Source organism: Heteronotia binoei, chromosome 9 (genome assembly GCF_032191835.1).
Source record: "Heteronotia binoei isolate CCM8104 ecotype False Entrance Well chromosome 9, APGP_CSIRO_Hbin_v1, whole genome shotgun sequence".
NCBI classification, from domain to species: domain Eukaryota; kingdom Metazoa; phylum Chordata; class Lepidosauria; order Squamata; family Gekkonidae; genus Heteronotia; species Heteronotia binoei.
This window is the reverse complement of record NC_083231.1, coordinates 46,676,497-46,964,854: the sequence shown is the minus strand read 5'-3', so window position 1 is coordinate 46,964,854 and position 288,358 is coordinate 46,676,497. Positions and strand designations below refer to the sequence as shown.

Genomic DNA, 288,358 nt, shown 5'->3' with positions numbered 1-288,358 from the left:
AAGAGACTTAGGCCCAAATCTGATCTCTGCCAACAAATGTAATGGGTCCAATCATTCTATCTCAGCCTAACCTACCTCACAGCTTTGTTGTAAGAGTAAAATGGAAAGGAAAGAGCCATGTATAATATGCTACCCTGTACTTCTCGCAGGAAAAGCAGAATAAAAATATTATAGACAGAAAGGCACTGTAGCCAGGATTTTTTGTTTGGTGGGGCACAGGGCAGGAATTTTCATTTGGTGGGGCAGATTTTTGTGGGGGCACCAACTATGCTTGTACTTGCTTGGAAATCATAATATAATGTACTTGCTTTGAAATCAAAATAAATAAGGCTATTTGTGTATGCCTCTTTGGAGTGGTGGTCCAACACTTCCTCTTCTGCTTCCCAGTGAAGGTGGGAAGAAAAGAAGGGAATTCTGGCAACAGAGTGGAGGGGAGACTGCTTTTGTCTCTCACCAAACTCCCAAATACAGAGAGAATGAGAGAGAGAAACTCCATCCTGTGGATGTCCAGTGCAGCCCCTTTTCTCTCTTTAGCTTTTCTCCCACCCTAGGCATGAAACGTTTTCCAGTTCAGGTGACAGGTTTGGGCAGTGCTGGCAATGGGCTTTGGGCTGTGCTTGGTGGGGCTAGGAGCTTTGCATTGCAGGTAAATTGGTGGGACTGGGAACTCAGGGAGCCTACCATGGATACAGGCTTGCTCTTCTCAAGTCAAGTGAGTGTAGTGCCTATTTAGCTTAAGATGTGGGGCAGGGGAAGAAAATCAGGAGCTTTTGGTAAAACCATAAACTAAGGCGTAACACAACTTCTTCCTCAACACCCAGTTGATCTGTGGGAAAGGTGGGAATTAGGGTTCCCATTTTCCTGACAGGGGCGGGGGTTCTCCTGCTTTTGGGGCTGAAATCTGTTGGCAAGGAGCTGGCCACCCCGAAGAGCTCCAACACGCCCAACATGCCCAGCATGATGACATCACCTGCAGGTGATGTTATCACATGGGCACATAATGTGGGGAGCTCTATCATTTTTTGGGGGGTGAATCTATGGTGATTCCTGGACAGAGAGCGAAATTCCCCACCAGCAGCCAGGTAAGACTTGGCAACCCCAGTAGGAATGCATACAAAAGGGCCTCCTTTCAAGGACTTTGAAACACATCCCTATTGAATGGAGGGTGCTGCCTGTTACCCACCTCCCACTCCCCATTATTGCCTGATAATTGACAGTGTGCTGGTTGAGTAAAGCTTTCTGTCCAGAGAATCAAGGTATTTGTTTTCTTTGTCTGAGGGAGCAGAATGAGAACCTTGGAGCTGCCTAGGTTACATCTCCTTGGTAACAAGTGTAGATGGTGTGGGATGGGTGAACAGACAATCACAATCATCCCTGTTTAATTTTATACAGATTTTCAATCTTCTTTGATGTTTCAGGCACCAAATAGGGCTTCTGCCACAAAGATATTCTGCCACAAAGATATATCAGTGAACCCCTCCAACACTGGAAATGCTACAATTCCAGGTAAGTCAGAATACAACCAACTCAAGATCTTGTCCCTGGGCCTATTAACTGTGGTGGTCACATCGTTCAAACAACAGCCATCCTGAGCATCTGCTCAGCATATAATTTGGGTTCCTCAGTGAGCAAGATCAATTCCAAATTCATCCACCCTCTTATCAGAAAATGGTTCTGAGGGTGTTTCAGAACTGTGGCCAGATCCAACAGGGCCTTCCTCCTCACCTTCAGACTCTACAGTAGGCTGACAAAAGAATTCCAATACAAAGTCAAGTTACATCATGCCTGATGAGAACACCTTTTCCCTATGGTCAACCTTCAGCCTCGATGCCCTGTTGCTACATGCCTTAGTAGTAAACTGTTGGCACATTTTACGGGCAGCCATGCCACATTGTGACCCTCTCTAAGTCACATCAGGCACAGGTCATACTCACCTATTTGAGTAATCTGTATACTACATTTTATGCAGTTCCTTAAAAGTTCTTTCACAGAAATGGTTGCCCATCACTATCAAGTTAGAAAACCCAAGGGAGACTGAATGAAAAAAATGAGAAAAGGCCTGATGACAGCCTCTTAACACCAGGTTGACAAAAACTCCTGTCAAGGCAAAAAGAAGACCAAAGAGATACTTTAAGACAACTTGTAAGTCAGACAATATTAGGAAGTGCCTGTTCTCATAGTGGCAAGAAAGGAACTGAAGGAAGGGGCACTACTTCTCCAGAGCATGTGATGGTTTGGAACTTATGATCACTCTGGAAGGGGAGGGGCACTTCCCTCATAATCAGTGAAGCTGGAAACTTCTATCTGTGGCTGGCATACGCATGTACAGTTCCAATGTAGGACCGCACAGAAGACAGACAACTTACAAACAAAAGAAATTAAGCTTATTGTTTTGTGCATCAGTGTGGCCAGATTGCCAGTCTCCAAATATGAGGAAAGTTTATGATTAAAATGTAATGGGTAAAAGTACTTTTGGCCACCACAAACACCCATTTCTCCAATAACATAGTTGAGTCCAACAAGATCTTCCTGATTCCCCATCAATTCCTGACACAGCTTTCCCAATAACCTGTAATACAGGATACAAATCCAAAGACTATCCGATACTGTCAAAGTACAATATTGCAAAACATAGTTCTGGGGGTTTTTTGTTGTTGTTGTTTTTTAAATCCAGTTTGCTCCTGGTAACAAAAGCAGAACTGATACAAGTAACTGCAGTGGTATTTAAAGGCTAGTGTTCACTTTTGCTTGAGCAATATCTGGACTGTCCAGCTGATACTTCAGGCTATTCAGCAGCCTGAATTGTTGTGAGCAATTACTTGTTTCACTGGGTTCCTACAGAATGAACTTCCCATATCTGTCAATAGTCTCCTGTGTTCCTAAACTGGAGAACTTTGAGCATTCACCACTTCCAATATCTTCCACAGACATTTGCCCCAATTTCTTTTTAAGCTACTTGATGTTTGAGGAAGGTATCTTCCCCCAAACTTTCATATACTTTTGTCTGATTCAGTTCAGCTATTGGGAGTCCACAGCTCACCTGTTAGTTTTAAATGGCTGCAAGCCATTTCAGCACTCCATTTTACTTCCTTCTGCTTTGAAGCAGGTGGAAATGAAACAGGCAGGTTTAATGGCTGCCAACCATTTAAACCTAACCGCCGATGGACAGACCCACCACACTTTTAGGTGTAGATGGCTGGCAGCCAGTGTTCCCTCTAAGCTGAGTTAATGTGAGCTAGATCACAGCTTTTTAGCCTTCAGCACACATTTTTGTCTTAATTCAGGAAGGATGACCCCAGAGCACACTAATTTATGCAGTAGTTCACAACTTCAATGCCAGCAGCTCACAAAGTTGAATTTTCATTCACAAGACTCTGCAGCTTGGAGAAAACATTGCAGTGGCAGCCATTTCCCTTCCTCCCTCTTTGAAGTGGCATCAGTGAAATGGAACACTGAAGTGGCTGCCAGCCATTTAACCCTTTCTGGGGAATCCCCCCCCTTCTCCCAGCCATGGCTCCAAACTGACCAGCATTTTTTGCTTTGTTTGTGGTTTGGTTTAGGACCCCCTCAAACCTCAAACCAAACTGGAATTTTTGGATTCATTTCCATCCCTATTAAATTATATTAGCACTGGCATAAAGCAGTTATTTTAAGGTGAAGCTTTTGCCAGTTATGTCTGTTTCTTCTAATGCAGACTGGCACTTCATAGAAGCAAGGCAAGAGTTTTCAAGATTCACATCCCTACACTCTCTCTCTCTCATCATCATCTAGCCAAGGCTTTTTTTGTAGCATGGCCTCCTTTACAAATTAGGCTATACCCCTCTGATATAGCCAATCCTCCAAGAATTTACAGACTCTTCTTACAGGGCCTACTGTAAGCTCTTGGAGGATTGACTGCATTGGGGTGTGTGGCCTAATAGGCAAATGAGTTCCTGCTATTAAAAAAGCCCTGCATCCATCCATCCTGCTATTATCTATCTATCTATCTATCTATCTATCTATCTATCTATCTATCTATCTATCTATCTATCTATCTATCTATCTATCTATCTATCTATCTATCTATCTATCTGATTCCTTTCATTGTGTTTTAAAAATTCTTTTACCATTTTAGCATTAATTTAAAGTACCTCAGTATATGCTGATCTAGGGTATACAGATGTTTGATCATTTTCAGGAGGAGTGCAGCTGAAGGTCAAGTGGACAGAGTTATCAATGGCTTGCAAGGAACCTTATGTGCCGTCTCATTCTGTCAACTGAAACTTGATCTCTTCACACATAGACACAATTCTGTCTTCCTGATGGTTGTTAAAGGTGACAAGTAAAATGTCTTCTGGCAGCTTTGCTCAGGTCCCTTGAGAGCCAGAGTCAAATTCAAGAAACATGAAGTAAAAGAATGTTGTATGAATGCACTACTGGAACTGACAGTCTGAAACACTGTCTTGGTACTGTAGGAAGAATAGACCCAAACCAGTCAACTCCTGCTAAAGCACTTTGCAGTTATTTTACTCCAGTGACAGAAGTGACAGAAAATTTGGTCTCTCCCCCCCCCCTTTATACCAATAGTTCTGCTAATTTGATGGAAGCAATCACTGTGACCTCATATTTGTTGCCTCATTGATAATTTTTACTCAGGTCATGCTCAAAAAAACTCAGTTCCAATTATAAGATGCAATGGTATGTTGTAAAGGTGATACCATGTTTTAGGTGAGTAAGCATGGTGCAGTATCAAAATAGATTGTTTGATTAACAGTGGAAATGTATTCAGTTACCCAATAGCTTAAGATGAATGCTTATCATTTACACATAATGCAATTTATTTGAAGTTTATTGAAACATCCTGTTTGCTGTAATAGAGATTACTAAGTGATCCAAAACTAGTAGGTTAGCATTTTGGTGAACAAAGCTTAGAAAACTGAACACTTGACCAGTCAGCTAATTTTTAATAATTCTCAAAAGCAGCTGTCTTCTTCCATCATTTGGAAAATTGTAGATGAAACTCAATGGAATGAGTCTGCAGTACACTCTTTAAAGCAGGGGTTTCAGACTCATTTGTTATGAGGGCTGAATTTGACATAAATGAGACCCTGTCGGGCTGAGCCATGTGTGTCATAAAATGTAATGCCAGGTAGTAGAGATATAAACATTATAAAGGACACAGATAAACACAATTAAAGATTGTTTTAAAAAAACTTTAATTAAAACATGTTTAAAACATTAGCACTTGTTGGTCTTAAAGGTGCTTTCTTTTAATCTCTCCCATGGGATCTAGGGAGCTGGGCAAAGGAAGCTCTTGCTCTTTCCTTCCTTCCTCAGGAGACCAGGAGGGAGAAGAGACTCAGCCAATAGAAGAAAGAGAGGCTTGGCTTAGCAACTCTGCTGTATGACTGAGAGAGCCTGGCAAAGCAAGCTATCCTTACCTACTTCCTCCCCAAGGGAGGAGCCTCAACAAATGAAATAAATAGAGGCTTTGCTCTGTAGCTCCTATGCGATTGAGCAAGCCAGGCAAAGCAAGCTGTGATGCAGAAGGAAGTAAGAGAGACGGAGAAGGAAGCAGACAACAAACAGTTGCTTGGGGGCATGATAGCAGCCCTCCAAGGGCCTGATTCTGCCCTCGGGCTGCATGTTTGATATCCCTGCTTTAAAATATACCCTTTAAAATTGAGAAGCAACTCCTTTTGATTCTGATGGTTAGCCTATGTATTCCTCTGTGCATGGTTCACAATGATGATGATAATCACTCTCATTTTCAAGAGAATCTTGAGAATCTTACAAGGTCCAGCTACAAATACAAGTTGATGAGGTGTAAACTGGCAGAGACTGACCAAGAGAGAGATCTTGGGGTCATGGTAGATAACTCACTGAAAATGTCAAGACAGTGTGCGTTTGCAATAAAAAAGGCTAACGCCATGCTGGGAATTATTAGGAAGGGAATTGAAAACAAATCAGCCAGTATCATAACGCCCCTGTATAAATCGATGGTGCAGTCTCATTTGGAATACTGTGTGCAATTCTGGTCACCACACCTCAAAAAGGATATTATAGCATTGGAAAAAGTTCAGAAAAGGACAACTAGAATGATTAAAGGGTTGGAACACTTTCCCTATGAAGAAAGGTTAAAATGCTTGGGGCTCTTTAGCTTGGAGAAATGTCGACTGCGGGGTGACATGATAGAGGTTTACAAGATAATGCATGGGATGGAGAAAGTAGAGAAAGAAACATTTTTCACCCTTTCTCACAATACAAGAACTCGTGGGCATTTGATGAAATTGTTGAGCAGTCAGGTTAAAACGGATAAAAGGAAGTACTTCAACTAAAGGGTGATTAATATGTGGAATTCACTGCCACAGGAGGTGGTGGCGGCTACAAGCATAGACAGCTTCAAGAAAGGGTTAGATAAAAATATGTAGCAGAGGTCCATCAGTGGCTATTAGCCACAGTGTGTATATAATAATAATAATAATAATAATAAATTTTAATTTATATCCTGCCCTCCCCGCCGAAGCAGGCTCAGGGCGACTTACATGACATAGTACATTGTACCATGATACAACAATAAAATTCAAAGCAATTTGCAATTAAAATATAATTACATAAAAACAACATTTAAATTAATAATTTAAATTACAATATAACATAATAATTTACAAGTAATAATTTAAATTATAATATAACATAAAATGGTGCTACAGTCTTGCATATGAACATAGTTTTTGTAGTGATGGTGCAATAGTTCCACCTTAAAAGGCCAGCTGAAAGAGGATGGTTTTACAAGCCCAACGGAACTGATTAAGGCTCCATAGGGCCCGTACCTCCTCTAGTAGCTGGTTCCACCATTGGGGTGCTGTTACCGAGAAGGCTCGCTCCCTTGTCGCTTTTAGTTTGGCCTCCTTTGGCCCAGGGATTTTCAGCAGATGTTGTGAGCTAGATCTCAGTACTCTCTGGGGAACATATGGGGAGAGACAGTCTCTAAGGTAGACAGGTCCTCAGCCATATGGGGCTTTAAAGGTGATAACCAGCACCTTGTAACGAACTCGGTACACAATAGGCAGCCAATGCAGTTCCCGCAGCACAGGCCACACATGTTCCCGCCTAGGGAGTCCCATTAACAGCCTGGCTGCCGCGTTCTGCACTAGTTGCAGTTTCTGAGTTCGGCACAGGGGCAGCCCCACGTAGAGGGCATTACAGTAGTCTAGCCTTGAGGTGACCGTTGCATGTATCACTGTTGCCAGGTCATCACACTCCAGGAAGGGAGCCAGCTGCCTCGCCCGCCTAAGATGAAAAAAGGTGATTTAGCAATGGCTGCTATCTGGGCTTCCATTGTCAGAGAAGACTCCAGTAGCACCCCCGAGCTCTGTGCACTGCTTCCAGTGGTGCACCATCAAAAGCTGGTAGGGGAATTCCCCCTCCCAGATTGCCACGGTCCAGGCAAAGGACCTCTGTCTTCGCTGGATTTAACTTCAACCCACTCAGCCTAAGCCAGCCTGCCACGACTTGCAGCACCAGGTCCAGATTTTTAGAGATATCATCAATCTAGCCACCCATCAATAGATAGAGCTGGGTGTCATCAGCATACTGGTTACAACCCAGTCCATATCTCCGGGCAATCTGGGCAAGGGGGTGCATGTAGATGCTAAACAACATCGGGGAGAGGACCGCTCCCTGAGGCACTCCACAATTAAGTAGGTGTCTCTGGGATAGTTCTCCCCCAATCGCCACCCTTTGTCCCCAACCCTCAAGGAAAGAGGAAAGCCACTGCAAAGCCAGCCCCTGAATCCCTGTGTCGGCGAGGTGGCGGGTCAGCAACTGGTGGTCGACCATATCGGATGTGGCCGATAGGTCTAACAACAACAGTACCACCGAACCACCTTGATCCAGATGCCCCTGGAGATCATCCATGAGGGCGACAAGCACTGTCTCCGTCGCATGGCCCGGGCGGAAGCCGGACTGGAATGGATCTAAGGTGGAAGCGTCATACAGAAAACTCTGCAGCTGCAACGCCACTGCCCTCTATAATTTTGCCCAAAAGGGGCAAATTGGAGACCGGCCGGTAATGTGCCAATTCGGTCGTGTCTGATGTAGCCTTTTTCAGGAGGGGACGGACAACAGCCCCTTTAAGGGGTGTTGGAAAAAGGTCCTCCGAGAGGGATCTATTTATGATGTCCCGTATAGGACATCTTAGCTCCCTCTGGCAAGCTTTAATTAGCCAGGAGGGACATGGGTCCAGATCACAGGTTGTTAGACATACAGTAGAGAGGATTCTGTCAACTTCCTCCAAGCTGAGTGTGTCGAAGCGATCCAGGATCAAACCAGAAGACAGGCACGGAGCCTTGAGTTCACATACTGTATCTAATGTGGCAGGGAAGTCGTGGCGGAGCAACATGACCTTGTTTGCAAAAAATTTCACAAAAGCCTCACAGCCTATCTCTAATTCCTTAATATTTGGCCTGCCTTGTGGCAGTGTGAGACTCCGAATTGTCCTAAACAATTGTGCCGGGTGTGAATTTGCAGACGCAATCTTAGCCGCAAAGTATATTTTCTTTGTGGCTTTGACTACCATCTCATAGGACCTCATAAACTCTCTATAAGATGTTCTAGTCACTTCATCCCGAGTACGCCACCATTGCCTCTCTAGCTGTCTGAGTCCTCGTTTCCGCTGGCGCAATTCCAGGGTATACCACGGGACCAGCTTAGTGCGAGGTCGCAGAGGCCGTCGAGGTGTGATCTCATTGATGGCTCTGGAGAGTTGGCCATGCCAGGCATCAACCAGGTCATCAAGGGAATCGACGTGTGTGTGTGTGTGTGTGTGTATAATTTTTTTGGCCACTGTGTGACACAGAGTGTTGGACTGGATGGGCCATTGGCCTGATCCAACATGGCTTCTCTTATGTTCTTATGAATTTCATGGTTCCCCTCCATAAGAATATAATTTATGCATAAAGATCTATACATTCAATGTCTAGTATTAAATAATTTCTTTGTGAATTAGCTCAGTCCTATAAATCCTGAGTACCATTGTGCTTGTGGAAGCTTAAGGAACAAATATTACATGGCATGGGTGACTGCAGTGAGGAACATTGGCGAAATTGCCCTATGTCAGGTCCTGTGGGCTCTGAGTCTGAGCTTGGTGGAGTTGTTGGGGTAGAGCGGAATGCTCTCCTAGCATCTTGCCCACTCTCCTCCTCCCCAGCCTGCCCTGTGCCTGCTTAAGTCCTCTCCCTCAGGGCAGGATGCCATTGGGCTCTCCAATCTAGGTGATGTTCATGTAATGGAAGTTCCTCATGCTCAGTGCAGCACTTCCTCTCTGGCCCCTCTCCCTTTATTACCCTTGGCTCGAGATGGGGCTGCCAGCCCAGCCTTCAGCCTCCCTTCCCTGCTGGCAGTCTTCAGTGCTCCTACCTGACACTTCCTCCCCACTGCCACTGGCTTCCTCCATGCTCTGCTGTGGCTTGGGGGAGACCAGGCACGACTGTATCCTGTGCTGAGCAAGAGATACCCCAGTGGCAACCTCTGCTCTCTGGAGTTTCACCTCCCATTTCCTTCTCTGACAGCTATCTAATCTTCCTCTCCACTGGTAAAGTCAGGGGAGCAAATGCAGCCCCTTGATACCTCAGTTTAGAGAAGACATGACAGATGCTTATATTGTGGGTTTTTTTCTTGTACTAGAACTCAAAAGTAGCCAATTATGTTGATGGGCAGTAGATTCAGAACCAACAAAAGAAATGAAATTCAGTGTTGCATGTTACAATGACAGCTCCTAGTTTAGATGGCTTCAAAATGGAATTAGATGAGTTCATAGAAGATAGGTCCATCAGTCTACCTTTTACCATGTGGATAAATGGAACCTCTTTGGAACACAGACTTAACTCTCTGGATATCAGTGCTAGAGGGAAGGCTTTGATTTCTGTGCCCCACACGTAAGCCTTCCAGAGACATCTGGTTGGTCATTGTGCGAAAGAGGAAGCTGGAGAAGATGGACCATTGTGAAAAAAGCACAGTAATAAAGTGTGGCTAACCACAGTAACAACTAAGTGTGGTTTCAGATCATGGTTTACCATCCTAATTAACTACCTATTTTGATCTGCTTTATGAGGAAAAAGTGAAGGATATAGGTTTTTAAATAAATAACTACTTAGTGGAGTAGCTCTCATTTGGACAACCAGAACAACAATCACTAATTCAATTAAACCATTATTAATCAAACTCCATGTCTAAACCAAGTCCTAACTTATTCTTTTAGTCACCAAGTTGCAGACCTATGGCATTCCTGTGGAGTTTTCAAGGCAAGAGACGTGCAGAGGTGGTTTGTAATTGTCTGCCTCTGCATAGCAACTCTGGAATTCTTTAGTGGCTTTCCATCCAAACACTAACTTCTGAGCTCTAACAAGATCAGTCTAGCCAGGTCAGGGCGTGGATAATTATTACTGAATATCAGAAACTAACAGCTAATATCAGAATTTACATCAACCAGCAATGAATGATTTTCAGTTGCCAGTGGATAATTTAGGGGGGAAATACTTCCAGCACTAATCAAAAATATTCTCTCTGGGTGCGGTCAGACGTTACACTAAAAGCGGATTCATCACGCTTCAATTTGAACTGCCCAATTTTGTATCGGCACATTTCCGATCAGACAACCACTCCCGAAAGACAGCGGTTCCACACTGGTCCCATATTTGAATGATCAGACATTGCAGACCTGTATCACTTCTTCCTTGTGCTTGTAATAACAAGTTCCGGCAAAACCTGGAGCAGAGAGAGACGCAAATGCGCGCACACTTGGAAGGGGGATGAAGAGATCCCAATTGCCTCTTTCCCTAGAAACCATTAGTTGGATTGCACTTTGCACCCTCAGCTAAAAGCAGCATCCCCGAATTCCCTTTTTCTTCTTCCCCTCCCAACACGCGCACATACATACACACACCTCCTGCGGGGGCGGGGGGGTGCAATCTCTTTGTCAATATGGTTGCTCTAGAACTCAAGACATTTGTAGATGGATGGCGAGGGAAAAGGACTTGGGTTCAGACCCCAGGCAGCAACCCTTCCCCCCCCCCCCCCCGTTATTAGTGTTATTACAGGGCGAGTTGAAGGATACAGTTAAACTTTTGGAAGAGAGTGTGTGAGGAAGCCGGAGCATTTCCTGGAGAATGACAATTTCAGTGTGTGTGTTTGGGGAAAAAAACCCGAGGTAGTTGCAATGCCTTTCACGCAGTTGAAAAACAGCTGCTGTGGGAAGGGATCTTCATGAGGGGAGGGGGGAGAGAAGCCTAGCCAGACACATTCAAACTGACGATCAGCAGAGAACTACTTTCAGGAAGAAGTGGGACTTTGGCACATGGAGATCCCACATAATGGGGATATTATATTCCAGTTCCTCTAAAAAAGAAAGATTCTGCTCCCGTGTAGCCTGTATTAACAGGGAAAATGCAAAACTCTGCTAAACGGTTATGTGGTCATGCGCACACATGAATTCGTCTGTTAGTAATGGCGCCAGAAACTGTCGCAGTTTGAGGGAAGTGCAAACCGGCTGCATTGCAGATGAGCCGTTCAGACAGAAATAACCCGATTGTACACTGCACCAAGGACCAGACTTTCTCTGGGGTCAAATTGCGGTGAGATCAATCCAAGGCAGGTCGGGATGACTACGAGTTGCTACCAAGTAACAGATGCGGAAGTATGAACGTGCTCAGGAAATCCGAATGGGAAACGTGCCTATGTCGGAACTAAAGGAGTGTCTGAATGCACCCTCTGAGAACCTTCTGAGTCTTAATTGCTCATATCCTGTTATTGCTGAGACATTAAAAATAATTTATACTCACCTTTTTCATACTCTGTGAGAGACACTGCTTTTCTGTGGGCTGGGCAACAAATCTGTTAAAGTCATAAGAATATGGTAATGGTAACAGCTAAAAGAGATCCAGGGAAAAAAACCTGTTTGAAATCTCTTCCTAATTTTTCTTAGTAAACCTTCTTTTAGTTAATTTACAAATGTGTGCTACATCACTGCTATTATACTGCTACATTTTTACAATATTAAAGAGGCAAAAAAGTGTTCAACTTTTACTGGATTATGCCCTATGCTTTGTGACACAGTTGGGACATTCAGTCTTGAATTCACTATGAAGCTTTAAACAAGCTGTGAATGTGCAGTTTTGGGCTCACCATCTTCAGTATGGGAATAACAACTTTGTTGCTATAACCATAACAGAGATGCTATAACCATTATGGAGACAACATACAGTAAGTGCTTTGGATAGTCAAGAAGTGCTATATAAATGTTAAGTACATTACCCACACAAAGTTTGATCCAAGGTTTTTCCTGAACCCTCCAGCTCTTCAATGTTTGTGGGCTGCAGAATACATCTTTCAAAATGAACACAAACAATTTCCTCTAGGGTAACATTCAGCAGAAAGATGTCTTTCCTCATCACTCTAAAGATTTTCGCTGGAGGAGCCACATCTTTTTTTCAGAGGTTAGAAAAGAGTCTAATGAAAACAACTGATGGAAAGCATTTGCTTCGGTGAGGGGAATCACACAGTCTTTATAAAAAAGTTGAAAACCACCTGCCTCATCTCTATTTAAAAATAGATTCAAGAAAGGCAATTGCAAGGTTGCTGTGAATTTTTTCTAAAGATGCTTGCTGCTCTGCCTCCCCCCGCCCTTCTCCTTTCAAACCATTTATAAAGCATTACCACTGAACAGATTATTTGCTTTCAGTTCCAGCAGGTACACCCCAGGCTCACTGCAAGGTTTTTCATTTTAAAACTGCCTGTGACACACCATTGCTATGTTACCATCTGCCTGAGTGACAAATTCCACTTAAACAGCTTTATTGATACACACACACACAAACTGCACTCCAAAATCTGAGCACAGATCTCACACTCCGGTTCCAGGAGGCAGTTTAAAATGCACTAAAGCCAAACACAAATTGTGCAGCAAGGAATAGCAAGAGCCATCCTAAAATACAAGGTACAAGGGCCTCATACAGCAGAGGGTGAAAAGCAGAGGCAGTCCATATTTTTTGTTTTTAAAAAGAAAAAAAATCGAGTCATGCATGTTTCAGACTCATGATGTGAAACATTGAAGAACAGAAGAGAATTAGAGGGAGAGAGTTGGAAGGAGGTGGTAAATTGCTGTCCAGGTTGAGTTGGAAGCTAACAAAACTGCACTTTATATACTGAAAGACCAAAGATCCTTTACTGCCCTCACCTGGAATAAATGAAATCAACAAAGGAAACTTAGATTTCAAAAGATAGGCAACTATCAGAATGCATTGAGGAGGCTGCATACAAAGACATAGGAAGGTTTGTGATTGATATCTTGAAGAACCAGTTGTCATAGTGAGAGTTAAACAGAATTCTGCAAATATTCAGGGTGGCCTCAGATGCTCTTGAAATGTAGCCCTTTGTTCCTTAGAAGTGTCTTTCCTGTAATGTACTCACATATGGCTGGAAACTGTGTGTGAAAAGATGGAGTCTTGCAGAGACAGCTAATTGCTCATGTCTTTCTGTTATAATTACAACATTTATATGTAGGGATCAGACACATAGGAATGCAACATATTAAAAGCAACTCACATAGATGAGGGTTGCATCTGAAGCAACCCATTTTACCACGGCTTACGGTAATTATCTTCCAATTACCACATAAAGGAATCGAAACATAGCTTATTTTTCAACCCTGGCTCTGTCTGAAAAGACTGAATAAGAATGATTGATTGATAACATTCCTCTGCCTCCTTTCTATCCAGATAGGGTCCCCAAGGTGGTGAACATCAAAACATTTTAAGCAGGGGTGGAATTCTAGCAAAAGCTCCTTTGCATATTAGGCCATACCCCCCTGGTGTAGTCAATCCTCCAAGAGCTTACAAGACTCTTTTTTGTAAGCTCTTGGAAGATTGGCTACATCAGGGGTGTGTGGCCTAATATGCAAAGGAGCTGCTGCTAGAATTCCACCCCTGATGTTAAACATTCCATCATTAAAATAACATTTAAAACAAATTATATATAAAATAATTCAATAAGAAAAACATATAACACACATAACAATATGAAGAATCAGACCTTCAGGTTGATCCTGTCAGTCACCTAAACATCCAATTGTGGCAACTGGCAAGCTGCCCTTTTGCATCTGAAGCATGAACAATGCTTGAGAAGCTAGGAAATGATAGTGAGAATCAATAAATAACTGCAACGCCACCCATTCATTCTCCCTCATCTTCTTTCATATTAGTTCTAGTATGAAGTCATTCTTTTTGGACACCTTTCTCTTTCTTTCCACCATCTTACATTGTGAAAGAGAGGGCATAAGGAAAGCATTCAGAATCCTTTATTTTTGCTCACTCCAAAGGGGATCATATGATTCATGGAAACATGGATAATACATGGATAGCGGCAAAAAACAACAACCACCCAACTCCCCACATGCTGTTATTTAAGAACAATAGTGGATAGCCTGAAGTTCTCTCCTTGATGTCATGAAAAAGTTAACCTGTTTATTTATATATGCTAATTTGTAGCTAGTTAGCTTAGAATTTATGAGATGTGACTTCCTATTCATAATGTAGTGACATTTAGCCTGGTCATTGGCTAATTAGTGATCTGCAAGACTTTTTTGTAGCAGAAACTCTTTTGCATATTAGGCCACACACCCTTGATGTAGCCAATCCTCCAAGCGCTTACAGAGCTATTAGTACAGGGCCTACTGTAAACTCTAGGAGGATTAGCTACATCAGGGTGTGTATGGCCTAATACGCAAATAGGTTCCTGTTACAAAAAAAGGCCTGGTGATCTGCTGATTTACCTGAGTGTTTGCATGTACACATTTAGGGTTTCTTCCTTCCTTCCTTCATTCTAAGATCAGAACAGAGAAACCATCCTGGAGTAACCAATAATTAGAAAGATGGAGCTAGTCAGTTAGGCCTTTTATTGCTTTTATCTTTATCATGTAACCCCTCCTAATTTTTCTTAGTAAACTTTCTTTTAGTTAATTTACACATGTATCATTGCTATTATTATTCTGCTAAATTTTAAACAGGTAAAAAAAAGTGCTCAACATTGACTGGATTGTACCCTATGTTTTGTGACATCGTTGGGACATATAAAAAATTTCATGTCTTTGTAAGGTGGGTCAGTTCTGTTGACAGGACTGGACTACATTCAAGCTCTGTAAATCCCAAACTCAAATGAAGTCTAAAGTTTGCCAGCCTCACATGCCCAACAATAAGAATTTCAACCCAAATATTTCCAGTATAATTATCTCTGGCCTTAAGTCTTGCCTCAAGCAATCAACTGTCATTAATCTCCAGAAGTCACTCTGGACTTCAGTCATTGTTAATTAAACATTGGAATTAGTTTCTGAACAAGCAGAACAAATGAAGGTCAGAGTAAGAAACAAGAACTTGCCAAAAAACAAAACAAAACAAAACAATGTTTCTGAATCAAAAGGAACCTAATTCAGAGTACCTCTGAGAACATTTCCAAATTCTGCAAGGTTAATAAGATCCTGCCAATTTTCTTCAGCTGACACAGTATCCAGCTTTCAGTTTCCTTTACTTCAGCATTCTAAATCCAGCAGTTCTTTATGAATGTGACATGTCTGACTTACACATATTGATCTCCCTGTTATAGTAGCATGGCTTGGTTTGGGGGGTGGGGAGAGAATATAACCTATGAAGGACTAATCTCTAATAGTGGGAACCCACACAATACAAACCAATGCCCTTTTTATGATAGTTTTGTAAATCTTTGAGGACTAATTCGATGTCATGCTCTCCTGTCACAAAACAAATTCCAAGAACTGAGTGGCCAGAGAATTATTTAAGAACTGCCCTAAAGGGCTTGATAATTCTCTGAAGGCTAGCTGCCTATGAAATAAATTATATTACTGATTAGAGGCACACTCCCACCCTCCTCATGTTTGCTGCTTCAATTCACCCCTGACTTGGTCTTTAAGACAGAATAATTAGAGAAAAGAAGGGGCTGTGGCTCAGTGCTGAAGTATCCACCTGGTTCAAATCCTGACATGTACAGTTAAGGATATGGAAGTAGGTGATGTGAAAGACCTATGCTTGTGATCCTGGAAAGCTGCTGCTTCTTTGAGTAGACAATACTAATTTCAATAAATCAGTGAAGTCTACAGCAGCTTCATGCATTTATATGTTGAATAACCTTGTCCATTCATGAGAACCAAAAAATAGACTAAGCTTTAGACCTTTACCCAATGTTTGCCCCTCCAGGCAATCACACTAAGCCAGTCTGCTTCTGCCTGAAGAGATTATCAGACAGAGCTATTCCTAACTTGATTGTAGGACTTCTAAATTCCGCCTTGCAATGGCTGGCTTCTTTCCTCCAAAGTCGGGGACAAAGGGTGGTGATAGGGGAAGAATCGTCCCAGAGGCACCCACTCACAATGTCCCCAATGTTATTTAACATCTACATGCACCCCCTTGCCCAGATTGTCAGGAGGTATGGGCTAGGGTGCCATCAATATGCAGATGACACCCAGCTCTATCTATTGATGGGTGGCTGATCCAACAGCGCCTCAGAGAACTTGGACCTGGCATCACAAGACTTGGCATCTTGGCTCAGATTGAATCGACTGAAGTTAAATCCAATGAAGATGGAGGTTCTCTATCTGAGTCACGGTGGCCAAGGAAGGAAGATTCCCTTGCTGGCTTTTGATGGGGCACCACTAATACCGACCCCAAAGGTCAGGAGCCTGGGAGTGCTCCTGGAGTCTTCTCTGACTATGGAGGCCCAGGTAGCAGCCCCTGCCAAGTCTGCCTTTTTCCATCTGCGATGGGTATGGCAGTTGGCCCCTTTCTTGGAGCATCATGACTTAGCAATGGTGATCCATGCTATGGTCACCTCAAGAACAGACTACTGTAATGCCCTCTACATGGGGCTACCTCTGACTTGGAAACTGCAGCTATTGCAGAATGCTGCAGCACAGTTGTTAATGGGGCTCTCTCGATGGGAGCACATTCAACCAGTGCTAAAAGAGCTGCACTGGCAGCCTATTGTGAACCGAGTCCATTTTGAAGTGTTGGTATTGACCTTTAAAGCCCTATATGGCCGAGGACCTGTCTTTCTAAGGGACCCCCTTTCCCCATATACACCCCAGAGAGCACTGTGTTCAGAAGTCCAAAATTTGCTATCCATCCCCAGACCAAGGGAGGCCAGACTAAGCTTCACATGGGCCAGGGCCTTCTCAGTGGCAGCACCAATGTTATAGAACACTCCCCCAGAGGCCATAAAAGCCTTATGGGACCTCTCCCAATTCTGCAGGGCCTGTAAAACTGAACTCTTTCCACAGGCCTACAACAAACATGGAATGAAGCTGCCACTACTATGCTGCTGAGCAATACCATCAGTAGGACCACTAACAGATTAACAGAAGAATTGTGAGGTAGCTTCCATTTATGTCAGACCTGGCCCTCCTAACTAATGAGTTTGACACCCCTGGCTGAGAGGGAACATTGCTTAACGGTACCACTGGAGTCAAACTTTATTCTGCTGCTTCAGACCAACACAGCTATCCAACCAAATAAATTTGTTAGTCATAAGACCTTTGATGTCAGTATGGCTGCTTACTAATCATAGCAATTCAGCAGTAATTAATGTATCACTAAAAGTGGTAGTGATACTACTTTAAAATAAGTAGCAAGTCATTATTAATTCATCAAGTATTATCAGCAGTAGAATTCATCATGGTTCTGTGGTTGCAAAGTGTACTTCTGTAGGGAGTGAATGGTGATTTTGGATTAGCTGGTTCCACCTCAGTTCAAGAACAGTTTATGATGAAGGTACAAAAGATCATTTTCCTTGAAATTCACTATATGACTATAGTGATTGGTATCTTGTTATTCTTGGTGATGTACAAGCCATTTTTCTTTCAGTGCACTGAATTACACTGTCATGATAGTACTGGTAAACTACATCCTTAGGATGAAGACTACCTACTTTACACTGGGTCTAACAAGCTGAACAAAATAGAAATCTGGTGGCACTTGAAAGCCTAAGAGCATATATTGCAGCGCAAGTGTTCATGAGCCTGAGCTCCCTTGTTAGATGCAATGAAAGAAAGAAAATAATTTTTTTCTTGTATTTATCCAGAAAAATCACAGAAGGATTGACAAACAAGCAAGGCAGAAGGAGACTGTTAGGAAGATTATTCAGGAAGCAGCTTTGAGGTCTTAGTTAAAAAAAAATACTAGGCAGTGCCTGGGGACTTATAAGACAGGATTGTACTTCACTGGCCCTTTGAGTCATCTGATAACCTTCTGGGTCAGCCTGGGAATGACTGCATCATGCTCCCTTCAGCCAACTGCATCAGTGATTGGAAAGAGCAGCAAAAAAACCCAAATATGTTTTAGTACAGATAATGAGGAAAAAAGACTTTCAAACAGAGAACAAGAGAATCATTTTTCTGAAAAAGTCAGACATTAGGAGGGCTGCTGTGCAGAGATTGGCAACATGCACTCCTAACAACAATGCCAGTGCACACTTAAGCACTAGAAATATAAAGGAAAGTTTCTTGCTTTAATTCATGACATTTCATTGATTTAGCAAAGTTTACCAAGAACCATTTTTTTTAAATGAAAGCAAGACATTGCAGCTCCCAACCAGAGGCAGGCTGCACAGCCTTGTCTCCAGGGGCCGTTTTGTCCCTTCATAGGAGGAGGAGTGGGCAGGGCATTATGGGAGGTGAGGGCAGAACAGGCATGCCTTAATGACTGTCTCCACTTCTGCCTCCCAGTCTTCACCTCATGCTCGGGGAGCGGAGAGCTTGGACAAGCGCCTCCAGTCCTGCCCAGCACGGGGCCTTTCGGCACGTTGGTTTTCGTGCCGCGGTAAGCCCTCGGCTGAGCTTCTTCAAAGGAAGGGGCTGTAGCTCAGTGGTGGCAGTTTCCTGGCAGCCACAGCCGCTTTTGAGCGCACTACAGCACTTTGGAGCGTTGAGGGATGGCGAACACCCGGTTTTCAGCCGCATGGAGGCAGCAGGAGCACTTTTTGGTGCGGCGGTTTGCTGCTGACTGGGTTTTTAGCTCAGCCAGCATTTTCTTTGCCTTTTCCTGGAGGTTGTTCCCCCTCTGTAGCTGGGAATATCGGGGGTGAGTCTGTAGTTGGAGGTGGGCACTGCAGCTTGGGTTCTTCAGTCCCTCACTCCCCATCAATGTTCTCTCTCTGTCCTGGCCGTTTAGGGGGTCTAGCTTTGGGCTCTCCTCATTCCCCCTGTCCTGATTGGTGAGGTGGTCACTGTTGCTGGGCAGGGCGGTGGCCATTTTCCCTGCTTATTACTCCCCTGTTGCTGGGCGAGATGGTGGCCATTTTCTGTGCTTATTACTCCCCTGTTGCTGGATGGGGCAACAGCCATTTTCTGTGCTTATTACTTCCCTGTTACTAGGCATGGCAGCGGTCCTTTTCTGGTCATTTTTGTTAGTCTCTGCTTAGAGCCACCCCCCCACCCTGTTTTTTACAGGTTAGATATTGGACTCGCTAGCTATGCCTAAAGGGCAAGGAAAATCAAAGGGCAAGAGCCCTTCACTAAAATCCCAGCCTCGCCGGCCAGTTTCTTATAAGCACCCGGCGCCTCAGCCTATGTCATCTGATGACGAGGATGACTCCTTTGAGCACTCTGTATTAACCAGGTTGGCTGCTTTGGAGGGTTCTAGTGGCAAGCCCCTTATCACAGAGGTTGGGGGGTAAGAAAGGCGTTTCATCCAAAGCTGTCAAGGCTGCTGATAGGAAATGGTTGCAAGAGATTCTTAACCGCTTGTCTTCTCTTGAGAGCAGGTCCGGCCCTGTTGAGATGGATGAAGTGTCACCTCTTCTGGTGGAAGTTCCTGATGTGAATGCCCGGCAAGGTGTGCAGTTTGGTAGGGGCGAGTCTGTACAATGCACTAATGTAGCTTGGCCCTGGGGGCCGTGAGGGCAGTCAGATACATTTGGGCCTGTGGCCAATAGCCAGTCTGCAGTGTTTACTAATCCTCAGCCTTGGACTTGGGGTTTTAATTTAGCTAACCTTCTAGCATCTTGGGGTGGCCTGCCTGGCCAGTTTCCTGGACTATCCTTGGCCCCTTGTGGAGGCTGGGGTTTTCCTTATCCCTGGGGCCCATCATATTCTTCGGTGCCTGCTAAGGCCTTACCTTTTGGTGATCTGGCTGTGCTCTTAGGGAATCACTTGTTGCCAGCCACCAAGGATAAAATATTAAAGGGTGAATTTGTGGACCTTTTTTCTCTGCTCTACAGGGAGCTGGAGAAAAAGGATAAGGAGGACCTTGATGATAGGAAAAAGGAGAAAATCAAACGGTGTAAAGTTGATAGAACCTGGGCAAATTGGGTGCCCGCTTTCATTATTTACACTGGAATAATTTCCAGGTCTCATCCATAAAGAGCCATGTCCCTTTTCCAGTATTTTGATATCATATACAAGAGCTACACCGGCTTTAGTGGCCCTGCCTGGCTCCAGTATGATGAGGAATTCAGGATGAAGGCCACCTTGAACCCATCCCTTCAATGGGATCAAATTCAGCCACAGTTGTGGCTGCAGGTTATGTCTCCAACGAGACCTAATCTTGGAGATAGGTCAGACAGCAGCCATGTTGTGCAGCACACAGCTGCTGCTTCTGGTTCCCATGGTAATGTGGCAATGTCAGTCTGGTAATGGTAATGTCAGTCTGGGACCAGGTGTATCGGTCGGAGTACGAAACACTGCTCTTTCATGCTGCCTCTCCGGGTGAGTTGGTAGCTCAGTCCAAAAGAGATGTGTCTGGAAGGCATTCGCATTGCTGATGGAGCGGCACATATTACAGTGCGTCACTCTAAGACTGACCAATTGCAGCAGGGAAACACTATTAATTTGGGCGCCTGTTCTGAGGGGGAACTGTGTCCTGTAGCGGCTTTAACACACTATCTGGCTGCCCGTGGTTCTGGGGCTGGTCTGTTGTTCTGGCATGGGGACAGTAGTCCCCTGACAAAGCATCAGTTTTGGTCTCTGTCAAAGCTCTCGCCGGGCTTGGCCTGGTGGGGGTTAAGTTTGGCACTCATTCTTTCCGCATAGGGCTGGCTTCTATGGCAGCAGCTCTGAGGTACTCCCCACCATCCATTCAGAAGCTTGGTAGGTGGCGGTCCTTGGCCTATAAAGGCTATGTCTGCCCTCTGGCGCTGCAGTAACTGGCATCAGGTTATTGTGGGTGTGGTTATTCACTGTTTTCTTCTTTTCTCAGGTGCTTTGTCCATGGGGAGAGATGATGCATCCTCATATGCGGGCACTGCTTTGTGTTCTGGGCTGCCCATCAGGGCGGGAGGACTTTGGCCGGGTCATAGCTGGGGCTCAGCAAGTGGGCTACCATAGAGTGGTGTGGACAGCGGGGTCTCCATTGGTTAGGCCTGTAGCCCTTGCTTTTTGAAAATGTTCATGTTGTGCCACCACATGTTATGGTGATACATTTGGGAGGAAAGGATCTAGGCTTGCTCAAGGGTAAAGCCCTTGTGCTGCAGGCCAAGAATGACTTTTGAGTCATTAAGAGTCGTTGGCCTCAGGTTTTGATTGTGTGGTCGGCCATGATCCTGAGCCAGGTATGGCGTGGGGCATGGGAGCCATGGGCGATTGAGTGAGCTCACCGCAAAGCCAATTTAGAAATTTAAAAAAGCCCTTGAGGGGGGATGGGCCACTTTCTCCCTCATCCTGGGATCTGTGCTGATTGCACGGATTTATACAGGATTGATGGTGTCCATCTTTCCAATAAGGGAAACAACACTTTTTTGGATGACTTAAAACTTGGGCTTCAGGAAGTGCTAGGCGTTTAGTGGCCGCAGCTGCCTAAGCAGAGGCTTTGCCTTGCGGTGGCTGGGTTTTTTGCCTAACTTCTGTTATGCAGCTCAGTGAGCACCAATAGCACTCCAGTTTTGGGGAACGGGGTCTAGCTAAATCATTCCTGGGCTGTGCGGACTAGTTGAGTGATGAAGCGGACTGCCTCAGGTTTGCATGTATTGATCCGCCCTTCAGCCATGCTGATGGGGGTTGGAACTCCAGGGCATAACCTTTGCTTGGCCAGCCGGGTACAAGCCATGCATTTTGGCTATACCTAGGGGCAGGGTGGCTCGCCCGTCATGTGGCAGGGGAGAGGTATTTTGTCCCCTGGCCCTGCTGTGCTGCCTGTTATGTTTATAGCCCTTGTTGTTAATTTAATAATAAAGAAAGTGGTCCTTAGTTACCCAAACCCTTGTGTCCGTCTCTTCCTTCCACCTGTGGGGGCAATTTTACTTTCCCAAACTATTAACCAGTATCAGGACACTGAAATATTGCATTTTATTTACTTCTCAGTAATAGCTGCTGCTTTTCTGGTATATTCCAGGTCAACTTTGCAGGATTTCTGTGAGATACTTCATCAGATTTGAGATTATATTAGCAAAAAGTATGTAGTTAGGTTACTTAAGGTCTGCATTTTATTAACCGGCATGAATGTTGTCTTGTACAAATTTAACAGGATATTACAATTTATGCACTGAAAATATTCTCATTATAATGTAGTCAACAGAAGGGTGAAACTGTGCTTAGAATTGTAGTGTTGGTATATCACAGATGGGCAAACAAAACACATCTCCATACACACACTTCAGTTCACTCAAGAAATTTATCCAAGTCATACACACAGACATCAGCATATCATCATAAGAACATAAGAGAAACCAGGGCCTTTTCCATAATGGCCCCTACATGGTGGAACCAGCTCCCGGAAGAGGTGAGGGCCCTGCAGGACCTTGCTCAGTTCCGCAGGGCCTGCAAGACAACTCTCTTCCGGCTAGCCTACACCTGATTGGAAATAAATGTAGCTTATTAGACTTCTGTGAACCATACTGTATAGATTTGATGTTAAGATTTTAAGGTTTTTAGGTTTTTAAATGTTCTGACTTTTTAAAATGTTTATATATGTAATAATAATCTAAACTCTGTTTTATTGTTTGCTGTGAGCCGCCCTGAGCCATTTTTATGGGAAGGGCGGGATACAAGTCATACAATAAATAAATAAATAAATAAATAAAATGTTGGTTCAGGTCAGTGGCCCATCCAGTTTAACACTTTGTGTCACACAATGGCCAAACTTCAAATGCAATCAGGAGGTCCACCAGTGAGGCCAGAATAGAAGTCCTCCCACTGTTGCCCCCCAGGCACCAATAATACAGAGCATCACTGCCCCAGAGTCTAGACATAGTGTTCCATCTATACTAGAGGTGCTGATCTTATTTGTTATGAGAGCCGAATCTGACATAAATGAGACCTTGCTGGACTAGGCCATATATGTCATAAAATGTAATACCAGGTAGCAGACAAACACAATTCAAGATTTAAAATACAAAAACAAAGTTAAAATAAACTATGCTTAAAGGATTAACACTCTTACAATATTTTGTTTATTATTTGACAGTTTTTGATAACTCACACCTCTTAGGGTGGCTAATCAAAATCTGGAGACAATGTCTGTGTTGCAGCAATCTTGAGTATGCTGTTCATATGTTGGTCAGGTATGTGTGTAAATTGCAAACCTAATTTTTGATTAATTGACATTCATTACAAAAATCTCACAGCCAATTTATTTATTTATTTACTTTACATTTATATCCTGCCCATTCCAAACGGACTCAGGGTGGCTAACAATCATATAAAAACCAACATCTCAGTTTCAAATATAAAACAATAAGAGAGTCAATTATAATTTAAAACAATTTAAAACAAAGTATTGGTGCTATACAGAGTATACAATTTATCTGTTGGTGGTCCTTCTGGTGGAGTTGCCCAGTAGCATAAAAACAGCAGTCTTCTCCCCTAGTTGTTATAGGCCTGTTTAAAAAGTTCCGTTTTACAAGCTCTGCGGAATTGGGAGAGATCCCGCAGAGCTCTTATGGCCTCAGGGAGTGCATTCCACAGCATTGGTGCTACCACTGAGAAGGCCCTGGCCCGTGTAAAGCCCATTCTGGTCTCCCGGACAATAGATTTTTAGTTCCTGAACACAGTACTCTCTGGGGAACATATGGGGAAAGACAGTCCCTTAGACAGACAGGTCCTCGGTCATATAGGGCTTTAAAGGTGAATACCAGCACTTTGAAACAGACTCAGAACACAATAGGCAGCCAGTGCAGCTCTTTCAGCACTGGTTGAATGTGCTCCCATCTCAGTAGTCCCATTAACAACCATGCTGCAGCATTCTGCACTAGCTGTAGTCTCCGAGTCAGAGTCAAGGGCAGCCCCATGTAGAGGACATTACAGTAGTCTATTCTCGAGGTGACCATAGCATGGATCACCATTACTAAGTCGCAGTGCTCCAGAAAAGGGGCAAACTGTCATACCCACTGCAGATGGAAAAAGGCGGACTTGACAGTGGTTGCTACCTGGGCCTCCATAGACAAGGAGGACTCCAGGAGCACTCCCAGGCTCTTGACTTGGGGCCAAAATTAGTGGCACCCCATCAAAATCTGGCAAGGGGATCTCCCTTCCTGGGCCACCACGGCTCAGATAGAGAACCTCTGTCTTTGTTGGATTCAATTTCAGTTGACTCAGCCTGAGCCAAAATGTCACGGCTTGTAATGCCAGGTCTAAGTAGTCTGGGATGCAGCCAGATCGGCCATCCATCAATAGATAGAGCTGGGTGTCATCCGCATATTGGTGACACCCTAGCCTATACCTCCTGACAATCTGGGCAAGGGGGCGCGTGTAGTTGTTAAATAACATCAGGGACAGAACTGCCCCTTGCGGCACACCACATATGAGTGGATGTCTCTGGGACGATTCTTCCCCTATCACCACCCTTTGTACCCGACTTTGGAGGAAAGAGACCAGCCATTGCAAGGCAGACCCCCGAATCCCCATGTCGGCGAGGCAGCTAGACAGTAGCTGGTGGTCAACCGTGTCAAATGTGGCTGACAGATCTAACAACAACAGCACCACTGAGCTGCCTCGATCCAGATGTTGCAGGAGGTCATCTATGAGGGCAACCAAAACTGTCTCCATTCCATGACCTGGCTGAAAGCTGGACTGGAACCAATCCAGTGTAGAAGTGTCATCCAGGAACCCTTGTAACTGAGTCGCCTTTGAGCCGAAGACCCGGAGGAAACCATGAAATGGCTGGGCATTGTGGGCTTTTGTACATAAGCTGCTTCATGTGCTGGTCAGCAAATCAAGAAAATAGAGGCTTGGCAAAGCAACTGGTGATGCAGAAGGAAGCAAGAGAGAGAAGGAAGCAGATGACAGTGAATCAGATGACATGGGCCTGATAGGAGCCCTCCAGAGGCCTGATCCAATCCTCAGGCTGCAAGTTTGACACTCCTGATCTATACCTTGTGGGTAATAGCTGATGATGGACCTCTGCTCCATATGTTTATCCAATCCCTTGTTGAGACTGTCTGTGTTTGTAGCTACCACTACTTCCTGTGGCAATGATTCCCGCATGTTAATTAATCTTTGGTTGAAGGAGTATTTCCTTTTATCCATTCTAAGCTTACTTTTCATTAATTTTATTGAGTGCCCACAAGTTCTTGTATTGTGAGAAAAAAAGAAAAATACTTTTTTCTCTATCTTCTCTATCCCATGCCTAATTTTGTAAACCTCAGTCATTATTTCTCCAAGCTAAAGAATCCTAATCTCTTTAACCTTTCTTCATAGGGAAGTTGCCATTTTATGCACCGTTTCCGATGCTATAATTTTTTTTTTTTTTTAGCTGTGGTGACCAGAATTATATATAGTATTCCAAAGGAGCATCAACAGTTTCCTCTGGAGCTCCTCACAGTCCTCCCTGGTTCTCAGTGCTTGAACAATTTAGTGTCATCTGTAAACTTAGCCACTTCACTGCTTACTCAAAATCATTAATGAACAAGTTAAAAAGCACTGGACTTAGTACCAAGCCCTGTAGTACCACATTGCTTACCATCTTCTGCTTTGAAAACTGCCCATTTATATTCACTCTCTGTTCTTGTTAATTCTTCTTAAAAACCAAGTTTAAGAATTTCTTTTGTCTTTTATTTGGTGCATAAACATTTACTATAGTGAATTTTATTGCTTCCAGCTTAAACTTAACTAAGAGGTATCTACCTTCCTTATCTACTAATTTTTCCATGTTCTCCACCTTAATGTCCTTACGAATCAATGTAGCCACACCTCTAGCTTTGGAAGTCCCTCTTGCTTCTGCTAAAACCTGCCACCTCAGATCTTTTATCAATGGTTTTCTATCATTTATTTTTTTGTGAGTTTCCTGTAGGCACAACAAATCTATTCTTTGTTCTTTAGCCATTTTAATTACTCTGAATCTCTTAAGATTTGATGTTAGACCATTCACATTCAGTGAAAGGACTCTTAAAGATCTATCCATTCTCTTTATATGTAACAGACTTGGGCCCTAATGGCTGAGGGTATTTTTCTATACTTCTTACTGAAACCCCGCCCCCTATTCCCTTCCCCTGTGGCACAGACAACTTCTTGGATGAAACCATCATCCTGTCTTCCACCTTCCTGGGGGCACGCATCCCGCCCTCCCCTTCAAGCTTATAGCTAAATTTAGCTCAAAATATTTTATACTTCCCTTTAGTAGTCCGTTCTTGGCCTTTTCTCTTGTCTACTTGAGCTTCCTTCTCCTGGGTCCACATCGAGCTCCACTGTTTCTTCTTCTTCTTCCTCTCTTGGGTCTCTCAGGTCGTCTGTGGTGATGCCCAGGCGAGTGAGGAGATCTCTTGCTTCTTTAGGGTTGCGGGCCACCAGCCTTTTTTCATCTTTAAAAATAACTATTGAGGAGGGGTACCCCCAAGAGAATTTAATCTTGTTGTCATATAATTTTTGCCCAAAGGGTCTCATTTGCCTTCTCTTTCTGATGGTTTCCTGACAGAAGTCTTCTCTCACCCAAACTTTCCTTCCTCTAAAAGAAAGGTCTTTCCTTTTTTTCAAAGTCTTGAAAACTGTCTGCTGAGTCTTTTCCCTTGAAAATTTAATTATGACTTCCCTTGGGGCACCCCCATCTTGTCTCCTTTGCAGTCTATGAGCTCTCTCAATATCCTGAGATTGCAGAGTGACTCCTTGCTCACCCATCCAGTCTATAAGGGTTCCTTCCAGGAGCTTATTATTTATTTCCTCTGAAATTCCACCCAGGATCAGATTCGCTCTTCTGTTACGATCAGAGAGCTCTGTAAGTTGCGAATTCAGTTGGAGTATTTTTTGTTTATTAGATAAGGCCAGCTCATTAGCCGAGATTGCAATGTTCCGTGTGTCCTTCAGCTCTGCACTCAACTCTGTAAAAGCATCCCTGAGTGATTTAATTTCAGATCTCATCTGGTCCTGGGACGACATTATTAAAGTCTGGAAAGCTGATATCTGCTCAGATTGCTCTTTAATTGTCTTAGCCATGATAATTATTTTTGGGAGTTACCCGCGACCGCTGAGTAATTAACCAGGGCGTTGCCTCGTTAATTTGATAGTAAAAGTTGTTGTCTTACCCTCTGGGACCCCAGAAAGGAATTCTTATGATCTTCAGACCTTCGTAAGTAAGCTCGTTTTTCAAATAGACTTGCCAAAGAGCTATTTACATTCTTTTGAGCTAATTAAAATTCCAGTTCGAAGGGGAGGACGCGCACACAGCCGGCTTAGTTAACGCATGCGTACAAAACCCCCCTGTTCTTGTTAATTAATCAGTTTTTAATCCACAAGAGGATTAGGAATGTTTGATGAGGAACTTTATCAAAAGCTTTCTGGATGTCTAGGTAAACAACATCAATGGATCACCTTTACCACTTGTTTGTTCACCCTCACAAAGAACTCTAAAAATTAGTAAGAAAGATCTTCCCTTACAGAATCCATGCTGATTCTTCTTCAGTAGCTTTTGTTCATCAATGTGCCCATTAATTCTATTTTTAATAACAGATTCCACCAATTTACCCAGTATTGACATTAGACTGACCAGGAACTTCAAAATGGGGCAAATAACATCCCCCAGGCCAGTGGTTATTCTGGATTCTGGAGCCAAATCAGTACGTTGTAGTATGATAGTGGAGAGAGCTGAGAAAGCTGTGCATGCTGCTTTGAGATTTTTTCTATCTAAGGGAGGCTCCATGTTCCGGCAGCATTAAAGCTGTTCTAATTCAAAACACAGCTCCTTTATAGCATTAAGCTTCTCATTTCAGTGTAAGAGCCCGATGTCCACACTGAAATGCGAAGCTTAATACTGTGATTAGAAGATGTAGAACACGGTTCCTAAATAATTAAGCTGTCAAACTGAAGAAAAAATTGAAACGTCATCAAAATCTAGATAGACATCTTTTTAAGGAAGTGCCTGCGTTGAAACTACACTCCTCAGGAGCACCCACCTTGTGAATTTCAGTTGGACTATTTCCAAGTTTGGACATATCTTTTCATTTGGAGACAGGGTTTTTTGGACCCTTGGGGTTTTCTGTTACTTTAAAAGGCCTTAGCACCACCAACTTCTATCACGATTATATTGTCTATTATGTGTTGTACACGATCCTTATAATATATTTTTGCAAACTGAAAGACAGCTTTGGTGGCTTTGATCAGTTGACTAAAAGAAGTGTAGCATTATAAAACCATTAAAAAAAAAATAGAAAGGTGTAACTGTTCTTAGGTTTGCAGTATTGGTATGCATGTAAAGAACATAGAACTCTATTTGAGTTGCTGCTTAACTGGTTGTCCAACTCAAATTGCCCTAGAGAGCAGTAAGTAAGAAGGACCAGAGCCCACAGTGGAATCATTCAGAGAGAAATAATGCCAACAAATGTTGATAATCTGAACTGTGTTTAAAATGGGGAGAATTGTATTACAGGACTAGAATTGTATGGTGTTGGTCAAGCAAACTGCAATCAGGTGACAATCTATACACTCTAGTGTTAACATATATGGTAAAAGTGGTTCTAGTAGGGGAAAGAAACTAGATTACTCAGAAGAGGAAGGGAAAGCATAGATTTATTGATTGCATAAGAGTAACTTGGGAACAGACTCTCTTCCTTGTGTTCTTGCAATCTTGGTATATTGCGAAAAGCATTGATTAAAGTAGTGTGCTAGATAGTCATTGGTCATTATGAATGTTAGTACTCATAATGAGAAGATTTTGACAATAAGGAAAGACAATAAGAAAAGAAAAGCAGAACAATAAGGAAAGAAAATGGACATTTGAATGGGAACTGATTCATATGCTAACACCTTCGCCAGCCTTTTGCTGTAACACTAATCCTCATGATGAAAAAAAGCCAATGATTGTCACTTACTGAAAAAGCAATGCTGAATTATTCTCAAAACAAATAATAAACTGGGCAGTGCATGGCAGTACCATTAGTGACTGAACAAAGTTACTACTGGCAAGAGCCATTATGCAGATATATCCAGCACAATTTTGCTTATGAAAACTGACATCATATATATTTACAATTGCTCATTGGCTTTCATAATTTTTCTAACTTTCAACTGTAAATTGATTTAGTACACCGCATGAGATGATACTTTTCTGAGAATTAACTGCATATCACCATGTCTTAGGAACATCTAAGGACAGACACACTAAAATACTACAGTAAATAGTTAAAAAAACACAAAACCTTGGGCTAAAGGTTTAAATGGGCTTCATAAAGAAGGTCAGTTCAGGGTACACATCAGAATGCACAAACATAACAATCAGTATGACACCATGTAAATGCAATAGTTAACTGACTTTAGCTTTTCACCAAAGAACATTCCCAATAATTTATGGTAGCAGAATGTGATTACAGGCAATTGTTATAAAAATTTCAGTGCTTTCTCTGCACTTCTTTGATGATTTATAATGGAAGCCTCTTCTGACAAAGTGATAAATTCAGACATCAGGGATATACTTTCAATTCAACATGGAATGAAGGCGGTGCTGATATCAGACTTTATCAAATTGAGAAACAACTGTTTGGAGGCTATATTGAAAAGAATGTTTAGTTGTTCTCTGAATGTTATCAGGACTAGGCCAGAAGGGAAACTTGATGTACAGAGAATGGGTATTCATTCTTGAAACTGGGCATTCTGCACAACAGTTATTAAATCAGACTATGAAATTAAGAGGCAAGTTATTAATAGAGTTTGATTCTTCCAAACTGTAACATATATATTAAGGCAGAACTCAACAGATTTCAGTTGCCATGGTGCCTTTAATTTTTATTTCCCAAATCAGCCATTTCCTCCTGGAAACCACTGTTGCCAGTCTCCATGTGGGGGCTGGAAATCACTCAGAATTACAACTGCTCTCCAGATAGCAGAGATAAGTTCCCCTTGAGGTGGGGTGTGTGTCTGAATGCCTTTAGTTGGGTGGGTGGGAAAACAGCAAGGGTGGGGGGCACTTGCCCACCACCTCTTTCTAGAGCCTGTTGTATTTTTCTCCACAACAGACCTTACTTCTAGTAAGCTAATAATACAAAATGCTAAGATGCCCTTCCTGTACTTTTGTGTAACCTCTTGCTTTAACAGGAGTGTGAGACCAGCTATGGTATCTATGAGTTATAATGTTACATAGACTCTTTCACAGGTTCTTTGTGAAATACTGATAGTGGCAGTTTTCCTTCTGCTCATGGTGCTAGAGGTCCAGTCCTCTGTAACTAATGGGTTTGCTTTATCGTTAAGGCAAGGTGGAGCAGCTCACCTGTCAAATCTGCAGATTCAATAACGAGTCGATGTAGATACAAAGAAGCTAGTTTATTGATACTGGATGCTTGCGGCCTGAGCCAGGGTTTGAAGAGACTAAAATCATACAGTAAATACATTGCATATAAAGATCACTTCAAAAGCATTCCTACGGGCAGGGAAATTGCGCAGGGGACATTCACACATAGATGTTACTAGTACATTCTCATGTTGATTAGGCGTAGTGGCCTTGATGTTTCACTAGGCTCCTAAGACTCCCACAGGCCTGGGCTGAGAAGGTTCAGATAAGACTTTTCACACATCACCATTTCAAAGCAGGGAGAGCTTCTAAAGAAAGGGAGGGGGAGGTAGAAGAGAGGCACTAGCAGCATTTGGTTCTACTTTGGTTTCACCCAACATGCTCTCTGGTTGAGCCAGAGTTTTATTCAGACTTGACATCACCACTGACAGCAGATTTGGTGGTATCATATAATTGTCTATTCTCCAGCATATTATTATTATTATATTTTTATTATACCTTCCATTCACAGTTGGTTCCCAGAGTAGTTCCCAGAGTAGTTTACAGGAATAAAAATCAATACAAATGACAGTGTTTAATATGCTACTTGGGATGGAAATTCTCTACTGAACTGAATTCAGGAATAGTTGATGGTACCTGACTGTTTCCTGCCTTGCCTGTGATAGCTTCGGTAATTTTAGTAATGTAAATTTAATTTTCTTTTATTGGTTAAGTGGAATTTGGATTTTCTCTATCAGGTCCTAATATTTCCTGAATTATATCTGATAATTATGCATTACCTAGACACACTATCAAATAGTGATCAGTTTTGTGTAGTGGCTAAGTGTGCAGACTCTTATCTGGGAGAACTGGGTTTGATCCCCCACTCCTCCACTTGCACTTGCTGGAATGGCCTTGAGTTAGCCATAGCTCTCACAGAGGTTGTCCTCGAAAGGGCAGCTGCTGTGAGAGCCTTCTCGGACCCACCCACCTCACAGGGTGTCTGTTGTGGAGGGAGAAGATATAGGAGACTGTAAGCCGCTTCGAGTCTCTGATTCAGAGAGAAGGGCGGGGTATAAATCTGCAATTCTTCTTCTATTAAAATATTTTAAATATTAAAAATATTAGAAAAAAAAACTCTCTACACCCTGGAAGACCAACACATTTATATACTAGAAAACTGGAATTATGTGCTTCAGATTCTTTTTAATGATGCCTGAACACAAGGCAAAAAATAGATCTAATTAAAGCTACTCCAGGTGTTTTTTTCAGTAAGTTATTTCCTTGTATAAATTTCAGAAACTATGATGTCTACCAGAAAGATTATTTGAAAATCCTAGGAAGTATGAAGAGGAAGGGAAGAAAATGTGAACACCATATTCTGTTCTCATTTTTAAAAATGTGGGGATAGCAACAATTCTTTCCCCTAGTCAATTAGTATTGAGACACACTGACAAGGTGTATGCATGCATTTCAGGTGCCAGAGTGAAGAGAACAGATGTTACACAGAAACAGAGCTCAGGAAAAAAATAGCCATTAACAGTTTTAAATCTGATTTAGAACAATAGACATTGAGCAATAGAAGGATTCTCCTCTTGTGTGGCATTTCCTGTTATTATATCAATCAATAAATTGATTGTGAAGTGATATAGAGTGGGAATATAAAATAAAAACCTAAGTTATTTATGCTAGCAATTTAAGACAATGGTGGAATCTTTTGTATGAAGTATCTTCTGTTACACGGTTTATTTAAATGCTCTGCTAGAAGAATAAAAAAGCACAGGAAGCTTTTCGTCATACCGCCAAAGACTGGAGCAGTAGAGTTCATGGTAAAGAAAGTATAGGAGGAAAAATGGTGGTCAAACCAGGCTAGAAGACTCATGGTCAAACCAAGGGGGAAATCAGATAGACTTTTTAAGAGCTCATTTCTGTCATGCCATATCTTCAAATCAAGGCCTGGTGTAGTGTCCCAGTTGTTAAGCTGTTCTTCCCAGGAAGTGACCTTGTGAATAATTGGTCCTCTGCATTGGGCGCATTTCAGAATTGGGCTTGGCCATGTGGGCAAGGCATTCCTAGTGTGTACCCGGGTGCAGGGCATCCTGGCATGGCTGGTTCCTTTATGGGGGCACCCTCAACATATGGGATGGTGCCTTTTGCTGCTCTGCCATTTGGGGAGGTTGCCTTGACGCTGGGGAACCACTTGCTTCCCACTACTAGGGAAAAATATTAAAAGGGGAGTACGTGGATATTTTTTCTCTTCACTTTCGGGAGGTTGAGAAAAAAGACAAGGAAGAATTGGATGAGAAAGAGAAGGAAAAATTGAAAAAACGGAAGGTGGACAGGACCTGGGCTAATTGGCTTCCTGGGTTCTGTATTTATGCTGGGGTAATTGCGAGGGCACAGCTGTGGCGGGCAGCATCCCTGTTCCAGTATTTGGACATAATTTAAAAAGGCAATACGGCCTTTAGTGGACCAGCCTGGTTACAATATGACCAGGAATTTAGGATGAGGGCTGCCCTGTATCCGTCCCTTCAGTGGGATCGGATCCATCAGCAGCCTTGGCTGCAGGTTATGTCCCCGGCTAGGCCTAATCTGGGTGATCGCTCTGATAGTGGTCACTTGGTGAGTAGGTCATCCACATCTGCTGCTGGTTCATCAGGCTCTCCCCGTGGTGCAATGGGGCAGGCGGTTCAACCCTGCATGCTCTGCTGGGAATTTGGATCCCTTGGGGTATGTAATAGGAAGACGTGCCAGTTCAAGCACGAGTGCCCCATGTGTGGTGTAGGGTGGCCAGACCGTCCCGGTCTCCCGGGACATTCCCGGTTCTGGCCACCCAATCCCGGCTCCCGGGCTGCCTATACCGGGACCATTAAAGGTCCCGGTTTAGCCAGCCCCGGAGGCGGTGGGCCGCGGGCGCCGGCAGGGAAGGCGGCGAGTGAGGGAGGGAGCGTGCCTGCGCCTGCGCAGGGCCCCTGCGCACGCGCAGGGACGCTCCCTCCCTCACTCGCCGCCTTCCCCGCCCACGCGCGGGGCCGGCAGCGGTGGCGGAGGCCTCTCCGCGGCCTCCGCTGGTCGCTGGAAGCCCTCCAGAGTCTCTGGAGGGCCTCCAGGGACCAGCGGAGGCCGCGGAGAGGCCGCGGAGCAGCCGGCGCTGGTCCCGGAAGGCCTTCCAGAGACTCTGGAGGGCCTTCCGGGACCAGCGCAGACCAGCGAAGGCCTCCCCGCGGCCTCCGCTGGTCCCTGGAGGCCCTCCAGAGTCTCTGGAGGGCCTCCAGGGACCAGCGGAGGCCGCGGGGAAGCCACGGAGCACCCGGCGCTGGTCCCGGAAGGCCTTCCAGAGCCTCTGGAAGGCCTTCCGGGACCAGCGCCGGCCAGCGAAGGCCTCCCCGCGGCCTCCGCTGGTCCCTGGAGGCCCTCCAGAGTCTCTGGAGGGCCTCCAGGGACCAGCGGAGGCCGCGGGGAAGCCGCGGAGCACCCGGCGCTGGTCCCGGAAGGCCTTCCAGAGCCTCGGGGGAAGCGAGCTAGACTGCTGTTCTTTTGAGGGGTTATAGAGTGTTTCGAGCCCGTCCCTGTGGCATCGGTCCCATCGTTGTAGGGCCCAGGGGGCCGGCGCAGCGGCCTGCTGAAGCAGCCTGTCGGTCACTTCTGGGTTCCTGTCCTGCATCTCGACCTGTGTTATTAGTGACAGGCTGCTTCGGCGGGCCGCTGCGCTGGCCCCCTGGGTCCCACAATGATGAGACCGATGCCACAGGGATGGGCTCGAAACACTCTATAACCCCTCAAAAGAACAGCAGTCTAGCTCGCTTCCCCCGAGCCCTGCCGCCATAAGCCTCAAGGGGGCTCATTTTGCGGCATCTCCCGGCGGGAGGGTGGCACCCGCACGGGACACATATCAAATGAAAGAGGGGGTGCAGGGCTATCAGAAACAGCCGGCGGAGGGAGTCGGGAGACCACCCCACTGGGGGATCCACACCCCGAAAGTGATGAAGGTGGCGCAGATAGAGCCAACAGAGCAAACAGGACAAAATAAATAGGCTGCATTATGCAGCACAGTTGAGAAAGTGCCTTATCCCATATACTGATGAAGTATATACAGGATTTGAGAACAAAATTGTTTCCGGCGGTGATATTTGGGGGATTTTTGGGGACGTCACAGGAAGTGCTGTGAAGTCACTTCCTGTTTCCGGCAGTGGCATTTGGGGGAAATGATGTCATTTTGGGGAAGTGATGTCAGAGAAAGTGATGTCACTTCCCGTTTCCGGCAGGTGACGCGGGGAAATGATGTCACAGGAAGTGGTGTCACTTCCTGCTTCCGGCGGTGGCATGACATCACCGGAAGTGACGTCACCGGAAGTGACGTCACTTCCTGTTTCCGGCGGCTCGCGCGCACACACCCCTACCTTCTCACCCCCCAGGTGTCCCTGGCTGGCCTTCAGACATTATGGTCACCCTAGACTGTGGTGGTTCCCACTCATTTGACAACTGCCCTAGAGCCCGGGGGCGTAAAAATACGAAGAAGTCTGGCGAGAGCGGAGGTGCATTTCCATCTAAGAAAGGGGCCCAGCCCGATAAGGGTGGGACCTCTTGAGCAGTGGCTGTCGAGGTACCCTCAAAGGGTTGATAGTTTGTATTTGTTAGAAGGTTTTAAAGTTGGGTTTAGGATCCCTTTTCAGGGTCCTCGAGTTCCGTTTATGTCAGGAAACCTTAAGTCAGTTCAGGGCATTAGGGACAAGATTGCAAAAGAGCTGGCTGAGGGAAGGATACTGGGTCCTTTTTCACATCCTCCAGTGAGTACTCTTAGAGTCTCACCTTTGGGTGTGGTGCCTAAAAAGGCGCCTGGTGAATTTCGTTTGATTCACCATTTGTCTTTTCCTAAGGGGAAGTCCGTGAATGATGGGATCCTGGAGTACTTATGCTCTGTTAGGTACACCAGCTTTGACCAGGCTATTGCCGTGGTGAGGCATTGCGGGGTGAGGGCAGAATTGGCGAAATGTGACATTAAGTCTGCGTTTCGCCTTTTACCTGTCCATCTCGATGATTTTGAACTTCTAGGATTTTCTTTTGAGGGTCAATTTTACATGGATAGAGCATTGCCAATGGGCTGTTCTGTGTCATGTTCGGCTTTTGAGCATTTCAGCACATTTTTGGAATGGGCTGTGTGGGAGAAAGTGGGTTTGCAGGATGTCGTTCATTATTTGGATGACTACCTTTTTGTGGGTCCCGAGGGGACTCGGCATTGTGGGCAGTTGCTGTCTGGCTTTGTTGAGCTGCTGGCAGAGCTTGGGGTTCCTTTAGTGCTTGAGAAAACTGAAGGTCCAACCCAGAGGTTGACCTTTTGGGGGATTGAGATTGACACTATTGCGCAGTTGTCTAGGGTGCCTCTTCAGAAAATAGTGGAGCTGAGGGCTAGGATTTCTACCTTTTTTCTTAAAAGGAAGGTTACTTTGTTGGAGTTGCAGCAGCTAGTTGGGCACCTCAACTTTGCTTGCAAAGTGGTTGCTCCTGGGAGGGCTTTTCTTAGAAGGCTGTGCGATGCTATGGCAGGGTTACGCTTGCCTCAGCATAGAACTAGGGTCACCTGCAGCATGAGGGATGATTTGAGGGTTTGGCAGGAATTTTTTGAGTCCTTTAATGGAGTCTCTTTTTGGAGGGACGATATGCGGCTCGAAGCTGAGCTTCAGGTCATGTCTGAGGCTCCTGGTTCCTTGGGTTTTGGAGTCTATTTCCGTGAACATTGGTGTGCAGATAGTTGGCCTGACTCCTGGGTAAAGGTTGGTGTGAACCGGGATCTTACGTTTCTCGAGTTCTTTTCTATTTTAGTCACAGTTTGGCTGTGGGGGAAGGATATGGCCAATCACACTGTCCATTTTTGGTGTGATAATATGGCGGTGGTCCATGTCATTAATTCCCTTTCATCCAAATCTGGCCAGGTTATGAGATTGGTGAGGGCCTTCACTCTGCGCTGTTTGCGGCTTAACTTTTTGTTTTCAGCCAAGCATGTTCCTGGGGTGAGAAACGGGGTGGCTGACACTCTATCTCATAAACAGATGGAGAGGTTTCGTCAGCTGGCCCCAGATGCCAACAGAGAGCTGGTGCCAATGCCCCAGGAGCTATGGCTGATTGGCGAGCCGAGGCCTGCAGAGCGATAGGTCCAGCCATTGCACCCAGCACCAGGAAGTCTTACAAACGAGCTGTGCAGCAGTTTGAAGACTTTAGGGCTGAGGTAGAGTATTGCAGGGTTTGGCCCCTCCCGGTGGAGCATTTGCTCCATTACTGTGTTTCGCTGCGAGGTACGGGGTTGGCCGTGCGATCCATTAGGGAGCGGCTGTCTGCATTGGCTTTTGTCAGTAAGGTGCTGGGTTATAGGGAAGAAACAGCTGACTTTCGTATTCAAAAGATGCTGGAGGGGTGGGCCAGAGAGGCCGGTCCCAGGGTTGATGCGTGGAATCCTGTGTCTCCATTGATTCTGCGGGGTTTGAAGAGGGTTTGGGACATGGTGTGTGCTTCGTCATTTGAAGCATGTTTGTTTCACGCTGCATCTTTGTTAGCTTTGGGGGGGGGGGCTCTTAGAGTAAGTGAGCTGGCGGCACAGTCTAGAAACGATGTTTCTGGTAAGGCTCTATTGTTAAGGGATCTGCAGCTATTTGCGGGTAAGGCAGTCATTACTGTCCGTCGCTCTAAGATGGATCAGTTGCAGAAGGGTACGGTGCTCGAGTTGGGTAGTTGTTCAGAGCTTGAGCTGTTTCCAGTTACTGCGTTGGCTGTTTATTTGGCAGTTAGGGGACCCATGGAGGAGTTTTTGTTTATACATTCGAATGGTTGCCCGTTGATGAAGCATCAGTTTTGGGCAGTAACGTCACGGGCTTTGGGTGAGTTGGGGTTGTCTGGGGTGCGGTTTGGGACCCACTCCTTTAGAATTGGGGCAGCCTCAACAGCGGTTGTCATGGGGTATCCTTCCACTTCCATTCAGAGATTGGGCAGGTGGCATTCCTCGACCTATAAGGCTTACGTGCAACCTTTTATTAGGCCGTGAGTGTCTTGGTGTCTGTTTATTGTTGGTTCTGTTCTTGTTTAACTGTTTTTTCTCTTTAAATGCTTTTGTTCCTGGCCAGAGGAGCTGAGTTCTCATATGCGGCCATAGCCACGTGTTTTGGGCCGCTTATCAGGCTCGGAGAACTGCGGTTGGCTCTCAGCTGGGACTCAGCCAGCATGTGTGTATCGAATGGCGGTGTCAGCTTGTATGCCTTGAAGTTTGCTTCTTTATTTGAAATGTTTATTTACTGCTAACTAACCCTACAATTCTTTGCTTTACTAACACCAGTGCCACAAGAGAATGTGAAAGGTAGATGGGAGGGGTGACTGAGGTGCCAAAGGTCTTTGAAGTGCAAAACATCTAGCTGGTTCTCAGGAGCCTGCCGGAGCCAGGCAAGGCCACAGCAGGGGAGGAGAGACAGGCTGTGCATGTGGGAGATAACAACTATGTGGTTACTTTCAACGGAAGGGCCCCAGCTTTATTATGAGAAGTGATTTAAAACCCCTATGCTTTGATGTGTGTCCATAAATGCCTATGCTTGTATCCATTTCGTTATTAGTATCAATGAACCTGCGTAGAGAATAGCATTGCTGTAATCAATAAATGGAAACTTTGTTTTGAACAAAGCTAAGCCTATTCCTTCTTGAAACTTCAATGCACCTTCGCTGACAGGCGGGGGTGCCGAGGCCTTCAGTGGCCGGGCCTGCTGCCTTTGTTGTTTAAAGATTGTGTGGGTCCTCCTCCTCAGGTTTTAATTGTTCACCTGGGAAGTAACAATCTGGGACTCTTAAAGGGCAAGGCCTTATTTTGGCAGGCCCGGGATGATTTCCAGCACATTTGGGAGCGATGGCCTGGGACCACCATAATTTGATCAGCCATGCTACCCCTCCTGGTGTGGCGTTGTGCTTGGGACCCTACAGCTATAAAAAGGGCCCAGTATAAGGCTAATAAGGAGATCAGGAAGGTGCTAGAAAAGGGGTTGGGCCACTATTTGCCCCATCCAGACATTTTGTTGAAATTTCCTGACCTCTACAGAGGGGATGGGGTCCATCTCTCGGAAAAGGGTAATATGCTTTTCCTGAGAGATTTGCAGCAAGGGTTGCGGGTGGCTTTGGGCCTCCCAGTGGGCGCTAAGCCCTAAGTAGAGACTTGGCCTTAGTTGTGGCAGGTTTTTGGGGTTTAGGGCACTATGCGGCTAGAGGAGGACTATGAAGTATCCCCCTTTTGGGGAATTTGGGGTCTGGCATGATCAGCCTTCGGGTTTGAAGACCCAGGTTTGGAGAATGCAGACTGTCCGGGAGTCTCGGCTAGAGGGTGCCTTTCTGGCGAGATGTGCGTCTGGGTTTGGGCCCTCTGGTGTGTGCCTCCCTGCTTGGCCTGCCTGGAGGGAACTGAGTAACACTCAGCTCTGGCTGGGGGGCTGGGTCTCTTGCCCGTTAATGGCAGGGGAGCGGTCGTGGTGACCCCTAGCCCTGGCCAGGCCACTGGTGGGGTACCCTTGCTGTTTATTAGAATATTGAATAAAGTGGCCCAATTTTATAGCAATACTCTGTGTCTGACTCTTTATTACGTCCTTGGGGAGCAATAGCTTATTCCCTTTCACTTACCTCAGCAAACATGCATACTACTTTCCAGTTCACAAAACAATGCAGGAGAAAGCAGAAGTCCTACAAACAGTGTTGTGATTATGCACTGGCACAGCTCTTAGTGCTTCCTATACATTATTCAAACACTCCCACTGTTTATAAAAGGTTTCAGTTCTGCAGACATTAAGCAGAAATAATATCATATAACTGAGAGTGCACAATTACAGAGGGTGGACAGAAAATTGAAAACAAAATGGGAAGCAACCTTGAGAGCAAAAAAAAAAAAAAGGAAAATAGGCAGAATTGAACAAACTGAAAACAACAAATGAAAACTCTATTGAATACATTATTCATTTGAATACTTGTGTATCCATGCAGGTTTATTGTATATCCGTAGAGTACAACCCAAAGAGCTCCACTGTGGCACAATCCCACTGAAATGACTAGTTTTTACATGAGTGGTTACAGGATTGGCGAATCAGTGAGTGCCAGAAGAATGCATGGCATCACTGAGCAATGCCCTCTGAATTTATGGATTAATGACTTGTTCTTGAGAGGCCCCATGTTTTGAAGGGACAGTTTTGTGCTCCTGTTCAATAGCCCCATGGTGCAAAGTGGTAAAGCTGCATTACTGCAGTCCAAGCTATCTGCTCACAACCTGAGTTCTATCCTGGCGGAAGCTGGGTTCAGATAGCCAGCTCAAGGTTGACTCAGCTTTCCATCCTTCCAAAGTCAGTAAAATGAGTACCCAGCTTGCTGGGGGTAAAGTGTAGATGACTGGGGAATGCAATGGCAAACCACCCCGTTAAAAGTCTGCCATGAAAACATTGTGATGCAACATCACCCCAGAGTTGGAAACAACTGGTGCTTGCACAAGGAACTACCTTTGCCTTTTTTTTTACATCATCTCTGAATAGGTTGCACAGATGTGGCTTACAGCTTTGCATCATCATACATAAAGACAGGTTGCTTACCTGTAACTGTAGATCTTCAAGTGGTCATCTGTGCATTCACACTCATGGGATAGAGTGCCCGTGCCAATCCCCGAATCGGTACCTAAAAAGTCGGAGATTTTTTCGTGCTCAGCTCCAGTGGGCATGCACAGGCATCCCAGGATGCATGCTCACCGGCGCCAGCGCGAGGATCCCGCCAGTTCCTTCCTGACCGCTGGAAACCCCTACCATAGGGAGACCATCAGCAGTGGGGAAGGCGGGTGGGTAGTGTGAATGCACAGATGACCGCTTGAAGATCTATAGTTACAGGTAAGCAACCTGTCTATCTTCTTCGTGGTCTCTGTGCTTCACACTCATGGGAGATTAGCAAGCCAGACATCGGGGGCTAGCCTTACAGTGGCTCTCCTCCTTCCTTGAAGGTCGGGGACAAAGGGTGGCAATTGGGGGAGAATTGTCCCAGAGGCACCTAGTCAACTGCAGGGTGCCTCAGGGGGCAGTTCTCTCCCCGATGCTGTTTAACATCTTTATGCGCCCCCTTGCCCAGATTGCCCAGAGGTATGGGCTGGGTTGTCACCAGTATGCTGATGACACCCAGCTCTATCTATTGATGGGCGACCGGACTGGAGACGCTCCTGAAAACCTGGACCAGGCGATGCAAGCTGTGGCAGGGTGGATCAAGTTGAGTGGGCTGAAGTTGAATCCAGCAAAGACAGAGGTCCTTTGCGTGGGCCACGGCGGGCCAGGGGAGGAGATCTCCCTACTGGCTTTTGACGGTGCATCGCTGATACCAGTGCGCAGGGTCAAAAGCCTGGGAGTGCTTCTGGAGCCTTCCTTGACAATGGAGGCACAGATAGCAGCCATTGCTAAAGCTGCCTTTTTCCATCTTAGGAGGGCGAAGCAGCTGGCCCCTTTCCTGGAACGTGGCGACCTAGCAACAGTGATCCATACAACGGTCACCTCGAGGCTGGACTACTGTAATGCCCTCTACATGGGGCTGCCCCTGTACCGAACTCAGAAACTGCAGCTAGTGCAGAATGCAGCAGCCAGGCTGTTAGTGGGACTACCTCGGTGGGAGCACGTGCAGCCTAGGTTGCGGGAGCTGCACTGGCTGCCAATTGTGTTCCGAGTTCATTACAAGGTGCTGGTTATTACCTTTAAAGCCCTATATGGCCGAGGACCTGTCTACCTTAGGGACCGCCTTTCCCCATATATTCCCCAGAGAGCACTGAGATCTAGCTCCCAAAATCTCTTAAAAATCCCTGGACCAAGGGAGGCCAAACTGAAAACAACTCGAGAGCAGGCCTTCTCAGTAAAGGCTCCCCATTGGTGGAATCAACTACCAGCCAAAGTTTGAGCCCTGCGGGACTATAATCAGTTCCGCAGAGCATGTAAAACTATTCTTTTCCAAATGGCCTACAAGACTGAATCCTGAAATGTTATCCAGCCATCTGATATACATCGTTTTGTATTATAGCACCTATCTGCCGTGGTTTTAATTAATCTATTTATTTAATGTGTTTTATTGTATTTTTATTGTATGATATTTGCTGTATGTTATGGCACTTTACATGTTTGTGAGCCGCCCTGAGCCTGCCTTGGTGGGGAGGGCAGGATATAAATAAAATTATTATTATTATTATTATTATTATTATTATTATTATTATTATTATTATTATTATTATTATTATTATTATTATTATTATTATTATTATTATTATACCTGGAGGCGGAAAGACGGTCAACCAGAAGAGACAGCCTGCAGCACCACAGCTCCCAGATGAGTCCTCTGCTGAGCATGCACATCCAGAGCATAATGTTTCATGAAAGCATGAGGAGAGGACCAAGTGGTGGCCTTGCACACATCTGTCAAGGAAACACCCTTCAGGAACACCACCAATGTTGCCATCACTAGTAGAATGTCCACGAATGGGTCCAGGCAACAGCTTCTTCACTAGCAAGTAGCACAGTTTAATAGTCTCAGTAAGCCACTTCGAAAGCCGCTGAGATGAAATTTTTGAACCCAATCTAGGAGCAGCATAAGAAACAAAAGATGCTGGTCCTGACAAAAACTCTTAGAACGACTCAAGTAAAAAAGTAACGCACGCTTAACATCTAAAGAGTGCCACCGACGTTCCTCGTCCGAGGAAGGCGTGGGATAAAACGTAGGTAACCAAACATCCAACTTAAGGTGAAACTGGGAAACCACCTTAGGGAGAAATGAAACATCAGGAGCCAACGACACTCCAGGCTCATGAAAAACTAAGTATGGGTGGCCACAACGCATAGCCATGAGCTCCCCTACATGGCGTGCTGACGTGATTGCCACCAAAAATGCAGTCTTCCAGGATAGAAGCTGTAGGGAACAGGTTGCCATTGGTTCAAAGGGATGCCTAGTCAACCTATCCAATACTAACGGCAAATCCTACAACTGTGGAGGTGATCTAGACAGAGGATGCAATCTGACCAGTCCTTTCATAAACTGTTTCGAATGAGGGTGAGCAAAAACTGAATGCCCCTCAACAGATTCATGGTACAATGATATTGCTGATAAAGAAACTTTAATAGAAGAAAAAGAAAGTCCAGCATCCACCAAGGACAACAAAAAATTGAAAATCACCAGTAGGCCCACCTGTTGAGGAGAGACTGTAGGGTCGGTCAAAAACTGAAGAACCTTTCCCACTTCCTATCATAGGAAACACGGGTAGACAACTTTCTACTATTTAGAAAGACGTGCTGGACTCTGCTCGAGAATTCACAGGGTCGATGAACCATGCCATCAGCTTCAGGTGAGGTACATTGTGATGAAACACTTGTCCTTCCTGGGCCGACAGAAGGTTCGGTTCCGCCGGAAACTGATAAAAAACTCCCCTCGCTAAACGAAACAAAATCGGGAGACAGTTCTGCCGAGGCCACCACGGTGTGACTAGAATGCACCTCAGTTTCTCTCTCACTATTTTGTTGACAACTTTTGTCAGCAGCGGAAGAGGCGGAAACAGATACAGGAGCCAATCATTCCACGGGAACATCAGGCCGTCTCCCAAGGACTCTGAGTCTGATCCTCCCCTGGTGCAGAACAGGTGACACTTCCAATTCCGGGCGGTGGCAAAAACATCCACCTGAGGATACCCCCAGAGCTGGAACACAGGTTGAAGGAAGCGGCACTGCATCTCCCATTTATGTGGAGATGCTGCTCCTCTGCTCAACAAATCCGCCTGCAGATTGAAGACTCCTGGAAGGTGTGCAGCCTTCACATAGATGCCATGCTCTAGGTACTCCATCCACAGTTCTATTGCTAGTGCACAGAGCCGTCGGGAGACTGTTCTGCCCTGCCTGTTGACATAACAAAGGGCTGTAGTATTGTCCGTCAACAGGGCCACAGCCTTCACCGCCACCAGAGGATGGAAAAACCAAAGGGCAAAATGAATTGCCAACAGTTAGAGATAATTTATATGACAACGAGTCAGTTGTGGAGGCCAAGACCCTCCCACACAGAGAGAGTCCATGTGAGCACCCCAGCCCCATAATGATGCATCTGTGGTGATTGTAACTGTCGTCACAGGCAGATGGAAGGGAGCTCCCTGACATATGTTGTTTCTTGATGTCCACCATTCCATGGCCCGAAGGATCGATGGTGGAATCATGAACCTCTTTCAAGATGAGTTCCGTAAAGGCCGAAACTTTCTGAGGAACCAACGTTGAAGCCCTCTCATGTGCAATTTTGCAAACAACAGCACACTGGTAGTCGCTGCCATCAGCCCCAGCATCCGCTGCAGCTGTTGTGCTGTGCCCCATTTCTGGCTTTGAAAAAGATGGATAAGATTGAAAATGTCCATTGCTCTCTACTGAGGCAGAAAAGCATGATGAAGGTTTGTGTCCAGCAGAGCCCCGATAAACTGAACTGTCCTTGATGGTATGAGATGGGACTTTTTCATGTTGACCTGCAGACCTAAGGTGTGAAAAAGACAAAGAGTGGTTGGAATATGGCCGAATAGACACCCTTCTGCATCTGCCACAAGGAGCCAGTCATCGATATACGGAAAAATGACTATGCCTTGAAGTCGAAGATATGCGGCTACAACACCCATCATCTTGGTAAACACCCGCAGTGCAGTGCACAAACCGAATGGAAGGGCTTTGAACTGAAAATGGTTGGAGCCTATCGCAAACCGGAGGAAATGCCTGTAAGATAGATGGATGCTGATATGGAAGTAGGCATCCTTGAGATCCAACGTTGCCATCCAGTCCCCTTGGTAGATGAGGGGAAGGATTGTTTGCAGAGTAGACATCCTGAATTTCTGGTACATGATAAACTTATTCAGATTTTGAAGGTCCATGATTGGTCTCAATCCCCCATCCCATTTGGGGACCAGGAAATAACAAGAATAGAACACACACACACACCCGTTCTGGCTGTTACCGGAACCGGTTCTATGGCTTGTTTCTGCAAGAGGTTGCTGACTTCTTCTAGCACCAGCCTCCTGAACACGGTACATGTGGTCCAGGCAACGTGTCGAGATTGGTGTGGACGCCAGCTTTGCACAAGGCTCCTTCACAGCCTGCAGAATAACTTTAATCACTGGAAGGGCCACAGCCGTCCATGTATCCCTCTGCATTATGTCAAAGACGGTATCATCAACGACTGGCTGTGGTTGGACTACAGGCAGAGAGAGAGACTGTGCCATCCGCTTCACCAGGTCCCCATAAGACTTGAAGTCTTCCAAGGGGAATATGGGAAGGTCCTCAGCAATATATGAATCTGGAGAAGATTCTCCTGCTTGATCTGGATCATCGATACCAACCTTGGAGTCCAATGTTGAAGACTCCCTTCTCACAGAGTGCTCAGATAGTATTGGGGTCGAAGCCCGTTCAGGTGACTGGAGCAATACCGACGGATGAGCTTCCAGGTCCCCAGACTGCTCCCTGGGTCTTTCAGGAGTAATCAACGCCGATGCTGAAGGTGCACGACGAGTGGTGGAGTGATGCGAAACCCTCGAGAAGTGCGAGGCTTCCAATCACTGGTCCCATTCCGGCAACTCACGGGGAGGGTACCATGGGTATGGCCCATAAGAGCAAGGCCACTGACGTTGGTCCCACATTGGAGGTGGTGGAAAACGCCGCATCACAGCACTCAACTCGAGCTCTCTCTGTCCTGAAGTAGTAATAGGCGGAAGTGGTGCTAAAGGTTTGTTCAGCACCGAAGCCTCAACTTCCAATACCAAACCACTGTTGCTCCGACAACGCGACCCCGACCTGGACGAATTGGTCCGTTGCATTAGGTCTATTTCCTGCTCCAATCCCGAAAGATGAAGTGGATGCGAACCACAGCTTCTCGATACCGAAGGACTTCAGGGACTGGGAGAAGCCAGAATCTTCCGAGGTAGAGTGACTTGCGCCAACACTGACTCTGCCGAAGCATCCCAACAAGAAGAAGGGGTGCGGGAAAGTCTGTCCTTTTTCTGCTTATTCTTCGACTTAAACTTCTTCAGGAAGGACGATCGGGTCCCTGAATCGCCCCTGCTCTGTCGGCATACCTGTCTGCACCGGTGACGATGGATCAACCGATGTCGAAGCCAGAGCCTGGGTAGCATCCCCCATTGATACCGACGGGCCCGTTGCCACTTTTGGCGGACGAAGAGCCGACTCGACTAAAGCCATCAATTACATTGCAGCCCAGTTTTTTGGGGTTTGTTTTGAAAACCTCAAACAATACGGGCACGAGTCCACATGATGTCCCTTGCCCAGGCACAACAAGCAGAGGGAGTGTCCGTCAGGAGGTGCGATCTTGCTGCCACACTTCAAACAACGTTTGAAGAACCCCCAACGCCTTTCCATAGGACCAGAGCCCACGAGGGAAGGGGGAAATAAAGCCCCAAGGGGCAAAGTCCAACACAAAGTCTTTTTTTTTAAACAACTACTACTAACTATTAACTAGAAACTATTAACTAGAAACTAGAAAAACAACAAATGGGCAAGAAGAGGAAATCTCACAGATTACCAGGCACCGACCGGAGCAGTCAAAAGCAAATCCTTTCAACGCAGCGGTCAAGAAGGAACTGGCAGGATCCTCGTGCTGGCACCAGTGAGCATGCATACTGGGATGCCTGCGCATACCCACTGGTGCTGAGAGCGAAAAAATCCCGGGCTTTTTAGGTACTGATTCGAGGATCGGCGCAGGCACTCTATCCCATGAGTGTGAAGCACAGAGACCACGAAGAAGATACAACACTTCTGTGTGCACTTATTTAAAGACAAAGGATTAACAGAGTTATCATCCAATGAAATGAAACAAAAAAGACTATTTCCATGGTCTCTATACCATGGCAATTCTAGACATTTACATCTATTAATTTAATTATATATCTTTTTAAAAACAACAAAATATAGCAAACACTGTTGGGGGGATACAACTAGCTGTCAAAGAAAGGCCAGCCCGGGCCCTCCAACTGTCATGAAAGACCCATCAAGTTCTAAAACTTAAGTTGTCCCCAACTTCCATCAAGAATAATATTCCATATTTTAATACTGCAGTTTTGTATTAAATTGCGAAGTTTTGATTTTGTTAACTGCCTTCTGTTGAGCCAACAGCAAAATGAATAATAGAATCACAGAGTTGGAAGGGTCCATAAAGGCCATCTAGTCCAACCCTTTGCTCAATACAGGATCAGCCTAGTGCACCACTGGCAAGTGTTTGTCCAGCTGCTGCTTAATAGATAACAAATGGATAACAATAAATAAATGGAAAACAAGTATAAAATCTACACAGAATTTTCAACATTTGCAAAGCAAAATTTTTTTTATTGGAGCTATGCAATATCTGTAAGAAATAGTACCTTCCTAAGAAATCAGTGATTATGGCCATTGCTGTTTGGCTAACAGGATGTTCCTTGTTTCTTGTTATCCTGTGATTAAGGGACCATGGTTTGGGACTAGTTCATTCATTGAGATGTGACCCAGCCCCCTTTTTAGACTTGGTTTGACAAAAAGAAAGCAGTCTGCTGATTCTTCACTGATATAAGAATACAAAATAAGTATGATTAAACTATATGCCATTTTGGTTCACATATTTCCCATGCATTAATATGATGGTCGTCATCAATTTGTAAATTAATAAATATTGCACAGTTTATTTAACTCCCTAGAAGCACAGCATGTAGCTTCTTATCTTCCTTGCTCCAAATTTGATTGCCAATTAGAGAAGAGAGAAGAGATAATAACATGCAAGCCATAGGGTAAAGAAGAAAAAAAGATTTTAACATTGTTGACGACAGCCACAGCTGTGAAATAAGTGGTTAACACCAGTTGCAGAGAATTTCTTGGTCTTAGGCAACTCCAAAATCAGGCAAAAAGTTAATATTTTATATGTTGTAAGAAGAATGAACAGTGCAAGTGGAGTAAATCAGAAGAACTATATTTAGATGTAATAAATGCCTAGGAAACTTAATTGTAGATGATACAACTTAATTTCAAAGCAGGAAAATGTCCCCAACACCCCAGTCTTTTATGATCTTTGTTTTGGAGCTCTTCCTGTTACAAATTGTCTTCTCTCTCTTTTTATGCTTTAATTATAAATGGCATATGCTAAAAGTCATCATTCAAAACCAGGTACCAATTACAGACAAATAGAAAGGCCAACAAAGCAAAAGGCTAGAGTTCAAGCAACCAACTCTTTTTCTAAATAATGTTCTTTCTCGTTTCCAGTGTGGGTTGAACCCTTCCATTATGGGTTCCATCTGACAGAGTCTTCTGAAAGTGGATCTTTTCTCCCTCTTCATCTTCTCCATGCAGAATAGACTACTAAGGAGATCCTGCCAGTGGCCAGAACATCTTTGAGGGCAAAATGCTACAGTGGACCACAAGACGCAGTATGGGAGGACAATTAAAACCACTCTCATCCTTCCCCTTCCACTAGTGGAGCATCCAGTGGTATGCTCTGGGGTCAATCTTCCTGAGCTAAGACAAAAATGTGTGAGATGGAGGCTAAAAATCTGTGAGCTAGCTCACACTAACTCAGCTTACAGGGAACACTGGGTTTTTGAGGGGGTTTGAACAGCAGGCATCTTTTAAGGGGGTGGAAGGGACAGATCTGAGATGTTACTTTATTCTGGTTTTAACTGGAATTTTTTTTAAACTATTATTTTAAGCTACTTTGAGCTACAACAAAAGGAGGGGTATAAATGTTCTAATAAATAAACATCCCCTCTCTCTAGAATATTTTACTGAAAGCCTATGAATGGTCCAAGATGAACTTCAGACACGACAGTAGGACTGCATACTGTTGATGAGAAGAAATACTAACAGCCAGTAGGAGAATATGAATTCACCAAGTCCTCTCAGCTTGAGGTGAGGCACAGGAATCACCTCTTTGCTGTTCATTAGGGGGAAATCCACACAGATCTCTATTTGGAATGTTTTGGAATAAACATCTATGCTACTACAGGTGGACATACAGTAAAGCTTTCTGGAAATTTTGTTGCCTTCGACCTAATTCCTAAATGGATGGGAAAATGCAAAGGAAACAATTTAATACTTCAGGAACATAAACAGTAAATAGCAGCTGAAGACAATTTTGTCCTTAATTGGTTTCTTTGAATATCCAGCTGTTCTAGTACCCTTCATCATTTCTTAATTTCTATTCCAATTTTCAAAGGTAAACGCCTCAGAAACATACCACTGAAGTAAGACTATAAATTGCATTGCCATACCAACACTAACCTGCAATATATAAAAACAAATGTAGCAAAAATGAAGTGCTATTTCTTATCCTATTCTTACTTTTCAAGGATGTTTTAAGTGCTATGTATTTGTCTGACAGTGTGTATGATACTCTGAGGTAATACAATCATTAGAGTGAGATTCCCAGCCATCTGTATTACCTTTCTCACTGTGCTATTCACCAATGGACATTTCTTACTGTAATCTCAATAAACAACGTTTTCAGTGGGGAGGGGAGTTCTGTTTATCAATGCAATATTTTAATACCATTTATCTGTTGCCATAGCAATAGCTGTGCACTAAATAGTTGTGTTTTGTTTATTTGGCTTGTGCAATCAGCTTATCAAGTAGGGGTACTTCAATAAACATTAAATCTTTACCTTAAGAAAACCCTAAAAGACATCATATTGATACTTGGATGGGGCTCTTAAAGTAGGCCCATGGAATTTATGATACACCAAGTGTAACATTGCCCATCTGCCTTGTGTTCTGGCTGGCCAAGTGCTCCTTTTTTTGCAGTCCCAGCCAGACAGCAGATATAGGCGGTGAAATAAATCCTGGCAGACTACCATACATGGCTCCGGGGCTACATTAGGCTGTGCAGACTTGGCTAGTTTAATTCTAGTCATTTGGAGATTAAATGTCCATCCTGGAGGTAAAAATAGTGTGCACTCTTCCTAAAAGCAGGACTTTTTTGTAGCAGGAACTCCTTTACATATTAGGCCACAAACCCCTGATGTAGCCAATCCTCCAAGAGCTTACAGGGCTCTTAGTACAGGGCCTACTGTAAACTCCAGAAGGATTGGCTACATCAGGGGTGTAGCCTAATATGCAAAGGAGTTCTTGCTACAAAAAAAGTCCTGCCTAAAAGTATTTCCCACTGCCCCATTTGCTATATCTGACAGGGGAAATGAGAAGAGGTTCATGAATCATAGCAAAGAGTTAGACAACAAAGTTTTTAAAAAAATGTAATGCAAAGGATTTTTAATTAATTTACAAAAAAACCCAAAACCCCCCAAAAACTTCCTCCTCCTCTCTCCCAACTTCCCAGACAGAAACAACATTGTAGGAGGGAGGCAGCTTTCCAGAGAGCAAGCCAGAAGCCAGCAACAAGAATGTGGTTCAAGTAGTTCTGAATCAAATTTACCTCAATTTGATATGCAACTATCAAGAAATGCAAGTGATGCTGCAGAGAACTGCATGGGAAGTAAGGCTCCCCACTAACCTTCTTGGAAATGAGTTAAACTTTGTTGAAATAAATAAGTGGATAATCATGTTCATGGCATATCATATACAGTTTAAGGGATGTGTTAAAATTAGTATATTAACAGTTTTCAGTGCCTTCTGTTTTTTCTTAAATGTAAACAATGCAAGAGAAGTTTATTCAACACAGTCTTTAAATCTTACAAGAATGATTCAACATAGCTTATCACAAGGCTACCTCTTCCAAATGTCCAGAAGAGTCCTTTCTTCTTGTCGCAGAGAAAATTTGAGTAAAGCTCACCACCAAGAACCCATCAGCCCAATACCATAACAGATTCTTTCTAGGTACACAAAATACTGCTCAGATGAATCCAATATTAATGTTTTTGCCCAATTACAACATGTTTTTAAAAAAATAAATGTCAGTTTAATAAAAGCCTTCCTATATCAGCTGCTAAGTTTAACAGTGGGGTGGGATCAGTTAGCTAACAGCTTTCAGGGCCTTCTGTTTGTTTCTAAATGTTGCTAGAAAGGGAAGATGACCCCCTTTGACACCCTCCACAGCTATGGGACCTGCATAGATGAAACTGGGGTTATCAGTAGGGATGTGCATTCGGTTCGGCCAAGCTGTATTTACAGCCGAATCAGTGTTGATTTGGCCGCATACGGAATAGCCTGCAGCCGACTTCCATAAGAGCCCATTATACAGCAGCCGAATAGACTCGCTGTGTATTTACGAATAGCTATTCGTAAGCAGCACACGCGGCTGTCAATTCAAAAGGCGGCAATTAGCTTCTGGAGCTTCAAAGGAGCTGCTTTCTTTGGCGCCTTTAGTGGCGAACAGGGAGGGGGGGAGGGGGAAGAGGAGCCCCAGCAGCCAATCCAAAGCATGCATTTGCAAAATGCATTGTAAATGCATGCTTTGCAGGGCTGTTGTTGTGTACTGTGTAGCTGATGGCCCAGCCATCAGCTACATTGTTATTTTGATCTTTTGCTTACTTGGGTATCCAAGTAAGCAATGTTCTCTGGCCAATCAGAGAGAGCAGTGCTATTTTTTGAAATTGCTCTCTGTAGGGCCAGAGAACCTTTTTAAGGAGTCTTCCTGCATTGCTGTGTTGGTGTATGTGGTGTGAGTTGGTGTGAGAGAGATTGTGCTGTGTGCTGCTGCCTTTGGCTTTAGCTCCTGCCTGCTGCTGTCTCACTGCCTTACCAGAGACCTCCCTGGACTCAGAGAAGACAAGGTAAGAGTTTTGGGGTTCTTGTTTTAGTTTTTGTTGGTAAAAGGACTAGAGTCCCTTTACTTGTTCAGATTTGGGTGGGTGAGTAGCCTATTTGGGGTTGGGGGTTAGGTTCTGCTGGGGGTGTGGGCCTGGGGTGGGGTTTTTTTGCTAATTTGCCCATATCTTAATTTAGTGAGAGGACTTTTTAAAGTGCAGTGCCCTTTTACTTCTCCTGATTTGGGTGGCTTGGATTTCTTGCGGTTAGGGTGAAGGGGTTTTTTTTGGGGGGGGGGGAGTTCCTGTATTATTAAAAGTTGAGTTTTTTACTGTTTCATTGTTTGATTTGTTGCTGCTGTGTTACTTTTATCTTCAGGTTATTGGGGGGGGGGTGCTGTTTGGCCTAATTTTCTTGTTGGTGAAAAGGCCACTTTTTTAACACTTGGCCTTTTGTGATTCTGCTGGTTTTGTTTTGGTTTTTTAAATTGCCTCTGGTTGGTGTGGGGGTTGGTGAGGGTGTGTGTGGGCTGGGTCACGTTTTTATAGAGTAGGTTGTGTGTGTTCTGTGGCAGGGAAGCTGGCACCTGGGTGAGAGACCCAGAAGCAGCAGGTTTGTTGTGGTTGACCAGCTCTCCCCGTGTTGTTTGGGGCAGGGCTGGAGAGCTGGCATCTGTAGATTGTGTGTTCTGTGGCAGGGAAGCTGGCACCTGGGTGAGAGACCCAGAAGCAGCAGGTTTGTTGTGGTTGACCAGCTCTCCCCGTGTTGTTTGGGGCAGGGCTGGAGAGCTGGCATCTGTAGATTGTGTGTTCTGTGGCAGGGAAGCTGGCACCTGGGTGAGAGACCCAGAAGCAGCAGGTTTGTTGTGGTTGACCAGCTCTCCCCGTGTTGTTTGGGGCAGGGCTGGAGAGCTGGCATCTGGGTTTGCTGCAGCCAGGTCTGCAGAGCAGACCTTGAGCAGATTGTGTTTTGTGTGGCAGTGATGTTACAACTTACAACTGGGTTTTATATTGCTTCCAGGCCTGCCCTGCAGGGTTAGAGTAGATAGAGGGATGTAGTGCATGTGGGTCCTATAGAGATTCTCTGATGTGGTTAGGTTTGGCTTTGGGTGCCCCAGGAATTGGACCCCCTGGTCCAATTTTTTTTTGGCCTTGTGGGTTTTGTGTGGGACAGTGCCCTGAAGCTGCACAGCAGTTTGGTGGGCTCTCCTCAAAACCCCCTGTTCCCCAGAGCCACTTTTCCCACGACAATTACAGTGAGGAAGTGGCTAATTGGGCTTTCCCCATCATTGTTAGCAATGGGCCTTTTGGGGAGCCCAAAGACAGGGACCCCCTGGCCCAATCATTTTGGGACTTGGGGGGGTTGGAGGGGAGAGTCCCCTGCAGGTCCCCTGCAAATTTGGGGGCTCTCCCTCAAACCCCCTGCCCCCCAGTAGCCTCTAATTATGCCCTATGTTGCCATTGATTTCAATGGCCCATAGGGTATAATGATGGAATAGGGGCACCCTCTTTGGGTGCCCCTGGAATGGGATCCCCTGGCCCAATCTTTTTGGGACTTGGGGGGCTTGGAGGGGAGAGTCCCCTGCAGGTCCCCTGCAAATTTGGGGGCTCTATCTCAAACCCCCTCCCCTCCATGCGGCTTCAAATATACCCTATTTGCCATTGATTTCAATGGCCCATAGGGTATAATAGGGCCGTATATTCGGTAATAGCCGTGCATCTACCGTATATGCGGCTATTCCGAATACGGTATTCATTAGTGCATGGGGAATCCGAATTTTTTTTCCCCGTGTACTTCCGAATCCGTGTAATTCCGAATTTTTTTTTTTTGCACATCCCTAGTTATCAGGTCTCGTAGTAGGAGGAAAAGGAGAAAGGAAAGGCCTCATATCTCATCAGTACTCCAGTGGGTCCACAAATGATACCCTATGCTTTAGAATTCCACAAAAACTTTGTGATAAAATCATGGAGTTTTTGCTGAATTCCAGAGCATTCCCTGTGATGCACTGATTTCACTTCCAGATGCAAAGAGAGTAATGTCAGCACATAAACCCCTAGCCAGTCTCCAAACCATGTCTGGCAACTCTATACAAATCTAGGATTGGGAGCTATAGTCAGGAGGGAAATTGGGTGAGGCAGAATGGAAAAAATGGTTGGCTCTAATCCAATAGTATTACTAGGCCAGTTGTGATGGAACCATTTTAATTTACAGCAGTATGTTGGCTTAGGCAAAGAATAAGAGAAAAGTTGGATAATTGTGGAAGATGTTTTAATGTTTGTCATTAGCACTTGGAGATCGAACTATGCTATCAAGTGTATTTTCTTGACCACACATTTCAATTCTCAGAGGTGTCTCTACAACAATACCTGAAGCTTATTTTACATCAACAAAGTGAACTTTGTTTTAATTAACATGCAAGATTGATGTGGTAGAATCTCATTTCCAGGGAAATGAATATGATAATTTGGTACTCACTCATTTTTACTCCTCTTTTTAATTAAAGTATTCTTTTATAAGTATAGGGTTATCTAATTAGAAATTAATTACACTAAATTGTTTTTACTCAGGATTTTCACCAACAAAGGCAAGGTCAGTCAGAATTCTAACAAACATTGCTATCATGGTCTTGTAGCTTCTGGAAGCAAAGCAGAAAATAGGTACATGGAGGCCATTTAGCATCATTACTGAAGTTAGATGCAAACAACAAAGAAGGAAGGCGGGAAGAAGAAAGCAGGAAAGATGGAGAAAAAAATAAGATGTTCTGAAAGAGAAGTAAAGGGCTATCCACCTGTTGGCAGAATGCAAAAATATGACTTATGTTTCCTTGAAGATATAACATCGTACAGAGGCCAAGAAGGCAAAATAAGAAGATAAGAACATAAGAGAAGCCATGTTGGATCAGGCCAATGGCCCATCCTGTCCAACACTGTCACACAGTAGCAAAAAAAAAATAAAACAGCCCCAGGATGTCATCAGGATGTCCACCAGTGGGGCCAGGACACTAGAAGCCCTCCCCCTGTTGCCCCCCCCCCCAAGAATACAGAGTATCACTTGCCCCAGAGAGTTCCATCTATACCTTGTGGCTAATAGCCACTGATGCTCCTCTTCTCCATATGTTTATCCAATCCCCTCTTAAAGCTGTCCATGCTCATAGCTGCCACTACCTCCTGTGGCAATGAATTCCATGTGCTAATAACTCTTTGAGTGAAGAAGAACTTCCTTTTATCCATTCTAACCCAACTGCTCAGCAATGTCATTGAGTACCCACAAGTTCTTATATTGTGAGAAAGGGAGAAAAGCACTTCTTTCTCTACCTTCTCTATCCCATGCATAATCATCTAAAGCTCTATCATGTCATTCCTCAGTCATCATTTCTCCAAGCTAAAGAGCCCCAAGTGTTTTAACCTTTCTTCATAGGGAAAATATTCCCACCCTTTAATCATTCTAGTTGCCCTTTTCAGCACTTTTTCCAATGCTATAATATCTTTTTTGAGGTGTTGTAACCAGAATTGTACACAGAATTGGACTCCAAATGAGGCTTCCCATCGATTCATACAGGAACATTATAATACTGGCTGATTTGTTTTCAATTCCCTTCCTAATAACCCCCAGCATAATGTTGGGGGGTTTTTATTGCAGTCGCACACTGTCTCAACATTTTCAGTGAGTTATCTACCATGACTCCAAGATCTCTCTCTTGGTCAGTCTCTGCCAGTTTGGACCCCATCAACATGTATTTATAGTTAGGATTTTTGGCCTCAGTGTATATTACTTGGCCATGCTGAACCTCATTTGCCATGTTGATGCCTGCTTGCCCAGCCTTGACAGATCCCTTTGGAGTGCCTCACAATCCTCTCTAGTTCTCACCACCCTGAACAATTTAGTGTCATCAAACTTAGTCACTTCACTGCTTCCTCCCAACTCCAAATCATTAATGAATAAGTTAAAAAAGCAATAGACCCAGTACTGAGCCCTGCGGTACCCCACTGCTTACCACCCTCCACTGTGAAAATTGCCCATTTATACTCTCTGTTTTCTATTAATTAGCCAGTTGTTTATCCACAAGAGGACGTCCTTTTACCCCATGACTCTTGAGCTTACTTAGGAGTCTTTGATAAGGAACTTTATGAAAAGCTTTCTGGAAATCAATGTAAACAACATCTATTGGGTCCCCCTTGTCCACACGTTTGTTCACCCCCGCAAAGAACTCTAACAAGTGAGTTAGTGAGACAAGATCTTCTCTTACAGAATTCATGCTGAGTCTTCCTCAATAGCTTTTGTTCATCAATGTGCCTACTAATTCTCTCTTTGATAATGGTTTCCACCAACTTACCCAGTATTTGACGGCACACTGACTGGCATAGTTTATGGACAAAGCATTTGAACAAAGACCACAGGAAGATTTCACCTTTTAAATTTGCCTGCCTGCTTTGCACCTTCTTCGGTCCAGATTTAGGACTCTTCCCCTCATGGGAGATACTCCCAAACTCTTTCCCAATCAGATTTGATGGCATGTACTCCATGCACCATACCACAGTTCATGTTTTACAACAGCCATCCTTTGCATGTAAGCCAAATTGCTAGCTCTGAGCTGAAATCTCTTTCCTGTTTTCTCTGACCTTCTGGAGCACCTTATTGCCCTTCCCTGTGGAAATAGTTATCATGGTTTCAGGGATTCTTCAAGATGCTCTGAAGCACATATATCTATGGATTCACACCATCCTCCTCCAGCTTTTTACTGGCAGTTTCACAGACTTTTTCCCTGAGTCTGTAAACTGTCTTAGAAGCTTCTCTCAAAACTGACCCATTGAATTGACATGCAAAAGCAATTAAAACATTTCAGAACATAAAACAGCATTGCTAAGCCATAAAGTACATAAAGAATACAATAATGTGGTTATCTAGTTCCTGAGCATACTACGGAGTACATTCTTATAATATAAAGCAACAGCTTGTTACAAAGTTCAGCATTTATAGGATTAACACAGATCAAGTATATTCTCTTGATAGCACATCAGCTGTCAGGTTTTCCTTCCTGGGAACGTGTTTGGTCTTTAATTCAAAGTCCTCCATGGCAATTGCCCAGTGCATCAATTTTTGCTTCTTTTTTTGTTCTGTATGCATTTCAGCCACACTAGAGGGGAGTGTCCATAGCAGGAAAGGCTGCCCACATGGTTGAGGCCACAGGCACTCTGTAGCCCAGATAACAGCAAGACATTCCTTCACTATAGTGGAGTAGTTCTCTTGCTGCAGAAGCACCTTCCTACTGAAAAATGCTATAGGATGTACCTCATCCCCACCCCCTGCATTTATTTATTTATTTACATTAAATTTCTATCCTGCCCTCTCGGCAAGCGGACTCAGGGCAGCTAACAGTCGATTCAGATATCTAAATTTACAGTTTTAAAACCAATAAAATACCATTACAATTAAAACATTCTAAAAAAACATTCTATGGTGCTGTCTTCAGTAGAGGCAGATTCTTTTCCTAATGGTGATTATACAGTAATCATAGCTCTTTAGAGATGTGGGGTTGCAGTCTCCTGGGTCAGATGTTAAATGCCTGTCGGAACAGTTCTGTTTTGCAGGCCCTGCGGAAGATAGAAAGATCCCACAGGGCTCTTATAGCTTCCAGGAGGGCATTCCACATTCCTGGTGCTGCCACCAAGAAGGCCCTAGCCCTTGTGGAGCATAACCTGCCTTCTTTGGTCCAGGGATGGACAATAGATTTTGTGTCCCATGAGAGTGAACTGCTTCTGGATGTCAGGGACCTGCAGGACAGATTTCACCACAAGCTTGGCTTTACCAGTCTCAAATGCCTGACAACTTGGGTCAATTCAGACTAGCTTGTCTGGTTTGCATTTCCAGCTTAAGTCAGTTAAAGGTGCAACAATCTTACTGTATGGCTCACAAAACATCTGTAATATTCTGCCATCCCTTGTAACTGCTTCTTGGTGGTTGGGAGTGGACACTTTCCAGTTGCTTCTACTTCATTTATAATTTTAATTTATATACCACCATTTCTTGAGTTCACAGGGGATGTATTTTACCTGCCATACTTTGTGTCCCAAATATTCAACTTCTGGCTGGTCAAGCTGACACTTGCTAGCTTTCAAGGTGAAATCAGACTTTTGCAAGTGCTGCAAGACACTCTGTACATGTTCCTGGTGCTCTTCTCCAGACTTGGAAAACACAGCAATATAATCCGGATATACCTCAACAAACTTCAGCCTTATTAATAAATAGTTTTAATAGGTGCTGAAAGTTCATTGGTGCATATTTCAAGCCAAAGGGCAATACTGTTTCCTTAAACAGCCCCAGGTGAGTAATAAAGGCTGAGTTGGCCCATGCTTCAGGTGCCAACCCAACTTGCTAATACCCTTTTGATAAGTCAAAAGTACTGATAAACTTGCTCCCTTCCTCTGTGTATAAAAGGTCATCAATCTAGGCCATTGGGTAGCCATCTGCCTGAGTAATAGCATTCAGCTTTCTGTAATCTACACCACATTGCACTGTGTCATCAGGCTTCTTGACTAGGATGATTGGAGAACTTCAAGAACTCTCAGATGGAGTAATTACCTTCAACTCTAGCATCTTTTTGATCTCTTTCTCTACACATTTACCAGCTTTTCCACAGCTCTTTAAGGTATAGAAGCAATGGAGTATGTGTTGGGGGGAATCTCCTGTCAAAATAGCATGCTCAGTTAGTGTGGTCTTTCTGGGCTTGTCAGAGAAAATGTAGGCAAATTTAGCCACTGTTTGCATCTGAGTCCTTTGAGTCAGATCAGAGTACAAAAATAAGTCTTGGATCATACCTCCGTTCTGCTCTCATCACACGGATCATTGGGCTAGCCCCTTCACTGTCCTTCTTTCCCAAAACCTCACAATTTTCTTCCCAAGTGAGCATCCCAGGGTCTCCCAATGGCTGCTTCTGCTACTGCTGTTTTGCTTCACTTAAAGTGACACAGCCCTCTCTCATCTGGACAACTCAAGGATTCTAGCTTCTTTTCCTTCGAGGACAGCTCCAGGACAGAAAGATGGGTGGGGTTGTCCACGTGCTCAGCAGCTGGCTGGTCAGATCTAATGACATCTATGGGATACCATTCTTCCTCCAAATCATTACCCAAGATGAAATGGAAAGGGTGCCTTTGATAAACAGCAACCCCTGCCTTTCCATGCCTATATGAAACTAAGACCCTTGCCCTAGGCAATTTACAACTGCCTCTTTGCCTAATCTCTAAAACTCTTCAGCATTATTAGGTTTATTGTTGAATTCTTGTACTTATAACCCAATTTGTATTGTACCAAAGACGAATGTCAGTGAGTTTTAACTACTCATCAGCAAAAGTAAAGGAAAACACTGATTATTGCCGGGATAAGCTAATAGTTGCATTCATAGCCTTCTTGGCCATAACAACACAATTATGGAACTTACCAGAGACATTTGTTTGTCCCCTTCTATCACTGTCTTCTATGTGCGGTTAAAGATTTTTTTTAGTGGTGTTCATTCAATGATCCCTCCTTTTTTGCTTTATGCTATATGTGTGTGCGTGTGGATGCATGCATGTGTAAGTGTGCATTTATATATTTTAACTCTAGTTTCTAATTGCTTTGTAATATATTTTTATTATGCTGTGTTAATTGTTAGCCAACTTGGTGGCACTGATTCGGCAGAAAAGCAGGATCTAAATTAGGTAAACAAAATAAACAAATCCTTAAATCATTACAGGAGGACCAGGAGATGCCAATTCTCCCTACTTCGTGTGATAAGCAGTCTTCAGAAGGCTCTAGGGGAAATGATTTGTGCTCCCCAAGAACCCAAATCTCTCAGGCATGTGTTTCTGCAACTGTTGCCTTGCTGAGAAGGGGAATCTCTTCTCTAGCTGTGCATTGCTTTGTTATCAAAAGCTGCAACACAAGGCTGGCAACTGCACACTTCAGCACCACCATTTTAACTCTTCTGTGACACTTTGATATCATGATATGTGAAACAATACTGTTCTGTACAGACTATGTAATAAAGTATATTCAGGTTCCTTTTTTAATGAAAGCCATAAACTGTAATTTCTAATCGAGATCCACCCTTGTATATACAAGAGTCAAGTTGCACATTTAAGACCAACCAATTTTTATTTAGAACATAAGCTTTCGTGTGCTCTTAAGAACACTGCATCAGACAAAGAATCCAGCACAGTGAGCACACGAAAGCTTAAGAGCACACAGAAGCTTACATTCTAAATAAAAATTAGTTGGTCTTAAAGGTGCAACTTGACTCCTGCTTTGTTCAACTGCTTCAGACCAACACAGCTGCCCGCTTGGATCTACCTTGTATATACAGATTGATTAAATGTATTTACTACAGTGAAAGTAAAATGTATTTACTAGAGTGGACCTAAATTTATCAAAAGCATTTATTGTGAACTGGAAAAAATACTTTGGTCTTCTGAAAAGAGTAGCATTATTACATTGCAATTCTATGCAGAATTACTCTAGTCTAAGCCCACTAAAGAGCAAGTGGTATTAAAGTGAAGCTCACTCATAACAGATTGGGTTTTTTTCTTTAAAAAAATAATTAAATAGAAGTGTATTCAACACATGGGAAGCTGCCTTCTACTGTGTCACATCATTGCTCTCTCAAGGTCAGTTATTGTCTACCTGTGTGGTAGTGGGAGTCTCCAGGGTCCCAGGTAATTTCACATCACTTGTTTCCTGTTCTTTTTAACTGGTGGTGCCAGGGATTGGACTTGGGGCCTTCTGCATGCAGAGCAAATGCTCTTCCATGGAACCATAGCCTCATGCCCAGTTTCTCAATAGCATGAAAATATGCATAACTTTACCAAATAATCTCTCCAGAGATGCTACAGTTTTCTTCCATTCTATGAAAGCTGTTGCCAAAATCCACTTTATTCTTTATCAGCTAAAAATACTGTGGATTTTTTTCATTATCAAGATATTGAGTCAGTAACAGGAAAATGTGAGCAAGGTCCTGCTTCAGCCTGAAAGTAAATCATTAACACCAGTATTTCTATAGATTAACACTTCATTCTGTCATTTGTTAAATTCTGCATTTGTTTCAGCGTAAGAGGTAACAGGCTGTGGCACTAATATCTCTGTTTGCTTAATGAAACAGCTCTATTTATTCATGTCTGAGTAATGATTAAGTACACACAGTGAATCTGCAAAAGCAAGGAACATATAGTATCTACTTCCCCTTCCTGGTAACCTTGGAACCTGAAGTGATTGGAGAAAATTATCAGTTTGCTATGTATTTGCCCTCCCTCTACATATCAAGTCAGTACTTGAGTTTTCACTCTCTCTTCTTAATCAAGCTGCATACTAAGCTTTTGCTTGAAGACTTGTGGTCAAAATGTATAGCGGGAATTATGTGAGTATAAAATACCCATAATTTTGAAGTTATTATTTACTGCTTTGTTGCCAGTATTAACAGGAATCCAGTATGGACAGATGGAAGTCAATTGCCATCAGTTGTGATTACTGTCCTCCATCTACAAAAGGGAGTAGGCATTCTTTTTTGTCCCAGTGCTACTAGCCATGGTGACAAAAAGAACCTCCATGTTCAGAGGCAGTCAGGCTCTGAATCCCAGTGCCAGGAGGCAACATCAGAGGAAGTCATGACTTCTATGCCCTGTTGCTGTCCCTCCAGAGGAACTTGTTGGTAACCGTGCAAGACAGGATGGTGAACTAGATGGACCAGTGGTGTGATCCAGCAAAGCTCTTCTTATGTTCTTGGGTTAAGATACAATGAACAAATGGAAATGACCTTACCAATTCTGTCTAATTCCAACAGAACTGAGTTAGATGCAACTCACTTCAATATATATTTACTACACTAAAACCCACATTCAACAGGACTTAGAAAGCAATCCTAAACTAGTCACCTAAGGAATATTCAATAGGGCTTACTCCCAGGAAAGTGTAGGATTGCACTGATACTCTTGAGCAAGTGTGCACAGGATAGCAGCCTTCATTCCATGTCGTTGCAGTGGATCTCCTCCCCCATTTACATTTCTTTTTTTCACTAAATTAAAAATGTATGTTCTTACTAGAATGTCTCAGTTGACTATGAAAACATGATATCTCAAGACATTAGTAAGTGTAGCTGCATTTGCTTATTTTAGAAAATAAAAATTATACATAATACTCCTTGTCAGAGAATAAATCATACAGTGTTTGTCAAAGTAACCGACTCATAAAGTTATGCTGTGCTGAATAAAGTTAACTGAGTCTGACAATAAATTCCTTAATATGCAAGTGTGTGAGCAATTGCACCACTTAAAAGGGTTCATTATTAATGTTACAGTATTTTAATCATGCAAAATGTTTCAAGAGCGCACGTCACAAATTTTCTTGGAAAAAAATCAATGGAGGAATTTGATCAAGTCTTCCTTCTTGATGAGTAGCCCCTTTATCTATTTTCTTATTTTATTGTCTATGCACACGTGTGCGTGCACACACAACTACTTTGATGCTGACCCAGCTGAGGGAACTGTAGGAAGAGACAAAATCACCTTCTTACATTCTGCCTTTGAAATGGCACATGAGAGGCTTTTGAAACTTTTAAATGCACAAAATGTTTTATTTAACTTGGAAGATAAAAGGTCTGATGAAAAGGTGTATGTTGTATAAGGTGAACAGATAATCACACAAACACCAGATAATTTGTTGACAACAAGAATTCCTGCTATTCAACAAGGACTTTAAAACTTTGAGAAGAGAAACCTTATTTTCAGTTTCTTCTTAAACACCCAAACATAGATTTCTGAGTTTAACTGATACATATTGTATTGTTTTATATTATCCTGATTTTTAATTATATATTTTAAATTGTTATTTCATTATGATGTTATCTGCTCTGAGCCCGTTCCTGGGAAACAGCGGAATACAAATTGACCAAACAAACAAATAAAATTTAAAAGGCAGAAACATACAAACAAGTATCCCAAATCCTTCTTTATATACAAACCAAGGATCACTCCTCTTTTATGGAAGCAATTTTTCTTCTTAACTGGGCTCTTTAAGGCTGAACTCAGACGGGCAGCTTGGGACAGCAGTCATCCATCACAGAAGTAAGTCAGCATAAAGTGAAGCACTCTGGGATGGTTAGGCAGTGCATGGCCCACTGCCGAAATGGGGATGGGCTATTTGCGCCCCGGAAGGAGCAGTCAAAAGCTCACGCTCTTGAATGGCATGTCCCTGGTGCTCCCTGGCAATTTGCTACCACTTCCAGCAAGGTGAAAGCAGAAGTGGGGCAGGATCCAGTTGCGCACATTTGAATGTGCTTTTTTGATCCAGACATGGGCCATTCCTGTGGTGGCTTATACTGGCTGTCTGTATCCAGTCTAATAGAAGCTTTTCCCCCTTTTTTGGCCTGAATGAAGATCATCCTTGATCCACTCACTCTCTTAGCCTCCATCCCAGTCCACTGTCAGTGCTCAACTGTCTCTTCATCAGCTGTCAGTTCCCAACTGTCATTCCTTAACTGACTGTCTCAACAGCTTGTCACTCAATGTTATTAGACTCTGTTAAGCATTAACCCTTGATGATCCATCACACCAGGCTGAAGAGTATTTCAAGAAGTAAAGCCTTTATTTAACTTTCAGACACACAGAACAATTAACTGCACATGTATGTGTGTATCTCTCCTAGTCTGCAGTAGATACAGCAAATGCCAAAAGAAGGAATAATAAATCGTTCTGCACCTTCATAATTCTTATTAAGTGAGCAAGTCTAGGATCCAGTGTACAAAAATACCAAAATCAAAACCTGATGCTGCAAGTTGGAACTTCTGCAACCTAGATCTTACCAATCTCATAATCTTAATAATAATGTTCCACAAAGAATAGTGGAATTTTAAAAAAACAGATGGGTGGTTTAAGCAAATGCCCCCCAAAAGCATATCTACACACTCACATCTGCCTGCTCCTCCCGTCCTGCCTCCAAGCCATCCCTGACTTACCAGAAGCCGTCTTAAAAGTGGTGCCTTTTCACTGGGTTCCTCCAAGGCGCCTGCCCAACTGTCTGGACAGCCGGGAAGTGCCAAGGGAGCTGCAGACAGGGTGTGTGAGTGCTCTGGATGCTCCCAGGGTGGCCATGGTCTGTCCTGCAGGCGTTCAGAACTCTCCCAGACGCTCCTTTTCCAGGTGGCTCAATTCCAGGTCACCTTGATGCTGCCCGGAGCTGCCCATCTGCCTTTGTCAGAATCCTGTAGAATGGAGAAAAAAACACATATAGAGAAATAGAGCTCCACCACCTATTTTTCTACAAAATGACCCCTGCTGGTAAGTCCCCACATCTCCCAACTGATAGGGGGCCTGATAGCAAGCGGGCCAGGTGGCAGGTGGTCCCCCACCGGAGATGGTAATTTTATGGTGCAGACAGAAGGGCCAATAACCATCCTGAACTTAGGGGAAAATTTATTTCCAGCGTCACTTGTTGTAATTAACCAAACTGAATAGCCATCATTCTGCTCAAATCTTGTTATATTCAGAAATATATCCACCCAATACTGATTGTAACCATGACCATGATTTTTTTTATGGGAGAGCCAGTTTGGTGTAGTGGTTAAGTGTGAGGACTCGTATCTGGGAGAACCAGGTTTGATTCCCCACTCCTCCACTTGCACCTGCTAGCATGGCCTTGGGTCAGCCATAGCTCTGGCAGAGGTTGTCCTTGAAAGAGCAGCTGCTGTGAGAGCCCTCTCCAGCCCCACCCACCTCACAGGGTGTCTGTTGTGGGGGAGGAAGGTAAAGGAGATTGTGAGCCGCTCTGAGACTCTTCGGAGTGGAGGGCGGGATATAAATCCAATATCTTCTTCTTCTTCTTTTCTTTTGCAGTAGAAAAGAGCAAGATTCCAGTAGCACTTTAAAAAACTAATAAAATTTGTGGCACAGTATAGTGAGACACTGCTCGCTTCTTCAGATACAGCTAGAAATGAGTCATTTTCTCCAGGGGAACCAATCTTGGTCACCCAGAGATCACTTGTAATAAGAGAAGATCTCCAGATGCCAACTGGAAGTCAGCAACCCTAGGCATAGGAGGTGCAGCCCTCACAACAGAATGGGTATGGCCCTAGCTGTTGGGGAGAGCCAGGAAGAAGGCAGTTGAGGAGGCATGAGGGGGTGGGGCTTAGAGTAGCTCCAGCATAAAGACTGAAGGAAGGCCAGAAAACCAGCCTTTCTGGAAACAGGAATGCCTCTTCCTTGAGGGGAGAGCCCCAAAGGAGCAGAAATCCTGAAGGCTTGAGGCTGCTGAGAAGGAAAAGGAGCAAACAGAGGTCAGAGAAAAGGGGCATGGATTGTGACCACAAAACCCCATTTAAAAAACCACACTAATTCTACAGTATTTGTGAGGCTGATTTGATCACTGTGATAAGATGGAGGAGTGCTATGATGTACCCCTACTCGCCAATGCCCACACAATAATTTTTATAACCATCATAACTAGCAGGCTGAGCAAAAGGTCTTTTAATCTACTACTTGATGTTGAGCATGCTTTCAAATAACCAGAGTTGCCAGTTCTGAGTTGAGAAATACCTGGAGAATTTGAAAGTGGAGCCTGGGGAAGATGGGGTTTGAGGGAGGGATCTCAGCAGGGTATAATGCCATAGCATCCCTCCCAAAGCAGCCATTTTGCCCAGGGGACCTTGGTCACCTGGAGAGTGATTGTAATAATGAGAGATCTCCAGGTGCTAACTGGAGGTTGGCAACCATACAAATAATTCCATGTTTGCATGGTGGTGACTATCATTACTGAGGCACAGGATATGTGGGAATTTTGTGGTGCATTGCTGCTCCTACAACAAATAGCCATCAATGGGAAAAGTAGGAATGATAAATATTTCATAAGAGTCCACATTTTCTTTCATCAGGCCATATGCATTAACACTAGGCTCGCCAATCCCCAGGTCCCAGCAGGGGTTCTCCCACTTTCCCAGGCTCCTTCCCACCCCCAGTCAGCTGGCCAGCAGGGGGAAGCTCCGTCCCCACAGCTACCATGTGCCTTTCCCCTTGAGAATGCTAGGAGAAAGCTTGCAAAGTCTTCCTTTTTGGATGGTGTGTCCGTGTCTTTAAGGCTAAATGGGGGCGGGGTGAGCAGGCAGAACAAGGAGGGGTGAGGAAGAGAGGGTAGCTTTAACGGTTCCATCGGACTAGGGAACATTAACAAGAGATGACTGGCCTAGGGATTCCAGTACTCCTGGGGAGGGGAAGATACGACGGTGGGACGAGGCAGAATCATAAGGGAAAGAGACCGAGACACAACAGTGCTCGACCCCCTTCCAGCCTTCGTCCCATCTCGACGGTGACAAGTAGTAGGGCCAGGCTGAATTACTCGCCTCCGTCACTGGTGTTATGCAACGCCAGGTCCATTAATAATAAGACCTCTGTCCTGCGAGAGTTTCTGACCGAGCAGGACATGGACCTGCTTGCGTGACCGAGACCTGGGTGCACGAGGGGGAGACGGTAGCTCTCTCCCAGACCGTTCCCCCGGGATACTCGGTCTTCCACCAGTCACGGACTAGTGGGCGGGGGGGAGGGGTGGCACTTCTCATAAGAGAGGCTTACTCCTTTAGGGCTCTTCCGGCCCCAGAGATTCCAGGCATAGAATGTGTTGGCCTGATGTGGGATGTTGGGGAGGGGTTGGCGATCTGGCTAGTGTACCGACCGCCTAACGCACCGGCCAGCGCCTTACCGTCCCTGGTGGAGGCCGCGGCGGGCTGGGCGTTGGAGCACCCAAGGCTTTTGGTCTTGGGTGACTTCAATGTCCATGCTGACAACGCGGCCTCCAGCCGGGCGACAGACCTGGTGTCATCCATGGCGACACTAGGACTCTCCCAGGTTATTACAACTCCCACTCATCAGGTGGGACACATGTTGGACCTGGTCTTTGCGGCCGGAATATCAGTGACTGATATTGCAATGGAAGCAGTGCCATGGTCAGATCACTTTGCCCTTAAGGCTCGTATGGGGGTGTCACCCAAAACCTGTTTAGGCGGAGAGCGTATTTTTGCTCACCCGCGGAGCCTGATGGACCCGGAACGGTTCCTAACGGCCCTTCGGGCCACCTGGCCCGCTGGTGACTCCCTGGATGGTCTGGTAGAGTCCTGGAATGATGGGCTCTCCAGGGCCATCGAGGAGGTCGCACCCAAGCGCCCTCTGCGTCCCCGCTCGAAGCCGTCGCCCTGGTTCAACCAGGAGCTGCGGCAACAAAAGCGAGGACTCAGACGACTGGAGAGGCAATGGCGGCGTACTCGAGACGAAGTGACCCGAACATCTTATAGAGAGAGTTTGAAGGCCTATGAGATGGCAATCAAAGCTGCAAAGAAAGTGTTCTTTGCAGCTAAGATTGCGTCCGCAACTTCGCGCCCGGCACAATTGTTCGACATAATTAGAGGACTTACAACGCTGCCACAAGGCAGACTAAATTCTACTGAATTGGAAATAGGCTGTGAGGCTTTTGCGAAATTTTTTGTGGATAAAATCGCGTCACTCCGTCCCGACCCCCCTGCCAATTTTGAGACAGTTAGCGAAATCGAGGCCCCGAGTCTGTCTTCGGATTATATGCTGGACGGCTTTAGCCCCCTCAGCCTGGAGGAAGTTGACAGGATTCTCTTATCTGCTCGCCCAACTACTTGTATACTGGACCCATGCCCTTCCTGGCTTATTAAATCTTGCCAGGGTGACCTTAGATATCCTATACGGGATATCGTAAATAGATCCCTGATGGAAGGGCATTTTCCAACGCCACTCAAAGAGGCTGTGGTCCGCCCCCTCTTAAAGAAACCATCTTTAGATCCGGCCCAATTGGCACACTATCGGCCGGTCTCAAATTTGCCTTTTCTGGGCAAACTTATTGAGAGGGCAGTGGCGATGCAGCTACAGACCTTCCTGGAGGATGCTTCCATCCTTGACCCATTTCAGTCCGGCTTTCGCCCGAGACATGGGACGGAGACGGTGCTGGTCGCCCTAGTGGATGACCTTCAACGGCATCTGGATCGGGGCGGCTCGGCGGTGCTGATGTTGTTAGACCTGTCGGCTGCGTTCGACATGGTCGACCATCGGCTACTGAAGGGTCGCCTCGCCGACGCGGGGATTCAGGGGTTGGCCTTACAGTGGCTTTCCTCTTTCCTTGACGGTCGAGGACAAAGGGTCGCAGTTGGGGGGGAGCTGTCCCGGAGGTGCACACTTGATTGTGGTGTACCACAAGGGGCGGTTCTCTCCCTGATGTTATTTAACATCTACATGCGGCCTCTTGCCCAGATTGCCCGAAGGTACGGGCTAGGGTGTCATCAGTATGCTGATGACACCCAGCTCTATCTACTGATGGACGGCCAGCCGACCTACGCCCCGGAAAATCTAGATCGGGCATTGCATGCCGTGGATGAGTGGCTCAGACTGAGCGGGCTGAAGCTTAACCCTGCGAAGACAGAGGTCCTTTGCTTGGGTCGCCGCGGCCCGGGAGGGGGAATCCCCCTACCAGCCTTTGACGGTGCGCCGCTGATAGCAGCGGACAAGGTCAGGAGCTTGGGGGTGTTGTTGGAGCCTTCCTTAAAGATGGAGGCTCAGATAGCAGCCGCTGCCAAGTCCGCGTTTTTTCACCTTAGGCGGGCAAGGCAGTTGGCCCCCTTCCTGGAGTGCGACAACCTAGCAACAGTGATCCATGCTACGGTCACCTCGAGGTTGGACTACTGTAATGCCCTCTACATGGGGCTGCCCCTGTCCCGAACTCGGAAATTGCAGCTGGTGCAGAATGCTGCGGCCCGGCTGTTATTGGGCCTCCCAAAGTGGGAGCACATTCAGCCGGGTCTTCGGACTCTGCACTGGCTTCCAGTGATATACCGAGTCCGGTACAAGGTGCTGGTCATCACCTTTAAAGCCCTATATGGCTTGGGACCTGTCTACCTGAAGGACCGTCGCTCCCCGCATGTTCCCCAGAGAGTACTGAGGTCGGGATCACAAAACTTCCTTACTGTCCCTGGGCCGAAAGAAGCCCGCTTGAAAGCTACAAGAGAAAGGGCCTTCTCTGTTATGGCCCCTACATGGTGGAATCAGCTACCGGAAGAGGTGAGGGCCCTGCGGGACCTTCTTCAGTTCCGCAGGGCCTGTAAAACAACCCTCTTCCGGTTAGCCTACACCTAGCTTGAGAATTTTAATGCAACCTGCCAGATCTCTGTATATATTGGAATATTTATTAATTTTTATGGTTTTATCTGTTTTATCTGTTTTAAAGTTATTCCCTTACATGTTTAAATATTGTTTAATTTATGTTGGATCTAATGCTGGAAGCCGCCCTGAGCCACTTGTGGGAAGGGCGGGATATAAATTCTAAATAAATAAATAAATAAGGTGGCTGCTCCCAGTAGCTGTGAAAGCAGCCCAGACCCTCCATTTGCTGTACAAGCTTTCCAGAGGTCATTTGCATAATAAAGGGTAAACTTCAACCTTTGGTTTCCTTGTGCTATTGGAAGTTCAGCAACTCATGAGTAAATTGCCCCAGTGAGACCACAGGAGTGTGGGATTGCAAACTGTTTTATTTTTGCTTCTCTGTGTGTTTGTGTGTGTGTGAGAGAGAGAGAGAGAGAGAAAGAGAGATGATTTGCAGCTACTTGGGTGTATTCAGGGGAACTGCACTACTGTGTTTTTATTTATTTATTTTAGAGAACGTTTTCTGGCCCCACCCCCAAAGTCCCCAGATATTATCTGAATTAGACTTGGCAACCCTAATTAACACTGTTTAGAGATTTGTATGTATATAAATCAACTATTCCAGAATAAAGTGGGTTTACATGGTGGGAAGAGTTTCACATTTTATGAGGTACTTTCTTCATTGATGAAAGTGACTTTATATCTCTCGCCAGACCCCAAAACACCTGTAGTAGAACTAGATATTTGCTTAAGAACACAGGGATAGATTCAGATGGCAGTCTCAATGAAAAGCATGAAGGGTCATATTGTAACAGGAATTTTCCATCTGACTATACTTTCTGTGTTAGATTTGTGCTTTGTAGCACAGTGTAAGATTTCTGTATTAGTCTCACTTTTGCAAATCAGTTACCGACTGAACAATTTTAACTCACTTGGACAGAGTGCATACTAGGCAATGTTCTCAACAGACAAACATATTTTATTTTGAGAGCCTAATGCAGCGTAATAGTTCAACAAACCTGTTTATGCTTGTGCTCTGGAACCTGACAGGGCATAATGCATGGCAGGTGCACTGAGCTCAGTAAAGTATGCTGAAAACTGTTGAAGCCAGTGTTCAGAACACAGAGGTACAAGCAGAATGTCTTTGGTTCAAAACTCAGTTCAAGACATGAATTCATTGGAAGGTTCTGAGTATGCCACTGTCTTTCAGACCTCTTCACCACTCCCTCAGTTGACCGTTCTGTAATATGGGGCTAATAATGATCCTACTTTACAGAGCTGGTCTAAGAATTACTAAAGCAAGCTTGCATTGAATTTTAATTGAACTATGTATGCTGATTACCAGTGATTATATTCAGAAAATGACTGTTTTTACTATAAAAAAGGTAAAGATAGTCCCCTGTGCAAGCACCAGTCATTTTCGACTCTACGGAAATTTAAAAATTACCCTTTCTAAACAATTTATTTCAGGGATACATAAAAGATTTCATATTTGTGCTTATATGTTTTAAGAAACAGGTAGTCTATTATTGTGAGCTATAAGACGACATACATCAAATATAATGAATTCAGACAATAAAACACAACTCCCCTAGGCTATTTTTTTGCTCTAGCATTAAAGCAGCATCACAAAGGACCTCTTTGCAAAAGCAGGTCTAATTCATAAGTATGAAACTTAGCCTATTTTAAAGCCTGAATTCCCAAATGAAAAACATTGTCGGGGGGGGGGGGGGCAAAAAAAGGAACTCTAACTTCCATTGTTTGTTATCAGAAGAATGACTTACAAAACAAACGTTATGAGAAGGTTGGTCAGATTGCTTTTGCAGTCACAGGATCATTTAATCTTCTGAACTTTATGCACCAAAGATTATTCAGAACTTGTAAATTCTGGGTTATCTGAGGACCCAGCAGTACTAGGTTAACTGAAGCATCACACACATTCATAGAGTGCTTGTTCACAATAGGCTATGCGCAACAAGATCCAGGGCTTTCTTGGTGGCAGCACCAGAACTTTGGAACACCCTCCCAGAAGCTATAAGGGCCCTGCGGGATTTGTCGGCATTCCGCAGGGCCTGTAAGACCGAACTGTTTAGACAGGCTTTTCTGGTTGACTGAAAATGGGCTGCCACCGGACATCCTACAGAAGCTGGCGATCATAGTCAGAACCCAATATCGCCAGACTGGATTGAGACAGCGCAAATAGTTTTAAATTGATAAGTGAATTATGGTTTTATATGTTTTATGGAATTGATTGTTTTTTATGATATTGTAAGCCGCCCTGAGTCCGCTTGCGGAGAGGGCGGGATATAAATGTAAAGTAATAAATAAATAAATAAATAAATAAATAAATAAATAAATAAATAAATAGGGTGGTTCTAGGTAGTGTGGCAACCCAACCTTCTTTATCATGTCATTATGGAATTTTCTTCCAAGGGAATTTTGGCTGTCCTCTCCTATCATTGTCTTCCATTATCAGGTAAAGACTTCTCTGTTTTATATAGCACTACCTCACAGATTCTCATGGATCCTTCCTCCCATTCCTGTGATTATCTGTTTTGATGTAAGTGTGTGTGTGTGATGTTTTGATCTTTTTTATTGTCCACTACCTTGGAGACCCCACATTGGGTGGAAAGGTAACTTAGAATAGTTTTAAATAAAATACATAAATTAATCTCTGAAGGAGGCCAAGATGAGGATATGCCATGTTTTCTGACTGAATGTCAGAACAATTGCCATAATTGTGAACCAGCTAGCTAACAAGCAATCTAGCCTGTAATTGATCATATTCTGGAGAGTGAACATTTCACAAACTGGCATTCAAGCTCTGTTCATATAGCAGCAGTGTAGACACCACTTTAACATAGCTTTTTTACATCTGCTGCTAATAACATATAAACCAACCAGATTATTTGGGTTGAACTCAATATCTGGTTGCCTCCTGCTCCAGACCACTGCCTCCAGAAACCATGATGTTGTTTTCCTCTTTCACCTGCCAGCCATCCGTCAACCAGCAAGAGCAAAAGAATTACCACATAATGTTTGGATTACCTAGCTTTTTACATTCTAGAAGGATTTTTCTTAACTCTAGTGAAAAGGAGCACAAGTCCACACTGGAAAAATTCCACAAAGACTGGACTACTCTGCAGTAAATGAGAATGGCAATCTACAACATCAACTGGAATCTAATTCATTTTGCTGCTTAAATCATTATTAAAGTTACCTCATTTGCATTAAAGGCATGTTAATCTTACCAATGAACCAGAAGCACACACCCCATTCACAAGAGTGTCTTTAGTGCCATACCACATAGTCATAATTCTGTACATATGGAGCAGACCTTCCACTGAAATAAGTGGGGAAATATGTACATGCAGAAGCTGCATGAGGATACTAGCTCTGAGTCAACGCAGATAATTTAGTTCCCTAATTTTAATGGAACTAATTGATACTGAAATTAATATAAAAAGTAATATTGCCTTTGTGGGGTTCATAAGATATTTCTGTATTTTCAAATTCTTGTTATATTGAGATATCTGATAAGCAGGGCTTTTTTAAAAGAAAAAGTTAAGCAAGAACTCATTTGCCTATTAGGCCACACACCCCTGACACTAAGCCAGTCAGAACTGCATTCCTGTTCAAAAAAAGCCCTGCTGATAATCAATACTCTCTCTAAACTATGGAGTCTTGGGGGCAAAAATTCTACTTTGTGAGTTACTGGCATTAAAGTTGCAAGCTACTGCATAAAATTTGTTTGCTCTGGGACAATTTTCCTGAGCTAAGACAAAAAATGTGTGAACCAGAGGCTAAAAAACTGTGAGCTAAATGACACTGATTCAGTTTAGAATGAACATTGCTGATAATCTAAACCCACACTCCTATTCAAATAACCCCAATTTAACACTTTGGAATTTATTTCGGAGTAAACAAGCATATCAAACTGTGTAAAATAGGGACTTCCAGGATCCGTCATCTTGGCTTTAGAGTTGCTTGCGGAGGCTCTCCGCAGCAATTCTGATTCTGGTCATGAGCTTGTTGAGCCTTCTCTTTGGCATGGGAGTTCCACGGGTGGTGGAGGGGGCCAAAGGCAACGGCCCTCGAGACCTCTTGTGCTTCCCGAACTTGGATGAAGAAACTAAAGGAACAAAAATTTTAATTCTGGGGAAGAAGGACTTTGGAATTTAGGTCTTTTTTATGTTTGGTTCTCTTTCTCTCTTTTTTTTTCCTGGTGAATAGGTAAATATTGACAGTCTGCCTATTTAGAGAGATTAATTTGGTAGATTTGATTTAACATGCCTGTAGGGGAAATGTTTTAGTTAGAGATTGATAAAGTATTTGACTATATTTGAGATATGTTATGCAATTTCTTATGAATAAAGGACTAATATTCATGTGCTTTTTTGGTTAGGCTTTTGGTTAAATTAACAATCTAATTTGTGCTTGTCATAGCTGCAAGTTAATTTAGTAAAACTGGAGGATGAGACAGTTTGATTTGTGTCTAAGAAGAACTGTTTAGTTGTACAATGCTTTACTAGTTCACTAAAAGAATTATTCTTTTTTTCCCCCCTTGTCCTGGTAAAAGAAGAAAAGAAGGTAACAGTTAATGGAGATTTTTATACTTGTCGGTAGAAACATTAGATTATATAGAGAAGTGGAGTTATAATTGATATATTTGTAGTGGTTTCTGTTTTCTGTTCTTTCCCATTCTGTATGTTCCCTTTTCTTGCTTTTCCCTTTCTTTTATGTATAATCTGCAATGCTGCTGTTCTGAGTAGTTTAAATCAATAAAACTTTTTAAAAACCAAACTGTGTAAAATAAAGCAAGTTATAACATTGCTTGGCTCTCCTACTCTCAAAAAATAAACAAACTGTCAGTACCTTATTTACTAAAACCAGTGGTCATAATAAGAAAAGTAAAAATTGGCATCAAGAATTAAGAGTTAACATAACAAATCCAAGGTGTACCATGCAAAAGAAAATCCATTATTATGCCTGCTGTAACACAGTTAGCATCACCCTAAAATGCATTTTACATTAAGTAGCAATTTAATATATATTCCAATTATGAAACCAACATCACTCAACTTCACTGTTCCTTCACAGTCATTTTTGGGTAGTATTGTAGATTCAGCCTCTTTGTCCACTTGATTCTTGCACATGTTGCAGTCTAATTATTTTGACTTGAAGAAAATGGCACAAGTACATTTAAATTTTGTTATCAAAAATGTTGCCTTTGACAGCAGCTATAAATAAGTACTCCAATCTCTTTTGAATTCAAGGCACAATGTATAATATAGTCATGTTAGTATGATATGCTACTTAAACATTTCTGTGGGAAATGCACAATACAGAGGGAAGGCTCTCTTAGAGTCACTAGGATGCAGTCAGACTAATCCATAATTAAACTCCAGTTCATCATGACAGCACAAACATAGCTTGTCCATCAGGCCCACATGACTTCCTTGCTCTCCCTTTCCTTTTCCTTCTAGCCTCATGTGCAAACAAATGTCAATGATAGTGTCCTAATGCAGGCTCCTGGGTGAAGTGAAGTTTGTTTGCGCCTGAACGCTAAGCAAAGATTGGACCAATTTAGCATCCCAGGATCTGGAAAACAAATCCCACCTCAGTCAGGAACCTGCATTTAAATGTCACAGACAACTGGAATTTGTTTTCAATTGGGCTTTGTTTTCATGCTCTGCAGGAGAAGGAAAGAGAGCAGCTGTATCTGTGCCTGTCATAGTGAACTGAAGTTTAATTACAGCTCAGCATTTTGCCTATCACGAGCAACCAAGATGCTTAGCACTTCAGAATCTGTACAGTCACTCCACAATTATTCACTGGCTTGGTACAGATCATACAAGCAATCTCCTAATCATGGTTAGCAGAACTGCTTATATTGCCCATTTCATCCATTCTCTGGTTAATATTTACTGTGCTTCAGCACAGTGTCTAAGGCTAACCATAACTCTTCCAAACCAGCTTCTAACACTGGTTTAAACCCTGGTTGTAAAGCCACAGTATCACTGCAGACTTTATGCTGCACCATAAGGGAGGAAAGGGGGAACTCAAATCTGTTAAGGAAAAAAAGAGAGGATGAAATTATAGAAAACTACTGCCAAACTCCTAGCCCACTGTGAGAATGAAAAACCTAATTTGTACTATATTGATTTACATTATGGTGGGAGTTTTTCAAATTCAGTTTGTATATGTGAAGGGGGATGATTACTGGTAATTTTTGTATTTCTTTACCTTTTGTAGATTGTATTTAGGATAGCTTTGTAGCCAATCATCCACAGTACTCTTTATCTGTCTCACAGCAGCTGCGAACACATGTTTTCTATTTTGGGGAGGAAAACTAGTGACTCTGTGGGTTCCTATTCACTTTGATTTATGATGTGCTCTCCTGTCCTGAAAAATATTTTAGACTAATCTACAGAAGGAGGTATTGTGATGTGATTGCTGTGTCAAAGCTGTTGGAATTCAGCAATGGCACTGCTATAATGCCTTTTCTAATAATTCACTCTGATCAATGGGGAGGTGTTATTTGGATATTTCAAAGCCCAGCAAGATATGGCATTTCACCAGAGTGTTTTAAATTTTTATTTCTGAACTTTAGAATATTTTTTCCCCTTGCAAAGGATTTGTACTTGTAGTATCAAGATTTTTAAAGTGGTACACCAGAAGAATAACTTCTATTTAATATTAATTATCAGCTGGAAAGGCATCAGGAGGAAAAACAATACTTTCTCTTGGGTTAACAATTTTTAGAAGCTCTTCAAGAGAAATGCTGAAATACAGACATATCACTAACTACTGCATTTTTAATTTGCATTTTTAATATTAAAATAGCTACAGAAGCAGTCTATGTTATCTAGAAAAAGTAAGCAACCTAGCCTCAAAGTTCAAAAGTCATATGGTCTCTAGGATTAATTGCATTTCAGAGGTCTAACTAGATGCAATGGTGGGAGATCCATGTATATATATGGACAGCAGCACAATGGAACAGTTTGCTTCCAGAAAGAACAAAGGATTATCCCAGATGATGCATCCCTTGTCTGAATCAGGCTCTCCACACCAGCTACTACCATTAAAAACAAACAATGCATCCTTTCATGATGGATCTCCTGGTATGATTCCTAATTTTGCCCTTTTGGACTAATGGAAATAATTTGCATGTACATTTTATCTTAGTCATATAAATACATTCATAATATGTCACCAAGTGGTAACATACCTCTCAATATGGAACTGTCATATCCCTATCTTATATCAGACTACTGGCCATCTGAACTGGATGAATGCCATCAATCCTAAACTAGAACCATGATGACAAATACGTTCTCTTCATACTTGTATATTTATCATATGCATTTGATATTTAATTATTTTAGTATTTGGTATCTGACAGTGCCCCGTGCAAGGCTGGGGTCCAAGGAGTCAGGGCACGGCAGCTGGACTGTATCGTGGAGGTTGTTCCAGCAATGGCTGTGGGGGAACAAAGACCTTAAATACTACTGCAAGGAGATAGAGATACAGGCCTCTCCACTCCAGGAGCTGGCTGTCAGTAGTTAAAGGTGTCTGCCTGGTTATGTTGCAATAGCAAATACTGTGATGGGCCTGAGGTGGTTCAGGGGTGTCAAACTCATTTCTTAGGAGGGCTGGATCTGACACAAATGGGACTTTGTGGGGCTGGGCCATGAGTGTCATAAAATATGCAGGTAGTGGAGATATAAACTTTATAATGGACACAGACAAACCCAATTAAAGATATTTTTTTAAACTTAAAATACAAACATTCTTAGAACTCTTCCAATGGTTTAAGTTGGAAAGGTGGGGGACTAGTGGAATTTGGCAATGCAATTTTTAAAATAAAACATCAAGAAAAAGCACAAGGCTCTGACTCTGTAGAAGCAATGAAATGACATCATAAACTTCTCCCCACAAGTCTACTCAGATTGGCAAAGCCTTTCCAATATAATATCCCCCTTTGGCTGTGAGTTCCCACATTAGAGGACTCACTAGGTTAGGTCCATTCAGGAGAGATAAGCTGGTTGAAAGCATCAACCCTTGTTCGCAAGGACACAACTCCAGGAAGCATGAGTTCCAGTTAGCTATAGGAAAGCTGAAAATGTAACCATCTCCACTCCATTTGAAACCATTGTAGAGTACAGACAAAGCTGCAAGGAAAATGTGGAATGAATCTTAAAATTCACCCCACATTTTCCTTGTAGCGGCCATCAAAGAAAGGCAGGAAGAACCTGGGACTCAGCCTGCAAGCTTCAAAGGATGCTTCAAAGAGCCTTTGAAGCTCCCAGGCTGAAACTGAAAGAGTCTCAGCCTGAAAGCTTCAAAGAGCCTGGGAGCTGTAAGTGCCTGGGAGTTTCAAAGGGTAAGGACAGGAGGGGAAGGAGGGGGGAGAAAAGAATCTCATGGGCCTGATCAAAGCCTTGCGTGGGCCGGATCCGACCCGTGGGCCGGGTGTTTGACACCCTGCCTTGGAATTAGTTGGGGAACGACCTCTGGTGTGGTAGCAGGCTTTGGATCACATGTGTGATAGACAGTAAATGGTTATGGCTTTAACTGAGTCTGAAAACCTTGAGTGATAGGATTTAAATGGAATTATTCAGGTGACAGAGTTACAAGTGCCTGCTGAAGGCTGACAGTTAACAGTGAGACAGCAAAGCAGATGGAGAGAGGAACAAGAAGAGGAGATTGGATTAATACCCTGCCCCAGGCCTGTAGCCACAGGGGAGCGGGGGGCATGGCCCCTCTATTAAATCCCCCTTCCCCTTGTAGGGCCCCTCGCTCAGCACTGTTGAACTTGCAACCCCTGCCACTGCACTGCCTGCCCTCTGCCCTGCCGCCTGTGCCTCCTCTGCCAGCCTGCTGCTGCCCACTCCTCCTTTCCCTTCCCTTCCTGTTGCTTCCTCTCTCCACGTGATCATGGGAGGGCCCAGGTGCAGCATGCTGTGATCATGCATGGGGGGAGGCGATGGGAAGGGAAAGGAGGGGCAGGCAGCAGTAGTGGTGGTGGCATGCTGGTGAAGGAGGCACAGGCTGCCGTGGCATGCTGGGGGGGGTGCAAAGGGAAGGGAAAGGAATGGTGAGCGGTGGCAGCGGTAGCAGTGGGCCAGTGAAGGAGGCACAGGTGGCGGGCGGCACACTGAGGGGGTGCGAAGGGAAGGAGCAGGTGGGCACTGCACCTCGGGGGGCAAAAGAAAGGGAAAGGAGGGTTTGATGGTGGCCAGCGGGTGAGTGGAGGAGGTAGGGGAACTTGTGGAGTTTGCACAAAGGGCTCGTCAAGAGGAGCTCTCTGTGCAAATGGGGCCACCTGGCCCCATGCCCTGCTCACCAAATTTCTTCCCTCAGGGGCCCCTCAACCCAAAATTCCCTGTCTATAGGCCTGGCCTGCCCTTCACTTGGAGTCCCAGAACATCTTACAATCTCCTTTCCCTCACCACAACAGACAACTTGTGAAGTAGATGGAGCTGAGAGAGCTCTCTAAGAACTGTTCTTGAGAGGAACAGCTCTGGGAGAGCTGTGACTGGTTCAAGGTCATACCAACAGCTGCATGTGAAGAAGTGGGGAATCAAACCCAGTTCTCCCAGATTAGAGTCTGCACACTTAACTGCTATACCAAACTGATTCTTGAGCTAGGGAAGTGGGAAGCCTATCCCTAACAAGTCTGAAGGAAATAGCTCCCAGAAGCTGAGGGCAATCCCTAATCAGTGGATAAGGAAGAAAATTGGAATTTATGCGATTGTTCTTCCCTTACCAACTTTAGTGGCTGTTAGACCAAGAAGCTTATGCTAGTTTGTGTAAGAAAAACTGTTAAGAAATCTCTGTCCTCAAGTTTTAAAGACCAGTCTAAATATCAGAAACAGTTACTTATTTATGACAGATTTTAATCTGCTAAAAATATTCCCATGATTCCACACTGCCCACTTATATTAAGAATTGCTGCTTCCATTCCCATTTGTCTGATGAAGTATGCTTAAGAGCATACAAAAGCTTACATTCTGAATAAAACTTAGGGTGAGGTCACACTTACATTAAATCCATCAGCAACCCATCTTTAAAGCGCCGTTATTTCGTATGTCAGATAATCCGCCGCATCCTGTTTCCCGATCAGACAGCTGCTGTTCCTTTACTGTTCCGATGGTATGCCGTGTTGATCCCGTCCCCTGCTCGATCACACAGCGCCCTCCGGAACTTCTTTCAGATGGCGGCAATCCGCATTAGCGCAGGCGCAGTGCTGGGCTAACAGAGGGTGTGTTTCTGCTGAGTGCATGTGCGTTTGCAGTAGCGGGGTTTCCGGCTATTTAAACCTTTTTTTTTTGTTTCCCCGGCAGCTCTATCGATATATCGTTGTGTCGAATTAGTGTTGCCTCTGCCTTGCGGGGCGTGTGCGGGGTGGGATCTTTTTGCAAGCGCCGGTTATTATTTTATTTTATTTTATTTTGCAAGCTCTCCAGCTCTAGCGCTGCTCCCTGGGCGCCTCCTGCCTTTCCTCCCGTTGCAAAAGCCGGGTGCAAAAAGTTGGCTCAGCAACGTTTGCCGATTCTCTGGCTTGGGGAGGGCGGCTCGCCCTGCCTGAGCAATGGACAATAAGCCCCTCTTGCAAGACAGACCCCCCGCCTACAGCCCGGCCGCCCAGGGAGGCGGCTACGAGTATGGGCAGCAGGGGGGCTACGGGACCATCCCTTCAGTCCAGCCGGGCTTTCAGCCGCCGCCCTACACGTACCCCACGGGGTCCCCCGCAGCCTACGCTGTTCCTCCTGCTGCTTCTCCGCATGCCTACCCCAACACCACCTACACGATAATCCAACAACCTACAACCACTACCTCGGTTGTAGTAGTAGGTGGCTGCCCAGCATGCAGAGTCGGAGTCCTGGAAGACACTTTCACCTGTCTCAGCGTCTTTTGCGCGATTGCCTTTTTCCCTATCGGAATTCTTTTCTGCCTTGCGTTGAGGCAACGGAGATGCCCTAACTGCGGGGCGACGTTTGGTTAAGGGCTCCATCGACGACACAGACGCACAGAGGCTTTTGGGGAGCCGTAACTGTATTGTAGAACCTTTTCTCCCTCCCTGCCCCCCCCAATGTAAATGCCATGTACAATCACGTTGATGCTTCAGAGCTGATTTTGTATAAGTGTGACGAAGTGAAATCTTTTGCATGCAAAAGCTGTTCCAGGGGCATGTCTAATGCAGGGCGCGAAATCCTTACCCGGCTTCTTGTTTAAATGCACCTTTTGAAAAAATTTAAATAAAAATGGCTCTCTTTTTTTTTTGCACTACTTTTCGGAAAAGATCGCCTCACATGCTGGAAATCTCGATACTCGCATATCGAGATTTCGATATATCGCTATTACGCAATAAACTAAAATATAAAAAAAAAAAGGCCGGGCACGCACGTTTCGGAAGCCCCCCCCCCCCAAATTAAGCTTAGGAATACAGCCGCTAATAAGCAATGTTTTCGAGTTCCTTCCTTCGATGGCGCAGTGATATGCATTTTGTTTGTGGCGGGAAGCTGGAAGCGGGAAGCGCTGCTGTGACTCAGCAACGATTGCCCGTTCAGATGCTCCAGAGCGCTCAGGAAGCGCTCAGGAAGCGTCTTGTTCCGGATTAAAAGCAGTAGCAAATTAATCCGCGAGCAAGGCGCATCAGCGTGGAACGGGCACGGGCTAAGCACGCTTCACAGATGTGGACGTGTGAACGTCCGGGTAAAATCCGACATGCTTGCGGGCTCAACTCATGCCCGTAGCGGGGTTTTTTGGACGTCTTAAAGGTGCACTTGTCTACTGCTTTGTTCTATTGCTTCAGATCAACACAGCTGCCTACTGGGATCTAATAACCTACAATAGTTTTTATTATTTGCAGATTTTAGCAGCAGTTCCATGTTGGTATATCATTAGGATTTTCAGGCTTTTTACTTTCAGGGAACACTTCCACTCATTAAATAGATTGCCAAGGAAACACCGTACATCTGCCACAGAACCCTAGCACTCTGCACTTTTGTTCAGTGCACATTAATTTGGGCTTCAGCAACACCAACTATAAATGTGTTCTAGAACAGCAATCTTCAAGTCTTCAGCCATGGTCAACATGAGCCCCCTTCTGCTGCTTTACAGAAGGAGCTGCAATTGCATAAAAAGACACCATAGTCCCTATTTTTTTAAGCAAGCACTAGAAATAAAGTTTGTTGTTAGAATAAATACAATGGGCTCTAAAAAGAGGCACTGGTCAAGTGCCCCAGCCTTGGGCACTCAGTGTCAATTTGCTGTGGCACCATAGCATGGCAACGACATGCAGACACTGAAGCTCAGAATTCTTTTCATCTGCAGTGGATTACTGCCACCTTTTCTTGTTGTATTTGGCCTTGCAGCTCTTAGCATCAGCATGTGCTTATGGTGTGATTTGTCTTTTTGGGCCTGGCATGGCTGTGCTATGGTATACCATAGGGTATGCACCTCAAGATGGCCATTTTCTGTAGGGAAAGTGACTCCAGCTTCAGCTGACTGAAAGCTGACTTCAGATTTCCATCTCCTCCCCCTCACTGCAGCCTCTACCTAGGAAAAGGACCATCTTTCTTTGCAGTGAAGACCAAAGCAGCTTACATCATTCTTCTCTCCCCTTTTTGATCTGTGCAACAACCCTGTGATATAGAGTAGGCTGAAAGTCTGTGAGTGGTCCATAATCACCCCACCAATTTCCACAGCAAGAACCTGGGTCTGGCAACCCCTGTTCTGAAGTGCTAATTGCTACACTACACTGGCTGTCCTACGGGGTCTGCTGCTGAACAGAAGCAAGCTTAGTTAAGTTATGCCAGTCAGGTGACATAAAGTGCTGAGGGTGCTGCCAGGCATAGGGTAGTCAACCTTCAGGTGGAGCCTGAAGATATCCTGGTATCAGAACTGGATTCCAGACAACAGATCTCTCTCCCCATCCTGGAACAAATAACTGCTTTGGAGGATGGGATCTATGGCATTATATTCAGCTGAGGCCTCTTGCCTCCCCAAAGTCTGATTTCCATAGACTCCACCACAAAATCTCCAGGAATTTCCCAACCTGAAGCTGAGACCAGTCTCCCTCATCTTATAATGATGAATTTGATTTTTTCCTACCTAAATGCAGAAGTTTAAACTTATCCCAGTTAAAATTCATTTTATTGGTTTTAGCCCAGTTTTCCAGCCAATCAAGATCATCCTGTATCCTGACTTTGTCTTCTACTGTACTTGCAAGCTGCGACCCCTCCCAATTTAGTATCATCTGCAAATTTAATAAGCATTCTCTCTATTCTTTCATCTATAAAGATATTGAACAAAACAGGCCCCAGGACAGATCCTTGTGGCACTCCACATCACAGATCCTTGTGGCACTCTCCAAGAGGATGAGGAACCATTTACAAGCACTCTTTGGTTGCAATCTGTCAACCATTTACAAATCCACCTAACAGTAATAGCATCCAAACCACATTTTACCAATTTATCAACAGGGATATTATGTGGAACTTTATCAAAAGCCTTACTGAAATAAAGATAAACTATGTCTACAGCATTCCCTGATTCAGCAGGGTAGTAACTTTCTAAAAAAAAAGAGAGATAAGGTTAGTCTGACATGACTTGTTCTTGAGAAACCCTATGCTGGTTCTTAGTAATCACAGCCATCTTTTCTAACTGTTTGATGAGTTGTTCTAAAACTTTTCCAGGTTTAGACATCAAGATATCAGTAGTTACCTGGATCTTCCTTTTCCCCCTTATTGAAGATGGGGGACAACATTTGCGTGCCTCCAATCATCTGGCATCTCACCCGTTCACCAAGAATTCTCAACAATAATGGCCAGAGGCTCAGAAATTACATCTGCAAGTTCTTTTAGTACACTTGGATGCAATTCATCTGGCCTCAAGGACTTAGATGGCACCTGAGGGGGGGTTTGGCCACTGTGTGACACAGAGTGTTAGACTAGATGGGCCATTGGCCTGATCCAACATGGCTTCTCTTATGTTCTTATGTAGTTTCATTTAAATATCTCTAAGCTGATCCTAAGCTGCAACTGCCTTCTCTCATCATGTGTTCTGTTTTTGCCATGTTAAGCACCTTTTCCTTCACAAGAGAAAACTGAGGAAAAGCAGGAATCGAGCTGTTCTGTCCTCTCTTCATTACCTGTTAAAATTTCACTTTCCTGTCTCTGCAAAGGCCTACTATGTCCTTGCTCTCTTTTTTTGGTACTTCGAACATAAGAAACCTTTTTTGCTGTTTTAGCCTATGGTCATACTGTGCTTCTCATAGGCCATGGGATTCTACCTAGCATAACTTTAAGTTTGTCAAAATTTGATTTCCTGATGTCCAATGTACACATTTGACTATGTACAGTTTTTCCCTTCTCCAAGATTGTAAATTTCAAAATTACATGGTCACTACTACCTCCTCAACCAGTTCTTCCCTGTTGGTGAGAATCAAGTCCAAGACAGAAGATTCCTTTGTTTTCCTCTCCACGTTCTGGAAAATGAAGTTGTCAGCAAGACAAGTCACCTTTTACCTTTTGTTTTTAGCAGGTTTGGACCTCCAACAGATATCCCATCTCTTTGTAATCTGTTATAGGAATGCCTCATCCAAGTCCTTTGCCTGGTTGGATGATCTATAGCAAATCTCCACATAATATCACTATTATTTCTTAATCCTATTATTTTTAAGCAAAGACTCTCGACTAAACTAAGGCTTGTGTATTCTCTCACAAGTATATACCTCCTTTACATATAATGCGACTCCTCTGCCCTTCCTTATTTGTCTGTCCCTTTTAAATAAATTGTACCCCTCAATTCTAATATTCCAATTATCATATACATACTGGCTCTGGCTGAAAATTAGCCATTTACAAGTCCCAGTATTACATTTTATCTAGTCATAGCCATGGTGGGTTTTCAATCCAATTAGGTTTTTCAAATCTTGATGAAATATTAACATGTAAATCTGCCTTACACAAGTCCAGTTTAACCGTATTGCCAACTATATATACTGAAACGTGGACCCTCCACATGTGAAATATACACTCTGTACCTGAACTATGGTCCCTCCCTAAATACTAATTGCTTATCTTTGACATGAGTCTATTTTTATTCTTCCTGTGTTAGGGAAGACATTTGGCCGCACTGTAGCAACTAATAACTGTGCATTTATAAGGTAGTAAAACAGTTCTCCATAAATGCCTGTAGTGCAAAACTAAGGAGGCTAAATCAGATGTAAATTATCATTCCATTAACTATACCGCAGATTTTACAACAGGCTATATATTGATTGACAGCAAAATCTAAAGATAGTCCACTCTTTCGGATCACTGCACACTGCCAAAACATATTGACTAACACTGTTGAACTTAGGATATTTGGATTATGTGCAAATTAGATGTAAGCAAAATAAATATCCCTGTCTGCTCTGAAGTTGCTCCAGCTTTGTTTAGTTTTCAGCCTACATAGTATTAAGGAAGCACAAAAACAGATGCATCAAAATTTAGTATGTGTTATATCCCCAAAGACGTAACACTGTTATAAACATTAGTCTGCGAATGTGGTTCAAGATGGAAGGCAGAAATGCAAGTAATAAAGATGCCTGTGATTAAACGGTGAAAGGACAGAGGTGTCAATAAGCAAGCAAAACAATTTATTTTCCACCTGTGTGTTCTAAACTATTTTCTAGTGCTAGCAACAGAGAGGCTTTTTCCATGCAATAATACTGCATCTTGGTGGAACTGTGAATGATAAATGTACAGAGTGCTCACCAAAAGCAATACTCAGGACCATCACTAACAGGAGGTCAAGAAGCAAAAATATGAAAATGGACCCACAAACTACATGACATATGGCATAAATGTCCTGTACAAAATGAGGGAGCATTACCTTATTTAGATATGCATTCTATAACTTGTTTTGAAATGTTTGAATTACACTAGGCATTTAAGAGATATCTCCCTGAAGTCACGTTAGGAAAAGCACTCCATAAACTATAAAGGACACATGATCCCTAGAGCTCAAGCAAGACCAAAAAGAATTATAATACATTTGGAAAGCTGTGGAAAAAGAAAAATGGGGCTGAACTTTAAAAAAAATGACAGTAGCACACACACGACCAGGCTTATGTAAACTGAAGGCTACACAGGGCTCTCAACGTTCGTATGGCTTTCCTTTTGATATCTGCAGGAGATAGAATTGATCTGGCACATCACTGAAGTTCCCACACCACTTTTGGTAATATATGAAGTAGCCAACAGAAGACTATCATGGCACCCACAAAAATAGGATAAGGTAAAACTCTTCTCATGGTAACATGGATAGCCTAGACTAGCCCAATTTTATCAGATCTTGGAAGCTAATCAGGGTTAGACCTAGTTAGTATTTGAATAAGAGACCACCAATGAAGTCCAGAGTTGCCAGGCAAAGGCAGGCAATGGTAAGACACCTATCAGCATCTCTTGCCCTGAAAACTTTTTGAGCTTGCCTGCAACTTGAGATTGGCTGCAACTTGATTGCAAACAACAACAACTTCAGGGAAAGAGGGAGTAGTAGAAGTCCTTCCCTTGTGGTATGGGGTAGATTCCAAAACATTCTATAGGGGGAACTTTCTGATCAAACTTGAGATGTAATGTTGACCCTTCCTAACTTGCTTCTTTGTTGATATAGCTCTTGATGGCAAAAGTTTTTGTTTTTAAGAATTTTACTATTAAAATTTATTCCACATCCCAGAATACTTTGACTTTTCCTCTTCCCCCCTTTTTGTGGAGTGATATGTATATGGCATGTTCTAAATAAACTTTATATTTAAAAAAAAAACTCCAACCACCACCTCAAAATCTTTCCCTGTGATCTGGCCACTTTTCATACACAAGGAAATTTTGAAGCGTGAGAACAAACCAACATGAAATTTCACACTATGCAGTTTAAAGCTGTACAGGCCAGAAAGGGCTATATCACAGCTATCCTATTCTGGTTATGCTTTTGTTAGCCAAAATGCCTTTTTCAAGTAAATTTGGGGCATTTTAGTCTTAGGCAAGATGGCATAAATAGCACGAGGTTGATAACTTACATCTATCAGGGTCCGTTTTTCCCAAGAGCCACTTAGTCAATGATGAGAGTTTGTTAACTAAAGCAAATTATATTTTATTGGGGAAAACTCAAGCATACAAGATAAAAACACACATTCAACACAAGCAGTTCAGAATTAAGAAAAACAGTTGTGAAAAGATAGAGATGTTTACATTAACAGGCAGATCAATGATGGGGTTATACATTACCTGTCCAACAAGAAGCAGGGGTTTCAGCAGTGAAAGGTGGGGATCATGAGACAACCAGGGTCACCTGTAATAAGGACCCAAACTGATCAGGAATGGGGATGGCTCTTCCAGCAAGGTTGGGGTCTGGAAAGAGTCACACCTGAATTGTAAAAGGATCTGCCTTAAATAGCCAAATCCATAACCTGAGGCAGGAACATGTGATGGGGCTTCCTGGCAGATTAATGGTTTCCAAGAAATTTAACAAGACACCCGGAGAGCAATTAATGCATCTCTGAGAAAAAACATACATTAAATAAAGAAAAAACTGGAGTGGGCAATTTAAGATCTGATGTTTGTTATTGTGACACCTCTTGGGGAAACCGATTGAAGTGATGGTGAACCAATAACAGCTGAGACTTAAATGAAGAGTTATAAGGAAGCCACTGGTCCCACCCCTTACTGCAGGAAAAATTAGGTCCCTTCATCTTCAAGGAGTGGCATCCAAACACTACAGTGGTTATCCAAGGCCCTATTTGGGTTCTTCTGCCTTCTGAGATTGGGCAGGTGGCAACCTGAGAGAGGCAGAAAAACTTTAGTCAAGGCATCAAAACTCAGGAACTCTCCCCAGGGAAATTAATTTACCCTTTTCAGTCACAAGAGAGTTTTTAGTTTTGTATTGTCTTGTCTGCAGTTCCCTCAGTGATCCCTCCTTCTTACCCTGTTTTAATTCCTGTATTTATCTTTTGATATGTGTATTTTAGCTTCGGTTTTAATTGTTTAAATGATGTGTCTTTGTTTGGTTGAAATGTTTTTTAATGTTTTTATTATGAATATTTTCAGTCTGTTAGCCGCCTTGGTGGCCTTGATGAAGGAAGAAAGGCTGAGTATAAATTTTGCAAATAAAATAGGGAAATAAATCTTCCTCTTGTGCCCAGCTAAAGTAAAGAAGGCCTCAAATCATCAGGCATGTGCACCCCTGCCCGGTCCAGACTTTAGTCATAGCTCTCAGTGGGAGCATAATGCCAGCAGCAGCCCCTGATCAGTCATGATGAGTTTCTCCAAACAAGAACTCAGCAAGCACTGAAGTGGGCTGATTATGAAATAAGCTCTGAGATTGCTCTCCCTACATGGAGTCCCCCTCTACTGAGGATTCCTTTCTTCCTGTTTCAATGGACCAAGGGCTGGCCTGGCCCTTCCACTAGGCAAATTAGGTGTTTGCCTATGTGCTAGCCCTGGGGATGTGCCGAACTAGGCATTCCCATGTGACTTGCAGAGGCTTCCCCGCTCTCCTACCAGCTTTCTTGCTCTTGCACCCATTGGCTTTCTCACTCACCCACCAGCTTTCCTGATGGCCTGCCGCCTTTCTCCCTTACCCACCAGCTTTTCTGCTCACCTACTGCCTTTCTCTCTCACCTGCTGCCTTTTGACCTTGCCTGCTGCCTTTCTCGCAGCATGGCAGAACTTAGAGACAGGTATGAAGTTCTTGTGTTATGCTGGGGATTGGAAAACATTACCCTGGAGGTCCCCTCTGCAGAGACGTTTGGCAGTGTAGAAGAGAGAAAGGCAGACCTGATCCTGTGCAACTTATGAATTGTGCTGGGGACTGGAAAACATTTCTTGCATTGCGCAGATGGTTGGCCTACAGTATCCTGGAGGTCCCTTCCAACTCTGTGATTCTGTGTTCCTATGATGACTTGGGAGGTGCTTGGTTTTGGCGGTGAATTTGGTTTCCAGTGCGGGGGGGGGGGGTGCCAGAAGTTAGGCTTGCCTAGGGCACCAGATAGGCTAGGGTTGGCCCTGGCCAAGGGAAGCCAAGGTCAGAATGCTACCTCTTTTACCTTCCACCCTCCTGTGACAGATAATTTCTCTGTTCAAACTTTAAGCAATTGAAATGCAAGTCCCTGGGAAGCAATGGAGAATTTTCCTGTTCTGAGAGAGGGAAGTCAGAGAAGCACTGAATGGAAAACTTCTCAGTCCAAGCAGTTATGTGGCCCATAAAGAAGTCAAGTGTTGTCACAGGGCAAAACCAGTTCATATGAAAGAATGGTTCATCAGGTCCACTCAAGAGGGGTGCACAACTATCTGACTTATACACCCCTCCCTTGCAACTTGTGAGGTTACCACCACACAGCATCTTTATTGCTTTTCCATCTCAGAGGATGTTGAATCAAAATTGCCTGGACAAGACAATCAAAATAAGAACTAGGCTCTTAGAACTTATCTACATGATCCTGGAATGTGCACCCAACCTACAACTTTTTTTCCTTTGCTACTTCTGCAGGGGTGGACTGGCAAAAGCTGCCTGGAAAGGGGCCAAGCCCCCTTACAAAGTATAGGAGGGAAGGAGGAAAACGGCCAAGGCATGGCCCCAGCCCACTGACAGACGGCTGAGAGGGAAGGAGCAGACTCACTGCAGTTGCAGCTTCTGCTTGACTCATACCTGGCCACACTGTATAGGCTGGGGGCCTCTGGTATGCAACAGTTCCTATGCACTTCACCCACCTTGCAAGGCATAGGCTGCTGGCTTGCAACAACAGTATCTCCTAGCATTTCTGCTGGAGTTGCCAGCTCAGAGCAGCAGTGGATCCTGCCCAATTTGCCCAGGCTGCCCCAGGGTCAGGGCACTGGCATCCCCAGCTCATCAGCCCTCCGGGACTTTCCCAGTGGTCTAATGGCCACTCTGCCTCCATACTTCTGAAAGTCCCTCCAGCAATACACCTAGTTTCAAAGAAACAGTGCTTTATGAGTGTAAGAACAGTGACAATTTCATGAGAGTAAAATTGGCAAGTTTTTTAAAAAGTTATTTACAGCACAACTAAAGACAAAGCTCAAAAACAAAGGAAAACATCCTTGGGGGGAAAAAGTTGGGTCATTGATTCTGGGGTGGAGGGGGGAGAGTGATTGTCACAAAATGATCTGTGTAAGGAGAGGATTTGTGTTACTCATCACTAGTGATGCCCCAGTTGTTAACCAATGCAATTGTTAATATAGCTGACAGAACACTCAGGTTCACAATGAAGGAGCCCCCTTTGGAGGCGGGGGGACTGTATGTTATCTGAATGCAGGGAAAGTGTCATTTCACCACAAGAGAAGCTAAAATATAATAGAATAAAATATAAAATCCATCAATAGTGGAGTGGCTGCCTCACAGGGGTATTGCAAGAATAAAAGGGAAGGTGGAACCATGTACACCACCCTGAGCTCCTTGGAGCTTCCCCCTCCAAAAAAACAACTAATAGTTGAGCATCCTCTCACTAAAAATATTTTTGTACACTAATTTTGGAACAAAGGCATGCCACATTTTAAGTGTAGTAGAACTAATATGGCTGCACATTCATTACATTCAGAGACACCACACTTACATTGCCATCCTGAGGAGAGTTACACTCTTTTTAAGCTCATAGATTTTAATAGATTTAGACGGATGGAACTGTTTAGGATTGCATTGTTAAGCTGTTTTTACCCAACATGCATTCCAACAAACAAACAAAAAACACTATGAAATGTTCTGCTTTCTTTGGTCATTTTTTACAAGCTTGGTGTGAGAAAAGTCTGACATTGTTCTTTTCTTCTCAACAGATTCAGGGAACAATCTTCCCAGCTCCAAGTTTTGATCCGGTTATGGATGCCCAGATGGTAGGAGGTGCTGTACAAGGAATAGGTTTGTATGTGTGAGAGAGTTATAACCTTTAGTGTGGTATTTTCTTAAATCCCACTGTGCATTTATCACCAATCTCTCTTTAAAAGAGAGATATTTTCCCCACCTTTCCCTCATGTAATTAAAAAGAATATATGATGCAAAGAATGGTTTACAATCAAAGAAACCAAACACTGTAGTTTGGGTAATTATAGCACATGAAGTAGTCACAAAATCCTGTTATGACTTTTCTAGCAAACAATAGACAATATTTTTTCTACCACTTCTTTACAGGAAAAAAAAATAGAAATTTAATTATATCTAGAGTGCTACTAGATATAATAAGTAAACTCATAGTGCAGTTCTTACACCCTTCTAAGTTTCTGGAAGTCATTAGGCTTAGAATGGTATAACTGTTTAGAATTGAACTGCAAGAATGAAATCTAAGAGGGCATCCACACTTTCCCTAAAAGTGTTCAAGTCAAAAAATGTCATGCAACACCTCCCAAATGTTTTTCAGACTCTCCAAATCTTAAAAAAGCCATTGGGGAATTTATCATTAGGCCTTTTAAAACATGAAAGTAGAAATGGAAAGAACCCTTTTCAGGAATTGGCTCAGCAGATCTGGACCGATTCCCCACTAGCCCTGTCCTGGTCTTGCACGCCTCTTCTCCACGGCACTTCCATCCAATATCGCACAAGCTGCCCTGGGGCAGTGACTCACCCCGCCTCTTTCCTGTGGCAAGCAGAAGCCAGTTTTCAGAGGATTTTGCTTGCCGCGGGAAAGAGGCAGGGCAAGTTGCAGCCCTGGGGTAGCTTGTGTGAAATCTGATGGAAGCGCCACAGAGAAGAGGCGCATGAGACCGGGACAAGGCTAGTAAGGAATGGGTCTTAAATATATAATACAGCATCTGCCACAAACTCCTGTGCTGATTCTGGACTTAGGTTTGGGCTCCATGATGGAATACACAAAGTCTGGCATCAGCGTCTATATTTGTGTTGTAAAACCCTAGTATGATTTAGGGATGTCCCCAGACTGCAGTAAACCTCATCAGATACATTCAGAGTATCTGGAGCTTCATGGGATTGATGTAGTCCTCAAAATGGATGCAAATCACATATCTACCCCCTCTGCACAGCCCTATCACAGCCGAAGACATCCTGAATTATGCTGACCTCCAATTTGCCAATGGAATGCATCAGCAATAAGGCATTCTTGTGCAGGTATCCCCCTCTTTCCTTTATCAGATCCTATGAACTCCTTTATAGGGCTGCCAAGCTCCAGAGAGTGGCTGGAGATCTCCCACTATTACAACTGATCTCCAGGTGACAGAGATCAGTTCACCTGGGTAAAGTGGCCACTGTGAAAACTGGACTGTATAGCATTATACCCCACTGAAGTTCCTCCCCTCCCCAAAACCCATCTTCCTCAGGTTCCACCCCCAAGTCTCCAGGTCATTCCCAACTTGGAAATGGCAACCGTATATGTGCATCTTTTTGTACATTTCAATCAAGCACCATTCTTGCAAAAAACACTACTAGGTATATTAACCATCAAGCAAGCAAGAATATTGCACTTGAGAAAATAGTTGGGACCTTTATTCCTAGTAGTTTGTAAAACAGATGAGGATGTTTATTTTCACCAAGGTTGAAGATTTCATTCTCTATTGAATGTCAGGTAACAGAGTTTTATTAATCTATGCTTCAACTGGAGTGATTCAGGGATTTTTCCCTCAAGTAAAATCATTATATACAAGTCATAGGAAATGTCTGGCTTCTTTGGAAATAAATACATCACAGTTATTTTACTTTTAAAAGCAGTGGTTTTCAAACATCCATAAACTTGTTGGTGGAAGAATCCTTATGCACTAGCCTCTTTGAAGGCACTGGACCCTATAGTGCTTCTCACTCTCGCCTCACATGGGGGTGTTGACTGGAATTGTTGGGTCTGTGTCCTAGAACATATATACAATTACTCTTCAGTTGCTGCATACTGGGGTGGGGGGAAGATCAATAGCGTTGGGCAAGCTATCTTCCAGATAAACCATCAGCCCTTAATTATCTCCTTACCAAGTAACCCTTAATAAGCTTCTGAGATCCCAGTTTAGCCACAACACAGTGAAAAATGTTGCTTTAAAGTGCAGGCACTGTTTATGTTTTTAGGAAGCAGTTATAATTGCCAGTCATAAACTAGTGACCATATGCTGTCTTTTTTAAAAAAGGCTTCTGAAATTCAGAACATTGTTCAGAAGCCAGTGTAAAGAAAACAGCAAACTAAAAAAAGTTCATAGTTATTCTACAATCTCTCTGCAAACACACATCTGCCATTCCAACCCAGAACTCAGTAACCATAAAACTTGAAAATCAGATTTAATCAGTATTTGTGGGATGTATGAGCACAACCAACAAGGGGCAGATATAAATCTGTACATGATGCCTAGGCTTTTGCTCAGTGAAAGCCATTATCCATTCTCTTGATGTGCCCTTGAGAAATATGGCAGTGCATCTGATAATGCTAACTATTTATCAACAGTATACCAGCACATCAAAGGCAAGTTAGTGCTCTAAATACACTGGTGTCTATAAATGCCAGTGGGATAGTCATCTGTTGATATTGTTCTGCAGAACATACACCCAACATAGGCGGAATAAAGCACAGCAGTAACCCGCTAGTGCCAATGACACTAGCACAATAAATAAAAATCACTGTTCCAAATCTAATAATTATATTTCCTTCCCCTTGAAGATTGCAATAAAGATGTGCTGATTGATATTCTAACACAGCGCTGCAATGCACAGAGGCTCATGATTGCTGAGGCTTACAGGAACATGTATGGCAGGGTAGGTTATGTTGATTTTGCTTTTGTCTCTCTACTTTTCAGTCTCCCATTCCAGTCACTGTTGCTGGTTTTATGTAATATTTCTGGAGAAGCCAAGAGTGTTGCTTCCTGATTGGGTAGCTATGCATGAATGTACAAATATTTGTTTCATAACCATCATATTTCTGTATGTTGTAGATGTAAACCAGGTCTGTAAGCTCAGGAGATACTTAGCCCGTTTTTCTATTACTTTGGTCTTGCCCCAGGCTTATCTTCAAGATCCATCTCATGTAATATAGGAGGGAGCATCTTACATTCATCTAGTAACATACATTTTTTTTTTGAACAGCATCCCCTTCCCCTTTGAACAGATATACACTTCCATGATGTATTACAAAAATTTTCTGAAATTTCCTTAATCTCCAAACATTGTTTTCCATGTGGCATGGGAAGTGGCTCCAACCCACAACACCTTTAGGGATGTATTTCTAACAGAATAGTTCTTTAGATCCTGGTGATATTCACATGGCTCAACTGAGGACTTTATGAAAGAACAGGCTGGCAAAATTAGAACCTTCTAGACAAACTCTAAGTTTAATGGGTTAGCACATCAAAATGCAGAGTCCAGGTCAACACTTAGGGTGTGTTTACACAGTAAATAACATGCTTTGCAACTGAATTTTTAGTGAGGCAGCTGGGGTTTACACACCCTAGAACAGGTCATAGACAAGAAAGTTTTAAGGCTGAGGTAGCTGGCAGACAAAAAAGCAATGCTGAACAAAGATGAGCAAGATTTATGACTAAGCTGTATATGGACATTCCATAGGACATTCAAAATGGAATACTGTCCATAAAGTAGCTCATTCCCACTGAATTAACTGGAACTAACAATGTAAATGCAAGCATGTCAGCCTAAATGCATTGAAAATGACATATAACATATTCTTTAGTGCTGCCTCATGTATATTTTGAGCTTGGATGCAATTTTGCTTTTATTTCTTCCAATTTATGCTTTTCACAGCTCATTGTAAAACAATAAGGCCAGTCTCGCCACTTTTATTTCTAAAATGGGGGGAATTAATCATAAGGAAGTTGTTAATTGTGGCATTAGCATGAATTTCAAGCTGCAAAAGGATGACAAGAAAAAAAGAAAAAAGGCACAAGATGAACTACATGTTTCTATTAAAATACCATCCAAGCTTGTTCTGCAGTTTAGAAATCTGCACAAACCTCTCTGAGATGCCTTCTTATAATTACCCTTCCCTGATTTCTCATAGCCAAGATAATTAGAAAATGTTAATAATGACAACTCAGAGTTGTCTTGTCTTATTTGTCACTGCTCTTCTCCATTTACCCTAGTTCCAATTGCAGGGGGTAATTTTTAATTAGTCTCCATTTGTATTATTAATCAGTTTTCCTACAGGCATGCTGTCAGCAGTGAATGTCTTAACGAATTAATTTCTATTCCACGTGTGATTTAGTGGCTGTCAAATGTATCTAATGTGTATTCAGCAAAGATTACATATTGTTTCTTCATCATAAATTCATTTTTAATTTGTATGTCTCTTTCCGCATTGCTGCTGTGTCTGCTAAGTTAATTATATGCATGAGGCCTGTGGTTACCTTTAATTATTCGCCTTCTGAGAGCAGCTTTTGCATTACCATTACTATATTTCATTTATAGTTTATACTACCTCTTTATTGCTATATCCCCTGGTACTGAAAATAATCATATCCAATTCACAACTAAATACTTAAAGGCAAGTTGTGCTGGAGGACAAGTCCCCTTGTGGTTCAATTCAGTCAGACAAAGCCCAGACCTAAAGTTGGGGATCAAAGCAAGATCTGTGCTAGTTTGAGAGGAAGGCAGAAATTCCTATCCATCAAGGCTAAGTCATTTATGGAAACATTTTTGCTGAGTGAGGATCTACTTCTATCACACCTTTAGTATATGGACATCCCCCTCAATTTGATTCCATAGTCACATGTTTGTGTGTGTGATCTTATCATAACATATTCCTATTCATAGGATGGGTGTAGATATAACCATGGTGAAGTGATCTAAGGCAAGCTAAGGGGTCACAAGCTGCCTCTCGCCACCCTTCCTTTCTTATCTGTGAATGAGCCCACCCTCTCTATGTTACACCTTACGCATGGATCTGTAAGCTTACTGCTACATTTGGTCAGCAAGATATGCATACATTGAACATGTGTAGGTGTGAATGTGGTTCCAGTTCCAGCCCAAACAGTTTTTACTTTATGCACAAGGCCAAAGCATTTCTCTTTATCCAGACTTTTAACTAAGGGTTCCATCTTTTTTAGCCATTTTACAATCTGCTCCTAGCCTGCAGACTTTCCCCCTTGATGACTGTGTCAACACTTAGGGTGTGCCTGTTCTTTATTGCCTGTTCTATTGGTCTTATACCAAACCAGTGAATTTCCAGTGGTAAATCCAGTTTTAATTTATTTGTCTTCAACACTCTATACTTTATTGCAAAGGATCATTAGAAGTATAACAATAAACTTTTCTTTCCCAAGGATTTGATTACAGTTCTTAAAGAAACTCTCTCACATCACTTCAAAGAAGTTATGGTTGGCCTGATGTATCCACCTGCATCCTTTGATGCCCATGAGCTCTGGCATGCTATGAAGGTACACACATAGGGCTTCTTAATTGATAATCTTCCAATAGTTCGAAGCAAGGCATGACAAGAAGTTGTTGTCTGGCATATCTCTCTGTTCTAACCTTGCCCATTTTGCCTGGATAGTTTAATATAATTATTTTATTTGAGTGTTGGTAAATTTGAAATGGGAACAAATAATTCAAGCAACCGGTGATACAAAATACACACTACAAATAAGGGATGTTCAAATGCTAACTGCATTTTTTGAAATTCATAGCATCCATGGTTTTGTGTCAAGTCTCAGGCAATCAGTTCAGTAATTTGACTTCAAATAAAAAAACCCCCAGCATTCTGAGTAATCTTGCATCTGTGCAATGAGACCATTCACTGAAGCATTTGTATGGATAACGACTACAGATGTATGTTAGAATTTCCTGGCTTGTGTTGCATACACCTTAGGGTTGCCTTCAGTAGGCCATGCACCATTTCAAGCCAACTATGCAGACTGTGTGCTGTTTTTGTACATGTGCAGTTGACATTTAATCAGGCAATGGAAGTAACTGTGGTGGTACATGCTCAGAAATGGCTCAGATTTGGGAGTCAGGCAAGCAGACAAAATGGCCAAGGCTGGACCACTAGAGACAACAAGACATACAGTTTCTCCAGGTCCTCACACCAGCAAGCTTGAGACAATTCTTTCCTGTTGGGTGCACTGAATGAACAGACAGGGGAAGGTGACAGGCAGGGCAAAATGTTTTCAATCCAGCCATTGGGTTAGCCAGGCAAAACGGGCCAGGCAAGACAAGAGAGACAAGCATGCAACAGCGCGCCTCTTGCCAGCAGATCTGAAAAGCCTCAGTGGGGTGGAGGGGAGGGATATTCTTTTAAAATATCTGAGGATAGGTATGGGAGAACTCCCAAGCACATTTTCTCTCTAAATGTGAATGTCTGAAGAGCAATCAGGGATTCTTTTCAGATCTGAGGGTCCTGCTCATAGTTCATGAACAAACGGTGATCTAAGCAGAGGGGTTACTGATTGTTACACATAATGTATCAGCTATGATTCATATGTTTGGAAGTTTGCACGCTTAGCTAAACATAAAAATATCAAGTCATACCAAAAGCAGTGACAAATTAATTCTGGGTGGACTACATGGTTTTGTTGTTCCGTTGTTGTACAGATTGTTTAATTTGATTTAAATGGCTCTAAACTACCTTAAGGACCTTGCCCTTGATGGACAGGAGGGATACAAACATCTTAATTAATTAAAAATAAATGTTTCAATATTTATGCCTATTAAGTAAGGTGGCACTTATTTCAATGGGTTTACTGGCGCCCATGAAAATGTGTATAGGATTTCAATCTTAACAGAAGCATGCCATGATACTGTGGTCTGTATATACAACAGTTCTTTACTGCTCCCCAAGGATGTAATTAATATTAGTACAATTCACTCTGTGCTAAGAGATTATTTATCTCACTTTTTATCTTGTTTCATCAAAGGAACTAGTTGTACACTTAAATGTAAAAACATACTGATAAACTGTCATAGGCTTAGGTGGTCTGATCAATTCTATCCTAAAGCAAATGAGATAAAATCACCACTTCCTAGAAAACATTTACTTGAAAAGATACTACTAGAAAGTGCTTTTACAGAAACCAGCATGCTGTACTTATTTTAAATCTATTAATTGTATTTGAAACCATTGTTTATATCAGCAGTGTTTTTTTTCCACCCAAATACAGGGAGCTGGCACGGAGGAAAACTATCTAATTGATATATTAGCCTCAAGATCAAATGAAGAAATCTTCCAGATTAAAGAAGCCTACCTAATGCGTAACTCTGTTTTTTTTCCCTCTGCAAATTATATAATAGAATATACATAGCAGGACTTATTTTTTTTGTTATGAATTTGTTTTATACAATACAGTAATAATCACAAGATCCTGGGAATTGCAGCTTAATGAGAAGTTGATTATTTCAGAGATCCCTTGTCTTCCCCCTACCCATACAGTTTCTAGAACAGGGGTGTCGAACTCATGAGGGCTGGCTCTGAAATAAATGAGACCTTGCCAGGTCAGGCCATGTGTGTCATAAAATGTAATGCCAAGTAGCAGAGATATAAACTTTCTAAAAGACACAGAAAACCACAAAGATTTTTAAAAAATAAAATAAAATAAAACATGCTTAAAACATTAGCACTCGTTGGTCTCACTTTGTATCAGGAACTGGACTAAGGAAGCTCTGGCTCTTTTCCTCCGTCCCCAGGAAACCAGGAGGGAGAGGAGCCTCAGCCAATAGAAGGAAGAGAGGCTTAGCTCAGTAGCTCTGCTGTGCAATTGAGAAAGCCTGGCAAAGCAAGCCATCCTTCCCTCCCTCCCCGAGGAGCCTCAGCCAATAGAGAAAATAGAGGCTTTGCTCTGTAGCTCCTGTGCAATTGAGCAAGCCTGGCAAAGCAAGCTGTGATGCAGAAGAAAGAAAGAGAGAGGGAGAAGGAAGCAGATGACAGCCAGTTGCTTGGGGGCCTGAGAGGAGCCCTCCGGGGGCCTGACTTGGCCTCCAGGCCACATATTTGACACCCCTGTTCTAGACTTTCCTAGGAGACAACAGTGGACATTTCTGCACTAAACATTTTGCTCTGTATTTCAGATATTTCCATGTACTTCATGCTATATCAGTTTCGGAGGTTGATTCCATTCTACAAACTTTCCCCTGCTTTTTTCCCATGCTTTTTCTAAGTTTTCAAACCAGATTTTTCTTTACACATTAGAGTTGGTGAAAGATTGTTGCTCTTCTATGTCAGCTCGTCCATCACCATAGAGTCTGCAATGCAGCACCCCAGTTATTGGCTGTTGGTTTTTAATGCCACAAGTCGAACATTAGTATATTGACATAGTGAGCTTCTGTGCAGCCCTCCATCATCCTCCTTCCATCTCTGTGGCTTTATAACTAATACCTTCTGCTCTAACTCACCATAGCAAACAGAAAGCTTTGCTTACCCATAGATGAGGAGGAAAAGTAGCAGCATCTCAATCATTTTGAGAAGAAATGCTGCTTCCGGGAGTGAAAAAGTTTCCTTGGCTTGGTAGGCTTGGAAAACTCAGCCTTCTCCCACCCTCCTTTTCTGTTCACGCACATGCTCTCCTAAGCCTTTTTCTTCTTTGATACAGAAGGATCCTTTCCTTACTGTATTCTGTAGTGGTGATGGTGGCGACACCCTTCTGCCTGCTACCAAGTCCTAGCAGTGGGATGATACATGACTCTGTCTCCTGATTGCCTCATTTAAAGGCAGTCACATAACTGGAGGTGGGGCAGCAGATGGATATGTAGAAACTGCCAGAGCTGGGAAGGGAAGAAGGACCCCATATGATCTGTCATAGAGAGAGGCATAGGGTGGAACTGGAAGTGACAAGGAAGAGCATTCACAGATGGAGGCAGTTGGGGGGAAAGCTGGCATGGAAAACACAAGAAAAATGGGCTTGAAGCTGGTGCAATGACTGCAGGCATACAATGATGTATGTAAGGTTGGGGGAAAACCAGTGTTGTTAAGAAGACAAGCTGGAGCGATAAGTCTGTGCAGAAATGACCAATGACAATATCGTTTAAGTACTATTTCACTCTCTATCTAATACTTCTGCATTAAATACAAATTAATTTATATTAAGTTATCAAGCTTAGTGGTTTACTTCATTGCTTAGTTTTTTCACTGATCAGCCCAGAAACCTGCCTAGTGTAGAACTGGAACCTCTTTGTATTTCAAAGGAATTTTAGACACTTAGTTCACACATAGAATCAGTTCAGACAACACAAAAAACCATAGCATGAAATCAGGCATAAAACCAGAATGGTATAGTGGTTAGCATGTCGGTCTATGATCTAGAAAGCCCAAGTTTTAATCTCCATGATACCATGAATACTCACTTACAGGGCAATCCTAAACAGGGCAGTCTTCCCTTCTGTTAGGAACCCTGGGCCTGTGAGTGAACCAGCCTCCCAGGATTATTGCTGCTCTGAGGAAAACTAGAGGAGAGGAGAATGAGTTGTATGAGACTTTGACTCTCCAATGGAGAGAAAAGTAAGGTATAAATATGTTAATAAATACTAGGCATGGGCACAAACCAAGAAAGCCCAGTCTGATCCAGGGCTCAAGAACCAGGCAGCCCTGAACCAAACTGCCAAGCAAAAAACCTGCCTGAATTGAACCACTACACAAACCAAACATGCATGTAAGAGCACAGCCAACATTCCTATTCTTGAGCTATTTACAACAAATACTTAGGGGCAAATGATCTTTAAGGGAAGAAGTGAACAGTGAACTTCTCATCACACAACCCCTAAATTCCCTGGAACGCTGATTGAAACATAGATCTAGCTGGCAAAGGGTTTCTGTAGCATTTTAGAAAGTATAAAAATGACATGAAAACACTTAAGTGTCTTTCCTGAAAAACAGTCTTACATGTCCTTCCTACTGGTCAGTTTATGAAGATTTGCGAAGGTTCATGATCTAATTGTCCTAATGGTCAAAGGACACACTGCAACAGTTTACCATATGGCCATGCGTGGATGCAACTGTAGGGGGAAATTGGTGAAAGTTGAAGTGCCTTCCACTCATGAAAGAAACCTTTGGACTGTAGACATTTCTTTTTCTCTTTCTTGCGCAAGAAGTTATAAAGACCATTATATGTTAATTCATTTATTGTTTTCTTTGTAGAATATGACAGTGACCTTCTTCAAGACATTTATTCTGAGACCTCTGGCCACTTCAGAGATACACTTATGAATCTTGCTCAGGTATTGGGCAAACGGTATTTTCTATTGAAAGTAAGAGGGGGAAGTAAAACATCTTCACACTGTTTAAGGATCATTTGAGTTTTGAATTCACCATGGTTAACAATAAATTTTGGAAGATGAAATCATAATTTAAAAAAAAATCTATAAATATCTTGGCCAATGTTCAGCTACTGAAACTGCCAATGTCTACCTTCTTTCCAAAGGGTATTTCCATTTTCAAGTACTTTTACTCCCACATTCCATGTGTTTAAAAAATAACTAGAAAGCGTCTTTAGTCCAGTTCTCTTTCCAAGAATGTCCAGTAAAATATTATACAAGGACAGGACATAATACATAATATTAGGTAGTTGTGTATACAAAACATAATAAAATACATAATATTAAAATATATAATATTAGGTAGCTGTGTATACAAGAGAGTTTGGGTTGTATGTACATTTACACAAAAGTGAAACACAAAAATGTGAGGCTGTGGGTGAATTATGACAACAGGAGTATGAACACGTGAATCTACTGTATGTATGTCACATTATGAAGGTTCATGATCTAACCTATTTAACAATATGCAAAGAAGTCGCCACGGGTGTAGAATATTTTCCTTCGAATGAGTAATGCTACTAGCTATTAATAGTAGTAGCTAATATAAGTGCTTCTAGGGCAAAACAGTATGATACACAGGCTAAAATTATAAGCTTTTCCTCTTTTTACAAATTATATCTGTTCATTTTTCAGGGAACCAGGCAAGAGGGATATGCAGACCCTGCTATGGCTGCTCAGGATGCTGTGGTATCAGTACATATTTGCAGTTTTAAACCTTTCTGAAATATAATTTGATGTAGTGGCCTTTTGCACATCATTTATCTTTTAATGGTCTAGGTCCTCTGGGAAGCATGCCAGCAAAAAACTGGGGAACACAAAAACATGCTGCAAATGATTCTATGCAACAAGAGTTACCAGCAGCTATGGATGGGTAAATATTTTCTGCAATCACTACACAGCTTAACTATGTAAACAAATAATAGAGCGAAGTCATAAGAGAGAAACCACATCTGATGCAATAGGGTTACCAGTCCAAGGTTAGGAAATATCTGGAGATGCGGGGGGGGGGGGTGTTTAAAGAGGATGGGGTTTGCGGAGGGGGTTGACTTCAAAGGGGTATAATGTCATAACCTTCCAAAGTGGCTCTTTTCTCCAGGTGAACTGATCTGGAAATCACTAGTAATCCTAAAAGATCTCTAGCCACCATCTAGCAATCACTGATGATTTTAGAGAGCCAGTTTGCTGTAGTGGTTAAGTGCGCAGACTATAATCTGGGAGAACCATGTTTGATTCCCCACTCCTCCACATGTTCCTGCTGAGTGACCTTGGGTCAGTCACAGGTCTTGAAAGAGCTATTCTCTCAAGAGCAGTTTCTGTCAGAGCTCTCTGACCCTTCCCCCACCTCACAGGGTGTCTGTTATGGGGAGAGGAAGGGAAGGAGATTGTAAGTAGCTCTCTCTTAGTGAAGGGCAGGTATAAATCCAATCACTACTAGTACTACTACTTCTAAACCATGAGGACAATATTAGCATCCCACACATACGAACAAGGTTCTTCTTTACCCCTTCACATACTCCATTTGATGTATGAGTTCATAAGGAAGAACTTCAATGGGCACATGTGCCATCCAGCACATGTGGGAATACATTATTTTGCTACAGTAAACTGTTAGGATAGCAACATAAGGAAGCCATCATGTGTACATTTAAAACAGCAAGATAATAAACTAAACCTGTTCTTTTGACAAATTCTTGCTTTGGCCAATCATTTCTACAATGATCACAGTTAATGTAGTTACTGTTATTACAGACTAGAATATAAGCATAACAAGAAGCTTGATCTAATTAATCTTTTATTTGTTTGATCAGTAGAGATTGTTTAACTACATGCTTTTCCACACTGAGTTTTTGCTGAAGTTTGGTTTCATAACTGCATCAGTTTTTTCCCTCAACTTCATACATTATCATTTGCCACTTATTGCTCTGATTTGGAGGCATGGGGGTGAGCTTTCTTTGTGGGGGGGAGAACTTAAAGGGAAAACAGGGGACCAGAGGCCAGCAAAAGAAAATGTGGTAAAAATTCAGCGCAGAAAACGCCAAGGTTCCGTAACTATAGCACAGCTATTTTTCCCACAACCAAACATGATGTTAACTCAGTGCAAACTCTTAGGATATGTTCACACTACATTAAACAATTCATTTTGCAACTGGATTTTTGCTGTTCCTACACAGTAAAAATGCAGTTGCAAAATGCATCATTTGGTGTCATGTGAACGCACCCCTAACCTTCACTGAAAAGTCTTTAAACCAGCAATGGAATAAGGCACCAATGTCTAACTGACAAAGGCTCCTCAGTCATAAATATGTATTTTCTTTTAAAGTTTTTCAGGAGTTTCAGAATATCTCTGGACAAGATATAGTAGATGCCATTACTGAATGTTATGACGGATATTTTCAAGAACTACTGATAGCAATAGGTAACTAAATCTGTATGAATGCAGTATGTTGTAACGTTGCTATTTTACTAAGCAACTGTACTAAGTGTTGGTATATTGCCCGTTTCTTAGTTCCATTTTATAAAAGTGACGCATTTAAAATAAATAAATTATGACATCTACAAAAGTAGAAGAATTGAGATTCAAGCTGAGAAAAGTAACTTGTTCATCTGTGAAAGCATCAATATAACATTTCCAGCCAAGAGTAGTAGTACCTATTGAGCAGGAAGGAAATTGCTACTCCCTCTGAGGGAGCAGTTAATTGAACTCCTTGTTTTATTGCTGTTGTTCTTACAGATTTGCTGTGTCACCTTGAGAAAGTCTAGATCTTGACAGCTAGAGGCAATGGTTTTTAGACTCCAGTGTTTTTTATGGTATAGAGTTAAGCCTTTTATCTTTCTATACCTTAGATTCTCTGTGTCAAGTAACATCTGTCAGATGTGTCTTCGACCTGTTATAAGGGCTTGGTTGCATCTGACTTCTAAGGCACTTAATGAAATGGAAGACACAAGCCAATTCATTGCCAGCAGCCATTGGAACTGCAAGTTCTAGGGAAAAAATTATTTTGATAACTCCATTAGAGAGTTGAAAAGAGACATTTCTCAGCCAAGAGTAGCAGAGAAATTTAAAGATCTTGTTCTTTACTGTGAAGTATTGAATTTGAGAACTATTCAGCCATTAGAATCCCCCCACCACAATTTCAATCTACCTATCATGAACACACCTCCCTCAAAAGCTACAAAGAAATGGGCAGGAATATAATACTAGAGACATAAATAATAATAATTACTTTTGTCTGCTGATTTCTCATTAGCGTTGCTCCACTCCCAGGCTTCTGTTTTCCGCTACAGAAGTGATCAATTTTCCACCAGTTGCTCCATATGTGCATTTTTGTGTGTAGCTTCACCCTGTTCTCCTCATGGTTTTGTGATGCTGTCTTTTAAGGATTAAGAAACCATGAGGGGAACTGAAGGGAACTGTGCATTAAAAAAAAAATGGTAGGAAATTGATTGCTTGTGCTGGGCATGGAGACAGAAGCCTGAGAATGGAGCAATGCTAGTGAGAAGTCAGTATGACTGTAATAGAGATGTTTTGAAGATTGTAACACCTCTTTGTCTAATTTTGCCTGCAGTTCTGTGTATGAGAGACAAAGCTTCCTATTTTGCTTATAGACTTTACAATGCAATACACGTAAGTATGTACATAATTTAAAATGATGGCTTCAGTAGTCTCTTCTTTGTTACTTAGCCAATACTCATCCAAAACTGTTATCATCCTGATTTTAAAGTGCCCTTTAGTATAGTGACCAGAAGATATAATGCAAACTCCCTTTTTAAAATTGCTTCAGACACAGCATTTACTTATTTTGAAGTAAATTCTACTGAACACCTGAACACCTGAAGCTGCCTTATAGAGAATCACACCAACTGCTTATCAAGTAGCTGATCCCTAGGGTATTAGCAGAGATCTTTCACATCACCTACCGCCTGTTCCTGTTTCCTGGAAATGCCAAGGACCTTCTGCATGCCATGAAGATGCTCTACAAATTAGAATTAAATTGTGTTATTCGGTGGAATGTAGCCCCAGAAAAGTGCCCTTAGGATTGCAGCCCAAGGAGTATAGTCTTAGAAGTGGCTTTATTTAAATAAGCAACTTGGTAGAAATACAGATTATGTGTGAAGAATTTAAGTACTATCAATTCTGCATGATTTTAAGGGACGCTATTGGAGAGAGCATGCAAAAGGTCCGAGTATCAGTCCCTAACATCTCCAGTTACAAGGATCAAGTAGGACATGATGTGAAAGACCTGTACCTGAGACCTTGAAGAGTTGCTGCCAGTCTGAATAGGCAATACTGACCTTGATGGACTAATAGTCTGCTTCAATATTAGGCTGCTAATTGGGTTCACGTATTCTCCATTCAGATACGTGAAGTTTGGCAGGTGTGGCCAAACTTGCTTAATGTTTGAGAGCAGGAAGGAAGGAAGGAAGGCAGGAAGGCAAATAGATGGAGAGAGATGGAAAGAAAGCAACTTTAAATTCATTCTCCAAGCCACCAGTTGGCTTGGCTTTGATAAGTGATTTAAAGAGATAAATGCTTTCTCCAAGTCAGCTAATGGAGTGGTGGGGGCTTCAAGAGCCACACAATTGTGTGAAAGAGCCACATGTGGTTCCCAAGCCACAGTTTGGCCATCCCTAATGTAAATACCAGTTAACTCATCACATACATATGTGAGTAGATCTATGCTTTACCAGGACAATGTGTTTTTATAAGCCATTGATGAGATTTCATTCTGCATGGCCTTTTGCGCCCTCTGGTGTGAAAATGTGAAATTAGATTGTGCACCATCAAGAAATTGTCTGGTTCTGTCTAAAAACATTACAGATGCACATCTATTTCATTTTCTTAACGGTTTGTTTTCATTTAAACCTGCTAAAGAGAAATTTCAGCTTCAACCCATGCCAACAGGCATCTGTGCCCTGAAGAAATATTGCCTATCAAAGACTGTTAGATAAAGGTCTCAGGTTCAATCCCTGGCATCTCCAACTAAAAAGGGTCCAGGCAAGTAGGTGTGGAAAACCTCAGCTTGAAACCCTGGAGAGCCACTGCCAGTCTGAGTAGACAATACTGACTTTGATGGACCGAGGGTCTGATTCAATATAAGGCAGCTTCATATGTTCATATGTTAAAAAAAAATGTTTAGAGTTGCTGAAATCCAAATAGCAAGTCTGCAAATTGCAACATTTTTGTCAAGTTAATTTTACTGCCTTTGGGGACCCAGAGTCAGGTGGACAGGCAGCACAGAAATGTTATAAAAAAAATAAATTTAGGGTGAATTTACAGTCTTCTTCCTGGAGTATGTTCAGAATTTGTCCAGGTCACTCAATTGCTCTTATTTAAAAAAAAATAAAAATAGTTCTTACTACCATATAATAATCAATGCAATGTTTGAACAGAGATGTACCCATATTTTTTCCCACCAGGTTGGGGGTGGAGTAAATGCAACATATGTCTGTAAAGTGCCATCACATTGCAAATTACTTAAGGTGACCCCAGCAGGGATATTTCAAGGCAAATGAGAAGCAGAGGTGGTTTGCTGTGCCTTCCTCTGTGGAGTCTTTCTCAGTAGTTTCCCATCCAGGTACTGACCATGCTCAGCCCCTGAGATCTGACGATATCAGGCTATACCATGCTGCCTTCCCTCCCCAAAACAACTTAGAAATAGCCTTTTCTGATGAAAAACAGAAGAGACAACAGTTAATGTTTCCCTTTCTCCTACACCAGGGGTGGCCAACAGTAGCTCTCCAGATATTTTTTGCCTACAACTCCCATCAGCCCCAGCCATTGGCCATGCTGGCTGGGGCTGATGAGAGTTGTAGGCAAAAAACATCTGGAAAGTTACCGTTGGCCATCCCTGCCCTACACAATTCTCTTCATTGATAAAGGAATCCCAGCAGTGAAACTGGCAAAAGAAAAAAAAGTTTTTAAAAATATGAATACAGAAGAAAGTGTAATGTTATGACTGAGCCCTTAGAGAGTTTTGTTCACATGAGCAACATGTTGAGTTATACATATCCATGGCATGCTTATCCTAACAAATGCACAGTGATGTAGGTTCTACTGGGGACATGGTGACTTCCAAAAATCCCACCATGGCTGGATTAGGTAGGGTTTTCCAGATTTATATTATATTGTATTAGCACTACAGATATACATATTCAAATAAAAATGACTATTTGTGTGTATTTCAGTATATATCCTTAGTGACAATGAAGTACAGAATTACTCCTGTTAATTACTCCTGTAAAGGTAGGGTTGCCAACCTTGGCTGCAATGGGGGACTCCATTCACATGCACTTTGCATGCACGCACCACAATGAAGTGATGTTATCGCACAGGGCACATCGTGCCGGGGACGCTCTAGGATTTGGGTTAAAACTCAATGGCACCACAGAGTTTTACACAAATGCTAAAGTGTCCCCAGTTAGAGTGTCCCCAGCTAGAGTGTCCCCAGTGTGACATGCCCTGTGCAATGATGTCACTTCCGGGTGACATCATCGCGACAGGCATATTGCACAACGACAGAGCTCTTTGGGGGTGTGGATCCTGCCAGTGGCCTACAACATGCTGGCAGGTTGGGGGGCCCCAAACCATGGGATCCCCCTGCCCACAGAGGAAGCTTGGCAGCCCTATGTGAAGGCAGGCTTCACTGATACACTTCAAAGCAACAGTAGCATAATGCCATTTATTGATACCTAACCTATGAATTTTATTTATTTTACAAAATTTATACCCCATCATTCTGAAGGATGAAACCACATCTTAAGAATAATCAAACATAATTAAAACTGCTTTGTTAACAATGAAGATTCACAGAGCAAGTCTGAATAATCGTCTCACTGCCATTCTTAATACTGCCATTCTATTACACCCTTCTAAGCCCATTAACTTCAGTCGATTTAGAATGATGTACACAGACATGAGCACATGAAGCTGCCTTATACTGAATCAGACTATTGGTTCATTTCGGTGAACATTGTCTACTCAGGCTAGCAGTGGCTCTCCAGGGTTTCAGCCAGAGGTCTTTTGCAGTACCTACTGCCATATCCTTTAACTGGAGATGCCTAAAATTGAATCTGGGACCTTCTGCACTGCATGCCCAGCATATGGTCTACTACTGAGCCATGGCCCTGTTTAGAATCCTTAGACTTCTAGTCTCTGTGCTTTGCCTGTGCATCAAAATCTGGTACAAAATAAAGTGAATTACAGCAGATAGCCCTTTTCCCCCCTCAGAGTTCTTTCAAGGACAGGTGAGACTGTGACTAGCTACAATATTCCACAGACTATTCTCTATGCACAAACACCTATGCAATATTATTACCCTTAATGCTGATATTGTGTGTGCATGTGCCCTGTGATATAGCATATAAATTCCTCATGTTAAATTTTTTGAAAGCATACACTAATTATATGTTCACATACACACTCACAGGCCCATGTATTAAGAACAGGTTTCCCTGTAAAAACAAACTCTTCAAAAATGTTTAATAAAGTCAAATCATGGAAACATATATTTATCTTCACATTTCTTGGTTTTACCTGGAGAGGGGCCTGAGTGTAAATGACAAATGCATCCTGACATCTTGCAAATCATTTTTTTTCTAATAAGGATAATTTATTTTATTTATTTATTTACCTTAAATTTCTATCCCGCCCTCTCCGCAAGCGGACTCAGGGCGGCTAACAATCAATTTAAATATTTGCATTTACAATTTAAAAACCAATAAAATACAATTACAATTAAAACATTCTAAAAAACATTCTATGGTGCTGTCTTTAATATAGGCGGATTCTTTTCCTGATGGTGATCATATAGTAATCATAGCTCTTTAGAGATGTGGGGTGGCAGTCTTTTCCCAGGTCAGATGTAAATGCCTATTGGAACAGATAAGGGAAATATATACTCCTGCAAACTAATAAAGTACTGTTTGAACTACTTTGTCCATTAGATGTCATCATTGTTCCATGAAATTCAAACTTATCTTGTTCGGAAATAAGTCGGGTATCTGGGTATTAGATAATAAATTACTGAGTTTCTAATGCTACACTCCCTTCTTAATTATATGTTGTGATAAAAGGAAATATGTTTAACAATGTATAAAACAAAAGTTTAACACTGTATAAAAAGGATTTTTCAACTGAATCATGCATAAATATTTTACAGCTAAACACAACAGAGGTTATCAGGAAATAGTGAGATAGATGGCTTGATCCTGTAATCACTGACATAGCGCCTGTTTGCTTATTGAGTCTTGGGGGAGGGGGAAATTCATAGGAGCTAGAATAAAATCCTACCCCCCACCCCTCTCTGTGTGTGAAAAAGCAGGTAATTTCAGGTTACTTCTTACAAGCTAACAGAGCTTTTCAAGCAGGTGTCTCCATTATAGGAGACTGCTCAGCTCAGAGCCTTGTAACATTATGCTGACTTGCCCAATATTCTGTGATTAGACCTGCCCACCAGAGTAGTCACTCAGTGATAGCCCCTGCCTTCACAGCAGGCACTTTGGCACCCACTGTCTTCTCTCAAAATTCTGGAAGTGTCCCCTTGTACCCAGCTTGCTGGGGGGAAAGTGTAGATGACTGGGGAAGGCAGTGGCAAACCACCCTGTAAGACGTCTGCCATGAAAACGTGAAAGCAACATCACCCCAGAGTTGAAAATGACTGGTGCTTGCACAGGGGACTACCTTTACCTTTTACTCTAGAAGTATGGGAAACTGAGCACAGATTTAGCTCCCACTCCATCAGTGTCCATGTATGTCTCTTCACCTTCATCTCAAAGAAGAAAAAGAAAACAAAGCACAGCACTTGGAAATTCAAAAGACAAAATCTGTTCTGAATTGCCCAGTCTCCCATAACAGAGCTTGCCTGTGCATTATATCTGGGTGCACAAAGTATGCTACTAATGCAAGGCATCCTTACAAATATGCAACCAAACACAATATACTGTGAAAAGGTGCCAAATAAATTATATAATAAAGCAATATTTCATCTACTTATGTGTGTTTCTTAATGAATGTACTGGAAATCACATTACAATGAATTTACAAATACAGTGTAACAATGACTATATAAACAATCCCAAACATCCATATGAAATGATTAAATATCAAATAGTACAAGAAGAAACTCCCCACAAAATCCACAGACTCAAGAAACCTTCAATAAATTCACAATAAAGGAGGCTTTATTTTAGAATAGACCCTATGTTCATATAGGGTCTCATCTTCTAAAAGTCAGCAAGAGACTCCTGACAGTCTTAAGGAGCCTTCTGCAAAGGGATAGTAAAGGATCTCTTCTTCCAAGATGACATGGTAACATTTTGAATAGCCAGCATTTTGGGATCTTCTTCATAAGTTGTATTACAAGGTAACCAGATCTCTAATCCAACTCTAAAAAGGCATTCTAGTACACATGAAACCAAGGCACCAATCTCACACAGTAGACTGCAGTTCGGACTCTTCTACTGGTTGGTATAGCCCTTCTACCTCCTTTAATATCCTTTTGTGAAAGGCTCTTTAAGACTGTCTCTTCCTGAGTTTTAGAGGAAGAGATCCTAAATGAGTACTTCATAGTCTCTTCTACTGTACTGTGATCCTCTAATTTGATCTGTAGCCATGCAAATATGTCATCTCTTGCACAGGGGACTACCTTTACCTTTTTAAAGACAATTCTACATAGCAAGCATCTTTGACAATGTGATATTTTTCATGACTGCTTGTTCTAATTCATTTTGGAGGTTAAAATTAGGGGGTCTGCATTTTGCATAAACCAAATAAACACCCCCAAATAAACCAAATAAACACCCCCAAAATAGCTTATTGATTTTTTTCTGAGTTTTTATTCAATTCAATACAAATTCTCTAATTTGATTCAGCTACCGATATAGCTGAGCCTGAATAAAAGCTGATGTTACTTGGCTTTTATTCAAGCACAGCTTGGAGAAGGAATTTAAAGAGACGGTGGTCATGGTGGCATCACAACTCAGTATGTGAACTCAGGCATTTAAATGTCTAAGTTCACTTGCTGACTTGTGGTGCTGCCACCACAGCAGCATCACAGGCTAGCTTGGAGAAGGCATTTAAAGAGACCTGTATAAATGCTTTCTCCAAGCTAGTCTGTGCTGACGCCATAGCACAACACAGCAAGTGAACTCAGAAAGCATTTAAAGAGACCACTGAAAGCACTGGAGATGGGTCACCTTCTTTGTGGGGTCCATAGAATTGGACCCCCTGATCCAACTTTTTTGAATGGGGAGGGGGTTTGAGGATAGGCACCAGCAGCTATGCTGCAAATCTGATGCGTCTAGCTAAAAAAACAGCCCCCTGAGCCTTGAATAACCCCAGATTAATTCTCTATTATACTCTATGGGGTTACCCCCTAGAGTATAATGGAGCCAAACAAATTTGGGTTTCCCAAATATTTACCCAAATCCCAACATCATACTAATATTGGGATTCAGGAATAACAGCAAATACCAATATTGTTTGGGTCAAATAGTCCCAAATCAGGAAAAATGTTCCCCACCGAATGCCCATAATTACAATGGGTAGGATCCAGCCAGCTTTTTTTACTCAATCTTGCACAGTTCCCTTTCTTTCTATAGCCCTGTCCTCCATGGCTTTGGTCGTGCAGGTCCCATAATTCCAGCAAAGCTTTTCTGGTGCTCAAAGGAGATCCCTTGTTCACTATTTGATAAGCTGACTAGAGTCATCCCAGTGCTTACATACTTTAGCTGTGCAATGTTAATAAACACAATTACATTTCTATCCTTTCTTTCAGGAATTAGGATTCCATAACAAAACAGTTATAAGGATTCTGATTGCCAGAAGCGAAATAGATCTGATGAGTATAAGACAACGCTATAAGGAGAGATATGGAAAATCACTGCTGCATGATATCAAAGTAAGTCTCTAACTCACTGCTTGGCTCGGGTTGGCTCATGGATTGGCATTCTTTAGCCACTGAGAAGCACTCAGCAGTCTTCAGTCCCACAGGCCTGTATGGTTTTGTGATGCTGTCTTTTAAGGATTACGATGCTGTGTAGGGAACTGGAAGGACCCCTGCATCAAAATGCGCCCATGGAGCAACTGGTGGGAAATCAATCATTTGCACCAGGGGAAACAGAAACCTGGGGACAGAGCAACGCTAGTGAGAAATGGGTCTCAGTCTACCTGTGCAGCCTCTGTTGTTTGCCATCTCCTATGGACACAACTTGAAAAATTCATTACAACAATGACCCCTTTTACTGAAAGTCAACTAGAATTTTTGGTCTGTTCTCCTTGGAAGACAATGTAAACTCAGTGTTTGCAGGACACAATAACTTATTACATTTGATATCAGTGACATGTGGGGAGGGGAACCCAATAAAATGCAATCATGTTACAGAAGAGAGGAAATCCATGAATACACATATAAAATACTATTCCAACTATACAAATTAACTATACAAATTGTCATCATGTCATGGCAATGCTGTGGTGTTTGGGCAAAATCTCTATAGTAGAAGCCATTTTCACCATAGATTTTTTTGCTCCAATATCAGAGTGTTGCTGCAATATCACAGCATGATGACGTCACTTCTGGTACACACCAGAAGTGACATTGCTATATCACTGGCAACCTAGCCTGGGCCTTCCTCCCCCTCCTTATGATTCACCTCAGCCCTCACTGGCTGCCACAAGGGACATGACAAGAATGAGGATAGTCCAGCTGCACATGGCTTTTGTCCATGCTTTAAATGCCTTGGTTTGATTGGACCCAATGTATACGGTCTGGAGCATAGGTAAGAGGTCTTAAGAATATATCCTATAATCTTCAGTATTGTTGCAGAGGTTTCAGGGGTATATTGTTGCTTTCATTCATGGGTCATGCCACAAGACCAGCATCTTGTGTAAGTGGTGGAATATGAATGCTCTTTGGTTACTTCTGCAGCTTCCTTCTCAGTCTACCTCTTAACTGGCTGGGAGATGCACCTGGTTATGGATGCTGCAATTCATCCATCCCCCCATATATATCTTCCCCCAGCCAAATGAGAGACAGGCTGAAGAACAACATCTGCAGAAGCAATTGAAAATTGCTTGCATCACTGGTTTCTTTGTACTCAGGCAGTAAGAGGTGGGGAAATCCTGATCTTTTATTTATCTCAGTTGCTCTCCTTGTCGATCCAACATATGAAGTTCAGAAAATCCTTTCAGGATTTTCGCCCTCAACTTCAAAGTCAATTTATCTGTGAAATAACCATCAAAATATAAACATATTTGACAAATATTTATTTACCTTGCAGCATTTTGCCTCTGGACATTATGAAAGTGCTTTACTTGCCATCACTGCTGGAGATGCTGAAGATTACTGAAAAGAACAAACCAATTTTGGAAACAAGAAAAGTTATAAACAGCTAATGTTTTACTAGTAATCCAAATGGAAAACTACATTTCACTACCTACTATTACTGTAATATGACCTAACTAGGAATTATTTTTTAACAAAATACACAGCTTTCAATTAACAGACTATTTCTCTCCTCTGACTTCACTACCCATCTAATCCATTGTTCCACTGTAGCACTGTGGGAAGATCAATTTCCTAATAATTTATCCCTCCATTGCTGACTCACTGCAAGACTCCAGTTTGTTCAAGTCTATTTCTAAATTGGAAATGGACTCTGGAAACTGATCCACTACTTAACATGTTAGCCGCAAAGTCTTTTCTTAAGAAATCCTAACTGATGCTGTGATACACGTACGTACACCTACTCAGTGTACAATTCAACCGTTACAAGAGCCCCTTATTAGAGAAATTGAACTACCATAGATACTCTGATTAGACTTGTCTCTTTATCACAATTCTGATGACCTGATCCTTTATACTACTGTGCTAACACATCTGCTCTGACGTCAGGGACAACAGACAGATAACTATTTTCTAATTCCAACATGATACGAAGTTTACCTCCCTATCCTCCCAGTATATCCTGTTTAAATATTTTGAACTGTTTTGTGATCCAGTGACTGATAATGATAATACTATGTCTGCTCCTTAATAGCAATGATCTGTGGGAAATGGAGCAACACTGGACATGCATAATCTATTTGCCAAATAAATAGTGCAATTTTAGCTACTACAATGTGCAAATGCAACCGAACACTGATAACATCGGGCAGCCAAGCAACATAGATTATCATTTGCATAAACCAGGAGCCAACCCAAGTACTATACAAAGAAATCCCAAATATTTTAAGTATCCTAAGACACCTTCCCCCTTTTCCCCCCGCAGTGTTGCCGTTGGGTTTGTAATTGTGGTCTTGTTTAAGCCCTTTATTAAATAAGAAAAATTATGACCACAAAGTCTAATTTCAATTTCATAAATATTCTCTTATGCCACAAGTTAGCAAAGCAGTTGGCTCGCTTGACACTAAATAAAATCTTCAGTAATCCTGCAGCAATTATCTGTACTGTTATTATTTATATAGTGCTATCAGTGCTGCACACAAAGATGGTTTCTTGAGATGTTAGAATCCTTGAGCTCCTAGAATCCAAAATCTGAGATAAAGAAGACAACAAAGGAGGGAGGGAGATGAACCAAGGTGGAAACAGGAGAAAATATTCCAGTTACATGCGCTTGATTTTACTTTCAGCAGGGAAGGGGGGAAGCAGGTTTTCAAGAGATATTATAAAATCTTGCTTAGAGAAATTTGGGCTCCTTTGATTACAATTATTGGTCTCTGGCTGATAGCCTTGTTGGTCTGCAGTAGAAGAGGTAGATTCAAAACCAGTAGTATCTTAGAAACCAATAAGGAGGAAGCTTTGTCTCTCAAAACCTTATAATCCAAGTCTTGTTGGCCTGTAAGATTCTACTGGAGTCAAATATGATCTCTGTTTTTACTAATGTTACAAAGAAAGCAGTTATTTGACTAATACACAAGAAGCCTTCTTCACCCAAGGATGAGTTGTGGGGATGGAGCAACTCTAAGCATTCCTGGATAATATATCTGCACTTGACCCAGGAACTTCTTTGCATATTAGGCCACATCCCCCAATGTAGCCAATCCTCTTACAGTAGGCCTTGTAAGAATAACTCTGTAAACTCTTGGGAGGATTGTGTGGCCTAATATGCAAATGAGTTCCTGCTACAACCCCCCCCCCCCCCCCGGCCTTGCCATATTCTGATCTGATTCTGGCTTTAAATCCAGTTTTGGAAGAGAAGCAGCATTAATAGCCCTGGTGAAATATCTCTACTGATATGAATAGGGAAATATCTATTTGTTGATGCAATTAGATTAGGCAGAGCTTCTGAAATGGTGAATCATTTACATTTTTTTAGCCTGTTTACAGCATGAGACCAGACTGAGAGGTACAGTATCCCAGTGCTTTCAATCCTTTGTGCAGCATCATACTCAGAGAGGTGCCATTGGAGATGTTCTCTGGGACATGTGTGATGAACAGGGTTGATCTTTTCAGCAGTGCTTTCACCATCTCTGCCCTGGGCTGTTGCCTGGACTCTACGGTCAGTTTTAAGAAAGACTGGCACATTGTTGGAATGATGATGAGAGAGGTGAATGATAGCAGAGCGCTAGATAGATATGAGGGAGCCGAAGTACAACCAGAAAAAGGGAAGGAAGAAGAAATTACAAGAACAGGAATCAGTTTTTCCCAAGAACACAAAGCAGTATTTTGTAAGGTATGACATTAACTTTTTTAAACCATTTTTTTACCATTCTAAGACCAGGAGGGTTAATGCCTAACACAGTCTATTAGGAGAGGAAAGGCAAGAGGTGGTATTGTTAATCTCCACAATCCTTACTCCCAATTTTTTAAGCCATCAAGACTCTATTGACTGCATTTGTAGGTTAAGTCTCATTACTTCTTATGGAATTTTGAGTGGTTCATGTGTATTTATTCATATGTTCACCTGTTCACATATAAAATGAGAGTTAGCATAGAGTCTATTTTTTAAAAAAAACTGATGATAGCTGGTTTTGTTTTAGCTGCAACAGACAAAACACAATTCCAGAATGTGTTATTATTTGGAAGGGACTGGCAATCTGGAAGTGACAGCTCCAAGAGCACCCATCAATATAATTAACAAAGTCGTTTCTTCTACCCCGAGGCAGAAAAAAAAACTGGGGACAAACTACATTTAAAGGAGCTGTAAAAATGGGAAGCCTGGTATAATGGAAATAACCATTCTTCCAGTCCAGGCTAGACATCAGCACCACAGTAAAGTCATATGTAAACGGACTGCAACATCTAGTCGGGTTTTTTTTTTTTTTTTAGTGAGATAAAATTGTGCATCAAGTTTTTGGATTAAAACAATGTTTTTAGTATAGATATTTAAATTGCTGATAACAAACACAATCTTTTGTGGGGCAAAATCCTACAGAAAAGACACCATTCTATGTTGCATCACACACAAGATCAATGTTTAAACACTAGTTTTTACTGCTTTTGCAGAGCATGTAGCAGTCGACTAGAAACCATGATGATGATGATGATGATGATGATGATGATGATGAATTACTTAATCAGGAGATGTCCCTTACAAAGTTAAATCAACTCTGGTAGGAACAGAGCAACAGGAAACACATGAGAATGCAGCTATTCAGGATGAGCTGCAAATCCCACGCGACAAAAAACATTTCCCTGTTACCAGTAGAGGCCGTTGCCGGAACACTAAGACCGGCTCGTTCTCTGCCAATCCCGTTGACGAAATAGATTACGTAGTAACTTTTAGCCGTGTCCACCAGAGGCAGGCTCCTGTTGCCAAGTGCTTTTCTTCTCCCGTTTAAGAGGCAAACTTGTATTTTCATTGGTAGTAAGCGCTGCCAATGTGGAACAGTCTTCCAATAAGAAAAGGTGGAAGTTACCCGTTCCATTTTCTGTTTGGTCAGGGCAGCCGTCGACCGGATTTTTGGAGTTTGGCAGTTAGCGGCAGTTGTGCGTTCAGAGAGAACGGCGGTCTGTGTCGTAGAGGTGAGAGGTCTTAGGGGCAAGATGACTGGGAGAAAGCAGGTTAAGTCCGCTGTATTTGTCTGAGAACGAAGCAACGAGCGCCCCCCCCCCCCACCCCGCCTCAAGAGGCTCTGGAATTTCTGCCGCTGACTACTTTGGGAGGCCTCTCAGTGGACGCATGCGCAAATGGAGGCGACCCTGACCTGCGCCGTCTGCCTGTCGCTCTTCGAGGAGCCTGTCACACTGCCGGTGTGCTCGCACAACTTTTGCCGGACCTGCGTGGCCGCGTGTCTGAGCCAAGCCCGGAGGCCCGTCGAGCAGTCCCTGCCGAGCCATGAACAGCGCCGTTCTCTGGAAGCCGAGCAGGGCTCTGCCCCCGATTCCGACAGTAGCAGCAGCATCTCCGTGGCGTGCCCGCTCTGTCGGAAGGTCTGCGCGCTACCCGGGGAACACAGCTTCGCCGCCCTGCCGGTCAACACCACTCTGGCCGAGGTGGTGAAGCTGTTCAAGGCCAGCCGCGGCGCGAAGCCGAGTGGAGAGACGAAGGAGCAAGCGTCGGCCCCAGCCTTTGAGGTGTTGGACGTCCCTTGCGAGAAGCACCCGGGCAAGCCCTTACAGCTCTTCTGCCGGATCTGTTGCCGCCCGGCGTGCGGACAGTGCGTCTCCGAGGAGCACCAGGGGGTCTTCCATTCGGTCAATCTCATAGGCGCCGCTTACCAGGAGCAGAAAGTAAGTGAGAGAAGAAGACGACGACTGCAGATTTATACCCCGCCCTTCTCTCTGAATCAGAGACTCAGAGCGGCTCACAATCTCCTATATCTTCTCCCCCCCACAGCAGACACCTTGTAAGGTGGGTGGGGCTGAGAGAGCTCTCACAGCAGCTGCCCTTTAAAGGACATTTTCTACGATAGCTGTGGCTAAGCCAAGACCATTCTAGCAGCTGTAAGTGGAGGAGTAGGGAATCACACCTGGTTCCCCCCAGATAAGAGTCTGCACACTTAACCAGTACACCAAACTGGCAAGCGAGCACCTCTTCTAGAGAATTGTGTCCTCCTTGATATTGGGACTGCAGTAATTGTTCACAAAGGGATTTTCCTATGTGCACTGGCTGGGCAATCCTATTAAAAATGATTACTGCAGTGTAGTGCCGTATCTGGAGATGTGTGAATACAGTTCTTCTCTTTCTTTGAACGTGCCCTGTGAGACAGGATAGATCCATGTGGGCAGCCGTGTTGGTCTGAAGCAATAGAACAAAGTAGGAATCCAGTAGCACCTTTAAGACCAACAAAGTTTTATTCAGAATGTAAGCATTCATTTGCATGCATACTTCTTCAGACAATGGAATGGGGTACAGTGAGGAGAACTACATATAGCTGCTGGGCAGTGGTTAAGAATGCAAAGTGGTCCAAAATTAGAATCCAATGGCAATACAGTGAAATTAACAAGTTGAAAGAACGTTTGGTCTGGATAGCACTTGGGTGGGAAACCAGTAAGAGGTAATAAAAGCTACCCGTTAATTGCTTTATTGCTTACAAGTCTGGGTTAAGCAAAGGACAAATGTTTTTCCTAGTTATGTTCCTGTCCACCTAATTTACTTTTTAACATGAAATATACATTATAAATATCATTCTAGTTTGCCAATGGCATTCATGCATACGAAATCTTACATTCTGAATAAAACTTTATTGGTCTTAAAGGTGATGCTGGACTCCTACTTTGTGAGACAGGATGTTGGCCTAGGATGGACTACTGGTCTGATGCAGCAGGGTTCTTCATATGCTGTTGCTCAGGTGACTCAGAAAATAAATTAGTAAAGTGAAATTATAAAAAAAGGTTTCTTTATGTATTTAATTCATTTGTATGCTGCCTTTCTCTCCAGTGGGGAGCCAAAAGTGGCCTAGATCATTCTTCATTTTATCTTCACCACAATCCTGTGAAACAGGTGACACTGAGAGTGTGACTGGCCCAAAGTCACCCATTGAGCTGCCACGGTACAAGTGGGGATTTAAACCTGGGTCTTAAAGATGCTACTCCCAACGTTCTGAACTGCTACATCATACTAGGTTTCAAAAAATAAGTGTGAGAACAAGGTTCAGCATTAAAATGGTATTCAAAGACAAATCCTAAAAAAAGGCTATAAAAACAACTTTAAAAATGACATCTCTCTATTAAAAACTTGATTAAAATGTTTTGGCTTGGCATCTAAAGGAGATTGAAGTAGGTGCTGAGGAAACTTCCCAGAGGAGGGCATTCCAGTGGCACTGAAAAAGCCTGCAACGTTTTTTTTTTTTTTAAAGGGGGGGTAATATTTTGAAAGTTAGTCATTGAAGTGAAGGAAAATGTGTTCTTGTTTTTACCAAGATATTGATACGTATGTTGTGGTGCAGAGTGTTAAATCTGCAGTACTTGCAGTTCTAAGCTCTGTTCACGACCCAGCGGAAGCTGGTTTCAGGTAGCCGGCTCAGGTTGACTCAGCCTTCCATCCTTCCGAGGTCGGTAAAATGAGTACCCAGCTTGCTGGGGGAAAGTGTAAAAGACTGGGGAAGGCAATGGCAAACCACTCCATAAAAAGTCTGCCGTGAAAATGTGAAAACAACGTGACCCCAGAGTCAGAAATGACTGGTGCTTGCACAGGGGACCTTTCCTTTCCTTGTCTGATCATCCAGTTTGAAAATGTTGTTAACTAACTAGGGAAATACTATTGTAAATAATAACCTAAAATTTCATGAACCCAGTGAAGTCAGACTCCTGCACAGATTTTTGCCCTTAAGCTAAATAGTTGTAGTAGTGCCATTAAATATAGTAGTACTTTTCAAAATGTTTATTTAATCCTTTTTTACAATAAACACCTCTTCTACAGCTGAACTTCTTTAGCTATCTGAAGGAAATAAGAAAAATACATGAACAGCTGGTAAAAGAAGTAGCAGCATTCCAAAATGACATGGAGGTAAGATGAAACTAAACTTACAAGAGAACATACTTAAATATTTGTTGTGCATCTGTCCGTAATGCTGTTGTTGTTGTACATCTAACAAACATTGATTTCCATGTTTGAGTCTTTGTCAGGCTTCCCAGCGTAATGCATCTGCACAAAATCTTATCCTTGCATTGCCATTGTTCCTGTTCTTCACTTGTTTTAAGCAGCATTCCTCATCCTTTATAAGAAAAATGTGAGCAGGATTTGCAGTGTTATTCTGCGCATAAGACAAATTTAATGTTGGTTTTTGTATTTTAGTATAGTTAAAACCTACACTGGGATTTCCGTTAGTATATATCCACACACACACGGAAAAACTGCCTTTATACTGATTGAGGCCACTGGTGTGTTAAGGTCAGCATTGTCTACTCTTCACTGGTAGCACACCTTCAAGTCTTAGACTGGTCTCTGGCATCACCTGCTACCTAATCCTTTAATTAAAGATGCTGTGGAAAATGACTTGGTTATTGAAAAATGTCGGTTGCTCTTCATTTGTAAATAGTAAAAGTTTCACTTGCTCAGGCAGGTTTGAATTTGAACTTTATGATATTCGGGAACAAGAAAAGACCATTTTCAGACAGCAGTAGCGGGGAGCTGGTAGTTGTAGCTTATTTTGGCGCCTTCATGAAACTTCATAGTGCATATTTTGTAAAAAAAAAATGGTTTTTCTAGTTGCATGCATAGTAAGAGGGAAGGCAGCATGATACATCACAATCTTATCAGACCTTAGAAACTAAGCAGAGCCAGCCCCGGTTAGTATTTGGTTGGGAGAGCTCCAGAGAAGATTGCAGAGGAAGGCAATGGCAAGACACCTATGGGGTCACCATAATTTACACACAGTTGCACATATGGTTTTCAAAATATCATTGAAATGTGCTCTTAGGATTTCAAGAACCAGAGCAAACTGATGAGGATATTTTTTAATTTTTCGTGTATGATTTTAAGAGTTCCAAAGCTTGTACTATACCTGTTCGTTTGACTAACTTTGGGCACATTCAGGGCTGTAGCCAGCAGTGGGGCATGAGGGATGAATTGAATTAGAGTTGCTCCCTCTTTAATTAGGGTTGCCCCTACCTCTAGCCTGCTGGTCCCCTCTCCCCTTCCTCCCCAAGGGCGAGGGAGCCTGGGGTGGCTAATGTCAACCATGTAGTTCCTCCTCTGTGCCTGCTCCCCCTGTGCCTTTCCTCTCTTCCTCCTGTCTGCAAGCTGATCAGAGAGGGGTTTTAACTTTAAACCCTGCTCTGCTCAGCTGGCAGATGGAGAAGAGGGAGGGGATGGCCGATGTTTCTACCAACTCAGGATGATAGGGCCTTTGCCATGTACCTCACATTCCAGCACGGCTGCCGCCTGCCGCCCCTCCGTTGTGTCCTGCGGCTCCTTCATGAAGATCAGCTCTAAGCCTGAGACTTGCAGCCAGTGAGACCAGACCGGAGGGGGGGACAGGTCTAGAGACACCCCCCGCCTGATAAGCCCCACCTTCAAGTTGCCTGAGACAATGAGGGCTTCAGTCTCTGGCCACAGCCAGTTGAGGCATAGCAGAGGAGTTTGACTGCCCTGCCTGCCTCTTCTGTGCTGCCCCAGCTCCAAGCAGCGCAGGTCTGTCATCGGCTCTGGGTGGGCTGAAGCAGGGAGCCATTGAGGAATGCTGAGAACCATCACTAATTAAACTAAAGTTAATTTAAATTAACTTTAGGTAGCTGCTGCCCCCTAAGGAGTTTAATGAAAAAATTTCTAGCTACCTGACTGGGCACATTCAACTCTCTAATGAACATTAGGCTGTGTAACCTGAAAAACGTCCACCACTGGCTATACAGAAATCTGATTGTTAAACGGTCATATCTGTTCTTTTGCTTAAATATAATTTAAGACCCAAATTATATTGTGCCCAAAAGTTTCTGTGAAACATAAAACCTGTGAAGAACCATCATTGGACTACTGGATGCGCCAGTAAAATAATGTGGGTTCATTTATTCTTGGTTTCTCTTTGGTCAATCATGGTGCTTCTACCAAAACACACATACAAACTTTTTATTTTTCAGTTAATTGTTCAGTCAGTGCAGCATTAGCTTTATAAAGGATTTTTATATTATAAACCATTTCTCACCTTTTTAGAGGTGGGAAATTAAAGACTGGGAAACTTCAGAAAGGAATTGTATCATTGAAATTAGGCTTGGTTTGGGCTGAATAGAGGAGCATCAATAAAAGGACACATGGATATAATGGGGAAAGTGTTCTTGTGTGCTTCCGTGGTTAGTCTCTGCATTACCCTGCCTCTTATCCTGAAATACTTTTCCTGTGTCTATTCTCCATTATTTGCTTTTGGTCACATCAGACATGTGATGCATATGTATCCTTCAAAGAAAGTACAAACGGGGTCTAAATTTGTATAATAAATACTTGTTTGCTGAATCTAATTACTCTTTTTAGACACAAAAGCAGAAAGAAGAGGACATGATTAAAAAACAATTTGAATATATCTATAAGACCTTGGAAATGAAGAAACAACAGTTGCTTGATAGTCTTGAAAATCAAAAAGAAAAAAGAGAGAAGGAATATGAAATATGGAAGAAAATGAAGGATGCTTACAAGAAAACAATTGAGAAGTGTCTGAATGAATGTGAAAAAATTGTAAATGAATGTGATCCCCAGCGTTTCCTAGAGGTGAGCTATTTTAATGTTACAAGTGGGAATCCATAAGGACTTGCAGGAGGCATCTTATTTCCCACTCCCCACACTACTTTCTCTTTTGTGAAAGCCCCCATTGCTTATTCCCTTTTCCTGCTTCCTTCTCTCCTCACAGAGTTGCCTACCTCCAGTTGAGGCCTGGAGATCTCCCAGAATAACAACAGATCTCCCAGTCACAGAGATCAGTTTCCCCTCAGGTTACCAGCTCCAGGTTAGGAAATTCTCATTGATATGGGAGTGGAATCTTGGAAGGGCAAAGTTTGGGGAACGAAGTAACTTCAGTAGGTTATAATGTCATAGAGTCCACCCTCCAAAGCAGCCAGAGACTGATCTCTCATCCGGAGAGCAGTTGTAACTCTGGATGATCACCTCCCACACCCCTGGATGTGACAACACTAGTTCCGGGGGGGGGGGGGGGGGAGGATGGCAGCTTTTGAAGATGGAGTCTATAGCCTTATACCCCTCTGAGATCCCTCCTGTCCTCAAATATCTAGGAATTTCCTAACCTGGAGCTGGCAACCTTGTTTCCTTCCTGCCAAACAGCTGACCTACCTTTTTCTGCTCCTATGTATTAAGCTTTCTCTCTTCCCTGCCCTGCCCCCAGCAGCTTACTTACCTAGGAAAACTGAGGTCCAGTTGTGTGGTGCCAGCCACAGACCCAGTTGCATGTTAGGGAACCTTCAAAGACTTGTGGGATGCACCTAATTTTTCCCTGTATCCTTCTTCCACACTTTTTCCTCTTTCCATCCTGGCAATCCCATATCCTTTCCCTACTTCATTCTCTCCATCTCATCCATTCACCAGCCTTTCAACTGCCTCCCATTTTCACTTATATTTACTATATTTTTCTTTCATTTATAACCCCACCTTTCTCCACATTGGGGATCAAAGCAGCTTACCTTTGAGGCAGGTTAGGCTGAAAGTGCGTGACTGGTTCAAAATCACCCAGGAAGCTTTCACAGCAAAATGGAGATTTGAGCCTGGGTCTCCCAGACTGTACTCTGAAACTCTTAACTGCTACGCCACACTAGTTTTCATAGTGTGGCTGCTGTTGAACAGTAGCAAGTAGCCAGGTCTAGTTGTGTTATGCAAGTCAGGAGGTATCAAATTACCCAGAGGTTGCTTCCAGACCTAGGGTTGCCAACCTTTAGGTGGGACCTGGAAATCTCCCACAATCACAGATGAGCTCCAGACGGTAGAGGTCTGTGACTGTGGAGAAAATAACTGTTTCAAAGGGTGGATTGTCCATCTTTCTCAGATTTCACCACAAAATCTCCAAGAATTTCCCAGACTGGATATGGCAACCCTAGGCCTAGCCCCAGTGAGTCCTGCCTCAGAGGCCAAAATAGGCCTGGAAAGGGCCCTTCTGTCTTCCCCTGCCTTTTAGTGACAACCAAGGCTGGAGTACTGTGGTTGCCTAGCAATAGCCACTGAGGGAATCCATTGCTTAAAGCTACAGGCACTTTTAAAATCATTTTTGTGGTGGCTTTTTACAATATATTTCGCATTTTTCTGCAAACTCTGAGGCCCTTTTCAGAATTGTAGAAACATATATCCTTTCCCATTGACAATTCCAGTCACCAGATTTAAGTATCCTCAAATATGGCTGATTTCACTATTATAGATATGTGGCTTTTGGACACAGAAGTACTTGAGTAAAAATTATTTTAAACCATGTTCTAAACTGTTAGAAACTCATAATTTTTTCTTACCAGTCTTAAAGTTTAGGAGTATAACGTTTTCTCAGATGACTACTTTTCTAGCTGCATTTGCAATAATTTTTGAAGCCCCTTGTTTCCCAGCATTTGAAGTGTCATACTTCAGTACAGCAATTGTGCTGCTAGAGTACTGTCAGAGACCCTTATTCTCCTCCTCCTCTTCTCCAAGTTTTGGCCCCAGGGATATGTGATAAGTGAGTGCATCATGGTATTGCATAACATGCTGTTTTGAAGTTGCAAAGGACCTTCCAAGTATGATATTGAATAGGCATTCTTACAAGTTTACAGTATGTTTGCATATATTGTGAAAAGCACAAAATGGTAGCTGCACCTAAATTATAAAAAAGTGGTACAAAACATGTGGAAGTAGGTAGTCATATGAACCATCTAGTCACGCTTGTATCCCATTAATCACCATTAAATATAGTGAACATTGATGTAACAGTTGTACAAAATATTACATTTCAGATACAATCATGATAAAAATATTCAACCATGTACATTTTAACAGGTGTATTCAAACAGGTCAAATATCAGTCTGTAATCATTCTCAGATGATCCAGAATGTATGTTTGGACCAAAAATACCAATGAATATACTCAATCCAATCTTCCAATAAATTTTACAGTCCAGTAATCATTTCAGATATGGATCAAAATAGTCCTATAAACCTGAACAAACGCTGATGGGTGCTGTATCTGTAAGAATCTTTGTAGCCAAGAGTTTCCATTTGCTTGTTGAAATAATATATAATTGCCATAAAAACATACAAAATGAATATACAACATTACAAATATCAAATTATGCATAATTTCCAGTATGAAATAATGTAAAATATCTTGACATAATACATATCTGAAATAATTTTTTTACTATGAAATCTATTGGAAGGTTGGATTGAGTATATTCATTGGTATTTTTGGTCCAAACGTGTACTGGATCATTTGAATATGACACACTGACATATAACCTGTTTGAGCACACCTGTTGAATTGTATATGGTTGAATATTTTTGTTGTGGTTAGATTTGATAAGTAATATTTTGTGGAATTGTTATATCAATGTTTGCCATATTTATAGTAGTTAGTGTGGTAACGTGAATAGATGATTTATATGATTCATTAGTTCCATGTGTCTTATATCGTGCAGCCATTCTCTTTTTCTCTTCCATTTCCCAAGGAAAAAAATCAGGAATAGGTAGCAGATTCTCATTTTTTCCTAGCTTAAAATATAGATGTTTTACTAGTTTTACCAGGAGATAAAATTTGCATGTAAATGTGCTGTCTCCTTGACCTAGGAATAAATAATTTGAAGTGTAAAAACATACATAAAATAATTCTACTATATCACAGTTTGTTTGTGGACAAATTGTAAATGAGGCTTGATGTCTCTCCAAGTAATGAACTATCACATATAAGTCCACCATTCTGAGCCAAAAGGAACCAGCCACCCTTCAAAGTTATGCCCCTTGAATTATCAGTGGGTCAAGAGATCAGTCTCTCCTTTACTCTCGTGAATGGAAAAGGTGTGTGGCCTTTAGTTCAGCAAACATGGAAGCACAGTGAGACTTTTGCATCTTCTAGTTCAGGGGTGTCAAACATCTGGCCCAGGGCTGAATCAGGCCCCCAAGCAACTGGCTGTCATCTGCTTTCTTCTCCCTCTCTCTTGCTTCCTTCTGTGTAACAGCTTGTTTTGCAAGGCTTCCTCAATCGCACAGGAACTTCAGAGCAAAACCTCTATTTTCTCCATTGGCTGAGGCTCCTTTCTTGAGAAGGAGAGGGGGAGGAAGAGCTTTCTTTGCCAGCCTATCACAATCACACAGCAGAGCTACTGAGCCAAGCCTTCGATTGGCTGAGGTGTCTCCCAGTCCTCGTCCCCTGGTGAAGACAGGAAAGAGCCAGAGCTTCCTTTGCCCAGTTCCCTGGATCCCATGGGAGAAATACAAAGATGGCACCTTTAAGACCAATAAGTGCTAATGTTTTAAGTTTTTTTTTTAAAAAAAATCTTTAATTGTGTTTGTCTGTGTCCTTTATAAAGTTTATATATCTATCTAATCTTAAATAGGTACACATATGGCCTGGTCCAGCGTGGCCTGGCCTGACAAGTTCTCATTTGGAGAGCCAGTTTGGTGTAGTGGTTAAGTGTGCGGACTCTTATCTGGGAGAACCAGGTTTGATTCCCCACTCCTCCACCTGCACCTGCTAGCATGGCCTTGGGTCAGCCATAGCTCTGGCAGAGGTTGTCCTTGAAAGGGCAGCTGCTGTGAGAGCCCTCTCCAGCCCCACCCACCTCACAGGGTGTCTGTTGTGGGGGAAGAAGGTAAAGGAGATAGTGAGCCGCTCTGAGACTCTTCGGAGTGGAGGGCGGGATATAAATCCAATTTCTTCTTCTTCTTCATTTATTGTCAGATCTGGCCCTCATAACAAATGAGTTTGACACCCCAGTTCTAGTTGCTACCTGAATATTTTGAGGAAGGTCTCCTTTATATTTCAGGAACCCACTAACATGGGTGTCAGACTCATTTGTGCATGACATTGATAGTTAATTTCCTTTCAATTAAGAGTACTGAGAGTATATTTTTCTTCTCAGACCTGTAATCCTTCTTAATTGCTGTTGTGAGCCAGACTGGAAATATTTCTGCATACATTATTAAGTTTTGACATTAAGACACTCTAAGGAGTGGTTTGTCTAACAAGTTATGAAGTCAAAAACTCCATGGATAAACAACTAGGAAATCTCCCTGCCCCCCCCCCCCCAAAAAAAACACAACAGCATGAAACTGGTGCAACTATATTCATTTCCTGACCAGGTGGTTTTGAGTTTCTGTAATCTGGTGTATTAGCAAAATTGCTTTAAAGCACTGACCACTGAAGTTTGGCAATAGCTGGCCCCAGGGTTGAGAGATTCAGAAAGAGGAAGGTGTGTGGCTCCTGCCATTCATTTTGCATGAGAGGCTTTTTGGTAGGAAGCAGTTGAGAACTGGGGGTATATGTGGTTGGCACTGGTCATCGCTGATTCCTCTTTCCCATCTGTTCCAAGATAGCTTGTTTGGGACTCTGCTCCCTCTACAACTAATGGGACTTTTACTTGGGATTAGATTTTTTCCCCTCCAAGCCTAATGACTGCTTGACTCTTCTAGCTCAAAGGTTTGGAGCCTACAAAAGCTTTATATAAAGAATCCTAGTGTAGATACTGAAAGGCACACAGAGGTCTACACTATTTCTGTCACCTGTTCTTTCAAAGCATTATAAATATTAGGACTCAAGTAGGTTATTGTCCTTCTCACCTATCCAAGCTATCCCAGATGATTGAGTTAGGGTCATGACAAGTGCAGATAGCAATATGCAGGGCTTTTTTTGTAGAAAAATCCCAGCAGGAACTCATTTGCATATTAGGCCACAACTCTTGACTCCAAGCCAGCTGGAACTGTGTTCCTGCTCAAAAAAATGCCCTGGCAATATGCATGTTCAAGCCCTCATGACAATTCTTTGTCTTTTGCTTTTAATTTTACAAACTATTGTTTTTTCAGGGAAGGTGTAGAATACCATACATTGCATATGGATATCATAATTTTATTGCCCTGCTACTTGGTAAAGGAACATGGGGGAAGCATTCTAGTAAAAAATATATTTGTTTTGTTTAATTTGTAGGTTGCATGCAACTTGAATAATAGGTAAGCATCTTATGTTGCTAATGTTTATGTAACTTGTTAACATGACCATCAGGTAATTATCAGGCATTCATATTGATAGCCATGACAAGTCTAATACAAAAACTGAAAGACTGACACAACAGTATGTTTTAAGGAATCATACTAAAGACAGGGCCGGTGTGTAACTTCTGTACAGTTTTAAAAATATAACTTATGCTGTTGGAATCATACAAAACTAATGTCATCCCACAAACTTTTATGCCTGGTGAATGTAGAGATAAAACTGGATCAAATTTATTGAGGTTTTTTTGTTAATTTTCAAAGTTTTATTAGGTTTCATAAAGGGAAACTAAACACATGGAACACTTTAGAGTAAATATTATATGTGACAGACTTGTGCATAGATGGGGGAAATTGCCCAAATTTGACATTCTGATTAGAGAGTAAAGAATAGAAGTATCCTGGTACATAGGGACATTTTGATTTTGTGAGTTATACCTGAATTCTGGAAAGTGCTTTTCTTAGATGATTTTTATATCTCAAATTCATATTTTGGAAAAAGATTTTAAAATTAATGAAATGTTTTTGTTTTACTGGAATTGTAATCAGGTCCTATGCTTGTTTGCACAAAAGTAGTGTAACATCACATTGATTTTAAGGGACTTCCAAAGTTGTTTAGGATTGTGGCCTTGGAATGGATTTCCAACTGTAGCAACAGGTGCATTGGCTGCAGTCTTTTGTACAACTGGGGGTGAGCCCTATTGAAATATGAGAGACTGAGGCTAAATATAGATAACATTGGGCTATAAGTCTGGCAAGCACAAATGCCTGTATTTAATCATGGGTTGTTTAAAAATGCGCATGAACCCTTCAGCCATTCATTCAGAGATTGGTCTGGGCTACATCACTTGTCTTAGTACCATTATTTCATAATGGGCTGTGTTCTTCCAAGTCTTTGAACTGTTCTCCAGCTGTGTTTTTTCCGGGTTGATGTTAACATATCTGAATTCATAGTAATTCAGGCCCAGTCAGACATGATGGTGGAAGTTCCGTAAATGGAATTGTGAACATTTTCCTTGAAAAAGCAGGCAAATTAAGACCAAATTTGGATCATGACTGAAGCATGGGGGGGAGGGGTTTTACACCATAGGCAACCCTGTAGGGGTCAGAAGAATAATGCAGGGGAAAGGCATAGAGTGTGCATGCACATTCACGCACTTTCCTCATTCTGTGGTTCTGAGCTAAATAGGGACTGCATGTACCTGTTCCCCTTTTTACAAAAAAAAATCCAAACCACTAGGGGGGGGAGGAAATACAGACCATGGCACTGTCAGGTGTAGCTTGATAAGACTGTACAGATTAGGTATGGGCATGAACCAGAAAATGGAGGTTCATGCTTTAGGGAGTTCATAGGGGCCCCCACCCAGAAATGAGCTCTGGAGGCATTTAAATGCCTTCAGAGCTCAACTCCAGGTTTAGCTAGCCAGACTGAGCTCACTCTTGGAGTTCAGTTGGGCCAACCCAATCTGGAGGTGGGCTCCAAAGGCATTTAAATGCCTTTGAAGCTCACTTGGGTTAGACCGCAGGCCAGTGGTGGGTTCCAACTGGATTTCAATGCCTTTCGACCTCACTTCTGGTTGGGCCAGCAAACCTGAAGTGAGCTCCAAAGATATTTAACTGCCTTTGTTGCCCCCATGAACCTCATAGAAGTTTGTGGGGGGGGGGGGGAGAGGTGCTCCCAAAACCCTGCTTTCCAAAGCACAGTGGCCTGATTTGGCACAAATTTTGGTTTGTGGTTTGGTTCATGCCCATCCGTAGTACAGATATAATATTTAAAATAGTATTTCAATATGAATTTTAATACAGATTTTTTTTTAAAAAGCACTCTGGAATAGTGTTCTCTGAGGATTGTGTCTAGTATGATGCAGGGGTGTCTCAGTGTTTTTGCCCTCTGGCCTCAAGCTTCATGAAAGCTTACAAAATTTTGTAATGGTTTTACCTTGCCAATATAGAATTGCCAAAACAAGCAGATAGTTCCTGTTGGAGAAAGTTGGGGCGAATACTGATACTATAGTGGTAGTTTCACTGGGTCTTTTAACTTTCTGTACAGAATGAAGAACCAGATTGACATGATACAAATCTCATCTCAGTATGAAAATTTACCAGGATACAAAGAAATCCATATGGATACCACCTCTGTTGTTCATAGCATCTTTGCTTTGCACCTCACTCCTGTTAATTTGGGTGCTTTTAAAGGTAGGGTGATTAAACTGTAGTCAGACATGATGGCCCTTAAAATTTCCATACAATAAAATGATTATCTTTTGAAATTTTGAAGGTATTTTTCCATAAATAAAAATGTTCTTGATGTAATTGTAAATTCTTAAAATGAATAGAGATAATTGCCGTTTACTACAGTATAGTTTGGATTGCCACATTTGGCTGAAACGCTAAAATAAATTAGATGTTGAGAACATTCTTGACTTTCAGTATACTATTTTTTCTCTCTTTAAAGCAGATATTCCTTCTAGAGACAGAGAATGTGTTGTGTTTGGAAAAACTGAAAAGAAACCAGACTTACAGAAGAAAATACAGACTGTTTTCAAGGTAAGCTGCTCAATTGAACAAATGCCAGAACTTTTGTTCAGTTTGATACTTGTTTAGATAAATCACTCTACTGGATCCAATTTTTTTTAAGCCCATGGCAGGAGTTGATGTACTGCCTGATGGAAGGATGATCCATACTCAAATTATGTCTATATCAGGAGCGCCTGAATTTGGAGAAATGAGCCATGAGGTAATGTTATACATATTCTCTTGGAACTTGATAATTTTGATTGGTTTGCTTATCTTTGTATTTTCATGCATATCTCTGTAGTGACAGTATTTTGGAAACAGCAGGTCAGTGTAAAGTGTATGGTAAATGATGATTTCAGGAGTTCTATGTGCATCTCTGTGTTTTGTCCTGTCACGTGCACATCTTAGCATGGATGCCTTTCTAGCATGCAGAAAAGTAGATACAGAACCCAGTAGATCCTCATTATCACCACCTTGCCTGATGTATGTGGGTAGTTTGTACCAGAGTAGATAATGTATTGATGTTTGCATAATAGATTCTAGATAAATATGCAGTATTCTTATTCAGGATAGTATTAGCAGCAAAGCAGTGGCTTTCAAGCAGTAAACTTGGTGTTCGCTTTCTTTCTAGGAAGTGCGCTATAATTATTACATGGCACATCAAGTGGATTCAGATGACTTGGAGAAACAAACATATACCTCACCTAGAAGGCACATGTTTCCAGAATCTCCCTGTTCAAGTAAACAACCTCCAGCAGCTCCTCTTTTTTCTTTTAGCGCTAAAGCAAGTGATCTTAAATTAAATCCCCAAGTGCTGCAAAGACACAGTGTCAATGAAACTAGTTTTTCAAAGTCGCTTGGTTATTTATTTAGTACTCCAGCTGTGAACTTGAATTTCTCTGGCTCAAATAATAGTTTCAATTTGTGTAATGTGAAAAGATCTCAGGAAGATGGCCCCCAAATGTCTCTGTCAGAAAATACTGATTCCTTGCTTACAACAGCAGAGACTTCTGAGGCTAAGGCAGCAGCGCTTTCCCTTGGAGTGCAAACCTCACTGACTGTATCACCAGATGTTCTTCAGGTGGCAGGGCCGTCTGTAGCTGTTTTGAATCAGCACTCATCTGGTGCTGTTACCGAGCATACAGCTCCAGATGGTTTTTCTAGTTCAAGTGGTAAGTTATCAGCCCTCTCCATCAAAACCAGGAATTCAATATTTTCTATTGGTTTGCTGGAAAAACCTGAAAGCCAAAATATCAACATAAACAATCTAAATGGATATAACTGTCCAACTTCAACTGTAGTTTCCTTTAGTGCCACCACCAGTCCTAAGTCTGACTCAACAGAAAGTGGAAAACCTTTTTTCTCAGCTTTTCCTACCACTTCTGAAAGTGGGCTCAGTCAGCCTAACAAACAGCAGAGCTCATTTTCATTTTCTCCCCCCGTTCAGAACAAAAACGAGAATTGGATTTGCTGTCAGCGCAAGGAAAATAACCTTGGGAATTTCTCTGGTAGGAAGTTAACAGGTAACTGCAATTTAACTGATAGCTTGCTTGACAAAAGTTCTTCCTGTGTCCCTCTAGAAGCTGGTGCTTCTGTACCTGGTAAGGTCTCTGCAAATTACTTTTGGGAAACCAACACTACACCTGTGTTTTCTTTCCCAGGTGGTGTCAAAAATAATCGGGCAGCTAAGACCACTTCTGTGATATCTGCTGATAAAACTAAAAATATAAGTGAAAAATCAAAAATAGAATCAAATTACTCTAAACTTGCAACTGTAAAAAATGCTTCACCCTCCAGCAGTTCTAAAGGTCTTAGAAATCTAATGAACAACCCTTCCTTTTTCTGCATGAAAAAGCTGAAGTCTGAAACTGAAAATATTGTTGTTCCTCAGGAAAATGTGGGCCATGATAGTGCTGCAAACAAAACTCCTATTTCAGGTAGCCTCACTGAACTGAACAATCAGTCAGAAAACCCTCCAAGGAATGAAGAGACTAAGGAAGACCATGTAAGGTCTCATTCATTAAGGAACGAGGCAAGCGTGATAAATGCAGAGTCTGATAGAGAACATCGAAGTCAAGCACCGAACTCAAATGACTCTTGCACTCCATCAGAATTTTTTTCAGTTGCAGAAAAATTGGGCTTATAGCAACAGAATAACTCGAAACTGAGTTTTGTAAATGTTGAAGTTATTAGTTTATCTGGAAAGGAATATCAAATTTTCCTTCTCCCCCCAAATATTTTGGTAGTATCTGATAAAGTGACAGATACCAGTTCAAGTTGTTCCTTTTGTTTACTTCTCAAATAGTTAATGATTTTTCTTTGTTAAAAAGTTAAGAATGCTTGTATACTGCCAAATTGTGATGTACCCACCTCTTGAAATGTAGGACTCATTTGTGCATGATCATAATAATGCTTCTGGTTTGCATAGTACCAACAATTGTTTTATATCTAGAATTTTCTTAGCAGATACTAGCCAGCTCAATTCTCACTGGGGTTGAATAAGTATTAAGGACTGTTTCTCAGAGCTTCTGACAGCCCTAACTATCAGAGGAACAGTGCACCCTATACACCAAAAACAGGAGCTCAGTGAACCTAGATGTAGTGGGAAAACAAACAGCTTTTGAATTAAAACTGGAATGCCTTATACCATTGTATTTTGTAAATTTGAACAGCCTGTGGCAACACTAGTCTTTATTTCCCTTAATAAATTTTAAAATGTTAGTGTGAATTGTGTGCTTTGCTTCTTTTTGTGAACCAAGTAGATATAAGTTGTGCTTCCTTGATAAACTAATTTTTGTTACTTAGCAAGCTTGCTGGCATTCCTTTAGTATTGATATTGTAAATCGTATGTGCCCTGCCTGCATAGGGAGTAGGCAATAGTCTTACTTGTTTAACTCTTCTCTCTGTTGGTCAGATTTTCCAGCTCTTTCCATACCCACCTCCCAACAACTGCCCATTTCTCTGAAATTGCAGTATGCGTGTGGGGGGGGGGGGGAGGGAATGGCTGCTGGGAGCAGAATTAACAGTAGAAGTTGTGATATTTGGGGGAGATTGATCAAGCAAAGGGAATATAAATTAGGTATTAAAAAGTCCTGTTTTATCATTGCTCATTTTGGATTGGTATTAGAGTTCACTTCAAAAATTGTTCTCATTTAGTTTCATAAATTCAGAAAGAGAATGAGTATCATTTTCAGGAAACTTAGGAAGTATTGATTTTATTTTGGAAAAAGGGTTTTCATTGAGGAATACTGGGTATCTGCTGCATTCTTTCATACAAGGAAAATAGTGCAAGTTTTTGTTATCTGGACCTTTGTATCAGGAATGGGGGGGAAATGTTTCCGACTTTGACCTTGTGGCTTGAGCCAGTTTGGTGTAGTGGTTAAGTGTGCGGACTCTTATCTGGGAGAACCGGGTTTGATTCCCCACTCCTCCACTTGCACCTGCTAGCATGGCCTTGGGTCAGCCATAGCTCTGGCAGAGGTTGTCCTTGAAAGGGCAGCTGCTGTGAGAGTCCTCTCCAGCCCCACCCACCTCACAGGGTGTTTGTTGTGGGGGAGGAAGGTAAAGGAGATTGTGAGCCGCTCTGAGACTCTTCGGAGTGGAGGGCGGGATATAAATCCAATATCTTCTTCTTCTTTATTGCCTAAAACATCTTTCCTGCATTTGGGGAAGAAGGAGTCCATTTGGAGGAACATCTGTTTTAGAGGCTAGGGGTGGGGACAGAACAACAGATCAGAAAAGTTCATTTACAAAGCAGGTGTTGGTTTCAAGTGAACACTGAAATAGGTAGGTAGAATTGCAACCAATGCTTGTATCAAGTATTTTGTCAAGAAAATTTGAGGCTTTTTCTTAATACTAGTCCAGAAATATTTAAAGAGTCAAGAAACACTTCAGCAAAGGTACTCTGGCTATATTGTTTTTATAGTAATTTATGAACCATATATACCACTGAATGATTAAAAAACAAATTCTGACAGATTTCTTATTTAAGTTACTTAGTGGATTCATTCAAGTGTACAGTTAAGTGTTTTTTAAATGTATCTAGAAAATATGTATTTTGAGAGTTCGATCCAACAAGTATTTTGTCTTATCTTTACTATAGCGTCCATCCCACATGGCTTTTGTCCATGCGGATCCCATAATCCACACCATAATTGTCTTTTATTTTTTGTCAAAGATGATCATTCTTTTCTTTACCAGCAGAAAAGCAAGTTGAATTTCCCTGTTTTGTTTCCAAAAGATTCTGCAGTGCAAATGGAAGGGCATTAGGGTTGGATTTTATACACAGTTCAATTTGAATCACTGGTGGAAATTTAGTTCCTTAGGCTTTCAATATGGATATGTTCAGCAGATCAGTGCTTTTGCTGCCTTGTCCTTTATGTTTTTTCCAGTTTCTCCCAGTATTCTTGACTCAGTTGTTTGAATGCTTGCACAACAGTATCATCCTTATTGTCACAAAGCTCACCCAAAGAAACACTGGAAGACAGGAGAAACAGCAAATATTAAACAGTTCAAGAGGAGAACATACACTTGCACTCCAACCCTAAGCAAAAGTTTGAACTGTGGTCATAATATACAGGTCAGTAGTGTGCGGGGGTGGGGTGGGGCATTCCTTTTACTTATACACTGTATGGTCAACTCTAAACAATATCTGACCCCCGCTCCAACCAAATGGCAGACAGCTGTGGTCGACCTTACAAAGGTTGTAGTGACCTGTGATTATATAACTTCAGTGACAGTAGAAAAGACTCTTCTGTAAGGAGCATAGCCAATTAATTTAAAGCATAAGCATTCTAGTACAAAGTAGGGGTGTGCATTTGGCTAAATATGAGCCAACAAAAATGAGAAATGCCTTATTAGTATTTTCTGGATATTCTTTCAGCTTGGTATTTATTTGGCCATTTTTTTAGTTATCTGAAATGGAAAGCGGAAAAATCCTGAAAATATTTGAGTTGTTAGGCCCACTGGATAGTTAATCCCAGTAAACATCTTTTATAAACTTGGGAGTTTTCTTGAGGAGGCCTCTACCTCAAACATCAGCCCCCAGCCCCCGATACCTGTGGGTTGATTTCCCATTACAATATGTCTGTGGTCCCCATAGGCTGTAATAGAGCCAAAAAATTTCAGGATTTCTGAAAAATTTCCAAATCCGAATACCACATCGGTGTTGGGGGTTGGAAATATTGGAAAATACTGGTATTTTTCAGGTTCAGTATGTCCAAAAACACCACTTTTTTTGTTTTGTACACTCCCAGTACACAGACTTTTAGGGGGTAACTTGGCCCAGTGGTATTCTTTCAAGGGAGTATATGATCACCCAAACCCCCATTGATTAGACAACTGCTATACAAAAATACACCTTTTAGTTTGTTTATGAAGCCTTAAAAGATGTTTTTGAAACAAATCATTTTTCAAAAAGCTTGTAGTGACATGATGGCTGCTGCCAAGGGACTGGAGCAGGGAAAATGCTGAAAAATCTGCAGCATAGAAACCCATCCCCATGTGGGAAACACCTGTGATGTGATTATATTTGCATCCAGATTCATAAAGCATGAGACATTGTTTTTTAAGACTGATCTAGATACATGGGTTTTTAAAAATTCTATGGCTGTAGTCCAATTCCTAAGCACACTTCACTGAGTGTCCAATTCCTAAGCACACTTCATTGTGATTCTGAATAAGGATGCTTAGGACTGGGTATATTGGAGCCTGCTGTATCAGACCAGTGGGCCATCTTGTCTAGTGTACTGTTTTACAGTGTCCATCCAACCCGTTCTCCTGGGGGGACAAAGGCACATATTCAAAGGCCCTCCCCTGCTATTTCCCAGCCAGCACTGATATTCAGAGGTTTGTTGCCTCCCTTCAGTCATCATGGCTAGTAGCCATTGATGGACCTCTTCATCATTAATTAACCCCTTTTCAAAGCTTTCGTTGCTCATGGCCATCACTACCTCCACTACCAGTGAATTCCAGTTTTATTCATTCAGCAAAGTATTTCATTGTTTCTTTCCTATTTCCTGTCAAGAAATGAACATTGCATACACAATGTACAAGTGTTTGTATCAGTATCATCATGTCTAATGTAAACATTTGTACCTTTTAAGTGTGCTGTGCCAGAAGGCAATTACCTAATTAGATACAAGGTTGATTAGTCTTACCTGTATGGTATTCAATTGACAGCTGATCATCTAGATCTTAGTTTTGACAGCAAGTCATCTGACAGCTCTAATTAGATCCTGTTTGTGTTTAGCTAATTAATTAAGCCCGTTAATGGTAACAACTAGAATATATTCTGGTCAGAAGCCACACCAAGAGAGCTTCTTTAACATCTGGACGATGAGAGGGAGCTAAGTCTGACTGTGTCATGGTGCCTGATCAAAGAGTGTCAAGTGCGTTAAGACTCAGAGTAAGCAGCCAGGAGATACGGCACAGTTAAGTGTAGGAGGTAATTGGTTAGCTGCCAATAGTCTTTGTTTTTAGTGTTTCTCTTCTATGTACACTGTTATATCTTAAGTTTGTTTTATGTCTTTTTATGTTTCCCTTACCTTTTGTAAATAAAACCATTTATATATTTTTGTAGTAGCCCCATGGCGCAGAGTAGTAAAGCTGCAATACTGCCGTTCTAAGCTCTGCTCATGACCTGAGTTCAATCCCAGCGGAAGCTGAGTTCAGGTAGTTGGCTCAAGGTTGACTCAGCCTTCCATCCTTCCGAGGTCAGTAAAATGAATACCCAGCTTGTTGGGGGAAAAGTGTAGATGACTGGGAAAGGCAATGGCAAACCACCCCATAAAAAGTCTGCAGTGAAAACGTTGTGATGCAACATCACCCCAGAGTTGGAAACAACTGGTGTTGCATAGAGGACTACCTTTACCTTTTAAATATATTTTTGTACAATTTGACTTAGTGTCTTGCAGACCAGTAACCATTCAAAGCTCACCAGACCATAAGAACTCTTAGGCAAAAGTTTGCAAATTATAAGTTTTTTCTGTTGTTTTTTCTGCCCTCCCCTCCTAGGTCTGAGAGGGCATAGCCCAAGCTCCTTCAACCTGTTTGACATATCCCTACAGATTCATAGGAGCCCCAGAATTTTACTATTATGAAAGAGAAAATGTTCCCTCTACCCACTTTAGACATAATTTTTGTAAACATCTATAATGTCTCCCCTGTGTCAGAAAAGCTGCTACATCCCTCCAGTATTCTTGATTACCTTTTTTTAAAAAAAAATTTTCCAGCTATGCAATATCATTTTTGAGAGATAATCAGAACTGCACACAGTGTTCCCAATGAGGTACCATAACTCTGTACAAGGTCATTACAATATTGATAATTTTATTTTCAATCACTTTCCTAATAATTCTTAGCATGGTGTTTGCTTTTTTCAGGTTGCTGCACATTAGGTCAAGATTTTCAACAAGTTTGCTCAAACAAGCTTTCAATCTCAGTCTCAACCAGATCTTCTTCGTGGTCTCTGTGCAGTCCCACACATGGGTTTTCCTATCAGGACGAACCCTACCTCGGAGATTTTAAATAGCTAGCCTAGGCGTTATTTTTGGCGCGCACTCCCTCCCGCTCTGGGGAGCAGGCATCCACTGCGCATGCCTGTAGCGCGAGGGAGGCGCCCAACCCACTCAGTTTCTTTCCAACCGCCGCCCGGGATAGTCCTACCTCGTTGCGCTCCTCACTTACCTCAGATATCTAGCCTTCGTTTTCCTCAAGTTTCCTCTTCTTTCATCCTTCGCTATTTCTTCATATTCTTATCTTCAAAAAAAAAAAAAAAAAAAAAAAAAAGATTTAGATAAATATCTTCCCCGCTTTTTCCTCAGACCTCCCTTCCCCCACCCCCACCCCCCCCCCCCGGGCGTATGGAAGGAAGGGACAGTAAAATAACTTTCAAAAGGTGCTCGCGCTGTAGGGCGAAAATCCCTACATCGGACGGGCATTCGCTTTGCTTGTTCTGTTTGGGAGAATCCCATAAAGTGGACGCCTGTGCGCACTGCCTTCAATTTTGCAAACAGGCGCGAAAAAACAGAGCCGCTAGACTCAGAAGCCACTTAATGGAGTCTGTGCTCCAGCCTGATATGTCGCAATCTTCGTCAGCAAGTAAGTCGCCTCCCCTACTGACTCCCCAAGGGGACGGCGCAAGGTCGGCAGCTTCAGTGGCCATTGCTCCCAGCAAGCATAAGTCCGGCGATGCCGCGAAAGCCGGCGACGGCGCGAGAACGTCAGAACAAACGGCCGCGGCGACTAAACCAAAGGGCGGGAAGCACACTAAGAAACATAAGCATTCCGACCCGAAGGGCCAGAAGGATTCGAGAAAACCGTCCGATCCGAAGGCTCCGCGGAAACCGACAGACCCGAAGGACCCGAAGATTCCGAAGGACTCGAGAAAATCCTCCGAACAACAGAATGAGCCTGAGACGCAATGCGAGCCTTCCACTCCCGGATCCGACACCCAGGAAGTGACCACCCCGGCTACGGAGTCGCCGCACCAGCAGACGGAAGAAGTTATTCCCATTCCGTCCCGATCCCCTTCCCCGCATGGATCCATGCTAGACCCTGCGCTGGAGCCGATTCGAGACCCGCAACAGTGGACTCGACACCACATCAATCCTAGATCGTTCCGCGATATGTCGAATCCCATCCAGCACAAACATGATGCTTACAGGTACTTCGATGCGCATCGGTTCCCAGCCAGGTCTCCCAGCATGGAGAGATATAGGTACCATCATGCGCGTTTCCCGGAGAGATCCCCTAGTAGAGGGAGGGACCGCCATCGCTACAACCCGAGATCTCGGTCCCCATCCATGTCCCCGAGGCGACGCCATTATGCTTCAAGGTCTCCTTCCATCGAATCCCATGCATGCTGCGGATACCATCATTCTCGGTACCGAACCGATTATCACATGAACCCATCCAAGGAAGCGACTCCTGTCCAACGGAGCAAGCAACCACCGAGACAGCCGTCTCCGACTCCTTCCACTTCGACTTCTAAACCTAGGGGTGCGATTCCAGTGGAACCCAAAAGCACGACTCCAACCAGACCGGACCTACCTGAACCCGAACCTGACTCTGATGCTGAATCCGAAGCTCAATCATCGGATTCGATACAGTCCATGTCCCCTGGGTCCCCTGCTTCAGATATCGCCAAGCCCGCGGATTTGTCACCTTCCGAAGGGGCAAAGACATACCTGGACTTGATTGCCAATATGGCCTCTGCACTTAACGTAACTCTGACTTCGGATGCACCCAAGGTGACAGACGTGGTACACGACCTGGTGCACTCAGATTTACCTGCTGGTTCCTTTCTGCCGATGCTGCCGGTACACCTAGAAGCCATCAAAGAAGCTTGGGACAACCCAGCCTCCATTCCCCCGACTTCAAAACGAATCGAATCCCTTTATAGGATCCAAGCACCGGATTCGAAATTTTTATTTAGCCATCCAGCACCGAATTCTCTGATAGTGCATTCATCTTCTAAAACCAAACAGACCCGCCACCCGGTACCCCCTGAGAAGGAAGGCAGGAAGTTAGATACTCTTGGAAGGAAAATGTATTCAATCTCGACGGCAACTGCCAAGATCAACAATTACCTAGCATACTTCGCCGCGTATTCCCACAATATCTCCTCCCAACTGAATACGCTAGTCTCTGCCCTGCCTGAGCCCTCCCAGAAACAAGCCTGCAAGCTACTTCAGGAGCTCAACAGGATTTCAAAGCAACAGATAAACACCATCCGTCACTCTGTGGGGTGCACTTCCAAGGCGATGGCCGCCTCCATTGCCCTAAGGCGACATGCTTGGCTTCGATCCTCTTCGTTGCAGCCTGATCTAAAATTCAAGATAGAAGACCTTCCCTTCGATGGCCAAGGTCTCTTTAATGCCACAACGGACGATATACTGTCCACCGTGGATGACAGCCGCAAACGAGCGAAAAGATTGGGGGTAGCCCAACAGCAACAACAACAACAGAGCTATAAGCCCAGATCATGGAAACCAACCCCCTTCAAACGTTCCAGATCCCCTCGACAATCTGAATACTGGAAACGTAAAGCTCCTCCTCCAAAGCAATCCTTTAACCAGAGACAGCAGAGACCACAACCACCTAAAAAGGCTGCATCTTCATCGAAGCAGTCTCTTTGACTTTCTACCTCTACCACTTCAGCACGTCTCCAGGCTTCTTCCATTTCTCGACAATTGGCAACAAATAACCACAGACAAATGGGTTCTGAACATTATTTTGAGGGGCTACTCCATAGAGTTCCAAGCACCACCAAAAAGACATCATTTTGTTTCCACTCCCCCATCACCTTCCCTTCAGGAAGAAATAGACACCTTAACAGCCAAAGCGGCTATAGAGCCTGTCCCAGTCCAGTATCATCGGACAGGTTTTTATTCCAGGTACTTTCTAGTCCCGAAAAGGGATGGGGGACAGCGCCCGATTCTGGATCTAAGAGCCCTAAACAAATTCATCCGCCACAGAAAATTCAGAATGATCACCTTACAATCGATTCTGCCATTAATCCCCAGAAACTCCTGGATGGCACTGGTAGATTTACAGGACGCATACTTCCACCTGACAATACACCAATGCCACAGGAAGTTTCTGCGTTTCGCCGTTGGCAACAACCACTACCAGTTCCGAGCTCTGCCCTTCGGACTTTCCACGGCACCACGGACATTCACAAAATGTATGGCGGTTATTGCAGCGTACCTCAGGCAACGCGGCGTTGCAACCTACCCATACATAGACGATTGGCTCCTTGTGGGAGCTTCAAGGACACAGTTGATGAAGGACATTTCCATCACACTTGCGCTCCTAGCAAACCTGGGCCTCCAGGTCAATCATCAAAAGTCACACCTTACCCCAACTCAAGACATTCAGTTTATTGGGGCTCGTTTGTGCACCACGGACCACAAGGCGTATCTTCCTGTGGACAGGATATCCTCCATTCAGACGCTGGCCACACAAATAATGCAACAACCCAAACAAGCGGCCTTCAACATTCAGCGCATGTTAGGACTTATGGCAGCCACAACGGCAGTTCTGACACACGCAAGACTACGCATGCGAACCCTACAAATCTGGTTCGTCCGCGCGTTTCGACCCCAACACCAATCTCAAGGAACGGTCCTCACTGTTCCGAGCCACATCCTCCCTTCGCTCGAATGGTGGACAGTTCGAGCTCACCTGCTTGCGGGAATGCCCTTTTTACGGCCAAGTCCATCAGCAGTGGTTACAACAGACGCCTCGAGATGGGGCTGGGGAGCTCATCTCGACGTACTCACGGTCCAGGGGCAATGGACACCGTACGAACAGTCGCTCCACATCAATTGCTTAGAGCTTCTAGCTGTTCACAGAGCGTTAAAATCGTTCCTTCCATCTCTTCAAGGCCTACACGTACAGATCGCCTCAGACAATGTGGCGACGGTTTTTTATATAAACAGGCAAGGAGGGACAGCATCCACCCGCCTTTGCAAAAGAGCAATGCACCTGTGGCATTGGAGTATTGCCCATCAGATTCACCTCACTGCGGTACATCTTCCTGGCATACAGAATGTTCAAGCGGACAGACTGAGCAGATATTCCATCAACGACCACGAGTGGTCACTCCACCGGTCATACCTTCTGCCAGTATTCCGGAAATTCGGAACTCCGTCAATAGATGCGTTTGCTGCACCAGACAATGCACAGTGTGCGATCTTTTTTATGAGAGGTCCGCCCTCACAACAGTCTGCAGGGGATGCCTTCATACAGACGTGGACCGGTCCACTACACTTCCTCTTCCCTCCCTTTCCGTTAATAACACGGTGCATACAGAAAATTCAACTGGACAACACAGATTGCATTCTCGTGACGCCATGGTGGCCACGTCAGCCATGGTTCACAACCCTTCTCCTCCTGTCAGAAAGCACTTACCATCACTTCCCTCTGGCACACAACCTCCTGTCCCAACAGAACGGCAGGGTTCTGCACCACGACCCGAACAGACTTCGCCTGACGGCCTGGAGGATATGTTCTCAGACTTTCCTGAAGGAGTAAGACACGTTCTCCTTAATGCAAGGAAACCGTCAACAAGGAAGTCATATTCCATGAAATGGAAAAGGTTTTCCATCTACGCTACCAAGCATAATTTCAGACCCTCCTCGGCTTCCATGCCTCAAATCTTAGCATATACACTGCATTTGTCAGAAAAGGGCCTTACGTACTCCTCTCTGAAGGTGCACCTGGCAGCAATCTCAGCTTTTCACCCGCATGTACAGGGTCGAACTGTCTTCTCACACCCTGCTGCGAAATCCTTCTTAAAGGGAATCTTACATTTGCACCCACCACTACGGCAAATGTATCCTAGCTGGAGTTTGTCACTAGTGCTTAGCCAACTAGTAAAACCACCTTTTGAACCTATGGCTACGATACCACTTCACCTCCTCTCATGGAAAACGGCTCTTTTAGTTGCACTCACCTCTGCTAAAAGAGCAAGTGATCTCTGCGCGTTCAGAGCGGACTCGCCTTACACCATGTTTCACCATGATAAGGTGGTGTTACGGCCAGATCCCGCTTTCTTACCGAAGGTGGTCTCCGCATTCCATCTGCATAGAACCACTACCTTACCTGCCTTTTTCCAACGGCCTACGGATAAGGGCCAAGAAGCTCTACACTGTCTAGACGTGAGAAGAGCACTCGCCTACTATATAGATCGAACTGCATCGTTCCGCACAGACTCCAGACTTTTCGTGGCCTACGGCCGCCGTCATAAGGGAAAAAAGATATCTACGCAGAGACTATCAAAGTGGTTGGTTGCTGCTATAGAGCTGTGCTACAAGCTCGCGAAGCAACCAGTTCCATCTGCCATAAGAGCTCATTCTACAAGAGCTTTGTCAACGTCATCTGCCCTTGCCAGGGGTGTATCCATGGAGGACATTTGCGCTGCTGCCGCTTGGTCTTCCTCCTCGACCTTCGCCACGCACTACGCTTTGGACGTTCGTGCTAGGCGGGATGCATCCTTTGGACAGGCAGTTCTTCGCTCCATCTTTGACTAAGAAGCTGGTCCGGGCTTGGTGAGTAGTTACTTACCTTATAGCCTATAATGTGCTGCCTATGTTGCACTAACCTTTGCACTATTTTTTCCTCCAACTCTAGTGCCAGCACCCACCGCCTTGCAGATCAGCTTATCAGTCACCCATGTGTGGGACTGCACAGAGACCACGAAGAAGATAAACAGGTTACTCACCTGTAATTGATGATCTTCGAGTGGTCATCTGTGCAGTCACACACGCCCGCCCAGCCGTCCCCGCTGCTGGCTACTTGTCTTATATATCCGCGCTCCTATTATGTCAGCGGCGGGGAAAGAAACTGAGTGGGTTGGGCGCCTCCCTCGCGCTACAGGCATGCGCAGTGGATGCCTGCTCCCCAGAGCGGGAGGGAGTGCGCGCCAAAAATAACGCCTAGGCTAGCTATTTAAAATCTCCGAGGTAGGGTTCGTCCTGATAGGAAAACCCATGTGTGTGACTGCACAGATGACCACTCGAAGATCATCAATTACAGGTGAGTAACCTGTTTATCTTCTTCGCGGTCTCTGTGCATCACGCTGATGGGAGTTAGGCGCCTGCGCCGATCTCGATCGGTAAACTTAAAAGCTGCGGATTTCCGCGCCGACGTCCCAGTGCGCATGCCCAGGAGCCCCCACCGCGCATGCTCACTGCGACAGGCACGGACATCCCGCCAGTTATCTTCTGACCGCTGCGCTGATCAGTCGATCTACTTGCTTCGGTCGGTGAACTTTTCCCTTCTTTGTATTAGCATAGTTAGCTGTAGATAGTTTTTTGTGGTTATAGTTGTAGTTGTTAGTTAGTATTAGCTGCTCGTTTTGGGGGGCGTGTGGGTGGAACGCGTTGGTTTTTGTTCCTCCCCCCCCCCCCCCGTTTTCCCGCCTTTCTGGCGTATGGAAAGGCGGTGGGGATTTTTTCGGCGGTGCTCCAAATGCGGGAGCAAAATAGCTCCACCTGACGGGCACTCTCTCTGCCTCCTGTGCCTTGGAGAACGACATCGCCCCGACTCTTGCACATACTGTGCAAAATTCTCTAGGCAGACCTGAAAGAACCGAGCGGCGAGACTCGCGGCGGCCCTCATGGAACAGACCTTGTCTCTGGTTTGTTCATCGGCGGAAAAGGCAGACCAGCCTGTCGCTACCGACCCGCCATCGACATTGACGTCTTCGATGGTCGATGCCGAGCGCCCTCTTTCTGACGCCGAACGGCAAGTGAAACGCACTGCCCTGGCTCCCTTGTCGGACTCCTCTATGCCAGCTAAGCGGCCTAAAGAGGATAAGGGCTTGGAGAGCGAGAGGAAGAAGAAGGCTAAAAGGCTGGACAAGCCGAAGCCAAAATCCTCATCCTTCGTCGCTCCCGTCATCTCTCCTCCGGACCCGACGGCTCCGATCATACCGCCGCTGAAGCTGCTCGCCTCCCCGATTCGGCCGCTAGCATCGATGTCGACGGAGCTCGTCATCTCCTCCGACTCCGACCAGGAGATCGAACCCGGCCAGCGTCCCGACATCGAACCACCGTTTCGACCCCGTCTTCGACCCTCCCGCAGTCCATACTCTCGGGACCGAGAGAGACAACCCAAGGACCGATCGCCTAGGAGCCGCTCGCCTCGTAGCAGAGACCCTGCACAGATTCCATGGGACCAGAGGCAATGGCAATACCTATATGGGGCCTACCCCATGCAGCCATCTTTCCCATGGCTCCCTCCTCGTCAGCCGGATTGGGATCAATCCTCTGACGCCTCCTACCGATCTCGGACATCTTACCGTCCTCCACGCCGTCCACCCTCCGCTTCGGTGTCGAAGGCTCCCGATGTCGAGGACACTAGACCATCGGCTCGGCATAGAGCCCCAGTAGAGAAGCCGAAGCCGAAACTTCCAGTGTCGCCGCCCGACCCGCATCTATCGGATCGCTCGGACTCACCTGCCCGATCGTCCAGGTCGCATGAGGCCTCGTCTGCTGACGAGCAAGACACTTCTTCACCTGGGGAACCCTCCCCTTCGCAGAAGACGTCCGAGGAACAACCAATCTCCCCGTCGGAGGACTTAAAATCATACGGGGACTTGGTTAAGCGCATGGCCCAATCGCTATCTCTCACCACGATACAACCTGAACCGGTCATTACCGACACGGTGTTTGACATCGTTCAGAGGGATACCTCCACCGCGGTGGCCCTGCCTTTGACCAATGTCATGATGCATACGGCCAAGGCTTCATGGGATAAACACATGTCGACACCAGTATCGTCTAGACGTCTGGATCATATGTACCGCATCCAGGAAGCCGGGGCGGAGTTCCTACATAATCATCCTCGTCCGAACTCCATCGTTGTCTCGTCATCTTCGCGAGCCAAAAAGACACACTCCACTCCTCCCGATAAAGAGGGGAAGAAATTGGACTCTATGGGCAGGAGGCTGTACTCTGCTGGGTCTTTGGGCATTAAAATCGCCAACTACGCGGCCTGTATGTGTCGTTACCAACATGGCCTTTGGAACCAGGTTTCTACGCTTCTCCCCAGCCTTCCCGAGCAAACCAAGGTCGCCCTCCGCAGACTGCAGAAAGAGGGTATGCTGCTAGCAAAGCAACAATTGAACTCTTCCAAACACTCGGGCGACACCTGCGCGAAGACACTGACGACCGCCATCACGCTACGCCGCCACTCCTGGCTCAGATCCACGGCCCTCCAACAGGATACCCAGGCCTATATAGAGGACTTGCCCTTCGATGGCTCTGGTCTGCTTAGTGCAACCACCGACTCAGGGTTGCAAGAAATGGACAAGAGCATCAAAACGTCGAGGAACCTGGGGGTCTCTGCCGCACGGCCTCAGTCCAAACGACAAGGACCAAAGCCTTGGAACAGAAAATCGTTCCCCAAGTCGCCGGACCAGCCATGGCGCCCCAAGTCTGCTTTGCCTTACTCTAAGCAGCAGTACACCCCCAAACCGAAGTACTCTCCTTCAGCTGGCCAGCCCTCTAGGCAGAAGGGTTCCAAGCAACCCAAGCAGGGCCTTTGACTGCCTCCCGGCCCTCCTTCCATGCCCTTCCCCTTCCTCGGACTGTACCCGCCTCTTCCCATATTTGAAGGCCTGGGCGACCATTACAACCGACAAATGGGTCCTCGACATCGTTCGAAGAGGTTATGTTATAGTGTTTTACCAGCACCCTACCAACCCCACTTTCGTCTCTACCAACCCCATGGACACATTGAGGGAAGAAGTCGTATCCCTTCTCCAGAAGGATGCTATCGAACGCGTGCCCTCAGACCAGAGCAGGCTCGGGTTCTACTCCCGGTATTTTATAGTGCCCAAGCGGGATGGTGGCCTACGGCCCATCATGGACCTCCGGGCCCTGAACTTATTTATAACCTATCACAAGTTCCGGATGACATCTCTGCCGAGCATCCTTCCCCTCCTAAACCACAGGGATTGGATGGCTACGTTAGACTTGAAAGACGCATATTTCCACGTGTCTATTCACCCTTTCCACCGGAAATTCCTTCGATTTACAATTGGCTCAGACCACTTCCAGTATCGGGCCCTCCCCTTTGGCCTCTCCACGGCCCCCAGGGTCTTTACAAAGACGATGGTGGTGATTGCAGCCTTCCTACGATTACAGGGTATCACCCTGTTTCCATATATCGACGACTGGCTGCTAGTCGCACCTTCTCGAGAGACTCTGTTGTGCCACATCACCGCTACCCTCGCACTGCTGCAGAACCTGGGACTACAGGTGAACCACAAAAAATCTCGGCTCCAGCCCTCGCAGAGGGTCCAGTTTATCGGTGCTATCCTGGACTCCCGGGTCTGCAAGGCTTTCCTGCTGCCAGACCGGGCGGACAACATTATTTGGGCGGTGAAGACTCTCCAAGAGTGCCCGGTCGCCTCTGCCCGCCAATTGCAGTGGCTGTTAGGTTTCATGGCCGCTACGACCTCGGTGTTGGTTTTTGCGAGGCTTCGCATGAGGCCCCTTCAACTTTGGTTCCTGGCGCACTTCAAACCGGGAGGGACTCGCCAGAGCGCCGCCTGACTCTCCCGCAAGAGGTCCTGCATTCCCTCGACTGGTGGGCGCGGAAGCCTCATTTGCTAGAAGGAGCTCCCTTCCACAAGGAACCTCCTGCCCTCATGATTACCACGGACGCATCCCTGGGGGGCGCATATGAGGGGGTTTTGTGTGGGGGACCGATGGCCCCAATCCCAGGCAAGCAACCACATCAACTTCCTCGAGCTCCTAGCAGTATTTCACACGGTGAGGTCCTTCCACAAATTCCTGCGGAACAAAACGGTGGCACTTCTGACGGACAATACCACGGCTATGGCGTACGTGAACTGACAGGGCGGCACAGTCTCCCGCCGTCTCTGTGGCCTAGCCTTAGCTCTGTGGGACATGTGTATTGCCCTAGGGACCTCACTGGTTGCCACTCACCTCCCCGGGAACTTGAACACCCAAGCGGACTTTCTCAGTCGGGGAGGCGCTGTCGGGCACGAGTGGGAACTCAATTGGACCTTTCTGCGCCCTGTCTTCCTGGCATGGGGGACACCAGAGCTCGACGTGTTCGCCACCAGGGCAAACAGGAGGTGCCCTCTCTTCTGCTGCAGGGGCGGGGCAGACCCGCTGTCCCTCGGGGATGGACTCCTGGTGCCTTGGACACGGCACAAGGTTTATCTCTTCCCTCCGCTGCCCCTGATCACCAGGGTGATCCAGAAAATCATCAGAGAACGACCGGAGGGCATTCTTGTGGCTCCCTGGTGGCCCAGACAACATTGGTTCCCCTTGCTCCTTCGCCTGACCGGCGGGGTGTATCACCACTTCCCGCAGGCCCCGGACTTGCTGCTACTGCACGGAGGGCAGGTGGTACACCACGACATACCGCAACTGAAGTTGACGGCATGGCGCCTCCAGTAGGGTCCTTGTCAGAAAGGGCCCAGTTCGTGATGCTAAATAGCAGGAAACCCTCCACTCGTAGAGCGTACTCCTACAAGTGGGGAGTGTTCGTTCAATTCTCTTCCTCTTGGACTAGCGACCCAGTGACGGCAGGCCTGCCGATCATCTTTGACTTCCTACTATCCCTACTGGACAGGGGACTCTTGGTCTCCTCTGTCCGCGTGTACCTCGCGGCCATTTCTGCGCACCATTCGCAGTTGGACGGGCGTACTGTGTTTGCCCACCCAGACACTAAGCGCTTCCTGAGAGGGGCTGTTAGGCTGTATCCGGCAGTGAAACAGTTGGCTCCAGCCTGGGACTTGACTTTGGTTCTACAGGCCCTCTCGGGGCGACCTTTCGAGCCCATGGCTACATGCTCCCTTCAGCTGCTAGCTTGGAAGACGGCCTTCCTGGTAGCCATAACCTCTGCTCGACGGGTAGGGGAACTGGCAGCCCTGCGTTGCGATTCCCCTTACTTGTGTTTCTCGGAGGACGGGGTGCGTTTACGACCTGACATCACCTTCCTCCCAAAGGTAGTGTCAGCGTTCCACCTGGACCTGGAGACGTGCCTTCCAGTCTTTTTTCCCAACCCGTCCACTCAGGATGAGCGTAGACTGCACACCCTGGACGTAAAAAGGGCATTAGCCTTCTACCTGCATCGAGTCAAGCCCTTTCGGAAAGACCCCAGGCTCTTCGTGTCCTATGTCCAGCCCTACCTGGGGCATAGGATTTCGGCCCAGAGGTTGTCCAAATGGATAACAGAGACTATTAAGCTCTGCTACCTGTTACGCAAGCTCTGCTACCTGTTACTTCAATACACGTCATTTATAATGTCTAAAAAACTTGTTTCTATGATGTGACTCAAGTACATATTTGCCTAATCAGTGTGAGAGTAGTTGAAGTCAACCAGTATTACAAAATTCTCCCTTTTGCTCACCTATCTTATTTCTTTCTCCTTCCCAAGATCTGCCTCCTGGTTTTGATTGGGTTGCAAACGGAAGATTGGAAGCTCTTATTGTGAAGCTTCCTTCTCAGTGGTCCTGGAGTGGGACGGTCCAAAACTGCTGGGAGTAGGCTCCTCCTCCTGACACAGGGTCATTGATTGTTTGATCCGGCCTGGGGGAGGGGCCTCTCTCTTGGAAACTCTCCAGTCCTTAGAAAAGCCATGTTCCCCCATCGGGATAAATCTAAAAAAACAAAACTCTGAAGCACGGTAACAAACCAGTCAGAGACCATAATGATGCAACACCATTTTAATAACTTCAACAGCAGAAGTAACCACATACAACAGGGAAATTCCGCTACTAGTGCCTCTGTAACTCCTGCACTCGAGCTCCCACAGTGACCAGTCCGGAACACTTTGCAACACTGGGTGGGATGGCCTGTCCCACTCCAGGACCACCGAGAAGGAAGCTTCACGGTTAGAGCTTCCAATCTTCCATTCTCCCGTGGTCCCTGGTAGTGGGATGGTCCAAAACTGCTGGGACATACAAAAGCAATATGTACCCTGGGCGGGAACAACTACATTCAAGATATAACCTACTGTAGCACCCTGCGACTGAAAGCCACTTCAGCTGATGCCCACCTATCCACCTTATAATACCTGCTGAAAGAATGAGCAGAACTCCAGGTGGCCACCCTACAAATGCTTTCCAGGGACGATAAAGACCTGTATACTGCTGACGTGGCCGCTCCCCATAAGGAATGAGCAGTAACCCCGCCTGGGGGCTCTAACCCTTGTGCCGTGTATGCTGCAGCAATACATTGCCGCCACCACCTGCTCAGCGTAGAAGGAGTTACCTGTTTCCCCAGAGAGGGCGAACTAAAGGAAACAATGAATCTGACCTCCTAAGGTCTTTGGTTTTGTCTATTTAAAAACTCAAGGCATGCTTAAGATCTAACCAATGCCACTCCTTTTCCTTCTCGTGTTTGGGATTAGGACAAAAGGAGGGTAATACCAACTCCTGAGACCGGTGAAAAACTGAATTCACCTTAGGAATAAATGCTGGATCAGGCCTCAACACTACTCTGTCCTCAAGAAAGGTACAGAGTTCTTTATTCACTGATAGGGCTTGCAACTCAGACACTCTCCGGGCAGTGGTAATCCCAACTAAAAACAATGTCTTAAGGGTAAGATCCTTTAGGCTACAACTAGCTATGGGCTCAAAAGGTGCATGACACAGTGCCTTCAACACCACATTTAACTTCCAAGTAGGAAACCTATGTGCAGTAGGGGGATTCGACAATCACCCCTCTCAAAAAACATTTGACATGAGGGTGCAAGGTCAAGGAACCCCCTTTTTTAGTTCCGCAAACAGCAGAAATAGCTGCCACCTGCCTACGAAGGGTATTAGTGGACAATCCCTGATTCAGGCCCTCCTGCAAGAACAGAAGCAGCTTCCAAACTGGCAACTTTAAGAGATCCCAACCCTTTTCCGCATGCCAACTGGAAAGAACACGCCAAGTGTTCTTATAAACCCAAGTGGAAGAACGTTTTCTGGATGCAAACATAGCGTCAATCACAGATTTATCAAAACCCAACTTAGCTAACTGCAACTGCTCACCCTCCACGCAGTTAACTGTAACATGCCCAGCTGAGGATGGCAAGCTGTCCCTTGTCTCAGCAAAGTCCCTGACACTGGTAGACACCAGAGCTCCGTCGAAAGTCTCATGAGATCTGGAAACCGCCCTTGTCTTGGCCAGAAGGAAGCTATCAGCACCAGTTCCGCCTCTTGCTGAAGAATCTTGTGAATCAACCTAGGAATGAGTTGCAGTGGCGGAAAGGCGTAAGGAGACCTTTTGACCAGTCGCAGTTGAGAGTGCTTATGCCTTCTGCCTGATCGTCCTTTTGTTTGGCAAAGTACCATTGTACTTGACGATTCGTCACATTCACGAACAAATTCAGTCATTCTGCCGTATCTGCATTGAAGAGACCTGAACATTGACTTGTCCAGCGTCCATTCCATCTGATCCAATCTCTGCCTGCTGAGCCAATCGGCCAGCCCGTTGTCCTTCCCAGCAACATGAGTTGCCTTAATTGACAGAACATATTTCTCCGCCCACTCCAGCAAGATGTTGGCCTCGCTGCAGAGCTTCCTGATTCTGGTCCCGCCTTGCCGGTTGACATAAGCCTTGGCTGTCATGTTGTCTGTTTTCACTAACACATGGTGCCCCTGCAGCGTCTTCTGAAAGTGTAGTAGCCCTAGTAGGATACTCTCAGCTCCAGCAGATTGATGCTCTGTTGGGACTCCATCAAAGACCACTGACCTTGAGTCATCATCCCCTAAGAATGTGCTCCCCAGCCAGACAGACTCGAGTCTGTAGTCACAACTATCCTCTGCAGCTCTCTCATCGACACCCCTTGCTGAAAGCGGGATGGCTCCAACCACCACTGAAGTTGCGTCCTCAGCTCTGTTGGTAGAAATATTAGCTTGTGCAGCTTGCGGGCTATTACATTCTGATAGGGACTCAGGAAGCATTGCAAGGGCTATAGGTGAAAACATGCCCAAGACAGCACATCCTGGCATGACACTAGAATCCCTAAGAGCTTCGCTAGAATCATCACTGGCACCTGCTTCAAGGACAATACTTCCTGCAGCAAGACTCTGAGATTCACCTGTCTGTCTGCTGACAGAAAAACTTTGTGCCTCTGTGTACTGATCAGAACCCCCAGATGCACTATCTCCTGCGTTGGAGTGAGGTTGCTTTTCGTTCTGTTGACCACGAACCCATGGTCCTACAAGATTTGTATTGTCCAGTTGGTATCCTCCAGACTTTGCTGGTAGGATGGTGCTCTGAGTAGGATATTGTCCAAATACGGATGAAGAGCCACGCCCCCCATCTGTAGATGAGCCACCAATGCCACCATGATTTTTGTGAACACCCGTGAGGAAGACTTGAGACCAAACGGCAGAGGCTGGTACTGGAAGTGCTTCCCGTCGTACGCGAATCTGAGGAACCGTCTGTGGCTTGGACGTATGGGGACATGCAAATATGCCTCGGAGAGATCTATGAACGTTAAGTATTCTCTTTCTTGAACTGCCAATAGAATGGATCGCAAAACATCCATCCGGAACCTTTTTGTTCTCACAAAGTGATTTACCCACTTCAAATCTAGAATTGCTCAGATATCGCCATTCTTCTTTGGCACCAAGGATACGATAGAGTACAGCCCTTGACCCCTCTGAGACACAGGTACGGGTTCTATTGCCCTGATGTCCCGTAGGTGTTGGATGGCACCCAGCATCCTTTGGTGAGTGTGCATGTCTCGTTTCCTCGGCACTTGACGAAACCTCCGAGGTGGGAAAGATTCCAGCTGTAATGCATAGCCCTTGTATACTGTGTCTATTACCCATTGGTCTGCTACCGGCACCTTCCAACGGTCTGCGAAAAACTGCTGACGCTCTCCGATTGGAAGCAACTCTGGGCTTCTGGCATAGTCATTGTGACCCTCTTTTTTTGGAGTCACCTTTATTTCCCTTGTCGTTTCTGCCTGGAAAGGATTTAGCATCCCAGCTATGAGACTGCCACTTCCTCCTGAAGGACTTAAATCCTGAAGGGTGGGAAAAAAATTTGGAATCCTGAAAGGACTAAAAGGATTTCTTGGGCTTAAAATCCTTCCTCTTGGAGGGCAAGACCTTCTTTTTATCCTTCCCCTCAATTAGGACTTGTTCTAGCTTGTCACCAAAAAGACTAATACCTTTGAATGGCACAGCCGCCAGTCTAGCCTGTGCGGCTGCATCTGCATTTCAAGTTCTGAGCCAAACGTTTATGCGCATGGCTACACTGCAAGCCAAGGCCCTTGCGGACAACTGCATTGCATCTAGGGTCACATTTGCAATAAATGCTGTGCCCAAGGCAATTTTCTTAAGCTCATCTTTGAATTCCTTTGGCACATTGCTATCGGCTGAGGTCAAATTGGACGCCCAAATATAAACTGCACAGGCAAAGAGCGATCCCACAGAAGACGCCCGGATGGACTATGCCAAGGTTTGGAAGTCCTTGCGTAATGCCTGTTCCATCCGTCTATCAAAGGCATCTTTGGGTAGCCCATCTGCATCCATGGGAAGCACCGATGTGGACAATAAACTATTTACAGGATCGTCCACCACTGGCAGTTTCAGCCGTTTAGTAGCCTCTGGAATCAGCCCATAAAGTTTTGAGAATAGATGTGGGTTAGTTTGGCTCAGCTGGGTGCTCCCATTCTGCTTTAATAAGGCTAAAGAAAGGGGCATGTAAGGGTACCCCTGTCTGATAAACTCCCACCTTAGGCATCATTTTCCCTGAGCCTGTGGGCAGGTCAGGGTCTAACTCAGCTTTCTCTCTGGGTGTGGCAGTAAAGTCCAACTCCCTGGGAACCTTAGGAAGGAGTTCAGAATAATATTTCACAGGAAAAATCCTGGATTGTACTGAAGGTGCAGCCTCCTCCTCCTCAGACAGCTCCCCTTCCTCTTTCTCAGAGGAGTCAATTGAAGAGTTAAGAGTTCTCCTCCTCCTGAGAACTATCACAGGGGGAATCCAAGCAGAAACCCAGTTTAGCTTTCTTTGAGTCTGTTGGAGCAAGATCTAGACCTGCTTTTCTCTTCCTTTTTTGAGGGAGAGAGGGTGGTGTAGAGCCTTGAGCAGGGGCAAACTCCTTTCTCAGTTCTCGTTTTAGCCATTTAAGCAAGTTAAGCTTGGCATCTTCCCCAGTTAAATCAAGCTCAGAATCCTCCCGCTCTTTCTCTGAAGTGGATCCTGAGTATCTAGGAAGGGCATAATCGCTGGTAGAGCTTCCTTTCTCACTAGCATGTCCCAGTCCATCAGCCATCTTGTCTACAGCAGAGGACTGAAAAGAAAGTGAAAGAGGAGAGCCTCTGTTACAAGGCTAGTGCCTAAGATGGCTGCCCCCCTTTATTTCTCTGTCCTTCCCCCTATGCCGTAACATTCCCATACAGCCTGCTTTTCTCTTTCTTTTAAGCCGTCTGCCTGAATGCAGAAAGGAAAAAACTGCGTTTTAAAATCTCACCCCCCCCCCTTCCTGGCTGTAACAATACCAGCCCCAGGGGAGACTGGGGAATGATTGTCTAGCACCAGGTGGGCTCCCCTTGTCACGGCAGGGGCCCGTCCCAACCAAAAAATCCATGCACTTTTGTAAGAGCTCTACCTGCTCTCCTGCAGCCAGCTTACCGCACCTCCTCGCGAGTAACCTGCTGGCTGGTTGGGCTGTCTGGCCATGCTGGATTCTGGTCGTCTGCACTATGCCCTGAGGTGCTGTGTGGAACCGCTTAGGTGACCTCGCCTCTCTACTTTCCCTGCCCCCAAAGGCTCAGGAATGGAGGCCTATCCGCTGGCTTTCCGCAGCAGTTCACAGCCATGCTTCTTTTGTTGGGGCAAACCCCTACGCTGGCGGCTAGTGCTCTGCTTGTTGCCTGTTGAAGCTGAAAACAGAGGCAGAGGCTTCTCTTTCTTCCCGCCGGCTCGGATCACTGCACTTGTAGCACCACAATCACGTCCTGTCTCTTAACAGGGCTGTTTTAGACTGGAGAGTTTCCAAGGGAGAGGCCCCTCCCCCAGGCCAGATCAAGCGATCAACGACCCTGTGTCAGGAGGAGGAGCCTACTCCCAGCAGTTTCGGACCGTCCCACTACCAGGGACCATCGGAGAATATAGCATTTTTGTTGCAACTGAGGCTGTGAAGTCATTAGCTAGAGAGCTATCTTACGTTTTTCTTTCTGACATACCAGAAATCAGGTTCTATTCTTCAGATTCTATCTTCTGTTTTGATAATTTATTGACCTGACTTTTTGACCCTTGGTGAATCACATAGTCTTGATCAGATGCTTGAACTATGTTATGGGTGGTATGGAGAAGAGAAAACCACCTGAGTTAAAAACAGTACTTTTCACAGACCTATATCACCTGGCTTCCTCACTGTTTATACATCATCATGAGTATCTATATTTCTGCATGTAAGGATTGTAAGTGTTGGCAAAGCTGATTTTCATTATGAAAACTAAATTAGTTTTGAATGATAGGCATAGGCAGCACAGTCATTTGTATACGTGTGGCAAAATCAAGCTGCTAACGCTTTATCTTGTTCTATAGATAATCAACAAGACTTAATAGTAGGCCCAACATTGCTATTGTTTACATACCTGATGGCTTTAAGAACAAGGGCGAAGTCTCTCAGCAAATAATAAGCCTCTCCTTCATGCAGGCTTTAAAAAAAATTTGCGAAGTTAAGTTTTTGTGCAGTTTTATTATTCAACAAGTTATGCAAATGACTGAATTAGTAATACTGTTATTCTCAAACAAAAATTATCCTGAACTATGTTTTGTTAGAAACAGTCGAGGCCAGGGATGGCCAAACTTGCTTAATATAAGAGCCACATAGAATAAATGTCAGATCTGAGAGCTGCAAGGAAGGAAGGCAAATAGATGGGGGGAGGGAGGGAGAGGTGGAAAAGAAAAGCAACTTTAAATGCATTCTCCAAGCCAGCTGGCTTGGCTTAGAGAAGTGATTTAAAGGGACAGATGCCTTCCCCAAGACAGCCAAGAGGGCAGTGGGGGCTTTGAGAGCCACACAATATGTGTGAAAAAGCCACGTGGCTCCCGAAATGCAGTTTGGCCTCCCCTGGTCTTGGCATCTAATAGAAATTCCACTGAAGCGGTTTGATTAAAATGAAGGAAATCTATGTGACATCTCTTCAGAACTCTTGTGCATTAATTGCAGCTTGCATAAGCCTCTGGATCTTTGATATATAATGATTAAGAGTGGCCATAAGACAACGGACCCTAATATCTTCTTGAAACAGGGCTGTTGTTGAACATGAGTAAAGATGTCATACATTGTATGCACTTCCAGCATTTCAATTAATAATAGTGACAGTGAAATCCAGAAGACAATCACCTACCTGTTATCCTGTGCCATAGCTGCCAAAGATCCATGTTTGTAGAAATCAAGAACATACGCATTAAGTGGCATAAGTCTTCCTTGATTATCATGCATTTTTGAACAGAGGACTGGTAGGTTTGCAGCAGTAATACCTATTGTACGCAATATGACCTGCCAGAAACAACAAAGCCAATGTCTTGCTTCTTTCAAATTACTGTGCAAGTTCCTTTGTTATATTACGATAATGCTGTCCTGAACTTACAACTGTCCTGAATAATGCTGTCCTGAAGCCAAAGCAAACTGCCAACTAGTGGTGTAAGAAGAGTGGGTTGATATTGCTCCACCACTTTTCAAAGTAGTGAGATTGCAGAGCAGTTTGACACGGCATGGATGACTGCTGTTTGGGCATGCCAGGAGTCAGTCTTTTGTTCCCAGCTTTGGGAGAGGGTGGATTGTCAATGATTAAATAGAATAATAACTTGTCGGCTTAATTTACTAACACAGTGAGTTATTGTGGCCATAGGTGCTTTATTTAAACCTCCACATGGTAGCCACACATATTAATAATTCAGAAAATAACATTATACATAAAATTTTGTCCTACTGTGATTTTGTTTTTTCTATACATTCTCTTCTAAGTTTGCCCAAGTTATTTTTTATGAAAAAGCCAGGCTATCCCAATCTTATTAGATCTTGGAAGCTAAGCATGCTCAGAACTGATTAGAATTTGGATGGGATTCTACCAAGGAAGTCCAGGGTCACAACAAAGCCAGGCAATGGCAAACCACCTCTGAATGTCTCTTGGCTTGAGAATCTCATGAGGCGTTGCCATAAGTCAGTAAGAACAGTTTGATTAATGCTGTTATCCCCATACTCCTTGGATATGGAAACCCCAAAAGTCAGCTGTGACTTGACAGCAAAAAACAAAAGTTCCTTAAACTATTCAGAAAACCATTTTATTTTCAGTTCACCAACTTATTGTTCATTTAGCTTCTCAGGATTGATGGACATTAATTTTAAAAAATGGTTTTATCTTAAGCGTGTTCTTAAAGGCAGGATATAAATATTTAAATGAATACATTCTAATACATTTGACTTACACTGCCAAGAGTGTCTGCATTCAGTAAATCAAGTTCTGTATTTCCTGAAAGGCACACAAAGGGCGAAACAGCTGTCCTTCCTTCACTGCAGCTCATGAGATGACCTGCAAGCTGAGATTCAAGCTGTTCTGTACCTGAAAAATCTAAAAAATATTGCAAAATATGGGTTTATGAATGAGGACACATCATTATCAGGACTTTTTGTAGAAAAAGGCCAGCAGGAACTCATTTGCCACACAAAGGCCACACACCCCTAATGTCACCATTGTTTTGTACAGGGTTTTTGTAGAAAAGCCCAGGAGCTCATTTGCGTATCAGGACACACCCCTTGACACCAAGCCAGCTGGAACTGAGTTCCTGTGCATTCCTGCTCTGACAACAGCGAAACAGGGAATCTACAACAGCAGTCTACATGTTTTCAGTACTCTGTGACTGTACTGGATTTTGTGTGGCTCTTCCAGGAATGTGAGACCTGTGTAAAATTATCATGTTCAAAACTCTGCATGGGCGGGAAGGAAGGTAGGTCTTGTCCAAGAAACCTGACATGGCAAATATGGGGAACACCTGATTGAGATGTTGGGGAGTTTCCTCCAGTCAGAGTAGGTAATACTGAGCTAGGTGCCTGAAGATTAGTTAAGTCCAACCAACTGAGGCAAATGAGCCAAAGAGATGTTGAGGGCAAAAAAGACTGGGCATATAAATGTACTAATATGGCAATCTTAATCCTGACAAAACAGGTGCTACTGTGGTGGGAAGGTTTGACACAAGAATTGGGATATCTCCTGATTTGGAATGGATTGCACTCCCCCTAAAATAGCAAGTTTGTAGTTTAGGAGTGCTGCTAGACTCCAGCCTTCAGTTGGATAAACAGGTGACAGTGGTGCCATTCACCAGCTTCAGCTGGTAAACCAGCTGCAGCCCTTTGTGAGTAGAAAAGATCTTGCTACTGTGGTGCATGCCCCGGTGACATCTAAATTAGATGACTGCATTTGCTGAATATAGGGCTGCTCTTGAGGACATTTCCAGAAGCTACAGTTGATAAAAAATGCAGCTGGAGCTTTGGATCATAGGGACCACCTCACTCTAGTCTTGTTCCATCAACACTAGCTCCCAATTTGCTTCCTGGCCCAACTCAAGGTGCTGGTGTTGCCCTCTAAATCCCTATGGCAAGTACTTAAAGGACTGCCACAGGAACCTACCCAACTATTCCAGATACCTTTGAAGACCCTGCTTCTGGTGCCCCATCAGCTTAGGCTAGATGAGAAACAACTCACTAAAAGGCCCCTTAGTCAAATCACCAAAACCTTAGAACTCCCTCCCCAGAGAGATTAGGCTCTCTGTCTTCTAGTTGAAGACAAGAATAAAGACTTTGCTTTGTTTGGCATTCTCCCACTATTATCAGCCCTCCTCCCTGGTTGCGCTATGTGTTTTTTTTTGTTTATATATTTTACTGAATTGTGTAAATATTTTATACACTTATATTTTGAATGCTGTTTTAATGTTCACTGCCTTGAGGACTCTCTTTAGATGGAAAGGCAGCACATAAATCTTTTAAATAAATAAGGCTACATTTAGTGTTGTGTCATTGACAAATCAAAGTCATACCCTTCTAAGGCCTTCTTATCTGGCTAGTTGAGCAGTGGGATGTTGTGTGTTGCTTGTGAATCTCGTGCACATTTTTGATTGGTTGCCTGATGCTGCTGCCATTGTTTTATATATTTTGATATAGTAATGTGATGTGTTTTCCCTATTGAGGAAAAGGCAGGTTAAAGGTTTAGTTTAATTTTATTTATCTAACTGCGGTATGCCAAAGAAGGATGACACTTGGCAGGTTTCATTTGGATACAAACAATTTGCATATGGTGATTACATACTTACATATCCAACACCTGCATATATTTTAATTTAACTGGAAAGCCACTGTTTCAAGGAGGTTTTGACCAAATTCTAATAAAAGCACTGAAGCTTAAAGGTACTTGGTCATTATTTATTTTAAGAATTATCTGCTGTGATTGATTTATCTCACAATCACTATACTTGTTTCAGGGATAGCTAGTAAGCAAGGCTTAATGTTAATGCTTATGCTTTGAGCATAACTGTTTATCTGTTAATGCTTATGTTTTGTTTCTGATTTCTATAATCCACATCCTTTTGCATTGTTTATTAGATGCCCCATCCTACCAACTGAATTGGTTTATACACTGTATAATCTGCTTTTGGTCCCAGTGAGAAAGGCAGACTAAATAGTATTCATAAATAAACAATAGTTATTCAATATGTAGACAGTTGCATAAGCCTTCTCTTTCTTACATGGTGTGAGACTGTTGTAGATCAGCAGAAGGTCTGACCTAGGATTTAAGGTGTCCTCCTCTTTTGCCATCTTCTACTAGCACTAAAACTTCTGGGTTTTGTTTGGCCTTCCCTCAGTGATCCCTTCTTTCTTAATGATGTTTTAACTGTTGTTTTTATCTTTTGTTTTAATTATTTATTTGTGTATTCATTTTAATAGCTTTGTGGTAATATTTTAATTTATATGTTTTTATTAGTTAGCTGCTTTGGTTGATCCTTTGGGGGCAGAAAGGCAGGGTGAAAAAATTGTGTAAATAAATAATAAATATATGTAACTTCATAAGCTTTGTCAAGTCAAGGGACAGAAGGCCTAATTTGATTTTGATGCATGGAGTGCCTTAACACAGGATTCCCTACTAAATGCCACATCACAAGAAAAGATGCAGATCTCTTTCAAGTCAATGAAATATAAACATACCAAGTTCTGAAAGGGGAAGCTGATATTCTTGTTTCATATCAGCCATTGTAGAAACTTTTTGTAGAAATTGCCCGAAGTTTTCTTGTATTTTGCAGTTGTATTCATGCAAAGCAGCAGCAAAATCTTCAGGAAGGTCTTCAAGAAACACCTAAAGATGACAGAATTTTTGCTGAGAGAAGATTACTGCTAAGAGTTGGGAGGTGGTGACAGAGCCACAGGTGCTTTGGCTGCTATACCATACAGGAACTTGGCTAGAAAGTGGCCAGTGGAACCCAGGACAGTCATGGTCAGTTACTGGTGTTAGGTTCTACTAGCCACTCAGTATCTGCATGTCTGCACAGTGACCATTTGTCTGCCAGTACTGTCTTCCCTTGCTCCTTCAGAAGCAGCCAGTGGTAGAGGCTGGGATATTCCCTGTGCCTGATCTCAGAATCTTCCATTGTGCTTGATCACACTGTGCTACAATACTTACAGGACAAATAGTAAACTTCCCATGGCAAGAGGCCAAAATACTAAACCCACCCGGCTCACTTCCAATCTGACCGATGGACCATAATCAGATGCTCAACAACACAGCTTTGAGCTAACTCATGGTATATGTAATTGAGTACATCTTGACTATGATAATTCTTAGTGTCCCAAAAAGTTGCAGCGTCCTAAGATGACATACATTGCAAGAAAGGAAACCTCCAAATTAAACTATTTCCTCCCTGAATTGTTTCATTCCCAGATTATAACTGCCAGTTCATGTACCTTTTCCATTCCTCCTCTGCAGTAGCTTCTCTTCTTCGTACTGCTCTTCTTTTTTTCCTACATTTGTTTAGCAAATAAGGCTTTGATCTTACCTTTGATTGGTAAAATTTCCTTTTAGAATTCACAACAGCAGCTGGTATGTGTTTTCTTCCAAAGAGATGTGCCAATACTAGCACTAACTTTTCCATCACAGTTTCAGAAAAAAGCCTTGACCCTGTTTCATACAGAAATTTCACATCAAACTAATTGATGGTACCATATTTCATTTAGAAATGAATACCCTATGATACCAATTGTTTTCAGAGCAGCAGACAAATGGCCTGAAACATCCATTTCCATCTTGGATGGGAGTGGTAGCATCAGTCTGAGGAAGAGTTCCAGAGAATTTGAAAGCTAATAACGTTTCCTATCATTTTACTTGATCTTAATAAAGGTTTTGGATTTTGCTTTTTTCATGGCTACTTGGAGCTCATGAAGTACTACTGTTACAGCAGCAGGCTTATTACTGTAAGATGTTTTTACAGAATGAAAGTCATACGAAATGAGAATCTCCTATAATTTTTCTGTATATATTATTACAAAATGGAAGCTCATCCTATAGCTTCTCCTAATTATATATTAAATTTACTTTGGATTCATATATATAGTATAAGGAGAGTGCACTATGCTAGAAGATATATCAGCATCTAGAACTTGAAATTACCAATTGTGCTTTGTAGCACTGAGAAAAAGACATTACATACAGTACTGGAAGTGCTTATGTAACATGTGTTAGCACAAGTAGTACAAGGCCTACTGTAAGCTCCAGAAGGATTGGCTACATCAGGGTGTGAGGGCCTAATATGCAAAGGAGTTCCTGCTACAAAAAAACCCTGGTTTGGAGAATAGGGAGTGGGTGCTAAAAAAAACTGCTGGAACTGGGAACTTGTGCCAATCACAAAATAGCTGCCATGAGGTACTGGAGCCAGTCACAGAATGGAAACCAAGTATCCAATTACAATGGAAGAATTTTTTTTCTTAATGGATGCTGCTTGCATACACAAAGGTTATGTCTTGAGGTTCTTCTTAATCATTCCCTGCTGTAATGAAATGAAGGAAAACTATTTGCTTTAAGGAAGATAAACTTGGAAAAGTAACAATGGGTACCAGAAAACCCATTGGTGGGCACTATGGCTCCCACATCTAGTTTATACATTAAAGTGTATTCTTTAATTTGTCGTTTTGATTATAATGCTTTTGTTCCTCCACTGAGAATACTGAGAAAATGCTCAGATAATGGTTTTATGTTGCCTGATCTAGTTCATATCTGAAGGTAGACAGGTTATTGGCAATTTTCCTGGATGAGTGGCTAACTGCAGGCCAAACTAGCTGTCACTTTTTCAAATGAGTAGTCTGGATTCCCTGTACTTGCCTCTCTCTTTCTCTAGCCACATACCAGCTGTTGGGGACTGCCCATTCAACAATAAAGGAAAGCCAGATTGAGTTGGCAACTGTGATATGGCTTGAAAAGGAGTTCTTGCCTTCCCCTCCTTTCTACAGCTCAAAATGGCCCTGGTTTTTAATGACTGGTACAGTAGGTCAGAACACAAACAAAAATACTGCATGGCTTTACAAAAAATTATTACTTATAAAAGCTACAACAGAATTTCTTTTGTTTGGCTTTCAGCCAGATCCTGCTAGTATAATACCAGGATTTGTTATTGTGTAGTTATCATGTAGTATTTTTCAATATAGATTTTATAGTTCTTTTTAAATAATTGCTGGACCCAATGGTATTTTTCTGCTTCATGAAGAATCTTTTATTAAAGGAACCAGAAGATTTGTTGCATTTACTAGGAATCTTCCTTTTCAGTGGTCCAGGGGTGGGTCAGTCTCTACTACTGGGAGAAGCTCCTTATTGCCAAACTTGCATGATTCCTGAAGGGGGAGGTGCTTCTCATCCAAAACCTAGGCTGGTCCTGAAGCAGTGTCACTTTCTCTCAGAAAAGAAGCATTTCCACAACATCCAGAAGGACAACTGAGACAAACACAACATTCTTGTTGGGACTATGAAGAAAATCAAATAAACCCCCAAGGTCTTCTGATACTCTGGGAAAGGTTTTATGTCCTTGATGTCCAACAAGTGTTGTGTGGCCCTGAGAAGATGTTTCTGTAGATAGCAGCTTCTTGTAACCTGCATGAATCTGTCATGTGGAAAAGCCATTTGACACAGTGACTTGGGCTCACCTATAGCCAACTGCAGCCTTCCAGTGAGCAGCAAAGGTTGGAACCAGCCCCACAGTTTCAGTGAGTAAAAGCCCCTGTGATAGTCATCCAAAGGGGGACTGTGGGTGTTCTGGCCTGATGTCCTGTTGAAGGATGAAATGCTACAACCTATTTGGGCTGCCATCTCCCTTAAGAGGTTTGGGACAGTCAAAAACTTGAAGTGTGTTTGGATTCACAAAAGGAAAGAGATCATTTCTTGGGTTTACTGTCTTTCTTTTGGTTGGGCAGCAAATTCTTTTTTTGTCCTTATCCTCCATCAAGTTACCTGTCCATGCTTTCTCCAAAGAGACAAACTGTTCTGAAGCCCCTCCCCCTTCAGGAATCACAAGTCTGACGACCCTGCCTGCCCATAGGGAGGAACAAAAAGCCAGTGGCGGCACAATGAGAATGAGGACGGAAAAACAACTGTGCCCACAAAACAGACCTTGTATTGGCTAAGAAGATGTTTCTATTAAATAAGCATAACAGCAGTTAAAAACATTCCTATAATTTCATAGCAAATTCTCAAACTCCAGTGTCTCATAAAGCAACAATAATAAATACTTCTTGTGTGACTCCTCGCAAAAATTACTTCTCCTTTCCCAAAGTCCCGAAGGCTCCAAAATTCAAAACGCCAGGAGGAGTCAATGTACAGGATTTGGCTCCAAAGCGAAAGTTTCCTTCACGTGATTCCTAGCTAGAAGATCCACGTTCCGCTATACAAAGCTTTTTTGCAAGCCAAATAACAATGTTTACAGTTTGCTCTCAAAACATCACTTCTATAAGCCCACTTCTCAAAACATTTCTTCAACAGACAGCATGGCCAATGGCTGGGGTTGATTGGAGTTGTGCAAAAAACATCGGAAGAGCTACCGTTGACCACCCCTGCTGTACATCGACTCCTCCTGGCGTTTTGAATTTTGGCGCCTTCGGGACTTTGGGAAAGAAGTAATTTTCATGAGGAGTCACAAAGGAAGAATTTATTTATTGTTGCTTTACGAGACACTGGAATTTGAGAATTTGCTATAAAATCATAGGAATGTTTTTAAATGCTGTTATGCTTATTTAATATAAACATCTTCTTAGTCAATTACAAGGTCTGTTTTGTGGGCACAGTTGTTTTTCCTTGCCCATAGGGAGGAGCTTCACACAAAAGTAGAGACTGCCCCATCTTGGACAACTGGAGAACAGACATTCATCCAAAGGGATGAATTTTTCCTTCAATAGATGATTCCTCACTTCATAGTACAAAACCTCTGGATCCAAAGCTAGACAAATCGATGGCTTAATTTTCACTTAAAACTTGTAATTTAAAATTATTGTATTTTTATACATTGAAAAAGGAGTATTGTTGTCTGCCACCCATTAAGTTGACATTTCAACATTTCCATTAGATAGTCACATTGAATTTCCTATACAATCAGCTTACTGTCCAGGCCAACATATACCAAAAACAGTCTACAGATGGGCTCCAAGAAAGTTTGTGGGGTACACTGAGCATTCCTCACCCTTCCCTTCAAAAATATAGCAACAGAGGAGGAAAGAAGGAACTGATTTCCCTCCTTGTCTAGACTTACCTTCCTTGCTCCGCTGACACAGCTTGTGAAACAAGCCCTTCACAAGAAATTCAACTAGGACAATATTGGAAGGCTCATGATAATGCAAGTGGGTGACAAGTCCAGAAAACCCGGTAGTATTACCATCACGATCAACATAGCCCTAAAATATCAGAACGTATATCTGTTTAGATTTTTTTAAAGGCCATTTTAAGATAAAAGCTGTCTTTTACTCACTTTAACCTATGACTGGACAAAATACTGTCAAGGACATGTATACCATATGGGTACATAATACACAACACAAACTGGTTTAATCTTTTAAGAGAGTTATTTTGGTAAAATAATGTTGATAAAGGCAATGTTGATTAAGGCTGTTATCTTCACACCTCATTCTGCTGAGATTTCAGAAAGGGAAGTGCATCAACAAAAACATGCAACTGTCAGATTTTGCTGATAAATACTATACTACTGAACATACTCAATAGCAGCAGCTAAAGGAATTAGCCGTTCTGTTGCCCACAAGTGGAAGCAGATTTCATTGAAGTATAGAACATGGTAGCAACATTAGTCTCAGTTCACAGAAAGATGATGCTAGTTCACACCTCATTGAAAATGCTACTGAGATACATTTTGTTGTTGTTGGTACAGCAGATACTGATCTTCTTATTAAACTGGTTATAGCATCCCTGCATGCACATGGAACTCTGGCCACCAGGAGGTGATAGCAGATAAAGTGTAAGACCAAACAATAATTAAATAAGATTGCTTGAAATCTTACCTCCTTCACAAGAAACTGTAAAGAAAATAAAAAATAGAGCTTTAACATTGCCAGGGCTCTAGGTTGCTTGAAGGACAGAAGTGAATGCTTCAGTAATGACAAAGCCTTAAAGAAGGGGAGAAAAAGATTAATACACTGCTAGCATTATTAGAAAATATATGGAATGCTAGGTTGTTTTCTGTGGTAAATCTTCATCAACAGATGGTATTTCTGTCAGAGAACAGGACCCCTTTGCTTTCCTTGTCAGGTCAAAATGATCCCTGAAAAGCTGCTCATGAGGGAAAAAGGACCCCCAGGAACAGTATGAAGATCTCCAGTGGAAGGGAAGAATCAGCAGTAATTGCCCCTCTTTTATTGGTGAAAACTAACTGCATGAGTCAGCCCCCTGTCCTTTAACTGTATACACAACTAACTGAGAACATAGCATTAACAAATATGGAATGGGTCATTTATTATCTAAGTAGAGCATGACAGAAAGAAAAAAGGGGGGAATAATGTAAATATATTCATAAAGTCATTAGATTGGATCCCATACTGACAAGCACCTTCCTGCAGAATACTGTGCCCTCCCCATCCTACTGCTGAGGACTGGCCAACCTTCCAGAGCAGTAGGCTGTGCATCACTGGAGGGGGGGGGGGCGTGCAGCAAGCATCACCCTCCTACCATACCAATTCAATTCAGTTGCTGAAAACACCAGCATTTAGTATTGATTTGGAACTTGTACACTAAGTAGCAAGAATGTAGAAAACATTTTAAAGTACACTGACTTGAATACTCAGAAAACAAGTGTATTTCTTTAAGCTAAATTTCATGCAAGGACAGATCACCTTTGCTTGTGCATCCTCTTTGTCATCTGCTTTTGAAGCCAAGAGCATGACTCTCAAGATCAGAGAAATAGTCAGAGGAAACTGTCCTCGAAGTTCAGGTACATTTGATTTCATGAGCTTCTGTATTTTGGGCAAAGGGATGTCATAGAAAAAGACATTTCCCAGCAAATCTTGACCACGCCGGCCAGCACGTCCAGACATCTGAAAAAATGCAATCCAAGCATAAGAAATCAAAGCAAGAAATCAAGCAAAATTAGAAATCACCAGTGCAATCGCTAAGCAAGTCACACAATTCTAGGCCCATTCACTTGAATGGATTCAGAAAAGTACAACTCTTATTTAGATGCATTATACAGTGTTTTAAAATATAGTTGATTTTTGATAAACTTATTTAACCCCTAAATTAACTAATTTAATGTAAGAATGTGTTTAATTTTATTTATGTAGTTTGTTTTAATGAATTTTAGGTATTTTTACCCCCACTCTTCTCTTTAGTTGAGATTCAAAATACCTTACAAAATATAAAACAGAAAAACAAACAGAACAACACAATCTGAAGAGCACCCTGAGTCTTATTGCAGAAAGATTTTAAATACAAAGCATATAGGAACAGATATTCTGGATACAGGATATTATATTGTCATGTTAAGAAGAATACAAGATATTATGTTGTCATTACTTACACACCTGAGAACAAGGCAGAACAAATTTTACATTAACCTGAAGTTTTAATTCAGTTTTCTTTTTACAAAATACAGTTGCTGGGAATACATATTGGAAAACGGAAGATTCTGTTCATTTAACGTGAAATCTTCCTTCTCTGTGGTCAAAGAGTGGTCCACTCCTCTACTCCTGGGATCATAGCTCCACCTCTCTGTGGGCAGGGCCTGCAGACTTGAACCCGGAGGGAAGGGGCTTGACCCTCTGTTTCCAGTCAGTCTTCGAGCCCTCACACCTCACTGTACATTACTAATACCATATAACAAGGAGAGAAAAAACACAGACAACACTCTCCCCTAAATCTGCCCCCAGAATTCTTAGGGCAAAACCCCACCTCTGAAGCAGACCTATGCCTGGGGTAGCGAGCAACATATTAACAGATTCAGAACCCGGAACAGTACAGAAGCTGAAGAAACCACAAGAAAGGGTGGGTAGGAATGGACCACTCTGGATCACAGAGAAGGAAGACTTCACGATAAGTGAACAATCTTCTGTTCTCCAGTGGTCCCAGGAGTGGTCTATTCCTCTACTTCTGAGATGTAAAAAAGCAGTGTCCCTGGGGGGGGGGGGTCTCCTCAGCTTCTCGACTAAAAAGCATGCTGAATAGCGATGGTCACAGACCCAAACACCAAACAAAATCTGGCCTGGACTTTACCTTGTTCGAGGTTTGGACAGTTCAGTTGAAAGTCACATGTTCGGACCAGGAAGTCTCCGAACTTTCTGCCCGGTTCGGAATCTCTTGTGCACTCTTGACAAAGAAACTCTACCCATGGAGTTTTGCACTGAAAAGTGGGTATGGGTGGGATATTTCTAGCCATCAAGGGACCAATAGTGACAATCTGAAGATGACAGGCATTGATCTGACTTCTTCAGGATGGGGGGGGGGGATGTGTATAATTACTGGAGGTGCATTCCTGTCCTCTGTTTGCATCTGGTTTTTGCAAGTCTTGTTCTTCTTTTGTGTGAAAGAATATCTTTTGATGGACTGAGGGGGGCGGATTACTGGGATGGGCGGAGAAACCTTTTGAATCTCCTGGCCTGTATACAAACTGTCAAGAGTAAAAGCATTGCCCCTCTCTCTTTTCTCCTTTCCTTGATTTGGGGGTGGACTGTTCACTTTTGTGGGTTCTGAAAACCGCCCTTTCTCTGCATGCTGGCTGTGGGGTCCCCTTTCTGCTCCTCCAAAAAGCACTTCTTTTCTTCCTAAGTTGCTTGAGTCTCTGCCTGGGGTTTCCTCTCCCACTCAGGCACCCAAACTATCTACAGATTTCTGGGGGGCTTGACCTACTGCCCTCTTCCCCAGCTGTGGGGTACCCTTTCTGCTCCTCCAAAAAAGCATCCTTTCTCCTCTGCCACATATTCCCACACATTCCCTTAGCTAGTCCACCAGTACCCCCTCCCACAGCTGTGCAGTGAGTCCCGGTTGCCAGGCTTGGTTGTCCCTGTCACCTTTCCAGGTAGGATGGAAGGCTTGGCCCCAATCAGTCATCATGTTGCCAGGGCTGATTCGTTGGTCCCAGGAAGACACAGCCAACTGCAGCTATGTGGGTGGTCCCCAGGGAGGTACTCTGGGAGTCTGATGCCTGTATCTTAACCAGGTCCACACTGTAGTGTCTCAAAATGGAGCAGGACAACTCCCCCCAAAACAGTTTCCAGAAGACACCTTGCTTGGTGGTCTTCTACCTGGATCCCCTTAAATCTGACATGCATGTAACATGTCGGCCATATGGAGGGTCAGCCCAGGGAGAAATTGTTTACGTTGAAGGCCTCTAGCTCACCCAGGTCAGTTTTTGTCACTCCTAAACCAGCAGAGGTGACATCCCTTTGCAAAGCATTGCACTGAATGACCATTTTTTAGGGGTCTGTAACTCAGCCCCCCAAAGTCCAATGTGGACCAAACTTGGTGGGTACATTGAAAAGAGTGATCTGGAGACAACCTGCTATTTTGGAACATTGAGACCCCATGTGAGGCTTTTTAAAAACCGGACCAGTTTGCGAACCAAGCTGTGGTTCAGTTTGCGAACTGGTCCAGGAACTGGTTCAGTTCTGTTCGTGAATCGAACTAGCATTTCCTGGTCTGTGCCCATTCCTAGTGCTGAAGCACCCTCCTACCAAAGACAGCCTCAGCAGAAGCAAACTTGTCTATTTTGTAGTGCCTAGTAAAGGAATGAACAAACTTCCATGTGGCGGCTTTGCAGACTACCTCCATGGAGGGAAAGGATCGATATAGTGCTGAAGGGGCGGCCCCCCTAAAGGAATGAGCTGTAACCCCCTGTGGAGGTTCTATGCCCTTTGCTTTATAAGCCTCAATTATGCAACCTCGAAGCATCTACTAATAGTAGCAGGAGAAAGTCTGCTCCCCATAGAGGCCTTCCTAAAAGAAACAAAAAGAGACTCAGTCTTGCGAACTGCTTTAGTCCTGTCTAGGTAAAAGCTAAGTGCTCTACAGACATCTAAACAGTGCCACAATTTTTCCTTATCATACACTGGGTTTGGGCAGAAAGAGGGCAAAACAATATCCTCACCCCGGTGAAAACTTGAATTGACTTTGGGGGTGAAAGCCGGGTCCAGCCGAAGTACTACCCCTATCCTGGTGGAACAGGCAGAGTTCCTTATGACTAGAAAGAGCCTGAATTTTGGAAACTCTATGTGCTGAGCCATCCTGAGCCCGCCTTGGTGGAGAGGGTGGGATATAAATCGAATAAATAAATAAAATAAATAAACGCTGACTAAAAACAGCGTCTTAACAATCAAGAATTTTAGACTACATGACGCCATAGGCTCAAAGGGTTTGAAGCACAAAGCGTCTAGAACCATATTCAGATTCCAGGAAGGGAAACGGTGTTCCTGAAGGGGATTAATTTGGGTAACCCCTTTAAGGAAATGCCTAATGTGAGGATGGGAAGGAATATATCTTTCCTTCTTTGCCCCCCTTATCGCGGAGATGGCTGCCACTTGCCTACAAAGAGTGCTAGTGCCGAGACCCTTTTCTAGCCCAGACTGAAGAAAAGAGAGGATCATAGCAATCTTAGCTGACATGAGGTCAATTTGTCTCTCTTTACACCATGATCCAAACACTTGCCATGTTATGTTATATACTCTGTTAGTGGAGGCTTTCCTTGAAGAAAGCATGGTGTCTACAACCTTCTTGGGATATCCTAGACTATCTAACTGATGCCTCTTAACCTCCAGACAGTGAGTTTGAGTAGCTCCAGACGGGGATGGGTTAGGCTCTCCTGAGTGAGGTCTGAATGACAGGGTAGCCGCCATGTTGGGGCCACTGCTAGACCTAGTAGGTCTTGGAACCATGGCCAGAACGGTGCCACCATGATTACATCTGCCCTTTGTTCTTGAACTCTTTGTAGGAATCGAGGCAGAACCTGGAATGGCAGAAAGGCATACAATAGAGTTGACAGCTAATCCATATTTAGTGTGTCTACATCCAGCACTCCCTTGTCTCTTGTCCTGGAGAAGTACTTGTCCACCTGGTGATTTTGTGTTGATGAAAATAGGTTGACTTCTGGTGTCCCGAATCATTTTTAAATTTGAAGGAAAACTGCCTGATGAAGTGACCATTCCAATTGGACTATGGACTGACGACTCAGCCAGTCCGCTATCATGTTGTCCCAGCCAGCCACATGTGTCACCTTGATGGAAAGGTGACTTTCCGCCCAAAGGAAAAGAAGCTTTGCTTCGGCATGTAGCATCTTGAACCTCATCCCCCCTTCTCTGTTCACATAAGCCTTGGATGTCATGTTGTCCATTTGGATTAACACACGTTTCCCTTCTACATGTCTTGCCATGTTTAATAAGTCTAAACATATGGCCCTCAGCTCCAGAAAGTTGATGCTTTTGGTAAATTCCTGTACAGACCACTTGCCTTGGGTTACTGTACCCGTTATGTGGGCCCCCCAGCCAAAGAGATTTGTGTCGGTTGTCACTACCAACCTCTTCTGATCCCTCATCACTTGTCCCTGTGTGAAACGGTCGGGGGCCATCCACCAGCATAGGGCTTGTTTTAGATGAGTGGGAATCGTCAGCTTCAAGGGTTTCTTTAGACTGATCTCCCTCTGGAAGGGTTGAAGAAAAATCTGAAGAGGCCAGGTGTGGAAGTGGGTCCACTGCACCACACCCTGACAGCAAACCATCATTCCCAGTAGTTGTGCTAGACCCATGGGGCTTTCTGTCTTCCTCTTGGATGCCTGGACCAGAAGATCTGACTCTGTCCCTGAGCGAATCTATCTGTACTCCCAGATGAATCAGGTTCTGCATTGGCACCAGAGAACTCTTCTGAGTACTGATGACGAAACCATGCCTTGACAGAGTCTAGATGGTTTGTTCCAGATGAACTCTGGCCTGTTCCATGGAGGGGGCTTTTACCAGAATGTCGTCCAGCTATGGAAACAGGAACATGCCCTGAATCTGAAGGACTGCCACTAAGGTCACTAGGACTTTGGTAAACACTCTGGGAGATGATTTGAGACCAAACGGGAGTGCCCAGTACTGAAAATGACGTCCGTCGTATGCAAACCCCAGGAACCTGTAATGAAAAGGGGCAATCGGGATATGAAGATAGGCTTCTGACAGATCGATCGATGCCAAGAAGTCCCCTTGATGGATGGAAGCCAGGATGGACCTCAGAGTTTCCATACGATACTTCCTTGTCTTGATGCACCTGTTTACCCACTTCAGATCCAAGATTCCGCAGATTTCCCCGTTCTTCTTTGGAACCATGAAAAAGACCGAGTAGATGCCAATAAATTTTTCTGTTTGGGGAACCTCCTCTATCACTCCTATGTTAATCAGTGGTCGATGGAGAGCAGAAGTGAGTGGTGTTTTTTGGGTGACTGAGACCTGGAGACCTCCAGGAAATGGTTTCTGGGGATGGAGTAAAATTCCAGTGAGTATCCATTGGTTACTGTCTCCAATACCCACTTGTTCAACACCGATTGTTGCCACCTGGGAGCGAACCTCTGGAGACGCCCCCCAATTCCCATGCTGGGAGCTGAATTGGCATAGTCATGCTGAAGTGTTTTTCTTTGGACCCTTGGAGGGGATACTCTGCTTTCCCGAGAAGGAGGTCCTGTTATCTCTAGACTTTGGTTGCCATTTCTGTCTGAAGGCCTTGTGGGCGTTTTGTCTGGAGTCTCTGCTATTGTCCCGAAAGGACTGAAATCTGCATTTGCTCCTATTTTCTCTTCTCTTGGAAGGAAGGACCTTCTTTTTATCTTTGTCTTCTATCGGGTATCTGTTGAGTGCATCTCCAAAGTGGAAACCACCTTTAAAGGGGATGGCAGCAACCTTAGCTCTAGCAGAAGGGTCGGTGTCCCAATTCCGCAGCCAAGTGTTCCTGCGAGCAATGACGCTAGAAGCCATAGCCCTGGCTGAAAGCTGCACTGCCTCCAAGGTGGCATCTGACGTGAAGGCGTTAGCTAGGGTGGCTTTCTTTTACATCCTTGGGAAGGTCGTCTTTTTTGGAAAGTTCCGAGAGCCAGGTACAGGAAGCTTTGCTAAAAAAGAGGGGCCATGGCTGACACTTTAAGAGAATTTGAAGATGCTTCAAAGTCTTGTCGGAGGGCCTGTTCTATCCTCTTGTCTGAAGGATCCTTTGGCATCCCGTCTGCATCCATAGGATGGATAGAATTAGAGGTTAGACTGTTAACAGGGTCATCCACCCTAGGCACTTTCAAATGTCTGGTGGCCTCAGGAATAAAAGAGTAGAACTTGGAGAAGTTAGAAGCAGCAGCTTTGGGTTTTGCAGGATGTTCCCACTAAACTTTGATGATGGAGAAAAACCCTGCTGGTAGTGGAACCTGAAGAGGCTTGTAGCTGGATTTGGGGATGGTGTCTTCATCTCCCTCTGGGAAATCTGTCTCTTCTTCCCCCTTTTGCTTAGGTGTATACTGAAGTCCTGATAACCTTAGGTAAAAGCTGTGAGTAAATATCCTGAGGAAAAAGTTTAGAGTGATTAGTTGTAACAGTCTCCTCTTCTTCCTCTGAGAGTTCCCCATCATCTTTGGGCAGGGAATCCTCAGGAGCGTCAGAGTCCACCTCCTGTTCTGAAGGAGCAGGGCTCAGGGACTGGGACCCAGCTTGACCCCCTGTTCTTGTACGTTTGGAAGGGATGGGGGACAGCAAGTCCTCTTTATGCTTTTGTTTGGATCCTTCTTGGGCTGGGGTTCAGACTGAGTACTTGCTAGAGAAGCATTCTGAACCTCCCTTCTGACCAGTTGCTGGATCCATGAAAATAGATTTGTTTTGGCATCTTCCCCTGTAAGGAGCACAGAATGGGTGTCTGCTTTCTCTTCCTGGATAGGGGAGTCAGCAAGCTCTAAGTCACAGGTCTCATCCTCCAAAACTGTTCCCTTTCGGAAGGAAGAGGGGGCGGCCATCTTGAAAGTCTCCAGGTGAAAGTGAAAGAAAGCAGAAATGGCTGCTTTTCCCGCCTAAAAACTAATTCCTCTGAGAGGATATGTTTGCTCCCACCTTCCCTGCCCCTGAGAAGCCTTATAGCAAAAGGTCCCCTCTTAAAATCTAAGCCCCTACAAACCCACAACCCCTTAGAGTGATCTCCAAAGGGAAGGGGAAAGAAAAAGAGGGGGGGGAAGGGAGGGAAGGGAACCGGTGGGGGCAGACCCTGGTCAACCTTCTTGCCCCCGCTCCAAAGCCGAATTCCCTGGCTTCCTTAAGAGGAAGCTCCTACCAGGCTCTTCCAGAGCGTTGCGAGATGCCGCCAGTTCCTGCTGCTACTGCTGGGCGCCTGGTTTACAGTTGCTTCTTCTACAGTGGGTTCCGGCAGCATGGGAGGGCAGTGCGATGCCACATGTCCTCTCCTGGCTCTACCTGGCTCTACTGCCGCTCAGCAGGCCCCCGGGATCGCCGGGGTGCCTTGAGGCTGTGCATGGGAGTCGGGCATGGTGATCTGCAACCTTCCTGCTAGCTGAGGGGCTGCAGATCTTCAGGAGCGGTGCTCTATGCTGCGTGGAGAACGATGATGGAGGAGAACAATTCCCCGATGTTTCCTTTGGCGTGCAGCACGCCACTTGGAATTCAAAAGTCCTTTTTTATATAAACTCTGGGCAAAGGGCCTAAAGCTCTGCTGGCACGTCCTACTCCGATGGCAGGGCCAAACAGACTGGAAGCAGAGGGTCAAGCACCTCCCCTCCTGGTTCAAGTCTGCTGGCCCTGCCCACAAAGAGGAGGAGCTATGATTCCAGGAGTAGAGGAATGGACCACTGGAGAAGAAACAAATGTCAGGGAGGGATGTAGAAGGTAGACTTACCAAAAATACAAAATAATAAATACTAACATGAGAAAGGATAGAATGACAATAGAGAAAAAAGTGTATGGGAAGAAGAAGATTTGGAAAGTATGGAAATACTGAGAAGAGAACAGAATGGTGAACAAAACGGAGGATAAAGTGTGAGATTGTAAAGACTAAATGGTGAAGATACAGAAAAAAGTAAATTTGAGGAACATGTCAATGCAAACATAATTATTTAAAACATTAGCCACTTCTCTACCTTGCTGAACTCAAGGCAGCTTACATTGTAAATAAAACAACAATCACAAAAAACCCCTAAAAGACCAATAATGGAAGGACGCTGGGACATATATGAAATAATACATAAACACACACTGAGTCCCATGCACATTGCTATAGGTAGGAACTATGCCTATAATTTCATACATGAGCAATTTGTTTATTTTTGTACCCATCCTTCTCTCATATGTACAAGTTTTTAATATTTCTGAAAATGAATTTAATAGTATATTTTAGTACCTGTCTATAGTTCAGAGCATCCAAATACACAGAATTCTGTAGAAAAATGACAGATTTGCAAGGCATGTTGATTCCCAAAGCCAGGGTTCCCGTAGCTGTCACCAACTAAAACAAAAATCAAAAAATTCTACTTTTAAAAAGCAGCTAATATTCAAGAAATACACTGTTGGTAACAACATAGAGCATGAGTGGCCAACAGTAGCTCTCCAGATCTTTTTTGCCTACAACTCCACTCAGCCCCAGCCATTGGCCATGCTGGCTGGGGCTGATGGGAGTTGTAGGCAAATAACATCTGGAGAGCTACCACTGGCCATCCCTGACTTAGAGGGAAAGTCATATCAGAATAGGCATATCAGCTAATACTGGGACAAACTTAATGAAGCCCAGTTGCCAGGAATTGTTGATATTTTGGGAGGGTGTTGTTAACCACAATTTTAAAATAATATAACAAAAATGCATACACGTTAAGTAGCTGTTAACATTTATGTACGCACATGCTCACACAACAAGGATCCTAATTTTTTCTCAACATTTAAACTCAATCTGAGCTAGGTCTGCATCAGTTGACAAAGTTGTCCAGACAGGAAGCAGTCTGCAAACCTGGGCTTTATAGAACCTGAGATATCCAAATTAGCGCCAGTAGTCTTTCACACTGCAGCTGTCTCTGCAGACCAAGTTATGCAATACTAGGGGCTGCCTGGTAAAGGGTTCAGTTTGAGTCCCATATGGACACTGCAAGAAGGAAGCTTAGCGAACAGGCCCGTAGCTAGAAAATTTTGGGTGGGGGGGCCCAGGTGAAAAAAAAATTGGTGGGGGGGGCGCAGGGCTTGGCTGCTTCTTCTTGGTTCTTCTTTCGACCTCCACCTGCCACCAGGCGAGGATCACTTCCCCCTACTACTCAAGAGAAAGCCCATGCCTGCCTGAGCAGCCTGCAGCAGGCCAGAGTCTGACCGTGGGGTGGGGGGGAATGCTAACAGGGAAAAAGCCCCCCCCCCAACCTTGTCACACCTAGTATGCGCATTTGCAGCGCTCCTACAAAGCCAGTTACATTGAAGGATCATAAGTGACTAATTTTCTGTCTGCTATGGCAGGCAGCTAAAATGCTTGTACTGAAAAATGATGCTTTCCCTCATGAATCACTTGGCAGTCCGCAGAACAGTCAGCTGCTTACAGAAGTGGGATGGACCATTGATGGGCAGGGTTTAGACTCCTAGGGACTCTCTCGGTCTCCCCCTATGCTCAGGCAGTAACATTTGTTACTGCTCTCAGCCCTCTAAGAAGTCGGGTTGCAATGTGCTATTATAGCAGGGAAAAGCAAAGTATCATGGTGTGTTTCAGTCCTCAGCAAAGTCACTGTTATTTTAACTAAGCCGCCAGTGCTGAGTGACAGCCGCCAAACAGTCATGCCATGCTGAGCAGACTTTCATTTATTGCTGAGGGCTTCAGGAAGGACATAACTCTCCCCCCCACACACTTTTAGGATGAAAGTTGTTTGGCCCAACAGGCAACTACATCCTCCTTCAGCTCACTTGCCTTTCCAGATCTTTGCCGCCTCCACCTCAGAGGAAGAGAACAGTTTGGAAAAGGGCCTGTAGTAGCACAGAGCCCCTGTTCACGCGGGCCCCAAGATGTCTGTGGTGTTCACAGCCCCCAAGTGTTGTCACTCTCTCTCTCATTCACTTTCCCCCTCGCTCACTCTCGCTGTCCGTCTTTCTCTTGCTCCCCCCCGCGCACTGTTGCTTCCTCTATCTTTCTTGCTCACTCTCTCGCTGTTCCCCCCCCCGCCCTTTTAAGTCGTCTTCACCACCTCTGCTCAGCAGACCCTGCTCAGAAAGAAAGAGCATCGGGTTCCTAGAGGATGGCTCCAATGGAGGGGCCCTATAGAGGGAAGGGGGGTTTAAACAGAGGGGCCGTGCCCCTAATGTAGCTATGGGCCTGTTAATGAACAAAACAAATGGCTGCTCAGCTAATCCCTTGCCTGTATCCTTTTTTCCTCTCACTACATAGCCACAGTGCCTGATACATACATTCCTTTCCTGGACACAGCCAGCCACCAAAACCTTTATATGTAGATTATGGTAGTTATATCCATGAATCTACATATGCTGGAAGGAGGAGATCTGTCAGACATTGCTTGAATGTGACACTTGACAGGCAAGTTAAACTTTTCCATGCAGAGTTTCCTCACGGAACTGCTATCATGTTAAAATTAAGTGGTTTGCTTGGATCCTAAGCCATGCAAGAAGTGGCGTTGTGCTAGATGAAAGCAGCTTTCCCACTTTCCATTTTCACTGCAGTCTTTTTCTCCTCCCACCCCCACCCCAAATCATGCTGGGACTGAATGATCAGCATGTGTGACAAATCAGGAATTTTCAGCAGAAGTCAGGAAGACAAAAAAAAATCACTCTTTTCTTCTCTATAGACAGAAAAGTCATTCCATCAGCAGTGCTGCTGATGCTCCAACAGAATGGCCCCACAGGATCCATGTCAATGTTTCCTGTCTGGGCAAACAAGCACATGTTTCCACGAGAGTAACAGAGCTCCTGGAGTACTGATTTTGCATGTGCAGAGCAGGCCCAGTGCAGGGGGTTCTGCAGACCCCAGGCAGACCCCTGCTCCCCACTCCTGGTAAGGTCAGGATGGTAGCAGGCAAGCTCAGAGCCCGACTCTGAACACACTCGCTGCCACACCCCCTGACTTCACTGAGGGTTCCCAAAGATTCAGGAAAACTGCGGGGTCGAGAAGCAGCTGTTTTCACATTCAGGGGTCTGTTACAGACCCAGGAAACGTGTAAGTGGCTGGGCAGCGCCTGTGCAGTGCTGTCCTAAGAGCCTACTATGCAGGCACCGCCAGCTTTCATGTTCCCTGGGTCTGTAACAGATGTTACAGGACAGAAGATACGCTGTGACCATGACTCCCTCACTCCCATTGAGCTATCACTTCTGCACCCCTATTCCCCAGAAGACAGCCATAATACCTAATTTCAAAACAGAAGAAAACAAGAGCCCCCAAGGAATGACCTTTAATCTGAATTTACTATTGAAACATTGCATAACAAAAATAACTCATATACAGGGGAGTAATATTAGAATGGGGAAGAAATTGGAGGAAATTGGAAAACCTGCATAAATCCCATCCTGAACAGCATCTCTACCATTTGCCTCCCTTTACGATCTAAAGAGGCATGATGGTACCCAATGCCTCTAAGTGCCAGTTTTTGCAGCTCTTTGTGTTTTTTCATGAATCTTGTTCGGCCAATTATCTTCCACAAGACCTAAGTAAATAAAAAGATATGGTTTGCATAGTATGTATTAACAAAAAAACTGTTTTAGCCCATGCCAAAATATGAATAATCCCATTGATGAGTAACTTCTTGGATTTTTACATGTTTTTAAGGACATGCCTCTTTACCAGTCTATATCTACAGAAGAAATGATTACATTAATTAGCTGCCACTCTAAATTAGAATCATTTAATAAAGGACCTTACTTGTTTACTTATTTTACATTTGTACTCCACCCTGAGCCTGCCCACGGGATATGACAGAATAGAAATTAACAAAATTTTAAAAAATAATATAATAAATAAACCCACCATTCTCCCCAACAAGGTTCCAAAGCAGGAGTTTGTTTGTTTGTTTTGGGCGGTGGGGGTGGGGTTGCCTTCAAATCACAGCTGACTTATGGCGACCCCATATGGTTTTCAAGGCTAGAGACATTTGGTTTGCCATTGCCAGTCTCCATGTCACAACCCTGGTATTCTTTGGAGATCTCTCATCCAAATACTAGCTAGGACCTGCCCTGTTTATCTTGTACCGTCTGTCAGGTTTGAGCTAGCCTGGGCTATCCAGGTCAGTTACATACTTCTTTTCTCCTCCATCTGAAATAGGCTAGAATAAGTGTGTGTGACATGCCCAAGGTCACCCAGTAAGATTCCATGGCACAGTGGGGACTGAACATGGTTTCCCAGGATCCTAGTCTAACAGTTACAACATACCAGGTGATCATGGCAGTCTGGGAAGATATATCCATTGTAGATATGGCGGAAGTAGGGCTGTTGTCTGTTTTTGTTGAACTGTTTTTGTGATCTGTGCTTCCTGTTCTTTTGGAGACCTTTAACACTTGGGTGAAAGGAGAAGTTTGGGAGTTTCATGTCCAGTTAAGTGAAAGATATGGGTTTACTCCAAGGAAAGCTGCACTGACTTGTGGTTTTTAAATATATTAGTCCCCTTTATTTGCATTTCCTTTTCCCTACTGGGAGCGAGATGGTTACATTTATTTCATTATTTTCTTCTCTCAGTTGTTTTCTCTGTTTTTGCATACTGGTAACTGGATTTCTGTGATGGATTTTAATTGTTCTGAATTGCTTTAGGAACCAGTCTTGATTGAAAAGGAGGGTACAAATCAAACAAATAAGCAGTTCATCAGTAATGCTCCCTCTAAGCTGCAGGGCAAAAATTCTACTTCATGAGCTACTGGCATTAAAGTTGTGAACTACTGCATAAATTAGTTTGCTCTGGGGCCATCCTTCCTGAGCAAAAAGAAAAACGTGTGAGCTGGAGGCTAAAAAACCTGTGAACTAGCTCACATTAACTCAGCTTAAAGGTAACACTCTCCATCAGGGTCCTTTTTAATAGTAGAAAGGTCTTTCTGCTCACCCCCTTATCAACAGCTTGATCATTTGCGTATGTACAGTCAGAAGGGATTTCAGCAATCTTCTCAAGGCGATCCATTAAGCTTTCAAGTTCAGCTATCTTAGTTATTGTTTTGTCATCTTCACGGCTGACTTTTTTATCACTGAATAAACATATACACATTGATTATAACATGTTTTTATTTCCTTTTTATTTGAAGCTCACCATTTCTTATCCTTCATTACATGTTTTGCACCCTAAGATTTTGCACCTTAGGAACAGATAATGTTGACATCAAGTTGTGTGTGTGTGTTTTATACATGACACTATGGAAGCCACAAAAATTCCAACTGAGTTGTATATGCATTTACTGATCTTCTACTTTGAGCCATTTGCAAACTAAAGAATTGTCAATTAAACTGGACACTGAAATAATTTAACAAGACTTTAGTACAATTCTACAAATAGTTCTTTGTGCAGTCTGATTACATATGTACAATTATAATCTGAATAGGTGCCACCATTTTCTAAGCATTCGGGAATATACTTTTTCAGGTGTGGTCATAAAACTGGTGAGAAACTATGCCAATTGTTCCTTAAGCAATGTATTCTGCCTGAAAGACTGCAGGTAATAAAGAATAAAAGGAAATGGACTCAGGAATCAAAGTCTAGTAAGTTCAAAAGCTAATAATAAAGGGTCAAAAAGACACATGACAAAGCCAAGGAATCACTATTTGAAGCCCCCAGTAACTATTTGTTCCCTCCCCTTTTCTTAAACAGCACACAGAACTCCAGTTCAGATCTAGACCATAGTATCACAGAGAAGGTTTTAAGCCTTCCATTTACCAAGCCATTTTCTCAATCCAAGGGCCCCCTGCAGAACTGCCATTTGCACCATAGAAGAAAGCATAACTGGTTCTGATACAAGACCTGATAAAGGATTTGTATGTTTGTCCTAAGAGTTAAATAGTACAGGAAAGCAGTCAAGGGGAAGGTTTATGTCCCCCTCCTTATGCCTTGTGCTGCCAGTTCAAATCTGAATTTAACATACCTACTGTATTTTAAAAAATACACTGGAAAGCTTACACACAGAACTTTGAGATAAAGACTACAATCCTATGAACATTTTCTTCAAAGTAAGCCATAATAAATACAATGGCACTTGCTTCTGAGTAGACCCACTTAGGATTGCACAAAACCTAACCACCCATCCCGAACAAAAGTGCCTTTTTATGTGAAGTAGGATCCAAATCATTAAAACAATAAACCAAACAATAATCAATTTCAAGCTGCAACTGAAAAGTTATGGAATCTCCTTTGTTTAAAAGCAGGTTGGCATAATTCTGAAGCTTAGATAAAAAAATAGAAAGTATTAAACAACTTAGCAAAACCTTTACAACTAATAATTGTTCTTTTTACATTATAAAAACAATAGAAAGACTATTTCTTTTTCTAAACACCTATATTTTTAGTTATAAAAACTATGGGTGTTTAGAAAAAGATAATGCTGGGTTTTTTAATTTCGATCATTTACTCCATAGTTTATTCAGCATTTAATTTGACACATCTACAAGTCTTATAGAATTAAAGTATGTCCAAAAAAAGTTTAAAATACTTACGCTTTCTGATTTGCCAAAGACTTTTCAATCTTTTTACGTTTTTTTGTTAACAATTGCTCTTTTTCAGAACCTGGGATCTGTTTGTTCTCTTGCTTCTCCTCTAAGGCTTTGCAAACTTCTTTAGCCCTATCTTCCACTGCTTTAATCTTGAACCTTTAAAATTTAAACCACAGTTATGATTAGATTTTAAATAGCAAAGACCAGGGGTTTTTTTGTAGCAAGAACTCCTTTGCATATTAGGCCACACACCCCTGATGTAACCAATCCTCCTAGAGCTTACAGTAGGCCCTGTACTAAGAGCCCTATAAACTCTTGGAGGATTGGCTACATCAGGGGCTGTGGCTTAATATGCAAAGAAGCTCCTGCTACAAAAAAGAGCCCTGACGAAGACCCAAAAGGACTTGAGGGGGTGAAATACCATTCTTTCCTTTTCCACGCTTGTTTCCATATTTCATCTCCTCCATCCCACTGCTACGCCTGACCCTGCCTCAAATATTCCCATATGCATCATTTGCTCCTTCCATAAGGAAGGAGTTTGGTTCCTTAAAGCAGCATTGCTTCCAGGAACATCCACAAAGATGTTGTCCTCCATTTGTCCTATTTCTGTGTTTATTCCCATTTTGACACAATCTTTCCCAAATGTTTTTAGTATGATCTTTTGGGAAACCATGTGGATGGGAAGATAAACATTTTTGTAGGTCTGGCCCACATAGATGCCAGTGTCCTTGCCTCAGCCCCAATGGCTGCCATTCCCCCAAACATGTACCAGAGGCGATAGAGGGTTTTTTAAAAAGGGAACTGCTAGATCATATCATTATAATGTTACAAGAGGAAACTTGTAGAAAGGGGGCATTCCCCGATCTTTGCTTCCCCCCAGGAATCTATGCAAGCACCAATTAAAACCTTTTAAATTTCCCCTACTGCATGTGTGAGACGTTCAGCACACTGGCCAAACAATAGTTTTGTGGCTCTTTTGGTTTATGGTAATTTTGAATGTGGCTCTCCATGAAGTATTACTGCTTTAAATGTCCAGATAGCTTATCATTAAAGTATTATGCAAATGCCTACCCAAGCAGTAAAGTTATAAAGAATTAATTATTCTTAATTGTATAGCTCAGCTTTTATTCAGATGCAGAAATAATTTTCATGATAATTAATATGTTTATTTTTTTAATGTGAATACATTAAAGAGTTCAGGGATTTCAATTATTTCGATTTAAAGTGATTAATTTTGTGTTGCTAAATTGGTAAAAGAAGTGTAGGTTTGATAGAAATGTACTATAAATATTTCAATTTCCCCCAAAATTTCAGGGGGGGGGGTTTCCCCACAAAATTTCAGGCCTCAAAAGTTCCAGATTTTTTTACATCACTGCCGAGGAGTAAACCTCATTGAATAATATATAACTGACTGTTGGAATGTCAAGTGTACGAAAAGAAACAGCTCCTACATGGGGCAGCACATGGAAAAGCTAGTCAGATAGGGAAATGGGCAGTTCTCTTTTTTCTTCTGTTAAATGTTGTTTCTTTGTCCCCAGAATACAGCTTTCAAGCCTGTGTCCTACTTCATCACATCTCTTCCTGTTAACCATGTAGCTAAGTCACCACTATTTATCTAATAGTAGAACTTCTCTAAATAAATACTATCCTTTCTACAGTGCAAGCTCCAGATTGGAAAATTCTTGAAGATTTTTTTTGGGGGGGGGGTGGCTTACGGGAGTTTTGGGGGAGGGGAGGGCATTTAGTGGGGTCAAAGAGTCCGCCTTCCACACTCCAGAATGTGGTTCTTTATGAACAAAAACTCATTCTGCTAACAGTTGCTCCAGAGTAGACCTGCTCAGGTTTGATCCCTATGGCACAGTATAAATGATTTGAATATATAATAGATTTTTGTGGATGGAATCAACATTTTGAACTTTTGAGACCATTAATGCACAATAGATATATTTTAGTTTTCAGATACAAGTTACTACCTTCCTGATTATGAATACCACAGCTATACAAATCAGACATCTCTTCCCCATTTGTATTCCTTACAGGAAAAACAGTGCAGGCAATTTATCCATCTGGTGTAGTTTTTCCACAAAACGAGGAAAATTGGTTCTCATCTCTTTTTCAGCAGAGCAAGAAGGTTGAGGTTTGAGCAGCTGTAGCACTTCTTTTGCCTAGCCAAAAACAGCAACAGTTTAGCAATGAAGTAAATATACCAATAAGTAGGTGAAAAATAATAAATACCTCATTTTGGAGGCCATGTTTAATCCACATCTCTAGTTCTTCTTTCAACTGTTTCTCATACTGTCTTGCCTCTGTTTTAGTGATTATAATCTTGTCCTTAAAAAACTCCTCAGGATCTAGTCCCTAAAAAAAGATGAGGAAATATTACTACACTTGTGCATCCAAAATGTCCTCAAACCAAACAGCTTCTCCTTCAATCTGTTCCCCTCCTTTTGGTGGGGTATTTACTCTGAGTACCAACTAAAATAGCTAAATAACGTTTACATACACGTTTTCCTGGCCAGTTTTCTCTAACTTTTACCATGGTGTCATACAACAGAACAGCTTCTCGAGGAGACAGAGAAAGGTCCAAGGGGAAACCATATTTCTCAATCTGTAATGCCAAAGAAAGAAAAATAATAGGACTTGTGCTGTTAATTTCATACTCAAAAAAAGCTCTGCTGAATATTGCCCAGCAAGTTGCTACAGATAGGGCAAATTTTCCTTTTAAGCAAAGGAATGTTCTTTTGTTCCAACTGTTAAAGCTTTCTAACATAGTTATGGAATCTAATAGTGCTATCAACTTACATGGTCCACAGTCACTGCAGCACAGGGATGATAGTGATCAATAGCAAAGTCATCATTCTTCAGGGAACATACATATTTTTCTAAATCATTGTATCTCTCTTTATACTCCACTGAAAATGGAATAATTGGAAATAAGTTACCTGATAATATTTAGATTATAAAGCAGTGGTGTCAAACATGTGGCCCAAGGGCAAGATCAGGCCCCCAGAGGGCTCCTATCAGACCCTCAAGCAACTTACTGTTACCGGCTTCCTTCTCTCTTGCCTCCTTCTACATCACAGCTTGCTTTGCCAGGCTTGCTCAATAACACAGGAGCTACAGTGCAAAGCCTCTGTTATCTCCATTGATTGACCAGCACATGAAAAGACAGGTTGCTTACCTGTAACCGCAGATCTTCGAGTGGGCATCTGTGCATTCACACTCATGGGATAGAGCGTCTGCACCAATCCCCGAATCAGTACCTAAAAAGCCCGGGATTTTTCGCGTTTGGCACCCAGTGAGGATGCGCAGGAGCCCCAGTACACATGCTCATTGGAGCCAGCGCAAGGATCCGACCAGTTCCTTCCTGACCACTGGAAGCCCCTAAAATAGGGAAACCGTCAGCAGTGGGGAAGAAGGGCAGGTAGTGTGAATGCACTGATGACCACTTGAAGATCAACAGTTACAGGTAAGCAACCTGTCTATCTTCTTCCTGGTCTCTGTGCTTCACACTCATGGGAGATTAGCAAGCCAGACATACCTGGAAGCAGGAGCAGACGGTCAACCAGAAGAGACAGCTTGCAGCACCACAGCTCCCAGACGAGTCCTCTGCTGAGCATGCACATCCAGAGCGTAATGCTTCATGAAAGCATGGGGAGAGGACCAAGTAGCAGCCTTGAAAACATCCATCAAGGAGACACCCTTTAGGAACTCCACCAACATTGCCATAGCCCTAGCAGAGTGTCCACGAATGGGTCCAGGCAACAGCTTCTTCGCCAACAAGTAGCACAATTTAATGGTTTAGGTAAGCCATTTCGAAAGCCTCTGCGAAGAAATTTTAGAACCCTACCTAGGAGCAGCATAGGAGACAAAGAGATGCTGGTCCTGACAAAAACTCTTAGAGTAGCTCAGATAAAAAAGTAACGCACGCTTGACATCCAAAGCATGCCACCGACACACCTCGTCCAAAGAAGGCATAGGGTAAAACGTAGGTAACCAAACGTCCAACTTAATATGAAACTGGGAAACCACCTTAGGGAGAAACGAAACATCAGGAGCCAACGAAATTCCGGACTCATGAAACACTAAGTATGGGTGGTCACAACTCATAGCCATGAGCTCCCCTACATGGCATGCCAACGTGATCACCACCAGAAATGCAGTCTTCCAGGATAGAAGCTGTAGGGAACAAGTTGCTATTGGTTCAAAAGGACACCTGGTCAACCTGTCCAAAACTAATGGCAAATCCCACAACTGTGAGGGTTATCTAGACAGAGGATGCAACCTGACCAGTCCCTTCAGAAATTGCTTCAAATGAGGATGAGCAAACACTGAATGCCCCTCAACAGGCTCATGGTGAACTGATATAGCTGATAAATAAACTTTCACAGAAGAAAAGGAAAGTCCAGCATCAATCAAAGATAAGAGAAAATCAAAAATCACAGGTAAACCCACCCGTTGGGGTGAAATTGCAGGATCAGCCAAAAACCAGACAGATCTCCCCCATTTCCTGTCATAGGAAATACGGGTAGACAACTTTCTACTGTTCAGAAAAACATACTTGACTCTGCTCGAAAATTCGCAGGGTCGATGAACCACGCTGTCAATTTTAGGTGAGGTACGCTGTGGTGAAACACTTGCCCTTCTTGGGCCGAAAGAAGGTCTGGTTCCGCTGGGAAATGATGAAAAACTTCCCGCGCTAAGTGGAGCAAAATCGGAAACCAGTTTTGCTGAGGCCACCACAGCGTAATTAGTATGCACCTCGGTTTCTCCCTCTTTATCTTGTTGACTATTCTCGTCAGCAGCAGAAGAGGCGGAAACAGATACAGAAAATGACCCTTCCACTGAAACATTAAACCGTCTCCCAAGGAAGCTGGATCCATTGCTCCCCTGGTGCAAAATAAGGGACACTTCGGATTCAGGGCTGTGGCGAAAACATCAATCTGAGGATACCCCCAGAGCTGGAACACTGGTTGAAGGAAACGCCACTGTATCTCCCATTCGTGCGGCGATGCTGCTCCTCTGCTCAACAAATCTGCCTGGAGATTGAGTACCCCTGGAAGGTGTGAGGCCTTCACATAGATGCCTTGATCCAAACACTCCAGCCACAGCTCCATCGCTAGCACACAGAGTCTTCGGGAGACTGTCCCACCCTGTCTGTTGACATAACAAAGGGCTGTAATATTGTCCGTCAACACAGCCACAGCCTTTCCTGCTACCAAGGGACAGAAGGATCGAAGGGCGAGATGAACTGCCAACAGTTCGAGATAGTTTATGTGGCAACGAGTCAGCTGTGGTGGCCACGGACCCCCCACACACAGAGTATCCATGTGAGCACCCCATTCCCATAGGGACGCATCTGTGGTGATTGTAACCATCGTTACAGGCAGATGAAAGATATTGTCTCTGGAAGTCCACCATTCCAGGGACCGAAGGATCAAGGGTGAAATCGTGAACCTCTTTCGAGGCAAGTCCCTTAGAGGCCAAAACTTTCTGAGGAACCAAAGTTGAAGCCTCTCATTCGAAGTTTCGTGAACAGTAACACACTGGTAGTTGCCATCAGTCCCAGCAGCCGCTGCAGATGTTGTGCTGTGCCCCATTTCTGGACTTGAAAAAGATGAATGAGAGTGATTATGTCCATTGCTCTCTGTTGAGGCAGAAAAGCACGATGAAGGCCTGTGTCCAACAGAGCCCCAATAAACTGAACTGTCCTTGATGGCATCAAGTGGGACTTTTTCATGTTGACCTGCAGACTTAGGGTATGGAGAAGATGGAGAGTTGTTGCAATATGGCTGGACAGACGCTCTTTCGAGTCCGCCACAAGGAGCCAGTCGTCTATATACGGAAAGACAACTATGCCTTGAAGCCGGAGGTGTGCGGCTACAACACTCATCATCTTGGTAAACACCCGCGGTGCAGTACACAGGCCAAATAGAAGGGCTTTGAACTGAAAATGGTTGGAACCTATCGCGAACCTGAGGAACTGCCTGTAAGATGGGTGGATGCTTGCATGGAAGTAGACATCCTTCAGATCCAAGGTCACCATCCAGTCTCCTTGGCTGATAAGAGGAAGGATTGTTTGTAGGGTAGACATCCAGAATTTCTGGTACACGATAAACTTGTTCAGATTTTGAAGGTCCATAATTGGTCTCAGTCCCCCATCTCGTTTGGGGACCAGAAAATAACAAGAATAGAACCCATTTCTGGCAGCTTGAGGGACCGGTTCTATGGCTTGTTTCTACAAGAGATTGCTCACCTCTTCTAGCAGAGGGGGGAAGAAGGTGTGATGACAAAAACTGACTGAGTTGGAACCTGAACAAAGTCTATCTTGTAACCCTCTGTTATAATGGAGAAAACCCATTTGTCTGTGGAGATGGACTCCCATGCAGGTAGATGGTGATGGAGGCAGATGGGAGAAGTAGGGGCGTTGAAAAGTCAAAGGCCCTGCTTTGAGGGGTGGGACCCCTTGGATTTATTGGTAGCTGCAGAAGCCAAAGCAAACTTAGACTTATTATTTCCCCTATAAGGAAATCTACTCTCAGTCTGTGAAGAGTGAAGCCTCCAAGATCAGTCAGGGGAAAATTTCTGATAAGGCCTCTTGGGCCAGGGTTTCTGCCACTGCTTGGGCTTTCCAGCCCAAAAAGACGTAGGGATGCCAAGGTTCCTCGAGGTCTTAATACTTTTGTCCATTTCCTGTAGGACGCAGTTGTTGAGCTAAAAAGACCTTCACCTTCAAAGGGAAGGTCTTCCACATAAGCCCTGGTGTCAGGCTGAAGGACTGTTGAACGCAACCAAGAGTGACGGTGTAGGGAGACGGCAGAGGTTAGAGTCTTGGCAGAGACATTCACCATGTGCTTTGACGCAGCCAGCTGCTGTTTAGCCACAGCAAATCCCTCTCTTTGCAGTTTCTTTATCAGAGACTGCTTCTCCTCACCCATAGATGACAGTAGAGGTGTGAGTTGTTCCCAAATCGAATACTGGTAGCATGCCATACATGCAGCGTAGTTGGAGATTTTCACCTCCAACTCCAGCCGAGTAGAAAAGTCTACCAGAATTATCGATCTTCTTGCCCTCCTTGCGAGCCTTCAAGGACGAAGAAACCACCACCGAATTGGGTTTGGGGTGAGAAAAAGGAAACTCAGCAGCAGCCTCTTGGACGCGATACATATGGTCTAGACGTCGTGCGGAAATCAGTGTGGATGTGGGCTTTGCCCAAGGCTCCTTTACTGCTTGCAGTATGACTTTGGACACTGGGAGGGCCACGGCTGTCCATGTGTCTCATTGCATAATATCGAATACAGTATCATCGATAACTGGCTGCGGTTGGACCACCGAAAGGGAAAGAGATTGTGCCATATGCTTCACCAGGTCCCCATACGACTTGAGATCCTCCGAAGAGGATATCGGAAGATCCTCTGCAATATGAGAGTCTGAAGAAGGTTCAGCGTGTGCCTTGTCTGGATCATCAGTACCAACCTCGGAGTCCGACGTCGAGAAATCTCCTCTCCTCTCAGAGTGTTCTGATGACAGCAGGGTCGAAGCATGCTCGGGTGAACGGAGCAATGCCAACGGGTGAGCCTGTGGATCCCCAGACCTCTCCCTACACCTCTCAGGAGGAATTGACACCGAGGCTGAAGGTGTGCGGCGGGTGGTAGAGTGATGCAAGACCCTTGAGAAGTGCGAAGATTCTGAGCATTGGTCCCATTCTGGCAGCTCGCGGGGGGGGGGGGGGTACCACAGATATGGTGACGGATATGGATAAGTTCCAAATGAACAAGGCCACTGATGCTGGTCCCACATGGGTGGTGGCAGGAACCTACAAATAAAAGCATTCGATTCAGCCTCTCTCCGAAGATGTCCTGTGCTAGGAGGAGGAGGAAGTGGTACTATGGGTTCATAAGAACATAAGAGAAGCCATGTTGGATCAGGCCAATGACCCATCCAGTCCAACACTCTGTGTCACACAGTGGCAAAATATATATATACAGCCTCCCTGAGCCTGCCTTTGGCGGGGGAGGGCGGGATATAAAAATAAATTTGACTTGACTTGACTTGACTTGATATATATATATACACACACACACTGTGGCTAATAGCCACTGATGGACCTCTGCTCCATATTTTATCAAACCCCCTCTTGAAGCTGTCTATGCTTGTAGCCGCCACCACCTCCTGTGGCAGTGAATTCCACATGTTAATCACCCTTTGGGTGAAGAAGTATTTCCTTTTATCCGTTTTAATCTGACTGCTCAGCAATTTCATCGAATGCCCACGAGTTCTTGTATTGTGAGAAAGGGAGAAAAGGACTTCTTTCTCTACTTTCTCCATCACATGCATTATCTTGTAAACCTCTATCATGTCACCCCACAGTCAAAGTTTCTCCAAGCTAAAGAGCCCCAAGCATTTTAACCTTCATAGGGAAAGTGTTCCAAACCTTTAATCATTCTAGTTGCCCTTTTCTGGACTTTTTCCAATGCTATAATATCCTTTTTGAGGTGCAGTGACCAGAATTGCACACAGTATTCCAAATGAGAATGCACCATCGATTTATACAGGGGCAAATGGCGGCGGCGGTGAAGGAGCCCTAACACCGGAGCTCCTCGAGACAACAGCTTTCACCGTCACACAACTAAATACAAGCTGAGTTAAGCTACCCGTTTTTATTGAGTGACTTGCAATTGCAGTTGAGAGGAAGGTGAGGGGAAAATTTCAAGTATTATTACCCCACTCTCCTATTTGAAATCTTTCTGAGTGCTGTGGTGCTGGGCCGAGCCGCGCCGCTCCTAGCCGCGGAGTGGAGTGGAGAGCGACGGCGGGCGAGGCGAGCGGAGTGACCGACGGCGGACGGCGCTCCTGGCCTGCTGCGGTGCCGGACTGAGCTGCGACACGCCGGGGCCGCGGAGCCAGGCAGAAAACGGCGGCGGGCGACGTGAGCTGCTGCAGCGGCCCGCTGACCTGCCGAGGTGCCGAGACGAGCCACGCCGGGCCGCGGAACTGAGTAGAGAACGGGCGGTGGGCGGCGTGGAATGCAACGGGCGGCGCCCGCATAGCGGGAGGAGCGAGCCGAGCCCGCCGGGGCCGTGTTGGAGCGTGGCGGAGGCAGAGACTCTGAGCCGTGAGCTGGAGGAGCAGAGCTGTGGGCCGGAGGAGACTGAGGAAAGGACTAGTGAGGGGTTGGTGGGGGTGTCGACCATTGTATCAGCTGTGCGTGGCGGAGAAACTTGGGGATGTATCCCCCCCCTCCCTTCCCGGTGTGGGAGTGGTTGTAGGGCACCGCGTTGGGACACGACTGGTAGCCGAAGGGCCCGGATAACATCGAAAGGGGCCGAGCTGAACTGCGGACTAGGGTGGAGCCTGTGTGACGAAGGGGGTGTAACGGAGCTCATACCCCTCCGGGCCCCCCCGAGATTGCGCAGTGGGCCTCCCGAATCCATCGGCCAGCTATATAGTCATTATAAGATCACCCCAACGACCCCCCCTACAGAGCTGTCTACCTCTCAGCAACCCTTCCCCTCCCACCACTTTAAAGAACAAGCTCCACATGGAACTCAGCACGCCCGAAGATAAAGACAAAGACACGGAAATAAGATCAATGCACCTTATAGACTTCAGCACTTTAAAAAACTATTGCACTTTACTCAATTGTTTACATCCTTATATTAATCCCCCACCCCAGCAGATCTAAACTGCCAATGTAATGACAAGATTGGTTTGGTTTTATAGGCTATTTAAGAGGTGGATTATTAGCTAATTGAAAGTTGATTAGTAGCAAGTTAATTAGGGTAGAAATTATTGGGAGGGTTTATAATTAACGAGCTAGAAAAATTGATTGGTGGCAAATTAATTAGGGAAGATATTTATTGGAAGGGTTTTTATAATTAATGAGCTTTTAGATTAAATTAATTGGATTTTTGGCTAATGATCGAGAAGTTAGGGAGCTAATTAATTAAATAGCTATATAGGAATTGGCAGATTAGTTTAACTAGATTAGTTTAATTAATTTATAAAAACAGATAGATTGGCTGGAAGGAGGGGTGAGAAGAGAGGGTAGCTCAAAAGGCTCCACCGGACTAGGGATCATTGACAAGATGACTGGCCTAGGGATACCAGTACTCCTGGGGAGGGGAAGATATGACGGTGGGACGAGGCAGAGTTATAAGGGAAGGAGATCGAGACATAAGAGTGCTCGACCCCCTTCCAGCCTCCGTCCCATCCCGACGGTGACAAGTAGTAGGACCAGGCTGAATTACTCGCCTCCGTCACTGGTGTTATGCAACGCCAGGTCCATTAATAATAAGACCTCTGTCCTGCGAGAGTTTCTGACCGAACAGGACATGGACCTGGCTTGCGTGACCGAGACCTGGGTGCGGGAAGGGGAGACGGTAGTTCTCTCCCAGACCGTTCCCCCGGGATACTCGGTCTTCCACCAGTCACGGACCAGCGGGCGGGGGGGAGGGGTGGCTCTTCTCATACGAGAGGCTTACTCCTTTAGGGCACTCCCGGCCCCAGAGATTCCAGGCATAGAATGTGTTGGCCTGATGTGGGATGTTGGGGAGGGGTTGGCGATTTGGCTGGTGTACCGACCGCCTAACGCACCGGCCAACGCCTTACCGTCCCTGGTGGAGGCCGCGGCGGGCTGGGCGTTGGAGCACCCAAGGCTTTTGGTCTTGGGTGACTTCAATGTCCATGCTGACGACGCGGCCTCCGGCCAGGCGACGGACCTGGTGTCATCCATGGCGACACTAGGACTCTCCCAGGTTATTACAACGCCCACTCATCAGGCGGGACACATGTTAGACCTGGTCTTTGCGGCCGGAATATCAGTGACTGATATTGCAATGGAAGCAGTGCCATGGTCAGATCACTTTGCCCTTAAGGCTCGTATGGGAGTGTCACCCAAAACCTGTTTAGGCGGAGAGCGTATTTTAGCTCACCCGCGGAGCCAGATGGACCCGGAACGGTTCCTAACGGCTCTTCGGGATACCTGGCCTGCTGGCGACTCCCTGGATGATCTGGTAGAGTCCTGGAACGATGGGCTCTCCAGGGCCATCGAGGAGGTCGCACCCAAGCGCCCTCTGCGTTCCCGCCCGAAGCCGTCGCCCTGGTTCAACCAGGGGCTGCGGCAACAAAAGCGGGGACTCAGACGGCTAGAGAGGCAATGGCGGCGTACTCGAGACGAAGTGACCCGAACATCTTATAGAGAGAATTTGAAGGCCTATGAGATGGCAATCAAAGCCGCAAAGAAAGCGTTCTTTGCGGCTAAGATTGCGTCCGCAACTTCGCGCCCGGCCCAATTGTTCGACATAATTAGAGGACTTACAACACTGCCGCAAGGCAGACCAAATTCTATTGAATTGGAAATAGGCTGTGAGGCTTTTGCGAAATTTTTTGTGGATAAAATCGCGTCACTCCGCCCCGACTCCTCTGCCAATTTTGAGACAGTTAGTGAACCCGAGGCTCCGAGCCTGTCTTCGGATTATACGCTGGATGACTTCGACCCCCTCAGCCTGGAGGAAGTTGACAGGATACTCTTAGCGGCTCGCCCAACTACCTGTAAATTGGACCCATGCCCTTCCTGGCTTATTAAATCTTGCCAGGGTGACCTTAGATATCCTATACGGGATATCATAAATAGATCCCTGAGGGAAGGGCACTTTCCAACGCCACTCAAAGAGGCCGTGGTCCGTCCCCTCTTAAAGAAACCATCTTTAGATCCGGCCCAATTGGCAAACTATCGGCCGGTCTCAAATTTGCCCTTTTTGGGCAAACTTATCGAGAGGGCAGTGGCGAAGCAGCTGCAGACTTTCCTGGAGGATGCTTCCATCCTTGACCCATTTCAGTCCGGCTTTCGCCCGGGACATGGGACGGAGACGGTGCTGGTCGCCCTAATGGATGACCTTCAACGGCATCTGGATCGGGGCGGCTCGGCGGTGCTGATGTTGTTGGACCTGTCGGCGGCGTTCGACACGGTCGACCATCGGCTACTGAAGGGTCGCCTCGCCGACGCAGGGATTCAGGGGTTGGCTTTACAGTGGCTTTCCTCTTTCCTTGAAGGTCGGGGACAAAGGGTCGCAGTTGGGGGGGAGCTGTCCCGGAGGTGCACACTTGACTGTGGTGTGCCTCAAGGGGCGGTTCTCTCCCCGATGTTATTTAACATCTATATGCGACCTCTTGCCCAGATTGCCCGAGGGTACGGGCTAGGGTGTCATCAGTATGCTGATGACACCCAGCTCTATCTATTGATGGATGGCCAGCCGACCTGCGTCCCGGAAAATCTAGACCGGGCACTATATGCCGTGGCTGAATGGCTCAGACTGAGCGGGCTGAAGCTTAATCCTGCGAAGACAGAGGTCCTTTGCTTGGGTCGCCGTGGTCCGGAAGGGGGAATCCCCCTACCAGCCTTTGACGGTGCGCCGCTGATAGCGGCGGACAGGGTCAGGAGCTTGGGGGTGCTGTTGGAGCCTTCCCTAAAGATGGAGGCTCAGATAGCAGCCGCTGCCAAGTCCGCGTTTTTTCATCTTAGGCGGGCAAGGCAGCTGGCCCCCTTTTTGGAGCGCGACGACCTAGCAACAGTGATCCACGCTACGGTCACCTCGAGGTTAGACTACTGTAATGCCCTCTACATGGGGCTGCCCCTGTCCCGAACTCGGAAATTGCAGCTGGTGCAGAATGCCGCGGCCCGGCTGTTATTAGGTCTCCCAAAGCGGGAACACATTCAGCCGGGTCTTCGGACCCTGCACTGGCTTCCAGTAATATACCGAGTCCGGTACAAGGTGCTGGTTATCACCTTTAAAGCCCTATATGGCTTGGGACCTGTCTACCTGAAGGACCGTCTTTCCCCGCACGTTCCCCAGAGAGTACTGAGGTCGGGAACACAAAATCTCCTTACTATCCCTGGGCCGAAGGAAGCCCGGTTGAAGTCCACCAGAGAAAGGGCTTTCTCTGTTATGGCCCCTACATGGTGGAATCAGCTGCCGGAAGAGGTGAGGGCCCTGCGGGACCTTGTTCAGTTCCGCAGGGCCTGTAAGACGACCCTCTTCCGGCTAGCCTATACTTAGCTTGAGAATTTTACTGTAACTTGCTGGATTCCTTTTATATATAGCTGAAATATTTATGTGTATTAATAACTAGGGTTTTATCTGTTTTATCTGTTTTATCTGTTTTAAATATGGATCCCTTTATATGTGTAATTTTGATGGATCTACTATTGGAAGCCGCCCTGAGCCACTTGTGGGAAGGGCGGGGTATAAATCTTAAATAAATAAATAAATAAATAAATTATGATACTGGCTGATTTGTTTTCAATTCCCTTTCTAATAATTCCCAGCATGGCATTGGCCTTTTTTATTGCAATCACACACTGTCTTGACATTTTCAGTGAGTTATCTACCACAACCCCAAGATCTCTCTCTTGGTCAGTCTCTGCCAGTTCACACCCCATCAACTTGTATTTGTAGCTGGGATTCTTGGCCCCAATGTGCATTACTTTGCGCTTGGCCACATTGAACCTCATCTGTCATGTTGACACCCACTCACCCAGTCTCAACAGATCCCTTTGGAGTGCCTCACAATCCTCTTTGGTTCTCACCACCCTAAACAATTTAGTGTCATCTGCAAACCTGGCTACTTCACTGCTCACTCCCAACTCCAAATCATTTATGAACAAGTTAAAGAGCATGGGACCCAGTACTGAGCCCTGCGGCACCCCACTGCTTGCCATCCTCCACTGCGAAGACTGCCCATTTATATTCACTCTTTGCTTCCTATTAATTAGCCACTTTTTGATCCACAAGAGGACCTCTCCTTTTACTCCATGACTCTCGAGCTTTCTAAGGAGGCTTTGATGAGGAACTTTATCAAAAGTTTTCTGGAAGTCAAGGTAAACAACATCTATTGGGTCCCCTTTGTCCACATGTTTGTTCCCCCCTCAAAGAAATATAACAGGTTAGTGAGGCAAGATCTTCCCTTACAAAACGCATGCTGAGTCTTCCTCAATAACCCGTGTTCATCAATGTGCTTGCTCATTCTGTCCTTGATAATGGTTTCTACCAACTTTCCCAGTATTGAAGTCAGACTGACTGGCCTGTAATTTCCTGGATCTCCTCTGAAACCCTTTTTAAAGATGGGGGTGACATTTGCTACCTTCCAGTCCTCAGGAACGGAGGCAGATTTCAATGAAAGATTACATACTTTTGTCATAAGATCCACAAGTTCAACTTTGAGTTCTTTCAGAACTCTTGGATGTATGCCATCCGGACCTGGTGACTTATTAGTTTTTAATTTGTCTATCAGTTGTAGGACCTCCTCTCTTGTCACCTCAATCTGACTCAGGTCTTTCAACACCCCTTCCAAAAGTAGTGGTTCTGGAGTGTGCAAACACTTATCTTCCACAGTGAAGACGGAGGCAAAAAATGCATTCAGCTTCTCAGTCATTTCCCTATCCTCCCTCAGTAATCCTTTAACCCCTTGGTCATCCAAGGGCCCCACTGCCTCCCTGGCTTGTTTCCTTCATCTAATATATTTGAAGAAATTTTTATTGTTGGTTCGTTCGGAGCCAAAGCCTCAATCTTCAATACCAAACTGCTGTTGTTTCGCCAACACAACTCCAACCTGGAAGAATGAGTCCGCTGGGTCAGGTCGATTTCCTGCTCCAATCCCGAAAAATGGGTCGGTTGAGACCCAAGCCTTCCTGATACCGATGGGCTTCTCTGGCAGCTGGGTGATGCCAGAATTTTCCATGGTGGAGCGGTTTGCGCCAATATCGAATCTGTCGAAGCATCCCTAGAAGGGGAAGGAGTGCGAGAAAGTCTGTCCTTCCTACACTTGTTCTTCAACTTATGCTTCTTTGGGAGGGATGACCGGCTCCCCGAATCATCCCGATGTTTCTTCGGCAGAGTGGGCTCCACCTACCCTTCAGAGGGTTGTTTCATGGGTCAATCCCACTCAGTCGGCATAACCGTCGGCACTGGAGATGACAGACCCATCGATGCAGAGGCTGTGGATTGGGTTGCGTCACCCTTCGATGCCGAAGGGCCCAATGCCATTTTCGGCAGTCGAAGAGCCGATTTGACTAAAGCCGCTGATAGCCTTTCTGCTCGATTTTTCCATGTCTGTTTGGAAAACCTCAAGCAATGCGGGCACGAGTCGACACGGTGTCCCTCGCCCAGGCACAACAAGCAGAGGGAGTGACCGTCCAGGGATGTGCTCTTACTACCACACTTCAGGCAGCGCTTGAAGAACTCCCAACGTCTTTCCATAGGCAGCGGGAACTCATAAGGGAATGGGAAAAAATTTGTTGCTCTGAGGGGCAAAGTCCAACTAAAAGTCCTTTTTTTCCCCTCCCCCAACATCGAGAAGATAGGAAAAATAAAAATGGGCAAGAAGAGCAAAGCCAAGAAGAAATTTTTTAAGTACCGACCGGAGCACTTGAAGAACAATCCTTTCAACGCGGCAGTCAAGAAGGAACTGGCGGGATCCTCGCGCTAGCTCCGGTGAGCATGTGTACTAGGGCTCCTGCGCATGTTCACTGGGTGCCGAGCGCGAAAAATCCCAGGCTTTTTAGGTACCGATTCGGGGATCGGTGCAGGCGCTCTATCCCATGAACTTGAAGCACAGAGACCACGAAGATGATCAGCTTATGTAGAAAAGGGCACAATGCCCAGCCATTTCATATTTTCCTCTGGGTCTTAGGCTCAAAGCACTGACCATGAGATTTTTGTAATCAATGCCAATAAATCAAAAGTAGGTTTACAACTTACAGACACACATCTGAACAATACCTGAACAGCATACTCAAGATGGCTACAGCACAGGCATTGTCTCAGATTTTGATGCAATAATTCAGAGCAAGAGGTGTCAGTTATAAGAAATGGTTAAATAAACAACATAGTGTAAGAGTGCTAATCTTTTAAGCATATTTTATTTTAAGTTTAAAAAAATCTTTAATTGTGTTTGTGTGTGTCCTTTATAAAGTTTATATCTCCATTACCCTGGCATTATATTTTATGATAAACATGGCCCAGTCTGACAAGGTCTCATTTATGTCAGGTCTGACCCTCATAACAAATGAGTTCAACACCCCTGTATAAAGTCCATTGAAAATATCAAATGCATCCTGATGCAAATTTAGCCTAACATACTTCTGAAACCCTCATTAAGACTGCACAAATACAGAAACTTACTCTTTGTTGTTATATATAGTTCCAGGAACATACCTAATTTAACTTTGTATGATTCCTTTTGCTTTCCAGTGCTTTTCTTTCCTTTTGCCCCTTTTTTAACAGCTGTGGAATTCTGTGCTAGTTGAGCTTCAGTGTGTTGCCAGTATCTCTTTACTGACTGTAGCCATCTTTAAAGGAAGAAAGGAGAAGAAAAAGGAAGGATAATATTTAGAGTGTTGGACTATGAAGAGACAGGTTCAGATTCCCCACTCTGCTATTTCAATGTGTCTTGATATTGATATTCTCTGAAGTCTTTGGGGGAGGGGGAATAAAATGTACTAAAAACTCTGATCTAGCAGAGTTTTTCTTATGTTCTTATGCATACCATCTCCAGAATAGAGTTCTGTCTTAAACAAGGCTTGGTTGGAGTTAGGCAATGAGCCAGCTGTATCCCTCTACCTTCTTAAAAACTAGAAAGAGAGAATGTCCCCAACTGAACAGAGCACTCTTTAAGACAAGAGTTCAATATGCTGGACTCATTGTTAACTAATTATATGGCAGTTGGTGTAGCATAGTCAGGCAATCTGAAGATTGTCTGGCAGCCTTAAATTCTAGCTCTTTTTATGGTGAGCTAGGTTTGTTTTTTGGGCCTGAGAAACTGTGACTGACCTAAGATCATCTGCTGGCTTCATGTGGAGGAGTGAGGAATTGGGCATAGTTGCCACACACACACACACACCCTTGGAAGAAAGAGATGGACACATGTGTTGGGTTAACCAATGACCACTTTATTTAACTGTTAACATTAATCAAACTGCAATCAATCTGACTTGTGGTATGAGCAAGGCCAGGGGTCACCCCAAAGCCCTTCCTTAACATATAATGGGTGAGCCACCCTGCCCTAGGCAGGAGCCTCTGGATACAGCTCAAGTCCAGCCGGCACAGCAAATGGGAATCACCTTGAAAGTTCATCCCCAGAGCCGTACAACTCGAGGAGAGAATCTGTCCCAAGCTGTCCCTAAAGGCAGTCAGCTTTCCCCACCCAGAGTCATACAACCCAAGGGCTGCACTCACCAGACTCCTGCCCCAAATATGGGTTTTCCAGCGGGAGCTCACCAAACCGTATTTCTAGCCAACTAAAATCCTGCCAACATATAAAGTGACCAACCCATTTAACAGCACCACCCAATCCAATTACTCACACCACTGCTATGGTACAAGGTAGGCAAAAACCACCTCTCCCATAAAGCCAACTTAGAAGGGGTGCAAAATTCCTAATTAGCCAACAAAAGGGGCAACCAGGCAAAGTCTGCACCCCATACAGGGTAGGAGGGTGGGCTGTGAACAGGGCAAAGACTGGAAGAGGCAGGCAAAGCTGGTCAAGCCAAACTCTGGCCCCACCTTCAAGCCCAAATGCCCAGATGCAGCATTGCTACCCACGGATACCTCTTCCTCCTTCCGAGGAAGCAAAGGCAACTCTCTGGCCATACTCCCACAAGGGCCATCAGCTGGGTAGCCAGATTCTTTATATTAGTGTCTGCTCCTCTTAGCCACTACACCAAACTGGCTCTCTGGCCTCATTATTAATCTCTGTTTTCCTTAAGTGAAACAGGCAGGTTCCGGAAGAGAGAGAAGGAGAGAAAGAGACTGGGCTTTCTGTGGCACTAGAAAAATGCACTGCCTGAATGTAGCATGCATGGGCTTCCTTTCCACTGAAGGAAGAAAAAATAGCCTTGCAAGCAGCCTTTAGAGACTAATGGATGCCAACACAGCAAAAGAAATAAGTTCACATGCCAAGTTTTGCACAAATCTTACTCAGTGAGATGTTTTGGGTTGCTAATAGTTGCAGAAAGAGCCAAAAATGGACATCGAATCATAACTAGGAGATGCTCCCAAACTTCTGCACCAATTTCACCTCCAAGACAGTGGACCTGATGAAAAAAATTAAGCCATAGATGTATATAATGTAAGACAAATATATCATTACTTTTTTCTTAATATACTATAGTTGTAAGACATAGTTCCAGATTTCACATATTACATGTACAACCCGTGATTCAGAAAGAATATCCAGTAACAGCTCTATGGAGCATACTGTACCATCATCACACCAATATCTACATCAGATGCATTTGACCTTCCCCCATAGAAGTGAATAACAACCACTTACAGAGCAAATTATTAAGGGTTGCACTTGGGGATATTATTAGGGTACAGATCCATGTTCCTAGTGATCTAACAAGGCAAGTAGCATGATTAATTCTATATATATTATATCCCAGTTTTCAGCCCACTTACTTTACCTTGAATTAGTCTGTAACTGGTACCCAAGTAAGACATAATAGAAAGAATATGCCGCATAAAAAGATGGATGATTACAGCCAGCTGGATAAAAGCACAAATGCTTATCAAAGTCATGAAGATCAAGCAGACCAGAAGATTAAAAGCATCACTGGAGCTAAAGGAGTCAGGCACCAACATGTGATGATGAGGAGGCTGAGTCCAGTTGAAAAAGGGGAATTCTCTCAGCAGGCAAAAACCTTGAAACCCTATATGAGGTTCATGGAATATGATGCAGGATTCTATCTGATTTACATTACAAAGCTGGTGCAACAATTACCACCTGTGTTTTCTGCTAGATACCAAGTGTCTATTTTTCTTGGACTTTCATTCTCTCTCATGTGGAATAATCTCATACCTCACAAGATTTTCTTCAAATTCATTTTTTTCAAAATTACAAGAATTTCTTCAGACTAACTTTCTTCAGAGATTACAAGAGACCAGATTACCATTCTCCAAAGTCTTTCTTCAAAGTCTCCAAGAAAGTTGTGCAGATGTGTGGTCAACATCCACTTGAATAGGTGAGAAAGATGGTTTTGGTGCAGGTATGGATATGTGTCTTCTGTTCTCATATATCATTTATTATTCCATAAAACAGAGTTGTAGCAGTTGTTCATCAACATCTACTGTACAGACACACATTGAGATTGTGCCTGCACAGGCCAGTCACAAAAGTTTCCTTTCTAGCTAAAAACCTTGAAAGAGGGAGCGCCCTGCCCCTTTCAGAGTCAGCGCATGTGTGGGATTTCTGCCCAATGTACCACGTGCTCTGTGAGCAGGTGCCCTTTTCCCTCAGTTCCTGATAAGCAGGGGTTATTTTGTAGAAAAATAGGTGGTGGAGCTCATCCAGGGATTGTTATGCAGCTGCTCATACTATTCAATGGACAAGGAGGTGAAACTCTCAGAAGGAGGTGGAACTCTCAGAAAGGTTCAGGTGGCTGCACAACTGTCCACCTTCCACCCTCATGGTGGGAAGATCGGACTAGGTACCATGGTCACATTTTCAATTGAGTCCAGCTCTCTCCGCCCCAGTGGGGAAAGGTGTCCAGTTCGCCAACCAAGATCCTGCGCCTGGTTGAACCGACGTATCCAGGGAATCAGAAGATCTTCAGGATTGTGAGTATGAACTGTCTGGGAATTCTGATTACCTCTCCTTAGGAGAGATGAAGGGTCTGATTACCCCTTAAGCTCTGTCTCTTAGGCTCCGTTTGGAGCTGAAGAACAGAAGCTAGGATCTGGGAGGATTTCTGTGGTGTGTGTGCGTGTGTGAATGAGAGGAGGTGAAGCCTCTAAGCAAGAAGGACTTTCTCTTGTGCAGTTCCCAGTAGGGCAACCTCACTGGGTCATGAAAGAGAGGAAGTGAAAACCCCCAGGGCTCCCTGGTTGTCCAGACCCTGGCAGCTGCTGTTTTCCCTAGAAGTGTCTTGTCTAAACGTCTGGTGCCATGGTTGGAAATCAGTCAAAAACCCCACTAGAGTACACGTGTAAAAACTTTAAGGAACATTTCTGTGATGGTTATGGAGTCAAATTGACTCCCAGAACTCTGAAAGCATTATGTCAGAAAGACTGGGTGGCCTTACATGTAGAATGGCTGCCCAAGGGTAGCTTTGACCAAGGCTTGGTTCACAAAGTTTACAAGAGTGTAGCACAATCTCCAAGACACGCAAGTCAGTTTCCCTATATCGACAGTTGGGCAGCAATGGTGCAGAAGTCTTACTGGTGGCCAAAAAAGTTGCAGAGGATGAAGGAAAAATGGGCTGCTGCCAAAGCTGCAAGTCAAGTTATGACTTTGTGCCAGGACATGTTAACAAAAACAACTCTTCCAAAGAAGGAAAAGCCCCCAGTGCTAGATGCCGTACCCAAAGACCTTTTGGCTAGTCCACCACCATATGTTCCAGTGTACCCACCACTCCCAATGCAGCAAGGAGGAGGAGGTGCCAGGGCAGCAGAGGGTGAGGCTGAAGGCGAGAACCAAGCACAGCCAGTTAAAAGCGCTCCAGAAACCTTTGATGAGGAGAACCAGGAAGTAGGAATGAGTGAGGAAGCTGGGGCTGTAAAAGGGTGAGCAAGATCTCTGCAAATTTTAAATCCAATCCAGCAGCTGTTTACTGAACAATTGTTCCATGCAACAGCCCCCCGATTCTCCACGCTTGTGTCTAACAGTCAGAGGTTAGCTCCATGTTTCAGTTTGCCCCTAGGGTTTTCCTCTAACACTGAACTCTCTCCCAGTACTTAGCAAACTTCCAGCCCCTCCACAGTCTCCCCCTCGACTTTTCCGGGTTTTATATCTGGCACAGAGGGCTCTTTGCTGGCTCCCCTCCGAGAAGTCCACGTCCCACAACAGCCTGGCCATGGCATTGAAACCTGATACAAGTACGTGCCTTTCACTTAAAGTGATCTAGTAAATTGGAAGGCTCATACTGCAGCATTTTCTGACAATCTTACCTCAATGACTAATCTGCTAACCAGTATTATGGCCACACATCAGCCCACCTATGCAGACTGTCAACAGCTTTTACTGGACTCTTTACAATAGAGGAGAGAAGCCGCATTCTGCATCATGCCCGAAAGTATGTAGAGGGAAAAGTCCCCCAAAAAACTGCAGATAGAGAGGAATGGATAAAAGTCCATTTTCCTGCAACAGACCCAAAATGGGATCCCAATGGCCATGAGTCCAAAGAGCGTCTACCAGAATACAGACAGGCAATCTTAGAAGGAATGAAAGAGGCAGGCAAGACACCTATTAATATGTCCAAAGTCAATGAAATATGTCCAAAGTCCAGAAAGCAGATGAGAGCCCTGGAGCTTTTGCTGAGCGTTTGAGGCAAGCATTCCGAATGTATACTCCATTCGATCCAGAGGCTGCAGAAAACTTGCACATGGTAAATACAGCTTTCATTGCCCAATCTTATGCTGACATCTGCAAGGAGCTCCAGAAGCAAGACGGCTTTGCAGGCGCCAGCTAAGAGAGTTCCTGGGAGCAGCAGGGTTCTGCAGAATTGGAGACCCTGATTTTGCTATAACAGCTAATCCCTGGTACAAAGCCACAAAGGGGGGAGGGAAAAAAGCACCCTTTGAATGGACAGAGCAATGTCAAAATGCCTTTGAAACCTTAAAATGCCAGCTCATGCAGGCTCCAGCTCTGGGACTACCTGATACTGACAAGCTCTTTACTCTGTATGTGCATGAGCAAGAAGGAATAGCTGCAGGCGTTCTAACTCAATTGCTGGGATCCTGGCCTAGACCAGTGGCATATCTGTCTAAGCAGCTAGACATTGTGGCTAAAGGGTGGCTCCGCCTCACCCCTGCCCATATGCATCCAATAGCAGCTATGGCAGAACTTGCGAAGGAAGCAGGCAAGTTTACCTTCGGGAGCCAGCTTGAAGTGAGAGTGTCTCATTACGTGCAAATGCTTCTTGAGCACAAGGGGAACTATTGGTTCACTAATGCCCGCATGGTCAGATACCAAGCTCTTATGTGTAAAAACCCCTGTGTCAAGATAGTGACTGTGTCAACTCTGAACCCAGCTTCCCTGTTGCCAACTCCCGGGGAAGAATTAGAACATGACTGCCTAGAAGTTATGGAAGACCACACTCTATAGTTCAGGGAGTTCAAGGCAACCTCTCAGTTAGGGAGCCTTATAACTTATGAGGAATTGCAAGCCTTGGGCAAAGCTGTAAAAGATGTGAATAGATATGTTTGAGACCTTGCCATATCAAATTTATTTCCCTGTACATGCTTAACAGCCAGGAGAGTGTGTGGGTTAAAAGCTGGAGGGCAAAGACTTTACAGCCTAAATGGAAGGGCCCCTTTACTGTTCTTTTAAGTTCCCCTACAGCAGTCAAGGTCGAAAGAGTGGCAGCCTGGATCCATTGGTCCCATTTAAAAAGTGCTGCAGTTCATTGGAAAGAACAGACAGTCCCAGAAAAGCCATTGACTCTGAAACTTACTAACAACTCTATCCGGTCTTAAGTCATCCAGTATGTTAAAAGTCAGCAATTTGTAGCTAGTGGGACTTGTTTGAAAGCAGGTCTAGCGCCCCCAAGCTACATCGGCGAGCCTTGCCCCAGCCACCCCCAGAAGCTGGCTGGTCTACGCATGGCCAAAGCTTTGAGGAAGTCATCTGGAGCAACAAAGAGATATTTCCTTGTATTAGTTATTCTGAATCTCTTGAGCCTCCCTCATTATTCCTTGTGTTGCGTATATAAGCCAAGAACCATGCTTGCTTCAAGCGCTTTTATTGCTGTGTTCTTCTGCTGTGCTCTTGCTTACGTGTGTAGTTCTCAAACTGTAAGATGTTCTAAATGTTGGGAAGGAGAGAGTTCACAACGCATGCTGTGTGTTCAATCTAGGGAAGTGTATGGGGCTTGCATAGAACAAAATACAAAAATAGTTTGTGTGGAACGTGGAGTGTCGTATTATCAGGCAAAAATTGAATATTCCGGTTCAGGAGGGACAACACCTTATAGAGGGAGTTACCACTGCCCGACTTTACAGTGGGTATGTTGGCCAGTTAATTTAAAGTCTCACAAGATGAAAAAGCCAAAACTTAAGGCACCTGTCTAGGAGACTAAGAAAATTCTGTATAGGACTGTGTTTGATGATGCTCAGGATGAGAAATTTGTTATTCCAGGGCCTGGGAGTAATCTTTTTATAGCCCTGGCTGAATAGATAGCCGCCTCCCTAAATATTTCAAACTGTTGGGTGTGCAGAAGTCCTCTGATGAGTGAAAGATGGCCTTGGGTTGGGTACGGAGGTTCTGTCTTCAGACTTGGTCCGATGGAATAAACCTAGATCAGAGTCAAGGCCAGAAGAGAGAAAAATTTGGAAATTGCAGGCAGTTGTGAATGGAGAATTGTGCATTTCTCACAGTGACCAGTGACCATAATGTTATTGATTTCACCGTTTGTATAAATAGGGAGTTGCCCAAAAAGACCACCACAATCACATTTAACTTTAAAAGGGGTAAATTCTCTGAGATGAGGAGGCATGTGAGGAGGAAACTGAAAGGAAAGGTAAATACGGTCAAAACCCTTGGGGAAGCTTGGAGACTATTTAAAACTATAATCCTAGAAGCTCAGATAAAATACATACCACAAGTTAGGAAAGGCATAAACAGGTATAAGAAGAGGCCAGCATGGTTAACAAACAAAGTAATGGAAGCTGTAAAAGGTAAGAAGGACTCCTTTAAGCGGTGGAAAACCAGTCCAAGTGAGATTAATAAAAGGGAACACAGGCAGTGGCAAATCAAATGCAAGACTGTGATCAGGCAGGCAAAAAGGGACTATGAGGAGCATATTGCAAAAAACATAAAGACCAACAATAAAAATTTCTTCAAATATATTAGAAGTAGGAAACCAGCCAGGGAAGCAGTGGGGCCCTTGGATGACCATGGGGTAAAAGGATTACTGAAGGAGGATGGGGAAATGGCTGAGAAGCTGAATGCATTTTTTGCCTCCGTCTTCACCGTGGAAGATGAGAAGTGTTTGCCTGCCCCAGAACCACTAATATTGGAAGGGGTGTTGAAAGACCTGAGTCAGATTGAGGTGACAAAAGAGGAGGTCCTACAACTGATAGACAAATTAAAAACTAATAAGTCACCGGGTCCGGATGGCATACATCCGAGAGTTCTGAAAGAACTCAAAGTTGAACTTGTGGATCTTCTAACAAAAATCTGTAATCTTTCATTGAAATCTGCCTCTGTTCCTGAGGACTGGAAGGTAGCAAATGTCACCCCCATCTTTAAAAAGGGTTCCAGAGGAGATCCAGGAAATTACAGGCCAGTCAGTCTGACTTCAATACCGGGAAAGTTGGTAGAAACCATTATCAAGGACAGAATGAGTAGGCACATTGATGAACACAGGTTATTGAGGAAGACTCAGCATGGGTTCTGTAAGGGAAGATCTTGCCTCACTAACCTGTTACATTTCTTTGAGGGGGTAAACAAACTTGTGGACAAAGGAGACCCGATAGATGTTGTTTACCTTGACTTCCAGAAAGCTTTTGATAAAGTTCCTCATCAAAGGCTCCTTAGAAAGCTTGAGAGTCATGGAGTAAAAGGACAGGTCCTCTTGTGGATCAAAAACTGGCTGAGTAATAGGAAGCAGAGAGTGAGTATAAATGGGCAGTCTTCGCAGTGGAGGACGGTAAGCAGTGGGGTGCCGCAGGGCTCGGTACTGGGTCCCATGCTCTTTAACTTGTTCATAAATGATTTAGAGTTGGGAGTGAGCAGTGAAGTGGCCAAATTTGCGGATGACACTAAATTGTTCAGGGTGGTGAGAACCAGAGAGGATTGTGAGGAACTCCAAAGGGATCTGTTGAGGCTGGGTGAGTGGGCGTCAATGTGGCAGATGCGGTTCAATGTGGCCAAGTGCAAAGTAATGCACATTGGGGCCAAGAATCCCAGCTACAAATACAAGTTGATGGGGTGTGAACTGGCAGAGACTGACCAAGAGAGAGATCTTGGGGTCGTGGTAGATAATTCACTGAAAATGTCAAGGCAGTGTGCGTTTGCAATAAAAAAGGCCAACGCCATGCTGGGAATTATTAGGAAGGGAATTGAAAACAAATCAGCCAGTATCATAATGCCCCTGTATAAATCGATGGTGCGGTCTCATTTGGAGTACTGTGTGCAGTTCTGGTCGCCGCACCTCAAAAAGGATATTATAGCATTGGAGAAAGTTCAGAAAAGGGCAACTAGAATGATTAAAGGGCTGGAACACCTTCCCTATGAAGAAAGGTTGAAACGCTTAGGGCTCTTTAGCTTGGAGAAACGTCGACTGAGGGGTGACATGATAGAGGTTTACAAGATAATGCATGGGATGGAGAAAGCAGAGAAAGAAGTACTTTTCTCCCTTTCTCACAATACGAGAACTCGTGGGCATTCGATGAAATTGCTGAGCAGACAGGTTAAAACGGATAAAAGGAAGTACTTCTTCACCCAAAGGGTGATTAACATGTGGAATTCACTGCCACAGGAGGTGGTGGCGGCCACAAGCATGGCCACCTTCAAGAGGGGGTTAGATAAAAATATGGAGCAGAGGTCCATCAGTGGCTATTAGCCACAGTGTGTATGTGTGTGTATATATATATATATATATATATATATTTGGCCGCTGTGTGACACAGAATGTTGGACTGGATGGGCCATTGGCCTGATCTAACATGGCTTCTCTTATGTTCTTATGTTCTCGAGCTGTGCTGTGGATGAATGGAAAGCAGGCTGGGCATTCTCAGTGCTGCAGAACCCTGGTAATTAGTTCCACTAAGGAGAAACCAAAATGGGTAGAAACGGATGGTGCTGTTATAGAAGATTTTCAGTCATGGGAAAATATTAGCAGCACAAATAAATATTCCAATGCTGCTTCAGAGTCCTCATCAATGGTTGGCTCCTGAAGGGTTTTATTGGATCTGTGGTAAAATGGCTTATACTCGCCTGCCCAGGAGATGGCATGGAAACAATACGTCCCAGCTTTTTCCTTTTTCCTTCAAATGTTGGTTCAGCTCTAGGAACCCCACTGTTCGATGATTATGTTAGATCAAAGCGTCCTCTGGACATTAGAGGTATGCAGTGGGGAGATGAATGGCCCCCACAACGGATCATTGAATATTATGGTCCAGCCACGTGGGCGCAGGATGGGACCTGGGATTATCAAACGCCTGTGTATATGCTTAAGCGAATTATTAGATTGCAAACTGTGGTAGAGATTATAACAAATCAAACAGCCGTGGCATTAGAGTTGTTGGCTAGACATCAGACCCAGATGCGTGCTGCAATATATCAAAATCGCCTGGCATTGGATTATCTGTTAGCCGAGGAAGGTGGTGTCTGTGGAAAGTTTAATCTTTCAAATTGTTGTTTAAATATTGATGATAGTGGAGAAGCTGTACAGAATATAGCATCTGAAATTTAAATCAAAGACTGCAAACCACACATCCAAGGAAAGAAACTCGGTCACAGAAGAAAATAAGACCATTCTGAACTTTGGAATTTTAAAGAACTTTTTTAGATTTCTAAGATCCTATGTGGGCCTGCATCCACCATCTTTTATATCTACCATAAGAAATCATGAATCAAAACCCCAGTAACAAAAATCCCCCTGGAACCTGTTCTACTGCATCTTTCTGCAGAAGTTCCCTTAACTGCACCGAGTTCTACATAGAGGTTATCCACCGCAGTAACAGCCAGGTGGCAAGGGGGTTCAGACAACAATTAGAACCTATAACCCTCTTGAACTAACAATAAAACCCAACTATCTGAAGTAATTTGGAACCAAGCATCTGCAAACTGTGCCAACCTATTCTTAAAACTGGGAACATCTGCAGCTACTCGGGTCGTTAATCATAACTTTGCTGGCTGTTGGATTTGGGTCCTCTGAGGGTTCTATTGAGTAGGTCTCAGCCATGGGGTACCCTTCCTTGTTGAAAAGGGGGATGACTGAAAAGGGCAATGAGGATACACAAATGAGGGCTGGTGATGTTGCCTCTGGCCCCTCCAAAAGGGGATAGCAAAGCCTTTGAGAGAAGTGGTCTCTGGATTGTAGCAGTGATCTAGCTGTCTTGACAGTTCTTTATACTGGAGCGGAACTCATCTATGGACTGCAAAATGAGAGTTTATCCCTCAAAGGGGAGATCCTCAACTTTACATCGGGTCTCCAGAGGACTATGGCAGAGGTCATCAATCTGGCTGTCACCTCAGTGGTATGCCTGCCTGCATTAGTCTTTCATTTCAAGAGTTTTATAGCCTTGGACTGGATCACTTTAGTTAAGGATCTGTATTCATCAGGCAATCTGTCCAGATACTGGGAAAGACACATCCAGAGGAGAAGTTAATATCCTCCCATAATCACCTGACAAATTATTTGATATTTGAAAAACAAGAGCAAAGGAAGCATAAAACTTTCTCCCCAGAGCATCCAGTTAGCCACTTTCCCTTTTTTACTCTGTATAAATTTTTGAGCTTACACAGAGTGGCCTGAATGGAAGTTGGTTTTTGCCAGATTGGGACTGTGAGGTCAGAGAGACCTTCCAGTATTGGAAAAGCAACTATCCCTGGATGTCCAAGTATAGATGACTCAGTATTCTATCTTTTGGGTGGTTGTTTGAAATAGAAATGTCAATGTCCAGGGCTTTTGCCATCCTTAGCATTTGCCTTTTATAGAGTTGGAGGTCCTCACTAGGAAATACTGGGGTTGGGTTGCCGATGGTATCATCAGGTCATGGGTCTGAAGCCCTCTTGTAACTATGATGTGATGCCACGGAGACCTCTCTCTCTCTCTCTCTCTCTCTCTCTGGCTTTAAACTATAATTGAAAGATTTTTCATATATAAAAATAAGAAAATAGAAAGATAAAAGAAAAAGAAAGAAAAGGGAAAGAAGAATAGAAGAAACATATCTCCAAAATTTCTAAGATTTCAAATATTTCTCAACAACAAGGGCCTATACAATCACTATGGCTTTTTTTAAGCAGGAATGCAGAGGAACACAGTTCCGGCTGGCTTGGCATCAGGGGTGTGGCCTAATGTGCAAATGAGTTCCTGCTGGGCTTTTTCTACAAAAAAAGCTCTGATAATCACTTATTGTTAAATCAAAAATTAAAACATAATCAGTTACTTATAACCAGTATGCCAAGCAATCCTCTTTTCTATTAACATTATTTTCATTCAACATATTCACAAATCATGTTCACTTTCTTCCTTTGCATTAAGAAAGTCAATAAAGGATTTCCAATTAGCCAAAAATGTAGTTTTTTCTCTAATCAAAGGAGTATGTTTAGCCATTTCCACTAAGTCCAGCACTTTTAGCCACCAGTCTTCTACCATGGGTAACTTCATAGATTTCTAGTTCTGTCTATAAAGTAACCTTGCTGCTGCTATATATTAAAAACAAATTTCCATGACTATTTTTAATCTGTCTGTCCATCAGTCTGAGAAGAAAAGTTTTCAGCTTCATTTGTATGTTGGTTTTTAAAATCTTTTGTATTACTGAATATATTTATATCCAAAATTTCTTAGCTTTATTGCAAGTCCACATTGTTAAAATGTCCCTTCATGTTGTTCACATTTCCAACACTTATTCGTAGTCTTTGTATATATTTGGGCCAATTTATCTGGGGACATATACCAATGAAACATCATTTTATAACAATTTTCTTTAAGATTAATACTTAAATGTGAAATTCAAACCTTTCACCCACATTCTTTCCCATTGTTCCATTTGTATATCATATCCAAAAAATTTAACCCATTTTATTATACCATCTTTCACCTTGTTTTTCTTCTATTTCATATTTCAACAAAAGTTTGTACATTTTAGCAATAACATGGTAATCATTTGTGCATAATTCTATTTTATATACAGTCCTAGCTTCTTCAAAACCATCATCATTTATTCATTCTAAATCTTTCTAATATTTGTGATTTTAAAAATGTTAATTATACCCTTCCTTTAGTAAATCTTCCCATGGTTTTATTTTACAGTCACCTTGATTAAAGACTAATAAATCATGATAAATTAATGCCATGGAAATTTCTTCAGAGTTGTGGTACAGAGACTGCAACGGAACCAGTGCGGAGTGTCCATGTATCCCCTTGCATTCACATGCCCCTCTAAAATTTGAGGGCGATGTCCTGCCGATCTATTTAAATAGGATGGTGCCACACAACACGAATGCTGAGTGAGAATTGCAGACTGAAAAGATAAGTGAGGCCATCATTCTGAGGGTTCTGCAGATGCTAGGTTGGTCTCCATCTACATCCAAAAAGGAACTGGCCAAGGAGCCAAGATCTTCTGACAGATGCACAGGGGAATTAGGATGACGTCCTGATCTGCCACCATACTCTTAAAAGACTTGGCACATTCCAGCCTCAACCTTGCCCTAATGCTTCAATTTTGATGCCTCTTTACTGGAGGTTTTGCTGTAACTGGATCTTAGTCAATGGTCCCAGAGAAGGCAAATGTGTGCCTTTTCTGAGGGCAGATAAAGCAGCCCTTTTGGGAGGCATCAGAGCCTTTGTGATAGTTGGGCCCAAAGGAACCAAAGAGACAAATGGTGGGTCCAGAGTAGGGTTGCCAAGTCCAATTCAAGAACTATCTGGGGACTTTGGGGGTGGAGCCAGGAGACATTAGGGGTGGAGCCAAGATCAAGGCTGTGACAAGCATAATTGAACTCCAAAGGGAGTTCTGGCCATCACATTTAAAGGGACAGCACACCTTTTCAATTCCTTCCTTCCATAGGAAACAATGAAGGATAGGGGCACCTTCTTTTGGGGCTCATAGAATTGGACCCCCTTGTCCAATCATTTTGAAACTTGGAGGGTATTTTGGGGAGAGGCACTAGATGCTATACTGAAAATTTGGTGCCTCTACCCCAAAAAACAGGCTTCCCCAGAGCCCCAGATACCCACAGATCAATTCTCCATGATTTTCAATGGGAATAAATCTCCATAGGGAATAATAGAGTTCCCAGAAGACATTTCCCTCCCCTCCCCCCGCTTTCTGACAACCCTGAAGCAGGGGGACGGTCTCCAAACCAGGGGATCCCCTGACCCCATCTGTAGATTGGCGACCCGAGTCCAGAGTGAGTTTCATTAGTCAGAGCCAGATGGAACACATTGGAACACAGAGTCTCCTTGGTAGGAATCGAGGAAGACAAAGCCTTCTCCCACAGAGCAGCCTAGAGGCCCTATCTGACCAGGCCTTGGGAGTAAAGCACTGATAGATTGCCCAAGCTCCAACATTGTGGGCTTCTCCTAGGCACAGAAGGCAAAGTTCATGCTAGTCACTGTATGCAATTTTTGTTCCACATTTTGAACATTTTAAAAAGAGTGTCTTGGATGCCATAACAAGAGGTCATAAACTTGACACAATGGGGGAGGGGTCCCCAGTAAAGGGGCTTACGTCCCAACATAGACTCTAGGTGGAGTACAACAACCAGTTCTCAATGGATGAGTTTATTCATCCCAAAGATGATGAAGCAAAAAAAATCAACAGTCCATGTTAGAAAGCCTTCTATCCTTGCAGCAGCGAAAAAAGAACTAAGGAAAGTTGGCTTCTGCCCATAAAGCATGAGGTGTGTTGGGTGGGAATTCCATGTATGCACCAGCTCCAAAAGGGGTGGGGCACCTCCTCTTTGGAGTTTTCTAGCTAGAAATGATATGCCCATGGCCGGCCTGCACATGTGCAGTCCCAATGTGAGGCTTCATGAGAAGATGGAAAATGAATAAACGTTACATGCACAGGGAAGTATTCCATTAAATAGAATGCAGGAATATATACCTCATCAAATATAACATATCTTATCTTTTGGGCCCACTTTTGGCGATGAGGCGAAAGAAGTAAGATTTCTAAACATTGAGGAACTGTTACCAGTATCTGAAACAGAAGACATTTTATAAATATATAATAACAGCTTAACATCAAAATAAAACATTTTAATTAGAGTTTAATATCAGCAGCAGAATTTCAATATAAGATCAGTCAAGCAGCTTACTAGTAAAGTGTACATGCAAGTATATAATTAAAATATAAGGGTAAAATTCATAACCTTATAGATACAACTGATTATACTCATTGGTAAGAACCTTGCTAACCTAATATGGAGGTCTTTAAACAAAATTGTATGGGGGAATGAGACAACAGTTCAAAGCCTAGTATTATGCCAATAATTTAATTTGATTTAATTTTTGGATTTATATCCCACCCTATTCCACAAGCAGGCTCAGGGTGGCTTACAACAATAAAACAACAGAATTATAATAATATCATTAAAACAGACATTACAAAATAGGAGTAGCACAGTAAACAATCTTACAGACATAGGTGGCAAAACCACCCAACAGCATGTAGCTGATGGCTAACAGCGTAACATTACACCATAATGGTGAAATGCTGGGGGAAGTGATGACCTTCAAAGGACGCCCGCTGGCTTAATTAAAAGCCTGGAGGAAGAGCTCCTTGATAAGTTCTGCAGGGCCCAGATCTCTAGCGGGAGCTCATTCCACCAGGTAGGGGCCCAGACCGAAAAGGCCCTGGCTCTTGTTGAAGTCAGCCGAGCGTCCTTAGGACCAGGAACTATGAGAAGATGTTGAGCAGCAGACCTCAACCTAGGGGGGATTCATATGGAGAGAGGCAATCCCAAAGATATGCAGGCCACTGGCTATAAAGGGCCTTAAAGGTAAGGACCAACACCTTGAACCAGATCCGGTACTCGAGAGGTAGCCAGAGTAGTTCACGCAGCACTGGATGCATCCGCACCTGTGTCGGCCTCAATGCAAACAACCAGACTACTGCGATCTGCACCTGCTGGAGTTTCCAGAGCAGGGCCAGAGTCTGGAAATAAGAATGCTAAAGTTTTGCAGGGAGTGGCACATGCATTAGGTAACATTAATTCACAGATACATAAGGAATAAAAACCTCAGAGTGAATGAAACATGGATTCCAATGTGTCTACACTAATGCACAGATTATGAGAAACAACAACAAGAAGAAGACTGAAGATTTATACCCTGCCCTTCTCTCTGAATCAGAGACTCACAGTGCTTACAATCTTCCATATCTTCTCCCCCCGACACAACAAACACCCTGTGAGGTGGGTGGCGCTGAGAGGGCTCTCACAGCAGCTGCCCTTTCAAGGACAACTCCTGCAATAGCTATGGCTAACCCAAGGCCATTCCAGCAGCTGTAAGTGGAGGAGTGGGGAATCAAACCCAGTTCTCCCCAATAAGAGTCTGCACACTTAACCACTACACCAAACTGGAAGTCCTAATACAGGGAGTTGACATTACTGAAACTTGGTGAAATCTCACAATTGGGATTCAGGGATACAACTTATTTAAAAGGGACAGACAAATAAGAAAGTGTGGAGGCATAGCATTATATGTGAAGTATATATTTGTGAGAAAATACGTGAACCTGAGCTAGGCTTGCCAATCCCCAGGTCCCATCGGGGGTTATTCCACTTTCCCAGGCTCCTTCCCACTTCCAGTCAGCTGGCCAGCGGGAGGAAGCCCCACCCCCAGAGGACCTTGTGCCTTTTCGCTTCCAGAGGCTTCAGTCTCTGATTGGAAAGGCTTCCTTTTGGGATGGTGTGTCTGTGTTACTTTGAAGAAGTTGGCAGCAACTTGTTAGTAGAGAGGCCAATCCCTCACTTCAGAGTTGCCAGAAACGGTGTGTGTGTGTGTGGGGGGGGAGGGAAACGTCTGCTGAGCACTTCATTATTCCCTATGTGGAGATTGATTCTCATAAGGTATAATGGGAAATTGATCTGGAGGTTTTAGGGACTCTGGGGGAGCTGTGTTTTGAGGTAGAAGCACCAAATTTTCAGTATAGTATCTAGTGCCTCTCCCCAAAGCACCCCCCAAGTTTCAAAATGATTGGACCAGGGGGTCCAATACTATGAGCCCCAAAAGAAGGTGCCCCTATCCTTCAATATTTCCTATGGAAGGAAGACATTTTAAAAGGTGTGCTGCCCCTTTAAATGTGATGGCTGGAACTCCCTTGGAGTTCAATTATGCTTGTCACATCCTTGTTCCTGGCTCTGCCCCCAATGTCTCCTGGCTCCACCCCCAAAGTCCCCAGATATTTCTTGAATTGGACTTGGCAACCCTACTCTGGACCCTAACCTGAGCACAGCAGTTCAGTTTAGAGTCTCTGGGTAGAAATAAAAGGAGTAAGAAAAAACAGGTTTCTTACTGTAACTGATGATCTTTGAGTGGTCATCTGTGCAGTCACACTGATGGGATAAGGCGCCAGCGCTGATCTCGATCGGTAAACTTGAAAGCTGCGGATTTCCGCGCCGACGTCCCAGTGCACATGCCCAGAAGCCCCAGTGTGCATGCCCACTGAGATGGGAGCGGACATCCCACCAGTTCCTTCTGACCGCTGCGTAAGCCCAGAGATGGACCATCCGCAGAGGGGAAGGAGGGAGGGTAGTGTGACTGCACAGATGACCACTCGAAGATCATCTTCTTCGTGGTCTCTGTGCATCACACTGATGGGAGATTAACAAGCCAAAATCCTACCTGGAGGAAGGTGCAACGGTCCATCAGCAGGAAATAGATTGCAGAACCACACGGCCCACAGAAGACTCCTGGCGTACACGTAAATCCAGCGCATAGTGACTCATGAAGGTATGCGCGGAGGACCAGGTGGTAGCTTTGCAGATGTCCTGGAATGGAACACCCTTCATAAACGCTGCCGAAGTCGCCATGGCTCGGGTAGAGTGAGCCCGAATGGGTCCTGGAAGAGGCTTTTTACTCAGTAGGTAACAAAGTCTGATGGTTTCCGTTATCCACTTAGACAGCCTTTGCGACGAAATCCTCTGCCCAAAGGAAGACTGGGCATAGGAAACAAAAAGTCTGGAGTCCCTCCAAGAGGGCTGCACATGATGCAGATGGAACGCCAGAGCCCGCTTAACGTCCAAGGCATGCAGCCTGCGCTCAGAGTCCGTAGCTGGATTAGGGAAATACACCAGCAAGTAAATCTCCGTGTTCAAATGAAATGACGAGCTCACCTTGGGGAGGAAGGTGATGTCAGGCCGAAGAATCACACCTTCCCTGGTGAAACACAAATAAGGAGCGTCGCATCGAAGAGCCGCTAGCTCACCCACCCATCTTGCAGACGTGATAGCTACTAGAAAGGCCGTTTTCCAAGCCAACAATTGGAAAGAACAAGTAGCCATCGGCTCGAAGGGCTTTCCCGACAGTGCCTGAAGGACCAGAGGTAAGTCCCAAGCTGGAGTAGGCTGTCGCACCGCCGGGTACAATCTAGCAATACCCTTAAGGAAGTGCTTAGTATCAGGGTGAGTGAAAACGGAATGTCCATCAAGCTGGGAATGATAAGCCAAAATGGCTGCCAAATAAATGCGTAACGATGAGACTGTTAACCCCTTGTCCAAAAGGGAGAGAAGAAAGTCAAAAATCGTAGGCAAACCTGCCGCAGACAGGTCCCGGGCACCCTCAGAGAAAAACTGAACAAATTTCGCCCACTTATATGAGTAAGCTTTCCGTGTAGGCACCAGGCAGTTAGCTTTAGGTGTGCAACATCGTGATGCACTACCTGCCCTCCGTGCGAAAGAAGAACATTTGGGGTCTGAGGAAAGTGGTGAAACACTCTGTTGGCGAGACAAAGGACTAGGGGGGAACCAATGTTGTCTGGGCCACCATGGCGTCATGAGGATGCCCACTGGTCCCTCCCTTAGGATCTTCTGTACCGCCCTGGTGATTAAGGGGATCGGAGGAAACATGTACACACGGTGGTGATTCCACGGAATGAGGAGACCATCCCCGAGGGACAAGGGATCCGCCCCTCCCCTGCAGCAGAAGAGTTTGCACTTTCTGTTGTTGCAGGTGGCAAACACATCCAGCACGGGCGTTCCCCAGCGCTGAAAAATGGGTTGCAGAAACTCCCAATTGAGCTCCCACTCGTGAAGCGAGGCTCCCCCCTGACTGAGGAAGTCTGCACAGACATTCAAGTCCCCCGGAAGGTGAGTCGCCACCAATGACACCCCCATCGAAATGCACATCTCCCATATGCTCAGGGCAAGCAGGCAGAGTCTGCAGGAGACCGTGCCTCCTTGCTTATTGATATATGCCATCACTGTAGTTGTCTGTCATGATGGCTACTGTCTTGCCTCTGAGAAGCGTCTGAAATGACTGGATGGCATGGAAAATCGCTAGAAGCTCTAAAAAAATTTATGTGGTGGTGTGCGTGGTGCCAGGGCCATCTGTCCCCAACACAGACTGGTCATATGCGCACCCCATCCACAGAGATGCATCTGAGGTTATTGTGACTGCCGGGGACGCTCTGTGAAAGGGCGCGCCCTCCATCAGGTGATGCTTTTGTGCCCACCAGGTGAGGGATGACAGGATCTCTGGAGGGATGGTCAGTAGGCACGAAGGGGAGTCTCGATTGCATCTGAAGTGCTTTAGGAACCAAAGCTGCAGGGTTCTCATACGCATCCTTGCGAAGACCAGAACAGAGGTGGTAGCGGCCATAAGACCCAGCAGCCGCTGGACTTTGTTGGAAATCAGTCCTAAAATGGCTGACTGACTCCATCTTAGTAATAGTAATGTTGTTTCTGCAATGTCATGCTGAGTCATGCTGCATCATGGCCCAGCTGTTACCTGTTACTGAGGTAAGGTGGAATGACCTCACCTGTAATTAGACTTTGTGCTGACTCACAGAGCTGATGCAACCTCTGGTGAGCTTGCATGATTGATGTGTGTATTTCGGGAAGCTCAGTGAGCTTGCTCTTCCTGCTTGTAAGGATTGTGGGTACTATGAGACTCACCGTCCGGGTGGCAGCGAACACTGCTGGTGTTGATCCTGTGCTACTGTGCTTGCATCGTGCTGTGTATACTTACTGGTCTATACTGTTATCTACTGAAGTGTGTACTGATTACTGTGTATGACCTTGGCCTGGCAACGACTCTGAATATTGGATACTGTCCTGGTAAATATATTCCACTGTTGAATACAGTTGTCTCTCTTGTCTATTAATTCCTGTGTTTGCCTGTCCCTCTTCTTCAGCGTCTTCTGCTGCGTGCATATTCTCTAACAGACTTGACGGGCAGTGACCGTTAGATTGCGATGGAACGAGCGGACTAGCTGTACTATATAGTCTGCCCGGTTTGGTGGGAGGAAAGCCTTGCAAGCAAGGGAGTCCAGAATAGCACCGATGAACGGAACCCTCTGAGAGGGCTGAAGATGCGATTTCTTTTGATTCACCTGCAGGCCCAGTTCCCGCAGAAGAGAAAGTGTGGTGGTGATGTGCTGCAACAGAGTGGCCCTTGACCCCGCCACAAGGAGCCAATCATCTGTGTACAGAAACAGGGTTATACCCTGTAAACGCAAATGAGCTGCGATTACCACCATAGTCTTGGTGAGACCCTGGGGGCCGTAGAGAGGCCAAAGGGCAGTACACGGTACTGAAAATGGTCTGTTCCAATTGTGAAACATAGAAACTTCCTGTGGAGGGGATGGATGGAAATATGGAAATACGCGTCCTTTAGGTCCAGCATGGCCATCCAATCCCCACGGTTGAGCAGAGGGAGAATGTTGGGCAAAGAGGTCATTCTGAACTTGTGGTAGGTGATAAACAAGTTCAGAGCCCGAAGGTCCATGATGGGACGAAGACCTCTGTCCCTTTTTGGAACTGCAAAGTAATGGGAGTAGAACCCGAGACCTCTTTGGTGTGGAGGAACCTGTTCGATGGCATTCTTTAGGAGAAGGGATTGGACTTCTTCTCTTAAGGTGCCTGCAGAGTTGGTGGAGACAAAAGTGGGAGTGGGTGGATTCCGGTAGAATTCGATGACATAACCCCGCCTGATTATGCCGAGGACCCACTGGTCCGACGTAATTTTGGACCATGCCAGAAAGAATGGGAAAAGGCGGGTATGGCCCATAGCGGAAGACTGGGATGGGAGAGGGGCCAAAAGGCAGTCAAAGTCCCTGCTTAGGATGTTTAGGACCTTTCTGTTGAGCAGACTGAGTCAAAGGCGGAGAATATTTCGGTTTGCCCGTATACGGCGGCTTGGAGAAAGATGATGTAGGCTTTGGACGCAAAGGTTGATCCAGAGATTTGGAATATGGTTTCCTATTCCAAGGTTTTGGCCATTGCCTCTTTGATTGGGAGCGAGGTGTAGAGACTCCCAAATTACTGGATGTTTTAATACTCTTATCCATCTCCTGCAATACTGTATCGGTAGTCGAGCTGAAAAGCCCGGTGCCATCAAATGGTAAATCTTCATTGTAGGCCTGGGTATCTGGTTGGAGGGCTGTGGAGCACAACCAGGAATGGCGTCTTAGGGCAATGGCTGTAGTCAAGGTATTGGCACAGGTGTCGCTCGAGTGTTTGGCCGAGTTTAGCTGCTGCTTGGCCAGAGTCATTCCCTCCCTTTGGATCTTCTTAAGAGCATTTCTGCTATGTTCCAGAAGGCTAGGCAGGAGCTTTGACATCTGATCCCACAGGGCGTATTGATACCGGCCCATACAGGCTGTGTAGTTGGCAATTTTCACTCCCAGAGACCCTGCTGAATACAGCCTCCTTCCAATGTTGTCCAACTTCTTCCCCTCCTTATCAGGAGGAGTTGAGTGAGTCTTCTTCGCCTTGGAGGATGAAGATACCACAACTGAATTCGGTTTAGGGTGATTGTAAAGGAATTCTGCACTGGACTCCTGAATGCGGTACATGTGGTCCAGCTGACGAGACAATACAGGTGTAGAAGCCGGCTTCTCCCACAAGGATTTTGCAGTGTGCAGCATGACGTTGGTGAGGGGTAAAGCCACTGCAGTGGATGTGTCAATCTGAACTATGTTGAAGACATTATCTGTAAATGTCAGAACTTGGATGAACTTCAGAAGAGTCCAATACTTGTTGCAAGTTAGGATCTTTATTTGAAGAACTACAGTACTATAGTAACGAAATAACAGTAATGGCGATTCTGGGCAGTTGGTTACATTTTATGCCCACAGCAAAGCATAATAAAACAATAATTCACATGGTCTCAAATGGTTGTCTCTTCTTCCCAGCCTTCGTTATCAGCAAAGGAGGATGCCCCCCTATTGCGAAGGCCAAACGGTCTGGCTTCAAAGGGCACCTGTGGATGTTAAGCAGAGACTCTCTGCCGCCTGCCTTACTGCCCTAAATATTTGGCATAGCAGAGAGGCCCGGGTCAATGATCGCTGTCAAGCTTTCTAAGTTACACCATGGAGTCAGTTTGGTTAAAGCAAAGAAAGCAAAGTTACAAGTTCTGACATACTGCCCCCCCTAAGCTCTTTGGCTTGGGCTTGTGTGGGTACAGTAGGTGAAACTTTTTGAGCAATTGCGGTGCAGATACATCAGTAGCTTTTACCCATTCATCACAGCTAGGGGGGAAATATTTCCATCTGATCAGATAGTACAACACCCCCCTCCGGACCCTAGAATCTAGTATATCTAACACCTCATGATGACTCTGCCCCTTCACTAGTGTCGGAGGCGGTTCCGGGGGGCGAGGATGGAATTGCGTAGCTCCAGGATCCTTGCGAAGAAGGCTGCAATGAAAAACAGGGTGGATCTTACTGAGGGATTTGGGTAACTCCAGTTCTACAGTTACTTTATTGATAACTTTCTTTATTTTGAAGGGTCCTAGATACTTGAGGGCAAGTTTGCGGCACCCTTGCGGAAGGGGCAAGTTTTTGGTAGATAGGAACACTGTCTCTCCCTCCTTCATTTCCCACTGCGGGGCATGCTTCTTGTCAAAGTGCCGCTTATACTCCCGTTTTGCCTCTTCCAGGTTTTCTTGAATCACTTTCCACCCCTCCCACCACTGGAGGCAAGAGGTGGGTTCTTTTGGTCCTGCCGGAAGGGGGAGGTTTGGGAAAGGCTTCCCTTCGTAGCCGTTGACTATTTGGAAGGGGAAGGTTTTGGTGGAACTATGGAGGCTGTTATTGTATCCATATTCTGCGAACGGCAGCAGCTCTACCCAATTTGTTTGTTGGTAATTGATGTAACACCTTAAGTATTGTTCGAGAAGCCCATTTACCCTCTCCGTCTGTCCGTCCGTTTGCGGGTGGTAGGCTGAGCTAAGCCCTTGTTCGATGCCGGCTAGCTTGCAGAACTCCCGCCAGAAGTTAGCAACGAACTGTGGCCCGCGGTCGCTAATGACCTTCTCGGGGAATGAGTGTAGGCGGACCACGTGATTAAAGAAAAGTTGGGCCAATCTTTTAGCGGTGGGTAATTTCTTGCAAGGGATGAAGTGGGCTTGTTTTGAAAAAGTGTCAACCACCACCAGTATCACTGTTTTCCCCTGGGAGGGGGGAAGTTCCACTATAAAGTCCATCGACACCACAGCCCAGGGTCGGCTAGCCGTGGGGAGAGGGACGAGGTGGCCGGGGGGTTTCCCTCCTCTGCGTTTGGACATAGAAATCCCGTTTATCCCGCGAAAATCTGTGCAAAGTCTAAGCCCCCCATCCTTTTTCTTGCGGAACAGTACAGGGGCTGCATGGGGGGCCGTGGCTGGTCGAATGAAGCCCCGTTTCAAATTTTTGTCAATGAATTTTCTCAGTTCCGCTTTCTCTGCCCAACCCATAGAATACAGTTTTGCCTTTGGTAGAGTCTGCCCGGGAATGAGTTCGATAGCACAGTCTGTGGGGCGGTGCGGGGGGAGTTCGTCCGCCTCCCGCTCGCTAAAGGCTTTCCTCAAGTCCCTGTATTCTTTGGGGATCGATCCTATCTCTTCGAGGGTGAGGCAGAGTCTCTCATTCTGCGGGGGTGCTTTCGGGCCCCACTCGGGTCTCCAGTGGTGGTGCTCACACCGCCAATCCGGGAACCGCACTATTTGCTCGGCCCATCGAATGTCCGGTTGGTGTCTTGCTAGCCATCCCGATCCTACCACCACATCGAAAGAGCAGGAAGGGGCTATGACAAAAGTTTCCACCCCCCAGTGTTCTTCAGTTCCCACGGGGGTGGCCTGGGTCTCTAGGGTGCACGGTTCCCCCCTCATTGGTGACCCGTCCATTTGTTCAAATTGGATGGGGTGGGGAAGGGGGGACGTGGCAAACCCCAGCGCTTCCACCAAGCGGGGGGTGATAATGTCCCTTGTGCACCCCGAGTCAATTAGGGCCCGGGCGTGCATAAATCTTTTCAAGTTGGGGTTCAGAAGGGTGACCGCCATGAACAATAGCCCCCCGGTAACTCTCACCGTCAGTAGTGCCGGCGTTTATCGACCTGCTTCGCGGCACTGATTAAAGCAGGTCGCTGTCGTTTCCCGCCGACTCCTGATCCCAGGACTCCTCGCTGGATTCTTCTATGGTGGTAATATCCTCGTCAATCGCCAAGGAAGTGGCGACGGTGCCCCGACTGGGCTCCTTCGCTCGACCGCCTTTCTTCTTCGGTGCGGTGGGCGTCGGTTTGGGCTGCGTCGGAGTTGGTGTTGGCTTCCCTGGACAGTTTGCGGCCAGGTGATTCGGATCCCCGCACCTGAAGCACTTCCGCGCCGCGGTCGAGGGGGTTGAGGTTGCGGGGCCCCGCTTCCCCTCCATCTTGCTCGGCGAGGGGCTCGACCTTCCTCCCTTTTTGCTCTGTTGCTGGCGTCGCATCCCGACGTGCTGGAGGTCGGTCTCTACCTCCCCGGCCAGTTGGATCCATCCTACCAGGGTGTCTGGTCTTCCCTGGTGGTAGCACCGGTCTAAGATGTTCGCATTCAGGCCGTTCTTGAACGCGGTGTATTTCATTACTTCATTCCATCCCCTGGCTGCCGCGCAGTAGCCCATAAACTCGGTAGCGTACTCTCGGGTGGTGCGGTTGCCTTGCTCTATCCTTTGTAGGGCCGCGATGGCTTTCTCTTCTCGCAGGGGGTCTCCGTACTGACGGAGCATCGCCTGTAGGAAGTCGGCCACGGTGGCTAGCTTGGGTTTCCGCCCGTGTAGAGCCCCACGTACCATTTTTGAGCCGGTCTTCTCAGTCTGGAGGCGATGTGGTCTACGCGGCTTGCTTCCGTGGGGTACCCTGCTCCCCAGTGCGTGAAAAACGTGTTGCACTGGATCATAAAGTATTCCACCACTTCCCCGTCTCCGTTGAAGGTAATCTTCAGCTCCCGGTGTCCTCCCCCGTCCCCTCTGGCCGGGGCGACGGGAGCAGGAACTACCGGAGCCACCGGCCCACTGGGTGGTGGGGCCGGGGGTCCCGCCGGAGGGCCGGCTGGCGGTCCTGCGGGTGGTCCAGCCGGGGGACCTGCTGGAGGACCGGCCGGGGGCCCAACCGGGGGTCCTGCTGGAGGTCCGGCTGGCGGCCCCGCGGGGGGCCCTGCTGGGGGACCGGCCGGCGGCCCCGCGGGGGGTCCCGCTGGAGGACCAGCCGGCGGCCCCGCGGGGGGCCCTGCCGGGGGTCCGGCCGGCGCGCCGGCCGGAGGACCCGCCGGACCCCCCCCCGGGATTTGTCCTGCTGCCACGACCCCTTGGAGCGTGCGGATCTGGTCGCAGACCGCTCCCAGGTTCTGCTGCATCTCCTCTGCCATCAGGGTCCTGGAGGCATGAACCTCGTCGTGGATCTCTCTCACCCAATCGAACAACTCGTTGCGTAGTGTTCGGATCGGGTCCCCTCCGCCATAAGTCCCGAGCCCCTCGTCTCTGGGCTCGTCCTCGTCCCCTTCTCCCCCGCCCGTGGCGATGAGTCGGTAGCGTTGCTCCGTGGCCTCCATAGCGGCCGTAGACTTCCTCGGGCTCCAGGTTCGTGAGGGGAAGGCATCGACGGAAAACGGCGCGGGGACTTTAATCTTCCTCCTCGCGCCAGTTACCTTCGGGTCGAGGGGTTCCTCGTCTGGTGGGATATTGGGCTCTCCGTTGTCTGGTGCCAGTGCCGCCATGGGGCCAGGTTGCCAGTTCCGATAAGCCCAAACAAAAGGATTACTGTTATAATGTCAGAACTTGGATGAACTTCAGAAGAGTCCAATACTTGTTGCAAGTTAGGATCTTTATTTGAAGAACTACAGTACTATAGTAACGAAATAACAGTAATGGCGATTCTGGGCAGTTGGTTACATTTTATGCCCACAGCAAAGCATAATAAAACAATAATTCACATGGTCTCAAATGGTTGTCTCTTCTTCCCAGCCTTCGTTATCAGCAAAGGAGGATGCCCCCCTATTGCGAAGGCCAAACGGTCTGGCTTCAAAGGGCACCTGTGGATGTTAAGCAGAGACTCTCTGCCGCCTGCCTTACTGCCCTAAATATTTGGCATAGCAGAGAGGCCTGGGTCAATGACCGCTGTCAAGCTTTCTAAGTTACACCATGGAGTCAGTTTGGTTAAAGCAAAGAAAGCAAAGTTACAAGTTCTGACAGTAATGACTGGTTGTGGTTGGACCGTGGTGAAAGACAACGACTGGGCCATTCGCTTAATGAGGTCTCCATAGGATTTTAAATCCTCCAACGACAAAATAGGCTGCTCCTCCATTATCTTTTGTGATGGGGAGGGTTCCCCCAGTGAAGATGTCTCTTGCTCCTCCTGAGAAGACCCTTCAGCAGATCTAGGAGACGCGTCCGGCGAGTCGGAATGCTCAGACAGGTGTGGAGCTGGGGGTGATACAGGGTCCGCGGAGCCAGACTTTGCTCTTTCTGAAGAGACCCGCTGACCATGCTCTCAATGATGTTTGGTCAGTTCGACATCGGGTGGCTTCGATACCGAAGCCGATGGAGCTCGTCTTGGTGGTCGGTATGATGTTCGGGGCCGATAGGACGCCTCAGACAACTGATCCCATTCCATCTGACGTGGAGGAAGCCAGGGAAAGGAGGGTTGCATGGGGTACGCTCCATGCAGGTACTGCCACTGCCTCTGATCCCAGGGAATCTGAGTGGGGGGGCGGTGGTGCGGTGAAAGCTCAACCTCGCGGTGTCGCGGAGAGCGGCTTCTCGGGGATCGATGCCATAGTTCTTGCACTCGACACCGAGGAAGCGGGCTTCGAGATCGAAAGGTTTGGGCTCGATCTGGAGGGCTCCTCTCGGTACCAGAGTGCTGCGCTAGCTCAATCTCCTGGCCTGAATCTGAGGAGATGACTAGTTCAGTCGACATCAAAGCGATCAAGGGACTTGCCCGATGACCCGGAGAGGCAAATAGCTTCAGTGGCGGGATGATCGGTGCCGTCGGGTCTGATGGCGAAGTCGGAGAAGCTGGGGAGACGGATTTGCTATGTTTCGGCTTATCCGGTCTCTTGATTTTCTTTTTCTTCTTCACGTGCACTCCCTTATCCTCCTTATGCCGTTTAGCAGGCGTGGAGGATTCCGACACAACAGCCGAGCCCGGACGTTTGTTAGGGCGATCGGCGTCGGAAGGGGGGCGATCGGCGTCGGAAGGGAGATGATCGGCATCGACCACTGTCGATGGTTCAGCGGTAGCAGTGGGCTACTCAGCCCGTTCTGTGGTCATCCTTCGAGGGGAAAGCGTCTGCTCCATGAGGGCTGCCGCAAGCCTTGCTGCTCTGTTCTTCTTAGTTTGCTTCGAGAACTTGGCACAATGCAAGCAGGAGTCGGTTCTGAGCAGCTCTCCGAGGCACAGCAGGCACAGCGAATGCCCATCTGGTGGGGCTATTTTACTCCCACACTTGGAGCACCTTCTGAAAAATCCCCACCGTCTTTCCATGCGAGGATGGAGGAAAGGACGGCTGGGGTAGAAGGGGACGGGAAGGGGCGGGGTCTGGAAAAAGCGGGAAAGTTCTTCTGGCCCCCGGTCTCCCCGAAACGAACAACAATCTAACTATCTAACTAACTAAGTACTACTACTAACTAACTACAATAACTACAATTCTAACAAGATTCTAATTCTATGAATAACTTAAGTTCACCGACTGAGGCGAGGAAAGATCGACTGATCAGCACGGCAGTCAGAAGAGAACTGGCAGGATGTCCGCTCCCGCCTCAGTGGGCATGCGAAGTGGGGCTTCTGGGCATGCGCACTGGGACGTCGGCGCAGAAATCCGCAGCTTTCAAGTTTACCGATCGAGATCGGCGCTGGCGCCTTATCCCATCAGTGTGATGCACAGAGACCACGAAGAAGATTAACAGTGATATTATGGTGGGGATCTGCTATAGATCACAAAGTCAGGATGGGGACTTGGATGAAATAATCCTACAACAGACTGAAAAGTTCTCAAAGAGAAGGGAGATTTATGTTACTCAGACATATGTTGGAAGTCCAGCTCTGATAAAAACTAAAGGTCTGATAAATTCCTGACTTGTCTTTTTTGACAACGTCCTTTTCCAGAAAGTGGCAAAGGAAACAAGGGGATCTGCTATCTTGGATTTGATTCTCACTAACAGGGAAGAATTGATTGATGAAGTGGAAGTAATGGGCACCTTGGGCAGTAGTGACCATGTGATGTTGGAATTTACAGTCTTGGGGGAGGGAAAAGCTGTACATAGTCAGACACATAAGTTGGACTTCAGGCAAGCAAATTTTGACAAATTTAGAGTGATGCTAGGTAAAATCCCATGGTCAGAAATACTTAAGGAGAATGGAGTTTAGGAGGAGTGGGAATTTCTTAAAAATAAAAGATTGAAGGTACAATCACAAATGATTCTATGAGAAAGAAAAATGGGAGGACGCTAAAGAAGCCAAGGTAGCTTCTTAAACAGCTTGAGAAATAAAAAGACTTATTTAGGAAATGGAAGAATGAATATAAACAAATAACCAGTGGTAGTAGAGAAAGAGTTAGGAAAGTTAACGCTCAGTATGAGCTCTAGTGAGAGATGCTAAAAACAACAAAAAAGAGTTCTTTTTTATGTACAAAGTAAGAAAAAGAGCAAGGAAATGGTAGGCCCATTGTAAGGACAAGAAAGTGAAATTTTAACAGGTGATGAAGAACAGGCAGAACTGCTTAATTTCTACTTTTCCTCAGTCTTCTTCTTGTAAGGGAAATGGTGTTCAACATGGCAGAAACATAATATATGATGAGGGAAGGCAGTTGCAGTCTAGAATCAGCATAGGTATAGTACATAAACACCTAGTTTCTTCAAAGGAAAATCAGTTCTTGGAGCCAAATGAACTACATCCAAGGGTACTAAAAGAACCTGCAGATGTAATTTCTGTCCATCATTTCTGAGAATTCTTGGAGAACAGGTGAGGTACCAGAAGATTGGAGAAGGGCGAATGTTATCCCCATCTTCAAGAAGGGGGAAAAGGAGGATCCAGGTAACTACTGTCACCTTGACATTTACACTTGGAAAAATTTTGTAACAAATCATCAGTCAGTTCTGGAACATTTAGAAAAGATAGCTGTAATTACTAAGAGCCAGCACTGGTTTTTCTCAAGAACAAATCATCTTTTTTTGAGATCAGGGGAATGCTGTAGTCATAGTTTATCTTGACTTCAGTAAGGCTTTTGATAAGGTTCCACATATAATTCTTGTTGACAAGTTGGTAAAATGTGGTTTGGATCCTCTTACTGTTAGGTTATAGAACTGGTTGACAGACTGCACCCAAAGAGTGCTTGTTAATCGTTCCTTATCCTCTTTGAGAGGAGTGACAAGTGGAGTGCCTCGGACCTGTCTTATGAATGATTTGGATGCAAATGATTCTAGATTGAACGGAGTTGCAAATATAGTAAAAGACAGAGACAGGATACAGGATGATCTTGACAGGCTAGAAAACGGAGCTAAAACAAATAACAAATAAAATGAATGAGGAGATGACTGAGAGGTGATATGATCACCTTCAAGAGGATGGTGCAGAATTGTTTTCTGTTGTCCCAGAAGGTTGGATCAGAACCAGAAGTTTGAAATTAATTCAAAAGAGTTTCTGGCTAAACAATGGGAAGAACTTCCCAACAGAGCACTTCTTCAGTGGAAGGTGGTGGGCTCTTCTTCCTTGGAGGTTTTTTAAATAGAGGCTTGATGGCCATCTGACAGCAACACAGATTCTGTGAATTAGGCAGATCGTGAGAAGGAGGGCAGGAAGGGTTGCATCAGTATTTAGTTCTTGTGGCCCTATCTTATACTTACTTATTTAATGATTGACACTTTGAGGTCAGTCAGCAATTTTTCTCCAGGTCAGTTTGGCAAGGTATCCTGGAGGTTTTTTGCAATCTTCTGGGGATGAAGCAGGAGTCACTGGAGATGTATGTGTGGGAGGTATGTATGTGTGAAGTTCCTGCATTGTGCAGAGGGCTGGGACTAAATAACCCTGGAGGTCCCTTCCAACTCTATGCTTCTATAATTATAGGTAAAAGCTTAGTAAAAGGTTTGGGATATATGCTTTCTTATGGTCAAAGGCTCAGCACAGAATATAGCCACTTTACAGATAGTCATTACCCTGGCAATCAAGAATGAGATATGCATAGAATTTATCCTTGGAACTCAGATAGAACAGGGGTGAGAGATATGGAACAAATGTCCTTGTAAAAGAGGCAGTATAATAACATATGTTCCACTGTTTCAGCAGCTTTCTGTTGGCAGGAGTAGAAACGATGGGAATAGGTAATGTCTCTCACTTCCTGTAGCACTGAAGTCAGGTGATTAAAGTGGTCCAAGGTAAAAGTTCTACACATTAGGGGAATTTTAGAGCATAAAGTTTTGAATAGGTACATATTAGAGAAATATCAGTTATATGAATTGCTGGCTAGGAATAGATTGAAAATGGAGTTTTTACAAAGTAACAGAATTGAGTCTTACTTATTTAATAATACTTTTAGTTTAATGCAAAATGTGAGAGAACATTTGACTTTAATGATACTTTTTACATTGTACTACAAATATATTATTGCTTTCCCTACCAAGTTGTTAAATGTGCTTGCTAGGCATAATGTATGACTTACCTGACTATTTAAAGCATCATGGCGATAATCTCGTGTGAAAACACCACAGACTGTCAGGCCAGAGGGCAGTGCTTTGTTAAATCGATTATCAATGGTAGCCCATACTTGATTTACAAGAGCCTGAATTAGGGGAAAATAGCATAATAGAATACATGAAATGAAAAATAAACTGCTAGAAAATACAAGTATGTATGTGTACTTTAAACCATGCCATTTAGGTTTATTTAAAGTCAAAATGTAAAAAAAAATCTTTATACAATTTCTCTGTAATATAATTAAAATAAATCCACATGCCCAACATGGCTTGGTCAGGTATAGGTTAGACAGAGAATGAATATTTCATGATACTGAGTAGCAAATAACAAATTATTTTGCATGGGATCTATGCCTATCAGTTCTTCCTGTGAACTTCAGTAAGAAGTTCAGGATTTCATCCTTACCTGAATAGAAGCAATACAACAATGCATTTACAGATTGCCCATGTAAATTATATACTTTCAAAGGAATTCCAAATGGATTAAATTAATAAGTCATTTCCTACCTTTGTAGGGGCAACATACACAACCACACCATCATCACTCTCTCTCAGGATTTTCTCCATGCAGTAGTAAGAAGCATATGTTTTTCCTGATGATGTCGGAGCAACAATTACTGCAGACTCATTATTATCCACAATGTCAAGAAGTTCCCTCTAAAGATAAAGAGTAGTATTATAACACTCTTATTTCCACAATCTTTCTTTTTTGCTTACATTTGCATATAAAAGTAAACAGTAAAATGTGATTATGTTAATAAAAAATTTTTGCCTTTGGGTATTTTAGACCAACTAATAGCACTCATTTTGTGCTATTTGGCCCTGTTAACCTTAATGGATGAACCTGGGCCTCTATTCTCTCCTAACTCACAGAACTGTTGTGAAGAAAAACTGGATCACCCAAACATAGATGTCACCTTGATATCATTGAATAAATGCTGGAGTATAAATGTAAAATATTTTTCTTGTCAGGTCACAAAAAAACAGCTGTTGTTAGTATCTTGGGTAACCATTTTTATCAGCTAATTTACCAACAAAACTTGCCCCCACCAAACTGTTTTCACCTATATGAGGATATCCATATCTTCTTCCCATCAGAGATAAAAACAGCTATGTGAAAAGGAGCTGAGCTGAATGAAACTCTTCACCTCTAACCATCTTTCCCCTTAAAAATGAAGCATCAGCCTGAGCTTCTAAAAATCACACAGCTATGCATAACTCATAGTTCTACACTAAATACAAAAAAAAAAATCTAGCTACAAAATAGATATAGAAAACCTAGCTAACAAGAGATATAGAACTGTACTGTCAACCCTAATGCATGTTCACGTTTTTATACAAACTCTTTGGAGACACTTTTTCATAAAAAACAGGAAAACTATTTTGGTATATGCTTTATACCTGCCATGTATCTGGAATAAAATGTTGCACTCTGGGATCAGGATCTTTTCTCTCTTCCCGTATGAGATAGGGACCCATATACTGTAACTGAAAGCGAGAGGACCCAACGCCAACAGCATATTTTGAAACCTTCCTTTTTGGTTTCTTTCCCTCATCTTCCAAATCCTGGAAGCATTCAGAGAATTCAATCTATCTGCATCTTTTAAAATGAGTAGTTTTGTTTCCCATAATACAATAAATACCAATATTCATCCAAAGACATATTAGCAGAGTTCATTTCTAGTAACTACTATTGCAAGGATCATGTCCATAACTCATAGCATGAGATATGGCATGATCCATGTGTATGTAATCATGACTGTTACCATCTCCCCCTTTGAACTACTATCATTTAACCACACTATTAAATATAAACATTTACACCAGCATTGTAGTGCCATGTAGTGTTCAAGCAGAGACAGCACTTTGGACACAATGCAATTTTCTCTGCCCATTAGTCTACAATGACAACAACAAAAACAACCTTCCACTAACTTTTATGCTGCTGGAAATGGACCGCAAAATACATATATCATTTCCAATACTAAAGTATTGTGTCATGATGTTATAATTTGCAAACAAGCAGCTAACTTCTATGGAGAGCAACACAGATTTGCACTACTACAGCTAAAGCTTTTTGCAACCAGAGCAAATGGATTCATAAAATCTGAGATATATTTATGTTTGCATAAACATAGTACCATAATTATGCATTTACCTTGACATATTTTAAGGTAACAGCCAAGTTGTCAAATCCAAGGGCCCTGAGGTATTTGCCAATCTGTTGGAAATCAGTCTCCTTCAATAAATCATCATAATTTATAAGCACTGAGTGAATAATTCTCATAACTCCAACTGCTTCATCTAAATTTGCGGAGATTTTACCTAGGGTGGGGGGGAAGCACAAAAATTATCTCAAACCAGGCTACACAAGAAGCCAGTTCCAAGACTAGCCACAAGGAGCCATCTGCTCCCCAATGACACAGCAGATTCTTAGGCAGTCTTCTGCAGTCCCTTTAAACTTTAGTAGAACTACAGTAGAAGCCCAATAAACAGTGAGAGGTTGCAGAAGTCTGCTCCACTGTTATCGGCTCTACCCAGTAATTCCCAAATGTATTCAGGATTTGTTGGAGATTTTTTTTTCAGTTTTTCTGAGCAAAATCCAGATAACATTTGGGATGCCGAAATATACCCTATAAATACCAATAAGGTATTTGCTACAAAATCAATGATTCTTCATGGTATTATACATTTTGGAGACTCTATCCAAAGACAGGTACCACTGATTTGCCATTTTACTTATGTTCTGTTAAAAAGAAATTCATTGAAAAGACTGACTCTCACAAACAAATAATTCCATAAGACTGGATTAAATTAATAACCTTAATCAGTCTGCCACTTTTTTGATAGTCTTTTTCCTCCTTGAAAGTTGAATATGTTAGATGCCTTTTTATTTTCTTCAAAACCCAAGAACACAAAGAAATACAAACAAAACATAACAATATAACATAAATTAGAATGGAGAATGCAGCTTTCATACATAACCATCCAACAATGCACAACCGTGTATCTCCTTCACAATATTTCTAACTCCTCTTCACTCAACATGCCACCTTACTAACCTTTTAACTGGCTTCAATCACTAAAAAAACAAACAAACCACATACCATTATTTACTTTTGCATATCCAATCATAGGGCAGTGACCCATTCCTTAGTTTACATTAATTCTGTTCTAGCAAACCTCTTTCTTTCTTTCTTTCTTTCTTTCTTTCTTTCTTTCTTTCTTTCTTTCTTTCTTTCTTTCTTTCTTTCTTTCTTTCTTTCTTTCCTTCCTTCCTTCCTTCCTTCCTTCCTTCCTTCCTTCCTTTCTGGAGGATTGAGATAAACAGGTTGCTTACCTGTAACTGATGATCTTCGAGTGGTCATCTGTGCAGTCACACACACATGCGTTATCCGGCTGGATCAAACCCAACCTTGGAGAATTCAAAGCAATCTTAGGCGTTAATTTTGGCACGCATTCCCTCTCGGTCTGGGGAGAAGGCATCCACTGCGCATGCCTAGAGCGAGGGGAAGGCGCTCCACCCACCCAGTTTCTTCTAGCCGCTGTATAGAGAAAAATGTAAATAAGGAGAGCATAAACCAGCAGTGGGGAAAACTGGGCGGGCATGTGTGACTGCACAGATGACCACTCGAAGATAATCAGTTACAAGTAAGCAACCTGTTTACCTTCATTGTGGTCTCTGTGCAGTCCCACACTTGGGTGACTGGCGTGCTGACCTGCCCAGAGGTGGCTGCTGGTTCTGTAATAGAAGGACAGAAATAAATTATGCATATAGGAAGTAAAAGTAACGTACCTACAGAATAGAAGACTGGGGACGTCAGTCAAAAATGGAACGCAGTACAGCCTGTCCAAAGGACGCGTCACACCGAGCACGGATGTCTAATGCATAGTGTGTGGCAAACGTAGATGGAGAAGACCAGACTGCAGCGGCACAGATGTCTTCCATTGGGACGCCTCTGCAGAAGGCTGATGACGTGGAAACGGCTCGAGTGGAATGAGCTCGTAGTCGTTCGGGTACAGGCTGCTTAGCCAGTCGGTAGCATAAGGTAATGGCAGTCACAATCCATTTTGAAAATCTCTGTGTTGAGATTTTGTGTCCCTGCTTGTGGGTTCTGTATGCTACAAAAAGTCTAGTGTCATTATGGAAGGGACCTGTCCGTTCAATGTAAAAAGCAAGAGCCCTACGAACGTCCAGATTGTGTAGGGTCCATTGAGCAGCGTCAGCAGGACTTTGAAAAAAAGAAGGTAGAGTAGTTGGTTTTCCTACATTAAACGGTGAGACTACTTTTGGTAAAAAGGAAGGGTCAGGGCGTAATATTATTCTGTCATGGTGGAAGATAGTATATCTACTCTGAAGGCACAAATGTCACTGATTCTTCTGCCAGATGTGAGTGCCACAAGCAGTGCCATCTTCCAAGACAAAAGGTGCAAAAGAATGGACACCATAGGCTCTAAAGGCGGTTTCATAAGTTGGCTCAGCACAAGGGATAAGCTCCAAGTGGGATGTAGCTGACGGATTGGAAGCTGGAGATGCAGGATCCCTTTTAGGAAGGCCTTAGTCACAGAGTGGGAGAAAACAGTACATCCCTCAATGTGTGGATGGAAGGCTGAAATGGCTACCAAATGCACTTTCAAAGAAGAGTAGGTTAGCCCTGAGTTTGAGAGAGACAGTGTATGTCAAAATCTCGGCTATAGTAGATAGTTCAGGATGAAAGTTATGTAGAGAAGCATACACCGAGAAGTGTTTCCATTTCAGGGAATAAGATTTTCTGGTGGTAGGTTTTCTGGCATTTATTTATTTATTGCATTTATATCCCACCCTCCCCACCGAAGCAGGTCAGGGCGGCTAACAACATAATTAAATATCCACAATAAAACCATAAAGCAATACCTGTCAGAATCAAATTCTCTAAGTTTAAGGTATAGTGCTTGGTAAAATTTTTCCTGGTTTTCGTTAGGGGCATAAATATTCCCAAGAATTATTTTGAAGCCATTTAATTCCAACTCGACTATGATAATTCTTCCTTGTTCATCCGAATATAGGCAGCTAGACTTAATATGATGAGATACAAAAATAGCTACCCCCTTCTTTTTTTTAACAGGATCACATGATAAGTATAAAGTGCCCAATTTCTTGTTTTCCAAATACTTTCCATTATCTTTCTTAATATGAGTTTCTTGCAAACAGATAATTTGCGCACCAGATTTTTTCAGTTGCTGAAAAGTTCTCTTCCTCTTTCCGGGTTCATTTAAGCCATTGACGTTCAAAGAAAGTATTTTAGTTCCCATCTTAGAATTCATTTTGGTAGATCAATACTACCAGGTATCTTAGCTAAGTCTTTCCTGCTCTGGAGCCTAGTTTTGGCCTTCTCTGGTTTCTTTTTAGGAGACTCGTCATCTGTAGGTTTCTTAGCTCCTTCTACTTCTTGTTCTTCTCCTGACTCAGATCCATTTCGCTTCACGAACTCATCACAGAATTCTTCCATCTTTGCCTCTGTAGTGATGTTATATCTCTTGGCTTGGAATGTGAAAAAGAGGCCTTGCGGAATAAGCCATCTGAACTGAATGTCATGTTTCATTAACCAGGTAGACAATTTCTTGAATTTGAATCTCCGTTGTCGCACACTCCAAGGTATCTCTTTCAAAATTTTAATCTTTATTCCCTTCCAATTGATCTCACATTCTCTTGCTTTTCGCAGAATCCTTTCCGTGGTTTCTGGACGGATAAACTTCACATGCACCTCCCTAGGAAGTTTAAATTTTCTTGTGTAGTTTGAAGACACTCTTTTGGCCCAAAGGATATCCCTTGGGCCTTCTTCCAATAGTTCTTCTTCATCAACTATTAAAATATCTGTAATTTTACTGATTATGTCTTCCTCCTTTTCTTCTGGTAGGTTTTGAAAGCGGAGAATAGTTGCAGCCTTCTCCATTTCCAGTCTCATCACTCGTTCTTCCAACTCCATTAGTCCTGTTTGGTTTTCTCTGACTATATTGGATGTTTGTTTACCTTGATCTTCCATTCTCTCAACTTTAGCCGTTAAACCATGAACTTGTTGTGTGTTAGCTAACAGCTGCTTTTGGAACTCTACCAACTGGTCATTTGTTTTCTTGATCTGACTCATCAAGTCTGTTTTCAGCCCATCCAGAGCCTCTTGGTTCTGTTTGAATCCAGCTGTGACAGTATTCTGTAGTTTTTCCAAAGAATCTTGGTTGACAGAAACTGGAACTACCTTACTTCCCCCAGCAGAGGGAGTGCCTTGCAAATATTTTTTAATCTTTGTTTCCATCATGTTGATGGTAGCAGAGTCTTGCTTGTTATTTTACTGTACTCTCAATTCCTTAATTCATCAACAACAACCACCCACCTAATAATTTTAACCCAATTTTAAGGGATATATCCAAATTTCAATAACTCAATAAATCTATATGACAATAAAGTAATCAGTATTCAATAAGGCAATTCAGTAAGTACAGTCAGCAATTCAATAAGGCAATAGGGCAACCAATAATCAATAAAACAACAAAATGCAAGGTTTAGTTCAGTTCGTTTGAGGCAACACTTTGGTAACACAGTTATATAAGCTTAACAGTAGGCTATTAGTGATGAAGGGGGGGGGGTAATAACAAAACAATGGAAAAGAAAGAACACTAGTCCTGTTATTAAAAAACAAGAATAATGAATCTCATCTCGGCTTGGCTTCGCGAACGAAGATTTAAGAAGGGTGCAATAGTCCACGTTTGCTGCAGGCTCGCTGGTGGCTGACAAGACCAATGTGGGACAGGCAGGTCCGGCCACAGCGGCTGCAGGGAAAAGTCTGATTTAGGGTTGGTCCTGTAGCAGTGCGATTCTTCCTCAATCTCCTTTTGTCCTCAAGACCAGCTATGCGTGCGTTCTCAAAGGAAGAGACAGCCTGGTGGATGGTGTGCCTCCATGCTTTGCGATCTGAGGCTAGGTCATCCGCTATCGCACCGATGGCAGCCTGTTCAACCTGAGGCGACTAAAGGCACACTCCAAGACAATGGAAAAACTCATCCGAGAGCTACTGTTTGCTGATGATGCTGCACTCGTCTCCCACTCGGTATCAGCTCTGCAGCATATGACGTCCTGCTTTGCAGAGGCTGCCAAGCTATTCGGCCTAGAAGTTAGTCTGAAGAAGACAGAAGTTCTCCACCAGCCTGCACCCCAGGAAGATTATCACCCTCCCTGCATCACTGTGGGTGAATCAGTTCTGAAGACAAGAATAATGATTAATAAAATATTACACAGTCGTTCTCTCTCTTACTCTTTCTTCCTGCTTCCTTGTTAATAACTGATGTCCATTAACTTTCCTTCCATGTTCTAAGTTCTAAGATTTTTGTTTCTAGAGTTCCAAAAGTTCTGATACTCTGAAGGCTCAAAGAAAATCCAAAGTTCCTCAGAGATCTAAACGATCCTTGACTCTTGTACGCCAAAGGGTTAAGTAATGACCCAATTATACGTCTGATTCTATTCCAAGTGCTTGTCAGCGCCAACCCCAGTCTTCAGCGAAGGGCAGCCGCAGCCAAAGCCGCTCAGAACTGCCGCTTCGCCCTTTAAACCTTTCCCCAGAACGCTCCCATACACAAGGAGACAAAACTAATCCTCTTTGAAAGAAACTGATCTTCTTCGAAAGAAAGTGAAAAACAAAGTTGTTGCAGCCATAGAAGCAGTAGAGGCACAAACTGGATTAAGAAGGAAGAGGGGGGGGGTAGAATTCTTGGAAATACAGTCTGCCGCGGCTCATCTCCTACCCCTCCTGCGCTCTTCTTTCTGGAAGAAAACTTCCAGCACGTCCGCCATTACAGACAGTTTCCCCGTCGCTTTGTCTCCTCCCGCAGTTCTTTCGCCCCGACACCGATACCAGCCTCTTAGTCTCGTGGAGCTCAGAGATCTTTTCCTCCTGGTCCCCCAAACTCTCTCCTTCCCCTTCTGCTTCCCCTTCACAGCTGTCACAACGCCTCCTCCGCCGCTCCCCGTTGCTCACTCACCAAGCCTCCGCAAGCCGTCGCAAAGCCGCCATGCCACGTCAGCTGCTCACAACTTCGCCCAGCACACACAAGCCGCGCCGCAGCTCACCAGCCCCAGCTCTCCAGCAACCACCGCTCTCAGCTCGCCTTCCTCTCTCGTGGGTCGCCGTCGGTCTGCATTGATTTGCAAAGGTAACAGGGCCCCTCTGAAAAGACTCACTTCGGGATGTACTTAAGGGAGTTTCACTTCCTCTCCACACCCCCTTCTCCGGCGGCCCAGTTCGGCACCAGGGTGTTGAATAGGGTAGCGGTCAGGGGGAGAACTGGCACTGGTTGTGGAACCTCCGTTCCACTCCCACTTCCAGAAAGCCCCCCAGGCTTCGGAGCGTCCCCAGACAGCTCCTTAAGGAGTGCTTCCCAGCTGAGAAGCCCCCTCAACTACCCTTCAAACAGAGTTCCCTCTCAAGAAATGAAAGGGAGCTCCGCTTCACTCGGCCATCTTGCCGGAAGTCCAGGTATTGTATTGTTGGAGATTACAATGCAATATTTGACATCAAAATGGACAAAAAATATGATGATCCCATAAAAAAAAAGAAGAATCGGAACTTATTACCTAACTCTTTCCTGAAAATGGCTGAAGAATTAAACTTAGTGGATGCCTGGAGAACAAAAAATCCGAATACAACAGATTTTACTTTTTACTCGCATTCGCATAAATCCTGGTCCAGAATAGACATGTCATGGGTATCCTTGAGTATGATATTGTCTATCAATCAAGTTGACATTCTCCCTCAATCGTATGCTGATCATAGCCCAATTTTGTTAACTTTTCAGGAACAGTCAAGAAACCCTCGCTGGTCTTTAAATTTGCAAATATTAAAAGAAACTCAATTTTTGGAGGCAGCTAAAAAAGAGATTCAGGAATTCTTCAACCTTAACTTGGAGAAAGATACAAAGATGCCAGTCATATGGGATGCATTCAAGGCCTTTTTCAGAGGAGTTGCTATCAGATACTCAACGAAGAGGAAGAGAGAACAAAGAAAATCTTATAATGAACTTATAACAAAATTGAGTCATTATGAGAAACAACAGAAAACTGGTAACCCAAGGGAGGTAAAGGCCAAAATTATCTCGATCCAACATCAGATAAATATTCTTTTGGCAGAAGAAATTGAGAAGAAATTAAAATGGACAAGACAAAATTATTTTGAAAATGCTAACAAAGTGAGCAGATGGCTGGCCTATAGACTGAAGAAGGAAAAGGAGAAGAAGATTATAAAAATGCTGAAAAACGAAGTTAAGGAGGACGTGTTTCAAAATTCTCAAATGAAAGATATTATTCAAAATTTTTACTGGAATTTGTATAAGGAGCAAAAGATCGTATAGCTAAAACAAGAAGATTATATAAAGGGACTCGAAATGAGACGATTAACAAGGGAACAACAAGCAAGTTTGGAGAACCCCATCTCAATCCAGGAAATTGCTGATGTGATTAGAACTCAAAAAAGTAACAAGACTCCAGGTCCAGATGGCCTTCCGATTGAGTTTTTTAGAGCCTTTGAAGATTTATTATTGATACCCTTCAAGAAAGTAATTGAGAACACCTATGATACAGGCGAGATCCCAGATTCTTGGAAAGAAGCTCTGATTATGCTCATTCATAAAGAAGGGACTGATGCATCGGAAATTAAAAATTATAGACCAATTTCACTCTTGAATAGCGACTATAAGATCAGCAATATTAGCAAACAGATTAAAGAAAGTAATAGCTGGTTTAATTCATGAAGATCAAACGGGCTTTGGCCCAGGACGTCTAATGAACCAGAACGTGAGGCTACTTCTAAATGCGATTGAATATTACAGGGATCACCCTGATAAAGAATTTGCAGGTATCTTAGTCAATGCGGAAAAGGCGTTTGACAATGTTAATTGGAACTTTATTAAAGTGACATTGGCCGCGATTGGTTGTGGTGAAAGATATCGCAGAATGGTCGAAGCGGTTTATTCGAAGCAGGCAGCGAAAGTGAACTTCAATGGAGTGATGTCCGACTCAATAGAAATAGAACAAGGTACGAGGCAGGGATGCCCGTTATCTCCCTTGCTCTTTATTTTGACGTTAGAACCGTTAATCAAGAAGATTAGAGAAGATCCCCAAATTCAAGGAACTAGAATAAACAACATGGAATTCAAGACTTTGGCTTTTGCGGACGATTTAGTATTTACTTTGGAACAACCTATTTCTTCGATAGTTTTTTTGAAACAAAGATTGAGAGAATTTGGAGAAATATCTGGTTTTAAACTGAATGTTTCCAAGACTAAAATTTTAGCGAAAAATATGGTGAAAGCCCAAATTGAATCCTTAGAACAACTTTCAGGATTTAAGCATGAAAAAAAGATAAAATATCTCGGAATTTATTTGACAAGTGACTCAAAGACTTTGTATAGAGATAACTATGAAAAAATATTGAAAGAAATCCGCAATGACTTAATTAATTGGAAAGACCTTCAAATATCGTTTTTAGGTAGAATTGCCACAATAAAAATGAACATTCTTCCAAGAATTTTATTTCTCTTCCAAACAATCCCAATTATTTTACCCAAACTATTTTTCCAGCAACTTAATTCTATGACTAAGATGTTTATTTGGCAAGGCAAGAAGGCCAGAATAAAATTGAAAGTTCTACAAGACAGTAAACTAAGAGGCGGTCTTGCTCTTCCGGATTGGAACTTGTACTATAAGGCTAGTTGTATTGCCTGGTTAAGAGACTGGTGTAAGCTAGACAATAAAAGATTACTGACCATCGAGGGCGCGGGTCTGGGGGAAGGTTGGCATAACTACATGTGGTATCACACGCCTATAAAGACCGGCCGTTTCCTCAGGCACGAAATAAGAAGATCCTTGTATAAGACTTGGAAAGAAATCAAAGTACATTACACTTATACTCCAAAGTGGCTATCCCCGATAGAAGCCTTGACTCATCCTAATTTGTATAATTGGGATAACCCACAAGATTATGCCTATCTGTTGAATAATCAGAATGAGTTGATTGAGGAAGAGCTCTCTAAGCTAAACTGGAGGTTACAGTGTCAACTGAAATCAAGATTTCAGAAGGACAAGGAAAGGGGCTTTTCGAATAAGCCAATTGAATTCGATCTTATTCTAGAGACTAAAAAGAAGATAATCTCCAAGGTGTATGATTGGTTACTCTAAGTTAAGATGCAAGACGAAGTTGTAAAAGAAGCATGGATCCGTTGGCTGAAGGACTTCGGCTACAATATAGCCCTAGATGAATGGGAAAAACTATGGAAACAGAACTTAAAATTAATAAAACCAGCAAATCTCAAAGAAAATTTATATAAAATGGTATATAGATGGTACCTTACACCAGACAGACTGGCTAAAATCTATCCCACATATTCAAACAAATGCTGGAAGTGTCGTGAAGCTAAAGGGTCGTTGTTTCACATTTGGTGGCAATGTAAAGATGCAAGAAAATACTGGACCCAAGTTAATATATGGATTCAAAAAATCTTGAATATACATATTAACCATGTGCCAGAGTTGTATCTCCTGAACATTTGTAGACAAAACTTTCCTATGATAAAACTGAAACTGCTACTGTACATAGTTACTATCGCCAGAATACTTTATGCCAAGTATTGGAAGATTGACAGAATTCCTAACAGAGATGAATTTATTAACAAGCTGTTGGACGCCGCAGAATCTGATTTAATGTCCACAAGATTAAGAGATGGTAATGTCCAAAAATGCCAGGAGGAATGGGACCCTATTTATAAATGGGTTAAAAGTAAAGGTTTTGGCATGGAGTAACAATATTTTCCCTTTGTTTTGCAAACCCTCTCCATCTCCTAGTGTGTTTGAGTGGGTGGTTGTATAGTTGTTAGATTTATTATTGTGTTTTGAATGTACTGCGCATTGAAGTGTCATGAATGCTCTGTTTTTTTTCAATGTATTGCGCATTGATGTGTTCTTGAATGTTTTGTGTTTGTAATTTTGATAATGTTGATGGTATTTGTGCTTGTTCTATGTCCCTTTCTTGTGTGTCAATGTGTTTTCACTTTTTGTGTGTTAATTCCTTTTCTAATAAAAACCCTTTAAAATTTAAAAAAAAACAAAAAACCATAAAGCAATAAAAACAATTACAGTAAGATCAATTAAAATTAACAATTATACTTTAAATATTGAACAAATACTGAACATTGAGCAGAACATGTCGAACGTCTGAGGGAAAATTCAAAGACTGATTTTCCAGGCAGTCAGTCGTAGTAGTCCCTGGTCATGGTGCAGGACTTTGCCTTCCCGTTGGGAGATTAAATCCCGGACTTGGGGAAATCGAAGGAATACATTGTTCAAAAGAAGGAGGAGAGTGGTGAACCAAAGTTGACGGAGCCACCACGGAGTGATAAGAATACAGTTGGTCCGATTTAGTTTGATTTTCTGCAGTGTTCTTGTGATGAGAGGAATAGGTGGAAATAGGTAATGCAGTGGTCCCGACCACAGGTGGAGGAAGGCGTCTCCCGCGGATTGCGGGGATGGAGGCCGCAAGTGTAGAAACGCGGGCATTGGGCATTGTGCGGGGAGGCAAAGACATCTATTGCCGGAACCCCAAATGTTTCAAAGACTGTATGAAGATAATGGCGGTTGAGGGTCCATTCGTGGTCGTTCACGATGTGGTGGCTTAGTGTGTCTGCTTGAACATTTTGAATCCCCGGCAGATGCACAGCTGTCAGAAATATGTTGTGAGCAATGCTCCAATGCCATAGGGATAAGGTTCGTCTGCAAAGGCAGACAGAAGCAGTGTCTCCCTGACGATTGATATAGAAGACTGTAGCCACATTGTCCAAAGTGACCTGGATGTGTTGACCGTGAAGGGATGGCAGAAAGGACCTTAGAGCTCTGTGGACCGCCAAGAGTTCCAGACAATTGATATGGAGGGATTTTTCGTAGTCTGTTCACTGGCCCTGAATTGTTAGCATTCCGAAGTGAGCTCCCCAACCCCACTTAGAGGTGTTGGCTGTAACAATCGCAGACAGGGGTGACGGTATAAACGGCATTCCAGTCAGGAGATGGCGTTCTAACGTCCACCATTCCAGAAATGGAAGAATGTGGGATGGAACAGTGAGTAGGGTCATTTGGTGTTGTCAATGTGGGCGAAATGTCCGGACGAACTATAGTTGAAGAGGGCGCATGTGGAGTCTCGCAAAGCAGAGGACGGAGGTTGTGGCCACCATGAGACCCAACATTCATTGGAAGATGAAGGCTGTTTGAGTACGGTGCATAATGATAGTAGTGGCCAGAGATTGGACGTGGTGCACTCTGTCCACCTGGAGGTAGGCCTTGTGCGATAGTGTTGACAGGCGTGCACCTATGTACTGAATGTCCTGTGTAGGGATCAGGTTGGATTTTGTTAGGTTGACCTGAAGGCCTAGCGAAGACAGGAGAGACAGAATGGTAGAGATGTCCTTTTGGAGTTGCTCTTTGGATTGAGCCACAATGAGCCAATCATCTATGTAGGGGTATATGGAGATTTTTTTGTTGTTGGCGATGCGTCACTGCTACCACCGCCATGCATTTTGTGAAGACTCTTGGTGCTGTCAGTAAGTCGAAGGGGAAAGAGCAGAATTGATAGTGCTGGTCCCCGAGAGCAAACCTGAGGAATCTTCTGTGGTGATGATTGATGGGGAGATGGAAGTAGGTGTCTTGAAGGTCTATCGAAGCCATCCAGGCCTGCTCTGGAATCAGTGGTAGGATAGACTGTAGAGTGATCATACGGAATTTTTTGTAATGAATGTGTTGATTGAGTTTGCAAAGATTTAGTATAGGACATTGTCCTCCGTCTCTCTTTGGAACCAGGAAGTAATGGGAATAGAACCCTGTGTGATGGAACTGGTTCTATGGCCGCCTTGTCCAGCAAGTTGGCGATCTCTTCCTGGAGAGGGAGGGAAGGGGGAGTACTTATGAATTGGGAGAGCTTCGAACTCTAATGTAACCTTTGTGAATGATCGCCAGGACCCATGAATCCGATGTTATGGATTCCCACATGGGGTGGAATGGACGTAGTCTGGTGTTGTCTGTAGGATGTTGTGATAGGCTGAGAGGTGGTAGTAGAGAGTCAAAGAGACTGTTTTGAAGCCAGGGCCATCTTTTTTGTGGTTTGTGGATGGCCCTTTGATGGAAGGGTTGTTTAGCTGGAGGAGCCTTGCGTTTCCAGAAATCAGCTTGTCGAGGTGAGCGAGGACGTTTGTAGTAAGATGGTTTCCAGACTCTTTGTCGGTTGGGTTGAGACTGTTGTTGGTAAACTCCCAACCTTTTAGCCCTTTTCCTACTGTTTTGACAGTGGTCAGAATATCATCCGTTGTGGCATTGAAGAGGCCTTGACCGTGGAAGGGTAGGTTTTCAATTTTGAACTTCATGTCTGGTTGCAATGAAGAGGAGCGGAGCCAGGCATGACGGCGTAAGGCGATAGATGTGGCCATGGTCCTGGATGAGCAAGCAACTGCGTGGCGCACCGAATTGATTTGTTGTTTGCTCACTTGGGAGAGCTCCTGTAGGATATGTGATGCTTGCTTCTGTGCCATGTCAGGTAGAGAAGGGATCATTGTGGTAAGCTGAGACGTCAAATTAAAGGTGTAAGCCGAAAAATAAGTTAAATAATTATGAATTTTTGAAGTAGCAGTAGAGAGGGAGTAGATTTTTCTCCCTAATGTATCCAACTTCTTTCCTTCCTTTTCAGGTGGAACCAGGTGGCATGTTTGCTTAGATTTTGATGATGAATGTATCATCATGGAATTGGGTGCCGGATGGTTAAATAAAAACTTAAAATCTGGGGCATGAATCTTATACAGGGACTCAATTATTTTGGATGTAGGTGGAACTGATGCGGGCTTATCCCACGCCTCCTTTAAGCCTTCCAGATGGACCAGAAGCATAGGAGGGAAAGAGCATGCCAGCTGGTCTGCATGGACTAAATCATGGACTACGTCTGACACTCTAGGTATGTCAGTGGTGAGTTTTATATTAAGGGTATTAGCCATGTTGGTAAGTCCAAATAAACCTTGGACCCTTCTGATGGTGAGAGGTCGGCCGGCTTGGTAATGTCGGAGACTGGAGAAGGCGGTGCGGAAGCTGTTGACTGAGAAGAGTCAGCCAGTCGTCTATGTACGGATAGATAGATACTTTGCGTTGACGTAGTGCTGCGGCCACCACCGCCATACATTTGGTGAAAACTCTCGGTGCCGTCGAGAGACCGAATGGGAGGGAGCAGAATTGGAAATGTTGATCCCCGATGGCAAATCTGAGGAATCTTCTGTGATGGTGGTTGATGGTAATGTGGAAATAGGCATCCTGTAGATCTATCGATGCCATCCAGGCTTGTTCTGGGATGAGAGGCAGAATTGACTGGAGGGTGATCATGCGGAATTTCTTGTAAGTGATATGGAGATTGAGTTTGCGGAGATCGAGGATAGGGCGGAGACCTCCGTCTCTTTTCGGCACGAGAAAGTAGCGGGAGTAGAACCCGGTCCGGTGATACTGTGGTGGTACCGGTTCTATCGCACCCTTGTCCAGCAGGGTTGCGATTTCTGATTGGAGCGGTATGGATGGTGGCGTGGTGAGAAACCTGTGATGTTTTGGGGTGGACCTGAATTCTATTGTGTAACCCCTGTGGATGATCGCCAGGACCCATGAGTCTGATGTTATGGACTCCCATCTGGGGTAAAAGGGTAGAAGACGGATGTCTGAGCGAAGGTTTGGCTGAAGTCGGATGTCTGGACGTCTCGGAGGGGTAGGGGAGTCAAAGAGGCTGTTTGGTGGTAGGAGTGGTCTTCTTCGATGTTTGAGGGCGAGCCCTTTGTTGAAAGGGCTGCTTGGATTGGGGAGGCTTGTGCTTCCATCCTTCTGGTTGTCTTGGAGATCTCGAGTTCTTATAATAGTATGGTCTCCAGTTTCTTTGTTTGTTAAGTTGAGTTTGAGGCTGGGTGACCCCCAGTCTTTTGGCCCTCTTACGGCTGTCGTCTACGTTTGTGAGGATGTCATCTGTGGTAGCATTAAACAAGCCAAGGCCGTCAAAGGGCAAGTCCTCAATTTTAAATTTAATGTCCGGTTGGAGCGATGAGGATCTAAGCCAGGCATGTCTACGGAGAGCTATAGCTGAGGCGAGAGTCCTGGAAGAACACTGGGCAGCGTGGCGTGCTGTGTTAATCTGATGCTTGCTTACTCTGGCAAGCTCTTGCAGGGCATTGGCAGCTGGTTTCTGTGTCGCCTCAGGTAGAGAAGGAATCAAGGTGTTCAAATAAGATGTTAAATTAAATGCATAGGCGGAGAAGTATGCCATGTAATTATGGATCTTAGTCGTGGCAGTGGTGAGGGAGTATATCTTTCTGCCGATGGTATCCAGTTTCTTGCCCTCTCTCTCTGGAGGCACAGGGTGTCTGGTTTGTTTGGATTTGGAGGAAGAATGAACTATCATGGAGTTCGGTGCAGGGTGGTTAAACAAAAACTTTGATTCGGGAGCATGGACCTTGTATAGGGCTTCAACCTTTTTGGAGGTTGGTGGTACCGATGCTGGCTTATCCCAAGCTTCCTTGAGCGTTTCAAGATGGACGGGAAGCATGGGGAAAGAGGAGCCTGCAGGAAGGTCAGCATTTACTAGGTCGTATACAACGTCAGAGACCCTGGGAGCATCGGAGGTGAGCTTGATGTTGAGCGAGTTGGCCATATTAGCCAGAAGGTCTAAGTAAGATTTAGGGCCTTCAGAAGGCGACAACTCTGCTGGTTTAGCTATGTCGGAGAGTGGAGAGTGTAGGTCTGAAGTCGACGATTGAGATGAGTTGGATTGTTCCGCTTCGGAGTCGACATCGAGATCGTGGTCCAGTGGTTTAGGCGGAGGCTCTGGAGGCTGTTGCTTGGAGGCGGCAGAGGCAGATCTCGCCGGAGAGATCAGTTTGGGTTTAGAGGCATGGTGAACTGGCTCTTCTCGGTATCGAGGGTGATCCTCGTAATAGGAGTAGCGTCTGTGTGGAGAAGGTTCCTGATATCGAACCCGATCCTCTCTATAGGCTCGGTCACGGTATCGAGGAGAGTCATGTCTGAAATCCTCACGGTACCTAGGGTCAGCCCGACGGTAGGTGTCGAGAGAAGGAGACCTTCGATGTCTCCATCGATCCCGGGGAGACGGTGATCGAGACCCTGAAGGGGAATAGTAATAGTAACGTTCCCTATGGCGACTTCGGGATCGTTGTGTTCGAGGACGGAGTGGTATTTCCTTCGGGGTCGAAGGTTCTCTGACCAAGGAATGAGCTGACAGCGGTTGCAGAGGAACTTCTCCAAAGGAGCGAGCATCGAGTGCATTAAGGTGTTGGCTTTTAGGCGAGATGGGCGAATCAATGTCCAGTATCTTCTTGGGCGGAGAGTCTTGTATCGAAGGTGATTTGGAGGAGATACAAACGATCACTAGTGGAGTAATGGCTGGGTTCGAAGTCGACTTCGAGCCTGGCGTGATCGGGATCGAGGCGGTGGAGCTCGTCATCGGATTCGAAGCCGAAGGCCTAGGGTCGGAAGACTTATGGCTGGTTTTAGGCTTCTTCGGAGGCTTGAGGCCGGTCGAGTCGGTATGAGTCGAGTCTGACCGATGGCGCTTTTTGACGTCATCGGATTTTTTGGAATGTTTCCCGGACTTAAGCTTACAGGGAGCCTGTGCCACAGAAGCTGCCGGCTGCGCCATCCCCGTAGTAGGCAGGGGAGATGGCGTAGATTGTTGTGCCGCGTGAGACATGGCTGGCCGGAGGGAAGATTCCAGAAGATGGCTCTTGAGCCGCGCGGCGCGATTTTTACGGGCCTGCTTGCCGAACTGACTGCAGTGCAGGCAGGTATCCGTGCAATGTGCCTCGCCGAGGCAGAATAGGCACAGGGAATGGCCATCTGATGACGGAATTTTAGAAGAGCAGCGAGTGCAGCGTTTGAAAGTGACTTTGTCTCTTCCTTCCATCCGCCCGGAGGGGAAGGGGAAGGGGGGGGAAGAGGAAGGGAAAGATCGAAATATAGTAAGAATTTTTTTATATATATACGATACCAGAAGACGAAGCAAAGAGGTGAAGAGAAGCTGAAGAAAGCTGAAGAAGGACGTTGGAGGGAGATTGCAATGAAGAAGCAGGAGACTCAACGAGGTAGGTATGATCCGGACGGCAGTAAAGAAGAAACTGAGTGGGCTAGTGCCTCCCCCTCGTCCAGGCATGCGCAGACGATGCCTCCTCCCCAGGACGAGGGGAAGACGCGCCAAAATTAACACTCAAGATTGCTTTGAATTCTCCGAGGTCGGGCCCGATCCTGCGGATTACCCCATATGTGGGACTGCACAGAGACCACGAAGAAGATCAGAAAGTTCCCGATTTTCACTCCTCTTGCCCCCCCTGCCTTGACAACCGCCCCAACCAGGCTCCTACGGGCTGTCCTACTCAAGGAGACCTCCAAAAACTGTACGGTCGGCCTGTTCCCTGTGCTCTTGGGTTTTGAAGAAAATAAAAAAGACTATTACTAGTAACATATGTTAGATGCTAGGAATAAGTTTTGTTTTCCCTTGTGCAGCTAACTCTTCAAATTATGTTAAGTGTCTAAAAAATTCCTGTCCTTAGCCATGCCACAAGAAAGGGTTTTAATTATAAAGATCAAAATATGGAAATATTTATGCCTCTTTTTCCCCTGCACATTTCAAAGAGAACAGTGATACCCATTTGATTAACCAAGAGAGTCAAATTTGATTAACCAAGTGAGTATGGTAATTTGGGTTATTAGGATACCCTAAAAATCCCCTGTGCAGTAATCAGATTTATTTTCTGGTTTCTTATTACCCCAAATAAAGCTGTTTAAATCTGCAGCTTTTGCAGTTTCTTATCTTGTAATTGTAATATCAATTGGGTCATTAGTAAACAAAAAGCTTATCTTTGGAAATATAGACATTTTTATAATATTAATTCTTTTTAGAGATGAGATGTTCTGTTTTGACCATGTATCTATTTTGTCATATTTTCAGAAATTAATGAAATAAAATTATATTTTAAGAGAACTTTATTATCTGTAGAGATTAATTTCTATTTAATTCCCCCCCACACTTAATTTGTCTGCATAGCTTGCTTGCCCTCAAGTCTTCTTTATTAAGCCTGAAAAACAGATATTCTGTCTTATCTACATCAAGTTTTTAACCAGGTATTGACCCATACTGATCAAATATTTGTTTTAATCCTTTTTCAGATTCTAGCATGGCAGTTAGAATTATGAATCACCTGCATATAAACTGATGTCATGATAACATCCCTTCATTTTCACATCCTGAATGTTTTCTGACTGCTTCAGCATCAAAGCCAAAGGTTCACCTGCTGATACAATTAGCAAAGAAGACAGAGGCCAACCAGCCTTGTCTAACTCCCCTTTTAATCTCTATTGTTTCGGATAGATTATTGTAAATTGCTATTTTAGAGAATGAACAAATCTAAATTAACTCCATCCACAGGTCAGTGTTGGAAAATATCTTGGGACTTTGGCGGCAGATCTGGGAAAGACCAGAGTTTGGGAAAGGGAGGGGACTCAGCATGGTTCTATGTAGGGACGTGCAAAAAAAAAAAAAAATGGAATTACACGGATTCGGAAGTATACGGGGGGAAAAAATCGGAATCCCATATATTTTGAATTCCGTAGTCGGAATAGCCGCATATACGGTAGATGTGCGGCTATTTCTGAATATACGGCCCCATTATATCCTATGGGCCATTGAAATCAATGGCAAATAGGGTATATTTGAAGCTTCCTGGAGGGGAGGGGGTTTGAGGGAGAGCCCCCAAATTTTCAGGGGACCTGCAGGGGACTCTCCCCTACAAACCCCCCAAGTCCCAAAAAGATTGGGCCAAAGGGTCCCATTCCAGAGGCACCCAAAGAGGGTGCCCCTATTCCACCATTATACCCTATGGGCCATTGAAATCAATGGAAACATAGGGCATAAGTAGAGGCTACTGGGGGGCAGGGGGTTTGAGGGAGAGCCCCCAAAACTGCAGGAAACCCACAGGGGACTCTCCCCTACAAAACCCCCAAGTCCCAAAAATGTTGAGCCAGGGGGTCCCTGTCTTTGGGCTTCCCAAAAGGCCCATTGCCAACAATGATGGGAAAAGCCCAATTAGCCACTTCCTCCACTATAATTGCTGTGGGGAAAGTGGCTCTGGCCAGAGGGGGGTTTGAGGGAGAGGCCCCAAAACTGCAGGCAGCTTCAGAGGACTCCCCAGCATGCAACCCCCCCTGACCCCAAAAGACTGCACCCATCTATGGGCACCCCAAAAGGAACACTGCTCCCAATGCTGAGAAAAAAACCAATTAGAGCCACTTCCTCACTGTAATTGCCGTGAGAAAAGTGGCTCGGGGAGCAGGAGGTTTTGAGGAGAGCCCCCCAAACTGCTGTGCAGCTTCAGGGCACTGTCCCACACAAAACCCACAAGGCCAAAAAAAAAAAAAATTGGACCAGGGGGTCCAATTCCTGGGGCACCAAAGCCAAACCTAACTTCACACCAGATAATCTCTATAGGACCCTAATGCAATACTTCCCTCTATCTACTCTATGAACCCTGCAGGCCTGGAACCAATATAAACCCAGTTGCCAATGTCACTGCCACACAAAACACAATCTGCTCAAGGTCTGCTCTGCAGACCTGGCTGCAGCAAACCCAGATGCCAGCTCTCCAGGTCTGCCCCAAACAACTCGGGGAGAGCTGGCCAAGCACAACAAGCCTGCTGGTTCTGGGTCTCTCACCCAGGTGCCAGCTTCCCTGCCATAGAACACACAATCTACAGATGCCAGCTCTCCAGCCCTGCCCCAAACAACATGGGGAGAGCTGGCCAAGCACAACAAGCCTACTGGTTCTTGGTCCCTCACCCAGGTGCCAGCTTCCCTGCCATAGAACACACAATCTACAGATGCCAGCTCTCCAGCCCTGCCCCAAAGAACACGGGGAGAGCTGGCAAAGCACAAGAAGCCTGCTGGTTCTGGGTCTCTCACCCAGGTGCCAGCTTCCCCCCCCCCTTCAAAACCAGAACCAGGAAAAGGGACAACAGGAGAAGGCAAAGAAAATCAACTGTTAAAAAGTGGCCTTTTAAACAATGAAAATTAGGCCAAACAGCAGCCCTCCCAAGAACCAGAAGAGAAAAGGAGCAACAGCAGCAGAACACAGCAGCAACAAATCAAACACAGAATCCTTTTAAAAACAGTAAAAAACTTAACTTTTAACAATACAGGAACTTTATCAACCGCCCCCCCCCAAAAAAAAAACCCTTCACCTTAACCCCAAGAAATCCAAGCCACCCAAATCAGGAAAAGTAAAAGGACACTGCACTTTTAAAAGTCCTCTCACTAAAGTAAGATATGAGCAAACTGGCAAACCCCACCCCACCCCAGGCCCCCTCCCCAAGCAGAAACCCCTAACTCCCTAACCCCAAATGAGCTACCCACCACCACCACCCAAATCTGGATAAGTAAAAGGACTCTGAGTCTTAAAAAGTCTTTTACCAACTAAAATAAAAACAAGAACCCCAAGACTGTCTTACCTTGTCTTGTCTACTCCAGGGAAGTCTGGTAAGGCTGAGAGAGAAAGCAGCAGCAGCTGAGGCCAAGGGCCAGCCAGCAGCAGAGCACAATCTCTCACACCAACACACACCAACACAGCAGCACTGCTCTGTGATTGGCCAGACAAAAGAACAACATTGTTGCTGATGGCTGGAGGATCAGCTACACAAAAGCCCTTCAAAACATGCATTTGCAATGCATTTTGCAAATGCATGCTTTGGATTGGCTGCTGAGGTTCCTCTTCCCCTCCCCCCTCTCGTGATCCCAGGGAGGCTATGGGAGAGGTGGGAAAAGGCTACCAAAGGCGAAAAAGGAGGCAAGCAGCTCCCCTGAGGCTGCAGAAGCCCCTTTCCCGCCTTTTGCATTGAATTCCATATACTTCTGAATATATATACGGAAGTATATGGGGAGCCATACTCGGCTCCCGCATAATGGACCCCAATTGGAATCGGCTGCAGGCGATTCTGTATACAGCCGAATCAGTGGTGATTCAGCAGCTGATTCGGTTCGGCTGAAATGAACGCACGCCCCTAGTTCTATGTCATAGAGTCCACCCTTCAAGCAGCCATTTTCTCCAGGGGAGGTGATCTCTGCCAGCTGGAGATCAGTTGTAAAAGCGGGAGATCTCCAGGCCCCACCTGGAGGCTACCAATCCTATTCAACAGGTGAAATAGCTACCAAAACCACATTTTCTTAAACATTCTATTAATTTCCACTTGATCAAATGCTTTTTCAGCAGCAAGAGAAAAAGTGGCTTGTTTCTGTTCTTTTAAAATAGATTCTATCAGATTTAACATTCACTAATGTTTTAAAATGACAGGAATAAATCCTGTTTGATCTTCTAATATGTATTTGGTAATCACAGCTTTTGATTGAGATGCTAAAATTGGTGCTAGTATTTTATTGTCATAGTTTAATAAACTGACTGATCTATAAGAAGTAGTAAATTGAGGGTCTTACCCCAGTTTGTGAATTACAATGAGTCTATTTCCATACCTTTATCACAGCATTCCATCCACGTGCCAAAGCAAATATTCAGTGCTGCCATTTCAGCAGTACATTTCACCAGTGCACTTTGACAATTTTTCAGAAATTCCTGCAGGCACTTCATGCCAGAGGTCATATTCTCTTTAATTTTTTCTTCAATTGTCACTGAAAGTACAGCCCAACGACGCTCTTCTTTTTTGTTTTCTTCAGCTTGTCTCCTTTTCTGATTTTCCTCAACAATCATTTCTGCTTTTGTCTTCTGTATCCAAAAAGAATAACATAGCATCAGTACAATGCTTTTGCTGTATTTTAGCTCTATGCATGTGAGTCTGCTTAAAAAAAATGGTAGAAGTAGCTAACCCTGGTTGTAGACCAAGACCAGTAGGTTGATAGACAAATCTTCACTGGTATATAGAGCTCTAGACATCCAAAGGTCAGAGCTCACTTACATATTCTAGCTGTAGTACTCAGAAATTTCTGGATTAATAAAATATTGGTGTCCGGGAAGGGGTCATGGCTAGGGGTGTGCAAAAAAATCAGTACATTGAACCCCAAAAGTATCTGTATCTTCCAATATTACTGAATCCCAATATTTGTATGGGATTGGAATTTGGGACTTTTTCAGAAAACATGAAATTTTTCAGCTGCATTATAACCTATGGGGATTGTTGGTATAATGGAAAATCAATCTGGGGATATCTGGAGTTCTGTGGCTGCAGTCACTTTAAATCCCTTCTCCAAACCATGCTGTCACAGCCATGGGGCCTGGAGGAGAAGGCGTTTAAAGAGACCATTACCTAACATTGCCTTTTCCAAGTGTGCAATGGCAAAGCAACTCAGTAAGTGAACTAAGGAATCACTAGTCACATTGTGCTGCCATCTCCACCATGGCAGTGGGGCTTGGAAGAGTAGGCATTTAAAGAGACTATGGTCTCTTTAAATGCCTACTGCCTTTCCAAGTGCAGCAGCAGTGCAACTCAGTGAGTGAAATCAGAAGGCATATACCTTCTGAGTTTACTAGCCAAGTTGTGCTGCTGTCCCAGCACAGGACTTGAAAGAGTGGGGATTTAAAAAGACCACGGTTTCTCTAAATGCCTATTGCCTTCTCCAAGTGTGAAACAGCAATGTGACTCAGCAGCGTGACCAGCCAAGTCATGCTGCCACTGCCATGGCACCAGCAGGGTTTAATAATAATAATACATTTCATTTATATCGCGCCCTCCCCGCCGAAGCAGGCTCAGGGCGGCTTACAACATGAATTCAATATACAATAAAATCATATAATTCAATAAATACTACATTATAAAACCATCATTTAAACCCACATTTACTAAAATTACATTTATGGTGTTATAATTATAGCTCTTTAATTTAATGACGGCTACGTCTACAGCGGATCTATCTTGGTACAATGTTAGGCAAAGGCCATCTTAAAAAGAGTAGTCTTACAGGCCCTGCGGAACTGATCTAGACTCCGCAGGGCCCGTACTTTGTCCGGAAGTTGATTCCACAGGTGTGGAGCTGCGATGGAAAAGGCCTGTTCCAGTGTGTTCTTCAATTTGGCCTCCTTCGGCCAAGGGATGTTCAGCAGGTTCTTTCCTGCTGACCTCAGTACTCTCTGGGGTTCATATGGAGAGAGACAGTCCCTCAGGTAGGCAGGCCCTCGACCATATAGGGCTTTAAAGTAATAACCAGCATTTTGTAATAAACCCAGTACACAACTGGCAGCCAGTGCAGCTTGCGCAGCCTCGGCTGTATGTGCTTCCATTTCAGGAGCCCTAACAACAGCCTAACTGCTGCGTTCTGCACCAGCTGCAGCTTCCGGGTTAGGCACAAAGGCAGCCCCATGAAGAGGGCATTACAGTAATCCAATCTCGAGGTGACCATTGCATGGATCACTGTTGCTAGGTCCCGGCGCTCGAGGAAGGGGGCCAACTGCCTCGCCCATCTAAGATGAAAAAATGCAGACTTGGCAGTGGCCACTATCTGGGCCTCCATTGACAATGAAGGCTCCAGTAGGACCTCCAAGCTCTTGACCCTGTGCGCCACTTTCAGTTTGAAGGAGAAGGCATTTAAAGAGACCACTATGTCTTTAAATGCCTTTCTTGGTATAGCTGTATGCTTCCAAATAAAAGCAAAAAAAAAAACTTTGGGGGGGGGGGTCAGCTATATTGGTAGCCAAATGCAGAATACCTGAAAAACATTGGTAAGGGTTTTTGTTTTGTTTTTTTGCTCGGATAAACAGAATGCACACCCCTAGTCATAGTTCAATAGTACAGCATCTGCTTAACATGCAAAAGGCCCCAGGATCAATCCCCTGTGTCTCTGTTTAAAAGGATCAGGTAACAGGTGATGTAATTAAAATCAGTACATATACATTAAGGAAATAAATAGGACAGTTAAAAGTTGAAAAGACAACATAAAACCATGGATAATAAGCACATACATAGAGACTATTTATGGCTCTTACATGCATTTTCTTGCTCTTTTTGGCATCAGTATAAACCTTCTTTGGGTTATCTGCCCGAGTAACAATTGTTTTTGATTTGATACCTTCCAGTGATTGCCCATAAAAACGCTGAAATGTTTGCAATTGTTGTCGTTTTCGTAGAGCCCATGGGTCGTTGGCTGCTGAATCAAAACACATTAATGGAGTTGTACACAAGTAGCCCCAATTCTTATAATGTTACATCTCCTCTAGAATGTGATCTCAGCTAGACTTCAGTGAAACATCTGGTTTTCCCTGTTTTGTGGCTCCAGTTCATATTTCCCCTACTCTTACTATTTTCCAACTTGTAATATGAATTGTATCTCCTCCTCTCTTGACTTGGCAAAAAGCCTGATCCATCCCATGTCACATCATATCCAGCCCAAGACAAAAATCTCTTTGCTCACAACCAAGACCTATATGCTCTTTGCTCACAACCAAGACCTAGATGGTCTTTGCTCACAACCAAAACTGCAGCCCCAAGTGCTATGATTCAAATGGAACAAGACACTGCCAGGTCCAGATCACCAACTGAGAACTAATGTAAGCCAAGAAAACCTAGTTTATCAGGAAGATGAGCTATAAAGAGTGAAAAGGAAGCCAGCCTGCAGAGTCCATGGCACCCAATATAATGTCACCTATTTATGGTGTTATCATGCAGAGTTGTGTGTTCTTTCTTTGCCTGGAAATTTTTTTTTTCAGTCTTGGCACAGATCTCTGGAATGGAGTTCTAGAGGAGTTCAATGTTCATGAAAAGATGTCCTTTTGCTGAAACTGCCGTTGAGATTGTTGTGGAGAGACACTATTAAGGGAATGATTTTAGAGTTGACTCCCCATGTTTCTACTTATGTTTGTATAATTGTCTATTGCAGCGGTGTCAAACATGCAGTCTGCAGGTCTAATTCTGCCCCCCGAGGGCTCCAATTAGGCCTGCCAGCAATGGCCCTCGTCTGCTTCCTTCTTCCTTACCTTTCTTTGGTCACTATTTTTGTGTTTCTCGCCTGCTTCCTTTAGTTGCTATTTTTGTGTTTCTCCCTGTGATACAGCCACGTCAAGCAGCCTCTTGATCTTTCCACCTTCTCCCCTCCCCTTTTCCCAAGGGAGGAGGAGGAGGAAGAGGAACCTCAGCCAATGGATGAGGGCCACGCTTTTGGCATCCCTGGTTTATTATTAGTTGCCTTGAAACAGGACATTTTCAGATTGGGCTTAATGAAAGCTATCATAGAGAAAATGCCTCTAGTCTGTATAATGACAAAGGCAAGTCTTGGGAATCAATTATGGAAGTTTGTTAGGCAGAGCTCATTGAGTTTGTTCACCCCATCTTTAGCATTTCTCTCCTGAAGTCTTATGCCCCTTTATATGCATTATTTCATCATCATCACAACCTTTATTGGCATGGCAAACTAAGGGAAATATGCATTATTTAACAACCCCATGCTACTGTAGAACTTATCTGTTTGCTAGATTATTTTACCCTTCGTGGGTCTACAAGTAAGATTTTTGAATAGGCCTCATTCTGACAGAATTTGTCACTGTGGCTTAAGATTTACACATTGTTTCATGCTCTGCTTGAATGCCTTTTTTTAAAAAAATATTAGAGATTACTATATTAAGCCACACATTACTGATCAGGCTTTACCCTATACTTTGGAATCTCCGTTTTATCTTTTTAGAGACAATGAGTTTAAAATTACTTCAGCTGTAGCAACATTTATTTCAGTCCTTTTTTATCCATTTCAGGATGGACCTGCCATGGTTTCTGTTTGAACAAACTTATGTTAACTTTCATTTCTTGCAGCTGCCTTGGGGAACATACTGTACTGTCTAAGCTTATGCAGGAAGGAGTCGAGGAAGACGTTTTTATGCATGTGATATAATAGTGGCTAGTACACTTATCAGGTTGTCATGACAAACAGAGCCGAAGAATGCAGGTTCTGACCTTGAAGGTCTGCAAGTCTCTGGGCATCATCGTCCCTGAGAACCAACGGACATGTGGGCGGAGACTTATTTGTGTGCACTTTTTGTTTCTATAATTATAGCTATCCATATTGACTATGTTATTCCTGGCTATGGCTTTCCAAAAAGAATGTCATGCTCTGTGTCTGACTTTTAATAAACCCTAACCATATTCATATGTGCACAGGTCTGTTGGATCAATAACTGGCAAAACCTTACAATCCCTTGCATACAAAAAATGAAAACATCTTTTACCAGCTGCTCAAGATTGGAAAATCAATAATATTATAAGGGAAATAGCAAGTATGTTTTCTATGAATGTTTCCACTTGCTGGATCCCCAACACCTCAATGCTTGGTAAAAGACAGATATTCCTGAACTTACCCTAAAATTGGACCCTTATATAGGAGAAAATGTAAACATTCTATTAGGTAGAGTTAACAGCAACCTGTAGGGGGAAAGTGTCCTGTCCCTTTTAATAGAGGCATGATGTATAAAAATGGCCAGGTAAAGCCCTTCATGGCATAGAGGTAAGTAACATCACCTGGGAAATAACAGTCCAATAAGCCATTATTAAAGGGAGGGACTGCTGACTTTCCTTCTGTTTGTGTTGCCTCCTCCAAATGAGCTGCAGATGTGTGTGGATAATGCTGTTAAATGGCTGTGATTCTTTCCCTGTGTGCACACTTAGCAAAAGGAAAGTTTATTGAAGGAAGGGACTGAAACCAGTTTCTTCAGTACTTTCTGAAGTACTTTAGTCCCAGGACTCATGCCATTTGCATGAGAGTTCATCCTTCAATGAGGGGAATCTGTGTTCCTTTTGTCCTCCCCCTTTGTTGTGTTCCACATGAGGCAAGCTGATAGCAGTGTGCCTTGCCCCGATTAGCATGAGCTGGTTGGTAGCATATCCCAATCACAGAATTTAGCTTTTCCACCACTGCTGCACACCAAGTCAACATTTCATGCATCTCTCTTCCTTTACCAGAAAGAAATGGGAACGACCCTCACATGCAAAAGTTCTGTAAACAGGCTCAGCGTGTCTGAGTAGGCCTGGCAGGCAACTGCCTACAGGTGCCACCTGCCCTACAGGGGTGCCAGGCACCCCCTCCGCAGGTGGTCCGAGCAGCCTGTAGGGGAGACCAAGCTTCCAGCAAATAAAATCAGCTGGCAGCAAGGCAAGAGGCATCGAGGCAGGAAGGAAGCCCTCAGCTCCACCTCTTCTCTTCTTTTCCTGCCTCAAGTAGTGAGATCACCCAGTGGCCAGTAGGGGCAGCAGTGTAGTGTGGCACCAGGTGCACTCTAGCGCACCAACTGGAGCCTACCACTGCCACATTTGGGTGGGAAGGAGCTCTTTAGCTTGGAGAAACGTTGACTAAGGGGTGACATGATAGAGGTTTACAAGATTATGCATGGGATACAGAAGCTAGATAAAGAAGTACTTTTCTCCCTTTCTCACATACAAGAACTCAAGGATACTCAATAAAATTGCTGAGCAATCAAGTTAGAACAGATAAAAGGAAGTACTTCTTCACCCAGTGATTAACACATGGAATTCACTGCCACAGGAGGTGGTGGCGGCTACAAGCATAGACAACTTCAAAAGGGGATTGGATAAACAAATGGAGCAGAGGTCCATCAGTGGCTATTAACCACAGTGTATTGATAGAACTCTCTGTATGGGGCAGTGATCCTTTGTATTCTTGGTGCTTGGGGGGACAAAAGTGGGAGGGCTTCTAGTGTCATGGCTCCACTGATGGACCTCCTTATGGCACCTGGTTTTTTTGGGGGGGGGCACTGTGTGACACAGAATGTTGAACTGGATGGGCCATTGGCCTGATCCAACATGGCTTCTCTTATGTTCTTATGGGAAGGGTGCACAGCAGGTGGGAAGTTGGGGGTGAGGGGTTGGCTTGCCTGGGTCTGCAGCCCAGCACTGACATCCTAGCACTGGAGCTGTCTGTAAGTGCACTGATGCAAGCAAGATTTGCTCTGAAGAAAGAAGTTTTATTTTTTACCATCAAAGTCTCCCTTGGTCCTGTCATAATCATCACTGAGAGGTCTCCTTGAATGCCAGTGCAGAAGCTCATCAAAATCTTTCTGTTTTTTTAATGAGACAACCACCGGATCATCACTATGAAACAAAATAACATGTAGTTAATATCTCATGATGTTTAAATTACTAAAACAATCATTTTTTTATTGCGGAGCCTTTCTATCATTAAGGTCAGAATGAACAAATTAGTAATCATTTATTGAGATAGATTATTTTAATAAGTATCAGAACATGATCTTCCAAAATTATGGTATCTATGGAGCATGACTTTATTGGTTCCTCCTCCTGTTGTTGCCCAAAATGGACAATCCTCTTGCAGGAACAGCAACTGGGGGTGGGATTTGGTGCGTCATATGCAGATACAACCCTATAACTGAACAAATAATATCCTGGAGCCATTCTGGCTTGAGAAAATGTCATGGAAGAAAAGGCAGAAGCTCCTCCTCCCCATGCCATGATCCAAATTGAGGCCTCCAACCCTTGGAAAATAAGTTTCTCCACACAGTTCCCATCTGGATGCAAGGAAGGGAGTTTAGAAGAACCTCAGACTGACTCTCATCTGATATAGGCCTGAGTCCATTAAGGCTGAGATCACACACACAAAATAATGCACTTTCAATTCACTTTTTGTGCACTTTCCAACTGGATTTAACCATGTGAACTGGAAAAATCCAGTTGGAAAGTGGATTGAAAGTGTATTATTTAGTGTTTGTGATTGCAGCCTATGAGTTTTTAGGATGAAGTGACTGTTTCCGCAACAGCAAATTAGCACCTCTCTGGCTAGTGCTCTGAGATGATCTGGAAGCTAGGTAACTGCAGGTTGTGAGATCCCACCCTTTGAAAGGGGATGATTCCATCCCCTACTCCTTGGATATAGAAACCCTGTCCCCATTCCCTGAAAACTGAGAGAGCTTTGTTTTCATATTATCCCAAATGGGTGGTTGCAAGGCTTCATCCTCTTTCCATACAAAGGGCTTGCAAATCCCAAGAGGTACTCTCCTAGACACTCAGAGGGCAATAGTTTGAGAAATGCTGGATTGTTGTGTTGACATATATAGTCATTCCTGGTGACTAATGCTCTCTCAACAGAGAGGAGTTATCTAGATGTAACATTAGAACTTATTAAGGGTATGCAGTTTCCATGGATGTGTGTTGTTGAATTATTTTGATTTGATGGCAATTTTAAATATTTTAGAAGAAGACTGCAGATTTATATCCCCCCCTTCTCTCTGAATCAGAGACTCAGAGCGGCTTACAATCTCCTATATCTTCTCCCCCCATAACAGAACCCTCTGTGAGGTGGGTGGGGCTGAGAGGGCTATGGCTGACCCAATGCCATTCCAGCAGGTGTCAGTGGAGGAGTGGAGATGCTATTTCTACCTGTTTTTATAGCTAGCATAGTTTTTCATTCATGATGCAAGCAGTCCTAGTTTCTGATGCAATGAAGCTATTGTATATAATGATCTTATTCTATTTGTTTTCATTAAAAATGAAATGAGATACCTTTTTAAAAATGGCAGATCAGTTAAAATATCTCCAGTAAATGCATTCACTAAGGTATTCGTAATTGGTATTAATCCTGGATTAGGAAATGTCTTCTTCAGTTCCTTGCCTTTACCAAGAAAATGAAATATTGTTTGAAAATATTGTCTGAAAAGATGACTACAGCAACAGTTCAAAATATAAACAAGATTTTCAGGTTAAATTGTATTTTTGAGAAGCATTGTGAATCATTGCTTGTGCAGATGAACACAGAAGAAGCCGCCTTATAATGAATCAGATCCTTGGTCCATCAAATTATCTACCCGGACTGGCAGCAGCTCTCCAGGGTCTCAGGCAGAAGTCTTTGACATCATTATGCTTGGTCCTTTTTAATGGAGATGCCAGGGACCTTCTACATCAAAAGAAGATGTTCTACCACCCTTCCCAAAATCAAGCCCCTCCCCAAAACCAAGTCCCGGGTTCAAATTTCATCTCCATCATGTTTAAACGTAAGTATTAAACAAAAGTACTATGATCCTAAGCAACATGGCTAGGATTTAGTACTATCATGCATGTGCCCATAAAATCACTTTGGCAACAGTGACAGCATCATGATCATTCATAAGAACATAAGAGAAGCCATGTTGGATCAGGCCAATGGCCCATCCAGTCCAACACTCTGTGTCACACAGTGGCCAATATATGTGTGTGTACACACACACACACACACATATATACACACTGTGGCTAATAGCCACTGATGGACCTCTGCTCCATATTTTTATCCAATCCCTTCTTAAAGCTGGCTATGCTTGTAGCCGCCACCACCTCCTGTGGCAGTGAATTCCACATGTTAATCACCCTTTGGTGATTCATTCACTCCTTTCTCTAAAGAAAAACTTGGTGAATGCTACAGGGACTGATAACCCATCACAAAAAATGCAACCAAAATGACTATGCTGAAATGGAACAATCATAGTAAAATATACATAGTCTCTGAAATAAAGTGCAGTAGTACCAAAGTAATAATAGAGTCAACACTGCTATGGAGGCATAGCAGGGCTTTTTTTTCTAGCAGAAATGCGGAGGAACGCAGTTCCAGCTGGCTTTGCATCAGGAGGTGTGGCCTAATATGCAAATGTTCCTGTAGGGCTTTTTCTACAAAAAAGCCGTGGAACAATGGTGACATCAGGAGTGTGGCCAAATATGCAAATAAGTTCCTACTGGGCTTTTTCTACAAAAAAGCCCTGATAGTAGTATCATGCAACCAAGCTGTCCAGTATCCAGTCACCTGGCAGTAGAGCACTGTTGGAGATGATTCAAAAGCACAGCAAACTAAGGGCTTTTTAGCAAAGATGTTGCTATTAAAGCAAACCACACTTACTTAATATTTGATGAAGGTAACTGACAGGAAGCTTAGCAAAACAGGCTTGCCCTGCTGAACAAAACTATAGCATTAAGAAGTTAAACTATGTATCTGAAAAAATAACCTGCTAATAATGATCCAAAAACTTTCTTAAGTGAGAAAAAGGGATATCTTCCTTGCTGTTAGATGTAATTAATATTTCACAAACAATTATAATACAAAATTGAGAGAAAGAGAGAGACTATGTCTGTCACAGTCATTGAATGATAATCCCAGCAAGAGACGTTTAAAGAGAGAAGCAGAAATGGTTTGCCATTGCTCTCCTCTGCAGAGTCTTCCTTGGCAATTGCCCATCCAAGTACCAATCCTGTTTAGCTTCCAAGATATGATGAGATTGACTGTACCATTTCGCTTTCCTTCCCAATTTTTTTTTAAAAAATAGACTTTAAAAAGGGGTTGACTGTGACATATTTTAATATACAATAGTTGTTCATTAAATTATTTTATTTAAATATGAAATAGCATATGAAGCAATAACTATTGCATGATATATATCTATATTATCAATATCCTGTAAGTATATATAAGAATATAAAATCCAATGATATAATGAAGTGGGAAAGTAGATATAAAGATGTTACCTTTGCTAGTTAAACACTTGTCTTCAAGAAAATGTTTAGTAGTTATACGCAGAGGAAAAGAATTTCCAATTCTGAATGTTCCCAACAGTGTTATAATATGTTTCCACAAAAGTTCATAATCTCTTTCTATTTTTGTTCCTATATCCAAATCAAACCCTAAGATGAATATATTGTGACAATTAACATATGACAGTTTTATTAAGAAATACAACAATGATCAGGAAATCTGCGAGAACTTTAGGAGCAATCTTTCTTCTTTCCCGACTTTCCCCCTTCAGACTTTACCTGTTCCCCTTACTTTCTGCTGGCAACCTGAGCAACCATTTGACATTACCTAGGCAACCCAAAACTGCTGCTGAGATCATGTGAGGTAATCTCATGAGGTTCTTGCACTTTAAACTTTTACTCCATACTTTAAAAAAACCCCTAAGAAATATTTCCCCTGTGTATCCTAGCCCGCACTGTACAAGGCCCCAATTTGGATTGGGCATATGGTGTAGCAGCTCCATGAGCTCTTGTCCCCCTCTCTGCACTCTTTCAGCTGTAAAAACAGCTCCCATAGTTGTTTCATCACTTGAAAAGATGGGGGGGGGGGTGAGACGAGCTTCTGGAGCCACTGTGCTATGTGCCTGATCAGGGATCACTTTGTAGTTGGAGCTCCTTTGCATATTAGGCCACACACCCCTGATATAGTCAATCCTCCAAGAGCTTACAGTAGGCCCTGTAAGAACAGCCCTGCAAGATTTTGGAGGATTGGCTACATCAGGAGGAGTGATCTAGTATGCAAAGGAGCTCCTGCTACAAAGTGAGTCCTGTGCCTGAGCCAGCTTGCTTCTGCTGAATGGAGCTAACATAGTGAGTAACTTTAACTTGGGGATCCACAGCCAAAGGGAGATATTACACTGGAGAGCCATTGCCAATCTGAGTAAACCCTGCAAGGGGGGGGGAGTTTGCAGTGCCATTTCATTGTTTTCCTAGGCTCAGAGCATTTTATATTTTTAGTTCCTGCTATGATCCTTGTGCTTTTTCTTGATGTTTTATTTTAGAAATTGCATTGCCAAATCCCATTATTCCCCCAACTTTCTATTTTAAAAAAAATATTGCAAAAGTTTTAAGTATGATTGTATTTTAAGTTTAAAAAAATCTTTATAATTGTGTTTGTCTGTGCCCTTTATAAAGTTTAGATCTCTACTATTTCACGTTTTATGACACATATGGCCTGGCCCCATGAGGTCCTATTTGTGTCAGATCCAACCCTCCTAAAAATGAGTTTGACACCCCTGTTTTAAATAAACAAATAACAAATAAATTTGTTAAATATTTTTAAATTAAAAAATAAAGTTTTGCTGTCCAAAAATGCTGCCATGTAAACCAAACCACACTGTGTACTTTTAAGAAGAGTTGTTATTGGGGGAAAACACAATTTAAAAAAATTAGCTCTTCTTCCATTGGCCCACAGTACTGTCAATCCCCAATGAATTATAGTCATGGGGTACAATAAAGAGAAGGTCATACCGCCTGGAGAATCAATAAATATCTGTAACTTCGCCAGAGGGAAGTAAGTCAGCAGTAGGGTTCTCAGCCTCCCACTGGGGGCAGGAGTTCCCCCAATTTCGGGGCTTTCAACCCACTGCCACAGAACTGGCCGGCAGGGAAGCCCCACCCCCAAAGAGCACCAGCATGCTGGAATGTGCCCGGTGCAATGACATCACCCAGAAGTGAGATTATCAATCCAGGCATATTGTTGGTGAGGGGGGAGGGAATGCTCTAGCATTTGGAGGAAAACTTTATAGTAATCAGAGAGCTTTTTCCAAAGTGCAAGAGCATCCCACCCCCACTGCATACCCATGCAATAACATCACTTCCAGTTGACACAAAGCGTGCGTGAAGAAGATCCCCCATCAGGAGCCAGGTAGGACATGACAACCCTAGTCAGCAGCATTCTTTCAGTAACTTACAGATCTACTAACTTTACATGTCGAAAAACGTTATCAGTCAAATGATCCAAAAATAATAAAATACCTGAATGTTTTTCTGCTTCATAATAAAATGCAATGTTTTTCCACAAGAGATTATCGCTTAAATCAGGAAGGACAGAAAAATCAATCTTCCATGATGTTTGAGTAGTAAGATTTTTCAAAACAACAGATTCACAAAGTTTATGCTGAAAGGAAATTTTTAAAAATCTAAGTTGAATTTGTTTGTAATGTTCAAATTATCTTACAGTAAATCAACAATAAAAATGCAATATGCATACATAAAACACAGTATAATTACAGAAAAAATACAGAACAAAAACAAATTATCTAGACATTTTCTAACAGAGTGCCATCAAAAAGGCCATTCTGGGGATCATGGGATCCACAAGGCCGTGTGGGACAGGGGCTATAGTAACATAGGTAATTGTGTGAGATTGAGTGAAAATACTCATTGGATCCAATTCAGAATTTGTATTGATGCATTATGCTAATACACAACATCATAAGAATAATGCCTCTAAATTTTAAGACTTTACTTTAGTTGTACATTTAAGGATGTCTACCGTGAGCTTTTCTAAAAGACTCAAATGCAGTTTCATGACCTTAAATATCCAAATGATTTGATGAAATTAGTCAAGACTTTTCACACACTGCGTTTTTGGTTCCACAAACGTGAAGATCTATACCCTTCATGAGTACGCGTTTGGTATATTCAGGAGGGACAGAGGAAAACTAAGGCCTGGAAAGCATGTTTGCTGCATTTCTAGACATTAGTTGATGAATGCAGAGACTGACATGTTTCACTGATCTTTAAGTAAGAAACCTGAAAGGTTAATATGCAATTAAAGGGCCAAACATTAAAAACAAACTGTAAATTATGTTTAATTAATGTTTAAAATAAATCATAAACCAACATACATGTATTTATTGCCGAAAGCTAAAACCATTTAGGGACCCATCATTAGCCACTATCCCATATACAATCATAAAACCACAATGGGAACCCACTTAACTTGACCTGACGTGTTTCAGCCTAAACTGGTCTTCTTCAGAGGTCAAAAAAGTAAGTACACACATTGGCTCATAATGCAGAATACAATAAAATAATAGAACAATGCTGGACCACAAGGAAATTTAATGAAGTGACAAAGGCTTAAAGATATTCTTGAGACCTCTTATTCTACAGCTTTATGTCCTAATCAAATGAATACATATTGCATCCAGTGTCTTATTGTATGCCATATGGTCCAGAATTTATCAAGGTAGGTGTAGGTCAGAGCCTATGTGCCAAGAGTTATGATCTTTAAATCATCACCAAGATATGTAATGCTAGTAGAAATTAGAAGGTATGCTGCAGGCAGACAGGAGCACTGGTCCTTAATGGTTACAGCTCGGGAAAGGATGATTACACATATACACATACAAATGTATTTGCAAGTGTGATTTCACAATTTTCTCTGTGCTGAAAGGATACCAGGACCTTTATCTGGCTATTTATTTTAAATATTTGTATGCCACATTCTCTATGAAAATTGCATTCATAATGGTGTGTAGATCATCCGTTAAACTGATTATATCACTTTGTAGCTTGCTTATTTGAAAATTTGTTTCACAGAGTAAAATGTTTGCCTAGGGTTGTTTCCCACCCCCCTTCTTTCAGACAATAAAGCCATGCTGTTAGTCTCATATCACTCTGAATGGACATGGTGTCAGAACTTGCAACTTTCTTAAATTGACTATATAGTGTTAGCATAACTGACTCCATGTTGGAAAAGCCTACTAACACATTGCCTTTGCATTCAGGCCTACTAACCAAGTGCTCTTTGCATTTCAAACAAGCCATAACCACTGAAGGGTGACTGATAGCCCCTGAGAAACATCTGCAGGTGTCCTTTGAAGCTGGCATGCCAGAGAAAGGCAGCGGGGTTCCTTCCTCCGCGCTTGAAGATAAGGGGTCTGGGAACAGACAACTGTCTCCCAAAGTGTGAGAAAGGGTTTTATTGTTTGTGTTATCCATGTATAAAGAATGTGCCGATAGCCACACAGGCTATCAGAGTCAACCTGCTCCTTTCCTGAATACAAGTTCTTAATAAACGTCTTAACTTTTGAAACAAAGTCATGCGTTTCTTTTGAAGTTCCCAGTTCTGACACATGGGAGGACACAGTAGAATGCTTGCCTTGGCAACAGATCATGTTTTCTCTTCCTTCTGCTCAAATAGAGCACAATTTAGGTTTAATTTGTCATCAATGATGCTGTCATGCAGCCAAATCTTATTGGAATGTGAATATGAAATCATGCTTTATCTAATCATAAACCTTTGCCTAACAGGCCTGTGATGGACTCCACTTTAGTGCTATACCAACAAATAAAGGACTATGAAGGATAAATTCTTCACAGAGCCAGGGAGCCTTGAGTGATAGGCTGCTCTAAGCAATCTGACTGGTTAGCATCAGCTGAGCAAAAAATGTCTTGAGAGATCTGGATGCTGAGGAGATTCAGTTAGATTCCTGCCTTAACTGAGAAGAGATGTGCACTGAGACTGTCTGAGAATAGCCCTGACAGAAAAAGAGTTTAGTGCTGGCAGTCATATTTCAACCTTGACTGCAGTATGAATTTAGCATTAGCTGACAGCAGTTTGAACACAGACAGAGAACTCAGGGAAAGTTTGGCAAGGAAGTTTGGATAGTAGAAAAGACTTATTCAGGCCATAGAAAAGGGGATAGATCTTCTTGAAAGAGAAGATTCTCTACCCAGTCAAACAGAATTCTGTACTCTGAGGAGTACAGAATTCACTGGTCTGGTGTGATTAGAAACTGCCTCTAGAAATCTTAAAAGTCAGTGAACAACTCACGAAGAGTACTGGTGTTCCAAGAGAAGGGGTTTGGCACTGGGAAGAGAATAACAAGTCTTCAGGGCACCAAGAGTCAGCAATTATACAAATAAAGACTATTAGAGACTATTATTAGAGCATTCTAGTGGAAATCACTAGAACAAAAGCCTTTCAATCAAAAGATCTAAGTAATTGTGAATAATTTAAGAACCTCTCATTAGCCTGATGTATAAGAACAAAAATCTGTGCTTGTACTAGTTTAATCTCTATAATTTCAACCCCTGGTTTTACCTGACCTTTCCCCTTGATATTAAACATTTTGTTATTTTTAAATTTTAAAAGCATCAAGTCCCATTTTCAAGGGTTTAAGTTAAAGGGTGATCCTATCTCTTTCCTCAGGGTTCCTGGGCTGAGGAAATAGCCAAAATATATCTTACAGACAGGGTGGGACAGCAAAAGTTTCTTTGGGGGGAGAAAAACAATGTTACCAGGACTGCTCAGTCAGCAAAGGGACATAAATATGGAAAATCTAGCCTCTGAGGGAGGGAAGTGGACAGGGTGTGATAATTTTTCAGGACATGAAAATGTTCACAAAATCAACTTCTTTTTCAGCTGATCCCTAGTTAAAGCCATTTTGAAAGACAGCCAACCCTGAGAGTTCCTTTGTTTCAATATTTTTGAAGTCTCTATAGAAGTACCTACCTGTTGAATAAACATGAATGTTTCTTCATTCCATTTATTTTTGATTAATCTAATCTGAGCTCGCTGTGAAAGGGGCACGTGATGAAGAAAAACCACACTGAGGCAATACATCCTAAGTAGGTCTTCAGCTTCTTGCAGCGTTAATGCAGGTTTTGTCTTCAGTAAAGCACATACCAAAAAAAAAAGATTTTTTTAAAGAAGTACATACCACAAAGCATATTTTGAAAGATGTTTTAATTGTCTCCTCCTTTTATAAATATATATTTTAGTTATTAGCAAACTGCACAAGAACTGCCACATACTCATTTAGCCAAACACTTCACATTGACACCTTAGAAACACATAATTAGCTCAATTTTCAGCTGAAAAACTCAGACAATATTTTAAAAACTATACTTCTAGTCAGCTGGGTAACCCCACAGGGCCCAGATGGCATTATGTTCCTCTTGACAGTTTGGCTAGAAGAAAACATAGCCAAGCCAGAGGAACACCAGCAGAAGAGTAGGGCCCAGTCTGGCTAACTGCAGAGCAAAAAAATCATCAAGGGTAAATTGGGGGAGGGGAGAGATGGAGGAAGCACTAAGCAGAAGGGAGCCATATGCAGCACTGAGCCAGAAAGGGAGGAGTTCAGGCTGTGTTGATATAATATAGAGAAGCAAAAGATTAGGGGCAGCCTGCAGGCCTTGAGAAGACTACGGAGTTTAGGAGTGATTCTGACATGGAGATTGCATAGAATTGCCTACTGAAGGACAATTCTATGCAAGACTGCAGCTTCTCCCAACTGCATAGAAAATGTCCATGTCAGAATCATATACTCCTGGTGGCTGTTAGTACACTTATGGAGTTTTTAGGGCTAAAGATGGACAATAATTGACTGGGAAATAACCACCCAACATGACAGCAGGAAGGAAAGGAGATTTTTAAAATGCATGCACACAAGAATATTAGTTACAGGCATATTATACTGTTTTAAACAGAAACTAATTTGTTTTTATTAAAGAGGATCTCACCTGTTTCACAGAAGTTTGATTATCTTGATTGTACTTTTCCAAAATCAGCGAACAGGTGACAATACAGACAATATATCGGAGCTCTTCTATCTCCTCAAGTGAGGTAATTTTTGCATGAATCTGACATTTCAGAATATAGAAGCAAAGAAACAAAATTACTCCATATTTTAATTTTTTTTAAATGTAGCTAAGGAAAGTATTTTTAAAAAAATACAATCACAGACATGCTTATGTAAACATGGGCTGGATCCAGCCAATTTTCTTCCTTCTGTCTTACCCACTGCCCCTCCTTACTGTGGTCCCTAATCCAAGACAGCTTTTTACATGCTGATAGCCTAAAATCAGACTCTTCAGATTTAGAATCCTTTCCTTGTATTCAGCCAATATGAAAGGAGGAGGGAAATTGAGAATGCAAGATCGTAAAAAGAGCCCACTAGATTAGACCGATTATCTAGCCCAGCATCTTGTCTCATACAGCACCAACAAGTTCTTCTGGAAGGCCAACAACAGGGCACAGAGGTCAAGACCTTCCCCTGTTGTTGCCTCCTGGCACCAGGATTCAGAGGCAGACTGCCTTCAAATATGGAGGTTCCCTTTAATCACCATGGACAGTAGCCAATGAAACCCCTATTTTCCATATTCTTCAAGCCTCACTTGGAGATAATCTAATGAAAGAGGCCTTCCCTGCTTTTCTCTTGTACTTTGATAAGCATGAGCCAAAACATAAGGCTTTGTCCCTGGTTGCAAAGGCCAAATTATTCCAATTTCAGAAAAGGTATACAGTGCAACAGCACACAATTACAGCATGTAAACACAGAGAAAATTAAATAAGTTTAAATACATTCCCATTTCTTTGAGTTGACATCACATCTCTGTGATGTCAAAGAGTAAGAAATGTCTTAATAGGTCCAAGTTTGCTGTTCAGACTGTGTCCATTTCAGATTACCTTCTTCTCCATCTGACTGGTCACTTCTCTTCAAAGCCAGTGAACGTGTGTTATAGTCCTAACAAAGCATTAAAAGACCTTTTTTTTTGAACTCCCATGAAATCTTTTTACATGTCTCCTTTTGTTTTCAAAAAAAATGGTTGCCCTCCTTTCAAAAGGAAGGCCTTCTTCCCACAACCTCTTCTTCAAAACCACTCCAGAAGAAGAGGAAAGAGGAGCAACTAGAGAAATTAGTTCCCTTTGGGGCTTGACAGTCTCCACTGTGTACTTACAACAGCTCTCCCATTCTGTCCTTATTTGCATGTGTGAGTATTAAGTGCTGTCAAGTCAATTCTGGCTAATGGTGACCCTAGGAATTAGTGACCTCCAAACCTCCTGTCATTCACAGCCTTGCTCAAGTATTGCAAACTGAAGGCTGTTGCTTCTTTTATTGAGTTACTCCATCGCTTTGGGTCTTCCTCTTTTCCTGTTACCTTCAGTTTTCCCCCAGCATTTGTATACTAATGGCTTTATAGCCACCAAACTCAAGAGCTTGGAATTCAGAAGGAATTAGAAAAGTGGGAGGAGAGGAGCAGCTTTCCTAGTAACAGACTATGTGTAAAGGAAGTTTGAGTTTAACCCTGGGTATTTTCAGAGAATAAACCCAACATTCAAAAAGCAAAGTATAAATTCTTATATAGCTACTTGCCATACCACCCCAAACACAAATACCAAGATTTTGACATCTGTAGGGTGCCCAAAATAACTGCAAATTAGCTACTTTGGGTTAGCACAGGGATAATCAAAATGAATCTAAACACTCCCAAATTCCAGGAATGATAAAAAATTTATCTTCCAGAGTTTTGGGAATATTTAGGATTTGAGACAGCAGGAGCTAAGAGGGAGGAAAACAGCTTGCTGGTATCATCTCCAGTCCCTTCCAACTTTTAAAAGATCTTTTTCCCAGTGGGAATATCTAGCCCCTAAAAATTGGAGGTCAGGTCTACCCACATAGAAAATAATGGCTTCCACATTTAAAGGGACTGAAGATGCCAACTAACAGCTTATCAGGTAGATCTGGACTTGGAAGCTACAGGTGTCACCCATAGAAAATAACGGAACCACTGTTCCAAGGTGGACCTCCTGATGGCACTTGGGGGGTTTTTGCCACTGTGTGACACAGAGTGTTGGACTGGATGGGCCATTAGCCTGATCAAACATGGCTTCTCTTATGTTCTTATGTCTACCAATAGGAAATAGTGGCTTATTATTTGCTATGGATAGTAAACCCAACCTTCAGGGTCAGGTTTACCCAATCAATTGTTAGTCAGCATCTCCAGCAATACTCCCTCTAAGCTGTGGGGTCTTGTGAGCAAAAATTCTACCTCATGAGCTACTGGAATTAAAATTGTGAGCTACTGCATAAATTAGTTTGCTCTGGGGCCATCCTTCCTGAGCGAAGATAAAAACTGTGCGAGTCAGAGGCTAAAAAACTGTGAGCTAGCTCACACTAACTCAGCTTAGAGAAAACACTGATCTCCAGTCCCTTTAATTTTGGGATAATAGTATAATGAAAAGCATACACTTTCTCAAATCCAGCTCTGAAATCAAATCCAAAATAACATTTCATTCACAGATTTCAGTATGTTACATTGCCTCTCCCCTCTCCCCTCTCCATTTTACTGTTGTTGTTTTTCCTTTGGAAAAAACCCTGTTGAGTCATCCACAACATCTGGCAAAGCTTTACCTCCAGTTCTTCTCAATTAGATTGTGATCTGCTTGCAGAGATTCTAGTTTTAATTGCTAGTATTTGAGAATGTTAGCAATATTAGCAGGGGAGGAAATGCTGGGACATCTTTGCAAGCTGTGTAACATCTTGGCTGGGCTTTTGCTTTCCCTTCCCATTCTGAATATAAAGCACGAGTCTTTGGTACGAGCTAAAGGACCAAAGCAAAGGAGTGCATGCATCTCTTAATACACACATAATTATGATAAACGGTGAAAATGCATGTTACCTTTGTTGCCAAAGTTTCCAGACTTGGATATCCAGAAAGAGAAAGGGATGCTTCTGAACTAGATCTCTCCATATATGTGAGCAATGTTTGGTACAAATTCTTAATTTTTGTTTTATGCTTAAATAAAAAAGCAAAAAAAAAATTATGAGCATAACTCATTCAAATTTCACTGCTTCTAAATCCCACTGATGCCCCACTGAAATAAATTCATCTACTTGTACTGGTATTATGGTTTCATACAGCGATCTGAATGGTGGTTAGCAATTCTAATAGATTCTAAGATCACGATAGCATGGAGAGGTAGACTGTCGATGATGTTTTTATGGGCCAATCCTGCTGCTGCAGATGTTGTCATTATGAAAATGCATGGCGGAAGAGTGTCATTTTGCAGGCCCTGTGGAAGTTTTCACAGGGCCCTCATCTCTTCTGGCAGCTCATTCCACCAGCTAGGGGCAGCAACGGAAAAGGACCTGGCTCTTGTTGATTTGAGCCTCGCTTCTCTGATGCTGGGAACTGTCAACAGGTTTTGACCCACAAACTGAAGTGCTCACTGGGACATATGCAGGAAAAGGCAGTCCCTAAGGTATGCAGGACCCTGGCCATATAGGGCTTTAAAGGTAATAACCAGCACCTTAAAACGAATCTGGTACACTATCGGTAGTCAGTGCAGCGCTTTCAGCACAGGCTGAAATGTGCTCCCGTAGAGGAATTTCCATTAACAGCCTGGCTGCACCATTCTACACTAGCTGGAGTTGCTGGATTTGGGCCAAGGGCAGCCCCATGTAGAGGGCATTACAGTAATTCAATCTCGAGGTGACCGGAGCATGGATCACTGTTGCCAAGTCATCACATTCGAGAAAGGGGACCAACTGCTTTGCCATCCGCAGATGGTAAAAAGCTGACTTGGTAGTGGCAGCTACTTGGACCTCCATTGTTAAAGAGGAATCCAAGAGCACCCCTAAGCTTTTAACCTTGGGCACCAGCATGAGCTGCGCTCCATTGAAAGTCATTAAGCGTACCTCTGGTACCGAACCGCAACGGCTCAGGTACAGGACTTCAGTCTTCGTCAGATTTAATTTCAGTCCACTCAGCCTGAGCCACCCCGCCACAGCTTAGAATGCTGTGGACAGATCTTCTGGGGTGGAAGATCATTTAATTGCCTTCCCAACATTAGAAATTATGAAGGACGGGGCACCTTCTTTCAGGGCTCATAGAATTGGAGTCATCAGATGCTATGCTGAAAATGTGGTGCCTCTACCTCAAAAAACGCCCCCTCCAGATCCCCAGATACCCCCAGATCAATTTTCCATTATTCCCTATGAGACTCCATCTCCATAGGGAATAATGAAGTGCTCAGCAGACATTTCCCTCCCCCCCCCCACCCCGTTTCTGATGACTTTGAAGTGGGGAAGGGCCTACTCCCACTTGGGGATTACTCTACATCTCTACTCATGAGTTGCTGAACTTCCAACTTCTTCAAAGTAACACAGAGCAACCAAAGATTCAAGTTTACCTTTGCTATGCAAAGGACCTCTGAAAAGATTGTGCAACCAATGGAGGGTCTGGGCTGCTTTCACAGCCACTGGGAGCAGCCATGTTGTTCTCCCTCTACTCCCCCACCCCCATTCAGCCTTAAAGACACAGACACACCATCCCAAGCAGAGTCTGAAGCCTCCGGAGGTGGAAAGGCACATGGTGGCTGTGGAGGCAGGGCTTCCCCCTGTCGGTCAGCTGACTAGGAGTGGGAAGGAGCCTGGGAAAGCCGCAGAACCCCTGCTGGGACCTGGGAATTGGCAAGCCTATTGTCAGCTGAACATTTGGGGGGGATGCAGCCTGGGGAGGGCAGGGTTTGGGGAAGGGAGAAACTTTGGTGGGATATAATGCCTTAGAGTTCACTTTCCAAAGTACCCATTTTTTCTCAGGAAACTGACCTCTATAACCTGGAAACTAGATGTGATTCTGGGAGATCTTCAGCTACCATCAGGAAACCCTTAGGCAACCCTACAAAACCAGCTATGTATTAGAAATGACAGTTTAACATCAATGTGGAATAGGAAGAAATCCACTTCCTGATTCTATCCATTTCACTCGCATAATACACATTTTGGAGAATTCCTGTTTCCAGTTTATCACATGGTGGAACCATGAATCCATATCTGCCAAAATCAGATGGAGGGTTGCTTCTGGCAGCCACAGGCAGATTTCATTCACTGTGCATAGTATTCTTGTATTCTACTATTAAATATTCTTTTATGAAAGGCTGTATTTATTTGGTAAATTTTACAAGCCTTGGCTCAGTAGCAATGAGATGTTCTCCTTATGTGTTAACATTCTTAGTGGGGTTTTTTTATGACAGCACATTCAAACTGGAAAGATATTCACAGTAACATCCAAAATATTCAAGAGCTATCACCCTGGTGATTTTCTCTTCAGTCAGAGGAAAATTCAGGTGATTCCTGAGACTCAAACATTGCTCTGTGCATATCCCACCATTTATCCTTAAAAAAAAAACAGATGTACCATTTGGTCAAACAGGACTTACCTCAAAGCAGTTTCATAAACCTAAAGGGCAATGTTAATTTAAAAATGGCAATAAGGTCATCTGTATTACTATTCACCTGTTGAAAAAAATGCCACTGATCGTATACATTATGGATATGATATCCATAAATTCTGATTGCATCTGATTGTTGTCCTGAAGTAAGTACAATGTTGATTTTCTTTGATAAAGTGTGAATAATACATATATGGAGAAAATTGGTCTGCAATTGATCCAGACCTTCATCAGCAATTATTAAGAAATATGGATTGTTCTCTTCCAGAAAATTCTGCCAGCTGCTGACTAAGCAGTTAGAAAACTCAGCATGTACAGGAGTTTGAGTGTAATTTCTCAGATGAATAATCAATGCAGTTCGCAAAGAAAGAAGATCAGGATTTCTGTAATATATATGTTCTGCATCCTGCAAAAAAAAAAGTATATATATGTAATATTTTTAAATTCATTACAGCAGTTGTAATGCATTCTTTGTTAAGAATTATATTCAGGATGAAATCCAATTCTATTACATGCATAGTAGACCCACTAATGCAGGAGTGGGGAATGTCTGGCCCAAGGGTCATCTATGGCCCTTGAGTTTACTTGGTCTGGCCCTCGGGGATTGTGGGACTCAGCTGCACTGAACAGTGGCCTCTCTGGGGCCCGGCTGGCTGGCTAGGATCTCTGTGGGACCTAGAAAAGTCACTGTCAAAGTTCAGACAAGTTTCCCCCTCATTTCTTTATTTTCCTTTCTTTCTAGTTCTTCCCATTTGTTTCCCTTAATTCCCCTTTCATCCCACCTTTTTTATTTCCCTTTCTTCCATTTATTTATTTCCATTTCTTTCTTTTCCTTTCTTTCTCCCATTTCATTACCCTTTATTCCCCAGTCTTCCCACCATTACTTTATTTCCATTTATTTCCCTTTCTTCCTCCCATTTCTTTATTTTCCTTTATTATGCTTTCTTCCATTTCATTTCCCTTTCTTCCCCTCATTTCTTTATTTCCCTTTATTTCTCTTTCTCCCCCCTTTATCCCTCCCTCCCTCTCTTCATTCTTTCCTCTCTCTCTCTCTCTCTGTGGAGCCTGAGTGGTGGACATTGTGAAAAACTGCTGCTGGGGTACGTTGGTGCCTTTAAAGGTCTGCTGGGAGCAGATACAGTTTCAGCATGAAAGGAGGGAGGGAGGAATGGCAGGGGTGGGGGTGGGAGCTAGCTACCACCAGCTCAATTTGCACTTGATTAGAAGATGAAGATATTGGATTTATATCCCGCCCTCCACTCCAAAGAGTCTCAGAGTGGCTCACAATCTCTTTTACCTTCCTCCCCTACAACAGACACCCTGTGAGTTGGGTGGGGCTGGAGAGGGTTCTCACAGCAGCTGCCCTTTCAAGGACAACCTCTGCCAGAGATATGGCTGACCCAAGGCCATTCCAGCAGGTGCAAGTGGAGGAGTGGGGAATCAAACCCGGTTCTCCCAGATAAGAGTCCGCACACTTAACCACTACACCAAACTGGCTCTCTAGCATGTACAGGAGTTTTAACCCAGATGGTGTGGCCTAATATGCTAATGAATTCCTGCTGGGCTTTTTCTACAAAAAAAAGTCCTGGATCTAAGCATTTGCCTAGGGCAGCAGGCTGGGGGGGGGGGTGAGCCAAATTAGGGTCTCCCCACATGACTTAAAATAGAAAAACAATGATTTGCATTAATTTTGCTGGCCTGAATCGTTCTTCCTCAGTGGAGCACTGTTTTTTAAGTTGATAATTTTGTGTGGCCCACAAATGATGTTATAAATAACCAAATGGCCCTTGGCAGAAAAAGGTTCCCCACTCCTGCACTAACGTTACTAAACTGAATGACATGATGGTAGATGATGGGCTAGATCCTTTGATTCTATTATACAAATGATGGTGCTGTCCTCCAACACAAAGAGCCTTATTGTGAAAAACTGCTGTTGGGGTACAAGGATATTATTATTTTATTCTAGTTTGAATTGTCTTTGAACTATTATTCTAAGCCACCCTGAAACATGAGAAAAGGTGGGGCATAAATATTTTAATAACAATAAATAATGAAGATCCTCTACTGCCAGTGGAAGGCTCCTTGCATCAGCAGCAGTATCTCTTGATAGCAGAACAGAATTAAAGACTCTAATCTTAGCAGTTAAACAGCATTCCCTAATATTTACTGGGAAACCTCTCAGTTTGTAGGACAGGTTATTTAGAAGACCTACCATGATTTTTAACATAACCTAGAGTTTTTGACCTGTTCAAAATCAGACACTCTAGATGGGAGAAAAGAGCTCATTTTGCAGTCACATGCTTGTTCATACATCCAGAGTAGCATTAAAGTTACAATTTATTTGATATATTTGTAACATTCCCTTTATCCAAAAAGCTCAAGGTGTTCTAGAGGAGAACCTGTCCATTTTCTTCAAAATGATTCTGTGAAATAGGCTAGGCTTACAGATAATGCTGTGGCCAAGATCACCCAGTGACCTTGAATAAATGACCATTTGAAACTGGTCATCACACTCAACTAGCTTATACTGTGCCATCTCTCTGCAATCTTTATAACTGTAAAATCTACCAGTCTCACAAGAACAATAAACATTCCATAAATTATTCTGTTTAAAGCAGACTGTGGTACAGTACACTGGCAGTTCCAAGTAGTGAAATTGAGCACCTCTGAAATCAATTAACTTATTTCCAAATAAACAAGAATGGGGTTCAAAATCCGCAAGGCAATGCAGACAGTGGCCTGCAAAGGAAGACTTAAAAGATTCAGAATGAGCTTTTTAATGTCTGGGCTAGATATGGGCATGAACCAGATTTTTGCAGTTTGTTTCCGTTCACGATTCATAGCACCCAAACCACAAATCAATACAAACTGGGAGGTTGATTTGTGAACCAAACCAATTAATATCAATTCATGACCCCTGCTTTCTGCTCCCTGCAACTTTTCTTGAGGAGCACTTCCTGCTCCCCACCTCTCAGCAGTTTTTTTAGAAGCGCAGAAAACAGGAGTTTAAACTATTAAACCTCCATTTTCTGCTTATCATGAACCACCACACACTGCCTTTAAATTTATGGGTGCTTGTGGTAGTTCATCAGTTAACAAACCATAAAATTAGTCACAAACTTTCATCTGAGAGTTAGTTTGTGTTCTCATCTGAGAGTTAGTTTGTGTCTGTTCCTTTCAGCAACTCTCCCTGAACAGGACCAAGACTTGCTGTTTTTTGAAAGATGCAACATTGAGACTTGCTGCTTTTTCAAAATGTACTTTTAAAAGAGACTTGCTGTTTTTTAAAAGATGTACACTGAGTTGTTTCTAGTTTAGATGATCACTGCAAGAATTAATACCACAGGAATTCTACACTATAATATCAATTGGGCACCTATTTTAGATAAAATAGTTCCACCTAGATTAATTTTGTCTTGCTAACAGAGAAGTTACAAATTTCTTCTTCTGGTGAGAAAACAAATAAATAAGAATGCATACCGTTAAAAAAATCTTCCTGTTACCTTAAAGAAAACAAGGACATATTTTGCTCCTTTGCTTGTTAAATCCTGGAGAAAGCGTTCCACCAGGTAAAAGAAGTGCAGATTCTGTCCTTGGTGTAATGTTAGTTCTCTTGCACAAGTGATGAACAGTGAATCACCATCAATCATAAAAAACTCCGATTCCACATAATCATTTAGCAAACTGACATATCTGTATCAGAAGTGTTAAATGTTAACAATCAAAGTAACTTAATGGTACTGAAGTATATTTTAATGCTTTGCCACTAAGAGAGGCAAAGAGAAACAGCTGTTATCTAAACATTTGATTTTTAAACTAATGGAAAATTAGAATCAACCTGACTGCAAGCCATTTATTACTGTATTCATGTTGACTGGAAATGTTCACACAGTGTCCTCTCTTAATGTAACTAGTAGCCACTAACACAAATAAAGAAAATGTGCATGCACATTTAGCATCTTGTGTACAGAAGAACCCTATGAAGCTGAACTTGTAAAACACGTAACTAGCATCACTAAACTTGTGGTAAAAAAAGAGAGAATCAGCGTAACAATCTGAATAAGGGTGCCATGTTTCAGAGACAAACTTTCTTCAGTATGCAACAAGTTTATCTGTGGACTTTCTATGAAAGTGCTCCTGAAAACATCTCCTGTGACTTGTAGGATCTGAAACTCCAGGCATTTATCTAGTTTTTTGTATCACACAAATTGCTCACAGACCTTACAATTGCATTTCCAAGTATTGTTAAGCAAATGTATTAAAAGCTTTGGGAATAAGAATCTTGATCTGTGTATATGTTACTTGTTAAGTGTATACAAACAGCTAGAGCAGGGATGTCAAACATATGGCCTGCAGGCCGGAACCAGCCCCTACAGGACTCATTTCCTGCCTGGGAGCAACTGGCTCTCTCCTGCTTCCTTCTCCAAAGCTGCTGTTGTGTCACAGCTAGCTTTCAACCAGTTCTCTCAATCATGCAAAAGAGATAAAAGCCCAGCCTCCCTTAACTCCACTGGCTGTATCCTTCCACCCCCACCCCTTCCCCTTTGGGTGTGGTGGGGGAGAGAAAGAGAGAGAGGCACAAAGTCTGAGTCCCATGGCACCTTTAAGAGACCAACGAAGTTTTATTGCACGCACACTTCTTCTCTAGCACCAAAACTGTTGTTTTAAATTGTATTAATAATTTAAATTGCAAATTGTTTAATTTTAACTGATTATTGTAACTGTTTTTATTGTTTTATGGTTTTTTTTGTTCTATTGTTGATATCCAATGTTGCTAGCCGCCCTGAGCCTGCTTTGGCGGGGAGGGCGGGATATAAATGTAAAATAAATGCAAAAATAAAAATAAAATAAATAAATAAGAGTGGCAGCTATGCTGCAGCCCAGCTCTCGCAATCGCATGGGAGACACAAAAACCCAACCTCCCTTCCCTCCATTGGCTGTCTCCTTCCCCCTCCTCCTTTGGGGAGGAAGTTTTTGGGAGGGAGGGGGAGGGGAGAGGGAGAGAACAAAGCCCAAGTCCCATTGCAACTTTAAGAGACCAACAAAGTTTTATTTCGGGTATAAGCTTTTGTGTGCACACTCTTCTTCTCCAGGACACCTGCTGCATCACAACCCAGCTCTCAAGTATGCAGGAGAGATCAATACCCAATCTCCCTCCCTTCCATCCACTGGTTGTCTTGTCTCTCCCTTCTTCCTTGGATCCCATGGCAACTTTAAGACCAACCAAGTTTTATTTCAGGCAACTGAAAACTCCTTTGTAATATCATTCAGCTTGCTTCAAGTTGCTATTTGTGGTTGTTTTTCCCCTTTCATTACAGTGGAAAATTAAGGTTCCCAGGCTGGTTGCAGAGAGAAGGAATTTCTCAGCTTTGGGTAAACAGCCTCACTTTTACATGTTAACTCAAATTTGTGAGGTGGGCTTGACCTGGAGTTTTTGGGAAGTGGAGTCTGAAGAGAGCAGGCTTTGGGGAGGAGAAGACCTTCAACAGGGTATAATGTATACAGTCCACCTTTCAAAGTGGCCATTGTCTCTGAGTGAACTGATCTCTGTCACCTGGAGATCACTTGTCACCCAGGAGATCTCCAGCCATTATCTGCAGGTTAATAACAAACCAAATGAGAAGCACAGGAAGGATACACAAAGGGAGGGTTAAAAAAAAAAGCCCGTGTAATAAAGGGGTCACTTTATTTGTTTGTGTTTGTTTGTTTTTTTGTTTTAGGCAATTTATAGTCTGTCGTTTCCCAAGGACGGGCTCAGGGCGGATAACAACAGTATGAAAACAATAGTTAAAACCAAATCAATGTGAACAATACTTTACACATATTACAAACGTATAAATATTTTGTAAAATTCTTAAAGTCCCAAATGCATAAGTCATAGAAACATTTACACAACAGTAACCATTATTTATGAAAAGTTAACCTGAACCACACAATACAATTTAAAGGGAATCAGTCCCACTTTTAGCAAATATCCTTCGTTCCAGCTAGGTTGTGGAAAAACCTTTTGTATGCAAATTGCTTTCTCAATATATGGGGCGTTTTCACACTGACCTTCAAGTAGCGCGACCACCCTCTTCACAACGGAGGATCTGCCCGGATTTCGCACAAGAAGCGCCGGCGCACCCAAAAGAGCCGGCTACTTCCGTCGCGAAACCCGCTCAAACGTTTTCCTGCTTCTTGGCGGTTTCCGTTTGAGCGGGTTTCGCGACGGAAATAGCCGGCTCTTTTGGGTGCGCCGGCGCTTCTTGTGCGAAATCCGGGCAGATCCTCCGTTGTGAAGAGGGTGGTCGCGCTACTTGAAGGTCAGTGCGAAAACGTCCATTGAGAAATTAACCATTTCCTTTAACAAAAAGATATGCAGAGCGGTTAGAGGGCAACAAGGAGGTATGACAAGATCAAGAAACAGCATTTGCAGGATACTGAAAATATAGGACATTTGGATTGACTCTTAGTTAGATGTACTTACTCTGCTTTAGGTATTGCTTCCATAATTAAATCTGTTATCTCTTCCATGCATTTTTGTAGCTCTGGGAAAAAATCTTAATAATTAATCCAATAGTTATGCAGGGATATTTTAGAGATATTTTAGATTGCCACTGATATCATAAATAAAGTCCTAAATAAGACAACATGAGCAGAATCTTGTGGGAATCCATTTGTGAGAAGCAGCTCCCCCAAAGGTTATGGTTATTTGATTACCATCTGAAAATCTGTGTTCACATAGATATACTTAAAATCACTACATCACAACATTTTAAATCTGGGTATCAAACAGCCACTTAAAGCCCCAAAATCCAAGGCCCCACCACCACCACCACCCCTAGACAGTTTAGCACAATCTACTCCAAGGACAATAATGGACTGAACATGCCAGCTGGCAAAAAAATACATACTCCCTCTATACAGCCCACATTTGGCTATATCATTACAGGGCAAGTGGTACCTAGACACCACTTGTCAAATATGGATCAAAAACATATGAGCTACCTGCAGCCCTTAGACCTTCTTGTAGGTTGGTGGGGGCTACTTTGACACCCTTCTTTTCTTGTTTTGCGAAGATAAAAGACTCTAAAATCAGTAAAGAACTTTTCCTGTCCTCAGTTCTGTCCTTTGGTCATTCAGTCATAGATCTCTACAAGGCAACAAATCTACTACCTTACATCAGATCTGAGAGAGCTCCAACACCCAAGAGGGCTACCTCAGCTTGATAAGAGAGGATTCTTATGTTTCCCATTGGAATAAATTTGTTGAATAATGACTTTAGTTCCCCAGTTTTAACTCGGACTCTCTTAACTCAGTCACCAGACAGGAAGCTATGGAAACGATTAAGAAATGTCTAGGTATGATTATAACAGTACAACCTGTAGAGCATGATGTGTTTTTTCTACTCAGTTTGCTGGTATTCTTCCATTTGGTGAGCTTCCTGATTACTGTTCACAATTGACTGTTCTTCAGTACAGGTGTGACTTTATGTTGGGGCACCTTAATGTCTTATCATCTAGAGTCTTGCAAGGGAGGTATATTAAAGATACCATAATCTTGACAGAGAATGTGACTGTGATGCAGGTGACACTCTGTATCTCGTGACATTTATTTATTTATTTATTTATTTATTTATTTATTTATTTATTTATCTGAGATTTATATCCCGCATGTAATTACTTTCCCAAGCCTAGAAATATTTTCATTCTTCCTTTGCTCCAAAATATAGATTAGATGGAGACATTCCTTTTTTATTAGACGATAATTACAGTCTCACAGACCTATTACTCTTTCAGCTGTGAATTTTTATGTATTTATGATATGTGGAGAAACGCTATCTTGGTTGGGAGGGAACATGAAACTGCTAGGCAGGCTTTGGCCTAGCCTCCCTCCAACCCCTCCTCCCTTCCAGAGTTAAACCAGCGCCTCTAGGGGGAAAGCCTCCTAGAGCGTCAGGAAGTTCTTTTGTTCTTTGTATTTGAGGTAGGCAGGAAGAGAGGGAGTCTGCAGCTGGCCTTCGAAGGGAGGGGTTGTGAGTCTGTGGGCTCCTGACTGTGGGAGAGGCCTACTCAGGATGAGGAGGACCCCAGGCAGTCAGACCATGTAAGTCAACCACAAGGCAGGGCACGTTTAGACCAGGGACAGTAGAATGTGTTTAAAACCACCTTTTATTTGTCATGCTGTTTGCTGTGCGGGTGCTGTGCTGTGCTAACCTTTTACATGCAACTGTTTTTGTTTTGTTCTTCTTTTCTTTTCTTTTTCTCTTTTAATTAAAAATTTTTACTGTTTTGAATGCTGGCAGTCAAACTCTGTACCACATAGATCCCCAACCGCTTAGATCACGCTGCTTCAAGAAGGGGGCCCCAGGGAAGGGGGAAGGCATGCAGTTGGGTAAGGTGCCAATCCTCCAGGGGTTCCCCGAAGAAGTGCTGTGGTCTCTGTGACACCCAAGTACAGGGTGGCAGAGGACCTTGAGGCCTGGCCTCATAGCTGGAGAGGGGGATTGGGAGTCCTGTTCCTCTCAATCTGAACCCCTAGACTGAGCAGGTGGTGGCAGCGAGCCCGAGTGGCCGGAGGAGAAATAGCTCCTTCCAGGAGTTGGCGACTCAATAGGGAGTTGACGGGACCAGGTCTGAAGGCAGAATCGGGCCAGTTCCGTCACATGATACTTTCTGCAGCTTTTCAATTTTGGTCTAGCTCTTTTTATTTTAGTAATCTGCTTAGAACTAATAAATTAAGAAGCAGTATGAGGTAGACAAAGAGGAGACGGACCTCAGAGAAAGAGAGAATGATCCTGAACTCCAAAGGGCTTTAGTACATTTCAGAAGTGGTTCTCTGATTCCCTTACTCTCTCTTTCCCATCTAAAAATGCTGCACTTTCTTTTCAGGCACACACTTGCCTCCTTCCATTAGCAAGGAGGAAGGGTTATAGCAATGATGGGCTCTGGAACTATCCTTTTGGCAGTTAAGACCAAACTGGGGAAACATGTGCCACAGATCAGCCACATTTAATATCGTGTATGATAGACTGAGGCTCAGTGAATAGCCAAGCATCAGACCCATTCACAACCCCCAAGCTCCTTCTGTAAGACTCACCTTGCATTCAAAGCAACAGGAACACTAATGGAAAATTATATAGTCACTTACCTGGATTTTGGATATCGTAAAAGCTTTGTTCACTTGAAACATTAGCCAACATTACTTGCTCTGTGTCCTTCCCCAGACTGAACACGTCTGAAGAGCCTTCCATTCCTCTTTCTCCTCCGGAAGCCATGGCAGGCTTTTGGTTTTTGACACTAGGCGTATTTAATGCTGGGCCATTTTCCCACACACCTTCAGATTATCAGGAACATATACGAATTATTCTATTTTGTTCTCTTTATGCAGCCATGATTACAAATGTTGCTAGCATCACTGTATTTTGTCTGTTTTTTTGATTCTGCAAATAGCAATTGTTCTTCGTAAAACTGACTCTTTTCTTAACAAATTACCCACAACAACTACAACAGACTTGCTTGTATTCCTCCAAATGACAAATAAGAGTGGCTCACTGCTTTCCCAATACCTAACAATATTTAACTCCTGGAAGCAGTACATATGACAAAAGGAACACTTACTCAAATAGACAGAGACTCAGAAGAAAAACCTTCACTGCTACAAACTTGAAAACTACACTGGATTTTTTTGTTCTGTGAATGCTAGTCTATCATGGAGCAGGGGGATTACTTTTGTATTAGCTCATTGGTTTGTACAGGATCAGTGGTTTTAATGAGGCTGGTGCTAATGGGGGTGCTAGCAAAAGAGGAAACATGCAGTAGAATTGATATATTTATTTAGAAAACTAGTCAGCCGCCCTTCCAGACTTGCTGAGGCAGCTCACAATTAAAACAGTAAAAGCAATAAAAAACTAAATATCACTAAGAACAAATACAAATAAAATTTATTTATTTATTTAAAACATTTTATGCTGCTTTTCTACCCAGCTTAGTTAGGGTTTCCAGGATGGAAAATCATCTAAGACATTTAAAAAGTTTTTAAAATACATAGTATAAAACAATTAAAAACTGCTATCCAACACAACACATATACACAAGAAGGAGGGTCAGTGATGGAATGCCAAATGAAACAGGTACATCTGCACCCACTCATGGAAGGCAATGACAAATATAAACAGACAAATCACCCTGTGGAGAGAATCATTTTGGTGTCATGACAGACAATGCCCTTTCTCAGGTTGCAGCTCATCTAGCCTCAGATGGCAAGAGCACCCAAAGAATATAAAAAATAAATTATCATTAAAAGCAGCAATTAAAAGCAAACCAGAGTATAGCAGTGCTTGAAACAGAGCAGACTAAAATGTTCATAAACAGTTTTCAGCCAATGAACCAACTACCGTCTAGCATGTTCAGAACTTGTTCATAGGATCTAAGTCAATGTCTCTATTTTACAATCGTTCTTGAAAAACTAACTCTTTTTCAGAAATTATTATACCAGTTTTTATATTTATTGAAACAAACTTTATCTCCCTGGGTTTTTTTGCAGAATGGACTTTGCAATGAGGGGCAAAGCCCAGCAAATGCACTTTGCACTAGTTTGAAGAAACATCTTTTTATGACAATCCCTCCCAGTACACAAACACATAATAAATCTCATGACCTTGTCGTAGGTCTGAAGTCCTAGTCTGGATACTGGACAATGTAGACCATTCTGTGAAAAACGTGGTAGGAGGGTCCAGAGAGTAAGTAGTCAGAAAGGGAGTCTTTTAGCGACCCCTTCAGAGATATTCCAGGTTATGCATCAAAATAAAACATGTTTCCATTTAGAATCCACTGCACTATATTAAATTTTTATTGGCTGATGCCATTCCAGATGTTACCCTTAAGGTGGCTACTTTCATCTTTTTAGCAATCAAAATAAGGAAGAAGGTAATTACAGCCACCCATACAAGAATTTTGGCCAAATTATAGCCTCATTCTGTCATGTTGTTTTATTATATATGTTTTAAATCTTGTTCATAGTACTATATTTTGCTATGTATTTTTTATGTTTTAATTTTTATGGTTAGAAGCAAACTGTATACTTTGCAAGTTTGCTGGGTTGTTATGGCCTATGGCTACACTATAAAACATTTTGACACTGCACTATAGATTATCAGGGGTCATTTTGTAGAAAAAGAGGCACCAGAGTTCATTAGCACAACTCATTTACATAATTCATTTGCATGTGTCACACACTCCTGACATCGCCATAAGATGTATTAAATTATATCAGCTCAGCATCTACCCTAAAATGCTTCTTGAATTGTAATTGTCATAATAAAACCTGACTCCCATCAAACTTTTTATAGGCTTCTTCTCTCCCCACTCCTGGTAAATTCACCGTCATCCCCTGGCGGCTGGTCTGAGAGATCTGGCAACTCTTAAGAATAACCATTCACTCTTCGTTTAATACACACCAGGAGCCATTCAAAAATCCATTGTATTCCTATGCCTGTTCAGAAGGAGGCAACTGATTCTGTGTCATCCTTTTAAAAATAAATCCCATGTGATGATTTATATCCTAGCACAGGGTTCAGCCATGTTTGAAGCTTTCCTTGAGCCCCAACAGCTTCTTTCTGATAGAAGAGACCCTTCCTATGGTGGAAGATCCACTTGTACTACACTTGATCTTTAAAAAAAAAGGCTGAGAAAAGGCTTGATCTTAGCCAAAAGGCTTTGCACAGTGGAAGATCCACTTGGCCAAACTGGATTGGAGGAAGGATTCAAATTGGATTAAGAAGAGTGGTAGGATGCAAGCTAATATTACAAGCATTCTTCACCGATCTGAAAAAAAGAAAGGAATTCTGTATGTGATGAAAGAAAGGCACTTTGTCCCGGGTACAGATCCAGCTGGGTAGACGTGTTGGTCTGACGCAATAGAACAGATTTTTGAGTCCATGGCACATTTAAATCACAAAATCTGTTGTTCTGCTTATATTTAATCAATCCCAAGGATAGGCTCCAGTGAGCCCGTTAAACCTATGGTGTTAGACCAATCACGTTTCCCCTTCAAAACCTCAGGTTCCTAATCTGCACAGATTTACAAAACAATACCTGACTCTTCCGGACAGCGACCAGCGGGGGCAGGCACACACACGCTCTCCATTTGCCATCTGAGGATGCAGAGCTATCAAGAGCCACCAGACAATTCGCTCACCCACCCTCAACAATCGTATACACTGAGCAAGAAATTCTATAACTTGCCAGGCTACGTCGCCGTGCCAAAGTGTCAGGAAGCTTGCAATTCTGTTTCCTTAGTCGCCAGGATGGACCAAATAGAAATGTAGTCGTCTCTTTCCTGAGCACTGTATTTTAATTCAGTAAGAACGAGGACCGCCTTTCCTTAGTTACACCCAAATGAGATACCCGGGCTCAGCTACCTCAGTTTTCACTTTCTATTCCTGCCAGCCACGAAGCGAGCGAGAGAGAACCAGATAAGTTTCGTTTCTCACAAAAGCCCCAATTAAAAAAACCAGCGAATTCTGTCAAAACAAACGTAAAATGACAAAAAGGCAAGAAACAAAGAATCTGAGATACATATTGTTATCACATTAAAGCAAAGTTGTTGTCTAATTGGTTGTTTACTTTTAACATTTTGGGGCAGTCTTTGAGATCTGTAGTACTTTTAACTGTATGATTGGGTTTACAGCACAGAAAATTAAAAGCTTTACAACTTCTTCAAAATAACATCTTCCATGAAGAAAGGCTGAAACGTTTGGAGGAGGAAAAAAAGTACATTACAAGCAGGGAACCTAAGGTTGCCAGCTCTGGGTTAGGAAATTCCTGGAAAGTTGGGGGAGCGAGGTTTGAAAAAGGGAAGGGACCACAGGAGATGGAAAAAGATTACCCCTTTTCTAAGTGCTATTCCAGGACTTCGCTCCTTCAGTGAACTGTGCTTGTACCCAGACATGTTGGGATAGTTCCCACTCATAACAACGGCAGCAGAGGAGGAGAAGGAGTTGGTTTTTATATTAGTCTTTTCTCTATCCTAAACCCAGTCATGCAGTTAAAGTCTCAAAACAACTTATAATCACCTTCCCTTCCTTTCCCCTCAACAGGCACCTTGTGAGGTAGGTGGGGCTCAGAGAGTTCTGTGACTGGCCTAAGGTCACCCAGCAGGCTTCACATGGAGGAGTGGGAAATCAAACTGCATTCTCCAGCTTAGAGTATGCTGCTCTTAACCACTATACTACACTGGCTGGCTGCCTGTTTCTCTGCCAGCTGCTCCAGTCTGCCTGCCAGTGCTGCCCAAGGTATTTCCCACTCCCCAGTACCAGCTAACCTCTGGGTAATGCCCAGTGCATCCTCATGGCATTTGTAGTTAGATTGCAGTCATTTCTTAATGTCAGGCAGTGCTTCCTGGCAACAATGCCTGTTGGATTGTCCACATTCCACATCTTCTCAAACCTTTAAAGCTGGAATAGTCACTGGGAAAGAATCAAAGGGTAGAGGGAAACTTTGTAAAAAGTGGTTTGCTCTTCTGTGTTTTTTTAAAATAAGAAATGGGTATTGACATTAACACAGTTCTTTGAAAATATTTGAAAATTCTGGAATCCGAAAGTTCCTAATTCAGGATTCTGAATCCAGATTTTTATGCTACTGCACATGACAAGGGAATGATGAAGAACAATTAAGTCACATGTCACAATGTTTAAACAAGTTCAACATGAAACATAATATTGCCTAATATCACGTCTGTCTTTATTTTTCTGCCAAAGGCAACTTATACTTAGCATAAGTCCACCCATGGACTTATTGACGCATGAATTCTGAAAGTTATATGTTCAGAACGTAATTCCCAGGCACACAGGACACGATTCCAATCAGGCTTCATGGGGAGGGGGGGCTTAAGGCTTCCCCTGCACATCATTTTCCCAACATAAATGGCTCCACAGAGTTACTATTTGCCCCAATGGTGGAACTTATCTGCGGTCTACATGCAGACTATTGGTACATTCCATTTTCTCAGTGGCAAATAGCAGCTTCCCAGGGTTGTTTTTTTGGGGGGGGGGGATGTTTGAATAGCACGATGAAAGGCTTGTCCCATGTCACATTTGTGGTCCAAATCAGACCTCCCACAACCCTGGGAATCGGGTTCCAAACACAAAACTCCCAGAACTGTTCCATCAATGAACCTAGGGATGAATACTGGAAAAATAAAACATGTAGTTAGCCCCCTTCCCACAGCTCAGTGTCAGGCTTCAGAGCAAGCACTAGAACACTGTCAGAACATGTTTTTCAAAGGTAGGACTCTGAGTAATACACATTATCCAACAATATTTGGTGCTGTTGTCAGCACAACCACCCAGCAGGCAAACAGACACACCCAGAAGGCAAAAACACTCCATTCCTCTATGCCACCATTTCTGTAAATGCCGTACCCAGACCTTGAATTCAGCAGGAGCTCACAGGAACACAGCTCCTGAACCTTTCTCTTGCTCTCCATACTCCTCCGCACCTACCTTGTCCATTGAATAGTTGGTGTAGCTGCATAACAATGTCGATTAGGAGAGCAGGCAGCCATCCACCAAGAGCTTTGCCACACCCCCAGCAGCCCTCATTAACCCTTGGAGAAATCCACACCACCCTTTCTCCACTTCTTATGTGATTTTGGATGGCGGGTAGCTTGCTGGCCTTTTGACTGGGGTGGGGGGGGTTTGACCAAGGAGAGCCCTATGTGAGCAAGACCTGCTTGGGCTGGCTGGATCTCTAGCTAGCCCAAGCAAGCCTCGCTTGCCCGGGGCTCTCCTTTCTTGTGTCAGGTGCTTTTGGCTGGTGGGGAGGTGGAATATGCTAATGAGTTATGCTACTGAACTCCACTACTTATTTTTCTACAAAACAACCCCTGGCCATACCTCATGTAATTTCATTGTTCCTTGGAGAAAGTAGAGAGATCTGCTATCAGGGCTTTTTTTCCTGGGGAAATGTGGGGAGACGGAGTTCGGAAACCTCTTGGTGGAAAACAAAATCTTCAAAAAATGTTTAAAAGTTCATTAAGGGCACCTATGTGTTCTCCTTCATTTCCCTCTTGAGAGTTCCAGTACCTCTTTTTTCAGAAAAAAGGCCCTGTCTGCCACTATATATTTTCCTCTGCCAGAAACAGAAAAACCATAGCTGTATGGAAAGTGTACAAAGGGTGTTCTTTTTATTATCCTCAGTAGTTACAAGATACAGGCTCAGCAGCTGCCTGTTTTATTTTATTTCCTTACCAAAATGGGAAGCAAATGGTCAATACAAATGATTTTCGTTTCTTAAAGAGAGCATACCGGGAGCTGGCTCCTCCATGTATTAAATAGATATTAACAACACAAGCAAGCAAAAATGAGCGCCATACTACTAAAATAATTAAAAATGGTTCACTATTATTTCTCTGGAACCAATACTTTTTCACCCCAAAATCTGTGCAAAATGTGCAAACATTTTCTAAGCTGGAGCAAGTGTTTTTCTAGTGCTTTTAAAAGCAAATGAGAATATGAAGAACAACTTTTTTGGCATCCATTTTGTGCACAGAATTAGATCCAGAGGTGCTGAATTCTACCTGCCCTCTTAGTTAGGACCTTATTTGTCTACTATGTTATCCTAAATGCCATTGTCTCCTGTTTTTGGTTGGGAGAATCAGTCAAGAGATAGTTTGTGAGAGGTCGGTAACCAGCGAAAGAGGGTGGGCCCTGGGAGACACAGCCTCCCACAACCATGTGGGTGGCTCCCAGGACCCAGAAAGGGTGGCCCCTGCCCTGAATTCTTTTGGCTGTGGAGGGAGCATGGACCTAGGGAGTAAGCCTCCTATCATATGGGTAAATCCTAGATCTGCACAGGGCACCTCACCTGTGGAGGAAGGGTAGGCCTGGAGAATCAGCCACCTGTCATGTGGATGGCTCCTTCCTGGGCAGGGCTAGAAGATTGTCCCTGCCCTGCATGGCACTGCATTACAGTCACTAGGGTTGCCAAGTCCAACTCAAGAACTATTTGGGGACTTTGGGGGTGGAGCCAGGAGACTTTGGAGGTGGAGCCAGGAGCAAGGGTGTGACAAGCATGATTGAACTCTACAAGGAATCCTGGCATTCATATTTAAAGGGACTGTGCTCCTTTTAAATGCCTTCCTTCCATAGGAAATAATGGAGGATAGGGGCACCTTCTTTGAGGGATCATAGAATTGGACCCCCTGGTCCAAACTTTTTGAAACATGGGGAGTGTTTTGAGGAGAGGCACTGGAGCTATGCTGAAAATCTGGTGCCTTTATCTCAAAAACCAGTACCTCTGGAGCCCCAGGCACCCACGGATCAATTCTCCATTATACCCTATGGGAATCGATCTCCACAGGGTATAATTGAAAGCCAAGCAGATATTTCCCTCCCCCCCACCACTTTCTGATAACCCTAAAGCGGGGGGAAGGCCTCCAAACTGAGGGATCCCCTGCTCCGAACTGGGGGTTGGCAACCCTAACAGTCTCCCACTGTGTGGGTGGCTCTTAGGCCTGGGCAGAGGCTGTTGACCCTGCATTCATCTGGTCATTGGCAAAAGGATGGGCCTAGACCAAGAAACATCCATCTGCAACAGTGCTGGCAACAGTTTTCCCCTGCATGCTTCCACAGAGAAGGGGCTTCCATTCCAGAGAGGTCCACTGAAAGTTTGATGCCTCTCCTCAGCTAGGTTGCATAGGGTCCATCCTGTCCATTCTTTGGTGTTAGTGGAATTGAGGATCTCCTAATATTGGGGTGGGAGGTTACATTAGCTCTTAGGAGGCCTTGGCTTGCAAGAGGCAGTAACAGGGGGTCTTTATACAAATTGTCTACCAGAATTGTTCCTTAGAGAACTCTCAGAATTAACCAGACTGTTATTAACCAAGGAAGGTTATTTTATTGATAGGAAAATAAAAATAAATGCACACAGAACAAATGCACACATAAGAGTGCTTGTGAATGGTTCCTCATCCTCTCCGAGAGGAGTGACAAGTGGAGTGCCTCAAGGATCTGTCCTGGGACCTGTTTTGTTCAA

At 43.7% G+C, this 288,358-nt stretch overlaps 4 protein-coding genes across 5 annotated transcripts; 3 read left to right on the top strand and 1 right to left on the bottom strand.

The window, feature by feature from the left end:
- The first annotated feature begins 60,592 nt into the window (after positions 1-60,592).
- On the top strand, positions 60,593-112,168 carry ANXA10 (annexin A10). The gene is made up of 12 exons (XM_060246555.1): positions 60,593-60,743; positions 89,361-89,442; positions 92,165-92,259; positions 94,776-94,889; positions 96,609-96,699; positions 99,575-99,654; positions 100,387-100,440; positions 100,531-100,624; positions 102,074-102,169; positions 103,320-103,378; positions 110,529-110,651; positions 112,033-112,168. The coding sequence occupies exons 1-12, from the start codon at positions 60,726-60,728 to the stop codon at positions 112,099-112,101; spliced, it is 975 nt and encodes a 324-aa protein (XP_060102538.1). The 5' UTR covers positions 60,593-60,725; the 3' UTR covers positions 112,102-112,168.
- LOC132577527 (membrane protein BRI3-like) lies at positions 79,118-79,803 on the top strand. Its single transcript, XM_060247317.1, has one exon. It carries the CDS (start codon positions 79,118-79,120, stop codon positions 79,529-79,531), a length of 414 nt encoding a protein of 137 aa, XP_060103300.1. The 3' UTR covers positions 79,532-79,803.
- Positions 112,169-115,504: 3,336 nt separating the features above from the next.
- On the top strand, positions 115,505-132,034 carry LOC132577082 (uncharacterized). 2 transcript variants are annotated; one of them, XM_060246553.1, is made up of 8 exons: positions 115,505-116,426; positions 118,558-118,644; positions 121,102-121,335; positions 126,728-126,750; positions 128,840-128,985; positions 129,245-129,336; positions 129,428-129,526; positions 129,938-132,034. In XM_060246553.1, the coding sequence occupies exons 1-8, from the start codon at positions 115,884-115,886 to the stop codon at positions 131,450-131,452; spliced, it is 2,739 nt and encodes a 912-aa protein (XP_060102536.1). In that variant the 5' UTR covers positions 115,505-115,883; the 3' UTR covers positions 131,453-132,034. The 2 variants fall into 2 exon arrangements, with proteins under 2 accessions (XP_060102536.1, XP_060102537.1); XM_060246554.1 differs by having other exon boundaries at positions 115,583-116,426; positions 129,248-129,336.
- A 1,178-nt stretch (positions 132,035-133,212) lies between these two features.
- Positions 133,213-283,741, bottom strand: DDX60 (DExD/H-box helicase 60). Its single transcript, XM_060246552.1, has 38 exons — positions 283,568-283,741; positions 280,473-280,658; positions 277,810-277,870; positions 274,844-275,033; positions 271,405-271,746; positions 268,787-268,903; positions 265,847-265,966; positions 264,837-264,992; positions 261,347-261,488; positions 259,325-259,480; positions 257,339-257,447; positions 255,798-255,913; positions 251,809-251,966; positions 249,348-249,597; positions 228,902-229,068; positions 228,145-228,309; positions 227,251-227,400; positions 226,710-226,829; positions 210,703-210,798; positions 197,902-198,017; positions 196,141-196,274; positions 182,729-182,838; positions 182,430-182,534; positions 182,162-182,284; positions 181,964-182,091; positions 179,930-180,082; positions 178,335-178,473; positions 176,799-176,951; positions 173,678-173,782; positions 165,175-165,375; positions 164,347-164,451; positions 163,587-163,728; positions 159,858-159,979; positions 159,013-159,160; positions 156,246-156,388; positions 155,165-155,316; positions 154,406-154,468; positions 133,213-133,782 (listed from the first exon to the last, which is right to left on the bottom strand). The coding sequence occupies exons 2-38, from the start codon at positions 280,597-280,599 to the stop codon at positions 133,683-133,685; spliced, it is 5,184 nt and encodes a 1,727-aa protein (XP_060102535.1). The 5' UTR covers positions 280,600-280,658; positions 283,568-283,741; the 3' UTR covers positions 133,213-133,682.
- Between the last annotated feature and the right edge of the window lie 4,617 nt (positions 283,742-288,358).

What these genes read in the sequence shown, in the direction of transcription:
- ANXA10 (XM_060246555.1), top strand. An exon ending in CACTTATGAATCTTGCTCAG is followed by an intron (nt 99,655 to 100,386) that starts GTATTGGGCAAA and finishes TTCATTTTTCAG; the next exon opens with GGAACCAGGCAAGAGGGATA. An exon ending in TGGCTGCTCAGGATGCTGTG is followed by an intron (nt 100,441 to 100,530) that starts GTATCAGTACAT and finishes TTAATGGTCTAG; the next exon opens with GTCCTCTGGGAAGCATGCCA.
- LOC132577527 (XM_060247317.1), top strand. Translation starts at nt 79,118, where the DNA reads ATGGACAATAAGCCCCTCTTGCAAGACAGACCCCCCGCCTACAGCCCG.
- LOC132577082 (XM_060246553.1), top strand. Translation starts at nt 115,884, where the DNA reads ATGGAGGCGACCCTGACCTGCGCCGTCTGCCTGTCGCTCTTCGAGGAG. An exon ending in ATCCCCAGCGTTTCCTAGAG is followed by an intron (nt 121,336 to 126,727) that starts GTGAGCTATTTT and finishes TTTAATTTGTAG; the next exon opens with GTTGCATGCAACTTGAATAA. An exon ending in GCATGCAACTTGAATAATAG is followed by an intron (nt 126,751 to 128,839) that starts GTAAGCATCTTA and finishes CTTTCTGTACAG; the next exon opens with AATGAAGAACCAGATTGACA.
- DDX60 (XM_060246552.1), bottom strand. Translation starts at nt 280,599, where the DNA reads ATGGCTTCCGGAGGAGAAAGAGGAATGGAAGGCTCTTCAGACGTGTTC. An exon ending in CATTCATGTTTATTCAACAG is followed by an intron (nt 261,489 to 264,836) that starts GTAGGTACTTCT and finishes ATTTCCTTTCAG; the next exon opens with CATAAACTTTGTGAATCTGT. An exon ending in CTTGTTCTTAAAGCCATCAG is followed by an intron (nt 133,783 to 154,405) that starts GTATGTAAACAA and finishes CCTGTCTTCCAG; the next exon opens with TGTTTCTTTGGGTGAGCTTT.